Source organism: Pleuronectes platessa, chromosome 15 (genome assembly GCF_947347685.1).
Source record: "Pleuronectes platessa chromosome 15, fPlePla1.1, whole genome shotgun sequence".
NCBI classification, from domain to species: domain Eukaryota; kingdom Metazoa; phylum Chordata; class Actinopteri; order Pleuronectiformes; family Pleuronectidae; genus Pleuronectes; species Pleuronectes platessa.
This window is the reverse complement of record NC_070640.1, coordinates 13,891,559-14,139,575: the sequence shown is the minus strand read 5'-3', so window position 1 is coordinate 14,139,575 and position 248,017 is coordinate 13,891,559. Positions and strand designations below refer to the sequence as shown.

The 248,017-nt window shown below is 40.7% G+C and overlaps 8 protein-coding genes across 8 annotated transcripts in view; 5 read left to right on the top strand and 3 right to left on the bottom strand.

Moving 5' to 3' along the window:
• Window positions 1–1,869: 1,869 nt before the first annotated feature.
• Window positions 1,870–7,897, bottom strand: taf6 (TAF6 RNA polymerase II, TATA box binding protein (TBP)-associated factor). The gene is made up of 15 exons (XM_053441687.1): window positions 7,674–7,897; window positions 6,464–6,621; window positions 6,223–6,309; window positions 5,921–6,074; window positions 5,766–5,822; window positions 5,552–5,671; window positions 5,312–5,433; window positions 5,047–5,124; window positions 4,837–4,938; window positions 4,567–4,749; window positions 4,251–4,325; window positions 4,037–4,162; window positions 3,758–3,931; window positions 3,092–3,283; window positions 1,870–2,439 (listed from the first exon to the last, which is right to left on the bottom strand). Exons 2-15 carry the CDS (start codon window positions 6,617–6,619, stop codon window positions 2,149–2,151), a joined length of 1,917 nt encoding a protein of 638 aa, XP_053297662.1. The 5' UTR covers window positions 6,620–6,621; window positions 7,674–7,897; the 3' UTR covers window positions 1,870–2,148.
• A 226-nt stretch (window positions 7,898–8,123) lies between these two features.
• Window positions 8,124–11,324, top strand: mrps31 (mitochondrial ribosomal protein S31). The gene is made up of 7 exons (XM_053441688.1): window positions 8,124–8,300; window positions 9,028–9,507; window positions 9,639–9,791; window positions 9,913–10,056; window positions 10,151–10,224; window positions 10,484–10,624; window positions 10,725–11,324. Exons 1-7 carry the CDS (start codon window positions 8,194–8,196, stop codon window positions 10,958–10,960), a joined length of 1,335 nt encoding a protein of 444 aa, XP_053297663.1. The 5' UTR covers window positions 8,124–8,193; the 3' UTR covers window positions 10,961–11,324.
• A 2,091-nt stretch (window positions 11,325–13,415) lies between these two features.
• On the top strand, window positions 13,416–29,645 carry LOC128457195 (forkhead box protein O1-A). Its single transcript, XM_053441772.1, has 4 exons — window positions 13,416–14,246; window positions 25,971–26,162; window positions 26,258–27,492; window positions 27,578–29,645. Exons 1-3 carry the CDS (start codon window positions 13,632–13,634, stop codon window positions 27,443–27,445), a joined length of 1,995 nt encoding a protein of 664 aa, XP_053297747.1. The 5' UTR covers window positions 13,416–13,631; the 3' UTR covers window positions 27,446–27,492; window positions 27,578–29,645.
• A 20,695-nt stretch (window positions 29,646–50,340) lies between these two features.
• On the top strand, window positions 50,341–59,475 carry f11r.1 (F11 receptor, tandem duplicate 1). Its single transcript, XM_053441585.1, has 10 exons — window positions 50,341–50,731; window positions 55,229–55,288; window positions 55,617–55,733; window positions 56,231–56,371; window positions 56,499–56,701; window positions 56,793–56,895; window positions 57,202–57,309; window positions 58,102–58,114; window positions 58,223–58,283; window positions 58,412–59,475. Exons 1-10 carry the CDS (start codon window positions 50,680–50,682, stop codon window positions 58,445–58,447), a joined length of 894 nt encoding a protein of 297 aa, XP_053297560.1. The 5' UTR covers window positions 50,341–50,679; the 3' UTR covers window positions 58,448–59,475.
• A 3,333-nt stretch (window positions 59,476–62,808) lies between these two features.
• On the top strand, window positions 62,809–82,798 carry ubash3ba (ubiquitin associated and SH3 domain containing Ba). The gene is made up of 14 exons (XM_053441214.1): window positions 62,809–63,526; window positions 75,347–75,400; window positions 75,609–75,795; window positions 76,699–76,897; window positions 77,069–77,238; window positions 77,341–77,549; window positions 78,336–78,480; window positions 78,735–78,855; window positions 78,964–79,086; window positions 79,690–79,782; window positions 80,262–80,406; window positions 80,507–80,613; window positions 81,501–81,610; window positions 81,700–82,798. Exons 1-14 carry the CDS (start codon window positions 63,399–63,401, stop codon window positions 81,835–81,837), a joined length of 1,929 nt encoding a protein of 642 aa, XP_053297189.1. The 5' UTR covers window positions 62,809–63,398; the 3' UTR covers window positions 81,838–82,798.
• An 8,400-nt stretch (window positions 82,799–91,198) lies between these two features.
• On the top strand, window positions 91,199–179,541 carry LOC128457426 (sorting nexin-19). The gene is made up of 14 exons (XM_053442106.1): window positions 91,199–91,496; window positions 109,420–109,472; window positions 128,978–129,081; window positions 173,681–175,174; window positions 175,753–175,891; window positions 175,977–176,077; window positions 176,152–176,271; window positions 176,928–177,046; window positions 177,382–177,472; window positions 177,558–177,708; window positions 177,917–178,040; window positions 178,839–179,023; window positions 179,114–179,201; window positions 179,415–179,541. Exons 4-14 carry the CDS (start codon window positions 173,702–173,704, stop codon window positions 179,539–179,541), a joined length of 2,718 nt encoding a protein of 905 aa, XP_053298081.1. The 5' UTR covers window positions 91,199–91,496; window positions 109,420–109,472; window positions 128,978–129,081; window positions 173,681–173,701.
• Window positions 156,628–167,428, bottom strand: LOC128456838 (carotenoid-cleaving dioxygenase, mitochondrial). Its single transcript, XM_053441213.1, has 12 exons — window positions 167,309–167,428; window positions 165,129–165,333; window positions 164,822–165,033; window positions 164,033–164,148; window positions 162,290–162,392; window positions 161,633–161,761; window positions 161,374–161,534; window positions 161,119–161,286; window positions 160,519–160,656; window positions 159,175–159,357; window positions 158,598–158,708; window positions 156,628–157,881 (listed from the first exon to the last, which is right to left on the bottom strand). The coding sequence occupies exons 1-12, from the start codon at window positions 167,325–167,327 to the stop codon at window positions 157,765–157,767; spliced, it is 1,662 nt and encodes a 553-aa protein (XP_053297188.1). The 5' UTR covers window positions 167,328–167,428; the 3' UTR covers window positions 156,628–157,764.
• Window positions 179,542–238,698: 59,157 nt separating the features above from the next.
• adamts15a (ADAM metallopeptidase with thrombospondin type 1 motif, 15a) overlaps window positions 238,699–248,017 on the bottom strand; it is a 14,016-nt gene continuing 4,697 nt past the window's right edge. Inside the window, exons 2-8 of the mRNA XM_053442423.1 lie at window positions 246,346–246,478; window positions 246,062–246,229; window positions 243,410–243,693; window positions 243,109–243,286; window positions 242,833–243,005; window positions 241,211–241,386; window positions 238,699–241,073 (exon numbers count right to left, since the gene is read on the bottom strand). Coding sequence (XP_053298398.1) covers window positions 240,281–241,073; window positions 241,211–241,386; window positions 242,833–243,005; window positions 243,109–243,286; window positions 243,410–243,693; window positions 246,062–246,229; window positions 246,346–246,478 — 1,905 coding nt within the window. The 3' untranslated portion in view covers window positions 238,699–240,280. The remainder of the gene's footprint in view (window positions 241,074–241,210; window positions 241,387–242,832; window positions 243,006–243,108; window positions 243,287–243,409; window positions 243,694–246,061; window positions 246,230–246,345; window positions 246,479–248,017) is intronic.

Here is a 248,017-nt window from a genome sequence, read left to right as displayed (position 1 = left end):
GTTAAACAAGAATAGTCAATCTTCTTTAACTTTTTTTGGGCAATTTAATATATCTCTTGTTCTGACTTTTTTGTGATATACATGGATAAAAGGTACCTAATATTTCTATACTGAAATAATATCGGCATTATAATTGTAAGCTAATTTATTTAATGACGTTATTGTTGAGGGTTGATTTGTATTTCCGGTTTTAAGTGGGTTGTTGGTAGTGACTCTTATTTTGAAAGGGGGTTTAAAGGAAGTGGGTGCTGTGATGAGCACCCACTCATCACGCTGCTCTCGTGTCCTTTGTCGGCTGAAGCCGGACTTATGATACAACCAAACGCTCGGCTACATAATTATTATAACTATGATGATTTTTCAGTTGCTTTTTTTTTGGTGCCCCCTCAGGACTTGGTGCCCGATGCGAAGCGCGTAGTGCGCGTTTTGGGAGCGGCGGCGCTGCACACACACACACAGACGCACACAAACACGATGAATGATACAGAGCGCTCCTTAATAACATACTTTTTAATCTTTGTGCTTTGGGGAAAGGAGCAAGTCTTATCAAGTCAAACGGCTCAAGTCCAAGTGAAGTCACGAGTCATTGAGGTTGAAGTCCAAGTCGAGTTGCAAGTCTCTTTACATTTTGTCAAGTCGAGTCTAAAGTCATCAAATTCATGACTCGAGTCTGACTCGAGTCCAAGTCATGTGACTCGAGTCCACACCTCTGCAAATTACGTCACTCATCAGTCACGTCACATAAATTGAACTCACTCGCGCCACTTTTTACGCACCTTATGAAATAACTTTTAGAGTTAGGGTTAGGGTTAGGGTTACTAGATCCCGATTTGTATTTAGACCTGAACCAAATTGCGCACACTTATAAATATCAGTCCGCTAAACTCACCATCTTTATCAACATCCATGCACTATGATCTGCTAAATCATAGAAAGTGAATTAAAATAGACAAATGATGAATTCATTCGATGACTGAATTCATGGTGTCCCATAAGTGTTTTGTGCTCAGTGCCTCAATTTTTAAATGACTTGGCCATGAGCTTTGCCTCCTTCCTTCTGAGATCAGTTTCCTCCTCAGATGTTCCTATTCAAATCTGTCTCCTCTCGTCCTTTCTAGGATTCCTGACTCCCCAGGTGTTCTTCAAATTTTTTACAAATATTTCTTGGGGTCTTAGCTGGACGGAACATTCTCCCCTTTTTTAATTAAATGTCAATGTCCTTTTTGGGCCAGCCAGGAACCTTGCTGTCCACCATTGTACCAGTTTTCTAGTGATCCCATTTACTCCTGGACAGAGGTGCATTATACCTGTTGAGGTGACCCAACTTCTTTATTTTATCTAGAGGCTTGAATCCTGGGAATTATTTCCTCAATCAGTTTATGGAACTTGATGTTGGGAAGGATGAATGTTGGGAAGGATGAAAGGTGGAAAGAAAGTGGCGTCTAAAAAAAGTGGCCTAGTTTGCCCTGAGGGTGGCACTAGAGCTGCTTTTTCTCACCTCCTTCAACAATAAAAAATATTAATTATTTTCAAACAGCGGTTTCGAGGAAAAACAGAGGCACAGTGATTAATGAAGCATCCAAACTAGTCAGACATTTCATCAGACCATCAATGTTTGATAGACATCTACTGATATCAGACTTGAGCAGAAGGGGATTCTCGGCATGCAGTTGGTCAACATGACACATCCAGGGTATTTGTTGTTCTGACTTACTTCAGACATTTGTATTATTAACACTCATTAAACCAAAACAAGATGGTGATGACAAACATTACTAATTAGAACAGATATTATAAATTTCAGTATTCTAGGAAACATGTTTCTTAAAAATTCAAAGAGAAAGATAAAAAAACAATCAGATGAGGGAGTTCATACAAAATCTGATTTATTTTAGAGTAAAAAAGGAACATGATACCAATTTGAATATAAGCTGAAACATTACAGATCTCACAGACTGACTTTAGTTTTCATTGGGCATTAACATATTTACAATGTCTGGTCACATTTTCTCCTTCTTCAGTCAAGAGTTCAGATTTTCCCCTTCACACCCCTCCAGAGTTTACCCCTTTAAAAGTTCAGCCCAAACCGACCTCCTTGTGTGTTCAGCTGCACCGACATGGTCAAAATCTCCAATACCTAAACAAGTCTCAGTGTGGCGACTGTGTGCTCGCTCCAGGAGACTCGGACCGCTCCATCTTCATCCCAGCGTCTAGTAGGGTTGAGGAAATTGAGGTTGGGAGCACGGTGCTCTTGGGCTCCAATGAGGAAGAGGCAGATGAGGGCAGAGATACCACTATGTACTTCTGCAGAGGTCGTGAAGCTGTCAGTCCAGGGCCGCTGCCAGACTCCAGTTTTACTAAAGGCTGCAAGGCCGAGGAGGCACTGGGAACAGTGCTGGTTATTGATGAGGCTGACTGGGAAGAGCTGAGGGTGATGACCTAAATGGGACAACAAAGAGAGATGTAAATCCACACTTTGAATCTTAAAGAGAGGGGGTTCAGGAAACCCCGTCAAGTTTAAATTTGAGACCTGAGAGCTCACAGCGATTTCTGTTAATACGTAATAAAACTATACATTTCACATGTGTGCTCTCAATAGGTACCTCAGTCAAGACGGTTATGTTTGTGTCCAAGTTATCAGCATTCAACAAAGCTACTGGACGCATTAGCACAAATCTTGGTGGAATGACGCGGCAATTGGATCTTTAAAGTTGATCAAGGAATTATGATTTATTTGCTTTAAAACTGAGAGGAACACTTTCACAGATTCCCTAGGGAATAAAAAAATCTGGCACGATTAGCGAACTGATATCCATGTGTGTGAAATTTGATGCATTCTGAATGAATTTAAGGGGATTGTAGCTCCTTGGTGGAAGAATGCACACTTCTGCTCGCTATTCTAGTTTAGTTCATGCTCCTGAAACATACTAAATACCTGCCAGTATAAAACCACAGCTGTTCTGTTGATGTAGCAATTGTCCTACATTTTCATCTTGTCATCTTATCAGTGTGGGCACATGAATCCACCCTGTGGAGACTCCCTGCAGCATTGACATTTCCATTAGTGTAAAACTGAAAAGAATCAAAGTACCTGCTGAGTTGAGGCGGCGCCTGCACTGGTTGCCATGACGATATACTTTGTTGCCGGCGGTGATGGCTGCGATGGGGTCCCCGGCCGAGGGGACATCAGGGTGAGGGAACTGGGAACCTTGATGATGCTGGGAGTGCGAGATCCAGTCGAGCCACCTATCCCGCTTTGTGAGATAGACAGAGTGGGACGAGGCTGCACAGAAAAGAAATCATAATTAACTACTAAACAACTTGTACTGACGCCTAAAGGATACGATATGAAATTACATGATTGGTTTAGGATTTTAAAAGACAAATTGTTTACCCTTACATAAACAGAAGACTTAGCTGGTTAGAAGGGTTTAGAAAAGGAGAGGCGTGTTTTATTTGGCTACGACTCAAACGTGTGGCTTACATGTGGCATGAGTGAGTGTATATCGAGTTGGTTTTCCTCTAATCTCTGTATCTCCTTCAAGAATACTATAAATGTTCAGTTCCACTTTACATCAGGATCTTCTTACAACTCTTCAAACCAAACCAGGTTGTGCTTTCATTCTTTATGTATGTTTGGTTGTTTAGCAGGAAATTCACAACTGGCCTTTATTCTATTATTTTATCTTAAGCATCTTCTACATCATTTCACCTTCATTCATATTTGTTTAGAATTTCCTTATGTATTGAAATGTACCTGTGTGATTGTTAATGTGGTTCTGTTGACTTGTTGAGCTTGCAGTGCTGCTTGAGTCCTGGCTTTCATCACGTGGGAGCAAAGCATTGGTCCGAGGTAACCGTAGTCCACCCGATACTGCTCCACATTGTCGGGCTGAGGTCTGATCTTGGCAATAACACTTGCACAGTGTTTCTGCAAAAACAAAAACAAAATGTTTTAGATGAAGTGAAATGTGACAGTTTGGGTTTGAAAGTGTATCCGTGAGATGATGTTTAATTGCAGAGCTTAATTTATTACCAGTAAAAGGCTTTGAACATGGTCAGCTCCGATCTTATCAATGTTGGAGACCACTGGTCCTTCCATCACCGCTTTGATGCGAGCCCCCTCTATAGTAAGCCGAGGAAGAATCAACGTCTTTATCACCTACAGGGGACGAATTCAGGATGTTAGTGTCGATCAAAAAACAGAGACAAAATTATAAAAGACTGAGGGAAAACAGAATCACACTCACATCAGCTCCCAGCTCTGCAAGTCCAGCGATGCAGCCATAGCGTGTTGTCCACTGAGTTTTTTCATCCAACCAACTCTGGGGAAACACATCAGTATACTTTAGTCTGTGGGGTGTGGGGTTTTTTTTTTTTTTTTCAAACAAAGCTGTTTAAGTAAAGGTAACATTTAAGAAGACAAACAGTATCTGCAGCACAAGAAAAAACTATAGGTATTTGTTTATCACTCAATCATTAACATTTTAAATTATAATAGATGACACCTTAATGCTTTTCTCTATTAATAATACTTGCCTTTACTATAATATTTTGGTGACCCACCTTAGTAAAAGTCTTGGTGATGCGGGACTGGATGTTGTTGGTCGTAGTACTGAAGGTTTTACAGCTTTGGGCCATGAGACGAGCGGCGAAGTCTCGTAGAGCCCAGTGGTTGTCAACATCAGGTCGCAAACACAGCTGCTTACTCACAATACACGTCACCACAGCTGGGATGAGCTCGTGCAGCTGAAAATAAAGATAGAAAAAAATGTGTTAGAGCAAAAGTCCCTGTTGTGATGACACAAAAACAAAAATTTTGTTTTCTTCACTCACGTATTTCTCCAAATAAAGGGTGGGGTTGTCCATTAGAGCTTTGACCATCCGCATTAGATAAATCAGCAGAGCCAAGTTGTTTTGCACAACGTTAACACGAACCTTTAGGGAGAGAATGAAGTCAGTGCTTTTGGTAGAGATTTGACTGGATCATTTGTGCATAGTGAGTAGTCTTTCAGAACATTAAAATAAGTTGCAGAAGATGCTCACTCCTTCAGAAATGAATGTGCTGAATCTTGGAAGCATCTGATACAGTCCGGGATCTGTAGCAATACTCTGAAGAGCTTCCTGTATGAAACAAGAGGAAAATGATTCAAAATAAAGATGAGAAATAAGGTTAGAAAAAATATTCACATTTGCCAAAATTCTGTAATTTCACCTACAACTTTTTAGCTGCACAGGGTTGCCATTACCAAAATGAGAAAACGTATATTATCACCAAGCGTGTACAAAATAAACAACACTCAGGACTTACAGCTCTTTTAGCTTCACAGGAGCCAACACATGCTTCTGTAATCTCCTTGTAGTAGAGCTGCTGCTCCACAGACAGTTCATGAGTGCTGCGTGGCTTCAACCTTATTGAGCCCTTGTCTTTCCCTGAAAGACACAAACACGGAATGAAGAAAGAAAAAATAAACATAAAGAAAGGGAAGTAGGAAGTAATGTGGGGAGACTGAATAAAAAGTTAAATTTCAAAACAAAACAAAATACCGACCTTTGCCATCAGCAGCCGTTGCTCCCTGACCCTTGCCTTGAATCGAAGAATCATCCTCCTGCCCAGGTTTGACGACTTTGAGAGGTTCTGTCGATTCAGTCTTTTGTTGTTCTTTTGATGCTGGAATGTAGTAAATAAAAGCTGATGCTAAATTTGCCCTAGAGATAGTTTTTTCCGTGTGTTTTAAAAGAAGAACATTTAAAACAGTACTAACCTGGTGGTGGATTTTCTGGAATAGAAGGCTGCACCCCCTCAATACTTAACCAGTGAGCTATAGATCAACAGACAAGTGATGTGTGAGCATACAAAGCAAACAGTCTGAACAAGACAATACAACAGATTGGCGAGTGATACTGATTATCTGGGTACCTTTGAGAGACACATCTAGTGGAACTCTGGGGAGTGGTGTGTTTATAATGTCACTGAGGTCAACTTCCTTTTCCTCATAGAAATGAAGCTCTCTTCCACCACCACTTGCAAAGCGAAAAGGGATAAACTCTTGCGACTGGAACCCATACAGCGGCTATAACAGAGAGGGATTTATTTAGACTGCAGAAATTAAACAGAAAGCAGAGCACAAGAACCACTTCCTGTTTTTCTATCATATAACCTCAAAGAAGTGAGCAGTGCAAACGGTCTTCTGTGAGTTATATACACCAACTTTCTCTTACCTCTACATTTTTTAGTTTGAGAGCATTATCTATGTCACTGGTGGTTAATTTACGTCTCTTCCCATGATGCATGAATTTGAGAGCATCCTATGTAGAAGGTAGAAAAAAAGAAGACCACAAAGAATTCAAAAGTAAAACTCACATATCAGATAAAACACAATCCATGACATTCAAGAATGTGGTTGCTGAACAATTTACAGACCCAAAAACAAAAGGAATTTTTCAATAATTCACGATTTACCTGTGCAATTTCTTTTATTCTGTAGCTGACCTCTTCACTTAATGCTACACAGCTCTCCTCTTGCAACTGGCCCACCCCAACAGACTCTGCTATGGCCTTCATGGACTCTGTGGGCACGACGACCGTACACTGCTTCTGCCGTCGTTCCTCTGCCATGACTAAAAAAAAAGGCACACGTGTCAAACTCAACATACTGACAAATGTTAACCGACCTGATATCCTGAGGTGGGGATTTACAAGAATGAACCAAATATTTGCATAAATGTGAGGATTCACTCCTCTTTATCACATGTTTCAGTATCCTGAGTAACTTTGGGTTTTGGACTGATGGTCAAATAAAACAAGGCACTTGATTATGTTACTTAGATCTGACGTAAAATAAACATTTGCATTTTTCACTCTTAGCTGTCATTTTATACACAAAACACTTCATGTATTACAAGAAAACATATTGGCAGATTAACTGACGTGAAAATAATCAACTCTTCAATACTCCTCATAGTAGATAATCAATAAAGTATTTATCAAAAATATGATACAGGCATGCATCCATCTAGAGCAGGAAAGGACAGAAACTCAAGTTTCCATGCATGAAGGACACTGATGAGAGAAGGAGGAGGTCAATCACAAAACAGAAGGAGATACAGCTCCCACTAGCTGAGGTTGTGGGACTCGGAGACAGAGTGAGCTATTGTGGACAAATTACACGAGATCTACTCTTGTGTTCCAGGTGACGTGTAGGAAACTATTACACACAGCGTGCAACTTGATTTTATGGTTCGGTGAGACTATGAATGACTGTATCTGAACTTCCTATGAATACATGTGCGGAGTGACAATCTCTAAGTTCCGCAGTCAGCTATATAAACCAAGATCGCAGCCCTTCTTGTACAGTGTTGTATAACAACAATAAATGAGCAGTTTTAAGTGTTTTTGTAGATACTTCACGTGTGTAAACAAACACACTGAGCTGCATAGAAAGCGCGTTAACCACTCTGACGGAATAACAACACAACGCTCCATGCAAATCAACAGCTCCACAAAAGTATATGCACTCAAACGCAACAACTGCATGGCGGCAATAATTTTGGGCGTTGATCGCTGGCCTTCTGGCGACCGCACATTTGTCTAAAACGAATTTACAGTGGAATACAGTTGCTCTGCGTTAGCTTGTATGCTAACAACTTAGCTTCCGTTGACGTTTTTTTACCTGAGCGAAGTTGTCCCTCTCCTTTCTGAGTCCAACCGGGAACCGATACGAGTAAAAACAGTCAATTGTGCGATTTGCAGCAGTGGAAGTTCCGTAAAGCTGATTCTTTTCTGTGAATATCCATCTCTAAACAGAAAGAGGAAACTAATCCACGGTTTGAAGCTTGCGACCGCTCGTGAATTAGCGCTTGTATCGCATCGCCATTTTGAATCACGTACCGGTTGTGGCATCGCGAGACTACAGAGGCGGACTCGAAACCGCCTTAAGTTTATTCAACAGTTAACTATGTAAAAATGAATTAACGGCACGTGTTTTTTATAACAAAAAAACTAGGTTAAATTAAATTAAATTAACTCTAAACTCTATGAGTTATATCTAACTTCCGCCCCCGAGGAAAGTACCGAGCCTTTTGAAAGAGGGACCGCGGAACCATTGTCATCCTCGGGTTTGCCGAGGACAGTTAATGCTGTAGCAACAAGACAAACGTCAGGAGCGTGGAAGGACACAGCAGGAATCGAACATGTACAGATATTTAGTTCGGACTGTGTACGCTGCTCGAAGCTCTTCAGTGGGTGTGTGCGAGCGGAGTGTGTTTCCAGCTAAATGCGACAAGGCTGCGATATTCAGGTGAGTCTGACACGAACACACACACACACACACACACACACACACACACACACACACACACACACACACACACACACACACATACATTATTATTAACTCGTGCTTATGGCTGCTACCTACTCACCAGTGCCTGTTTTTTTAGAGAGAGACAACAGCTGACACTGGAAAGTAAACTGTTGTGTAACTGCTGCCAAACTGGAGCAGGATATTTTCAATGACATTTCTCACTGGCAGGTCGTTTCCATGGTAACCCGGATGTGAAAAAAACAGCTGTTGATATTCATGCAGCTTAACGTTTTACACATTTGACAAAAAAACAACTCTTTACCTTTTGTATGAAATTGTTCCCGTACAGGATTACAGCTACTTGTGTGTTGCTGCTGGCTTCACTCACCGATGAGTTTGTTCCAAAAAACGTTACTGTTGTAATGGGGGGGATCCTAACAGCAAATAGGCAGAGTACCGTAATGAAATTTCTCCATGTCAATTAAACATGCACAGGTCGATGATGTGTTGTTTATATGTTGCTTAAAAATAATATGAATGTAAAAAGTGTTATTATTAATATTACATAAGGAAGAAATTCAGTTTGTGAAGAATCCCTTTCAGTAGTTTTTTTCTAAGACAATACTGCCTCCACCTCAATCATAATGTCATGTTTTCATCTTGAACATTAGAATATGATCAATGTTATTTCTGACACTACTGTGTTTTGCTCTTGTCATAGGGTCGGAACTGGAGGTGGAGTCAAAACGCTCAGCACAAGTTCAGTCAGGCTCTGTGAAAAGAAAGACGATGGTGTCCTCTCTAATCAGGATGAGAAAGCAGATGCAGACCCAACAGAAACCCCAGCTTTTGCTCAGCAGAAAGCTGAAGAGGATGGAGAAGTCATCAATATGGCGGAACAAAGGGATGAGCCAGCGGTATTAAAGACGGATGATGGAAGCACCATGCAGCAGCAGGTGGATGAGAAGATTAAACAGGACGTGGCAAAGCCAGAGCAAGTAATGACTGACGCAGCTAAGAGTGGGAAGGAGAGTCTCCTTGACCTTCTCGGTGCCATGAAGGTGGAAGTTACCAATAAGAGGAGGCTCAAAAGCTTGAAAGCGCAGAAAAATTATGAGTCCACCCCCAGATCAAATCCAGCCACAATGGAAAGCACCATCAGCATGTTTCAGAAGGCTACTGAGGAGGCCTCATCACAGAGGTAAAAGAAGAGCTTGACTTGTTGTTTGTGTCTGAGTTATTTATTTTAGATTCTTCATCTTGGGATGAAATCAGAGGCTGTCGTCTCACTTCACCCACTGATTCCAGCCTCTCTGCTCTGTGTTTTCTCAGTGAGACCCTGGATCCTGAACTGCTTTCAGCTGCGTCTGCTGCAGCGTCCACTCTGCCTGACCACATCCAGGCCGAGTCTGAGCTGCTGAAGCAGCTGAGGGAGCATGAAGCTATCACAGAGGCTCAGAAGATAGGGGACTTGAGCAACCTAGGGTATGTGCACTGGAGTCCAGCGTATACATTTCCACTATGGGACTGTTGATAGAATGAATATTTGATGAAAAATAAAAAGCCTTATTCTCATGTTATAAACATTTTATTATTTTTTTCGCAGAGTAATTATCGCTGACATGAAGGTCGGAAAGAATACCAACCGCCAGAATTCTCGGCCGGCCAATCAGATCCAGTTTGATGAAGATGGGCGAGGATACACGCATGAAAGAGGAGTCACTGCTGAGCTGGACAGTGTTCGGAGAAGGTAAATATCATTATACAGCAATTAATCACGTCTTCAGATTTTTTGATGGATTGTGTTTAATGCTTTTTTTTATCATGTTAATGCTCTTCTGGAGGAGCCTGTTCAGAGGGAAAAGATTTAACTTCTTCTCACCCACTACTGACAAATCTGGAGAGGAATCTGCAGTTGGTAATAATATATTTATTACTAACTATCTGCCTATAGTGGATGATTTATTGTGTTAGTTGTGTAGATTTCTTTTGTAGTCCTTTTGACATATGTCTGTAGTGTGTTATCTCACATATATTGATTTAGTTGCGCTGTTGTCATTTGTTCCCTAGAATGAGTCTCTTCTGAGTCTTTTGTTGAAGCTTATTGTCATGGGATGTTGTCATGAAGTTTGTCTTTTAAATACATTTTATGTCACCTTGGCAAAATCTTTTTTCAGCACGGCCAACTTTGTGGGACATGGAATTTGCTCTTGGCTTGTCTCTAACAGTCAACCATACGCCCCGCAATGGGCTTGAGGAAATGATCCAGTGGACCAAAGAGGGGAAAATGTGGCAGTACCCAGTCAACAATGAGGCTGGTGAGTAATAAAAGCTGTATTTATGTTTAATATGTAGAGACAGAAAAAATGAAGTTAGTCCGAGTGCTTCACTGAAGGTGTGCTCTTGCTCTTATGTCAGGCCTGGAGGAGGAAGCTAGTGTCCCATTCCACGAGCATGTCTTCTTAGAGGAACACTTGAAGGAGGGCTTCCCCCGTCAGGGACCAGTGCGTCACTTCATGGAGCTCGTGGTGGCCGGTCTCTCCAGAAACCCCTACCTGACCGTCCTACAGAAGAGGGAACACATCTCCTGGTTCAGAGACTACTTCCATCAAAAAGAGGATGTCCTCAAGGAGGCTGAAGTTTACCTCAACTAAACCTTGGACTATTTAATATTTTTTTCACCATGAATGCAAGAACTATTTCCCCAGCAGGCTCTTTATCTCCCCAGACTATCTTCACTCGTACAGTTTAACAATTCCAGTATAAACCTGGTATGATTTCTTGACTCTTTCAGGTGGCTTGTTAGAGTGGACTGGTATAACATCTGTGTCATAGTGTCAACCATTGTACAGTAACTGTTTCTCAAATGGTGATCAGACCATAGAACCAATCTTAAATGATTTCACCATTGACTTGACACAGGATGGAGGAAAACTGTTTAGGAAGAATGTGAAATGTTGCTGATGATGAAGTGCTTGTACAAAGTATGCAACAATATAAAGCAGCCAAGATACAGCACATGGATTTTCTCCAATTTCATTTGCCCACATCTACCACTGATCATGTGTTCACACTGTATTTACATACTAATACACAGCAGCTAACAGATCTTAATTAGTCACTCGTGTGGTGATATATTAAAACTTTCAGCATCTGGGATACCAAACTTGTTACAGAAGTCATTGTAAGTAGTCTGTCAGTGCAGCACTTTTTGTATTAGTGAAAATGTGATCATACTACTTTATTTTAAAAGTGATTATAAAAGCTTTAGTTTTGGATAAGGTCCTGTTTACAGACAAGGTTGCATAAAAAAAACAATAGACTACAAGTTCGATTGATGGATAAGGATCTTCACACTCAAAGAAAATAGGATTCATGAAAAATATTTTTCTATTCTTTTAGTGTCAGAGGTAACGCAAACAGCTGGGACCATGATTGATGGTGTTTTTCCAGGCAGGCTGTGAAAAACGTTGTGTGTGTACAGCCTCTAGGACGTCAGATCGGGGGTTACAGTAAGAGCATTATTAGACCGTGAACCGTGTGCCCTTTGCAGGGGAAGTTCTTTTAAAGTTGAAAACATGTTAACAATGTACCACGCGGATTCCTTCTGGTCTAAAAACACCCTCAGTGAACTATTGTCTGAGAAAGCGTGGAAACGGAGAGCTCGCCATTTTAAAGTGCCTCATTTCCACATTTTGTTCACTTTTCCTTAAACACAGTCGGGATTGGCATGATAAGATGTTGGCAACACTTCCTTAGTCGTATGCGTGCGGAGTGTGAACTGTACAAGAAATGTGTTTGTGTGGTGAGACACCTGGTTATGCTCAGAAATGTCTGTTTTGCAGAAGATCCACTAGATGGCACTACTAACGCCTACGGTGCCATAATTGGTGAGGATGTTGGATAAGTTTCCTTTTTTATATAAGTTTGACTTTTAAATCAAATAGAAAATATTTTTTTATAATAAATACCTAAATAATAGTTAAGGGACTTTGTTCTAAGGCATTAATAAAGTTAATCAGTTTTGTGGATTTCTTATAAAGTCTCCAATCATAGGTTCTGTTTTCCTTTATTTACACTTATGTATGAAATAAATGTGTAATAAAATAAGTTAACTTTAAGTAAACTGTTCAAAAGCAAATAACACTTTTGATCCTCCATTATGATTCAAAATGTGACAAGTATATATTTGACAACAACATATGGCAGTTCAATCGTCTTATATACAGACTCTTCATAGAATGGAGCACACCATGCAGACAACGATATGACCTAAATACAGACAAGAAGTTATATGAAATGATATTGAAAATTAAATCAAACTAAATCTGCAGGACATCAAAATTAAGTCTAAGCAACACTATGAACAGGTCTGTGGACTGAAGCAGAGAAACTCGCATTAAATGAACCAGAATGTAAAGACGTTGGTTTATGTTGCCTGATAAATACTAATAAATGTTTTATATTTTCTTCTCTGCAAGTGAAAATGTACGATACAAATAACAAATGTTCTGGAGAGTAATGGATACCGTGAATAATTGGACAAATGGATAGATAGATAGATGGTGGGAAGGACAGATGGATACTTAAATTGTCTTTGTATGTAAAAACACAAACAAATTGTAATAGAAACCAGGTATTTGTTGTTGTTGTAGATTTGTGCAGTAGTGAGGCCTCAACTGTGCATGAAGTGGAAGTCAACCTGAGAAGCTAAACTAGGACATCCAGAGGGGGACAGAGACAGCTCACATTCAAAGTAAAAGTTCAGGAGGCCAGGAGGTTTGATTTGATTAATGAGTAATGAGTGACCCTTACTCCTTGTGCTAGTTGATGGGAACAATATGTAATTTATTTGATCACAACATATAAACTAGAAGGTTTTGCATGAATTTTCGGAATTTATATTAAATTAAATGTGTCCCACACTGTGATTCTTGTAAGGCGTCAGAAGCCAAGGCTGGAAACTAGTGGGTTATTCTCTAACAATAGGTTTTTAGAAGAGAAGAAAATGAGTGCACTTTCATTTTAGGGGGAACTATACCTTTAAGGCATGGTTTGCGAAGCACTTGAATGCGTCGTGAACTTGTGGAAGGCAGACGCCTGAGCCTGTGGGTGGGCCATGAAGGCAGCACCACACTCCATGTAACTACATGTAAACTGTGGTCGTTCACAACCAGTCAATGTGGGATGGTGTGAACTTCACAGAGGAGCCTGAACTCAACACTTCTCTTTGACTTTATAATCCCACTGCTTTGAGAGTCACTGCTGGTGCGCGTCCTCCTCGTAAACTCACTTACAGTCATAATTATATATTTATGTGAGTGTATGAGTGACAGTGCCATGGCTGAGATACCGCCACCTCCACCGCAGACGCAGCCGGTGGAAATAGACCCGGACTTCGAGCCTCTCTCTCGGCCGCGGTCGTGCACCTGGCCGCTGCCCCGGCCGGAGCTCCTGGACCCGGCCGGCTCCAACACGTCCTCCCCGGCACCGTCGGTGCAGCAGGAGTCCGGAGGAAACCCCGAGTTCATCAGCAGCCTCGGCTTGTTGGAGGAAGACTATGAGGAGTACGAGGAGCAGAAGCCGCCGGTGAAGCCCTGCACTGATTTCCACTGTCGGGACGGAAACGGCGTGCAACTGCATCACCAGCACCGCCATCACCTCCAGCAGCAGGTCCCAGGTCCGCAGCCGCCGCCGCAGCAACAGGTGCCTCCTCCCGCGGGAGTCTCACCTGTGGCCGGCTCCGCTCAGAGGAAGAGCGGCCTCAGCTCGTCCCGGAGAAACGCGTGGGGCAACATGTCGTACGCTGACCTGATCACCAAGGCCATCGACAACTCTCCGGAGAAGAGGCTGACCCTGTCCCAGATCTACGAGTGGATGGTGAAGAGTGTCCCGTACTTCAAGGATAAAGGAGACAGCAACAGCTCCGCCGGCTGGAAGGTGAGCGTCTGGCTCCATGAACCTGAGATGCTCCACTGGTGGTTTCTCTTATCATAATGTTCACTCTTAAAATTAAATTAAAAAATCTAATAAAGAACTGTACTGTGTCACAGAATCCAATATGCATTCTAATATATTTAATTTATTTAACTGTTAATTAAACACTGTTTAACAAGTATCACCTGGTATGGATAGGGCTGGAGTATCAATGTGGAACGTTTGGTAACTTCTGGGGAGAAACTTCCTCATAGGGGTGTGTTTCCCCAAAAGTGTAATTCAAAATAATTTACTAAAATGAAATAAATAAAAATGCTGATTGGATTCTGTGATGCATCGTTACATAAGGAAGCCAACTTTAACAAACAAATATTCAAAATAGATAAATCATGTCTGAGAAAGGAGTGGGAACAAGTGACAACTTATCAAGTCATATCACCTTGTTTCATATTTAGCGAGACCATTTGTGATTTTGTGTTTTCTTCACTCCCTTTTACTCTCAACACACCAGTCAACTTATAAATAAAAACACACAACACAAAGTTGGGGCTCTTGTGCAAAAATGAGCTCATGTTAGATTTAGCTATAAATGACTCAGTTGTTCGATTGCCCCATCCCCGTCTCAAAAGACTGGTTGTCTTAATGTGCAGAAAGCAGAAAGGTGCAGAAACCGACACGCAGACAGGTCATTGGCTGATCTTCATCAGCGCCTGCTTGCACTGATTCACCTTCTACACTTTCTGCACATTATTGTGAGCAGACACAGGAAAGTTCTATGAAAGCTGCATGGGATTTGTGCATCAAGTCTCGTGCAGATTGTATGTGTCAGTAGCCCGACTTCCAAAAATAAAAAAATAAAACAATACAATCTGCTCAATCCTACTCCTAGTGCTGAGTACTCCAATGGGAAATATGGGGATTAATAGGCCTTTCTTATGTCATATCACGGGTGTTAAAAAAAATATCAATGATGGCTGAAATCCAAGGGTTCTGTTATCAGTAACATCCATGTGTTTCCTTCAGCCACGGTCAGTGATGTGGTCACATTTTACAGAGAGAGAGAGGGAGCAAGCATCAGCTCTATTAATCTATCTATATGTTAACCTGTTGTGGAAGTAAGAGCTGCCTGCTTAATAGCAATAGCAATTACTCCCAAATCTTTATCTGTGTGTGCTGCATGGATGAGTGCTTGGTTTTGCACAGAGATTCATTAAAAAGGTTCTATTCAAAATCACCTCCACCAGAATAGGACTGATTCAACTCTTCTTAAATCATCAATCTGCAGATACCATTTTTTAATCATGGCTTTCAGTTCTTAAGTAGATGCTCATTAATGATCACAGTCAAACATCAAAATAACGACTCTATTATTACCATTTACCCATCTCCGAGAGAGGGTGTCATGTTTTTTTGTGTGTTTTAAGGTTAAAAAAAGAAAGAACCATGACAGAGTTTCGGTTCTTAAATCTGACTGCTGAGCGTTGGCGTCTCTGTAACCTTTTGAAGTTGTGGAGCGGTTTCCTCTGTCAGCGGCAGCAAACGCCTCTCTGCTGTGTCAGTGAGGAAACACACTTCAGCTGTGAACCAGCTCAGCACCAGGCGGATTGCATTGAATGTTAACATCCTGGACATAATTGTTGAGAATATTTGTCTCTATATGAATCACACTGCAAAAATAACGGTTGGCAAGATGTTGAGTGTAGAATGATGAGGGTCATAGGTCAATCCTTTCCTTTTTATTTTACAGCTTTCAGGTAGCTGATGAGATTCAAGGCTTGACTTGACTAAGCGATGGTTGAAATCCGGAGATGCAGATCAGCAAAGATTTCAGTTGCTTCTCCTAATCTTGCACAAACTTAATGATAATAGCATTTCCAACACACTGTCTCATGGTTTATGCAGCATTTCCACAGTCATGGAAAAACCTGGTGAAGTCCCACGATTTGAAAGGTTGTGCTTTTTGTCCTGGAATTGTTTTGGAAATATTTAGCATGGAAAAGTTGGATAAGCACAGATCCAGGCCTTGTTATTGTCTCTTGTGATGCGGTGAAATTAGCTGTGAAGGACACAAATGAACTTGGGACAGAAGCAAAGTCACCGATGTCAAATAAAACCTACGCACAAAACAAAATGGGAGTCGGATTCGTACTTCAGCTTGCAGCCCTTCCTGTCACCCCTGCATCCTTGTGAAACGTCATTTTGAAGTTATGTCAGGAAAGGCCTCTGTGAACCTCAGTCATATATAGTTTCCACTGTTTGATACCTCCATCTAAAAGTTTGACTCATGCATCCCTTTCCTCCTTTTCTAAGTCTTTCTGCAATTCAATTTATTGAATGTAGGGAATGCAGACAGATTTTTTTCTTGTGTGTGTGCAGTAAACTTTTCTGTGATAACCCGACAATAACAGGAGGTGACACAAACAGCTCAATCAGTGCTGGGGAGTGTGTCGGAGGGGAAGGGGCTGGGAGAAGGGGACGCTGGGAACAACGTCAAACATCCTCCATTCCTGAGCCCTGCACTCATATCTTTGTGTTCCTGTCTTCTAGAGTTTCCTCAGCGGATGCTCCAGCTCGGAGAAAGGGATCACTGCTCTTTATCCCATCACTTCCTCTTGTGCCCGCTCTCAGACCTTAATGCTGAAGGTGTATATGTTTGTTCAAGTGAAACTCAGAGAGTCTGCAGTATTACAGGCCAGTAGCACCAACCTCTGTAAACCGGGGGGCGGATACTTGCAGCTCTTTGCATATCCGAAGTTGCTTGAATACGTTGGTTTGTTCAGATGGAAGCCCTGAGCTTGACTTACTCCTGAGTGCAGAGAACCTCTGAGGTGATGGTAGATCTCATACGTAACTTTATAAATAAACAACTATATGTAAGCAATCATAATCATCTTACCTGTCAAATTTATGGAATACAACTTTGTTATTTTAGTCTGTGTTTTTTCGAATGTATGTTTGGTCCACTTTCTTTTTCCCTGATACAACTTGATAGATGTGTTATGGATCTTTCTGTCCTAATTTATTGTTAAATTAATATTGAGAGCATCTAGACAAGTAGGTGTCGGAGGAAATGGGTATTCTGCTGTTCAGTGGCTTCAAAGTAACACAGGATGGTATGTTGAGCACATACCACAGGCCCACATCAGTGTGAATCCAGCCCATGTCACTAACTATTGAATTTAAAGGGACAGATGGGCCTTTGGTAACTTTCTAGTTTTATTCATGCAAACACCTTCTTCGTGAAAAACAGCCGCTCCAGCTTGTTTATCTTTTAATATTAAACCAACACATCTCTACCTCAACCTCTGCATTCCTGAATGTTGGCATGCTCGCCTCGCCTTGGAACCACCGGCTAATAGTTATTTTTACACTTCCCTGTTAAAAAAACACGACAGTCCCCCCACAATGAACTATGATGCATTTCCTGGCGAGTGGATGGAAAACAGTGCCATGTGTTAACATCCCCCGCCCTGCAAAACACGAGGGTCAGGGCTGGAAAAAGAGAAGTTCCAGACAAGAGGGCCAATATACGGACCATTTTGTTTGTGCATTTAATTCTACATAAGTCACTTTTATTCCATTTCAGCTTCCCCACCACTTGGTTAAAGAAATCACCTTCCTGCCTTTTTATATTATATGTATGTATTGACCTTAGAATCCAAATGCATGTTAGTGTGGAGCCTAATTGTAACATGGGCCAGAGATAAGCCCGAGACCTCATGCTGGGTGGAGGGCGTTGAGTCTGCACCTCAGTGATTATACAGCTTCACTTAGAAAACCGAACGTGGGTGGAGGCCAGGACGGGGACGATGCTAGTGCCGCTACAGCTTCCTGTCTTCCTCGTGTCATGGAGCTATTTGTTTTCCCTCCAAAAGCTGTGTCGGGGCTGAGTGGTCACAATGCGTTTGCCACAAGACAGGGCCCCCCGCCAACTGGGAGGACTGGTTCCCCTGGGATAGTCATGTGTGCATGAGTGGCAGTTTGCAGCACATTAGCTACTTTAACGTGTTACTGGTAGTGGCACTGTTTTTCTCAGTGAACTGTGACCTTACATAATGGAACAGGAAGTGACACCTCTCACATTAACTGGCAGTGAGGTATTGAGGTAATTTTCCCCAAAGCAAGTGTTTAAGCAACCTTCTTGAACTTTTTTATGAAGTGATATAACAATTATTATAGCAAAACGCAACCCCAAAGGCAGTTTGGGTATCTGGCATCCAGCACGGCTGTCATGGAATCCCCTACTGGGCAAATCAGTGGCCTGTTGATTGTCATATCTGGTGTCTGATGTTTGCACAAGTGGAAATGTGTGACAGACAACACTGACAGTATTTATTCAGGATGAGTTGATCTGCACGCTTAGTGGAAAAGTTAAGTCTCCAACCTTTGGAACGACATCCCTTGGATCAAATTACAACTGATGAAAGTGGAACTGCAAAGTTGACAAAATGCTAATTGTCCTGCAGACCAGGTGGAGTGCAAGTTACATAAAATTCTAGTGTAGGGTCACACTACTGTTTGTAGAGGATAGTGTCACGATTTAAAAATATGTCTCACCTGAACTTGTTCCAATTGCCAAGAGATGTACCATGGCCAATACTTACTTATGAGTAAATCGAGTATAAGTGCCCTGCACATTAAAGTAAACATGAGCTCTCGTTTAATACCACGGCCATATTAGTAACTAGAACCACCTCCACAGTCCACACTAGTCATGGATCTAGGAAGAGCAATGCTGGTCAGTCAATTTGTTGTTAGTCCTCATCTTTGGTAATGTGACAAACTTAGGTTATGAATGTGCAAAAAAATTATGACAACCAAACAGCATGTTTACATACTGACATTGACAGCCTGATGCTAGTATGACTGCAGGCAATTCAAAATGTTCCATAAAATCTGGATTGGAAAGGGAAATCTTAAAAATGTTGTATTTTAAATTTTTGAGTGAATGTTTGATTTTCAACTGAATCAAATTTATTTTGTTGATGAATTCGGGTCTGAAAAGATACAACTTCTACTGAAGGAGGCAAGAAGATAAAAAAATACAAAAAAAACGGAATAACTGTCAGCTATTTGTCTTGGGATCACAAGGTTAAAAAGGGAGGCCTGCCCTGAACTTAAGAGGCCCACTGAATGCTTCAAGTAACCCCATGAAGAAAGGGAGGCTTGGGGCAGGGGCTTTCAAAGTGGAGCGACCATGGCTGGAGGGAAGGAGGGGAGCAGTCAGCTGACTGACTGTCGGTGGGCTGAGGCCTGTGTATACAGTCTGCTGTCTACACATGTGTGAGTCTGTGGAATCTGTGGCATGTGGGCTTCTACATTGTCCTCCTGTGCAGGATAATAATCCCCCTCTATATTATGTTCACAAAGAGTAACCGGCCCCTGAGCCATTATTCAAAATATCAAGGACATGGTGGCCGAGGGAGGTGAAGAAATATGGTGTAAAGAAAGAGAGGAAAGGGTCAGAAGTGATTGAGATTAGTGTCCAATCCTGTAAAAACAAGTTGGCCTTTCTACCCTGTAGAGTGTGCAAGTTGTGAACGATTAGTTCACAACTATAAGTTTCTACTCACCCTGGTATTTCGGAATATTGTGTGTACTATTATTTGTCATCAATAGTAAATCACTTGTGGATGTTTATCTGCCGTCTGTCATTCTCATTTTCCCCCCTCCTTGTTTACCTAAAGCCGAGCTCCCCAACACAAAGCTCTCCTGTTCCTTTTACGGTCCCACATTGAAGCCACTGCAGAAGTAGGTCACTTAGTTGGATGCTCAGTGTTAATGAAGGAGGCTGCATTGTCCCTGGAGCTATGAAGAGGGGGACATGGTGTCCACACTGAGCTGCAGGGCTCCTCTTCTCCCGGCTCGCCTTTTTCATTTTTTTACCAAACCCTGTAACCCTGTCCGCTCGTGCTCGCTGGGACAGAGGCGAGAAGGGTGGGGGTGGGCGGTGCACAGGAAGACACAGTCAGGAAGTGGCTTGTGCTTTTATTGTAATCTCTGCAAATACTACGCTCTTTTATTCTTTTTTATCACACCTCATATCTGACTGTTCTGTCGCGGTTGCTGAGCTGTATGACAGCAGTTCTTAATGTTTCTATACATTTCATGACCTTTAACTTTTTTATCTTAGCAGCTGGGAACTAAACCAGCTGGAATTGTGTGAATATCCTGTACATAACAAGTTTTTTTTTTACACGTGGAAAGAGTTTGGTCAATGCAATCCAGTGAAACCACATATCACGAATATGCATTACTGCTGTGATACTAAATGCAGACGCATCATCCAACACTAATAGGAAACTACCGTGACTGACAATGTGATCTGCAATCAGTCAGTTAACGGAAGTCGATTTATTTCCTCCGACGGTCAAGGATCCAGCCGACATGCAGACATAGTCTATAAACTAGTCAAGAAGTCTTTGTGGTTACTGGCAGATTAGCATACTTCCTGTTAATGTTTTGACTTTGATTTGGCCTGCGTACAACTGTATCACGTTCTCCGTCAGTCTCTGCAACTTTTGTTTTTTCAAAGGTCTTGCCTTAAGAGGGGTTGAACCCATTGCTGAAGTTGATGAGATTAGGCGTAGCAGAATAAAAAGTGTTCTCAATCGCAGCAGAATAAAATAAATAATACAACGTATAGGTTTCTTACACAAATACCAAAGTATTTGTTTTAGAAACCAAGAAAAAAGGACTCACAGAGATGCTGCACCCATGATGCATGTAGTTTCAAATATTCAATATCTGTTGATCTGTTAAAATCAAATCAAATCAAATATTTTAAAGCACAGCAGAATTCTATTGATTGATCAAATTATTAAATATTATAACTAGACAGTTATAGGGAGGGAGGAAGGCCAATGAAATCCTTTTTTCTGTAGGCGTACTCCTGAATCAACTTAGGCTATTATTGTCGTTGTTAACATTATTATGAATGTAATTATGGTAATTTTTTGAATTGGGTTTTACATTTATTATAACAATCTGTATCGGAATTTTACAAGTACACGTGTGGTTTCAATATATGTGGTATCCCATGGTGGGATCTTTGATCGATAAAAAACAAAAAAAACAATAGTGCAGGTTCTGACCCCACCCCCAACCAACCTGTCAAGTTGATTCCAAATTGGATTAAAACTGCCTGAGTTTTCGCTGTGACAGTCAGACCAACGCCACCAATTACAACACACCCGCCTACTAAGGTGCAGAAAGAAAGGAAAGTTTAACTCAAGAGCACTATAACGCACCGTTATAGGGTTTTGTGGCCACAGCCTTTTAGTCTGGTATCACCTGCTGGTAGTCTTATGTTAAGTAAATGAGTTTGCTGTCTTCTTTGCTTGAGATACTGTTCCACGTGTTAGTATGTTTTCTTCTCATTTTATTTTTGTGATAAAACCATTGAGATGTTAATAGGTGACAAGTATATAAATGTTATAACGTGAGAAAACAGTAACACAGGAAGCATCTTCGGTTTGCACCTTGAGTGTACTGAAAAGATCCACCTGTGGTTTTAATGCTTAGAATTTCAGCTTTTAAAAAAATTATGTAAATTTCGCCAAAAAAGTGACAGTCTCGGTTATTTATATTATACTTCTAGCTGCATGTGGTTAATTCAAATTTGAGGTCAAGTATTTTTTCCTCCCGTCTTTCATCACTAACTAAACATCAGACCTCCCCATTGATATCAAACCAAGGTTCCTGATTTGAGAAGCAGCTGCTCTCCAGCAGTCGGCCTCCTGGGGGATCCTGTGTCCTGTCTGTGGTTTTGTCTGATGCTGAGTGCGTTATTGCTTGGACCCGATGCGAATGAGGCCACTTTCACTGCAGCTGCACCTGTGCCCCGCAACTGGGCCTTGTTTGTTTACTTATCCTGCGACCGTTACTGCGAGCCTCATGCTTCACTACACAAGACACAGCAGCTGTGTCGATTGTTTTGAAGTCCGGTAGGAGGAGTCGCTTCATGCTGCAGCAGTTTGTCTTCATGATGATTATTGCCGCAGATGATTAATGGATCATTGGATACAAGGGAGGATTCTCTAACTGAAGCATGTATGCGAGCCGGGTTGCAGCCGGTGGGCTCACAGGAGCACATGTCTGCATAGGGAGACGATATAGGGAGACACATTTACAGCATCATGCCAATCATGTACTGTGGACTAACTGGAAATAGATTTAGTCACAAGCAGAAAAAAAATTCCCCATGTCAGGCGTTTGCATTTGTGTCAGCTGCATTGACATTATGGAAAAAAAATATTTCCAATGGGAGAGTAAGCTAAATATACACATGGGACATATATGTACCGAGGACTTATTAAAGGCTATAGTTCCAAGTTCAAATCTAAAACAGTTCTTTGGATGGTGCAAAGCTGGGCAAACTTTTAAGGGCACAAAAATCTGTTGTCACCAACACTAAGCAAAATGTTGTGTCCTCAGGCCAAGAGCAGCCAAGAGCCAAAGCAAATCTGCATCACATTACAATACTTAGTCATGACGCAAACAGTTCGTAATGCATCTTAACTCTTGTGCAAGCTTGTGTTGGATCCCTCGCCCCGACTACTCAATAGACCTTCTCTCTTAAACATGTGTGTCGCAGACAGACCTCCATAAGCTGAGCATGGGAACGGCCCCGGTTGCCAAGAGAGGTCAATCCGTATGATCTTCTGTGGATTTCTTAATGGCCCACATTCAGATGAGCTCTCATGCAGCTACAGGTGCACATATTTTACTGCTTCAAAGTCTGTTAAAAGTAAAGAGCCATAACAACACATCCTATAAAGAAGCAACAATGAGACATATAGGGCACCTTGGGTCGGGCTTTCAGAGGAGTAATGTGTGAATGGGGCAACTCATGAATTAAGAGGCAGGGGATGTCTTTTGTTCTCCTTGGGTGAGGTGAGGTCTGTCTCAGACGAGGATTATCCCAGGCCAAGTAGAGAATGCCCCTTCCCAGTGCCCAGTCATCCAGTCCAGGATCTATTGTGGGCACTCATCATAGCCTCTATACATTTGCATATCACCCTCGTGTGAGCAAGACAGTCATTTGGTCTATCGGATCAAAGTTAGTCTGCAGTGTCTGTGCAGCTCACTGCTCAGCTCTCAGCTCCTCCACTAATGACTCATGTCCTGTCTTCAGTTACAGATTGTGATCATAGTAAAACAGAGAAAAGGTGGAGAAAAGGTTGTGAAGTAAATGAACACAGTTCAGAAGGAGCATTGCATGTTGTGGCCAGGCAGTATGTGTGCATATGTGTGTAAATGTGTGTTAGCTCCACCTCGAGTTACTCCAGCCGCTTCTCCTCCTTCCTGTGTTCCTGCTCCATCCAACCTGTTTGCATGTCTCTGTCAGCGCGGGCTGAGGAGCTCGTGTTCAGCACACAGTGAACTCATTGACCCCAGCAGCTCTGCCGGCAAAAACATCTCACTCTGCCACCCTCCCCATCCTCAGTTCGAACTCTGTAACCTCATTCGCGCACAGCTCTGTGCTTCAGGATCAGGCTTCAGAAGACGAGATGTTGATGTTTAACTTTAGGATGATTTTTTTGTAAGATGGATGAACTTGGTCCACTTCTTTTTGGACTGACTTCCAAATATTGAACTTCTGGTCTTGCTTATGCAGTTACCTAAAACGCTTTATTTTTCAGTGAACTTTACAGAACCTTTCTCAATATGACAGTTCTTTTACAAGTGGTTGTTATTTTTCAATTAGAAATGAATATTAATGTTCTTAAATGAAAAAATTCAGCGATAAACTCAAATTAGCATGACAATTCATTTTAATACGAGTCAAATTCTGTCAATAACTTATGCTAAGTGGATCTGTGGCCGAACCCTAACCCAAGAGCAGCATTTCAGAGAACCACTCAGACAATCTGTCTGTTGTTTTCAATGTGACTGTCTCTATCTCCATACTTTGTACATCCCTGTTGAATCCTGCGGTTGGGGACATCTGGCTTCACTAACTGCAGGGAGCTGTTTTTGGGTTCACATGGGTATTGAGGGGAAATTCCCTGCTATTTCATCTTGTGCTGCTTTTAGTTTTTTTTTTATATTGTACCCAGAGCACAGCTCTGAGTAGCATATTAGGACGACTTTATCCAGAGAGACCAAAGCAGTACAGTCTACGTCTGTGTCCTGTGTCTTACGTTTTTTCTTCCTGTGAGAAGTACCGCAGGAGTTGCCTCCTTGTCACTTTTTCGGGTTCGTAACATAGCATTAGAGACAGCGGAATGAATGAGGCTTTAGGTGTATACTTGTTCACACAAGGACAAATGTGACCACATACAAAAAAAACTGAGGCATTTGGGTAAAGCCAAAGAATTACAGTCCGAATTAGCTCTTTCAGGACTGAGTTGTAAAACTAGAAGCCTGGGGCTTAAGACAAAACACAAGCAAGGTTGGATTTTCCAACAGCTGTGGTGATTCGGATCTATTTTCTCTGTAATGTGTCTTTTAAAATCACACTCTTTCTTTATCTGTGTTGGGGTTTTTTCAGTTCACTGGAGCAGTGGGAGGGTGAGACGTGGCTGTGCAGATAAAATTGGAAATCACAGGAAACATATGAATACTGCATACTGAGAGGGGTGGGGAGGGATCATTAAAAAAAACACAGCTAAAGTCAAACCACATAGACATTAAAATACAATGAACGCTACAGCAGTACGATGGAGACACCGGAAAATAAAAATAAACATGTGATGATTTTTTTTTCTACCGTCATATAGGACAAACAAACAAGATAAGCATCAGTTTATCCATTCTCATGAACTGAATCTGTTGGTCTCCTCCATCTTCTTGTCACTGTTTTTCATCCTGAAAGAGGTCCATTTCTCCCATTCGTCTTCCAGCTGTGTTTCTTGTAGTTTTAGGCCATGTTTAAACCTTTCCTCTACAACCTTTATCCACTTTTCTTGGTTTGGAGGGTCCACCTTATCCCTGCCACTTGTGATTGCTGTCTTACTAGCTATCAGCCATATTCTCACCTATCCTTTATTTGTTTCTTTTCTATGACGTGAAAATTACCAAGATAAAGATCCATGTAACTAATAATGTCATATCCAAGTATCATTTGTGTAGTCATGTAATTCTGAAAAAATAATTACATTTAATATGATAGAAGAAGTCGCTCGGGCTGATTTTATTCCCTCAGCCGAGTGTGTGAGGCAGGTCCTTCATCAATCGTATCCTGTTTAGTTATTTCACCTGGATAGTGTCCACTCAGCATCAGGTAAAATGCACTAAAATACTGTAACTATAAGTAACTGTTGCTTAGGTTCTTTTAGTCAATTTAATTGTGTTGTAAATGACCCCTACATATTACACCCAATCCCTGCTTCCTCATCATAAAGTCAACTGTGACACTGCTTGATATAAATAATACGTTAAGCAGTGGATATGGATATATGCACACTTGCTGTTTTTCTGCCGTCTTTGAAATCCCACTCAACTAGCAGCTTACTCTCCACTCTACAAGATAAAACACCTGCAACAAGGGATGACTGACAGTTGAGGACTCTTGTGCAAGAATATTGGTATTTATTTGAATGACATGACTTTAAAACCTTTAATCAACATTTGATGTTCTCATGTATTGACCAACCTTTGGACCTGTGCCATTAAAAGCTATGTTGGGAAAAAAATAAACTAGTTTTTCTTAATGCCTCTAGCTGAATTGATGCCTGGACAGAACTTCGATTGACAGACAACTTTCACTCTTTTCTCGTCCAGAACTCCATCAGACACAACCTGTCGCTGCATAGCCGGTTTATGCGCATACAGAACGAGGGGACAGGAAAAAGCTCCTGGTGGATGCTGAATCCAGAGGGAGGAAAAAGTGGAAAGTCACCTCGACGCAGAGCTGCGTCAATGGACAACAACTGTAAGCTGGCAAAGAGCAGAGGAAGGGCAACAAAGAAAAAGGTACAATTCATTTATAATGTGTCTATCATTCCGGTTCTGCTGAAGTGTATAATACCCTTGTCATTGTGAGGTCTTTCATGTCTTTCTGTGTCCAGATGGCTCTACAAGAAGGGGTTGAGGGAGGAGCTGGCAGCCCTGGTTCCCAGTACTCAAACTGGCTGGGGAGCCCAAACTCCCACAGCAATGAGGACTTTGAAACCTGGAGCTCGTTTAGGACGCGCACCAGCTCTGATGCCAGCACTCTGAGCGGTCACCATTCGCCCTTTCCCCCTGAGCAGGATGACCTGGGGGAGTCTGACGGCCACATGATTTATTCCGGAGCAGTGGGGCCCAAGATGACCTCCACTCTGCCCAGCCTGTCTGAGGTGGCTGGAACTTTGGGCCAACATGACTCAGAGATCGTCATGGGGAGTCTGTTGGATAACCTACAACTGCTGTCTCCTAAAAACCAAACGCTGGGTTCTGACTCCCCACATTCCTCAAATAGTGCCATGCTTCAGAGTAGCCCTTACAGCTCATCTGGCTTGACCCAGCACTCACAGCAGGACTACCGAAAGTGCATGTACGGCCTAGTGGGGATGAACTCCTTCTCCCCTACTCCCATGCAAACTCTACCAGAGACCAAGCCAGGCTTTGGGGCTTATGAGAACCAGTATATCTCCTCTGCTGGTCTCCTTAAAGATTTGCTTACATCAGATGCAGACACCAGTAGGGACATGATGTCCTCTAGGGATGCACTGGTGTCTCAGATCGAGATGGGAGGCTGCCTAATGGCCACTTACAGCAGCCAGAGCCATGTGGGCCATCACAGTGGAGTCAAAATGATGAATCTTCCGCAGAGGCACCCGGTTCCTCGTGTAAATCCACAAGCTATCCATAACCAGGGACCTTCAACCTCACGAGACTTGAATAGCTGTAACATGATCCCACTGACTACCCTGACTAGTCCTTCAGGGGCCTCTCCTCAAATGACCAACCTGAGGACATGCATGCAGATGCCCCGGGGACACCCAGCACACGCCCACAATGTCTCAGTGAACTATAGCAGAAGCAACGGCTACAGGGAACTTAACTTGGTTCACCCGCACGGTCATCATCAGGAGCGGCTTCCCAGTGACCTGGACAACATGTCTATCGAGAGATTCGAATGTGACATGGAGTCCGTCCTCCATGACACGCTCATGGACGGCGGTGCGTTAGACTTTAACTTTGACCCTGCAGCTGGGCATCATGGGTTTCCCCAAAGAGTGAAGACCACCACACACAGCTGGGTGTCAGGCTAGAATACATGATGGGTCACCAAAAGGGGAAACTGACAATGAGTCTGGCAGTAAGTACAACTAATTCAACTTTCAACAAATACAATTTTATTTGAATGTCTCTTATCAATGAACATTTTACATTTCCCCTCACAGGTTATCTCAGCATCATGCTCACAACCATAACGTGATTGGAACATGTAAATCCAAAGAAGCTGCATCCATCTCTCCCCACAGAGCATCTGACACAGTTCTTTTACAAACGTTTGCAGTTGTAGCTCCATGTATAAAAATTGGATGTTCTTACTTCTCACTAGAGAGGATCATCATCATTCAGATATAGAATGAAAACATAATTGTTGTCATTCATAACAGAACTGAAGATCTCTAGAAAAAAACTGAATGACAGACGAGCCTTATTTTGCAAACTAGTCTTTTTTACATGCCTGTGAGTAACTGGAAATATGTAATATTTGTTTATTTTTTATTTGTGATACGTTGAAGTGTGCTGGACAAAAAAGCGTAGAGCATCCATTTCTCAATATATATGATTTTGGTCCAGTCTGGTGCCATTTGATGAAAGGGGCCAGTAATGGATGCCAGCTTGAAATTCATTGATTTGAAGATGTCACTGAAATCTTTTTATTAATGTTGAATATCCAAAAATCTGCCAAACCAGGATGTTCTCCATGGTCTGATCAGTGGAAAGATTTTCAGATAAAGGTAGCATCCAGCCCTCACTGGCAAATTACTACTCAGATGTTAACCCTAGTGATATAATTTGGCTTAAATGTTAGATAAACCAGTGTATCATCTGCATAGAGATTCACATCAACATTATTTAAATCATAATTTTATAATAAACTCAGAGGAAAGTACTGTGACAAAAGGATAAATTCAAGAGGAGATATCTAACCAACACCTCACAGCAGATTAATATCACATGTCATGTTACAGTGCTGGCAAATTAAGGGCTGTAGTCAAATAATCAGCTATATCTGCTCACCAGAGATCGTGAGTCAAACTGCATCTGTGACTGAATTAAATTCATCAATCATATACTGAATGAAGATATTTATTTAAATGTTTTTTGTTGGATTTGTTGCAGCTCTTTACTTGTAAAAAGATGTGTACCTGTGCTGTGTACAATACTTATTTGAGTTACATGATGTTTTTGTCCTGTATTTAATTAGGGCCCGAGCACCGAATGGTGAGAGGCCCTATTGTTGTATATGAAACTAATACATATGAAGGAATTTACAGCTACACAGTTGCCTTCCAAAAACTCTGGAATGAAAATGCATATCAAACATCCAAAGCTAGTATAAAAAAAACCTGCACCAATGTTTCCATGCTGTTATCGAGAGCTGTTTAAAGAATGTGAGTGTCGGGGAATATGATCAATGAGATTAACGAGTATCTGCACGTTAAGGTTGGTTTCATTAGACTTCTTAATTATGAATGTTGCTGTCAGGGGGAAAACCTCCCATTTCTCTACAATCACACAAACCTCTGTAGGAAAGTCTGTCCTGCATGAATCTGTAAAAACATTCTAAAAACTGCTTTGGTTAAACTCAAATTACATGGTGATCAATTAAAGCTGTTCCCATCACTTTCTGATAAATGGACCTTCTGGGAATGTTGGGGATTTCCAACTGACCAAGACTTCAGAGTAGCTCTTTACTCCACCAAACCTATTTCAAGGAAAATGTTCCAGTTCATTGTGCCTACATGGTCTCACAGACCTATAATGTTGTACATATTATTTTCTGTAGCACATTTTTGTATATGAAGATTTTAAATGATGTTTTACTCTTTTTGTATGACTGTATTAAGAATGGTTGTTTACAAATCCCAGTCCAACCTATATCAATAAATAAATGAACACTCATACCTCAAAATACTGTACCTCTGAAGTGTTGAAGGGTTTTTCCTACCATTTTTTCTCAGTGATGTATTGGATTCATCTTCATATTTGTACATATTTTTTGTATTTGATTAAGGCTGAAACCAGTTATATTTGGATCTTTTCACCAGTCTTTCCCTTTCTAATGTTTGAAGATTATAGCCATTAGTCTATAGTAAATGTGATTGGACACCACAGTATAGAGAATTTAAATTAAACAAAATGTGTGAGACGTTATACATTTCGAAAGACTGTTTTTTTCTATGTGTATCTATATGTTTAAGACTGGTATCACAAAATATAAACGTGTGAATAATGTTCCAAGCTCTTAAGTGTGTTATTACCACTCTGCATGTCATTTCAAGCAACATCATTTATCTAGAGAATAAGTCAAAGCCCTAATTAAAACAGTGTTAAAATGACACAGTGAAGACTGAAATGCGTAGACGTGATACGATGAATCACACCTGAAAGGTTGTCTGCGGTTTGGACGCCATGGTAACCCATTGAAAGGAAGTCAGCAAACAAAACTGAATTGTGTTGTGGCACAAGAGCCAAGTCATAATTATTATAATTTAGGATCAACATATTGTAGCGACCTTGCACAAATATAATTAAACTCAGAGAAATTGTTACATTTAATTATGAAAATGATACATGCATATGTGAATTATATTTTATAGGTTACATAACACACCTACTTCTGTGCAAAGGTCACAGTGTTATTTTGTATTCATCTATTTTAGAATTCCAGTACATTAATCACCATGTGATTTACAATAAAAAAAAAAAAAAAAGAATTAGATCGTTGTGTGTTTATCATAGCAGCATTTAAAGGTAAAATAATGCGGGGAAAAGTCAACTGATATCAATTCCTAGCTCAGTTTGAGTCTGATGGGAGATACTGTATTAACTCTTACAAACACCTTCATTTAACATCGTTTGAAGTCACTCACTGCAGAACTCCACCGTCACAAAGTGCATTAAACAGTGAGGATGTTGTTGAGGAATGAGGCTGGTGCAGGATGACCCCCCCCCCCCCCCCCACACTCATTCAGCACAGGCAGTGTGCAGCCCACCTGCCCTCATCCATAGAGATCATGCAGGTCACATAGTTCAGTTGCAATCAAGGTCGATTTTACACATTAACATTACAGTACAGTTTTCTGCTGTCTTTAGAAAATCTTTACACCGATGTGAGCAGTTAAAACCAAACCATTGAATCATGTGACTGTTATCTTAAATTAAATATGAGTGTAAATTCGATGGAAGGCCAATGAATGATGAAGCGCGTTCACTTTAAATTAGCAGCATTACAAAAACATACTGTAACTCTAACACACTGACTTCAGTTACTCTCCAGGTTATCAGACCAGGGCAGGACCCAAATTAATCATTGCAGCTCTTTACTTGTAAAAAGATGTGTACCTGGGGTGTGTACAATGTATATACTTATTTGAGATACATGATGTTTTTGTCCTGTATTTTATTGTATATGAAACTAATATATATTTGAAGGAAATTACAGCTACACAGTTGCCTTCCAAAAACTCCAAACACATCCCCAGTGACACCAATACAGTTTATCATATATCAGTGTGGGCGTCAATGGGGATGTTACATTTCATGCTGAGAACACAACCTGTGACAAACTGACTACTTTCTTTCACCACAGGGACATTCTGGCAAAGAGAAGTTCTGGAGATTTGAGCAGGTTCTTGTTTCTTGAACTGGCAAACATCATTCACTTTCAGAGCTTGTGTAAATATGTTTGTTCACAGTTCTTTCAGCAGTAAAACCAAACCATTGAGTCATGTGACTGATATCTTAAATTAAATCTGAGTGTAAACTCGTTGGAAGGTCAATGAATGAATGAAGCGCGGTTCACATTAAATAAGCTACATTACAAAAACATACTGTAACTCTAACACACTGACTTCAGTTACTCTCCAGGTTATCAGACCAGGGCAGGACCCAAATTAAAATGTCCTCATGACTTTTGATCGCTATCAGGACTCATTTAAATCTCGTCTTATGGGGGCCTCACTCAGCCTCTGCAGGTTCTGGGCTAACTGGTATTGAATGAGCTGTGACCTGGGTTCCTGCGGCTAGGGCCCCAACAGAGGGTGTGCACCAATAAATCAAAAACATTTCCTCATTAATATAAATGGAAACCATTAGAGCACATTAAGGGTTTATCAAGGACTCAGTATGTTTCAAACTAATTAGGTCAAACAACATGGTGCTGTCACAGCCTCATTCTGAATCTTTGGGGTCTCTATGCAATTTTTGAATGAAAGATGGATTCATACAGTATATAATTAGTTAATGGTATATATCATGGATAAATAGTCGTTTGATTGCTGTGGTTGCTGTCCTCACACGTTCCTCTCTGTCAGAGGTCTGCTGGCTAATCTGACCATTCAAAGTATGAGCAGGCTACAACCCACAACTTCAGACCTTTTGAGGATTGACTTTAGAATTGTATTGATTTCCTTAATAAAGGATAGTCTTTCTGTCACAAATGATGGATGGTAATTTCTGACCTTTTGACATCTCTCCCCCTTGTTTATTTGACTTTCTTTGTGGATGGACCTTGACCTAGTTCAAACTGTTTTTAGCTCTTTTGAAAAATCCCAAATGAAACCTTGAACTTGTGGGGGCCATCCTGTCTGTGGCGATAAAATGAACCTTGAGAGTCCAAGAATCAGTATTTAAAAATTCTGAAAAGAGCAACTACCACCACAATCATCCGCGAGACTCCGCTGAGAGTCATTCAAGAATCGTCGTTGTGGAAGACTCATAGAGAAATATCAGTGAGAACACACGATAACTTCCCGAAGCATCCCTAGTTCCGGTAGCATTGCTGCAAAGCTGCAGTTACTACTGCGTATCACAACATTTGGATAACACCACAGGAGAAGTAAGGAGGACGTTTTTTCCGTTGTTTTTTTCCATTTGAAGAAATTGGTCAGCAGTTGCTTTAATTGAATTGAATTTGGCTGCACCCCGGTTTACCCCTGAGAATCCAAAAGCGTAATTTTTCATTTTTGGCTGAACTTTCCCTTTACTTTGATATATATTTAATATTATTAAAGTGTATCCTTCTGTGGTGATTTAACCATTTATTTTCTTGTTGTGCTTTGTACTTTTTGTTGAGAAGTGCTCTGAAAACAAAAAAGTTTTACTATTATTATTACCATTGTCATCAGAAGTCGATACTTGAAACATCCTTCTCATGTTTGAACTCTATATCCTCTTTTATTTTGACATATTACCAACATTTCCCTGTAATTGCAGTTCCTGGCCTTCAGTCACTTGACAACTATTCACCTGTTACCTGAATACATCCTGTCCCTGTGCTTCCCATGAAGAAACCCCTTATCTAGTCTGCTTTTAGCCTGATTGACATGTTTGTCCTCATGTCCTTCCTGAGTGAGACCTTGTTGGTTTCTTATAATGTATTAAAAGAAAGTCCTTATAATGTATTAAAAGAAAGTCACTAGAAATGTACATTTGTTTTTACTATGTTGACCTGTGATGTGAAACTAGCCCAGTTAGTAGGTCTTACTGAGTACAGGAAATATTCAAGTAGAGCACATACCTCAGGCCCCTTTTTGAAACCATAATCAAATTGTCCAGATTGGGATTTTTACTTTGATCTGCGCAGACTTTACACGTTCATAAATGTCCTCTAAACATGCCAGGTTATTTTTTCAGGATCATTGCATTTTCTTTGAGAAACTGAAATTTTTTTAACATTGCGATGTGAAAAAGGCGTGAAAATGTATCATTCTGGAGGTACCTCCTCATCTGGATCAGCACAAATATAATGAGCTCTTCCTTTACACATACCACATCCTCCCACTAAGATCCATGGTAATCTGTTCTGTAGTTTTTGCATAATACTGCTAACAATCAGATGAACACAGACCTCTTTGGGGAACTTAATAAGAGAGAAAGTAGATCATTACAGCATCTAAACCTTTATTGACACTTTGGTCTTAGTCAGGCGTGAATGTAGTTCTTGACTCAGGTACATTTTCCCCTGTATGAAATATAGGCCACATCGCAGCCACAGTAGGAGTCTTGTTTGTACAGGAGCAATGTTCCAATTCATGTTGGAAATAAACTATCAATATTCCCATGTTTTGACTACACACAGCAGTGCATCTCAAATCATTGCTGTGTGACTTTATAAATATGTGTTTGTTTTCCATCACTGACTGTTTGACCATGATTTTTTTCTAAACCGTAACCAACCGAGCCGTCATCACACTCAATTAATCCCAGCATGATGCCATTCAGTGACAATATCCTGCCAGAGTGGTAGTGGTTGTTTCCAGAGCCGTCGGGTCACCTCTCCTGCCTGACTGCTCAATATAGTGTGTTAGCAGGAACTGGCTGAGTGGGGAGGATCACTGACACTTATCTGTTTGACTCCTGCACATGTGCTCTGCTTCATTGGCCATAAAACATCACCTTTATGTGTTATTTTGGATTACATAAAGTAAAATTGGTAATTTATTACTTAATTTGATAGTACTGTGAAGGTTTGTATGATCGCCTGCCTTATGCCTAAAACTTGTAAAATACTTTTCAGTAAAAAGGAAAAGGGTCTATTAGTAACCCATGGCTGTAATTTATCATTTATTAGTTCAAGTGAGTGAATGTTGAGGTTATTCTGCAGCACAATGAATCCAATATGAGAGATTTGTTGTACCTCATGACACAGATTGGGTTTATAGGTTTCCTGCTGTGCTCTTGATGCTCATAATTGACTCATAGAAAATACAAGAAAACCTCCATAACATCTGCATGGAGTGGAAAATGAATGTTTGGTTAAGGCACCACTGACCTAAATTGGATTATTCCTGCCGTGCTTGTATAAATAAGGTGGACCTTTGTTCACAGGTTTCGCCCACAGGGGGGGCGGCGGCCTGAACAGGCGGCACCGCGAGCCGGGGTCCGGGCTAATTTATCCGTGAGGCCATGGCACAAAGCCAGGCAATTAGGTGGTTTGGGTCATTGGAGATAATGTAAGCTTTTCTAATGTAGAAGACAGCATGCACATGAGCCCCCAGCATCAGAGCAGCAATGCATCGCTTTATTTCTCAGAGGGAGGCCAAGATGGAGATGAATTCATGATGAGGTTAACCTGGCAGCAGCCTGCTCATCAGGGGAGTCGTATAATGTTCAAGCAGGAAATGGAGAAAATCCGGTCGGTTGTATGGGTGCAAACAACAACTGGTTACCTGGGACTCGGGGCTGGATCATGGCTCAGGGCGACTGAATCATGCACAATCAAATCAAATGCTTCCTTTTTTTTATGTGGGAAGCCAGAGAGAAGATGGTTGACAAAATGGTAGATAACATTTGTGTTTGTTTGTTTTTCTCTTCAAGTGATATTCCATAATTTCAGTAAAAAAATTGTAAATTTTTGTAAATGATATCTGTGGGTGTTCAACATTTGATGCAGCTTGATTGGATTTTAGGACAGGTGGGCCTTTATGGACATATACTACTACTTAATGGTATTCTAGTTTCATACTGTTTATAACTGTTGGATTAGTTACTCAAGCTAAAATTTAATATGGATGTGACTTGTTAACTTTGTATAATATACGCAACCTCTTTTGGAACTGACATGTCATCAACATGTCAGGCCTTTGAGGTTTGGAATGCCTTATACACATTGCTTTGCAAACCTAAAAATATGATTCGATGAAAGTTTCATGGTAAAACATTAGTTTGTGGTATTGACTAAGACACGGTCAAGATGGCCATGTTTTAGAACGGGTAAATAAGCCCACACTAATAAAAAACTCAGATCATTGGTACTGGGTAAAGTTAACCCAGTACTGATTCAATTTTTATCAATTTTTTCCGGCTGTTATTGTGAAGAGTGGTCGAGCAGTGTACTACACTTCCCGTAATGCACCAAATCAAGGCCTTTCATTAGACCATGACTAGGGTCAAGGCAAATTCCAAGTGACTTCGATGTCAGTTTTTTTCTTCTTCTTCACAATCTTCAACAATAACGAGTGTTTCAGTTCTGCAGCAGAGTACTTGAGAGAGGTACATTAGAGGCGTCTTCTCTTGGCCCCCCTTCCTCAACTTTTGCCCTTTTGTGTGATCGATCAATGTTGTAAAATCGCAAAAATTCGACTCCGCTACGACACAGACACCAGATGACTGTCTGATCATATACACAAAGCATTTTTCACAGCGTGACCGACCACCAGGGTGAAGTCACCCCATCAGTTCCTGCACTGGTGGAGCTGCTCATCCAGGGTCCATCTTGTGTTTCCCTTTTCATGCACGAGTTCCCTGCTTAAAAAGTCAACAAAATGAAACCCACTGTTGTTATTTGTTCACCATGCATGTAGTTCTTGAAATTTACATGAAATCCTTCTTTTTTTCTATGAATGTGTCTGTGAGAGCAAATGAAAGCCAGCGAGTGTGACTGTGTCATTTTGGCAAATATCAAGTTTGTGCTGCTCAGTATCATGTGCTGCTCGGAGGCTCCAACACAGTTCTATTGCCTGATCTGGATTTCTGCTGAAAACATCTTGAGGGACTGAGACGTGCGTGATTATCATCATTACATTGCGTTTCTGTAACAGACTTTTCTCAATGCTTATGGTTTGATTTATGTGCAGTGGTGGAAGAAGCCACACGAAATTACACATACATGCATAAAGTAAGTACTGAATACACAGACTAATCAGTTATGATGCACCATGACCTATTTGCAATGTAGAAAAAAGTGAGGTAAAAAGTATAAATTGTTCCTTTGTTAAACTGTGGCAGATTTAAAAGGATGCATCAAATATAAATAGTAAAGTAATGACAGGGGCCTTGATGGATTGTGTTCCCATCCCTGCCCATCTGTGAACGTTGTGTTCAGTTTAAATATTCCACAGTTCATGACACGATGCAAAATACAAGCCTGCTGGAACTAAACAGTACTTAATCATTATTTATAGTATTGTATTGTCTCTCTTTCCATGTTTAGTGAAAATAACATGTTGATCCTAATGCACCGTTGTGTAACTTGAATTTAATCATTGTGCGAAACAAGAGCGCCCCCTGCAGGACAAATCTGGTGACCACCAGCACAAGGCCAAAGCGGTTCAGTTTACCATGGAGATGTGTTTGGAAAGAAGCTCGAGGTTTGAGAGATTCCTAAACTTCTAATTCTAAAAACGAATTAGACTCCTGCTTTAATAGTAAGTGGGACTGAATTCTATCTCATCATGCACTGAAGGTGGAAACTCACTGGTCAAGTTTGACATCCAAGATATTCTTCCCATTCCTATTCCACTGTTTTAAACACTGCTGAACATGATCATATTTATATATGTTTTACTTTCATAAATTTTGATAGCGATTTTGTTTTAGGGGGCATGTCCATATGTTTTGACATTCATCATTTGCAAAGGCTACCATCTGGTGGCTGGAGGCAGTACAGGCCCAAACCCTGCCTCCATGTTAAATATATCTAAATACACTACAAAACTAGATTTTTCTCAAAGATAGTTTCTGTCATTTTAGTTAGTTCTTATCACGGGTTGGTATTTCTGAAGTACGGTTTTAATTAGTTATTTAATGCTATAAAACGTGGTGAATCTTATTGATTGAAAGCTGAGACTGACTCGATGTTGACATGTGAATCGGTGGGACCTCGATGCCCTGGCTCCATCCCCTCCTCCATATCTGGGATTTTTTGGGGTTAATTTCTGTGGCAGGAAGCAGCGATTTTTGGGCCATATAGTCAAAAGCTGCCTTCAGACATGCACTGAACTCCAAAGATCCTCCGTATTTTCTCTGGAGGCGGTGCCTAAATACGTCACTTCCTGCCTCTCTCTGCTGAACCCGGCTGATCCGACTCTCGCCTGAATAATACGAAGGATTTGATAATGTCGTGAATGAGTCTGTGCAGAGAACTTCCTATTATGTATGATCTTTCACAGTAACAACAGAAAACACAGGATTATTGTTTTACTGTGCATAACCTTTATTCGTTACTATAGTTTTGCTACAGCATTTAATACTTATTTGGTAATGGAGTAAAATCAACGAAATGAACTGACTTGTCTATTTGAAAAATATAACAACATTTTTATTTCTAGCGCCACTATGGGGGTGGGGTGGGGGTGGGGGGGGACTAAGCAACTTCGCTTCAGGGGATGATGGCCAAATAAAGGAGAATCACAATGACGACACAATTCTAGTTCTTAATGTGACATAAAAATAGTATGAAGGTTTGAATTATCTATTACAGTAAACATAAAAAGTTCAAATGGAAGCAGCTTTTTTTTTTAAAAAGGCTAAAATATTTGTTATACTACACACTGTGATACTGTGAACATTAACACATGCGTACTTGCACAGGGGGAGAGTATTAGGGAGCCTAATTTTAACACACCAGTGAATATTTGCTGTGCGAAACATGAAACCTCCATCTCTTCTTGTCATTTACTATCAATGTACTGTCCATCAATTATTACTTGAAGTGATACTGAGTGAGCTGTGAATTCTCTCTGAGTGTGAGGCTGCAGAGCTGAAACCTCTTCCACATCAAACAGTGAAACCAGACACATCTACATTTCTTTTTCTTCTATGGGGCAGAATAGCATTGTATTACAAATTCCCTTTTATAAGCTTTATGTAAATCCTTTCTTTATTATTTGTCTTAAACCTTCAATTGTCTTGTCATCTACCACAGTATTTTCTTTGCTATCATGAAATTACCAGCACAACATCAAAGCACTGAATGAATGATCAATGATTACTGATTATTGCTGTCCAAAGGGGAAACTGGTTTTATTTGAGCTACTGTTTTATAACCAGATGCCTTCTAAATTCTCTTTTAAAGGTACTGAGGTTGTTAGATATGCTAGCAGGAAAAGGCAGTGTTTGAGCAGTTATCATTCAGAAGCTTTGACATCCATCTGATTACCTGTCTGTTACAAACTGTATTGTAAGTATAGGCAAGCAAAGTTTTAACACCTACAATAAAACAATGCAAATGATATAATGTCTTAAGTGAATAATTTGATCGTAGCAATACATCCAATCAAAGGCCTCTCCACTTTTTCACATACAGCGGTATTATACAGCAGCACCATATATATATGTTAAGGGAATATCTTCACATTATACGTCTTTATATCCAGTTTAATTAAACATATTTGTGTTCAGGACAGCAATAAGGTGCACTGTAAATCTATGAAGCATTACTTTCCTTTTTTTTTTATCTAAAAGCGAAATGATTATTAGAGATATAGGTCCCAATGTATCTTATTTATAATGAAGACCTGATCGACACAGCACTTCCAAAGACTGTAATTTGCTTTTCTAAATAGCCGTTAGAACAGAAAATTAACAGTGTTCACTGCTGCATTTGATGACTCTATCTTTTATTAGGTATCTCCATGATTCCTCTGTCCCCCTTTTAAAGCATTGTGAAACAATAGTGTTCAAGGTACTGTGGTGATGATAATGTCTATTACATAAACTCTTTCTCACCACAAAGATACATTTCTAGACAGTAGTCAAATTGATTTTAATCAGTCGTATGTATTTAGTAGCGCTTTCATGGCTGCTATCGTTCTGCCTAAAACTCAAATAACATATAAACAAATCATTCCACATCGTTTCAATCGCTGAATGTCAGACCAGTGTGAGTCCAACATGTAAAAATGTCCACTGAGTTGTTAACCTGTGAGAGTTCATGGACTCAGAAGACCCACAGCGACAGGAAGTGACATCACCAGGGACAGAAGCCACGGCGCAGTTTGGAACATAACACTGATGGCAGAGCAGATCGGCAGGAGCCCTGCAAAAGAGCAGAACGTGAGTTTAGATGTTTGTGTCGGTTTTCAGAGGGAACAAATGGGGGGCGGATCCAGGGGTGGGGCCAGAGGGGGATAAAAGGGCGTCAATTTCACGGTTATTTAATACATTTCATCAAAGTATTTATAAATTAAATTGTCTATTTGACCTAATAGAGTTTGGAAATATGATTAATTAATTTTTTTAAAAGGGTGTGCGTTTACGTCAAACGTTTGTACGCATGGTTTAAGGACATTCAATGATGTGTGGCTTTGAATCAAAGCTATAGAGCTAATGGTAAAAAAGCAATGACTTAAATGAGCACCTTACCGAATCTTTATATCTATTGTAGAAATAATTGGCCCCTCTGTAAATTGCAGCCCTAATAGCCCCTGAAAAGTCCCAGATCCACCACTGGAACAAAGGGAAAACTCATAACAATGATTTCTACTGACTGTGATGCACAGCCATGCTGTTCTCTTTCCAGCCGCTGCCCTGGTAAACCCTGCAGGTGTAGGTGAAAGGTTTCTCATCAGCCATCGGGGCCCAGGTGAGGCGGCACAGATTGGGAGAGACCAGGCTGACGTTGCTTCTCCGGCGGTCGTCTATGGACACGTGGATGACATCGTTGGGGTAGGTGCTGCCCACCAGCCGACTGTCCTGCCGGTATTCACAGTAAGGGCCGGGGACCTGGTAGGTGGGTGGGAACTCGCAGTCCACCCTGACATTTCTCTCCATGTAAGTTAGACATGGAAACATCTGGGGCCCACGTGGAGTGAAGAGAAACGTATACACTGAGTTCACTGAAAGAGATATGAGCAGGACTTGAGTCACTGATGTGCATATAAGAAGAGTTACAATCACAATACACAAAACTATTGTCTTCTTTTCCTTGTGTTCATTGTGAGATGAATCAGAAAATGCAAAGAAATCCAGGATAAAGAATCATGTTTCTGACAGATCATAAACTAAAACCAAAGCTACAATTACTTCAGTCAGAATTTAGTAGACACTATGACAATGACAGTCTTGAATCTATTATGAGGACAGGTATATTATTAAAGTTATAATAACATTTCGGAAGAGTTCGGATTTTATAATAACTTAAGTTTAAAAATTCTCCAAAGTTTAGATTTAGATATTTTGTGGCTTTTGTTTTAAAATACAAATACATTTGACACAATACATATGACACAATATGATAGATCTTTTTTTTGTACTTTTCTCATAGAACTTAATGCAATTAAAAAAAATCAAATCCATTAAGCAATTGATTGATACTGTAAAATAAAATCTATAATTTCCTGTTGTATTACTCTACAGATTACAACTTTTGTTTTCTGATAAATATTTTAAATAAAGTACTTTTATTTGAATGTAATGTATTTTTTTGACATACACTTTTCAATTATAAAAAAAACATAAAAAATAGTAAAGTAAATTTATTTATCTTTTTTACAGTGCAAACGGGCCAACTACAGTTCCTCTAGATTTCCATTAAGATGTATTAATATAACTTAATTTGGGCATTTAATCATGTTAAGTAAAAGCCTAGTGTTTTGTTTCTGGCCCCAACAACCTCGCATGTGTATCTCCACTACATGTAACATTTGACATATACCATGCCTGATAGCATAAATACAAAAATTACATGGAATGCCACATACTGTGAGTCTGATGAGTTATCATGATCCTGGTCAGGAGGAGACAGGCGGTGGTGATCAGGTGCAGCTCCATGGTGATCGGCCCGATCAGATCAGTCACCTTCACACACACCACGTCAGATCACCTGGCGGAGTTCAACATGGGACAACATGAGAAAGTTGCACACGCAGCAGGCCCGGAGCACATGATCTCAGCATGAGGAACAGGGGATGCGCATCATAATCTGCCGATTTAAGTGTAAACAGGCTTTCGCACCGTGTATCGCATCAGTGTGGAGCCTGGATGAGCTGCTCGCCCTGCAGCCTGAATGCAGACAGGTCTACGCCCATGCAGAGAGTCGGAGCACTGCAGCAAAGTACCGAGTTGCACTCTCCCTCTCTCTCTCTCTGTGTGTGTGTGTGAGTATGCGCACAGCCCGTCCTCACTGCAGGGGACAGGGCCGGACAGCCAGGCGGATAACCAGCCGCAGCACCGATCTGATAACATGACATTTTCTACAACTGACATGTCTGCGCCTGGTTTTCCGCCCTGGAGGATGCAGAGTGCTCGGTCTCACCTGGTGTTTGGTCCCGGTGCGGAGCTGGAGCTGGAGCTGCAGCGCCGGTGTGCGTGTGCGCAGCATCAGCCCTTTGACAGGATGCAGGGATGGAGCTGATCGCACTCAAACACGCACATGCACAGCGGCTGATGGATGTGAGACTAGAATAAAAAAAAATTTAAAAAAGAAACTTATTAACTTAAGGCAATTTTATCCAGAAACAGAAATTTGGAGGAAAAATTAAGTCGATTTTCTTCCATTTATCGAAAAACGAAGTTTGAGCTCTGGACTCAGATTGCATTACTCCCTCGTGTGTGACCCATCAGGCTTATAGTGACAAAGCTTTGATGGAAGTGCGTACATTGGGATTCTACTATAGGGAAGTGGAACTTTGTAATTTTTACTGTATTGAGATGTTCATGTCTTTATTTCTTCAAACATATTGGAAAACAACCAATACGTTTTCAATTCATCCATAGATGTGCTTTATGAGGAGTTAATGTTTTCTTTGTGCAAAGTAAGAGCTCCCTCTGCAGGACAAAAAAACTGAAGGCACCACCACAAAAAGTGACAAAGCATCTGAGGTTTTAGTGCCATCTAGTGTAAAAGAAAGGTGTGACACACTCGCACACCCCCTGCAGTGGATAATCCGATTTATCCATCTGCAATCAAAGTCACTCAGGCACTGATTTAGTTTTATATAACTTTTACTAGCATGCGTGGAATTATTTGCAATGTTGAATCTATTCAATAGACCAACACAGACTTTTAACAAATAAAACAGGAAGCTTTTATTTTGTCCAAATTATCTCCATAGCATCCAGTGTAGTTTTGGTTACAAACCAAAAAGTTGTTTTAAGTAGAAGTTAAACGTAAAAATACAAATTTCTTTGCAAATAAAACTGATCAGTTGGACATCACAAAATGTTATAAAAATGAAGTACACATGAACCATGGACACCCTGCATATGGCTCATATACACTACATAGTCCTATATCCTTATACACACCCAGTTCCTATTGAAAAAATAAATAAAGGTAACTGCTGCATTTTATGAACTTTACCAAAACATATCTACAGTGAAAATGTAATAGTGTCATTAAAGAGGATCAATAGGAACAATTGACGATGAGAGAAAGTGAACCTGTACAGAGACGACTACAGGCTGTGACACACAGGTCAATAACCTTTACACGACTTCTTTGCCTGGCAGAGTTTGACATGAGAAAGTTGAATATGCAGCCCCCAGAAACACTCAAGACGCTTTTCTGTCTGCGTTCAGACACGAGGTGTAAACCGTCCTGTCACTGTATCCCACCAGTACACAAACAGCAGGCCTGAATGTGCTGTTCTAACTGCAGTGAAACACAAACTGCAGGTAAGACAACACACTCTGTAGTTGGGGTCACTGGGGCACAAAGATCTCGAACTGACAGCATAGATCAAGCTTTGATGTCAGATATATATAGACATATTGTATTGTTATCTTTAGACACACGGAAACTTATATTTAGAGTGCAGGCATATGTTTTAAGATGAGTTGGAAGCAATTGCAGAATTTTTTATATCTCTAAGTAAGAAATTCCTAGGATTTTTTTTTGGTATGTTTTGACAATTATTAGGGGAGCGGTCAAAATAATCCTAGTTGGTAGACTCATATTTTGCTATTCCAGAAAAGATGGGTACCCCTTGCAGGATAATAATCTGAAATGCACCCAAGACACATTTACATTCAAAAGAAACTTCATCCAGGCTGTGACGTACAGGGGCAGGTGAGGATCCAGCTGTGGGTTCATGGAGGGAAATTATGAACTTTTTAAAATGATGAAAGCAATGCAGTACATGCATATATTCATCAACACTTATCACAGTTTTTGTCAGATACTAAAATCTACCTATCATGTTGACTCTTTTTGAATTAAGAGTCTAAATATGACAATATGAAATGTTGTGACTGAAGCATGTAGCCTGTAAAGTAAAGGAGAGTCAATGTGTCGCAAAACACACTATATCAGGCCCAGTATAAAGAGTAACATTAATAAAGGATGAGACAGATTCTGGAAAACAAACACACAAACGTTGATGAAACTTTGTAACAAGAAGAATATGTAATGGCTTTGTGCCTCATCTGCAGTGAATCAGCCGCCGCAGCATCCAGCAGAGGGATCTCTAATGAGCACCTCTGGCAGGGATCGCTACACCTGCTCTCTCTGCCTTTGACCGTGAGAGAGAAGAGACTGATCTGAAAAAAATCAATATATGTTGGTAATATTTAGAATAAAATACAATGTAAGATGGTAATTTCCCCTGGCTTTCATTGTTTGCTGTGTTTGTGCCTTTCAGAAAACTCAGCAACTCTTCATGCAGTGTCCTTGTTCAGCTAGTGTCAAGAAAGGACCTTGACAAAATGGATGAGCTGAGGGAAGAGGAGGATACAGAGGACGTGGTGAGCCGAGCTCAGTGGATATAACAAGGAGGAGTGTATGTGTGCGTGTGTACTTGTACAGATATCTTTGTGAGGACTATTTTGAGTAAACAAAAGAAAACCTGCAGAGTGAGGACATTTTGTTTAGTCCACACTTTCCAAAGGATTGTTAGAAAAAGTCACGATTAAGGATTTTGATGTGGGAAAAATACTCGGGAGGGAATTTCTGGTTGATTAATTATTTAGAGTGGACAGGTCTCAGGTGATGCTTAAGGTCATCAATAATATGGCCAGCATCCAATAGGACTATAGACATGAGCTAAAGCCTCCACATATAAATGAAAGGGTTAGGGTTGACGATATCATGGCTTTACTAGGACGTCGCACACACAATCTGTGTCCTAGATTAACCAATCATTCCTCATCATAAGAAAAAAAGATGTAGATGTTGGTAATATTCAAGATCCTTTTAAACATCTCATAAAACAAAATCTGTTCAAATAAAAGTTGCTCCCTAAACCTAACATGGATAACAGCTCAATCATGCAGGAGTAAAATGCCATCTCAGTGCGTGAAGTGAACAAATTCTGCTTTTCATATTTGGCTGGTATAGTCTGAAGGCTACTCTGCATTGTTAAATGGTAGAATGGTAATGGGGCTGTATTTCTAAAGCGATTCTCTAGTGTATTCTAGTCTGATCAATAACACAAATCTCATCTCAGTCTCATTCATCCATTCAAACACCCATTCATACAGCACAGCTACACACAGCACGCTTTATGTCACACACCATTCATACACTGTTGGTACAGCCAACAGGGACAATTTGGAATTCAGTATCTTGCCAAAGGAATGCAAACTGGAGTTGCCAAGATTCAAACCACCAACCGTTTTGTTTCGATATTACCCGCTCTTCCTCCTGAGCCACACCCACCTCAGTTGCAGCCTCCACACAGATACTCTCAGTAGTCTAATAGTACCACTCTGCTACTGTGTAATATTTGCGTCGTTATTTATTATGAGCCCATAATAGAATACTCACAAACACACATTTGTATCATCCTTTGTGTTTTGAATTTTTTTCTTTGTGTTTTCTTCACTTATGCAGATATAAGTTGTGCGTAATAGATCTTTGATACATGAAGTCCATTAATCTGTATGTTAATATCAAAATGTATATGTTATAATTTATGTTGCCATAGGTGAGAAACTTCTTTCCCAGACACTGAACGATGAGACGTAGAAAATCCGTGGAGGTGCCTCAGCTCATCAAATCCTCAATACAATATTTCCATCTTTTGATTATGGAACCCGGGGGTCTGAATATTGACATGTGAGCCTGTGTCCTCCTGTAAAACAGTGGGTACAAATCAATAGAAATCCTCACATAATACAGAGAGACATCCCCAAGTCCCCTCACCGGAGCAGCATTTTCTCCCACCTTCTCTCTCCCCCTCCCTTTCTCTTCCTCCCTCCGTCCCCCTCCCTCTCTCTCCTATGTTTCTTCTATAAACCGACCTCTACTGTATATACCCCCGGCATCACACTGCAGAGCACTGAGGGAAGCTCAAACTGCATCAGACAAGGTGAGAATCATTCATATACTATCACATATGATGCATCCTGGCCACACAGGATCAAATATGGTCTTTAACTGTGTCATTCAGAATGATCTCCTTCTTCTTTCTTTTATTCTGAATGATATCTTCGGAGTCGGCACGAAAGCAAATGTATGAATGAAGGTGCGAGTGGGTTGGCACTACTGAAGTGCTCCGTGCATTTTCTTGGCATCTCCAGTGGGCAGATAATCAAGCCACAGGAATGCGTCAATGTTGGCAATTCACCAGAGAAGTTTGCAGTTCATCCCTGCGGAGCGCAAACACAGAGGCTGTCCTGCACTCAGTTATTCAGTAATGTGGAACACTGACTTTTTTTTTACAACCACGTCCGTGAGTGAATTGGCGCTGCAGATGTGGAGGAATACCATCTCTGAAACACGACCCCTACTCTTTACGGCACAGTCGGTTTTATTTGTTCAGAACTTCAATAATGCAAAGACATTCAAGCTAAATGAAAAGTCAGGCGGTAGCCTCTGCTGCTTTGAGTTTGCTCTAATTCTGACTACTCTTAGGGTTTGTTCTCTTTGCTTCGTCTTTTTTCAGGAGAGCTGCAAGAATGTTCCTCCTTACAACATTTTTCCTCTTCGGTAAGATGATTTCGGGTTTATATGATGTGGATGGAGAAGATTTGTTCTTGAATATTTTACTCTGGTATTGATTTTATGTATTTAATAGATCTGGTGAATGTCTCGTCATCTTTGTGCCACACTGTACGTAGGCTTTGCCTCAGCCCAGAGGATAATACAGTTGACCTACTGCTCTATAGACGAGCACCACCTCCGCATGGATTGCAGATATTCGCTCTCCGGTGAGTCACCAGAACCCTTCTGCAAGTACACACAGGGCGAGCGACTCTTCGACACCACCGACCCAGATGAGGAGCAGCACGCCCCCTTCAGAAAACGTGCCAAAGCTCGCATCTTCCCAGGCAACATCTGTCGCCTGCTGTTTAAAAACCTGCCCAACGGCAAGTCCAACTTTACCTGCAACATCAGACAGGCCAACTCGTCCACAGCAACCAAAACCTCAGTAGTGGAGAAAAGTAAGCTTTCAAATGTTTACTACATCTGTGCACCTCCTGTAAGGGACATTTAACATTTGAAGTGCCGCCAAACTAAACACTCCTCCTTCTGAACTTGCATTTTTGTGTATTATTGCAGAGCTCCTCCTCCCCTGCTCGGCGTGGAGTATCCTGTTACAAAGCTGCAGTGGCCTACTGCTGACCTTGATGACACTTCCTATGCTGCTGGAAATTCACTGGCTGTGAACGAGGCGCCAAACTGCAGCATACATTAACACTGCACCAATAATCATCCGGTGACTGCATTTGGCCTTCGCACAAGTTGTGCAAATGCACAAAGTGCAACGAGTGGAACTGAATGTATGTAAGATATATGCTGCGTTTATGTGACAAGCCTGCATACTCGGCATCATGCTCCCAATACTAAGCACAATACGTGCTACTGCTGCATTCTCTGTATACTCTACAGCTCACTCACATATAATCAGTCGTGGAAATACACAGTATAAACCTGTATAAATCACAGACGTGGTTCACAGGATGACTATCAAAAAGCATGAATGTGACTTAGTTCTGAAATTTAAAATCTATATTGTGTATCATTAATATCAATGTTCAATAACTTTTTTGATTCAGCTCTACATAATCAAAGATATTGAGCTTTAGCCTTTAGTCTTAATAGCAAGGTGGAAACTTGTCAATGAAGGCTGCAAAAACGAGGGATGAGAAAGACCTAAAAACTGCTTTCGATTAAGCATTTAAAATGTTCCCAGCTCGGTAATAATGCAACACTGCACCCCGCAACGTGACATTATTGCTGAGTTGCATCGCTCTTTAAAATAGGCAATCTATTTTGCCTGACTGAAATCTGTCCCTCGTGTCTCTTTCTTGGCTGCCAAGCAGTGAGGGGAGAAGGAGGCGACCTTGTGCCACACAGGTCCTCTGGTGGAAGATTGTGTTGTATCTGTCGATAAGCGCTGGGCAGGGCAGCACCCTTTGGCTTTGGCAGCGATCAAACTGATGACGAGGAGAGAAGCAACAAACTTTCAAGCTACAAACTTTTGGACTAAGTAATAGCATTGCATGAGCAATAAAGTCTCCATTCTATTGTAAGGAGATGAGGTATATAAAGCCGAAACACACACTCAGTGTTTATTTTGCCTTTCACTTGTGCCTAAGACACATGATCCATGTTCAGCCGTGGCTGTAAGTGCACAGACTGTCTCCGAGGGCTAAAGGTCAGATCCACATAGATGGTCCTATTTATATATTTACACTGAATATGCTTTTGATGGCGCAATGTATTCTCTCATTATGTAAAAGATTTTGTACTCGTATATAGTTGAGTAGGTGGCGTGTGGATAAAGCACAAGCATTTAAATGCACTTAGAAGCTATGCTGTATGTATTGTATGATGACAGTAAACTGAACTGCTTGTTAAATGAGACTAACCAACCAAACTGAATCATTCAACCGAGTGTTGAGACTCTTTTTCTCAAATAAAAATGTATGTGCATGAAGTCTGTTGTGCTTGTACTTGTCTAGTCTGTCCTGTCCTGTAGAGGGTAGCACTGGGTTGAATCAGGAAGTACTAGAAAGTGTCAAAATAAGAGAGATATGAAGGCAGCGTTTTACAGACGTGAAGAGATTATGTTAAGGACTATATCAAGGAGAGTTTCCTATTGAGCAGGTAGTTTATGGAAAATCATTTGGTGCCCCCTGAAGACAGAAATTAGAGGACAAACATTACGGGAAATGTGCTGAAATTCCAGAAATGCTGCAAAAATACACACCAAAAAGTTGTATAAAGGGTTATGTTAGGATAGAATAAGTTAGGTATGTTTAGATTGGGATGGATTGGCATAGGTTAGGTCAGGTAAGGTTTAGCTGGGTTAGGTTTGGATGGGTTGAATTATTGTAGGTTAGGTTAGTCAGTTTATGTTAGTATAGGACAGGTTAGGTTAGGTTATGAAAGGTTAGTTTAGGACAGAGGGTAGGTTGGGTAGGATTAAGTTTGGATGGGTTACCATAAATTACATTAAGTGAGGTTAGGTTAGCTGAGGTCTGGTTAGGTCAGCAAAAGCATTCATATGATGGTGCTGTTTATCTAGAGCATTTTTGGCATGTGCTTTTGTATTTTCTACCTAGTTACACAATATTAACAAAGGTATGCAGACAGCCAAGTGAAGTAAGTGAACGCCCGTACGTTACACCCACAATTCCAAAACCGTTGGCATTAACATGTTGCTACAACTTACTCTGCTCCACTGAGAATCCTGCAAGAGTTTGTAACCTGGATGAAGGGATTTGTCTTCTGGGATTTAAGGGCATTAGTTAAAATGTGCACTGACATTTATCTTTGATAAGTTGTGACCGGCTTGTATGCCAGTTCATCTAAGGTCAGGGATCGGTGATGTCCAGTAAAGCTCTGGAAACTGGGAAAACTCTTTGGGGGACATTATGTTAAAATGAATAATGACTTTTTCCAGAAAAAGTTGGATATTTAAATACAATTATTCTGTGCTGCAGCACTTTGACTTATTCCACTGTAATTTAAAGTTAGGGGCCGAGGCCAAATCATGAAAACTCTCCGAGCACCAAAAAGTTTGTATACTTTTAACCATAAAGTGAATATTCTGTTAACCTTAGGAGTCAGCAGAAAAATATTTGCACGTTAAAGTTAAAGTAATAGCACCCAACCTTCCCCTTGTGGCCAATTATACAAGCTGTGCAGGGTGACTCACTTGAGTCTCCATGTTGCTCAATAAATCGCATTCATAACATAACAACATTACACAAAAATCGACCTGCATTCTAAGCAACAGGGTTCAACTGTTTCACTTCAAAACTTGTTTGTCTCCAAACCTTTATTTAACATTGCAGGTGTTGTTTTACATTCCTTGTCTAGTTAATTTCGGTGAATAAATTGAATTTACATGCGTAGAAATAAATCACATTATAGCCAATGTTGATTTAGTAAATGCTTTATATCTACTGTAGCCTATGCTGACAGTAGATATGCAGTAGATATAAATCAAATTGCTAATCTGTAAAACTGCATTATATCTACATTATGAAACCTCTGCAATTCACAGAGAGGAACTTGTCATTTATCTACAGAAACTGAGGAGAATGTTAAATGAAACTCTTCAATGAAACCCCAGGAGCTCACAGAAGGAGAAAGGGGAAGAGGAGACGACATAATAGGCTTCAACTGATACTCCTGCATTCAGACTGTGGCAGCGTTTGTCCAGCAGATACTAACAGATGGAAAATCTGTTACGGTTTTTTATGTATCGACTGTAGCTGCTGTGTCAACTGTAAGTTTCAGCATTCCATTATTATTATTATTAATAATATATTATTATTTATCAGTTGTTGTTTGCATCATTGTAGTAGTATTAGTGGTAGTTGTAGTACCAGTATTAGTAGTAGTCATTATTAGATATTGGCTTATTTGTTTTGGTTTTAAGGCACATATCTTTACTAATAGTTTGATGGCTCAATGGAGCAGCAAAACAATAATAATTGTTATATAAATGTAATAAACAGCAGTGTTACAAAGGTATAGTTTTCTTTAAACCTAAAAAGAAATGTGTGCGTGTTTGTGTGTTTGCTTTCAATGTAGTTCATATGCACTAGAAATAGGCCAAACTCTGATTGCATGCTGTGAACTTTGATGGATTTGAAAAGAAACTTAAGCTAAAAATTTAAAATGTGACTTTTATCAAAAATAAATATCGAAACATCACAAAGAATTAATGAGGACTGTTTTCTAATGTTTCTTCTGACTCGTCGTGGATCACATCTGTCCGGGGAGAAGTGGAGGAAGGAGGGGGGGGGGATTGAAACAGATTAAAATACATAAAAATAAAGAAAACGGTGTCACAGCTGTTTCCACCTGCGGCCGAAAGCAGAGTGAACCCACGTCACCTTGAGGGAGCGTTTCCTCCTGCTCGGGTTACAGGTGCCTTGTTTCCAGTCGGACCTGCTCGTCTGCTTTCTCGTCACCTGTGAGCAGCCGGAAGTCACCGGGAGTTCCAGATCGGTTTGTTGTTACCTGGGCGGAATCCGCAGGTGAGAGAGCTCGGTGATCACAGGCGGACTCCGGTCGACACAGCAGCGGATTTAAAAAACCGAGGGGGGAGAATCTCACACGAGGAGCTCACTCGACGGGAGGAACGTGTATTTATTCCCTCGGTTTCTCCAGGAGAGTTTCTGCGTCGTGTGAACGGAACGAAACATGCTCGTCTCCGGGCTGCTCCCACTCGCTTTGTTCCTCTGCGCAGCCACAGGTGAGCGGTTTCGACTCGTACAACTGAGCTCAGGTCCACTTGGAAAACTTTTAACATCCGTGTTCGTGTGTTTTTCTAACTTCGCAACAACTCTGGGGATGTCAGTCAAGTCTTCGTTGTGGTAGTTTGCTGCCCTTTGCCAATGTGAGCCTCGGGGCCTGCTCCTGAAAACAACATGTTGACCTGCTGTGTATATTTCTCCTTTTATGTGAGTTAAGGAGGCTGGTAACAAGGTGACCTTCATATGAACGGAATTCATATTTACATTCGGATTTACATTTAAACAATCATTTTAAAACGGCTCTTGTTAATAAATTACAAGTTATTTGGTATTTTACAACTTGATCCCTGATGTTTTTAATCAAAGTTGCACCAGGGCCTCAAATATGTGGCAACAAGAGGGGGAAGGTTTATTAGTTCCTCAAAATAAATGCCATTGTGATGTGGTCACTGAAGTGGAGATGGTGCTTTACTGACACAGCAGGACGGTTCACTGCATTTTCACATTCCTTCTCCCACTGTGCTGATTAGTAGTTTAAAGATAAGATAACCTGCTCCTTTATAAGTACCACCACAGGGAAACTTACTAAAGCTCACTGGCAAAATTAGACACCAGTAAAAAGTAGTACATCCTGACATATAAACAGAATTGATGAACATTACTTTAATTATTCAGCTTAAACATGGCTTAAAATATAAATAATATATCCAGTGTAAATGGAGAATGTACAGTGTGAGGAGTATATATTGCTAAGTGGCCATTGAATTGCTCCGATAGAAATGAGTACAACATCATGTTTTCGGTGAGGGTGGATGCTGATCTCCCTGAGGAATTGATTCCTTCTTTTGCCAAGATTTTCAGTGATCTTGCACGTGAACTGCATCCTGTGAAGAAAGTGAAAACTGGGAACACAACCCAGGTTCCCTGCTCGCATCATGTGAGCCAGCCACTTCGATTTAATTTGTCTGGGTGAACGAATGCATTATTCAAAGTAGCGGCTAATGACGTCCTGCTTGTTGGTAACGTCACATGTGTTTTAAAACGTGATGCACGTGCTAAGAATCTCCAGGCTGTTTGTCCTACACGTCAGTGCACCCTGCTTTCTAATCTGTTAACCTGCTAAGTTATTTATCTCCCCAACGCCGAAACTCTCAAATTATGCAAACAAGGAAGTCATGGAGTCCTCAGGTTTCACTTTACACTGGAGCTCTGTCTCTCTCCTCCAAACCAAAACTGTGACGGTGCCGCCTTATCCCACCTGAGACCAGCTGTTAAAAATGTCTGCAAGGCACTAAAGCACCTGTCCAATAAACATGTCACTTGTAAGTTTGAATAATCAACTCAAGTCAATTTAAGGCCCTTGCTTTAGTTTTGACTTGGTTGTGAGCTGGGTTATGTACACAATGAGTGACTCGACACACAGTTGATGATTAACTGGCTCCTGTTCTCTGTCGTCACTGAAATCCCTCTCTGACTCGTCAAACAACAAGTAGCAGTTGAATCATCTTGCTCCCGACACTTAACGCAATGGCAGCAGTGTAATGTAAAGTGTTGCCACAGATGCAGAAACAGGGTGAGAGACCGGCCGGACTCTGTCAGCTTTAATGATTTAGTCAGCCGTGTCTGGTGTCAGCTCTGTCCTGCCCGAGAAGACCGAGTATCAGTGACACTTACTCCTGGTTTCACCGGAAGTTTTGTGGCCGAGCAAACGAGAGCAAGCCACATTTTTGTCGCCCACACCCTGAAGGCTCATAAGCACGCTGGCAGTGTTTTACAAGGGGCGTGTTCTCTGATCAAGTGTTTTTACTGGGAACTTTAGCAGAATATAAATAACGTGAGGTGATGATAAGCTTGGTTAATACCTTTTTTCATTTATTGGTAACACACATGTAGATATTTATAGTCTGGTAGTGATAAAAAGTATTGTTTGTAAGGCAGCAGCTAAATTCATCTTCACAATGAGTCATGAATGAATAATTTAATTTTCTTGGCAAATCGACCAATCATTTAGTCTTTAACACGTCAAAGTAATTCATACCGAGTGGGCAAATTGACTTCATATTATCCTTTCAGATATTTGATTTACTATCAAAGAAAATGAAGAAATCCTGTAAAAATTTAAATTTCCTGATAGGGAGCAAGTTTTATTTCCTCTCGACTGATGTGGAGTATTTGGTGCTGCTCCCAATATTAAGTAACTTGCAACATTTTCGTTACCAATTAAATCCCTAAATAAAAAGAAACAGAATACAAACCAATATACACAACATGTTGTTTTGCATAAAATGCAAACATAGATGTTTCTTTTCAGCATTGTTTATAGTATACAGTGCCTTGCATAAGTATTCACCCCCCTTGGACTTTTTCCCATTATGTACTGTTACTAACTGGAATTCAAATAGACTTAAATAAACTTTTTCCCGTTTGATCAACAAAACATGCATAGTACTTTGGAGGTGCAAAATAAATTTTATTGTGACACAAACAATAATGAGAACAAAAAAGTTGACATATGTTGGGTGCATAAGTATTCACCCCCCTGTGTCAATACTTGGTAGAACCCTCTTTCGCTGCAATTACAGCTGCAAGTCTTTTGGGGTATGTCTCTACCAGCTTTGCACATCTAGAGATGGAAAGGTTTGTCCATTCTTCTTGGCAAAAAAGATGAAGCTCAGTCAGATTGGATGGAGACCGTCTGTGAACCGCAATCTTCAAGTCTTGCCATAGATTCTCTATTGGATTGAGGTCTGGGCCATTTTAAGACATTAACATTCTTTAATCCAAACCATTCCTTTGTAGCTATGGCTGTATGTTTAGGGTCATTGTCCTGCTGGAAGATGAACCTCTGCCCCAGTCTCAAGTCTTTTGCAGACTGCATCAGATTTTCTTCAAGGATTTCCCTGTATTTGGCTCCATCCATCTTTCCCTCTATTCTGACCAGTTTCCCTGTACCTGCTGAAGAGAAGCATCCCCACAGCATGATGCTACCACCACCATGTTTCACTGTTGGGATGGTGTGCTCAGGGTGATGGGCAGTGTTGGGTTTTCGCCACACATAGCGTTTTGCATTGAGGCCAAAAAGTTCAATTTTGGTCTCATCTGACCAGAGCACCTTCTTCCACATGTTTGCTGTGTCTCCCACATGGCTTCTGGCAAACTCCAAACGGGATTTTTTATGGATCCCTTTCAACAATGGCTTTCTTCTTGCCACTCTTCCATAAAGGCCAGATTTGTGGAGTAGACGACTAATAGTTGTCCTGTGGACAGATTCTCCCACCTCAGCTGTGGATCTCTGCAACTCCTCTAGAGTAACCATGGGCCTCCTGGTTGCTTCTCTGATTAATTTTCTCCTTGTCCGACTCTTCAGTTTGGGTGGACGGCCTCCTCTTGGTAGGTTTGCGGTTGTGCCATATTCTTTCCATTTTCTTATGATGGATTTTATGGTGCTCAGAGAGATGTTCAAAGCTCTGGATATTTTTTTATAACCTAACCCTGCTTCATATTTCTCCACAACTTTATCCCTGACCTGTTTGGTGAGCTCCTTGGTCTTCATGATGCTGTTTGTTCAGTAATGATCTCCAACAAACTCTGAGTCCGTCACAGAACAGGTGTATTTATACTGTGATTAAATTGCAGACAGGTGGACCCTATTTACTAATTTTGTGACTTGCAAATGTGACTTGTGAATGCAATTGGTCGCACCAGATCTTTGTTAGGGGTTTCACAGTAAAGGGGGTGAATACATATGCACTCAACACTTTTCAGATTTTTATTTGTAAATAATTGTGAAATTCATGTAATATTTCCCCCCACTTCCAAATGATGCACTATTTTGTGTTGGTCCATTACATAAACTCACGATGAAATAAATTTTAATCTGTGGTTGGTTATACCATGACAAAATGTAGAAAAGTCCAAAGGAGGTGAATACTTATGCAAGGCACTGTAATAGATAAATACTGCGGTCAAACATAAACACTGATACCTATGTGACTTTAAAAGACTCATATTTGCCAAGTGATGTACTGGTCAGGCTCTGTTTATTTTGTTTAAAATGACAGCATCAATTTCACACTTTATTCTCTATAAGAGAAACCAAGAATGCAATAATCTCAATCCCAGCAGCCTATCCTCAGTTCAACCAGCCTCAATATCTTGGGCTGCTTCTTCTGTTTTAGCCTCATTAATATTACATCAAAGAGGTTTTTTTTAATCCAGCTCTGGCCTCGTATGAAGAAGACTAAAAATACAGGCTTCCCTTCCAACTCTGTTACTACAACATGACCGTTCTGTCTGCTTTAGATTGGTGCTGCTGCAGTCCTCAGAAAACACTCCATCATCGACCTAATAATTATATTCATAGAGATGAAAAAATGTAGCTCTACTTACAGAAAATGAGAATTAACGCACAGCACCCTGTGGTTTTAAGACACAATTTACTGAAATAAGGATACGTTATTCTAATCTGTGTTTTTTTGTTGTGTCCCTGTGTTCAGTTGTAAGAGGCTTCACAGTCTCTACCAGTACTAAAGATGTGCGGGCGAAAGAGAATGAGGGTGAGTCCTGAGAGTATAAATTAATTTGAATGTGGAGGGTTTGTCGTCATCTTGACGTTTGCATGGAGATTCTGTTTTGTTTGTACTATTGTAGTTATTATTTTTATTATTATCAGTGGTGTAACTATTATTATTCATCTTGAGCTGATACAACTTTGGCCCCTGGTATGATCTTGATGATTTTTTTGCGGCCGCAATACAAGATTGTGGATATCCCTATCACAGTTTTCCACTTGTAGTAATAATGATAGTAGTTATAATAATCATAGTGATATGGTGTGTGGGTATTGTGCATTCTCTTACTGTGAGCGTATGTCTGTTATTTCAGGAGCTGACCTAAAATGCACGTATTCAGGGGACTTTGGTGCAGGTGCAAGAGTGGAGTGGAAATTCAATGACTTAAAAGGCTCTCAGGCTTATGTGGTTTTTGATGGGAAACCAACAAGTAAGTAGATGGAAGTTTCTTTCTTTTGTGTCTCTATCAAAGTAAACATTTTCTCACTTATGTAGTTACCTCCTCTGAGGAAGTTCTGTTTTTGATCTTAAAGTCGCTGTTCCTAATTTAGTTAGCGTAATATCTCGAATATCAAAAACTGCTATTAAAATTGGCAGAAAGTTTAATCAGCTCACTCTATCCTTGCATGTATTTGACCAGTTTCTCAAAACATTCATATTTCAACCTGTCTTAATTTAATTTATTAAAAAGGTATCCTTTTTTATTTCCATAAATTTATTTTATAATTGTTGGCAAAATCCTGGTGTTGTGACCACACATTGTATTTCATACCATTCTGTAATCTCTAAATCAACTGGGACGATGCACACAAATTAAGTTTTATAATGCAGAATGAAAGTTTCAACAGTGATTGACAAATTTAGAGAATCAGGAGGCTATGCCATAATCTTTTGTTTTGTTATCTAATGCAACAACTTTTTCTGCAGCGCCATATTCCAGTCGAGTGACAATGTACGGCACCAATATTAGATTCACCAAATTGACCCGTGACGACAACGGAGTGTACGACTGTGAGGTGTCTGGCGGCGGGCACTTTGGGGAAGCCAGGGTGAAGTTGACAGTTGAGGGTAAGGATTCGCAAAACAAGCCTCACAGCACAAAATCAATGATATTTGGACATAAACTTAGTCCTGAGTTTAAGTGTTGCAATGTGCATGAGTAGTCCTGCTGAAAACCGAACATTATGTCCTGCAGTGCCTCCATCTGCGCCACTGTGCAGGATCCCATCCTCAGTGACGACGGGCAAAAAGGCCATGCTGTCCTGTCACGACAGCGTTGGCTCACCTCCTCCCCAATATAGGTGGTTCAAAGATAGCACGCTCCTGCCCCCCGAGCCTCAAAAGATCGCTGCCTTCAAAAACTACACCTACTTGCTCAACACAAGCGATGGCAGCCTGGTCAGCTACTTATTTACTATGACTGTGTTTTGTCTTTACTGCGAGCGTCGTGGCTTTTTAAACTAAAAACGTGTCATGTCTGTCTGCTCAGGAGTTTGCCAGGGCAGCCAAGATGGACTCAGGAACGTACTTCTGTGAGGCGTTCAATAATGTTGGGGCTCCTCAGCGCTGCAGAGCAGTGAAAATGGAAGTCCGTAAGTGCGCTTCACTTTCATTTCAACAGCTTCAATGATTCAACGGATTGTATTCATTCAACAACTTCCAGCCAGTGTCTGTGGTCTGAATGCCCTTAACGGACATTAAACTGCTTTATCAATAGAGAAAATAATCCAAATTGAATCATAAAGACACACTCTTCCTTTGCAATAATTTGTTCATAATTTGGGTGCTGAAGCAGTTTGAGTTTATCTTTTTGTGATTCATTTATTTTTATGAAAAGTTACTAGTTTACCCCTCCACTGAAATTCAATGTATCGTTAAAGTGGGATGTTTTCTTTAAGGTGACCTCAACACTGGAGGAATTGTTGCTGGAGTAATCATTTTTCTGCTGCTTCTGGCCCTGCTCGGATTTGGCATTTGGTATGCTCACAAGAAAGGATACCTGCCCAGTGAGTGTTCAACATTTTATTAAATCATTGAATTTGAAATGATCGTCTATATTCTCATACTTGATGTTGAGTTTCTGCAAACCTTGGATGAGGGTTGTCACGGTGTTGACCAATCCGACATTTTTGGTTTTAGCTCTGGCTAAAGCTACACTTAAGAAACCCACTTCTTCACTGCTCTAAAAGCTCTAACAAAAAACTGTACAACTGTGGTTTTGTAGCAGTGAATCCTTGATTTCTGGGACATGTAATTTGCAGCTTTATCCGTGGGAAACTTGTATACTTAAAGATGTGGCATCAGATTGGTACAGAGATTCACATATTCGTGATACCCCACATATTTGCGATGCCCTGCCATCACAGTATCAGATGTCAGATATCTAATTGATATCTGTTGCCAAATTAACCTAAATGCAAAAAAACAAGTTTGCGGACTGCATATTTACTGAAGCCATGGCAACGTAATGTTCTCTATTCACATCCCCTAAAGACCCCAGATTATGGGGATTATGTGTTGTCGTAATTACTTTGTCTGGATTGAAGCCCACAGTGTTAGTCTGTGATTATATGTAGGTTACGCCATATAAGTTTGTATTTCTATATCCTTGATTAATAAATTTACTCTTGATTTACACCACTAAAGAGAAGATTCAAACCCGTGTTCCAACATGACTAAGTGTCTTTATGGAGACAGTGAAAATGGAGTCATAACTGTCAGTTAAAACAGCTGTATGTGTTTACATCTGTACCAAGTACTTCATCTTACTGATGATGTTTCCCTTTTCCCCTCCACAGAGAAGAGTGAAAGGTAAGAGGATTTACTTTTTTATTGTTTTTACCGAATTTGAGCAGAATTTCAACAAGCGGATCTTCCATCTCTGTCACCAACCTCAACATGTTTTGTTTTTTTCTTCAGCAAACCAAAGACTAACGTGGTCTACCAGCCTCCATCTTTGTACGGCGGTGAAGAAGAAGACGTAAGGATGAACCGGCATTTTTTTGACTTGTCACATGCATTGTTGTTATCGCAAATCTTAATATCACAGTTTTATTATAAGATTATTTGGATTCTTTTGTGATATTTATTTGGTGTGTTTGTTTGCAGAGGGATTTCAAACAGAAGTCGTCATTCGTGGTATAGTCCACAAGAAGAAGTCCCTACCGGAGATCACCTGAGGTTTCAAAATGCTCTCAGCTTGTTTGTTTTCTGACAATTTTCTATTCTGTTGAGTAAGTTGCAACAGATAGATAATAAGATTTTAATTGAATGTGCTGTGACCAATTTTGTCCTCATATTTCTCCAGCTATGTTTGAAGTGTGTGCGTTTCTAATTTGTTTTGTTTAAATGTTGCATCTTCATGTAAATACTAGATATAGTACAGATAATATCAGCACCATCAATTGGGTTTTTTAAAGCCGTTTCTTTTGTGGATGCTAGTTGCGAACACACACATAACCAACTACTTATTGAAGTACAATAGAAACAATTTTAGTAAAGTACAATAGACACATTCTTCTCAGATAATGCAGTGTCTTGATGGAACTTGTAGAGATTTTTGTTATGTCACCTTCATTTAAGTCTTGTATCTCTGTCTGTCTGTTTTTTAATAATGCAAAAGTTGTTGTAAACTATTCTTTCTGTAATGCTTTACTAATGTTTTCCTCCTTGTAAATAACAGTCTTTTTAAATTCAGTTGAAACTAGGAAGTGTTTTAACGAGCTCCTTGACACCAACTACAAACTTACTTCACATCATCTCTGGCTGTTGTTTTGATGACTAACCAGTTTCAGAGGCGCATTTTCCTGAACATATCATTAAGTAGTTGAAATATATTATGTGTAGATGTGTTGTCTCAGAAATACATTTGCAAACTCAACAGCTACGTTGAAATTAGTTTCATCAGCAAACAATTAATGGTAGTGTGTTGAACATCATGCGTCACCTTTTCATAACCATTATCTACCCTGATACGATTGTTCTGAAGCCGACCTCCAGACACTGAAATGACACAAGATGATTTTGTTTCATGCACAAAATGTCTTTGGGTAGTTTGCTTCTCTGCACATGTTCTGTATTGCTTGGCCTTTTGGAGACATTTTTAGAGCTGTTGTGTCAGCTGACGATTGTAACTTTGCTTCATGTATCAGTTAATAAAAAGATTGTTTTTACGGCTTTCTTTTATCTTGTGTCAACAAATTAGTATTCAGCTTTACTCAGTAAAGCCTCATTAGAAAAATCTTGTCTTTACTACTTTTGTTTTTCTATTTATGTGTTAGAGATGAAGACAGCTTTTTTTTGCTATGAAAATGTGAATGCAGCCTCATTTGCCCTCTGTTCTATGAGCTACTTTCCTCTATTTCATCAATACATTACTCCAAAGTGCACAGTCATGCGGTAAAGGCATAACTTACTCCAAAAGCAATGGTCTGGTAAAGAGCATGACGCATACAGTCACTCGTGCATCATCAGCAGTCTGATTGTAAAGAAACTACTGTCTAGATTTTCTATGTGCGCATCCCCATGTCACCCCCTTGTGTCCACATGGTATAAAGATGACTATAACATGTGACTTTTAAACCAGCAAGTAAAACAAAGAAAAGAGGAATTTTGTAAGGTTTACAAGGTCTCCACCTTGTAAGCAGTCACCAAAAACTTTTTCTGTAACTTGTGAGGGAGAAATGTTGAAACCAATGGATTTTTTTATATAAATGCTGACATTTTAAAGTTTTGAATCACTACCGGTGCAGGGAAACAATCAAGATATAAATACACAGAATATAGTGGAAAGGGTTTAGTCACTTTAGATCAGGGGTTTTCTATCCGCGCGCAAGTGGATAGAAGGAAGTATTAACATTTGGTTTTCCATGTTTTATTTAAAAACCTTAAACCAATCTACAAAAATGTGTAAAAAACTAATAAATGGTTGATTTTCAGTGCTTAAGAATTGAAAACAAAATTAAAATGCAGTTTGTAGTTGTACTGCATCTCAGAACCATATGTACGTCAATATATAACATTCATGACTTAAATGTACAGACCTGTAGCTGACATGGTGAGAGAACGTTAAAGTTACGGTGATCAATAACAATCAACATAAACTGGGGCTACAACTGAAGAGTAAGATGACAAAGTAATGCAGAATATTTCACAAATAATAATCATACAATATCAAACAAACAATTCAGGCCTACGTAAGTTTAACCTCATGATCACCAGCAGCAAATCCCACCTACTGCGTGAGTAGTACTTCTGTGTGTGTGTGTTTAGAGCTCTCCTAAGAAATTGTTTCTCAACCAGCGAACGTGGTAAAGTTGACTGTTATTGCAATTAATTGTTTTGGCTATTATGCCAATTTATTCTTCTTATTACAAAGTACTTGTTTTTCGCTCTTTTGTTTTATTTAATATTTGCATTATTAATTCTGCCCTTTTGGGCCTTTTTTTTGGGAAAATCTAAATTCCCATCATACAAACTACATCTCCAAGACCTCCTGAGAGTTTTTCTACCTAGCTCAACCGCTCTTCTACATCTACCTTTAACACACATGCAAAGGGGTAAACTACTGGCAGTTTCTAGCCCCAAGCCAGTTTCAAGTTTCCCCTCATCACCTTTATATTATTTTAGACATTTTAAATATTTTAGTAATCTGGAAATGTGTTGAAATATCAAAGAAAAATTCCGTGGACCCCCTGCAATGCTGTCGCGGACCACCAGGGGGCCGCGGACCCCTGGTTGAAAACCCCTGCTTTAGATGTTTATAGTCTTATCCATCATTTAGCCCTGAAGGAGGCATGTGATCAGTCCCAGAAATATCAGAGACAAGGAGTCTGAACATCATGGAGTACAGTACTTTGAAATATCCAGAAATTTGATTTAAGTAGCTATATTCTGGATATTTTTCAGTCTATAAGTACTGTAAAAACACTTTGCTCAATAAGTTTAGAGAGAGACTGATATGCCTGTGCTCAGGACCTCTCATATTATCAATGTAGGCATATCAGTCTCTCTCTAAACTTATTGAGCAAAGTGTTTTTACATTACTTTGAAGTATCCTGAAATGATCTATTCCACAGTGAAAATGTTGGACTTTACTTTGAAAAATCTCCAAATATATCCTATAAATATGTTTGATATTCAGTATATAGGTAGTCAGCGAGGTCTTGAACACAGGCATATCAGTCTCACTCTGAACTTATGGAGCAAAGTGTTCATATAGTACTTTGAAGTATCAAGAAATTACCTACTTGAAGCAAAAAATGTGTGATTTTTATTTTGAAGTCAAAATTCTATGTGGAAGTCAAAATTCTATTCATAAAAACGACTCCGGTAAGACAATATCTACTTCTTGTGAATTTAATCCAAGAAATTATTTTCCAATTTTGAATCTTGTATAGGCTCCATGTCAACTGTCTATTTTGAAAACCGGACATAGGCCCACATGTGTTCTTCCTCTAACTTCGAATACTCCGTTGCCGTACCCTTTCTGGGCGGTTTGGATGCGTTTATCATAAGTGTCAGTATATGAGTGCAGTAGAATTTATGTGTTGGCTGATTTGATCACAGAGATGCGAGTGTCGGCTAGCTTGACCGCAATATTATTTAACATCGGCGAGGAAAGGAGGTGGACCGCTTTTCGCGGCGCTTCTACTCCGGTGCGTCCCCGGGTTAGAGGATGATAGTGTGACGTTACTGTATTGTTTTACATTGCATGTGTCACGTCATGATAAATCAGTCTCTTGTGCCGCCATCTCTGCATTTTGTGCCCTAGGCAACCGCCTATATCGCCTGTACCAGGAGCCACCCCTGAACCATCCCATTCTTTTACAGCTAACATGATTCCAAATCTGAGCATGAACAGACTGCCCAGTCACTAGGACCCAAAATTTTAGTTATAATGTGAATATGTTTATCTTTATCTGCTTACTGCTCACACAAGATGTTGTCACCGCAGTGGGGTTTCAAAATATAATGCATGGACTAAAAGGGTAGAATCAAAAAGTCTACACAAGTCCTGATGTTGACCATGATGGACTGTAAATTGCTTGACAATCATAATCTACATACACTTATAATGAAAAGTAATGTGATCTCACCACAGACACATTTCAAAATCAAATGCATGCAGTGCAATGCAGACATTTTTTATTTTTATTTTATTATGTGCATCAAGGATTCAAGACAGGTTCTTCTCCTATAGTGAAAACTGCGTTCTTTCTCTCCAATATGAGTGTACTGTCCCTGTAAGAAAAGTGGGCTGTCTTTTTAAAGTGTACCGTCTCTTTAAGAAGACTGATATGTCTCTTTAATAAGAAGAGTGTACTATCTCTTTAAGAAGACTGTTTTGTCTTTTTAAGGAAAGTGTACTGTCTCTTTAAGAAGAGTGTACTAGGAAGCTATACTGCCTCTTTAAGGGAAGTGTACGTCTCTTTTATGAAGACTGTACTGTCCCCTTAAGGGAAGTGTACTGTCTCTTTAAGAGAAGAGTACGTCTCTGTTATGAAGACTGTACTGTCCCCTTAAGGGAAGTGTACTGTCTCTTTAAAGGAAAGTGTGCGTCTCTCTTACGAAGACTACTGTCTCTTTAAGGAAAGTGTACTGTCTCTTTAATTAAAGTGACCACAGTACAGGGCTAGAGATGTTCTCTCTCTCTCTCTCTCTCTGCTCTGTATTCATTCATAAATGAGACATCTTGTGTAGAGGAAGCTCATCTGTTAGCATCATATTCTTCATCCACTGAACCGGATGTGAAGATCGAGCAGGAGCCAGACCCGCTCACCTCCTCTGCGGGCGGACAGTGAGTCAGGGGGCCGATGGAGCAGAGCTGACTTCCCGGGGCTGACCCCTTCATGTGCGGGCCGACAGGAGGCAGCTCGGTCCAGCCCACAGCGTCCGTCGAGCACCGAGAACATGCCCGTTTCCTCGCAGGGTTTGGTGTTTTCTACGCGCTTCCGCTCAGCACAAGTCCTCCCGGATTAAAGAGCCCGCCGACTCCTTCCTGCTTCAACCCTCTGATCGCTTCTCGATTCTAAACAAATGTAAATACGCCAGAGGAGCCGAGGAGCGGACAGACTGATGGAGCAGCAGTGAGAATATGGCAGCGAAAGACGACGTGTACGCCAAAGTGACCCCGCGGAGGCAGCGGCAGAGCCGGCCGAGCACCGTCAAACACGGGTCCGCTCTGGACGTGCTGCTGTCCATGGGCTTCCCCAAGACCAGGGCGTGAGTACACACACAGACACACACTCACACACACACACTCACGGTTTCCAGTCTGCATCATCAACATCAGCAGCTGCAAGGGTCACTACATGTCTGCTTCGTCCTGTGCCTGTTGTAAACACACGTCCCAGGCTGTGGTTTCTTAAACTGACATTTATACTCTTCCATACACAACAAGTTCATCAACAGGACAGTTCTACAAGTTTAAATGTATGTTATTCAGATTAATGTGTTTTCCCTTTTTAGTGGTGGATAACACAGAAGAAATAAACCTACACTAAAGGGATAGTCGACCCCAAAATGACAGTCTACTCATCAATCTGCCTATGGAGGAGTGTGTTAGAGTCTACAAAACTCTTTTGGTATTTCAGGGGTAAACATTGTTACAGCCGAATCCAATACAATCGAAGTAACTGGGGACCACGTCTTCAAACATAATAAAACAGGAAAAAACATAGAAGGCCTCCATACTGCTTCTGCTTCTGTTTTTTTTTTTTTTTTTTTATGTTTGAAGACGTGGTCCCCAGTTACTTCAATTAAACTGGATTTGGCATAATGGTGAGTAGGTTATGATTTTGGGTGAGCTATCCCTTTAACATCAGTTTGTATGTTGGACAGTAACATTGTCGCTCTATGTATGAGGCGGTTTTTCTTATATGATACTGGTGGCAGAAATATTTACATCCATGTAACAGTGTGTTACACTGAAAAGTAAAGGTTCTGATAACCAAAGTAAAAAAAAAAGTGAAAGTATATACTACCAGAAAAGTTTATATAAAAGTATTAAAAGTCCTAAATGCAAACAGAACAACTCCTTCTAGTCTTATGTTGCTTATTATACAATAGGATTATTATTACTGATGCATGACATAGCCATTTAATGTTGTTAATGTTGAAAGTAGAGCAAATTCATATAAATTAATTCTATTACTATGCAACATATATGAATTGTTAACTGTAAACCTGATGGCTCCTGAACACCTTGAGAATTTGCCAGGAGACGAGCAGTATAGGCTTGTGATCGTAGCCGGTGGATTATGTAATGCCATTCAAAAATGGCGAGTAGTCATGAGTGGTCATGTGTAGTCTGCTCGCTGCTTGTGTCAGCGGGGTCAGACATAACATAACGGTGAATGATTATTGATGATATGCTCGAGTATTTGGTTTAGAAGTAAAAGATTGTTTAAGTCACAGTGACCGAGACCATCAATCAACGGAGGCATCTTTCATTTAGAACCGGAAACCAGAGAAATGATAAGAATGGTAAATGTAGACTTGTTGCATTGTCAATGAACCGGAAAATAACCTGAACCAGCCTGACTCTTTTTACCCCTGAATACATCCTGTGACAGGGACTCTATGGCCACAGACTCTTAATCGGTTTCACAATTTCAATTTCAGTTCTTCACGGCTCAGTTTTTACATCTCAGCCTCTTTCTGAAAGCACAGCAGGACCCCAAACTGCGACCAATGTATCAAAAGAAATTTAAAAAAAAAGTTCACAGTTGTCAGTGGCAGGACTCATCTGGGAGCTGATTAACTCCTGGAGCTGTTACAGTATCTGTTTTGTCGGATATAAAGCCATCTCCCAAAGTAAAACCAGGGACTAACATTTATCGTGACTGTAGACAGTTTTATTAGTTTTGCTGTGTAGAACACTAATGTTTGAACAGTCACTTTTCTTTTTTCACTTTTAACTACACTGATGCCGTATCTCAAAAATAAAACCTTCTTATCTTCCACCAAACTGACTGGAAGGTCATTCAGGCTTTGATGGTGCCAGACGTCAGCTCTGCCTCCTCCTGCCTCCTGACCCACTGCAGACAGAGTGAGCAATTGAAAATGGTTATATGTGCAAAGCTGGGATCTATTATTGATGACAGAGACCACACTTTGATTTGATCGAGGCTTTAAAATTATAATGAGGCGGAATAATTCATTGTCAGTAACTCCAAGCCTGTCTGGTCTGAAATCTGTGAGGACCCAAGGAAAGAACACAAATAGTTGAAGAATACAAAAGATGAACGTGTGAACGGCCTTCAAACCGTGATCACCCTGGGTGCCGGAGTTTGTTGTATGAGTTTGATGTGACGTTGAGCCAGTAGTAACACAAGTGAGAGAGCATTGGTCGGGTATCATAAGAAATATTTTCTTATATTTTTCTAATATGACATCTATCGTTAAAAAGAGCACCTTCTTACTCTATTGATCATTTTAGCTTCTTTCAGAGTTTTTTTGACTCGCAACTTTTTTTGCGGTGGCTCACTTTAGTCCCAGTAAACCACAAAGTGACCTTCACTCATCCACACACAAATACAAGTGGGTCCAGTGTGTGCTGTATGCGTGTGTGTGTGCGTGCGTGTGTGTGTGTGTCTGTGTGTGTGTGTCTGTGTGTGTAAGTAATGGCATAAATAACTGGGCAAACTGGAGACACATCCCTTAATTTTGAACAAATGAGTATTGAAAGGACTAGTTATTGAGTTGCTATAGTGAGCTAATACATAACTTTCTAGCTTGTCCGACCCAGTGAGCTTTATTCACTCCCTTTTATCCCAACAGTTGTGTTAACATTTCCTGGAAGCTGCTGCCAGCAAAAGGCTCTTATAGATACGCACTGTACACTACCTGCCATGCAACAAACAGCAGGCAGGCACTTTGGATTTCTTCATATCTGCTCCATGTGAAAACAGGCAACTGTTTTGATAACAACTTCACAATGAAGGTTTAGTTTTGTGCAAACATGAGCAGCAGTTTAAGAGTTTGGGCTAAATATAATACAATCTGAAACCGAGAAATTGTTGATTTGAATGAGGATGTGTCCAAAATATCCAAAATAAATGCAGTTTTGCCTGTTTTTGCTCTCAGGCCTTTCCATAGATGGTGGTGAGAGAGGGAATAATAGGAAAATCAGTTATCAGTCATCGCTTCAGGGAACAAGAGCTTCATTGTCTTTGAGCACTAGGGAGCATGAATCATCCCAAGCACACACCAAACAGCCTCAATGATTTTAATGGGGGGGGGGGGGGGGTTCAGCTGAGTCATTCAGGAATTGACCAGTTTTGCGGATAGGAGCTGGCTGGACAGGGACCTCTCTCGCCGTGCCGATCGAGTCTGATGGTCGGAGGCGTGCAACTTTGGGAACTTGTTCGACTGAGAGTGTGACAGACACACAAGAGGCAATCGTCAGGTTATGTTCCTGTGACTCTGGTAGCTGTCGCGTGCAGTGATTGGACCAGAGTAGCGTTAGATCAGGTTTGGGTGGATTATAATGAACCTTTAATTGGGTGCTGTTAAAGGCTTATAACCGCAACTATTTTCTGATGCGTAAGATCTCACTCCAATTGTCATTTGTTATTAAAAATGTGGGCTTTGTCAAATTGCAAATGAGGATTTTCACAATAGTTTGTCTACAAATCATCATAAATGTGTTAAATCTTTTAAACTGTAGCATGTAAACTCTCTCAAAGGTCACTAAAACACACATCATTTCCGAAATAAAATACTGAGGAACACTGCTGTCATTCAGTGATGCACACATTCATGGAAAAACAGATGACTTAATTTCTCCTTCAGTGTGTGGATCATACGTTCGTGTTTCATTAATAGAACTTGTGTGAGTAGCACTTTCTTGTATCACTATGGTAAAAGGGGGTGAAGTATTAACTCATTGTTTTGCCTCAATTTCTTTAGTATCTCTGTTATATTATATTGTGCTTGTGCATAATAAAAATACTGGTTAGACAACTGGTGACTGTTGAATACAGAATATGCAGTAGGAAGTAAACTTTCACCGGCACACGTTTAGAGGAACCAGCTTTGAGGTCAAGTGAAGCCTGGTTCACACAGGAAGACAAATGATGAGTGTGGGTGTAGTTTTATATGTTAAATGCTAGTGGCTAAAATACTGGAGCTGCATAGATGTTAACTGTAAATACTCATCCCAAACATGAGTCCCTCTGTTGCTCGGCTGGACCCAGGAACCTTCGGCAGTGGTCATAACGATACTTTATTTTAAACAAATGAAGTGGTTTTGAGAAGCATTAGAAACTTCACCATAGCACGTCTGCGGCTCCGACATGTCAGCAATGCGTAAAGCACGAACCTGCCTCAAAGCAGCCGCGCAAAAAAAAAACTCAACCAAAATAGAAACTCATTTGTCTATGATGCAGTTTTCAATCATCTACTGCTGCTTTGCTTAGTTCAGTTAGGGCAACAGCCTCAAAGCCTTTTTTTTATTAATCTGGTTCTAACATTGTGTAGACGGTGGCTTTGAACCGGAAGAAGAGGAGCAGTTTCCCGTAAAGGAGCACGACCCGATCATGTGACATTTTACACCAATCACACACGTTCTTACAGTGACGCTAGCCTGTGGAAAATTCTAAAACTGCACTTTGGGGGAAACAGCCTGTGCCCGGATATGGAGCCTGAAGCACACATAGTGCTTTATTATTTTCTTTCCAGCTAGAGTCATTTTTAAATAAGTTGTTATACGCAGATAATACTCCTATTAATTAGGTAATTGATTAGCTAGCAAATCAATATTGCTCGACTAACCCCATGATAAGGGCCTGCAGGACTGACTTACCCCGATGACATCTGACAACAAAACCGAGTGTCATAACGGTTCACTGAAATGTGAAAAGTAGCTTTTGTTTTACACAGTGAGACTGTTTTTTTTTTTACGGTTGCTCATTTGATGCCGATGAAACTGTCTTGAGGCCCACATGTGCTTATGGTGTGTTCCATCCTGCTTCCTTAGCAGAAAACATGAAGGTAGCTGTGGTTACTGTGCTGCATCAGGCTGTGTAAGGTAAATTCACATCGTCTCTTCACCCGAGCTTTTGTGTGTTGAAGAGGAAGTCAGTGTGTGTGCCGACTACGTGAGACTGTGCTCTTGAACCACACACGTAAAACCACGTGTTAAACGTTTATCTAACGTGAAAAAAAAAAAGGCCCTGTGACAACTTTGTCCCGGAAGATAGGTGATCATGACGCATGGTGTGTACAAACTGTACTTGGGAAACTGTCTGCCTATGCAGCTCGCAAGCACACACTCTGAGCTTCTAGACGACCAAGAGGAAGTCGCCCATTTCCGGAAGTGGCTTGTGACCTCGACTGAGCGCACTGTTGAGATGGTGGTTTGAGGCCGGCTGAAGCAGGGGGTTCTCACGTCACTCGCAGTTGGATACACTGACTGAGTTACCACGGTTTTTACTTAGCTTAAAATCGTTTGACAGATTGATTTACAGAACACATTTCCAGATCTGATTATAAATTAGATTATCAGGAGCTAGGATGCTTTTAAGGTTTTTCTCTTTTTTTTTTAAGACGCCTATTACGAATCATGAATGTAGCTCTCATACTGTTTATGGTATGACGCAGCCTGGGACTTGGAGGATTGCTGGACGATGCCTCACAGCTTTGGCATTGTGCCTCGTGTATTCTTAGCGAAATGTTTGGTTGGTGCACTTTGACTTGTTTCACTGGCGTCAGGCAGCGCTGAAAATAAATCAGCACTTTATGGTTCGACAGAAGCCTTGATTATCATTTGTTCAAACTGACAAGCTTGATGGACACAAAACTCCAATGAGGAATATTATTAACATCTTTTACACCACACAGTTGGTTCCATGGTGTCAGTCTCTGTCTTCTGCCTGAACATGTGTGCACCTCATCTCTCTTCTCCAGAAATAATAAAGTGAGGGGAGGAGAAGCGGTTCCAGACACCGGCTGCACACAGCTGGCCTTGTTAGACATGTGGTACTGAAATGTTGCTTTGTCAGCTTCGGAGAAAAGCTTTATGAGCGTACATCACCAGGAGCCGGCCTTGTTAGTGGCTTGGCCCCTAAACCCACTTAAATCTTATTTCTTATTCATTTTCTTTCAGAGAGAGGATACAGCTAGTTTAGCCCTGTCCAAAGGGAAGAAAATATAATAATGATAATGAAGCTGTACTTCTACAGTGCTGTACAAATAGGTAGTAAATAAAAAAGGAAAATATGTGTGCTTAACTTCTTTAATCAACAGACATCCATATTCTATCTGTACACAAAGAGATATGTAAAAAGAAAAGTCCTCATATCTCTAATAATGTTTGGCTTCATGCTGTGACTGTAGTAAAGTCTCAAAAATAAACACATCATCTTATTGTGGGATAAAGGTTCAACATGATAATAAGGGAACTTCAGACTGCAATAGGTCATAAATCCTGCCTCCTCCATGTTCATGGACAGTATAAATCTTTTGAAATTATGAAGTTCTTATTATTGAGCCACGCTACACTGGATTCATCCCCATATCACTGCCGCGCAGACTCTTCCTCCTGTGCTAGATGGCAGAGTTCCTATCTGTAACTTCATTTCTGGACAGTGAGAGGAAGTGGAGTGTTGTCCATCTTACAGTGTATGGACACACATCAAATATTGAAAGCTGGTCACATTTTCTTTCGTAACCTCCCCTGACTGAAGGTCAATGAAGAGGTCAAAACGTCAGGCGTTTGGCTCCGTGTGGGCTCATCAGGCTTGAGCACGGTTGACCAGGCTGGACGAAGAGAATCACATTTCCTCAGCTGACGGGGCTCTCCTTAGGGGGCCGTCTGGTGTCGGGCAGCAGCAGTGCTCTCAGTGCTCATAGTGCGATAAGGGGTTTGTAATGTGTGTTCCCCATCGGCTTGTAAACAGGAAATGTTGAATCGCCCTAAGAGCTGAGTCAGGGAGGGGCCCTTGAGAGTGTGTAGCTCCAACTTCACATGAGGCTATTGCCAGGGAGGCATAGTTTTGCTCATTTCAATACACTTGTTTGCGTTATAATATGATCTCCTTGTTGTTTCTTGTTTCTTGGCAATATATATATGAAAAGCATGACATTATTTCATTGTCAGAATTGCTAAATAGAATTTTTACAAGAATCCCAGGTACTCTCCCTCATGTGATAACTTTATATGAAACATGGAAAAAGTCTAAGTCTAGGTAAAAGGTCAACTATAATAAACAGCCCAAAGAGTGTTTACACACATAAAAACACAACTGTTTGAACACCAGGCAGCCAGAATACTGGATCTGTCATTGGGTTAGAAAAGGGAACTGAGCACATTTGCCATATGTTGGTGAAATTAAAGGCTGTTTCCAGAATTCCCTGCAGCATTGGTGCCTGTGCAGAGGCCCTCATCTAACAATGCTCATTGTCATTTACTCACACAGTGCGGCTGATTTGAAACCATCGCTAATCGAGAGTGAGTTCTGTCCCTGGCTGTCCCTAATATTTAAATGGTTCTCTAGCTGTGAACAGGAAATGCAGTTTATAAATAACCTGCTTAGTTCTTGCGAAGCGCAAAGGGGAAGCCTTGGGGTTGGATGCCGTTATCGAGCACAGTTTGTCTGTGACCGTTTTATGAATATAAAAAAGGAACTTTCAATTCAGCAAAATCAAACTCTTGGTCAGAACAATATTGAGTTGATTGAAAAAATGACATAATGATCAAACAGCAGATGTTACGCACAGAGCAGTGGTGCAGGATGTCCCAGCTTCCTGGCCAGAACCTGCTGGCTCATAAGGGCGAGAAGTTGCCTGTGGAACGTCTCTGCTCACTCTGCCCGACACAGCTCCATCTCCTTTCGTGGCTCGGCAGTTCCCTGCTAATCCTCTCCTTCTCTCTCTGGAGATGTTGGTGTCCCACATTTCTTTTGCCTCGGGAAATGGAAACAGAAAGAAAGAAAAAAACGTTCTCATTAGGAAAGTTAGGTTGACTTTCTTCTACTCTGGGAAAACTAGGGTCACTAAACCACTGCTAACATCCAAGACATGTGTCAGGGAATGGACAATAGGGAAGGGACTCCAAAGATAGAAGCAAAAGTGAGATCACTGACCGATGCATCACAGCAGGTGAATTTCACATTGTAGCGTCCTTTTGAGGTCCTCAACATACAGCTACTGGGGAGAGAGTCTGGCCAGTGGGAGTATTGGAATCCACTATTCACAATCTCATCTGCAGCTGTAGCAAAAACATTCCTGGACAAGACCTTAAAATCAGCTTATCAATGCTGGCAGATATCTGTGTGGACTTGTCCCTGTCACAAACCTCAATCCACACCTGCTGTAAAACAACCATCAAGGAACCACCGAGAAAGGATGAAACATGTCAAGGCCTCCTGCAGCCCATTGCACAAACGTCTATAGTGAAGAAATAGCCTTGAGAGAATCCTCCTGATAACATCCAGATTATTGTTACAGACACATTGTGCCCACTCCAGTTCTTGTGTTGACCAAACAAGGTCAAAAAGAGGATGCCATTAGTACAGCAGTACACACTGCCTTCATACACCTAAAGAGCAGGGACAACTGTATTTTCCTGCTCCACGGGTCCGTCCTGTAGTCTGCACGCTCTACACCCATGACTGTGTGGCCTCCCGGAACATTACATCATCTAACTTGCACCGAGATCTGGGGTTAATGAGTCATCAAGCAGGAGGCAGGTGGCTGGTCTGGAGAAGTGGTGTCAGGACAATAAATTCTCCCTAAACATCAGCAGACGACAATTTATCCACGGCGACTCCCACCAATGCACATTGGATAGACTAAGGCGGAGAGCAGGCTCTTATAAATCCTTGGTGTTTACATCCTTGTGGATTTCACCTTAACCTGCACCTGGTGGAGGAATAAAAATAAAGAAAATTTGGCCAAGCATAGCCCTCAGCAGCTTCTACACATGCACGGTGCACAGTCTAGTTTGGCAGCTGCACATATGGGTGTTGCGAAGGGGTAGGCAAGGCATCCTACAATGGCTGATTTTGTTAGTTCACAGAAACAACATGATTCATAGAGCCCCCCCCCCGGTCCCCTTTTTTTCCTGGGGCCCATGATGGACGTTGGCAGGTACTCACTCAAAGTCACTCATGCATTAGAAAGGCCAGAAGGGGCATCAATACCCAGGGTCCCAACTATTAAGGGCCCTGTGGGAAGCTTGGATTGAAAACGTTGTCTATCTGCAATGTTAGCATCATCAGTAAATTGTTGTTGCTGTCAGAAACAATAGTTTGAGAGATCCTTCTCTGTGCCTATAACAATCATGTTGTTGCAAACAATTCTCAACAATCAAGATAATTTGTGGTGGCAGCCCTGTGAGATCAGCTGCAGATCTGTCTCTAGACCACAATGTGACAGCGTTAGGTGTCGAGAAAAAGACAGTTCCTGTTTGTGCAGATGGAAACTCAGACAAATATCAACCATATTTGTATAAAATGTGTTATGCGCAGTGGATTTCTTATTATGTGTGATATGTTAAGGTGTTGATTCAGTTTTATTTATAAGAAAGGTTATAATAAATGAGGACGATTTTCTTTCTACGAGCATGTTATCCATTCTGCATAACTAAATTCAGTGTTAAACTTGTGCTGTATGAACTCATCACATAGATATACTGCATTTTCATTTGAAGCACCCTCTTTTGCTATTATAGGAAGAGAGGCTATTATTTATCTTGGTGGTCCACATCAGGAAAAGAAAACCCACTCTATTTAACCTCATGATCTCTTTCCTCATCAAGCTGTCAATGGTGTCTGGACTTTGCCGTTCACATATGAAGAAGGCAGCAGGAGATAATCCGGGTCAGACATGTTCGCAACAACAGGAAAGTCTCCGGAGCATTCAGGCGAGGGGTGGTGGCGTCTGGGGAGAGCCTGTAGGAGGCAGGACATGACGTGAACATTCCACTGTGGAAATCAAGTGTTTGTTTACAGCACACAGATACCGGCGCCGACCCTTATCACCAAAAGCCCTTGTATCTTTTTCTCCTTCCAAGTTGACATCATCTCTGCCGTCTTCTACATGTGTGGTACCTCTTTATCATCCTCACGCCCGCTGGCTCATGGTGAATTCTCCGGACATTTTCCTGCTGTATCCTCACATTGGGCTGTCAGAGATTCTCTGGAGTTTCTACTGCAGCGATTGTCTGAAGTTACTGACTCTGACACTTGTGTTTTCACATTCAGCCCCTCTGAATAATGTCAGGAGATTATCCAGAGCATGTCTGTAAGCAGCTTAGGTTTTGACTGTGCTTCTCTGTCTTTGTAGCTTGTATTCAATCTTAGTTCAACTTGCACATTATTATATTTGTGTGTGCATGCTATAGCAGATTTGTGTGAGCCATCTGTTTGGATGCTGCTGCATTGGAGCTCCCTGCGCTCTGCGCTCTGTCAGGGCACACTGCCCCAGGCTGTGGGGACTTTGCTCTATTTAGGACCCTCTCAGTGGGACACATTTAAAATGGCTCATTGGATTTGAACGCTGGAGTGGCACAATGGACACTGTTGACATTGACAACACAATATTGTGTTAAGTCAAACAGTGGATGTGTAATGGTACCCATCCACACGGCTTGTGCTCACTCACTTATCTGTAACCTCAGCTATAGATTTTGTTATTTTCAACTCATGAGAACAACCAGTCTGAACAGTGACAGGCAATGCTATCTTTATGCGCAGCAAATAAAGCACTGCAGCCGTATGGAGCTCTTGTGTTTGGATATCTGATGAAGTGAATGGTTTTTTTCTCATTGACTTAGCATTTCGCTGTAGTTCACATAAAGATCTGGAGCTGAAAGGAGAAGTGCTTGCATGGCTTGTGGTAGAGTTTTAAAGGTTAAATTCTTCGGAGACGATGTGCGGGTGATTTTCTCTTGCTTCATACTTGAAAAAAGTAATTTATTTATACGTCATGTCCTGCCTCTTGCATTCTCTACCCAGACGCCACCTCTCGCCTGAATGCTCAGGATGTTTTCCTGTTGTTGTTGTTTTGGAACATGTCTGACCTGGACAATCTCCTGCTGCATTCTTCATATCTTAAAGGCAAAGTCCCAATTGGCCGGACATTTTCCGTTGTTCATGTCTGACAACGGCTGAACTCTCAAGTTTTGTATCATACACATATACACTCTCATGAAGGAATGTTGTGCGTAGTTTTTGCCAAATCGTTCTAATTCAGGCTGTGTAAGAGTAGTAGTGTGGTCAGACAGTGTGTCGCTAATGCGTTGATTGGCTGAGATAAGGCCGGAGATGTGTGTGAACCTTCAGAATTAAACTCCGATTTGGAAATTCTCCGTTCATCCTCTCTGAACAGAAGAGAAGAAGAAAGCTGCTCGACTCAGTGAATCCCTTCAGAGGCGGCCCACAATGCTAGAGGTTTTATAAAAAGACACTAATTAGATTATGAGCACTCAAGAGTCATCATGTTATCAGCTCTCTCTTGTTTCAGCAACGTCTGGAGAAATTAGACTCAACGAAATGACTCAGCTAAATCCCGTCTCCGGACACAGACACTACATCTTGCTTATTATTGTTGATTATAATAAGACACAAGGGATTGATTGTAACTTTTCTCAGCATCACTGTCACATTTTGTGATTTTAATATGGTGACCTTTAGCTGCTTCAGGAATTCATTTTTGAAACCAAGATTGAGAGCTGGTTTTCTCTAGAGACGACTCACCTGTGACAAAACCACATCCTGATTCAGCTTCATGCATCTACTGAACGGCTGCACACACTGAGCTGGTGCTGGAGCCAGAGATTTCAAATGTTTTCACATCAAACAATGCAACTGTTTCAAAACCATATATGAGCTGTTCCACTGAACCTCCGGTGTGATTTAAGAACCTCTGTTCCTTTTGTGAATTATAGTGCACTTGTTGTCATTTCCCAGCTCTCTTGGGTTCTCGGTTTGCTGACATGTGGAAGCGCAGCAATCTCCTCCCAATAACCTCGGTCCGGAAGCGAAAGTATTGATTTTTTTACTGACTGTGTTTTGACCTCCTCTTTTCTCTTTGCAGCTTGAAAGCTCTGGTTTCAACAGGAGGCAAAAACGTGCAGGCAGCTTGTGACTGGTGAGAATCAAACTTCTCCTTAAATGCTCTCTCACACTTATCAATGAAAATAAAATGTTAACAAAGGTAAACTTGACATGCCCCTGACCCAGTTTAACATTTGTATTGACGTGTCACTGTGCCGTGTCAACAGTAGTGCCCTCTGCTGGACGTTGGCCGTCCTCACCTTCAGTCTTATGGTTGTGTGTGTGTTTGTGTGTCGCTCCAGGCTCTTCTCCCATGTGGACGACCCTTTTCTGGACGACCCTCTGCCCAGAGAGTATGTGTTATATCTGCGACCCAGCGGGCCGCTGCTGCAGCAGCTCTCACTCTTCTGGCAGCAGTCCCGGCTCTCCTGTGGCAAGAATAAGGCGCACAACATCTTCCCCCATATCACCCTCTGCCAGTTCTTCATGGTCAGACTCTGTGTGTGTGTGTGTGTGTGTGTGTGTGTGTGTGTGTGTGTGTGTGTGTGTGTGTGTGTGTGTGTGTGTGTGTGTGTGTGTGGGGGGGGGGGGGGGGGGGTCTATGCACCATATATTTTGTGACATCCTGTCTCATCTCACTAAAGCTCTTTATGATACAGTCAAGGACGTAAAATATTTAACGTGTTCTTTCTCCATATATTTGGCTGTATGAGTTTTTTTCATTATATTCATTTATAATTTAGCTTAAACTGTCAAATATCATTCCTCAATTATATTTCTTATATATATATATATATATAACATCTTAAAAATCCGTGCTAATGTTTTGTCAAATCAGCCGATGTATTGGTATCAGAAATATTTTACTCCCTAATTTTGGTAACAGCAACAGCTCCCAAAAATCTGTATCCGTCGAGCTCTATTCATAATCTTTGTATGTGCTCCTCATGATCAATTATTTTGAAAAAGATACAGACCTTCATGGTTCCCAGAGGATAAATTCTACCAATTTTGAGTATCATACCACTTTACCTCTAACGCCACAGCAAGTATCCAAACATCTCCTGCATAGTTTGGTTCAAAAAGTGATTCATGGTTCCTAGATGATAAACTTTTACAACTTTGGTTGTCCCTCATCAAATTCCACCATCTGCTTCAAAGTTTTATCTGCTAAATATTAGTTTTTTGACCAAACCTGCAAAAGTAATATCAGCCTCAGCTTTTTGTATAAAATACTCCTAGCATGGCCGTTGTTGGATCATGATTCCACCTCTTTGAAGTTCATTTATGTCTCATGGGCCCATGTGATAGATGTCTCATGGAATGACCGGGTGCTCACTGTTTCACTGCTGACGCTGACTGTCCTCTTTTGTTGTCTCTGCTTGTTCTCAGTGTGCCGACGGGAAGGTGGACGCTCTGTCCGAAGCTCTCCAGACCACAGTGGCCAAGTGGAAGGGTCGCATACCGATGCCCCTCCCCCTGGAGCCCTACACCTCCTCAAGCTTCATCGGCCTCTTCGTGGAGGAGCAGGTGGCGGAGGTGCTGAAGAGTTTTGCTGCTGATTTTGCCACAGAAGCAGCAGCTAAAGCAGGTTTGAGTCACATTATGAATTGCCAGATGAGGACTTAATGCGTTTACTGTAATCTTTTGGGGATTATCGCAACTGTATCCCCAGATAATATATATTCAGTGTGTGTTAATGTAAGCAGAGAACCCTTATAATTAAAAGAATCTGGTGTTCAAATGTTCCTCTTTTATCCAGATGTTCATGTGGAGCCCCACAAGAAACAACTCCATGTCACTTTGGCGTACCACTTCCAAGCCAGTCACCTTCCAATTTTGGATAAGTTAGCCAAAAATGTGGATGTGACTTTGGGCTGTGACTGGCTGTCTGTGCTCTTCTCGCGGGACATTCGATTTGCGAACCACGAGGTAGATACAGGTTCCCTTACTTAGTTATTTGCATTAAGTGAAAGAAATGTTGAAATTCTTATCACCACTGTCTAATGGTCGTTCACTGTCTGCCCCCTGTAGACACTGCAAGTCATGTACCCCTACCTGCCACAGAATGACGATGAGCTCGAGCTGGTGACAGGGGACTTTATCTTCACGTCTCAGGTGGAGCATGGCAGTGCCAGCGAGGGCTGGGTGTACGGCTCGTCGCTGAGCACGGGGCTGTCCGGCCTGCTGCCCGAGAACTACGTCAACCGTGCTGATGAGTCCGACACCTGGGTTGTTCACGGGTACGGGAAGCGAAATGCGATACTCTGCACCAACACAAAAAAAATCCATGGAGATGTAGTGGAAGCACCTGAGATGGTGCACCACCTCTTCCCTTCTATCACAAACTTGCAAATCCCTTCAGTGTGTTTTTTTTTACAGCACTAATAAGAAAATGTTGTCGTAGCAGCTGGAAAGGTTACAGCAAGAGAACAGAAATGAATCATTGTGTTCTTTGCCCACATTATTATTATACTCTTTGAACATGTTGTGTTTCACAGTCATAGGGATTTCTCAGCAGCTGACACTAAACTACATAGCTCACTTCCTCCTGCCATTCATCCCTCTCACTCTATTGATATTTTCACGACTTAACAAAAATATTTTACTTACTATCGTTTTTTAATAGTATAACAATACAGCTTTCTGTGGCTAAACAAGGTCACAAAGTGCTTTACAAAAAAACCAAACAAGACAAAACTAAAATAAGAAACATAACTATAAACATCCATGAAAACAAGTAAAAAATAAGTTGGAGTCTTTTGGATGAAAAAACATGTTTTAAGAAGCAATGATTTAAAAACAGGTGAAGTGCTCAAAAGTCAAATCTCTTCAGGTAAGGATTTCAAAGCTTTGAGGCCTTGATGGCAAAAGTCCGGTAACCATTTAATGCTGTTTTTGTGCAAGGTCATATCACTTCATACTGTCAAGTGCACAGTAGTCTGTTATTTAATTTAATTTATTTCCTTACTGTGGATAAATTAACTCATATTTGAAATTTGCGTTCTGTGTGTTTGTCTGATCCTCAGGTCACACTCCGTCCTCAACTGTGCCTCTCCATCTAACTCTGTCAGCACTGTGGGCGGGTTGTTGTTTGATGGACAGATCAACGACAGTCTACTGGACAGTCTGGTGGATCCTCCCAGCCTCGCCGGCCTCTGTCCTCCCCTGCAGGTGCAGTGGCTTTTGTATTGTGGGACTTCTCCTGTTAAAACTAAATATCCTCAGGCTCTATGATCAAGTGAAAACAACATAATGAACCTCGCTGCTTTCTAGTGGCAATGCTGTGCCTTCAAATCAGTGCTGTGTTTTCAGTGTAGGTGTCCAGCTTCAAATCAGTGCTGTGTTTTCAGTGTAGGCGTCCAGCTTCAGATCAGTGCTGTTTCAGCTTGTCTCCAATTCCTCACAATTTGAAATCTTCCTCTCAGGTGTCGAGGCCAACGAGTCAGTCGTCCCTGTCTAATATGAGACTGTTTGTGTGTCGCCATGGGGAGAGGATGGACGTGGTGTTTGGGAAACACTGGGTCACTCAGTGCTTTGACTCCAAAGGTTAGCATGCAGGGGAGATGACACCTTTTCACCCTGCAGACGGACATCAGACATGTTTGACTTGAGTATTTCTGTCTTCTCATAAGAGTCTCATTTGTGTCTGTGAAGGCCGTTACGTTCGCTCTAATCTCAACATGCCGTCCAGCCTGCCGGCCAGAGCCGGAGGTCATCGGGACTATGACAAAGATTGTCCAATTACAGTGTTTGGCTCCACCCAGGCTCGTCTTGTAGGTAAGTGCATCTTTCTTTTTTGGATTTCTTTACTTTTCCTGGTGTTATTTAAATAAATGTGTGATGAATAGTCACAACAGATGACTAAATGATTGAAAGACGGATGCTGCTAACACTACAAATCCTAGAATGGCTGTCAGTAGAGCACATACCTCTGCCAAGGCAGCTGTCCACTCATGGAACCACATTTAACTTCACTCTATCCATATTTTTATTTTGATCTGCACCAAAATGCAAACACTAATAGATATGAGTCCCCTCAACAAGACTTTTATCATCAAAATCCATAATTATTCAGTAGGAAAAAACATGGACATTTTGAAAAACATCCTATCTCAAATTGTAAGGAAAGTAACAAAGTCCTGGAACCGCCCCCTCATCTGGATCTGTACCAACATTTTATGGATTCTTCTCTGACCCCTCCCGCATCTTTTCGCCAAGTTTTGTGTTAATCCGTCCAGTAGTGTTTGCGTGATCCAGCTCAGTGACAAACAAACAAAATAAAATCCTATCCCTCCTTGGCAGAGGTAATTATGTGTCCTTAATTGTATAACAATCAAGATGCCTGACATAAGACTCACTGTGTTTTCTGATCCATCACAGGTGAAGCTCTGATGGAAAGCCACACAGCGATAGACTTTGTGTACTGCTCTCCCTCTCTCCGCTGCGTCCAGACAGCTCAGCACATTGTGCAGGGTAGGAACTCGTCTTCATTTCCCTCGTCAATACTCCGACCACGGTCACAGACAACTGACACAGCATCTTTTTTAGGCTCCTCAGCTGGAATGGTTCACAGACAATGTTGAATTTTTTAGTTAGGATCTTAAACCTTCAGGTTGGTTTAGATGTGTGGTTAAAATGGTTTGTTTCATTATTTAAAGCATAAAATGTTAACAACAAACCTTCTGTTGTACCTTGAGACGTCACTCGGACACTGGGGAAGAAAGAGATTTAACAGAAAGTCTAACTTCTTTTCATGTCTCTGCACCTAATGAATGTTTTTTCTTCTTTAGAAATATATATTTTTTGTCAAAACCTTGTTGCTGTTCACATTAGGATGTCTTTATAGATTTTATACACAAATTCTAACAGAGCAGGACAAACTGACATTGAATAAATGCACGTGTCACAAGAAGAGACAACTTCCTCCCTGACATGTTTTCTCTGTGCGGCAGGTCTCCAGCAAGAGGGAAAGACAAAACTCAGAGTGGAGCCTGGTTTGTTTGAATGGACCAAGTGGGTTTCGGGCACGTGTTTACCCAGCTGGATCCCCCCGGCTGAGCTGGTTGCTGCTAACCTGAGTGTGGACACAACATACAGGTACACAGCAAGTGCTATAGAATCTATGCACCTTTTTTTTTTCGTAATCTGTGATGCTGTGGTTGACAATAACCCTCTCTGGTTACGGTTTTGCTCCTAGACCTCATATTCCCGTCAGTAAGCTGGTGGTTTCAGAGTCTTACGACACCTACATCAGCCGGAGCTTCCAAGTGACTCGAGAGATCCTGGCCGAGTGCAAGAGCTTAGGTAAAGTGAAAATTTGCATCCCTGTGCTCGTCTGAAGGTCCCAATGCACGAGTAGTGTTGTTGTTCTAATGTGGGTGTGGGTATAAATGTCTGTATTGACTAAAAATCAGTGTGAGACACTTGTGGGAGATGGATATACCGTTTGCAAGTGACAAAAATAAACTTAGGACAATTTCACATTAGAAGCTAAACATAAGACAAGTTCACATTAGTAGCTACTATTTAGAGCGAATTGTAGAATAACATTTATTGGTTTATAAATAACAGGACGCCTTTAACTCAGCAACTCGTATGCCAAAATATTTGCAGACTTTCGGAGTTGTTTATCCAGTCGGGAACTCCTTTTTCTGATTATTCTGACACCACTTGAATGCACAAGAACTGCCACTTATCCACGGCCTTTACGAAAACACAAAATGTCGGCACCATCCACTTGCTATTTTGTTTTTGAGACGATTATATTTCACAGCGTCCTGTTTTGATTTCTTTTTTCTTTTTGGAATTATAATCTATGGTGGCCAGTGCGCACTGAGTATGAAAGAAAAATGTTAACTGAACAATGAAGCATGCTCCTGCTTTGCTGGCCCTATACAAAGAAAATGTACCAGACTCTATATACACACATATACTATAACCTTGAAAATAGTAGGGTGACATAATTATAAAAGAAAATGCGATTTTTATACAAGCACTTTGTTCTCAGCCTGCTTGCCTTCATATTCTAAATGTTTACTTTTGATCCAGGGGCCAAAAGCAAACATTTTTCTGTTGATACTGTCCCAGCCTCGATGTCAAAGAGCCTGAATACTTCAAACTGCGTTTAATGACTGGTTCATAAACATCACAGTGAAAGAGAGCTAACTGTGGAATGTAACTCTTTCACACAGGAAACACCGTCCTGATCGTGGCCCATGCCTCTTCCCTGGAGGCCTGCACTCGCCAGATGCAAGGCCTGAGTCCCCAAAACTCGAAGGACTTTGTCCAAGTTGTCCGAAAGGTCAGTCAGCTCGTCTAGTGACGATGCGTCTTCTATCCTCTCCGCCTCTCTTTTTCTCTGATAACAATCTGTTTGCTTTTTCTGTGCAGATTCCTTACTTGGGTTTTTGTGCATGTGAAGAAATGGGTGAGACGGGGGTGTGGCAGTTGACTGACCCACCCATCATGCCTCTGACACATGGACCAAATCACAGTTTCAACTGGAGGGAGATGCTAACACAAGACTGAGGGATGCGCTGTTTGGCTCACTGTCTTTCAGCTGCCCTGAACTGCTGAAGAAGTATTTATTTTTTAACTCACACTGCTATAAATCAAGCCCAATGACCAAAAAAAGCAAACCTAACTATGGCTTCTGTCATCATGCAAAAGAAAATATGCATAACGCGAGGCAAACGTACAGCTCAGGAAAGAGCAAACCCTGTTTTGTTTGGAGATCACAGCCAAAAAAGGAGCTACAGGTCGGTGGAATGGCCGTCAACATTCCTCTTCTTGACCCAAGATGCAGAGGTGCAGCTAGAATATCGGGAGATTGCTTGAAGGTTGCTGATGAGCCTGGTTTTATGCCACGGGAAGCTGCGACATGAAGCCCCCGTCTGTGGCTCCAGCTCAGGAGGAAAGGGCAGATGAAGACTCTGCTCTGCTGCCTTCACACACACACACACACACACACACACTATGACAAGAGTTCATTGAGAGGTCTTGTACCACAGAATAATTTTCCCATGTGTTATCATTTAACCCGTAGCTGTGACCCTCCTGCAGAAGAAAAAGCACAAAAGAAATGTTGACAATCAGAAACGGTAGAACTGATCTTCATTATTTCCGGTGCTGAGGTGGGAAGATTATCACAAAAGTTTTATCCCTGTAAATGTCATATCATTAAGCGATCCCTCTAAGTTAACATGTGTGCGCCAATGTCAATCCTTTAAGCTTCCTGTGAGGTCGTGGTCTGCAGGCAATATGTGGAGGCGATGCAGTTTCTATTACAAACTTAGAAATGAATATAATGAAATGGGTTGTTGCTTATGTCCAGATGCATTGCCTAAACCTTGTTGCTTGTTAATCATGACCCTGACACACACTCTCTGTACGCCTGATAACCACACTGCTTTTCAAACACGTTTCATTGCATTTCAGTATTCCTTTGATCATGTCAGATGATTAAAATGCTTTCTGCCTATACCATTTATTTGTTGTATGACACCGAAAATCTCTCACCAACGAACAAAGCAAAGTTGTGGAGGTATGGCGGCTTATATACCTATAGCCTACACCATGTGATCTGCAAAACGTCTTCATGCCAGGAAGAAAAGTGAGGAAAACCTACTGACCAAACATTTTTGATTCATTATATCTTTTTACCTTATCAGTATCAGAGTTAGGGACATGGCACATTTTATTTTACATTCTTTTGAAAAATAAAGAAGGCAGGAAAAACTCAGGCGGAACAACATCGGCACTGAGAGCACAGACCTGCGCCAAGGCCCCACACATGAACCTACATTTAAATTAACTTGATCCAGATTGTTATTAGGATCTGCACCAACTTGCACACATTCATAAACATCAGACCCCTAAACATGCTTTTATTTTTCATTACTATCAATAACTTATTCTCTGTGGAATTAGTGAAAGTTGAAAAAACGCATAATGTTATAGTAAGTGAAAAAAATGAATCCTGGATCCAGCCCTTATATGGATTCACACCAAAATGTAATAGGCTCTTCCCTGACTTATACCTCAACCTTTTCACAAGGTTATCCATCCAGTAGTTTTTGAGCAATCATACTTGCAAACCAACTAAACAAACATACGGGTGAAAACATTCGCTCCTTGTTGAAAATAACATAAAGGCTCAATTCCATTTAGTGTCCCAAACTGTTCTAGAGAACTGCCAAGCACAACACCAGGACCTCCACCGAGGGGGATGCAGCCGTTATTAATGTAATTCCATAAAGCTGATGTCCTTTTCCTGTTGTGACATGTGAAAATGTCTGCTGTGCCAAGTAATGAGATCCCGTAAAGTCAAGTATTTAGGACAAAAAACGTCCATCTTTTATATATTAATATGTATTTATGGATATTCACGTCCCTAATCCTTGCCCTTCAACCAAATGAAATTGAAAGAAGAAGCACTCATTATTACTTTATACATTTTCAATGTTCGCTTGGATAGAGGCGTTTATCAAGCACTGTAAGATTCTGCATCAAAAACCCAGGTCCCTTATCGCCTCCCAACAAATAAAATATCCAGTTGTCTTCCCTGAATATTAATGTTGATAATTATTCTGTTATTTTGATTATGATTACAATTCATAATAGCTTTTTGGATGTCTCGAGATGATTCTGTGATTATTCTGCGTTACATTATTCTGCGTTACATTTTAGTGAAATAATGTAATTAAAGGCCAAACAACACAGTTGATTTAACTAGACAGTTGGATTATCTTTATCATGGATTCATAGTGAGTTTTGTGAATAGAAAAATACTTGGAAGTGAAACGGTTAGAATTGATATCCAAACTTTGATTGAACTTTACTTATCAGACAAACAACAGCCAATCAGAAACGATCTCAGTAATGTTCCAGCAGCATACATAACAGCCAATCAGAAACAAGTGTGAGGAAACATGAGGCTCCTGGAACTAGGATTAATCTGAATTTTTTAAAGGAAACTGAGCGTGAGCTCTGTGATTGGTGCTTTTACGAGGTTTCGCACCAATAGTCTCATCTGTGGTTCACCTGAGGCCACCGAGGTGTCGTGTCTCCATTCTGGGCTTCGCCATCCTCAGGTGGGCGGTGAAAACGAGGAGGCGGACATGGGTAAGATATGTTCCTCTGTGTTACACTCACAAAGCTGATCAATCATATCTGTGCGATGTTTAATAAAAAAAGACGAAGACGTTTTATTACTATGCTTTTTAAAAGTTGTAAAACTCACCTGTCTTAGCTGGGCTCCACCACCTGATGGCGCTGTGGTGGAGGTGCAGGTGTCTGCGTTAAGAAAACAGTTATAGCAAATAAAACTCTATGAAAGCATACTCTCTGTTCACATGATTTTATAATAAAATGAGCGTCATTGTAAGTTTAAGTAAAAGGTGTGAGATACGCACATTTATTGTTTATGTCCATCATCTGGATCAAGTACGATGCTGCCTTCACGGGAACTCCGACAGAAGACAATTCCTTGTGTATATTTAAACTCCCGGTAATACAGCGGCGTCATCGGGAGAAACACTTCACGCCATGTCGGTGCAATTTAAAAGTTGACATCCTGACGGTCGGAGTAAGACCAGAACGCTGACAGAAGTACTGAGGTAAAGCAAAGCGTCGTCTCAGTTCTCCTGATGAATCTCTGGTGTGATAAAGGAACACGAAGAGTTAGCTCCTGTCAGCTAACACCGACAGCCGGTTATCTTCTGTTGCTAGCGCAGGTGAGACATTCTGTTTAACTCTTAGATATAATGTGAACAGCACATGTGTACAGAGAAGAGCAGCAGCTAATTGAGCTTGAAACATCAGCTTCCCCTTAAATTCAAGGTTCTACACATTTGAACACGCATGCCCACTCTTTTACGTGTGCAGCTTATCATCCTTGTCTCCTGTACATTCACATTCAGCTGCTGACCCCTGACCCCTCTGTCAGCCCTGAAAGTGCTGTCATGAGAATACAAACCTTTAAACCCACAGTTAGTTGGAAACACTCAGGTAGTGTGATACAAAACGTATCTTAAATCATATTCATTATATTACAAAATAAATTAAAACATTGCTTTAACGGGACTCTAATGATCCCATTTTGAATTCACAATTAGCTTTATCAGCATATCAACACAATTCTTTTTTTATATAAAAAAGAATGGATTGCTGAATATTAGACCGTGTTTTTCACATGTGGAGAAATGTAATTAAATGTTTACTCTGTATAATGTATGACTTAATGGGCCTGGAGTCCATTTATACTTCCTTGATTAAAAAAAATGATATTCTGAAATATGATATATACTCCATACTGTATAAAAATGCATTGGGTTCTACTATTATCATTATTCTTAAATTTTTATAAAGGAAATTTCTGTGCATGCAACAGTAAAATCAATATTAGCATGCTCCTGCACACCATTAGAAAATGGTATGATCTTGTAATGTAATGTTCTCTAAACTGTTATATTTGGTTATTTGGTCAATACCATAGACTGTTAACAAGGATGGATGACACTTCTCCACTTTCTTCTAGATAATCTACCTTTGTGAAGCAGCAACGTCATGACTTTTTATATACAGTATATGGTTTATACATACAATGAAAGTCAGCTTAAGATATAACTATGATAAGTGCCTAGAAGTTTCCCAAGTATTGCACTTCCGTAACCACTAGTGTGGGACATCTCAAGGCATTTTGCTTCAATGTAAAGTGCCTACAAGTGCCCACGTATTGTACTTCCCTTACACCAATAGTGGGTCATTTCTAGGCATTTTGCCTCAATGATAAGTGCCTTGAGCTGTCCGGCTCATTCTGATTGGTCTGGACATTTCTAGGCATTTTTGCTATAATGTTAAGTGTCTACAAGTGTACCATGTATTGTACTTCCCTAACCACAAGAGTGGGACATTTCTAGGCATTTTGCCTCAATGATAAGTGCCTAGAAGTGTACGGCTCATCTAATTGGTCGGGACATTTCTAGGCATTTTGCTTCTATGATAAGTGCCTAGAAGTGTCCCAAGTATTGCACTTCCTTAGCTACTAATGTGGGACATTTCTAGGCATTTTGCTTTAATGTAAAGTCACCTACAAATGTCCCACGTATTGTACTTCCCTAACACCAGGAGGTGGACATTTCTAGGCATTTTGCCTTAACAATAAATAAGTGCCTAGAAGTGTCCGGCTCATTCTGATTGCTCCGGACATTTCTAGGCATTTTGCTGCTATGATAAGTGCCTAGAGGTGTCCCAAGTATTGTAGTTCCCTAACACCAAGAGTGGGACATTTCTAGGCATTTTGCCCCAATGATAAGTGCATAGATATGTCCGGCTCATTCTGATTGGTCTGGACATTTTTAGGCATTTTTGCTATAATGTTAAGTGCCTACAAGTGTCCCGCGAATTGTACATCCCTAACCACAAGTGTGGGACATTTCTATTCATTTTGCTACTATCAGGGTTCCTACGGTCATGAAAAATCTTGAAAAGTCATGGAATTGTGAAATGTTTATTTCCAGGCCTGGAAAAGTGCTTGAAAGAATTTAAGTCCCAAAAGTTTTGGAGAAGTCAAGGACATTTTTTATATTCATATTTTCTTGTGGTTCATTTACACAGAGTTTTAAACAATTCATATGTTTTTTAAGGAAATACGCTCAAAATATAAGCAGGCATACGTTCTCATACTAACTGAAAGGTTTGGTGGGGAAGCAGGCGGGATAAAGCACTGTGCCAGGGAAGTGCAGATTTAACCATGCTTGGCTACAAATGGAAAAGTACATGCCATGGGTTACAACAGACAAAGACCTCAATCAAACTATTGTCACATTCATCTGTGTAATTAAAGGTAAACTGTGTGCTTTGGAATTCTCATTGTTAGCTTAATTACTACATTTTGTCACTTTTTCATTTATACACAGAGATTTCACAAAAATGTTTGGTCATGGAAATTTGGTTTAAAGTTATTGAAAAGTCATGGAAAAGTCATGGAAATCCATTGGTCAAAATGTGTATGAACCCTGTACACCAGTCACTATATTTGAACATGTCTTTCAAAATACTGTAAAAAAGAAGTAAAAGAGAGTCAAGGACCTTATATTTACGCCTATATAAGGTCATTTAATTTTGAGATTAAGCTCCTCATTTTCCATGATGTCTTAACGCAGTACATTCTCACAGACAGACAAGGTTTGTTCCAAACACTAGATGGTGCTGTAGGATTACCAATAGAAGTAGGAGCCCTTCTGTGAACTACATCCAAACACTTGGACGATTTTCTTTAGGCCAAATTCAATATTTTATTTTATTTTAATAGCTTATACCAAAACAAATATCTTTTTAAAAGTTAACATGCAATCTTCACGAAACAGCACTTATATCAAATACGTTTGCTTGGTGGTCGGTGGTTTTACTTAATCCATGCATATCCCTGCAGGGCTTTGAGGGCAGGGGCAGTGATGGCCGTTTTCCCTGCAGGTAGCAGGCGTTCAGTGGCTCACTCCTCTGGATGGATGAACAACTAAGAGGTTAGTTCTTGTCTCTGTTTCCATTTTCTTGAAGTTAAGAATTATGAAGAAAATGAGTAGCAGAGCTGTTGCTCTTTTTTCATACATTTATGGTAATATATTTACTGTTAGTTAATGGACTTTTATGAAAGTAATTTCAAATTTAATTTTGATCAATATCCAAGTTTCAATATTCAATATTCAAGGTTGAACTAAAATACATTAGATCACACATTAACTCCTTTTAATGTAATAATATATTTCCCCCTCAAAAGAGCATTCTTTTACTGATATCTCTTCTATAATACTACATCTGAGTTGCTATTTTCAATATATCTATATCTCTCTTCATTTATTTTTGTCACTGTGTTTAAAATTAATCAATCAATCCTCAAACAATTTTTTGCAGGCAGACCATCATTTTCATAGTGGTAAGTTAGAACAAATATGTCCTTCTTGTCTTACCTCATGCTCTTACTTCCTGTCATCAAAGAAAGGGGAATTGGGCGTGGTGTAAAAGATCTACCAGGAGCTTAATTTAGCAGTACTTTACATAAATCTGTTAATAATTTTTTAAATAGATATTTAATATGAATGTTTATGGATTTATCCTTTTGGTTGTAAAGGTATACCATACAAATGCTGTGTAGCAGAATCTACACATAATAACTAATGTCTTCCCAATTAGATTATATGTATCTTTAATTAAACCCAAACTATTCACTTTTTGGCCACTTGGGGGCAGTGTAACAAGCTGTAAACTTAGCACTGATATGGTATCTTCACATTCTTAATGTTAAAGGTCACATCTCGCCAACACTAAACCACATTCAAAGACATGTATGTAGCGGCCCGATGAAGTTCACCAACTGGACTATATCTGGTTCTTTTGTTGTAAGATGCTCCGCTACGTTCAGCAGCAGAGAACTCACTTTGTCTGTCTGTTGTTTGGGCAGGTAGCAGATGCCTCCTGTGACCAGAAACAGGGTTGATGAGAGCGTCGAGAGTGAATGAAGACGACGAAGACGACGATGATAAGGACAATGCTAAAACCCTTTGAGGAGCTCCAGGGGAACAACAGAGTCAGGTGATACTTCTGTCTGCATTCAGCATTACGAGCTAAAACAAATAAAAAAGGAATTAATTTGATCGAAACATGTAATTATTCTGTTCATGGTCATCATCACAAATCAGCTAATTCATTGCTAACTTACAAATTATTGATTAATGCTCATCAGTGATTTACTACTCCAACGTTACGGAGCTGCAGCTTGCGGCCATTTCGTCCACAATGTGAATATTTCTGACTTTTGAAGTCTGGGTAACTTCTGACAACAGCAAATGGCTGTCAACCCCCTTTCTTTTAGGAGTTGTGGCCCTTCAGACACAGCAGAGCATTCGTGGAGGTATGAAAGGGAGAAGTATCTTAGGTGGCTGTCACGCAAGGCTGCTGGGCTTCCTGTTAGCAATGACATCAGCTGAGACACTGGGGGAACTGAAATCTTGGTTTCCTTTCAGATGGTGTAGAAAAGGTCAAGAGGTGTGACCTTTCCCTGTTAAATGTTAAGGCCAGTTGATGGCAAAACCCAAACAACACAAGTGGAACATAATGGTGCGTGCAACAGGTTTTTTAAATAGTGTGTGACGGGTTTCGGAAGCAGGAAGCTGCTATGCGACATGAACTTGTGCTTCATTAGATTCAGGCATGTGGCAGATACGTGCACTTTTTCCTAAATTTATGTCTGTGTGGCACATGATGTGGGGAAGTAATGTTAGCTATTGGGTCATCTTGATTTGTATTCATTATCAAAGGATTCACATTTTGAAAACAAGCTGTTCCTTCATTTTTTTTTTGTTGTGTAGTATTTCAGTATAAGCTCGACAGCTATAGAGTACATAAAAGTTATTTGTCATTCAAACCTTTTGTCTGAAGAAACAAAATCTGGTGGGGGATCTTTGTAGTGATAAGGAGATGGTAAACCTCCTCTAATTAATACATAGATGTAGAAAAATCACATTTCAAACACCATTCAAGGTTTGCCCCCCCCCCTTCTTGCCATCCCATAATAGCACCCAACAGCACCACCAGCTTCTCACGTCAACTCCAAATATTTGTATAAATGTAGTGAGTGGGAATTTGATTGAACCGCATACTAATCAACATTTTCGTCAGGGAACTTTTGCAGAAAATGAAGTCGTCTTGAGTGATTTTACTGGGGTGAATGAGTTTGTGTGATTTGGAGATTTTCGTCTTTTAGCCTTTGAACAACAGATCTAGTCATCCTGCCCGCTAACAGGGTTTGACACAGCTGTCACGAGTTATTGAGGCCTCTCAGATTGACCAAACCGGCTTCTGAAAGCAAGAAGTGTAATTCTACTGCACTGGAGCAGATGCTCTCTCTGGTAAAGTGCTCCTATATTACTGTCCAAGATAATTGACTTGAATTAAAAGTTGTTCAACTGTAACAGTGATACCAAATAAGCTTTTTTTTTTTTTTTGAAGTATTATTAAACGTTTCAGTTTTAGCGTTGTCCTCTGTGAACACCACTTTGTTTTTCAGAAAATGTTGAAAGTGAGAGTTTGCATGTTCGAGGGCAACGTTAGCCCGAGGGAGGCATTGAGTGATGTTTCCAAAAGCGCCCCCCCCTCCCCCTTTTTCTTCTTTATAATAAAGGGAAAGTTCAACACTATCGTTGGAGGCATTCTTGCCTCACTCGCCAGGCTGACGCACACTAGCCACTAATGCACACTTACTGTGTTCAGTTCTATATAATGAAATTCTTCCAGAGGGTCAGTTCAAGTTATTGTGTTCTTTATTTTCTCATGTGGAAGATGACATTCCACGCTCAGCGACCTTTGTTTGCACAGAACCACAGTACGTTTGTGAGTTTTTTGTGCAACACTGTTGTGCACTGAAAGCAGCCCCCGATGAATTTGATCATACTGCACAATGTGAAGATAAATATGATAAGCATCAGCACTTTCATCTCTCTTCTGTTCTCTGCCACTGGCCTAGGTGGATAGGTCGAGTTGATTATCTCTCGTGCTGCTTAAAATATTAACTCTACAAATACTTCTGTCGTTTTGAAATAAGCCGACCGTGTGAAGAAAGAAGAGAAGGGCTGTTGCTGCGCCTCATCTTTCTTGTACATAAGCTGTTTTGTGAGTTATTCAAGCCAAAAGTAAAGCTTCTGCATTACACTCACAGCTGTTCACAAGAAGAGGCTCAAGAAAACCGCCGCTTCTGAGTCGTCCTTTCTTTTCTGCTCTGTCTTGGAGCTGTTTGGGAGAGAGGGAGGGGAGGTGCAGGGAGGAGGAGGAGGAGTAAGGTTGGAGTCCCACACAAGGGGGAACCACTGGCCAAAGCCGTTTCATACTGTGTTCCTCTGAGCTGTTTGTATTCGCTGGGAGTGAGCATGCACCTGTATCTTTCAGGAACGCACTGGTCTCTCTCATTCCAACTGCTTGTTAGTGAGTGCTGTCATGTCAGCGGCTCGTGCAGCAGATCAGCAGGAGGGAGGCAGAACTGGACCGGGCAGTCTCAAAAATAACAAATACTCAGAGCAAAGGAATTGTGTTTGGAGAGTTTCTGCCTCCATTTTGAGACAAAAGAGATCTGAGCAGCAAACTTGCCTTGCCGGGGATGAAGGACTGACAACAAGCAACCTCTTTTGTGGAAGAGGGTAAGTCACTCACAAACAGCTGAAGTTATTTTCCGGCTTGTTTGGCTTCGACCAGGATCTGTTGATAAAGTGTTTACCTTCTTTTACAACCTTTTGAAGACCCTTCAGCAGACCGAACAATACTTTCACCGTGTGTGAGTGTGTGCATGTGGGGGCGTGTGTTGTGTTTGTTGAATTTCATGATGCTCTGTGGTTCATCACTGGATTAGACTCAGCTGCTCTGCTTCTCTCCGGGTTTGTTTTGTTCTCCCCTCGCTCATCCGTTCAGACGTGAGCGCACACACCTCCACACACAGGAAGCAACTGGACATTGTGACGTGTTCCCTCTATAGGACAGACATTTACCCCTGCTTGTTCAAATAATACATTAACCTGGAGTACTTCAGTAATAATAACATGAAACAGCTCAGTCAGCAGGGTTGTGGGTATATTATCTCTGATTCTAGTTTTGTTTCTTGTATAAAAATTGTGTTTAACAGAAATTGAAAATTTGATCATTCTGGGAAGTTGTCATTTAATTACTTATGCGTTCTTTTATTGTTTGTGGTGGGAGTTATTCTTCTGTGGCAAAATTAAAATATGATATAATATAATCATGATCAGGAACCCAAAGGACATATTGTACGCATAGAGTTTTGTGCTAACTTATAGCTTGTCTTCTCACTGTTAAAAAAGTGTCAGAATTGACCAGTCTGACAGAAGTCAATGCAGAAAGTGGAGCTAATTTAAAGTCGAATAAGTGTCGATTTTTCATGAAGTCCAGGTTTAAATGTTCATCAGAGGTGGAACATAACGTTATCTCTGAACAAAACAGTTTCTGGTCACAACTGACACCCAGCAGTGTCCAGGCTTGACAAGATGTTTGAACCAGTCAAAAATGGAACCAATCAAAGTGGAAAACCAATCAAAACCGCATGTGCATGATCAATTAAAAACTCGTGTGAGTAACGAACCTGGTCCTGAGTCAGGCTGGGATGGATCTAAAGAGGCTTACAAACCTAACATGCTTGGTCCGGAACTTCTTAATTTTTTCAATTTACTCCAAACTAAAGTAACAGATGTGAAAGGTGCCTCAGACCAAAGTTGGGACCAAGAGATCAAAATTTGCTTCATCAAAAAGAGGCACTTTTGGTCTGGATCAAACTTAACCATGATTTGGATCATTTGCAGTGTGAAAACACTTAATTTAATAATGGACACAGCCTCAAACCATAAAAGAAGAAACAGAGATTGAACAATGAGGATGTCCATTTTGCTGGTTGTAATACTACAATGATATTACAGTGAATAAAAGTTCACTCGTCATTTTCTTCATTCTCCGTTCAACCACTACTTTCTTCTTTGTATTTTATATATAAACAATAACCGAACTGACAACACGCTTAAGTCAAAGCCACGTAGGTGATGATGACAGGACGTACATATGTCACACAAAAGTCTCTAGTACGCTCCCTAAATGACGATATGAAAAAAAACTAACCAGATCAAATGAAAACAATGGAACAAAGACATGAACCTTGCTTCGGACCACTGTCTGGACTTTCAGGTGTGAAAGCATCCTTAGCTAACCTGTAACGATTTCCAGTTATCTCACTAAAATAGGAATTTTTATAAAAATTTCCTTTACTCCCCGCCTCCTCTGTGAATTGATGTAACTTGGACCAAAGTAAAAAGTCAAAGTACATGTTTAATAAAAAAAAATGTCAGCTCTTTATCTAGCTCTTATGACACTGGTGTTTGTTCAGGTGCACATTTTTCAAGATAGGTTGTTTTTATTTGGTTATTTAATGATAGAAAAACAGGGTGAAACATCATGATTGACAGATGAGAAGGACTCGCCATTGGTCGAGTGTGTGGTCGAGACCTCGACTGCTGCTCTGCTCCACGATCACTACTGTGTCGACTCTGGCTCCAGAAGCGCAAGATGGTGGAACCCATGTCCAGGATGTTTTAGCATCAATTTATGTACAGTGGTAGAGAGTGGAGACTTGTTGTCCATCTTTATGTGCAGACTATCATCCATACCTGAAGCAAGCTGCTGAAAAAATTAGCATTCAGAGAAGAGATAATGAGCGCCCGAGTGATGTCTGTCTCATGTCTGTGAGGTTACGCTTTCGTAAAATGGCTGACCACTCTTCGGTAGCCTCAGTTAGGCAGTTTGAAAATCTACACGCTATCCTGCAGGGAAAAAGATTAAAATAGCTCTGCTGTTTTTCACAGGTCTCTCTGATGATTACCGCGCATGGAAATACTGACCAGAGTGATTACCACACTATATTTAGTGATCTTGCTCACAATGCTGCAAACATAGGAAAGTAAAAAGTGTGGGACAGGACAGACAGAAGAAAAAGACGTTGACATATAGGAAGATGGAGTTACCTTAGAGTACGCTTCATGGACATTAAGTTCAGAATAAAACGGAGGTACTGTACAGGGGTAGCAGCAAAAATGATTTACAAAAAAGGTTGTTGGGAAGAGAAAGGCGTGATTCAGCCTCTGCATGCTTAACATTCTTAGCTGCTGACCTCTATGGAAAATAACAACAGCCGGGCTTGAAGGTCGCAGTGCGGTGGCCAGTGGCTGAAGTTGACTGGGTGCAAACCATAATGTTAGAAAGAGATAATTTAACAATGATTTAAAAAAAATTATAAAAATGTAATGTAACGTTACCAGTAATGATTTTCCTGTTGAAGTGTGAAGATGCTTGTTGCCCTCTTCACTGTCCATCTTTAATGTATGTTAATGGGTCAGATTAGTCTGTTTACATTAGGACTGCAGCTGTCAGTGGTGTCTTTGGACTCAGACTCCTCTCTGTACGATGTGTGGTCTATTCAGAAGAGACAGAAATATATTTATCTAAAAATAAAGTAAAGTTATAAATAAATAAATATATACGTTTGATTGTGATGTGTCATAGGTTCAGGTTGGATTATTGCATTCAGGAAATAAGTCTAAATTTATCTTGCTTTGGGAAATGGAAACGGCGGATCATGATCAGTAATTGGCATGAGGCTTAGGGTTGAAAAGACAGCATCATTACAGTGATCACAAACCATTTCACAAATGGTTCAGACTAATCCCTGAACAAACATGTCAATGCCAATGTCATGATGACCCGTGTCAACCCAAACAGGAAGTGTGTAAAGTGTTTTCTGCACGTGGACTTAGTGTAAGCAGGGAGCAGATCTTTTTTTAGTAAACAATTAGGGCTTAAATCAATATTTTTTCCATTTCATATCTTTTGCTCAGAAGACATTGGATGCTGGTAGCTTAGTGTTACTTCATATTGAAAATGTTTATAACTACGTGTCACGTGTCCAAATCGCACCAAAATTGACACTGCACTTCTTTGGGACCTTAACAATACACATGCAAAGTGTGAAGCAGATAAGAAAAATGTTTCTCAAGATATGCGCGCTAAAGACAGACGGACAGATTTCTGGAATTAGTGAATAGATAAAATATTCTATCCCTGGCCACATTCATAGGATTTGTTGTTGGACGCTTTGTCAAAACACAGACATTTCCCTCTTTTATTGTAGGATAGCATGTCCATTAGTTTGGATGAGTGGAACCAGTTTATTTTATCCACGTTATGCAGCTTTATCATCAGTTTGTGTGAATCCCAATGGCTGTACTGTATATACTGTATATGGTAAATGGACTGCGTGTATATAGGACTTTTCTGCTTTAACGACCACTCAAAGGGCTTTAGGGTACAAGTCCATCCAGCGCCATCACACATAGATCACACACTGTTGCTACAGCCATCGGGGCATTTAGTGTCTTGCTCAAGGACACTTTGGCAGGTTGATCGAACCACCTGTTATACCTCCCGACCTGCAGCTGCATACAGTAAGCTGACTGTAAGTTAAGTATAAGTTGAGGCAAGTCTTCTTAAACATTTTTATTTGAGCTGTGACCTGTTGGATGTGGATCTGTGGATACATGTGGTTTGCTTCTACGAGGAGAGAATCAGTGGAGTCTGCTACGGAGCCACATCCTTGTGTTAAAGAGTGCGCAGAGATGACTGGTTTCAACCTGCTCATTAATTTTTTTCCAGTAAGGACACCTCGTTGTAAATGACGACTCTAATAAAGTAACTCCTGTTGCGCCTGCCAGACCACACGCTCGCTGTCGGCTGTAAAATATGACCGTGCTGCTTCCCTTCTTCTCTCCTCCGTCTCTGCACTTTCGACCCCTTTTCTCATTTCTGTTCTCTCTCTCTCCCACTCCTATTTTTTTTTTTTCTTCCTCTCTGTGTGTTCCTGTTTTGCCTCTCTCTTCTCTTGTCAACAATGTAACTCTCAGTCAGTTTTTTCCCTTTGTCTGGTTTCAGCATGTTGTGTTACTGTTAACTGACAAACTGCACTTTCGGACCTGGAATATTTTAAAAGCTGCCCGACCATAGCCCGCACACAGTAAGCCCACATTTAAAACCCTTAGCGTTTTAACTCAAATGGAGTGAAGTCATAAATCGAAACCTGACATTAATCATTTTGCATATTTTTACCAATTGAAAAAGTGTCCTTTTCTCTAATAACATATTCAACAACATTGAATAAGAATTCAGTTTTTTTCCATCGACCTTGGTGGCAGTGATGTTAACAATAGAAGTCTCTTTTTCCTAACAGTCAGGAGACAGTTTTGAAGCACTCATGAAGAATAAGGAAATTTGTTTCTCTGTTCACTTTTGGTGATCTCTATCCATGCTGCTGTCTTTTAGTTTCCGAACAGTTGTGGAAGTGTAAAGATTAAACAGTGTAAAAATGTCATATAATAGGTGTCCTGAATTATCAGGATTGTCAATGTTATTGCGGTATTATTTTAAATGTGCTCTAAATGTTTAAAAATTACTAAGGCTGTAACTATTCTCAAACCCTGACCTTCGGTTTGAGAATCTTTTTGAGATTCTCAAAAAGGTTTGAGAAATTTAATAGGTTGTTGTCATAATAATAATGCAGACAACAACCTATTAAACTTTGTTTCGTAATATTCAGATCCCCCTGACAAAAAGGTAGGCTAATTGTATCTGGGAGACTGGTTAACTTTGGTTAATGCTGGACAGTATCAACCAAATCACCACAGCTATCTGCCATGGTACCAACGATACCAGTTACTGTTGGGAATTTTACCGTATTTACCATGTAGGCATTAACCATTTCCTCCCTAGTGTGGGGATTTGATTTCCGTGACTGTCATGTCCCCACTGTGGTCACAGTAGAGACAGATACATTGTGGTCTTGTAAGAACAGCTTTTGCTGGAATGCAAACAAAACAGAAGAGAAATCCAGCTCATGCTTTAGAATATAACAGACATAAATTGTCCTGACAAAAAGGTCTGTGGGCTGGTTCTTGTCTTTTTAATGGGAAGGATGGCTCTGCTCACTGTACATATACGTCCATACCAGCCAGATCTTTTTCTGCACTGCAGGGCCTCACTGTGTCAATCCCAGTAACCTGGTGGTTGCTTCTAAGAAATCTGGCTATTGACCAGAGAACAGGACCAAAATAAACAACATACTGTGAGGGGATTAAGAGTGTTGGAGAGCTTCTAAAATTACAGCCCTCAGAACATATCCAGATGTTGCCTTTCTGATCCTCCTCAGGTAGCACACGTGACAGAGCTGTAGTGTGCAGAGGAGCAGAGAGGAGCGAGAGTGGCTCATGTACAGCAACCCTCTGGGTTAACCTCTTAACATTCTTCTGCCGCCCTGGACTCCAGCTGGTGTGATCAACCTGCTAGAGGCAGAGGGTCTCACAGTGTGGAGCCGGCTCCATGTCTGCAGCTGATCCCTTACTGAGCCGCTGAGGAAAAATACACAGTGTGAGGCTCGCTGGAAAGAAAGGTTATTAACTCTAAGTCACTCACTTGTTCATCTTAAGGCAATATTTAACCTTTCAAAAGTCATTGAGTTTTACTCTCGCTTACCAGAGAAAATAATTTAAACAAACAAAGCAAGGAAGAAGCACATTTTTATTTTAAAACACAGCTTTTCACTCGTTGAGCCTGTGTTAACTTGAATATGACAATTAAAACGTAATTTTGAAATACTTAAATCTGAAGCTGTAGGAAGTAAAATCAAAGTTTAATGTAAATCTGAAAACAAAATATCATATTATTACCTCAATATCACTTGCATGCATATACATATACATGGTTCCCAAGGGCCCTTTTGAAAGTGTTTGTCACAAGTCAGTAAAACATTAATTCAATTGGTGCAACAAACAAAAAGAAAATTAAGTTCTTTTTGTAACATAATGTTAGGAAAAGACCACATGTTGCTGTCTGCATGCGTCTCCTGCCATCTCCCACCTCTTCTGCTCTTCAAAATAAATCTGCATCTATTGCTGAAATGAACGGTTTTACTATCCTGCATTTTGTCCTCACAAAAACGAAATTGATCATCACACTGCCCCCACAATTGTGTTATTATATTGAGAAGCCTAACTGACAAAACAATTGATAAAAAAAAAAAGAAACCACGCGTTATTTTACCGCCCTTTGAGTTGGTTCGGTCCAACCCGTCGCTGATTGTTTTCCACTGCAGCCTGCTTTGGCTGTCAATCACAGAATGGTGAGAAAAGTGCTGCTTAGTTTACCTGCAATGGTTCCCCGAAAACTGAACACAGAAAAAAATTGGCCCACTGACCACTATCAAACGTCAAATTGGCTGAAAGTCGCCTTGTACTGTAGCAGAAATGTTGTATAGAAACTGTGAGGCTACATTGGTTTAATTTGCCAGCTTGTACACTTGGCGTTGGCTAAGTGTCAGATAGGATTTTGCTGCAGAGACAACAGCAGCACCGTGCAGCAGCAAGTTATTCAGACCATCAGCGGAAAGTGAGAAATCTGTTAAATTGTTCTTTCCTTTCCATGATGCCGCTCAGAGTCGTCAGCATCCTCTTTGTCTCCTCTTGTGCCGGAGACATTATTAGAGAAGGTCATCATGCATTTATCTCCTTTTTATCAGTATTGTTTAATAGCTTGATTTATCTTGGTGTCAGAAATTGCATTACCTTTGTCCTCTCAGTTAAAAGTTAAAGTTGGTGTTTTTAAATAAAAACAAATGACAAATCCAAGTTTAAAATTGAGTCGTGCATTAAATAGTCCTTGATTTGATGTAAAGTAGGATAAAATAACCTGCTTCTCTTATGATTATTCATTCCTGTATCACACTTCAATTACACATAGTGGTGGAATTAGTTAGCCTCGTGAGTATTGAGAAATGCAGCCCTCAGGCTTATTATTATTTAATCATATTTAATGATCCAAATCATATTGTTGTATATGTTGTAAAGGTCATTTTTTTATTCATATAAATGTTTGTCCTTGTTTGACCTCAATGATGGCTTCAGCATGCAACCTCAAACCATTTTAGGCCACATAAGGGTTTTATAAACATAATTACAAATATGAAACATCCATTCTTCTTATAATCATTTCCTGTCCTTATCCGTGCTGTTACATGCTGGTCTTGATGCGTTATTGTTTTTATAGCCTCCTCAATCTAACTTAAATAGACCAGTGCATGTTGGCTGGAGCTTGATCGACTCAATCCAAGTGGTTAGGTGAAAACGCAGACAATCTGTTTTAGATCATTTATTTTTTTGATTTGGAGGGAGGACCCTCAGATCCCTGCCAATTATGTATCTTTCCAAGTTTATTTCCCCACTTTAAAATATAATCAATTAAAAATGATCATATATCGCACAATTTTTCTGTTTATCACAAACAGACAAATTAAAGCTACATGTTTAAAATATATGTGTTATTGGATGAAGTCGTGTGATATGGGTGTAATTTAAGAGAAGTTGTCAGTCCGTTATTCAGCCTTATTGTAGCAGGCAGTAGGAGACAGAGGTTTGAGAAACAGCTGCATTCCCACAACACTCTCCAGCACCCTGCTGTGTACTGCTTCCAGAAAAGCTCAACCAATCAGCTGGTTGAGTTTAGGTTATAGATTCCTAATGTCAGTTTTATGAGTTATGGTCTGAGGTGGGTATGCCAATCATGGTGAAGGATTTATGGAGTTTTAGAAATCATGTCTCCGCAGTGAAGTGGCTGCCTCATGGCAATAAAATCCCTTGGTCAGCAAAAAGGTTTGGTTATAGAAATATTTCCTGTGGTTTTTCCTACACTCAGAAGTCTGCCACATGGCTCAAAGATAGAGGATTTAAGATTAAACTCTGGATTAAACACAGAAACCAGCAATAGTTTAAAGCTGCAATTTTAAAAAGTCACTGTGCTGATGTTACTGCTTTACTGCCATCAAAGTCTGCTGACAGGTCCTGGAGTCTACTGCTACATATGGAAAAAAGATTCTAGTTGTCTTTGACTTCAGAGAGAGTGAAACATATCTCCCTGTGTGTGTGTGTGTGTGTGTGTGTGTGTGTGTGTGTGTGTGTGTGTGTGTGTGTGTGTGTGTGTGTGTGTGTGTGTGTGTGTGTGTGTGTGTGTGTGTGTGTGTGTGTGTGTGTGTGTGTGTGTGTGTGTGTGTGTGTGTGTGTAGACTAATCTCTCTTAATCAGGTACATGTCTTTTTTATATTTTCTGTAATTGCAGGTAAAATGGGAGTTGCTGCCTTTGGATTATCAAACACAAAATAATGAGAATAGAGTTTCAGATTCGACTCTTGATCGACAATAGGATTCCTATGAAGAGGTTTAGGTGTAGAATTAAAGCAATATTTTTAAACATCCTCCAAACCCAATGTTAATATAACTGAATTCCCCAATTATTGATTTTGAAGACAGTTAGCAAAAATAACCATGACCAAGATATGATCGATATAACAGACTATGTAAAACATATCTTTGGTATTTCCTGCTGCAGTTTATTGTTCCACTTTGTCTGACATACACCCTCATTTTTGTTTCAATAAACAGTATGTGTGTCTGTGGGGGTGTGTACACGTTTTAACAGATGTTCGCTAAAATTGGTGAGAATATTACTTTGGAGGTTATCTCTAGATGATAAACGTTTGGGGTTGATAAATCAAAGCTCAAGCTAAAGGCGTGGTCTAGTAACACTCCCAGACATGTTGGATAAAAAAAGCTAAAGAGACTTATATTGATAAGAATCGGAGTAAAGTTAGAAAATGATGTTAAGCATTGTTTGTAAAAAAGATTCTACATGGGACAATGGACGCAACCTAAAGTATACGTAGATTGAAAATTATGAATGGTCAAATGTTAGGACTGATGTCATGATGTCACTCTGAATTACCAAGACTACATAATTCGTATAGTAATGCATTCACTTTTGCAACTGATACATTTATTTGGATTTACCAATTATCCGTCATCATGTGGTGTAAGTGACATCATGGTGATGTTGTTATGAAGTGTCATTATTACACAATGAAAAAGTTAGCATTGCCTGATTGGGGTAGATGCAACATTTATGCAGGGTATGCTTTGCTCCTCCTAAGCTTTTCAGTCTACTCTGCAAGTCATGTGGCTGCAGATAAGAATATAGAAAAAGTTGTATCAGGGCTTGAGGGATGACCATCTGTGAGTGTGAAAATAAACACTTGGTTTTGGGTAGCTCTGCGTTTCCTCCTTCTCACCACCCTCCATCAAAGATGGCTCCATTCACTTATCTCCTCAACCGCAACATTCAGGCTTTGCTTCTTTGTGCCTATCACTTGTACTCGTGGTTAAGAGTGAAGATGCATTTTACAATCAAACCGAGAGACAAAAGAGGATTATAAGGAGTCCTGTTCGTAAACTGATCTCAGACGGTTCGGTTAGTCTTCTGACAGATGACTGGTTTCTTTCACTGGACTGTTTCCACGCCAACAGTCCCATCATTCCTCTTCTGAACCCCCTCTCTGGTACCTCTCATCCTAATCCCACTTCTGCTCCAGACTCAATGCCCTCGTGTATCCATAGTAACAAAATACAAACGACTGGCCTCACAGACTTTCTGCACTTCTTGGGAAATTCCTCTTACTGAGTGTCCTAAAATCTTGACAACCATTACATGGTTCAGGACTAACTTCAGCTGCACCAGCACGTAATTTAGGTGCACCCAAAATCTTTCACTGCGACTTTTGGACACCAATTTCACATTTTCTTGACGTTCCCATATATATTTGTAATTTCTTAAGGGCTCGGTATCGCCACTGATTTCCCAAATCGATTCACAAAGATTCCATTTAGGATATTTCATTCTACTATACCAATTCTACCTGGATATGAAAGCTCTCAGAGAACTAAAGCTGTAAACGGTGCTAGAAAACCTCTAAGCTGGTGCATTAATAAAAAAAATGTTTTTGGTAGGCCCTTCACTTTAACAAATTTTGTTTGACAATATTTCTTCCCAGAAGTGATTTTGATAAATGATATTATTGTCATGATAATACTATAGCATTATCATGCAAGTACACCCTTTCATAGAGCAATGAACTTAATTCTTAAGAATATTCTGTCTGACATTTGAATTAGAATTCAAAACAATAAAATATCCTAAATAAATAATCTTAAACCAAACACAACCAAAACAATAAATACTATTTAGTCTCTGGCTCTGATAACATAAATTGCTCTGGAATAAATATTAAACATTTGGTACAGGATGTATGTTACCAGCTCGGCAAACAGGATGGGAAGGTTATGATTTACATGAGCTTTGAGGTTTGTATTGTATTAGGTTAATATCCCAGTGTTTCCTCGAGGATCGCGTGTGTGTGGGCTTGTCCCATTTTCTTGGTGTTTAAACATGTCTCATAAACTCTGGAGTGAATCAAACAAACACAAAGTAAACTTCAGTACTTATCAGGTCCTTATAACTTGTGATTAGTGTTGTTGTTTATTGTTAAAAGTCTAAAGTGAACGCAGGTCAGCAGGAGTTTGGAGGGAGGCCGCTCGGACAGAGACACTGACACAGAACAAACCAACTTCTGCCTCTGCTCTGATCCTGAAGCAGCAGCTCTGATCAATTAGCGTGAGCACTCCATGTCGAAAAAAACCTGTATGTCCACTTTTTGTCGCCACTGTTAATTTTTTTTTTGCCTCTAATCTCGGCTTCACTGGCCGTGTGTCAGTAAGTTGGTTGTGGCCTGTGTGTGTAAACTCTGAAGAAGAGATGAGGAAACAAGTCAACTCGCTAAAATACAGAGACACAACCATCTCTGTAGTGCATCTCTGTCCTTTGGAGTTGATCTTCTTGCCCTGAACTTCAGATAACAGTGCTCCAAGTAATGAAATTGGTATTTTTCCTCTTGTCTTTTCGCTTTCACTGCCCTACATTCTGTTTTCTATCCGGCTATTCATCTCTCGACCGAAGCCTCTGCATCATGGGCTGAATCAGCATCATGAGTGGAAACGCAGACCCTTGGGTCAGAGAAAAGGCATGAGTGTGCTAAAAAGACTGAAGTGCACATTTCCTAAGTATCTTCTATCCTCGGATAGCTCCCATGGCTGTTGCCTGATTCGCCCTCCATTTTTTCGTTCCTAGTTACGTGTATAGTCTATGCTCAAATGAGGAAGAATTTGAGTAAAATGGATGAAGGGAACATGATATCTGAAAATCACAGGAACACACGTATGATGCATGTTTACTGGACACGTTTTCAACCTGCTTAAGGCCTCATCAAATTAATTCACGTGTTGGATGCGTCAGCGGGGACGTCAGTCTGAAAGTCACGGCTAAAACTAAAAAAATCTGTAGCACAATGATCAAGAAGGTCAGTGGGGTTTTGTATGGAATTCAAACCACGAAGTTACAGTTATATGATATGCAACTTATCCTCTCTGCCATCAGGACACCCCAGCCCTGCAGATATTATTCTAACCCCTCTTCACTCGTGCACATGAAATCTGGAAATGTCAGACCTGCATGAAACCCAGGTCGACTTCAGGCTCACAAGCTGCTCTAAAAGGGCTACTTGTGAAACAGTGAGGATCTTTATTGAAATAGATCTGTCATTGCTCTTTGTTTGTTATGTTTTCGAGAGGCATTGAGTTGATCAGCCAACACCCTACCTTCATCATAAGGATATATAAGTCACTTTAGGGCTGGATAGAAATGCTGTACGGTCTTATTCTAATATATGAATTAATATCAAATAAAAATGAAACCTTATATTTTGTGTTTGTTCGTCTTTAGGATGACTCAAAATCTACTGAACTGTCTGTGAAGGTGTGGGGTATGGGCAAACAAATGTGCTCTCTTCTTTCTTTAACATGGGGAGATCGGGCGATAGCCTGGGCGGAGGAGTGCGGTCAACTTGCTGCCTTCTATTTTATTTTGTTGTCATAGTACATTTGCAATTACAGAATTGTGGAAAATTCAGATATTTTATTTCTGTTGGTAATATTATTAAACCTGGACAAGGATTTCGAAAATAAATTACAAGAAAAAAGAGTCGCGCACAGTTGGAATAGAGACTATGGGTCAAAATGGAATTAGGTATTGATTTATAATTTGTTTATGTTGTCCCTCTGGGTCTTAGACAGATAATATATTTTTAAAAAAAGAAGGTTTTGCTTGAGTTAAAGTCCAAGAGACAGCCCCAATGGATTCTACTGTTTCTGCCTCAGGGCGATGTTCCACAACTATCAACTGGAAAATATATATTTTATGTTTTATACCTCAAAGTCGATATTTAAGATGACTTTTCTAATTTGTCCTGCTGTACCCTGTGACATGTAAACTCCAAAATCACTAAATTGCTAAATACAGTTATTTAACGTCCAACTGCAACAAGCTCAGTCAAAAATATTGTCAAAGTTTAATTTGAATCTATCGTTAATAGGTTTTCAGAAAAGCACTAAAGGGGAATATCAAACATGCTCCTGTTCCTCTATGCTGACGTGCTCACATGTCATCTCCCAATCACATGCTGGCAGTGGCATGGAGGAACTAAGTAAACAAACTTGCGCTTGGGATTATAACAAGTCAATGACGTGTTTTTTCTTTTTAGAAATAGTGTGATACCAATATGGTAAGTGTCTTGACAAATATTGTCACAGGATAACTTCTTATGCCATAGGTTATATTCTTACTTTTCACCTAGTTCCATCATCAGCTCCAAATGTCCCTATGTCCATTACTGCAGTCCTGCAAAATCTCTAGCATTCCTATTAGCTTCGGTTGTATCATGCTAAAGTGAAAAATGAGCTGAACATTTGCGATTATTCGTGAACACGACTCCTTCAAAATGAAAAACACCTTATAACACTGACACATGTCACCGATTCATTCCATGAGCTTTCAGATGATGTACGTTAAGAATTCATAGAACTGAGGTTTCTTTATTATTAAGCTGTCATTTTAATAACTTTCCTGGGACAAAGCAGCTTGGGTATATTTGCATAACGTAAACTCTACAACCTCACTGGTATCTTCAGGCTTCAGAGCATGTTGACCTGCAGGTTTAGCCTTGCAGGATGACACAGAGGCCGTGGAGAATCATTGTTAAGTCGTTTTCAGACATGACCTGCGGGTAGAATTTGAAGAATTAGCTACGTGGTTCATCCGCAGTTTCCTTTTCACACATGCACAACACAGCAGGAGGTATTTTTCACAGACGCGTTCACAACAGCAACAAATCCTTCACATTACTCAGGCGTGAGGTGGAGCAGCTGGGTGCAGCAGGCAGAGGCAGGAAGCAACGTATTAGCTCTTCTGCAGAGATCACATGATTTTCTTGACAACAGACACCAAAATCTCGTGACGTCTTCGTCTGTGTGTTCTACGAGTGTGTCACCACTTTTTCACCAGGAGAATTTTTTTTAATTAAAATATTTGCATCTGGCGCGTGTTAGCAGCGTCATCCAGTGGAGATTGATGGCCATTTTTAAGGCGCAGTATTCCGGAACGTCATAGATATGTTTACAGATTTTTGAAGAAGAACAAAAGCAAAGAACAGAATGACTGGATTAAAGATGTGAATCTGAATTCTGCTGGATTATTGAAACCATCACACTTCTTAAACATCAGGATAATCACTGTAGCCCAGTTCAGCCCAGTTATGTCCTCTTGTTACTCCCTCTGAGTCCCTTCAGCGTCTTTCCTCTGATGAAGCTCCTTGTCTGTGTATAAATAAGCCTTGCCATTAAATTGAAGTCAGTTGCTTTCGTCCAATATGGTTAATTTGCTTATAAGATGTTTAGTCACAGCCATGTTTGCCAAATCTCTATAATGGTGGTGCATGACCCGCAGTCAGACTGGCCATAATTACGAGAACTAAGACACAGGTAGAAAAATAACAGAGCATCCCTGTAACAGTGCTGCTTTGTACCTGATCATTTACCTCAGACTATTTCCATTTAATTGGCTGCAGCTGTTTCACCCTCCACTGAAGATACGTGCCGCTCTGTATGAATCTGTGTGCGCCTTCATTGTGCGCTGTTTGCATTGAGCTGGATCAAATAGCTCAGGTTTAAGTGTTCATCGTACCTATTCGTTTAAAATGAAGTTGCCTGTGTTCCTGCGTTTGGCTTCTCCCCCCACACACACACGTAAACAAACTGTCGAGCACACACACCCACACACACACACACACACATGCCTGCGCGCCCTTTACCTAAATAGCAGTAAATTGGACGGAGAAGGGCCACCTGGTTCCTGTGTGTTTCAGAGAGCTTTACTTTTAGGGCGAGCCTCGCTACTTAGTTAAACAAAAGGGCCTCCGTGTTGGTCCTCTAGATAAACACACTTTCCTGAGAAAACACGGACACGGTTACACTTTAACTTACCCAGGGAGGCCATAGCGACATCCTCCCGGACAGTTTAGGTCGGATTGGGCTAGAGTTCAGACCCGCAGCGAGAATCATGCGCTGCACGTGAAACCATGCTGGCCTGTCAGACAATGGAGCCTTTGACAGCCCTGCCCTCCCTCCCCGGTCCACAGTACAGTCAGAGCACTGTCTCTCTAGGGCTTGGGTGTCACTCCCCATCTCTGTTGTGCTCCCCTGGAGCTGACCAGCTGGCTTCTAGGCTCTGGGATGTGAAAGCAGCCGCACAGAGGAGGTACAGAGTTCAGCCCAGATTAGCCCAGCAGAGAGGCCAGCAGCATCTCAGCCAAGTCCAAACCATCCCTGCATAAATAACCTGATAAGACTGGACAGTTTAGAGGAGGCTGAACTGCTCCTTTTTTAGTCTGAACCATCTCAGATCCTCTCAGCTCTACTATAAAACAATTTGTTATGATACGGTATTTTTTCACAGCATCGTTACAAGTATATAAAACACTAGAATTGCTAGATTTGTGTTTTTGCAATAACATTGAGAAGGTTGTGGCGGAGGCATACAAACTGTTAAGAGTGGACTACAGGTGCTCACGTTCATACAGTTATATCACAAGTATCTCTGTGCATGTAAAACACAAAGGAAAACGGAGATACGCTTACAGTAGATCCCTCTGCCTGAATCACTGGGATACACAATGTGTTGAGTGGTCTTAGACAAGAATGCGGTTTCTTTGGTATAAGGTCAACCCCGAAGCCATTGAGCCAGGATTTACTGTACGTGCAGTCAGGTAACAATTTTCAGTATTTCAAACAATGAATAAAGGCTCCTTATCTTCGTGGTGGATGATGAACATAAATGCAAGCAATAAGTGTTATCTGATGATGTTGTTATGTGAAGCTGCCACCTCCCCTCCGGCCCAACGGCAGTCGTGTAAACAGACAGCACTCTGGAGGAATGCTGTACTCTGTGACCTCCCGCCCAGAGTGCTGTTACAGTGCACTGAGTTCAGCTGAAACAGCCTGCCCCATGCTGCGCCTCCCCAAAGCTCCGCCTCGCCCTACCCCAGCCTGAGGCCCCTCAGGGTGGAAAAAAACACACCTCTTTCACCCAACACCACCGCCTCCTCACATACATACGCAAACATGAACAGACACACACACACACATATGCACACACACACACACACACACACAGACAGACAAGTGCTCAAGTGCTCCCTTTCTTTATCACCCCAGCTGTCAAAGCAGCAAGGTTAGTTTCGACAGTTTCAATCTATCTTTGTTTGAAAGATCTAACGAGTCAATTTATTATACTTAGCACTGCCTGATACAGTTAGTTTTGAGTAAAGAATGATGCCTGTTGTTGTCGCAAATATACTAAGAACAGATTTTTATTAATAAACTTGTGTCCGGTACCAGGAAGCCCCTTTTAGTCATTACTTTGTCTCGTCAGTCCGAATTTGACATTTGCAAACCTCCTGACAAGCTGATGCACTGAGCTCGATTGTGCGGTGGAAAATAAAAGTGCATGTTTTAAAAACCAAAAGGCCACGTTTGTGTTTTCTGAGAAATTAAACCCCTAATTTCTCCGAAAATGTGGTCGAGGAGAGGCCGAGTGTTGTGTCAAGCAGACACTGCCATCTGCTGGAGTGCAAACAGAGGAGAGAGGGCAGGTCAGGGAGGGAAGAGGCCATGAGATGGGAGTTTTGTGACACACAGATTCACTCATAAAGAGAAATAGAGAAGAGGTGAGGCACAGACACTGAAACAGAGGAGAGACATTTATATAGTCTGCCTCTCAAATAGGTGCAGCTGTCGGCCCATTCAAATGGAATGAATAAATCAGGTGAGACGTCCGTAGGAAGTCGTATTTAACCCATCGCATGAAGTTGAGTTGTAGCTGCTTGGGTACCCGTCATGGGTAATGACTGTGAAGTGAATGTTATCACTGATTGCAGTAAAGGCTCACTGATTATCACTTCGCTGCACTTCATCACATTTAACACAAGGACATTTACACATATTTGTGTTGCCATGCACAGAATGAAGACACATGCATGCATGCGTGTGCGGAGGCCTGCATGCACACACAGACACACAATCGCAGTTGGCTGATGTCTGAGGAAACGAGGAGATGTCTGGTGCCATAGCAACCAATGCGGATATCCCACCCCTCCAGAGCGAGAGGGGGAAAAAAGAGAAGTGGCAGTGACAGATTGACAAGACACTAATGAGATATTTGATACAGAGATGAACTCTATCTATCTATCTATCTATCTATCTATCTGTCTATCTGTCTATCTGTCTATCTATCTATCTATCTATCTATCTATCCAATGTCCCTGTCTTCTTGGCTCTCTGTCTCAATTTTCGGTGTATCTGTATCTGTCTTTCTGTCTCTCTCTGTCTGTCGCTCTGTCTATATAATGTATCTGTGTCTGTCTCTGTGTGTGTGTGTCTTTCTGTCGCTCTGTCTCTGTCTCTCTGTCTTTCTTTCTGTCTATATAATGTATCTGTCTGTCTCTGTGTGTGTGTGTGTTTGTCTGTCGCTCTGTCTCTGTCTCTCTGTCTGTTGCTCTGTCTATACAATGTTTCTGTCTGTCTCTGTGTGTCTTTCTTTCTGTCCGTCGCTCTGTCGCTGTCTCCCTCTCCCTGTCTGTCCGTCTCCCTCTGTCTGTCTTTCTCTTTCTCTCTCTCTGTGTCTGTGTGGTTGTCTGGCACTTTGTCACAGTGACACCAAACGGGGAAGTCGAAGCCTTAAAATGTGGGGACAACCAACATTGGGCGTTTTTGAAAAAAGCAAATGAGAGCAGCAGAGCAGCGGAGTGAGGGCAAGAGAAGGGGAGAACACACACTGATGAGGGAAGGGGAGAAATGAAACGAGGCAAGAAGAAAAAGACTCCGACAACTCTCTGGGGCACGTCTGTCTGTTGTGAGCACGGAGCCACAGCCTGAAAGCACAGACACTGCCGCAGTCTGCATCAGCCTCCCTTTCACCGCCGTGACTCCCACTTGAACTGCAATCTCGTATGTAATGCTATTATTCTGGCCCATATACCCAGTTACGTAACACCCCGAGCCAAATCCCGTCCTCGTTCTACCTAGCAGCTACTCTCGCTCTGATCCAAATGTTGGGCTCAGTGTCGGTACGAATATTTGATGTTTGAACAGCTATTTGCTCTCGTTACGATCTGATCATCTCTGTTTTTCTCTTCCTTAGGTTCCTGTGGGAACTTCTGTTGAGGATGGAATGGGCGACCATGTTTGCCGACGGTAAGTTGAGCCTCACTTCCTGGGCTGGCCTGCAGGTGGAAGTCACACCCACTGCTCTGTGCTCGATACACACACGGTGCAATACAAGCAACAACACCACAGCTAGGGGAAAGAAAATAAACTCCACTCCCATTTCACTGTGCCCGTGTCTGCCAAGTCTGGTGTGATGTGACAAGGCGACAGAACGTGGATGGCCACTTCACCTTCGTGCGACGCCGGGGCGAGTGGGAGGCCGTGTTTTTGTTTAGTCCGTTTGCTGTTGTTGCTGCTTATGTCAATGGTTTATGGCAGAAGACCACATGAAGTGACTCACAGCACAGGCGTGACCTAATTTTTGATATTCTTTTGTAGGCCAGTGTCACTGTGAGGTCTACGTGCGGCGGCAGCCAGCTTGACTAATATCGTTCCGCTTTGATGTGCTGCCCTGAAGTGAGTCTGTGCTGCCAGGGAGGGTTGACTGAGACTCTAATTATCTGAAAAAAAGTGGGATGATAGATTTTAGATACAAATTTAGACCTCTCTTAAGTGGTTTGACCTCTAGTAGGTGATCGTCATAAATAAACAGCTTTTAGCTTTTAGCAGCGTTAGGGTTTTACCTAAAAAATACTCAACCTCATATGACCTAATCTTACCGTGTTGTTGAGACTTGCTGGAACGTGATAATAATTCAACTTTTTCACTCGGCCCTGCAAAATCTTAGAACAGTTTTAGATCTCCACTGCATCCCTGTTCTCCCCTCTCTGCCAATGAAACAAATCTAAAGTGCAGTGAGAGGCATCCTGTTGCTCGCCTGCTGATGCTCTGTTACCTGGGGTGAGCACAGAGTGGCCTGTCCGCCCCCCCCCCCCCTCCCCGGGAGTGTAGCCCCACCTGATGCACACATCTGCTTGCCCACTCGTCTACGCCACGGCTTGGGGAAGCGGGCGGTTGGTGGTCGTGGGGAGGGGCGGGGCAGTGGAGCGGGGTTGGAGCACCAGCTAATGGCGCTCCTCGTCCACACAGCGTTGAAGTGACTTGACACCAGGATTCAGCCAATCACAGAGCACTGCAGCAAAGACAGCAGCAGTAGTAGAAAAAATAAAGAAAAGAAAAGAGTACATACAGTCAGAATTTTTTCCAAAGGGGGCGTCTTTGCTGTGCTGTGTCATAGTGTTCAGTATGGCAAAATGACAATATTTCAATTGTTCGATCACAATTATTCAATCGCTCGTGGATATTTTATCCAATTATTGACAGTTAATATCGTATTTTGGCTCTGGCACAGTTTAGGTTCTACAATCTGTGTTTTGTACGATATCTATGAAATGATTTAGACACATTTTAGATACAATTGGTTTTATAATCAGCAGCACTCATCCACTCCTGTTATTCACAAGAACCATATATAATGGGATCGCTGCCCCTGAACTTCCATGTCACTCTGTTTCAATGTTAAAAGACAAAGGACTATGACGGGCGATGATCAGTCACTGTCTGAGCACCATCTCTGGATTGCCCCTCAACTCACCTTCATCTGAAGCCAGATCACATAGTCTTCACACAAGGTCATTGTGAAAGAAATCTGTGTCTTTTAATAACAAGAGGAACAGTAGAGTTTTGTCTGTCTCCCTTTTTTTACCGTCATTAAGTCCTAAACCGCCGTACGGCCAAAAACTCACTACCTCAAATATGTGGAGCATTTAGTTGCTACTGCACTGTTCTCAAAACTCAGCCCTGTCACTTCTTAGAAAATTAACCCAGATTGTGGGTTGTCAGTTTCAGGACCTGGAGTGACACGTTCTGGCTGTAGAGTCTTAGCGGCTGCAGATGTGTGTCTGACAGCACTGGCCAACCGGCAGAATAAACTGTGTGTCGGTGTGCACGTTACTGTACATGTCACTGTTCCCTCAGTGCTGTTATTTCTGTGAGTGAATGAGAGGAGGACGTAGACGACTAGTGCACTGTTTCAATTGCAGTGTCTGTTGTTTTGTTTTTTCATTACGGTGTTGATGTAATAAAATCACATCGACACAAGAAAATGTTTCATCAACATGATGCAAGATGGAAACAGCCTTTCCGACCATCTGTGGGTCGACGCAGTCTTACATGTATTTACTCGACAGCTAATACATACACGGTGAATACTTCTGAAGCTCTGGGAGCGACCTGAGAATCATGCACATTAAACACAACAACAATGGTTTCTAAAGCTGCTCATTGTTTAACATCAGAGTGACCTCATATTGCTACCACAGTTTGGTGAATGAATTCTCAGCATGGCCTCGTCCCCACCCCTGAAAGGGAGCGTATTGTTTGTTCTTATTTGTGTTGAGCAAGATTGTTTCGGAAGCTTTCTTAAACTAACTTAAATTACTTTGTTTGATTTAAATGGGGGTAAAAAAAACAAACAAGTAAATCGTTTTTTGGTATGGGACTGCATCGGAGAGCACCCATTCAATTTTGGTGCAGTTCTTTAACATTGCAAGATCTGGTGTTTTTCAGTATTTGTCCATTTTCGCACAGAATAATTAATGTGTCTCGATGAATGTTATTCAACGAACTGATATCTACGAGTGTATGAAATTCTGTGTTGTATTGAAGTGGGCTGATTGGGCCTTGACGGAAGTATGCGCTCTGCAAAGTGCCACTCTTGTTTTATCTTTCGGGAGAGCAATGTTCCCTCTAAGAGCTTTGTAACATTTACTATTGATTAATGATGATGTTAAGCTGCAGAAGTACCTTTTTAATTAATAAAACAATATTTTAAAGACTAGATTCTCAACTTTTCAACAACCTCTTTAGTGAGTTTGGTTTAAATCCATTTTCTCTGCGGAAGGTTCCATTGTCGTGTATTTATTTTATATTTGTAATATAAGGCGACAAATAACCCACTTAGTTTTAAAAGAATTTAAAATGAAGTGTTTTTGAAAAGTCCGTGCCACTAAAATGACTCCCCCTCAGACAAATCCTCTTAGTCTGTCACTCAAATTATGGCAAAAACACAGACGGATCGATTCACATTATGGATCCGAGTCCAATCTCACCGTACATACTTTTCTTTCTATCTCTGACAATGCTACATACATTCATCATTCTGACTACCTATGCACTGTCTTATCACAAAGAATAGATTTTTTATAAAACAAAATTTGACTTGTTTAACTACTTCATAATTATTTTATATTCTCAACTTCCTTTACTTCAATATAACATTTAAGGACACACAATGTATTCAATTAGGACCAATAACAACCACATGTCCAGTCTTTAACAACACAGAAATACCATCCGGTCTCTAAAGGTATAATAACTGTCAGCATGCTGTACCTTCCATCTGTGTTTGAGTCAATCATATTCTGTTATTGATCTCCATTGTTCAAACAACTGGGATTCCAGCCACATAACTTAGATACTTTTCAAATGGGCATGACAGGAATGTCCTAACACCATTAACTCACAAACGCCCACGAGAGAACAGACAGAAGAAGAAGAAAACCAACCACTTGTATCTCAACAGATTAAAGTCAGTGAAACGGGAGGAGGTCTCCCTGATAGTCCCAATGAACTGGTATAACCGTCCTCTTCACTATTTAAATCACTGACTTGAGATTTGAGCCGCATTTCAAATGTCTGGAACAAGGGGACCTGAAAAAATAGAAGATTCAACAAAAAGAAAGTCAGTATTAAGATATCAAAATAGACAAAAATCTTAAGTTATAATTAAATTGTCCTGTGTTATTTTGAGTTGAGCTAAGTTATGATGTAGCTTTCAAATGAGACGTCATTTCGCAACTTCTGTTGGAGCTACACTGAGGAGAGAGACTGCTGTGTCCACTGTATGTATCTGTCCCCCCCCCCGCCCTCCATCCCCGCCCTCCATCCCCGCTTCACAGCTATAGTGTGTGTGTGTGTGTGTGTGTGTGTGTGTGTGTGTGTGTGTGTGTGTGTGTGTGTGTGTGTGTGTGTGTGTGTGTGTGTGTGTGTGTGTGTGTGTGTGTGTGTGTGTGTGTGTGTGTGTGTGTGTGTGTGTGTGTGTGTGTGTGTGTGTGTGTGTGTCAGCACGGACTGGAAAGGTTAAGGAGGCACATTGCAGACTTGGGTGGATCTCTGCCTCATGGCCCCTGACCACTGGACAAGACTATGTGAAAGGAGAATATTCTTGATTGTTCCAGATCGTGGGTGTCGGTGAGTGTGTGTCTGTGCGTGTGTGTGCTCGCGTGGTCAAGGATATGACTCAGGCTGAGTTTCTTTGGCGGATGACTGTCGGTTTCATGTGATCACTACAAGTGAAAGTGCATCTGAGTCATCAGACAAACACAAGTGCAGGAAACCACAGTGATGTCCACACACACACATACACACATACACACACTTTTTAGGATTTTTTTTTTGCTTGCACATAAAGGCTTTTCATTGAATCCTGTCCCCATTGGTATTTTAAAGAGACATCCAACACAATAGTTTGATTTATTGGATTTTAACCAAAGCATTTATTCAACAGTGACTGGTGAGACACTCATCTGAACTACTGACCCACAGACGATTACAGTAACTAGAACTGTGCTCTTTTGATAGTGTAACTAGGATTGAACACATGTATGCGAACAAAGTTATAGCTTTATATACATGATAGAGAGCGAGAGAGACATTGAAAATTATGCTATAACAGTATTTCTGATATTTTCCAATCTTCCAATCTTTTCTGTTTAATACAAACTCAAAAATGTATCATTAAAATGTTAGACGCATAAAACAGAGAGTTTCAGGCTCCTTAATTTGAGGGGGGAGGAAGAAGATGATATAACACTGTAGAATATTTAATAAGGGAGCATGTGTTGTATTTAACTTGTCATATTTGTTTGAGTTTCTTGGTAATTGTTTTTTTTTTATGTGACTTATTGTGGTTATCATTTGTTTATCATTTAGTTTTAAACGTTGTTTTTATAATTTCAGTCTTGGAGGGGCTTGTTTTTTCAAAGGCCATAAATAAAAACATAACAAATGTCAAAAAACCTTCATTAACAAAACTAGCAGCCAACTCATTCTTATTCAAACTCCATTAGGACATGAGCATGGCAGATATAAGCCGACAAATCTTGCATATCACAAGTTGAACAAGTGTTGGAGGAAGATGAGTTATGCTCTGCACAGCCCTGATCCTGTTTCGACATTTTTTATAAAGTGCTGTCTTCTCCTGGGAGGAGAAATCGACTTTAGGAGCCATCCTTCTGTTGACCAATAGATCGTTTTTTATCTGATAATTTGCATACATGGTCACACACATGTCACATATCATATCTGTTCATTTACAATGACGGACATATGAAATCTAATTTGGAAGACCCAACAAAATGACCAGAGTTGTATCAATCTAAGAAATTATGTTAGCCGCATCCAGTCTAAATTATGTCAAAGCTCGATAAAAACAGTATAAGTATTAAGTATATAATCAATAGAAAATTACTTTTACTGCACCTCAGAAAGAATCAGTCAGTCAGACTTGTGTATACTTTAAGAACAAATAACTAAGATTAAATCAAAATTGCTAATTAGGGATAATTTATAGCGTTGGCCTCTCCTGGCAGTTTGACTCGGTGCAGGTAGAGCAGCTGAAGTCACATCTTTGTTGGAGCTTGGAGTGAACTTTTGTTGCCGGAGAAAAGCTTGTTAGAAACCTAAATTGCGACTTGTTTGCTGTCGGACTCTGACTAACTCTTCCAGACTAATTACTGGCCTCTCATAGATCCAGATGATTGGCTGTCCTCCTCCTCCTCCTCCTCCTCCACAGCAGACATGTGTAACAGTCTGGTAATGTCTGTGTGGTGTTTGGAATTTTCCAAACCAGAGCGCTAGCTGTTTATTAGCAAAGCTACAAGAGAGTGACGTCCCAAATGAAAAAGAGTGACTTGTTAGAGGTGAAGGGTGTGACCACAGAGCGTCCGAGTGACATCAGCCGCAGGTTCCTGAAAGGAGGTTTTCACCACTTAATATTGGGTTTGCCGACCCAAATTTGGACAGAGAGGAGGCGGTCGGCTGTGAAAGATGTAATTCAAGAGTTGCTGTGAGAGGCAGAGAGGCCTGTCAATCAAGCAGAGACCACAGATTGTCAGGATGATGTAGAAAAGAGAACATGTGAACGTTTAAAAATTTAATAAAATAAGCAATAAAAACAAAAAGATTAAATAAAATGGAAATACAGAGAATATATAAATAACAGCTCTATATTAACAAAATTGAATGTGTATCACACATTATTTTGATGATTTCCTCTGATATTGTATACTAAAGAGTATCTGATTGTGTAGTTACTATATAATATATCAATGGAGCGGGGTACTGTAAGAGATGTTCTGATACCATTTTTCCGTTCTCAATACCTGGACTTTGCTTATCTCTCGATACCGATACCCACACACTGGGTTTTTGACAGTTGTACAACACTAACCCTACATTGAAGTGATGATTTTTGTCATTGTTCTGTGGTCCATTGCTAGTATTGTAATTGGCGACACCCCTCGAAACTGAAGCCTGGCATTGGTACACGTCCCTGTTTTACTTGTGGGTCTTTCAAGCGCAACACCACCTTTGGCACCTTTGGTTGATATGCGGTTGTGCTGGGCCAACTCATGGCCTAGATCTTGCAAATAGGTACCGACCGCCCAATAGCTAGCATTCCACATAGCAAGTTGGCCAGATGTGGGATGTAGGCCAAATCTGGTCCAAAACTATTTTCATATGCATCTATGTGTTGAAAATATTGAACTGTTGACTTAATTTTGCTTCTTATAAGTCCAAGGAAACTCAGCGTAATCTTGAGCCAGTGTTGGGAATTTTGCTGCCATCTTGGGCTCACCATTAATACAATTCATGATGATTTTCTGTCCCATTTGTTAATTTGATCATTTTTACTTTAACAGTATTATTTGATGGAATTAGATATCAGGTTTGTAACATTACATCAGGGACTACAGATAATCAGGGTGTTTTTGAACATAGTTATTTTGTCTTTTTCTCTGCTTTGCTTCGCTTTTATAATCATTACATTCGGAAGTTGCCCACATTGCCATTAATTGTTTGCTTCCCAGCTGCACAAGCTGTCTGCATTATTCACCGAGACAAATCAAGTTGTGGCAAAATATGCCCCTTTAAATAGACCTCGAACCGACCAATTTAAATTCAATTACAGTTGACACATAGTCTGCACACAGATGGAATGGCCTCCCCCTCTGCACGCTTGGCTTGTTGGCGTCTTTGTCTGCTGAGGTACTGCAGCAGTAATCACAGCCAAATAGAGCAAACAGCACCGTTTTTTAAATGACCTGCAACGTTCTATAGAATAAAAATCTTTCTTAAGCTTCAATAACTGACAGAGCTGACAGTGCACAAATCATCGTGCAACTGGATATCACATATTGCCTGCAGAGTCCTTCACAGACTTCCTTTCCTTTAATTGAATACAGGCCCAGGCACTGGAAGTGTCACTATATCAATGTTACAGTCAATTCCTATGAATTCAATTGACAAAATTAGATTTATTCGATCAGGAAAAGCACATTAAGCTGTTTTTCCTTGACACGATTTGATCATTCTACGCTGTAATCTTGTTAATTAAAAAATGTATATGCCTTTTGAAATGCTTTTGTGAGCGATCCCTCATCATCTGAAGTCTATCTATTAGGCCAGCCTCTCCGCAAAAACTGACGAGTCTTGTGGCCAAGCACACCATTAACTGGGGAATTAGAAACCCTGAGAAGTTGTTAACCACCGCAGTCATTCACATTCCACATAGACTCTACTCCGCTCAGGACCTCTATGAGCTGGGGAAGGGGCATGGTCTGGGGGAAGCTGGGCCAATGCTATTGGACCCAGTGGTCTTTAATTAGAGGGAGAGCTTGGCAGGGACTGATGGAGGAGAAAGGCTCTCAGGATGTGAGTCCAGGGTGAGAGGGTTCACACACACAAAACACTGGCTTTTCATCACTGCATGACTCACTCAGCTTGTGTGTAAAGTGCGGTGTATGTGTGGAAGTGAGTGCACGCGCACAAGGCGGATAAAGTGAGAAAATGTGTGCACTCGTACTGTATGCATGCGTGAGTGCGCGCGTGCGTGCACATGACAGTGCGCGCGCATGTGTTTCTTACCTCACTGCTCAGGCATTCCAGTAGAGAAAGTGGTGTGAAGTGAAAGAGCGGCTCTCACAGTGTGGGTATTCATGGATCTGGCCCCTGTGGGCCGGTCCGGGCTCCAGTGTTCGCAGACAAAGCCTCTCCAGCAGAACCCAGACACACACACACACACACACACACACACACACACACACACACACACACACACACACACACACACACACACACACACACACACACACACAGAAAAGGGGAGCAACAGAAGAAGAGGAACGCTGGTGAGGAGGGGTGGAGGTGGTGGGGGGCAGGTAACAAGGGGAGAGAAAATGGAGAAGGGGGTGGGGGGGCAATGGGAGATGGTCTGTGCGGCTGCTCCCATTTCTCCAAGAATGCAGGTGTGATGGGTTTTCATGTAAAACCGGATCAAACCAAAGCTGCTCCGCTTTGATCACAAATCTGAAGTTTGTAAAGAAACATTTTTCATAAAACCAAAGACCTTGTCCCACTTAATAGTTGGTCGTACATTTTAGACTTTGGAGTTATAACTGTAGTAACTTTTATTTGTTTCTCATCTTAACTTTACAATGAGAAAATGTCATATATGAATGCTATTCCCCTGCTGGCGAAACCCATGAATATGCTCTCTTCCTGGGGAACAGGCACCTCCCTCTCTCTTTTTGACACCAGCCAATCCCAGCGCTCTCTACTCCCTCCAGCACTGAGCAGCTCGAGCTCTTAGGATTCCATGAGAGTTTCTTCCACTTGGCTGTCCTGTCACTGTTCCCCCTGCCTGGCCCCTTCCCTAGATCGGGTTGCCTGGTTCACTGTGTCCTTAAACAACCCATGTGCATGTACAGGAAAGGGGCCCCTAAGTGGGGAGGCCCATCTCTTACCCTTAGTTTTCGAAGAGACAGACTGGAAAAATCTCTTCGCTGAATTGCCTTTATTGATGAACTCCAGGGTGTGAGATAGTTAACACAGTTGGCATAATGACAGCAATATTTGTGTTATCTATAGACACACACATTGTATGCGTATTTTAAGCATTTGTCCAACAATGGACAGGATGCATTTAAAACATAAATAGACATTTTGTGCTTGTGCCTTCTGCATTTTTGCAGTCTAGTTGTTTTTTTTACAGTTGCAGAAAATGGACTGATATGCATAACCTTAAATCTGTCTAATTAAAAAACCACTTATGATTATTTGTGAGAATCTTGAGGTTGATCATTAAAAATATTTGAAGTACTGCTACAAGACAGTGCTGCTTCAGTATGAAGGTGGATTGATAGGCTGGATTTTATATCGACCTCTTCACTTTTTCTAAAGATTGGTGGGGAATACAAAATTTCAAGTTCAAGTAGGGGGAAAACCAAACAGATTTCATTGTGGACTAATTTTAAGTTTTTATTAATCAATATTCTAAATACAGTTAATATTCAATCTTTTTATTCAGATACAATTGTGTATAACTTAGGTTATGAGGAGCCTGGGCCTCTCATTCCTCTCCATATAGCATGAACATGGGGCACCTGTCTGTCTCAAGATGGATGGGTGGCACCAGCTAGGATCAAATTGATGGCCTTGTCCTGAAGGTGCAGAGTCAATAGGCGTGCAGGCGTGTGCAGCAGCCAGGAAATGGACAGAAGATGGATGAAGTCCCTTTTGAAGTTAAACTAATGACTTAGGTTGTAGTATACATAGGTGTATTTCACTGGAGGGAAGTAATTCACTCAATAACCGCATATTCAACTGACACTATGAACGCCAATATGTTACATTTTTGAGGATTTTCCTGTATTGTCTTAAATTAATAAATCGGATAAATTAGTATTAAGAATGCCATTGGTTGAGAATAGTCTGTTCATGTGACTGGAGAATCGTACGTCTGCATCTGTGCCAGCTATAAAGCTACGGAAGCAGAGCACAATGTGGCTGCTTGTAGTGAGACCTGGTCTCAATAAGTGGAGGCACAAGCTTCACATGTTACACTGAAATGCACTGAAGTGGACCCGATTTGTCCGATTTCCTCAGTGGAGTTTCTCTAGCCATTTCCACTCAAGTTATGTCTCCGTGAGCCATGAAATTACCAAACTGTTGCAGGTAGGGGAAGGAAAAAAAAACGTTTTCACCAAGGTCACACCACTGGCACAAAATTAAGATTTACAGTCTCATGTTCAAGTGCATATAGCAGCTCTCCTCCATGCTCACTTGGTCCACCAATGCAACTGCATGTTTACATCCTAGAAATGAGATTTAGATTTAGTGGTAGACCACGATACAATAGAGGTTTTTGGAAAGGAGGTAATTATTACAAATTATGTATATATGTTTGATTTAGCAAATTTATGTCGACAGGACACAGCAGAATCAAGAGAAACAGAACAGCTTACAGTAGAACGTGATAATGTGGCAGCAGCTGATTGATTTAATCATTGCCTGTCTGGTTTCTTTGTAGAATACATTTTCTAAGATACGTAATATGTTGATTCTGTACAAGGTAAACAGCAGTAAATGAGGCCGACATGCATTTTATTAACTGTGCATTTGTACAGAATCGGCTTTGCTCCCTTGTTTGAAAACCTTCATGAATATTCTCTGAAGGCTGAATCTTAAATAAAGTGCATCAAGCGACTCAAATGAAGGAAAAAGCCCCTTGATTGAGTGTAATTTGCAGATGTTTCACTCCAGGGCTTGCACGGAATGCATTTAACCTACCGCTTGATTAATAATGGATGTGTAAATGAAGCTGGACTTTGTCGGCAGTGTGTTAAAATGGTGCATTTTTGGTAAAAAATATATTCCTCTTCTAATATAAAGTTGAATACCTACGCCACGACATGGTTCAGACTACTTAAAAGATTTTCTGAGCAGAGTTTTGCTTCACTGACTCGAAACATCTGTCAATGATGACCATATGTGTTACGCTCTCTCTCTCTCTCTCCTCATTCTTACCATATCTCAGTCAGCCAGCTCACATGGGATGGATTATTGGATTTAATACACAACGTTAAAACCACTGACAGGTGAAGTGAAAAACACCGAGTGTTTCTTTACAATGGCACCTGTCCAGGATGGAGTGGGATATGCACTGATACAGGCTCAATATTACAACCAGAAACTGGCGTGGTGCTGGTGTGAATAAGATAATGAGATGTGTTGGATATTTGTTGCATAAAGGTATTCTCTTATTGAACTGGCTATTTGTGATTTATTTATTTAAAGATATATTGTATTCATTTAACAATGAATGTAAATCAGTCGTCCGGCGGTTTGTCAACTGCAAATAAACTTTTATTTCTTTGGAATATTCTCTTTGCAAAAACTACTACGATCTGCTTTTTTTACACTTTTAACTGGAACATGAATGAATGGCTCTGTGAGGATATTGAAAGCACTGTACACACACACACACACACACACATGTACGTCACATGGCTTTATGATCCCTCTGACTCCTGATCCCCTCAAATCCCCGCTGACCCAGAGGCCAGGACCCCGGCATCTGCCACCAGTGGCAGAAGGACAGAACAGCCACAACTGTCTGAGTCACACCTACACAGATGCTCTGGAACATTGAGTTTGTTTCACTGAACCTCCCCTTTGATTGTGCTACTGACTGAAAGTAAGTCATTAGACATTAATCCTGCATGAATTGGAGCGGTGTAGATATTAGGAATGACTTGTCGCTCTGTGAATCGCCTCATCACCACGGTGTTAGCTAAATATTCCCTGATAAGAAATGCCATTTAAAATGCAGTGATCTTTTTGCAGTGCTTTTGTATCAGGACTCAATCCAGTGTCAAAGTTCTGTCACTGTGTCAAACCAAGTGCCTGTAACTCCCTCAAGGTAACAATGCACCATTGTGCTTGTGATCCCAGATGGGATTTTGTGGAAGGTTTCTGTGCCAACATTCAACTGTGATGGGCTGTAATTGATACTCAGATTGAAGTTTTAGGCTGATTTGGCGTAATGTAATAATGACCTGACGTTTCACCCTGCAGAGTCCTAAACAATGTAATGATGCAGTAGTAAAAGCAGGCTTCAAAACCGTATTGATATCTGAGGGACCATCTCCATGTTTTAAACAGTTCATAAGTTCATCTTTTTAGATTGGATCTGGCTTAATGAAGCTTTGGGATAAAAAATGTTTTCAATCCAAATCATAAACTGCCAATAAATGTCCAATTAAAACCGAAATTGAACGACCACCAGTTACTGATCCTCAGGGAAAATGAAGAATGCCAAACTCAGGATACATCAGATACCCGGTGGCACCCATTTAGGAAAATGTCTAATTAATTTATACTAATAAAACTTTTGAATAATGTATTTTTTAATATATATATATTTATTTTTAAAATTCATTTATAGTAGATACAATAGAATAACACTATCGATATTTTGTCTCCGGATATTTGGATTTGATAAGTCATTGATGGTGAGGGTGGAAAATATGATTGGAATAGTTTGCATTTTTTGATCTACCAAACACTTTAATAATGTTGCAGCTACACTGACATGTAAACGTGTAGGTGCATGTTAGGTTTCTAAGAGTGATTCATTTTTTTTTTGCTTTCCGTGTGCTAGCTGCGTGAGTGAGTACTGGATTTATTTGTCCGTGCTCTCACTGTGTGCAGAGGTGCGTAAATTCGAGCGAAGTATATGCAAGTGAAGCTGTTTGCCTCATTCCTCCCTGTGTGTTCTGAAATCTCCTCCGCTGCAGACGGTCTGGGGTACAGAGAAGGTGGGGGAGCGGTGGCGGGGGGTAGGCAGCGGACATGGCGGAAGGCCAGAATCAATTGGCAGTGTAATGAGATGGCCTGGTGCCAGGTAACCATGGAGCTACCCTCTTTGCCTGTCTACCAGTGCAGAGTTCAAAATTAAACTGAATGAATGAGAGAGCCCGGGAGGGAGGGAGGGAGGGAGGGAGGGGAACGAGGGCAGGGAAATAAGGGTCTTAAATTGCAGGAGTGGAGGGTGAGAGAAAGAAAGAAATGGCAAAGAGAGGAGGGTCGCTGATGAGGCACGGTGGGCTATTTCTAAGCACCGCTGCGAAATCTAACTTGAGCCCTTATTTCAGAGAAGGGAGACGGCGGGAGTGAACTCAAGATTCTCCCGAGGTTTTCTACCCTGTATATATTGTGTCCGTCCATCCTCATTTTTCTGCCGCATGAAAGTTAAAATTCAAGGTAAAAAAAAAATGTGCATAATAGTTTGCTGCACATCAATCATTGCTTTAATTTCCCTGTAGGCCTCTGCAGTTCTTCATCCCCTCTCTCCCGTACCCCGCGCTCTTCCTCCTGTCACGGAGGATGTGTTAATATCGCGTATTTGGCTGCATTCTTAAAGTGATTAGTACGAGCCAGTGAATCCTGCAGATGAATAGAAATTAAGTAATTAATACAGTAATTAGGTATTTTCCTCCTTCCTAAAGCCTTACCCCTGCTATGTCATTGTGCTCACTCCTTCCTCAGCCCCGTCCGCGAAGCATCTTTAAGAGGCTGTTGTACTCTGAACTTTGTCTCTGTTTCGATGAATGCTGTTCACAGGGATGTTGTCAAACACTGCAGTATAGTCCAAACATGATCTGCTGTGCTTAAGCCATGATAATGCTAAAAGACAAAGATGTAACATTTTTAGGTGAGATTAGAATTATCTGTAGTGGTGAAAGTAAATGTTAAACATGGCTGAACATACAGGTTGCATACTGTGTACCTAAGGACTGGAGTGCTGCTTATCCTGATATGACCTTTACTTTGACCAGCAGGTTGTCTATCTCTTTTCTTTAATCAGTTGTGTGTAGGGGGAGGGCGAGTGTGATTTACCACCAGTCTGTCTGTACAGTAACAAGAATGTTCGGCGTCGGGCCTCATGGCCTGTGAAAAATGCTCAGGCACTCGACGCCGAAACGGCCCAGACTTCGAGAGTTTTGAGTGCACATTAAGAGAGAGACGAGACAGTGGGCCAAGATGTCTGTGGTGTGGATTAATGGGGAGGACTGGAGAAAGGGTGCCGCAGTTGTGCGTGAGCAGAATATTTGATGGTGGTGGTGGGGGAGAGCGGCGAGAGGAGGGAACAGTGAGGGACAGGCAACTGCAAGAGATGGCTGAGATGAAAGAGAGGGGAAAAAGAGATACAAACCGAGCGAAACATCAAGAAGCAGAGACGTATGTGGGCTCGAATGAAAATGTACAGTAATAAATACTGCTGCCGTCTGGTGTCTCCCACTGGTGCTTTATCCTGCTCTCTTGTCTGATTACACTCTACAGCAGAGGCTTTTTTTCACACTCCCATTTTGTTGCACCAGGCTAAATATCTACACAAAGGCCTTGTTCAAAGACGGCTGGAACATACACCTCAAACGCGTTCAATTATGGATATCTCCAAAGACAACACATGTAGGGAAACAAAACCAAGCAAGTCCTAACCACACTGCCGTTGGTTACGTTTGCTTTATCCAGTGTGTACACGGCCTGTGTTTGAATTCACAATTAATTTGACTTACATGAAATTTAGAATCCCTGTGAGACACAATGTTTGCACAACTGTTCCTATAATACAATTATAGTTCATGAACTACATGTTGCTTCTGGCAAATGTCTGGCAGACAGGTGGAAACATCTAATGTCATAATGTCGGCTTTTTATTTTGAATTGTGCAAATGTAGTCCAACAGATGTGGATTTTTTTGGGAGAAGATACCAATATTAGGAAGTTAAAAAAATTCCAATAGCAATATATCAACCGATATGTACATTGAAAAAGAATGTTGACGATTCCTAAGATGTTGTTATATAAACCCTTCTGATGAATGTAATCGAGGCAGTGTAACCATAACATTATCATAAATTACTGAATTAAAAGAAGACACAAATACAACCAAATATCATGAACCTGAGTTTAGAAAAAATACAAGATGAGTACTCTGCATTGTTTATTCTGTCAAATAAAAGTTTTCATATCAGCAAACATAAACACTGATACATTCTATAGCTATATATATATATATATTCAACCTATATATATATAATGATCGAGCCCTAGACACAAATAGTTTGCCTCACAAAAGAATCCTGTTGCTTCTAATACTGTAAGCACCAATGACTTTCATTTTTGAGGATGTTTATAAGTTGATGTTGTAGACAGGCAAACTGGCCAATGATTGTGTCATTACTGGTTGATTTATTCAAACACAACTTAAGTCTGTGCAGCAAATTCACATTACAAAAGCAACCTATGTTTTTACACCTTCTATCTCCATCCAGCCGTGATGTGAGTGAACCCTGCAGTGTGCCGCAGGTTGTCATCACATGTGCGTTAGTTTTGCCAGCTCCTCAGATAATACAGCCAACAGACTGGATGGTGGGCGCCTATCTCATGTTTTGACTGCGCTATCCAAACAATTAAAATCAGCCATTTGCAGCACCTACCCCCTGGGATGTTAAATTTCATTCTCGTATGTACTCTGAGTAGGGATTGTGATTTTCATGAACAAGCCAATAGATAGGGATCATAAGAGGATCATCCCTGGACACCCAGGTTACCAGTGGCTATAACCCGACACATGTGTGGGTATTTGTAGTAAATTAATCCAGGAAAAACACATAACACAAATATAGAATTTCCAAAGAAGTGAAATGCTGACTGCTGTGAGAGGGGGTTAAATTATGAATGCTGCTGAAGCCTTTCCTGGAATTTTCTTTTGATCAGTATTAGATAATATACCGTGTATAATTCCCCCTTTGTGCATTTAATTTGCTTAAACATATTACCATGCATAATATACTGTTTTGTACTAAATAGATTAACAGTCGAATGTAAATTAAGGACATCCATGGGTTTTAAACCATTAACATAATGAAGGTTTAAAAGAAGAGGAAGTGATGATTAAATGTGATTTTTCAATTCAGTTTTTGAATTACACAATACGAAGGCATTTTAAGTTACTTGTGACGTGTGGGCGACAGTTTGGTGAAAAGTTAGAACTCAGTCCTATAAGGGCATGTAGTGCAAACAGGACACAGGGAGCAGAATGTCTCTCAAACAAAGAGTCATTGATACGACCAAGATACGACAACTGTACCTGTATCGCTGCGTAATAAATAAGTAACACTAAGTCAATTATTACTTTATGTCCACACTAATTTACACAGAAATGTTGTAATAGAGAGGAACAAATATTAAAATAATCAATTTTTAAGTTGGGTGGATGTACAACACTCTTACAGGCCACCTCTAGGCCTAAGATCAACAGTGATGAAGAGAGCTATTGCAAGATTGACATAAGTCGATGCACAAAATAAAAAAAAATCTGACAAATCCAAAGACAATCAACGTTTTTCAGGCGTGAATTCTTCGGCTCACCTGTCACTGCCTTTTCTGCCCCTGACCTTATGTCACTGTAAGATAAAAAATGTGGCGATGTTTTTTGCCCATTGTTTTCTGCCCACTTTTTTCCTTCCCCACTTTCCCAGGCTCTGAGAGTGCTTTCAAGGGGTTACCTTGTGAGAGGTTTGGGGTTATGCCCATGTCGGTCACTCTTGTTTTCTTCAGCCCCCTTTTTTGCCGAGAGGCCCTCCTCTTGTGTCGCCGCTGTGACAGGGTTCTGGGCAATATCCTGAAAGTCAAATCTGTTCATTTAGATTCAAGTGGTGACCATGGAGCAGACAGCGGCCCATTGGCATGCTGTGGCAAAACTAGCTACTAGGGCACTTCATATCCTGAGCCCTACATTTGTCCTCTTTCAGAACAATATCAAGCTGAAATGTGTGAAGTTACTTATTGTGACTTTAAAATATGGCTCATACTGTTTCTTGTTATAATTTGCTTATCAATTATGCACAAATTAGCTGATTGTTCTAATAGAGATCAGGATTTGCATCTGTCTTGCTTGTGGCATATCAGTAGAGCAACTGCTTACATATGCGAGTACATGAGTGTTTGAACAGATGCTTCATGATGCCTCCAATGTTAATGCAGGGGTTACCTCACCGGTGGGTTGATTTCTCATACGTAGGATGAAACTATTTTCATAATTGTTTTGTGTGTGGAAACCCACATCTGAACATTCTACCGGGAACAAATGCTGCACTGTATAAAACAGAAAGCTTATTGCTGGAAAGGAGGAACAACAAGATCAAGTGTATGGAAGTGGATTTCCCCCGCCCTTGGGTTTGTTGCAACGGGGAAAAACCAGGATGTGCTCACATAAAATAATCTCCCCCGGTTGCATCATTCTTTTTTTTTATTAAATAGGGAGTTAGAAAATAAAAGTTCATTGCCTGTGTGAATGTTGCCGGTTGTCTTTTAGCCTAATGTTGCTTCTTGTGGTTGGATTCATATGGTGGTGTTAGAGCTGAAGCACCGTTCTCTGCGCAGTCCTAATAATTGTCAACTTCGAAATATCGATGAACAGAAATGGTCCATGGATAGAGCCTTGAGCGGCTCCTCAGGATGAGGATGCTGTACTTGTGACTGCAGCAGCCTGGCTCTGAACAATGTGCTGTTCTGTTGTGATATTAGAAGTGGTGCCGAGGTTAAGTAGAGCAAGAAAGATTCTTGGCTTGAGGAGTGCATTCAAGTAACCCAGCGTTTGTGATAAACAGAAGTACACACCATACACACAAAAATTAATGGAAAGGACAACAAAGTGGATATATGATGTTTTTTATTTCTTTAAAATAAATTAGAGCCCAAGTGATATGGACTTGCCAAAACGTATATCAGGGAGAATAAAAAAGTCAGATTCCGACATTTCGTACAATACATATATTGAACAAAAGTGGCAGTGAATCCCTAAGATGTCGTTTTCAATCCCTTATGACAAAGAAATGTAATTGAGATTTGGTATTTTACAATTTAAACATAAACTTTCTTTCAAATAACTATAACTAAAATTACAATAAAGCACCAGATAAAATATAGAGACGTTTTCATATCAGTGCATAGCAGCAAATGTAAACACTGATACCTGTGAAGGGCTAAAATTAGCTGATATTATCTGCAAATCAGTATATCGGTCAGGTCAAAAGTAAATACAATACATTCTGTGATCAGACACGAGTCATTTGTCCTGTAGTCCTCCTCTAGTATCATAGAGGAGGATGACACATGCACACAGACGACAGTGCAGAGCATCAGGATGTGGGCATGTGGGAGACGCACAATCTGCCCTATCAGCCGCACTCGTTTACAGTTCTAGTTCTTCTCTTGCATGGTGGGCCAAGCAGAGTTTCCTACGGACTGACAACACAGCTGCTCGCCATTCGTCCGATCTGAAAGACGGCTAATGGGACAAAGGGCATGAGTGAGGAGAGGGGAAACGAGGGAGAGATGTTCGTTGAATTGCCCTGCCCTCCCCTGAGCAGGATGGGGAGCACCGCTCTTCCTCTCTGCTCACAGCCGCTTTACCCCGGCCCTCAGCCATTTTGGAGAGAGGGAAAGTGGCTGCTTTCTCTCTCCCTCTCCCACAACGTGGCATAGCCTTTGAAAGGCTTCGGCTGCTGTGTTGTAGCAGCAGTGAAGACACTTTGCAGCTCGCACTTTGGAGATAAGATGTTTGCAGGGGGGGGGGGAATTCTGACGCGAAACAACCTTCTTACGTCTCGACTTTTTTTGTTTTTTTATTTTTAATGAATTTTTTTTGTGTCCCTGGCTCTGAGCTGCTAAGCCTCTCTCTTCTTTGCTGTGCACTTTCACTCATGCTGTGACCTTTTCTTCAATAACTTGCGCTTTAGTTTTTGGTGGCTGCTTCCTTTTCCCCCCTTGCATCTTTTGACATATCTTTTCTCATGTCTCAATTTGATTTTATGCAACAAAGTTTAAGACAAAGGGATATGTCTAAATTCTGGCCGTGCTACGAAGAGACAGAGCTGCAGCCAAGGATCCTGCTGAGATCCAAAAAAGCCAGGCAGAATGAAGCACCAAAAAAATGAAAAAAAGAAAACACCACCCTTTCCTTCGCTTGTCACAAATTCCACTTTCTCTGTAGCCAGCCCTGCGCTGCGACTCCTCCTCATCCACATCGCACCGCATTGAACCTTTTGCCATTTCCCTCTTGCCTTACCTTTTTTTTTTAAAGGCGTTTTGAGGTTTTTGTACCCCGGAAAAATGGGGACTGGACAACGGGTTAGGAGGGCGTAACAGGGAGAGTACGAGGGGATGTTATCTTCTCACTTTTTCATGTTATTTATCGCTTTTTTTTTTACTGTTGTGTTATTTCATCGTTGCTGTGGTTGTAGTTTTTAGTCTTTCACTTGTTTTAAGACTATGCTTGGATTACCACGTTTTGTGAGTGTGCGGTGTTTGGAATGTGTGCACGGGCGTCTCATCGGTGCACGTGAGGCTTTCTGCTCATTTCAGTCACTTTGTGATTATTTATCTCTCTGTTTTTATAGGTTTCTTAATTTATGCGAAAGCGCTGGCCTACACTACCTCTCAAGCCTGACTCCATCTGATTCCAGAGGACGTCTGACCATCAGATTCAGCCTGTGCCCCACTGGTATGTTGGCAGTTTATAATACTCACAGTTCCCTCTGCTAGCTTGGCTCAGTGTAGTTTCTTATCAGCACTATACGATCTTTACCTGACATTGTTTTCCAAAGTGCATGTTTTTGACGGTGTTCGCTGATCACACTAAATATTTTCTTACATTTATGGCAGATAGGAAGGACAGGAGTTCATTATGAAAACGCATTTATATGACAATAGAAGGAATTAAAAAAAAAAGACCACTTTTGTTTTCAGAATTAAAACCGGTGCCATATTTTATTTTGTCTGCACGATTTAATATGATTTCACAGTTTCAATCTTATTTTTTACGCAAAGATTGCGGATTTCGTGTAAAATGCTTTTGCATCCTTGTTGTGTGACTTTCGCTTGTATCAGTCTCAGGCAATTTTATTCTTATTGTGGAAAATAATAAAAAAAGCCGTACTGCGGCAAAAATATATTTTCTAAATTAAAATCATTCTTAAGAAGGGGGCATTTTGCATTTTTCTGTGTCCGGATTAGAAACACTGTACAGAACGTAAATGTGTGACATTTGTTTTATAAATGTTGACCTCCAAAGAATGTGACCTGTAGGTCCATCTCACACTGTTCTGTTCTCTGGCCTGTTCACTGTGCCGTGGTCAAATTTCAAGGCGCTCCTCGGGAAGACGAACACAAACAGGAAACATGCTTTGAAGCCACATGGCAAAGGTCGAATCAGAGGTAAAACATGAGCAACACATTAAAGGGTCAGTATTTTATTTGACTGTCTCTGTTTATCAGGCAAAGATTTATTCTTATTTATTATGGACGGACACTATGATCTGGTGCCAGTGTTTGTTCATTGTGACATTTACTTGAATGAGATGAGTTAATGTGCTCAGACGTTAGCATGAGTTGCTGTTTTGTGGGTCTCTGCCTCCTCATGTGCTCTAGAAGGGGTGACGCCAGCTGCCACAAACCCGTAGATCCGAACTTGTGGTGACTGGCTGCACAAGCTCGTATCTATAGGTATGTGTCTTCCTGGCAAACACAGCACCTGCCCTGTGCCTGTAAGAGGGAAAAAAAGGACTAGCTCAGTGTAACTACCTTCAAAGCACACAGTGCTGGAAAGCCATAAAGACGGGAACTTGCAGACTTTTTTACAGTCTTTTCTATAAAGTAAAAGTCATTTATAGCCCAATCAGAGCTCCTCATGATTTAACAGAATGAACCTTGACTCCTGGGATACAACATATTCTCTAGCAGCGTTATCCCACATGCCTACACAGTGTCCCCAACCAAACTACCAAAAATTAGGCCACTGGGTCAAACTACTGAACAGGATCACTTTGAGGGAATTCCGCGTTTACAGGATGTTTACATAAAAGTATAACTTATCATCAAGGACCTCATGTGTTTATTTGAGTTTTACACCTTTATTTACATTCTCTAACAAACAGCGTATCATGTTAACGTTTGTTATCAGCGTACACAGTACAATGATATCTGCTGTGGAAGATTTGCACCACACCTACTCAGCTGCAGCCATCCTGCAGTCTCCTCCAGTGCTCCGCAGGTTGAGGTAGTAGGTTGTATAGTTCAGAGTGACACCACAGGCGATAACTGTACAGCCTCCTAGCTTTCCCTGAGGAAACACTACACACTCTGGACACTGATGCACAAAAAACAAAAAAGTGTTCTGCTTCATTAGAAAGATCAAGGGTTTATCAGTTGGTTTTAAATACACTGTCCTTATATCAGGTGGTTTTTATAGCTGGCTTTTAAAATTGTTTTATTTTTGTGAGAGAAAAAACTGTCTTTCTGAGTGTGACATTATTCATCAAATAAATGAAGAGAGTCTGGGAAAAAAAGAAATGTGTTGAGATTTGTGAGAGAGAAGCACCAACGTGCTTCTGCAGTGAGGTCTGTGGGCCGCTCTAATGAAAGAGATGCCACTGAAGGGAAACACCATACAGCCGCGGGGGGAAGAACGCAACCTTGGCAGCCAATTATGTACAAAGTTCAGCTTCACTTAACCAAAACGATATATTTCCTCTGCACTGCTATGTGGTTGACACGCTGCTGTGATCAAAACAGCCAGTAACAACTTTTACTGCTTCAAATCAAGGAAACAAACCCCTGAAGTCACCCCGGCCCCTGACAGCCGCGTAAAGGACGTCGATTTATTGCTTCATTTCAGGCATATTCAAAGAAATGTTTTGTTCACTTTTAGCTGTTTTAACTGTGTAGCTTTTATCTCTGTCGAAGACAATATTTTGTAAACGCCCAGTGGAAGGTGTTGGAATTTCAGTCATGGACTCCCATCAACACCTCAAAAAAGGCAATCATTGTTATATCAAAATGTGTATTTGTTTCCGATTTCATTACTTGTACAGGGAATCGAACGATGTGGAACATTGTGAGTAATTTACAGTAAATATTCCAACAGTTGTAGGATTTACTGATTTCCCTGTTGTATCTTTATTTGAAGTTCAATTTAAATATGTTCCTCACCCAGTTTGTTGTCTGAGCTTATCTTATAAATAAAATGGGTCAGTGGATGCAGTCCTGTTGGGGATAAATGGTATCCCTGTAGTGCGGTGTGCTGCTGTGTGCAGATGTGTGGAGCAGGGAGTGGTATGATGATGAAAGACTGTTTCCACTTAAACTCTTCGCTCTCTGTCCCAAGGCCACCGGGTTCGACGGAGGTGGAGTAAGGAGATCTGTGGGCCAGAATGAATTAGGGGCCCTTGGTACAGGGCAGCTTCATCAGTATGAGAGACTGAAGGAGTCATTTACAGTAGATCCAACATGCATTTACTGTGCGTGTGTGTTTCTCGGAGCATAAATTACCTTGCCTAGTCAGATTTTTCCTTGTACAAGAAGAATTATATTTTATTTACCATCGTGTCTGTGTTAAATGTTATTTTCCCTTTTTTCACGTGGCCATGGGGTAGTGTGTTACAGTATACAGCAGGAGGCATACAGGAGCTCTCACTTCCCCCATGCACACACACACACACACACACTTACACACACACACACACACACTGCCCTCCTTGTGGAATATAAGTGTAGGTTTTTGTCTTCATTGAAAATGTCTATAAATAGTCCTGTTTAGCTGTTCTAATGTGAGGTGCGTGTGTGTGCGTGTGTGTGTGTGCGTCCGTGCGTGTGTGCGTGTCAGCGTTACCGGAGGGAAAGTGGAAGTAGAGACGTGTAAAAGTGAGACTCACTTCCCTGCTCTGAAGTGCATGTGATGTGTTAAGACGACACAGCATGTGACTTCTGTGACCCAGAGAAATATATAGGCTTTCTAAAAAGGTACTGGAATAGAGTCAAACAACGAATTAATAATGAAGACAAATCAAGTGAGGGCCTTTATTTATATCTTTTTTATTAACTTAGGAGTTAAAGAGGCCGCACTCTTAGGGAAAATCCATTGAAACCAGTAGAAGGAAAGTGGCCGATCATGTGGGACCACACAGGCAATTTTTTCTGCTGTCATTGATCTCAGCCCATAATGTGTTGTCCGTCAGAAGAACCCTGCTCTGGCAGTCCACTCTTCTCCCCGCTCGTCTCCCTCTCCTACCATCTTGTCTCCCGTCCTTTTTTTTTTCCACCACGCTCTTTCTGCTGCTGTACAGCGGCTAATTCTGATAAAATATAAGACCACCACATCACCAGGCTTCCAGTTACATTTCCTTTACTGCTCCCTGTACTCACGTGTTTTCTCTCCCTTGCTCCCTCCTTTTCTCTTTCAATCCCACCCCTCCTTTTCTCCATGAAACGCACACCGTAATGCCCAGTCACTCTCACAGACACAGAGGGAGAGAGAGACAGGAACAGAATACCGGACTTGCCGACTGAAGAAGGATTTTTTTCTTTTTTTTTCTTTTCTTAAATGAAAAGGAGCTTGAAAAGAGACATTGTAAGATAAAACTGTGGTTACCTATTATTTCTTTCTCTCCTCTGTGTGCTCTTGCTTTCTTTTTCCACTCTTTTCCTCCCTCTCTACCTTTCCTTATCTCTCCTTCTCTCCATACAGCCGGCCTTTTAGAATCTAAGTGATTTCAGCTGTGGGAGGAAATGAATGGATGTTATTTATTTCTCTGTCCCCGTTCTGCTATTGCTATTTCGATGCTGCATGTAACAGGCAGAGAGGCTCTACGGTTTCTCTGCCCCGGGGACTTGAGCCTGCAATCCATGAAGCATGCGAGGCAGAGGAGGGAAAGAAAATACAGAGGCACAGACACAGACAGAAGAGGTGTGATATAGCGAGACTAAAGCGCCGGGCGAGAGCAGGAAGAGAATGTGAGACAGATGGAGCCGGGAGACAGACAGACAGACAGACAGACAGACGGACAGACAGGAGAGGAAAGCGATGGGTAGTAGTAGTGTCACATGGAGAAAGAGAGGGGTGAGTAGCAGAGGGACGACAGCAACAGGCGTTACACATTTTCTCCTATTATCACTCTTGTGGCTGGTTTGGCGCTCTATGCCTGAGCCGGTTTTCAGAGCTTTTAATCCCATCCGCTCATATCTGATGAGAACAAGAATTTTCCACGTGTTTGTTGCTTTTCTAAGGTCTGATGATGTAAAGCTGTGATTTATTTGGGGACATTAGAGATTGTGGGCACATACCTGCTTTATTAGAGTACATGTGGCATGTATGTGCAGTGCTTTTGAATTGGCTTTTAATGACTTGAGTAATCAGTTATGTATTTTACCTTATCTGACCTTAATAGTGCTTTTCTTCTTGTCTGTGTGTCTGTCTGTTTTTCTCTCTGTCTCTCTATCATTTGCCCTTGCTCTCCTGTTCTGAGTAAGCGTTCATGTTGCAGTGCAGGCCCATTGATCTGCTCTTTCTTTTCTCTTGTGCATGCAATTTCACCTCTGGTTTCTGCTACAGTGCATCTGGTTTGCCTGCATCGACCATTTTTTATTAGGTATAGTTTCTGTCGCTTCTTTACATTTTAACGTATTAGTATCTTTACTCCTATAGTTTTCAAAATTGTCCAGTTTTTCTATTTTACTCGTTTGCCTACTTTACCCTTTAACCTTGCACCTGTCGTCCCTCAGACGATCTCTCTCTCTCTTCCTCTCCCTCTCTCTCTCTCTCTTTCTCTCTCTTCCTCTCCCTCTTTCTCTCTCTCTTGCTGCACATGGTATAGTCTTGCATGTCTGAGCAGCAGACGGCTAGACAGCAGCCTCATGTGCTAGTGTAGTCCGAAAGATCCATTTAACAAAGCGTGAGCTCGCAGCACTAAAATCTGCTGCTTCTCTCTACAGCTCGTGTTTCTGTCTGTTTTTTTCTTCTTCTCACAGATCACCCTCTTTCCATTTTTTGTGGCCACATCCTCTCCCCCTCTGTGCTATAGGCTGACCGGGACGGACAGACACACGGAGCAGACTGCAGCAGCCACCGCGGTCAGCCGGGTGAGTTTTTCCTCCTCTCCTTCTCCCCTCTTTCCTCGCATCTCGTCTCATCATCACTCGCCCCAGCCTCCTCCATTCCTCTTCCTCTCTTCATCTCGCGGGCAGTCACACCTCATTCGGTCCACCTGACGAATTAGCTTTCCCTTTATAACGTTAGAGCCGCATGATTGACAGGTGTGGTCCCACAGGACGGACGAGCCTGGCGTGCCTGGCGAGGGGATATCTGGTGGGGGAGAATGCAAGCGGTGAGGAGCTTTTGGCTTTTTTCAGCGATGGGGAGGGATTTTTTTTCACCCGAGCGAGACAGCCCTTTTTCAGTCTTTGCTGCTGTCCTTGTCGTCTGACTGGTGCTGCTGTGCATGTGCACAGTGCAGGATTGTGGAATGTTAGATGAAAAATATCCAGATTTTTACCATTAATTACCACACCATTGTTCTCCCGAGCCGAGCTGTGGCAGAAACAGACAGGCCAAAATATGCAGAAGCAGAACCATCCTTATGAACATCATGTGACAGTGCTGTCTGTCTGGGTGTGTATGGCCATTCAGTGGTGACTACAGTACAACGTGTGCAGTAAGTGTGTGTTCACTTGCGATAAGCCGATATGTTGTCAGTTTTTGTATGTTTGATGTGATTGACTGCACGTATCTCTATTTGACTCATGCGCAGAACATCATGCTTGTATCATATCAGAATAAAAGTGTTAAAATGGATGAACTAATGCATGTGCTGTGCAGACGTGTAGACCTCGACTTACCGGCACCAGACCGGACTCGGTAGCAGAGCTGAGACTCACGGTACAGCACAGCACAAAGCCTGGAAGAGCGGAAGCTGCTATTGTCTGTCTCTAGTCTCAGCCATGGCGCTCGAGCAGCTGATGATCAACTGTATGTCGCATAGGAAAAGGCCAGACGGAAAATAACCAATCTGTACCTCTCTCATTCCCTGAGACCCTAACTTGTGACGTTTTGCTGTGATGTGCACGGGTTGGGTTCTTGGGAGCTGCGAGGGGCACTCACACATCTCTGTAACCTAAAACCAACAAAAAAAGAGAGAAAAAGAGGAAAACATGGCGGAAAGATGGGCAGCGCAGCAAAGAAGGGACGTCTTTGCTTTTTTAGCTAGGCGTGGTGACAGAAAACGTTCACTCGATCCACCCACACAGGGAAAACGGAGATAGATGGAAAAAAAGGGGAGATCATTGGGTTTCTTTTGGGGTTATAGAGTGGGTTTGGATCCAGAGGCAGGCGCAGCACGAGGGGCGTGCGAGGGGGAGATGGATGTAGGAATGCTGGGTATGAATGTGGGCATGTGACTAGGATGGAGGGATGTCCAGACAAGGTGGGGTGATACGGAAAAAACACTGTCACATTTACAGTATTCTTGTTTCTTTGGGGAGGGGGGGGGGGGGGTTGGTACAATGAAGAAGGAGGAATATGTGACTGTGGTTACACCCACAGTGACTAATGCTACACATGCTAACACAGACGAGCTGCACGAGGATCTCACAACACAGCTGGAGACACTTCTCTCTGTGACAGTGACAACACGTATATATGGAAAAGAAAATCGCCGAACACATGATATCATGAGTATATTAGCATTCAGCGCTTTACTACATAGCCTTTCCTCTATAAGTCGGGCCACTCGATCACTGTCTGCGGGCTCTTCACGCACTAACTTGAGAGCAGCACAAAGTACTGGTGAGAGCGTGACACTGAAAGCTCAGTACACTTGTGTTTGACCTCATCCAAATTCTCATCTTTTTTTTTCTCCACCGCGTGTACCTGCCTAGGTTAACTGAACAGAGGAACTCGGCTCACAGTCGAATCAGAGACTCATACATGTGCCAGAGGGTCCACCCCCCCCCCCCCCCCCCCTTATCATCAGCTCATTGATAACAAGTCATTACACTGGGGATGACAGCAGGCTGTTATGATCTGTGGTGATTGAAGACGAGCTGATTCAATATGTCACGTGAGGCCAGTTCACGCACTCGGCTGCTGACGACCAGCGTTCGCAGTTCTCCTTAAACCAGCGTGTTGAAATGTGTCTGGTCTGTTTCTATAATTGGTCGGTGATCTGTGATCACAGTAGCCTCTCCACTTCCACCTTTATCCATACCTACCGTTTGTAATCCTTCACATGTCTTCTTCTCCTCCTCCTCCTCCTCCTCCTCCTTCTTCTTCAGCCACTCTGAAGTCGCTGCAGCAGCGTCTGAGCAGCGGCGCCGTTTGATGTTTTGTCCCCATTCTTTCATTAGCTGGGATTAAAGGTGATGCCATGATTTTGTAGTTGAAGGACGGGCAGCTTTGTAGCTGTGAGCTCTTGTTCTATTTTCAGCTTTGATTTGAAGGCATTTTTAGCCACATCAGGTGAACAGTGGAAGGAACAGCTGCAGTTCCTTTGGTATAGTCTCCCCATGCAAGAGGAATTTGAGAGATTCATTAAACAGGAAATTTACAATGTAGGCAGTCGCTCCTAATGAGCAATGACTTCTGTAAAGCTGCAACTCATTGGTATTGTCACGCACATTGATATCTTACAGGGAGTTTTTGCTCTCCAGCCTGGTTTCAGTTTACTGTGTGAGGTCGCTGCTGTATGAGAGGTTGCCTCAGAATAATGCAGGTTTTCTAAAAGAAAACATTAGCATATCTTATCCTAAATCATGTCAACGTGTCCTGATCCTACAACAGAAATTTTAAATAGAATGCTGTGTAAAGCAGAACCTGTTGTCTGAGATGTCTCATCTGTGTCCCAACTTGAATAGGCCTTCAACTGTCATTGTCAAACTACTGAGCTCTCCATATGTATTTTAAGATGTTTTATGTGTCTGATGTTTACATCTTTCAGTCTGAGGTCTGCGTCTTGAACATGATCAGAGAGAGGAAGCATTTATTGTCAGCAGACGTGAACTTCTCTCATTTCAGTGATTTTTTTTTTTTACATTCAGATAGTTGGTGGTGAGATATCAATGCAGTCATGTCCTGTTCAGTGGGGCAGCAGGTCTGCGGCAGTCGGTCAAGGTGTCACTGTTTGCAACCTTGTTCGGCATAAAGCGACCAGACAGACACTGAGGAAGAAGAGAGGAAGAAGATGTGCAGATCTGATTTCTGTTTGGCTTTTGAAATGTCGTCCTTTTGTACTCACAAAAGAAAAATAGTGAAATAGAACTTCCACGTGTTTAGTTTAAAAATTCACACTGTACAGTGCATGTGTTTCTGTGTACGTGTGTGTCTGTGCAACAATAAGACCTCCCACCGCAGCCATATCCCCCCCCCCCCCCCCTCCCTCCGGCCTCTGCTGGATGTTTTTCCAACTTGTGAAATGGCCGACCATTTAGAGGACTATAGATCTCTCAGTGTCTCTCACTGACACTGACAGCTTGCTCGGTGTGTGTACAGTGTTACACTGGACAGACTGTACAGCAGCTGGACTCGTGGTGCTGGAAATTATTTGAGGGAAGGAAGGAAACAAAGCAAATATTATTACGGAAATCTGGCCGATTTTTAAGCATCCCATTTTTAAGCATCCCGTTTTTAGAGCTTAAGAAAAATACTTATTCTTGTTATTTCTGTCTCATTTAGATAAACTCACCTCAGTGTATGTACAGTGGTTTGTTGCCGTCACCCTTTCAGCAGTGAGGTGATCTAAGGATACAGCCACCTGTGTGCATCATTGTCATTTAATTCAAAACTGATTAAATGAGGTTTCAGAGGAGTTTAGTAAATAGTTTTGTTTTTTATTTGATCAGAAACATTATCACTGCAGCAGCATATTACAAATCCTGGAGCTCAATATACATTTGAAAACACTAAAGAATCACGATGCTCTGTTAAAAACACAAACTACATGTTTTATTTAAATGTTTAAATGCATGAATGAGCGTGTGTGTGTGTGTGTGTGTGTGTGCGTGTGCGCGTGTGCGCGTGCAGCATATGCCGATGTGAGTCTCTTTGTCTGGTCCGCTGTGCTGTGACTCATGCTCCCAGAGTCCTGAGATGCCCTCTGATCGCTGGATGAGAGGCCGGAGTGGAGGCGCGTGAATCCTGCTCGCTCTGTTGCGGTCTCTGCTGCTCCAGCTGCAGAGGCAGGTGTGTCTGTACCTCCTGTGCAACCCCTTCCAGTGCCCCCCCCTCCTGTTCCCCTTATCACTGCAGTACGGCAGCTCTGTCTGGGAGGCAGCCATTCCATTGTTCTTGCACCCCCACCCTCCCCACCATTACCTATCAGTGCGTGTATGGGTGCTGGCGCCGCTCTGCCCGCCCCACCCTTCGAAGGGACTGGCTCCAAAAGAGCTCTGTGATACTTGGCACCTAGGTGCCCTGAGCAGGTTACAGCTCACGGCTTTCCTTCTCCTCTTTCTCTCTCTGGACATAGCTTGCTACACTCTCTGCTGCAGACCGCCGCCATCTTGTTACTGCCTGCGCTGCCGGTCTGCCCGCTTCTGCTGCACTCAAACCAAATCATTTAACTTTGCCTCAAGTGTTTGCCAGCGTCTGTCTCTCTCCCTCTCTCTTTCCTGACACACTTGGTTTGCTCCATGCATGCCAACACTGCCTCAGCTTTGCTTTATCGCAACACTTCCGCAGCTAACGGACAAGTTTTTATCGTGGGACAGAGGCAGACACAACTGGAACACTTTTAGGTGTGTGTTACTTTTAAATGGTTAACATAGAGTGGAGTTTGCAGAATCTGTCGTCAGGATCCCACAGCAAAGTTTTCTTTATTTGTAGTAAAAGGATGCAGAGGAAGAGGTCGACTGTGTGGTTTTAACCAGGAATGATGTTAAAACCACGACCGAAACCTCTATCACCAAAATAACTTCCTCTAATCTTGACCTGAATAACTTCCTTGCAACATCCCATACAATAAAAACAAGTAAAAAAAAAGAACACGTAAGTAATAGTTGTTCACTCAAATTATGTGTGATATCTCTTTTAAGCAGGATATGATCAATTTTGCTTTTGGAAACAGTTTGCTATGATCCACAATCTGTCCCTGATTCTCCAGCCATTTATGTATACACAATAAAAGAGTGTATATATATTTGCTACCAAACTGTGTGTGTCTGTGTGTGTGTGTGTGTGTGTGTGTGTGTGTATAAAGAGAGAGAGGGGAAAGATGGAAAACCTGAGTAGGGGTAAGACAATCGCTCTGTTTGACAGAAATGATGCAGTTTTACCACATGTGCTCAGAGCAGACTTCCATCATCACATGACAGCTTCACAAATGCTCATGTCCGCTTTACACACAGTTATTTTCACCGAACACGTCTGAACATTATTAGTCTGTGGAGATAAATCCTTTTCGATGCCATAAATTAAAGCTACACTTAATATTTTTGAAGATGCAGTCATGTTTCGTAAAAATTGGAGGTGAAGTAGCTATTTTGCAATGAGAGAAAGTATGGTCAGAGAGCCAAGGCTACTAATTCAGAAAGCATATTTTCACAGAAGACATTTTTGACATGTCATGGATATGAATATTGAAATATATTCCTGGGACTGTTGAATTGGACAGAGGCGTGAAACTCACCTGGTAGTGTTCCCGTCCCATGAGGCCATGCTTTTCTGCAGTGGTCCGGGTTCGATTCCAACCTCGTTGCCCTTTTCTGCATGTCGCCCCCTTTCACCACTAGACTCTCTCTGTCCTATCAAGTAAAGGCCATAAAAGCCCATAAATATATATTAAAAAAGAAAAGTTGTGTAGAAGATCTAGGAGTGAAGTTACCCCTCGCCCTTCCTTTCTGAATATGTAGCAGAACTTACAGGGGCCTTCAGATAAGATAAAAACATGAAAGGCTGTTTCTAGACTCAGTTTGTCCATTCTGGGCTACTGTAGAAACATTGTCGGTGCAACATGGGGAGGGGGACTCTGTGGAAAGGGACCCGCTCCAGAAAGAGCTCTTTCTAAGATCAATAAAATACTGCATCCATGCTTACAGATGATTGTACTCTGTTCAAAACAAAATTATGAATGTTGTAATGCCCTTGTGGCATCCGATCTCCCTAAATTCCACACACTGGACCTTTAATGACATCAAGAACATCTTTCTTACTGTGACAAGTCAAAACGTCTGCTGTGAAAAGCAACTGGAGGTATACAGAGGTAAATTGAGAAGGTCTTCATTCCTAGAAGGCTGAGAAGATACAATTCTAATGAAATGTTAAAGAATATGAAGAAAACAGACAATCCAGAGGTTTTGTTTATTAAAGTGTTTCATTCATGTGCCTTTGAGGTGATCCTGCAGATGTAATGTCATCGGCTGCCCAGCTTCCGGGTTAAATGTTGTCAGCTTTTATCCGATGTTCCCCTTTTCAGGTCAGTGGAGATGGCCCTCTGTCGCACCAGCTGTGAGTCGGTCACAGACCTTTTCAATCATAGCCGCCAGAATTATACTAATCACAATCACGCCGAGTCTGGATGTGATGTGGGTCAAGAGAAAGTAGAATTTAATCCAGTTTTGTCGAAGCGGTCAGTCCTCAAATGACTTAAAATGCTCAAGCTATCAACGACTCAGTGTCGATGGAATCACATTCGGTTCTTATTTTAGAAAGGCCCCTTTTCTTCAGGTTAAACCTTTATTCTGTGCTGCCATTAACAAGTGTTTTTCATTCTTTGCAGATGATATACACTTATATTTCACTGATCGCTGAAATAACTTTTGAGGCAGTACTTAAAACGATGAAGCAAATTATGGTAATATTGTTGTTAAACGATAGAAGAGTTAAAAAATAACAGGAGGGCCTTATTGTATCAAGTGGTCAAATAGAGCATTACAATGAATGTTCACTTTAAGAACTAAATACATTTTTAAAACAAACGAAAAAAACACTATAACCCTCACAACTGAATTTTGATTTCATTATGATGCATTTTGAATTGTGGTCCTGATGAGCTGAGGTGACGGGAACATGAACAAACACCATTATTCTCACATCATCAGTTCTAGGGATGGAATTGTTGGTCACTTAGTCAGTTCACCACTTTGGTCCAGACTGAAAAATCTCAACAATTATTGGATTGATTACTATTCACTATTCATGGTCCCCAGAGGATGAATCACAATGAGTTCGATGATTCACTTTATTTTTCATCTTGTGTCTCCAAAATCTATGACATTAACCTGTCGAAAACTTGGCTTCAGATGTTGGCAGACGATGTATGTTACAGATGATCGCCGGAACTTTCCTCTAGCGCCAACATGCGGTTAACATTTGTGTTTTTACGGTTTTTATCTACACAACAACTGAATGAATTGCTATGAAATTTAATGCAAGCATTGACATCAATCCATAAACATTAACTTTGCCTGTAACACACTCCATAAGTCAATATTTAAATTGTGTTGTTTACAACTAAGATGGGAAACATCTCTTTTAAACATTTGCGTTGCCAGTGTAAGCCTGTTAGCATTTAGCTCAAAATACCACTAACTCTGCTTCTATACAGTGTCACAGTTGCTAGCATGACTGATGGGACTATTTCTTCTGCCAACAGTTTCATGCATATTTCTAAAGATGAATTTTACTTTTAATTCTCTATTGTTTTTAATGTATATTGTCGCATTTATGTGAAAGTTGTTGTAGTTCCTTTGTATGATTTTCCACCATGTAGGTATTTATTAAGTGTAAACTACTGACCAAATACTACTGTAACTGAAACTGTAACTGATAACTGTCAGGATATTTTAGTCGTTTTATTGCATATTCGTTTGAGTAAATTAAATCAATTAAGTAAGTACATCATCACATGAACAGGGTTAGGGTTAGTTATTAAGTTATTAAATTTCAAATTGATTTGTTTTTTCTTCTCGTGCCTTTTCTGTAACTGTACTGTCTCACTGTATATTCAGGAATAAGAGAACCAGCATGTTGTAAATCATCTTCACGGCAGCAGAGGGGACATAGATGGATTGCATGACATGGTGCAGTTTGCACATGGAATGTAGAAAGATTTCAGGCGCTCGGTGATGAAAGCCAGATGTTTGAGTTATGCATAGGAAGTCAATTGTCTGCAGTTGCTACCGGGTATGACAGTGATGCAGCCTGGCACAAGCCCTGGTATCTGCTGTATAATCAGATTTAAGAAGACCCTCTCACATACTGGGGCTTGTGTATGACCAGTGCATGTGCTTGGTTTGCAAAGAAAAGATCAAATAAACAGAAATACATGAGGACAAATAGAAACTGTATATGAGAGGTTAACGTTTGAATAGCAAATAATCCTGTTTGTTTTACTGTAGAGCAAAACAAGAGTGTTGATCACTGTGATTGGTCAAAAATGGAAATAAAAGCAAATAAAGTCACAATTCTTCCTCATGACTCAGATTAACATGTCTTAGCTTTTGCTTTTGTATCCAGTTATGATTTATCTTTGTGGGATTGAGTCAACAGTCAGTTGGTTCTTCTAAAAGAACTGATTCCAAACGTTAAAGTCTAAATAGACAGTTGGAAATAGTTGTTTGCTTTGCTGGGAAAAAACTAAAATGCTTTGTATGGATAAAGTTTTCATCCATAAAACATTGACAGGAAATCAATCCACTGCTGAATTCTTTAAAAAAGAGTTGAGGGCTTCAGCTGGACGTGGGGGTCACAGAATGGGAGGAGGAATGCAAATCTATACAGCAGGCAGCGTTTATGCACACAGTAGAAACTCATCTCCTACTTCTTCTACTTTCCTTTTCCCTTGTTCCCTCTCCCTGCTTTTCCCTCCTCGTCTTACACACACACACACACACTCACACTCACACTACCAGCCTGTCTCTGCATCTCTCTCTCTCACACACAGACACACACACACACACACACACACACACACACAATCTTTTGTTTGGAGTCAGACAGCATTGAAGGCAGATCCTGTGGCCCTTCTGAGGAGAATGTTAATATGCCCGCTCTGTTCTCTCTGGGGACGCAGAGAATGGACTCTGGCTGCTAATGCACTGTCACACTAACCCGCTCACTTTTTTTTTTCTCACACAGTTAGCAACTGCAGCATTACTGCCAACACTGTGAACCCTGCTCACAGCTCACTGGATCATTAAGAGTTGCTCCAAAGAAACTCCAGGTATTATGGACATGTTACTGTGCAGGGCAGTTTCATGGATTATACATTTTGTGTTTTCACCAAACATATCTACAAAAATCATTAGTGTTCTGTGCTATCCAAAAATGGAAAATGACCTCGCTTGAGTTCATGGCTTTTATAATATAGAAGAAAATTAAAAAAGTAAAAAAACTTTGATGTCACAGCGATGCTCTTTGTTTCCGATTCAACAAAAGATGAGTCATTCAGGGTCAAACCTTTGCACATCAACAGTGAGACGAATAAATCGCACGAAATAGCAAATAATTCAAACCATTTTCTGAACGACTCTTTAAACAAATATATAAATAAAAGTGTTCAAATAATTAATCGCACTTCTGGCAAAGAAAGATTGAATCAAGATCAAGAGATGATCATCTTGTCCTTTTACTTAATAAAAGTATCAAATGACAAAATACCTGCAGGTACAATATTTATAGAGAGACTAGAACTTAGTGAGTTTCACTGCTTGGTTGAGGAGCTTAAACTTAACCACAGCTACTTCAGGATGCATTTCTATGGATTACATTTGACTAAAGTAGCCATTTTTGTAAACTATCCTAGTTGTGTGTATTTGGTTCATTTCTTCGACGGGAATTCAGTCGCTTGTTGCTTAAATCTACTTCATGTAGTCTACAGCATATCCTTGTAAGACCAACAACTGTGAGCAATGGCTACAAAATAAATCAACAAAAAAGTTTATATCAGAGTGAGGAAGTTGTTCTTCTACTGCTTGAAGCTTAGGGATTGGTTAGATGTGTTCATGTCGGAAGCAAAACCTTGGAAAAAACGACCCAAAACTGTAATTACACTCAGTAACACTTACACCAAATTTCCTCGCTGATGTAAAAGCTCGCAATAAGTGGATACAGGTTTAAAAATTCACCAAAGAAATCTACCTAATGTGTAAATGCCTTTAATCCCATTATAATAAGACATGCCGTAATAGACTAATGGTCTCAATGGAAATTGAAAAACAAACTTTCCCTCTGGTCCACACTCAAACAGCATTTTTCAGTAATCAGTAAAATGATATTTTTCCAAAGTGCAGATTTGAATTTTATTTATGTATCCGTGTGTACGTGTAAAACAGAGCATGTTCGAATACCCACTGTTGTTTTGTGTACTGAGCAAGCACCAGGAACAACAACAACAATGATGGCGGCTCTATAAAGCATTAAGCATGGTCACAATCTTCTTCTCTGGTATTAGATGCATCATAGCTGAAGATATGGACAGAGATATTTTGTAAAACGAATGTCGTGACAACGGAAATCTTTTCTTTTTTTTTAAACAGAGGGGAAAATATACACAGTATTGTTGAAAAGGCTTTGAAGATGTACAGCTTCTTTGATGCTCTGAGGACACCTACTATTTTTTCATCGTTATTACAGTATTTCCACATTGTTCTCATTTAACAAATTTTTTCTAGGCAAACTCAAGCTTGTAATCTTACCTCACAAACAAACAAAAAGTGAATTGCCAATGCACATTTACTGTATATTGTACTGTACACGTATAGACATCTAAGTGAACAGTTATTTACATCAACAGATGTTATTTCAGAGATAACATCTGGGCATAGCAGTAGAAAACTGTTTTACGAAACCTTTGCGGGTCGAGGTCTACTGACTCGCCTGTTCTGGAGCTTTCGTACTGTCCAGTGTCAACCTGCTTCAACATGCGCCAATGCCTTACAAAAGCATCTGCTCATCTCTTACAGTACATCGACCTTTCCTGCCGATTGTGTGCGTGCTGCTTCTCATGTTTGTTACACTTAGTGTGATACATAACGAGGAGTTTAAAAACACAGGAATGTGGAGTTAAGGGGATTTTATTGATGGATATTTTCCCATGGTTTCACCCATATTTGAGTGTTTGCGTGTTCCTGCTAAATAAAGCACCATTTCCTATTTTGAAACAATACAGGCCTTTTTGTGAATTAGTGGTGTAAAATCTAACACCTGAGGAGAAATTGTGTGGTTTTACTTGGTAGCTATGGCCAAAAAGTCAAGAGGAAATGAGGCTAGCAATCGACTGGCCTGATCAAACAGAAGAAAACCAACAGGATTTTCAACTTGCTCACTCTTGCCCTGTCCGATAATCATTATTATTGTTGAGCACACACCAAATAAAGGCAGCAGCGACATGAAAAACTGCACATGCTATTAACACTGTAGTTTTAAGCTGCTGCGGCGGCTTGTTTGTAAAATACCAATTAACAGCTCTGACCTTTTCGATATTACCCAGCTGCCCAAATATATACGAATTAGCTTCGTGTAATTGTCGTGAATGATCCATTTGATTGTCACTTGACTCGCGTTTAAATCCCTCGCTTCAGTAAACTGTGTAGTCAGTGAACTTTTCCTGCGCCACACATCCGTACAGCAGAGTTTCTTCTTTCACTCATTCATTTCTTTCCCTCTGTTTCCCCAGCTGTGAGCAGGGGAAACGCGCTGCACCGCACTGAAGTCCTTTCATAATGAATGGCAAGGTACAATAATGGCCTTCAGGTTGCCATAGAAATGAGACAAGGGCCCTGTATGTGATTTCTTTTCCTTTTTTTCCCCCTTTTTCTAGCCGAGCGTAAATGACAGTCGACTCGGAGGCAAACACTTTTTTCCCTCCACCATCGCCGGCAGCTCTGCCCTTCACTTCCATCTTCTCCTCCGCTCACGTCTTTCATTAAAGCAGCAATTCTGTTGCTACATTAATAAAAGAATTACAACTAGTCAAAGTTATTTATCTGCCATAAACTGATTTAAAACAGAATCAGTCTATTCTCTTTCTATCACCACGAATAATCCCGAGAGTTTTTCAACGTGGAGCACTGGGGTCGATCGCGCTGCACGATTAGATCACAAACACCCGAGCAGCTTTTCAGAATTAGTGTTGATGCAGAGGAACGAATTAGGTCTTGAGGCAGCAGATGGAGCTTTTTCACCACACGAGGCGTCCGCCCAACGCATGTCTCCTCCCGGCTCCGAGCATCTCCGTGCAGCTGCTGGTGTGGCTGTTGAAACTGAGCTCTTGTGATCTCAGTTCCCTCCCAACAGCTGCTCCCGAGCTAAACAAAGTATTGATCCAGTCCATCATTTTCACACTGGTGTGTCTGGAGGGTTGGTGATGTGTTCATGTCATGTTTGTGCTGTCAAGAAATGGCCTGGTGGAAAAGTTTGACTCGTAGCTGCTGGTGTGAGTTTGTGTGTAGCTCAATTACACAGCGGCTATAGGTTTCATAAACTGTAGATTTTAACACATTTATCAAATATCTGCAAAACATTTCAACAACATAGAAAAGCACATCACTCCACCAAGGCCACCGCCCTATCGCCATGTTTAGGAGAGTAGGGATGGGCCCGTTTATTTGAATCCTAAGCTTTAATGGGTTCTTCCTGGGGTCATGTCCCACCCCTCCACAAGACTTTATGAGAATTTGTTCAGAAGATTTTCTGAAGAAAAATAACAATCAAACACTAAAGAACATTTTTGTCCGATTTAGAAATCCACATAGTTTGATGCCAAAACCGTGTTAATACCCATGTGGTGAAGCTTTAATAATCGATGGTTAGCTTACAAACAATTGAGCCAAAATGAATCACCAACAAGTTCGATAATTGGTTTAGCAAGAACAAACAAGCAAGCAGAGTGCTTCCTTCAGCTAATGTAGGAAGGTGCTGAGAATTTGTCTTTATTTGTTCCTCCGTCCAAGTTGAGATGTCCTGGAAACCACAGATGAATTTGTTTAGAAAAAGTCTGTTTCATTGGCGCCTGGTGTCTTTTGTTTCGACCATTTCCTGTTGAACTCTGTGGGACTCTGAAGGAAAGTGTCCCCAGAGACACACAGAGACTTTAAATCCCCTGTCCTCTATATAATCCTGCTAATGAGTTTATGATTAACATCAATACATTTTTTACTCATTTATACTTATCGTATAATTCTTTGTCTAAATTTCGTGATTTAGTTTAATGCGATATAATGAATGCTGTGATTGGCTGACGGCTCGGATCTCGTGGAACTCACCGCCCCTGCTTCCCGGCCGCGGATGTTGGCCAACAGCAGTAACCAGTGAAATGAGTTGCAACTTATTTTCCCAATGGAAAAAAATAAAATCCAGCTGTAAATCTTATTTCCTCAACAGTATATCTCATCAGTCTGAAATAATTCATACATCTGTATTTGACAGCCTTTAAAGAGAGACAGGAAATGTGGGGGAGAGATGTTTGAAATGTAATAAATGTGGGGACCTTTACACAATGTCATGCTGGGAACTGAACAGTGGATGTTGCACTTGTGGGACTTCATCTCGATAAACTGGTCAGATTCTGCATGTGAATATAGAGAATCTGTAGGCGGGGGATGAGATTCTTCTGGTTATGTTTCTAGTTGGACCAATCACGTTTGAGCAGGCTTTGGTTGTCAACACTTGCATCAGCTATATCGTATTCTTTTATGCTAATTTGCAGATAGCTGTTAATAGAGATTAGCCAAAATGTTGTCTGGTGATGTCGTCTCTCAACTCCAGCTTCCGTCTTGCATCTGATGTTGCTAGTTGGACTGTAAACGCTGAGCTGTGAATGGAGATTCCTCGAGACGCTTCAGCTGCCGATGTTTTCGGAGATTTTGTGTGACATGATGACTAGAAGACTTTTTAAAGGAGTTTTGAAAATATCTATTTTTATCTTCATGTAAGTCAAAGTGACATAATGTGAGCAAACATGCGGAAAACCGTATACAATCTGACGGAGTAGGTTTATGAGGCTCCAGCTGTTAACAACCAGATAACAACCACACTTTGGCAACACATTGGATTTTCTGTTTGAAAATGCACATTTGCTGTAAAGCTGAGGTTTGCCACAACACTTTGTCTCTGGGTGTGTACTGATTGTTATACTGTTGTTGTAGCTGCTGTACTACATAAATATTTTACTGTAGCCTGACCAAGCACATATGTTCATTGTATTCACACTCAAGGCTGAAATGTTTGCCATGTCAAGGACCTAGTTTGTCACCTATTTTGTAAGCCATGTTGCCTGCTATGTATTTGCACGAAAAACTGGAGAATTTAAGTAAATCTAGTACAACTTCATAGTGAATAATAAAAATTAAAAAATTCTGATTAACATCCCTTGCTGCGTGTTTTTATTCACCGAACATGTTAATTTCAGTTTGACCCAAACAACGAGACAGAATGTTTTAACACACGAGCAACTGAAGCCTTGAAAAGCAAAGTCAAAAACCTTGATTGCTTTAATACTGATGAAACTTGGTGAGGGATCTGATCAGTTTGTCACACTGTATGAACATGTAAGTTATTAAATCTAATGTCAACATGAGATGAGGTTATAGCCATAAATAAGTTGTGTGTGTGTTAGTGTGTGTGTGTGTGTGTGTGTGTGTGTGTGTGTGTGTGTGTGTGTGTGTGTGTGTGTGTGTGTGTGTGTGTGTGTGTGTGTGTGTGTGTGTTGTGTGTTGATTAAGAACAAAAGCTGCTTAAATTTCAAATGAGCTTATCCTGTTGTGACTGCTCTCATTGAAGCTGTGTGTTTTCGGGATTAGATCACACTTCAGGTGTTTACTTCATTTTTATCTGACCGACGATCACTGTCAAACAATTTTTTTTTTTACAGTATATATTTTACTTTTCTCAATGACTTTTTGTTAGTGTCCTTAAATGGCACCAGTGTCATTTTTTTACTATATTATTTATAGTGTAATAAATCCTGTAAGTCCCTTTATCAGCATTCTTGACCCAGAGAGAAACTGGTTAGTTTGTCGCTGTACTTTATCCACTTAGCCCGATGCCAGAATCAGAAAAAAATAAAAGATATCCAAACTAATCCTCCTTTAATCCTGTTCTTGCTAGTTCATGTTCATCTGTGGTCTCTTGACCTGAAATGTAAAATCCGGCTGTTGAAATAATCTCAATAAAGGACTCCAAGTACACTTGGAAGATTATTTAAGATTTTCCATTTATTATCACATTCGTTTGAAATAAGAAAACATTAGAAAACTACTCCAAATACATATTTTACTGAATAGGAGACATGAAAACCTTGACCATCGTCATCTTCTGTATAAAAGGGTAATGAATTATTATTTAAAAGCCTTAAAACTTGAAAGATATTGAAGGACAGATTGATTTATTTACAGTACATTAAAAGCAACTGTCGAACTATTGAGGTGAATTAATGGAGTCAATGGCTTGAATCTGTTTGTTCGCAGTTTAGCTGAATTAACTCATTAAAATCACATCAATCGTTCAACATGCCGCTTTTATTTCAGCAGCGGAAACAGACAGTTTATTTCCCCCCTGGAAAAAAACATCTGTCCTTTGACCTCTCGCCGGCAAGCGAACTTGAAGACGGCCACGCCGAGGGGCGTCCGTCTTCTGTCACAGACTGGTTTTTCGCAGGTCTCTGCGGCCAGTGTAACCAAAGACCCTTTTGGCCAAAGTCCACGTGGCACAAAAAGGCCGCGGCATTCCTGATGTCTGTGGCTAATCTGTGGTGTCAGCTTGTGTTAACGCCGCACCGCCAAATTTGAGGGCACCCGGTGCCGGGGAATATTAAAAAAACTCCCATCAGCAGCATTCCTCCCGAGAAGGGGGCGGGTCTGACGAGAGCAAGGGTCACCTAAGGTTGAACGGTGGTTGAGTGTTAGAGCCGCTCGTACTGTAACGGTCTGATCCGCTGGACAGGAGGTGGGGTCGGTGCGGGACGGAGGGAACACACTTCAAAGAGAGAGCGCTCTCTCCTTGTCTATCCTCATTGAAAGTGGGCTAAATGAGCTTTGTGGGGGCTTTTGTTCCCGCTGCTAGACAATTCTGAGACTGGACGGAAGATGCCGAAAAGGACAGGAGGTCATGTGGGTAGTTAATTACCTGCTGCTCAACCTGCCAGACGCTTTCTGCATGCCACCCCAATTGACCTCTAATGACCATGAGATATTGTTCTGCTAAATTTGAGAAGTCCAGCAAGTGTAAGGTCAGACTGTTCCTACAAGTGCCACATGTCAAATTTCACACAGACCTGAGACGGACTCTGTACTCGAGTGCAGGCATTTCTCTTCAGATATCCAACCCTGCAGCTTCTGACTCTACTCAGAACAGACAGTCACCTTGCTCGGCAGCTCACAAATTGATTTGTGACTGATGAAGAACTTTTTCCTTTTGGGTGCCACTCAGCAATCTGTGACCTGCCCGTACCTGAGCTAACTAATAGCAACATGATAGGCTCAAAATTCGACATACTTCTGGTCGTCTGAGGCTGCTGTGCAGACATGTAACATGTGGTCTGCTCTCCCGACTCCCAGAGGGGCAAGGACAGGAATGCATGCAGGGTCAGGGGTTGGACAGTCCTGTGCACGTGCACCACTGTAGCCTGGCAACAGGTGCTGTGCAGGGGCCACAGCCAAGTCCTTCAATCGCTCTGCAAACCGTCAAAGTTTTATCTTTCTCATCCAACAGGACATTGGCACACTACCTCATTAAATCAGTAGTTTTACCTGTCTGTTTCAGAAAGATACTGCGTGTTCCCTCTAGGTTTTTATTATAGTGTTGGTTGAAAATGTTCGATGGTGGACAATCCAAGCTGCGAGTGGAACATCTGCAGAGAGAGAGAGAGGCTCATAGCTGAGAGGTTGGTAGTGTCTCGGGGAAATGATAGCTCTGTGCCAAGGTATTCCTTCTCCCTCCTGAGAGAGGCCCCGCCATTCAGCGCGGTGAGGTCAACAAGTACAGACCATTACCCACAATGCCCCTGTACGGGAGGGGGAAAAAAGGAAAAACTTAAATAGGGCTGTTCCTTTAAGATGGTAAGACAGGAGCTGCCTGAATGCACTCGGAGACAGAGCTGCAGCCAAGATGGGGAGAAGGAGGAGGAGGAGGAGGAGGAGGGAGGGTGAGGAAACAGAAAACAGAGATGTCGGAGTGGATCGACTTGTGTTTCCCCACGTCTCTGCTGAAAAGCTGTTAGGTTGCAATTATTCATATCCTTAGAAATTATGGGTGTCAGTTTGCTGATTGCAGCGCTCGGAGAAAAAGGAGTCTTGTTGCTAGGAGAGGAGAGAATCAGCCTTCTCTTATTGGCCACTAGGATGCGTAAGGTGGCCCAATGAGAGCCCTCCCCCTAACAGCGGTGCAATAGTAGAGCTGCCCCCACATGCAGACCTGATTAATATGTCAGACATGTTTTATGGGTTAACGCGAATCGGGCTCGATGTATTGAAAAGGCTGCAGCAGGGAGTTAGTCGGGGGAGACTGTGTAAGTGTATGTAAGTCTATACAGTGTGCGTGCCGGGGGAGCAGACACACACACACACATACACACATACACACACACACACACACACACACACACACACACACACACACACACACACACACACACTTACTAACAGTACATTGAGGTCAAATGATGCTCTCGACTCTGAAAAATGCTCACACACACACACACAGAAGAACAAGCAGCTCTCTGCCTGTAGTAATGGACTAACTGAAAACAGACTAGTAAAGACTTGAAATAGGAAATAGGATTCCTCACATGTGCATGATTATCATGGGAATGCAGCACACAAAAGAAAAACGGAAGCTAAACATTTGACTCTGGTTTGATGCAGTACATTTAAGACGAGCTACAGCCGAACATGTTGTCAGGAGTCACCTCCGATTGTCGGGAAAGGCGGTTGCCGTTGAAGCCTGCCCATCTCTCTCCGTGTCGGTGTCATCTCTAAAGCAGAGGTTGAGGTTTAAAGGAAACTCAGTCATTTGACACATGAGCTTGTTTACTGTCTCGCCTGCTGTCGGATGAGAAGATTGACATCAGTTTCATCACCTTCTCGCCGTACAGATAATCAAGTCCAGCGCTTGTTTTGCCGAGCGTACTTCAAAGACTGCAGGCGGAGGGAAAAGCGCTCACATGTCAGGTGTAGCTGTATCTGTAGTCTTTACAGGCTGCTCACCAGTACAGTCAACACTCACCTTCACATATCAGTGTGTGATGGTCACTGTGTAATAGTGGGACTGGTAGGGGATCATACAAGATGGCAGCACTTAGAAATGTGATCAAAAAACGAACGCTTGAACAAACAACAACCTAAGTTCTCACCAACCAACTTCGACTGTATTTTTTTGTGCATTTTGGACTTTAGAGTTTGGTCCACGTCCCATCCACTAACATGAAGGAGGCTTGGTTTAAGACCTAAACAGCAGCCAGCCACCAGGGGGAGACGCCCAACTTCATACACATGCTGTAATCCCAGACCAACCTATCTAACTTAGACCATAGCTGCTAAACTGGGGCTTGACTCAGACAGTGTGACCACATGAACAATACAAGAGCCTGAAAGTGAAGCAGCTGAATGGAACCCAGCCATCGTCACCATTTTATTTACACTGATGTTTCTTCCTTTTGTCACTCTCCAGTATGTCTTTCATGGGAGAAGCCTTTCAGAAATGATTCATTACTAGAAGTTGTGCAAGGTAATTGCAGACATCAGACAACGTGTTTTTCAAAACTGGATTTTTCTTATTTCAATTGAGAGAAGATTTTTCTCTTAAAATTTGACACTTACCCCGACTGACAAATTATAGGGCACTGTGATGTTTTTACAAGAAAACTGCTGTTGTTTTAAAATTATGTAATGTTACAGTGTTTCCTCATCTGACTGAGAAGAACAATCTGAGGACTTACTGCAGTCGCAGGGTAAAATGGTGCAGGCTTAGGATCATTATCTCCAGTTATGTTTAGACAGAAAATCGTGGACTCCAGGTGTTTTCACTCTCTGGACTGTGTGGGCGCGTTCACACTGATTCACTCATTCCCCCCCGTTTGTTTCTTTTCACCTGTAAATGTCTTTACTTGTGAAGTTAAGGAACCTTTGTGCCACTTGATACACGTCACAGCTGTGGTCTGTCAGATTGTCTTTGTGCTGTCATTTTTAGATTTGTTTCAAACTGCATCTTTGTTTAATAATACATATAATTCAATGGATGGTAAATGATTTCTGAATCCTGGCAAAAATTACATTCACTGTAAAACATATTAAAATCTTCTTCTTTCATGTCTTTGTTTTCTGGTTTAATATAGACTCTGTGCTCGTGGTAATAGTGACCTGCTGCACTGGCTAACACCCATGTGTCTAATAGTTAAGGCTGACCTAATCAATATTTGAATTAGCATTTTAATTGCATCTATTGACTCTGTGTAATGTGACAGATGTTGCCGGTCACTAACCCTGCAGGGGCCCTCAGCTCTGCAGAGCGTTCCAGAGTCTTCCGGCTGTTTGTTTTGATTTCATGTTCAGCTCCAAACTCTCTGAACTCTGTCCACTCAGCAACAAACTGGTTCCACACCAGAGTAAACAGAGAGTGAAGGTTTCTTGACTGACATTTTTCTGGTGCACACAAAGTGTAAATAATGTTGCTTCTCGCCTGCACCATGTAAAGGGAAGCCACTTTTTTGCAAACACTTTTCCTATATCAACTTTAAAATGAAGGCAGGTAATTGTTGTGCCCCATGGTGGCCGAGTTTGTTATTTCAGGTTAACCTGAATTAAGATCTAAAGCTCAGTGACGAACTTTAATTATACTTGCAGGGCCCCGAGAAAAGTGTTTAAATCTCCAGCATGCTGTTATCCTGCAATAACTTATTTTAACAGGCTTAGACCAACAACAAAAGTATTATTCAGTTTAACAATAACATGATACAGTATATGTTTTAACAGTGTACTGCTGCCTGTGACGGGGCAGATGTTCTCCCTGTTATCTGACTTCAAACGTCTCCTGGATTTACACAGAGGGCAGCAGAGCTATTCATATCACCAACACCAAACAACCTAAAAATAAATGATGTGCTTCTTATTCCACAGCTCATCACAAACTATCATCCTGCCAGAAAAATCACAAATCCTGACCCGGGACACGTCTGACTGCTTCAATAGATGTAACAAAAGCTTCTTTACCGAGCCTGCATGCTCTCTGTAGCACAGAACAACAGAATCCAACCAACGGTCGGGCAAGCAAAAACACAAAGGATACAAAAAAAAGGGGGTTATGTAATGTTTTCTGAAAATAAAACAGAAATCTATATATAAATCCAAAAATATCTGTCAGAACTTCTATGCTCTGTGAAGATCTGAAGTGGAACAGTGTCAAACTAGAGCTACATATCGTTGCTAATACCACATACATTCACATTTACATTCACTGGATCCAGATTTTTGTTTAGATCTGCACTAAATGTCACACAATCATTAATGAAATCGTTGAAAATGCCCTCCTTTAATTAACATCCTTCCAACAACTTTCATGGAAATATGTTGAGTAGTTTTTTGCGTGACCATGTTTACAAACCCACAAACAAACCAACAAACAAATGAATGGGTGAAAACATAACTGCGTTGATGGAGGTGATCACTTCAGCTTCCCTGTAAGCAAAACGCAGTGACGAGTACTCAAATGTACACACTGACACATTCTTCTGGAAATTTTCTTGATGATTTTTTAAGAATTGTTCTAATATAATTTACCATCTGCAGCTCTACCCCATAATATCCATCATCAATGCAAGTTGTGTACTGTAAGAGCATCCTTAAAACTTTACAACTGTCTGGGGAGAAGGACGTTTCGATTCAGAGGTTTCATTTTAAGAGTTCGGTTCCTGTTGCTTTAACCGTCTGTCAGGAACACACAGAGAGTTTTTTTTTTTTTCTTCTTTTCCCTTTTGTTCACTCCTCTATGGAAGTGTGCATCTGTTCTGCGGCCACACACGCAGCCCAATAAGTGAAATGGCAAGCTGCAGTTAGTCTTCTGCTTTAATCCACTGTCTCGATTTTGATCTATTCCAAGTCTTTTTATGTTTTGTTTTCTCTCTGAAAACCAAGGTGTTCCTTTACTTGTTCTTTTTTCTTCTTGTCCTTTCAGTTTTTTTCCCAGTGGAGGCACTTTGTCTCAAGTGTCCTATAAAGGCGGTTGTTAGGGTCACAGACTTGGAAATCACCCGTCTGGGGTTCAATGCCAGGCCTCTGCAGTGTTTGCCGTAAGTTTTTGACGAGGCAGGGTGGGCTGGCGGTTACAGACTGTCCCATTGTCAGAGGGTCACAAGTTTGATCCCTCTCATAGCCGCTGTGCCCATGTTTAGACCGCCTTCCTCAGAAACGTTACTCCTGCCTCTCTCCTTTGTTGAGCCCGAAAGTGGATCCGTTAAGATTCACAGAATCTTTCAGCTGAAAGCAGAGAGCGGCTGTTAATGAGGGTCACAATAAAACGACTGAGTGCAACACAGTCATGTTGTATCGTTGTCTCTCTCAAAACCAAGATCATACTGTCCCCGGGTTTCACACAAACAACACAACGTGCAACACTTTTCTTGCTGTCTCTTTATTTCTTTCTCCTGGTCAGGTACTGAGTTCAGGTCCTGAATGCAGAATCGCTCCATGACTGGAGGGACTGAGAGTAAATGGTATCATGTGCTGCCTTCTAGTGGACAATGTGTGGAGTTCTTACCAAAAAACCTGCATTCACAATCATTTAGCCTGTTGTGTGCATTGCTGGTACGAGTAGACTAAAATATTTTTGGGGGAATCCCAGAATTTGATGTAAATGAATGTAAACAAATGCATTGAGTAAGAAAGTACCTGTGCACTTTTTAATGTCTGCATCACACTGCACATAGTGGTTAACGGGGTTTAAAAGTCAATAATACTCCATGTTTTGAAACTGTGACACTGTTCTTAATGAACGTCCGCTGTGTTGGTAAAATGTTGTGAAATTGGAGTTTGTGAGAAAAACTTTCATGAAAGAACAGGAAAATGTATCATCTTCATTATACACAGAATTTAAGTAAAGAAAATTAAAAAACCCACGAAACAAACAGACAAGAATTATGTGAAACTGCAAAATGACTGAAAAATGAACTACTGAAGGACATAGAAAACAATAATAATACAAAATACATGGAAGATTTTTAAATCCTATGATGAAAAGAAAAAGTGGGAAGGACAGATGCTTTAAGAATTTCCTGGTAAAAAGAAACAACAACATAGCCTTGGTTACAGAAACATTTAATGATTTGTTTGTTAGTGAAGTCTGTGTTTGCCTGAAATTATGTGGAAGATAGTTTGAAAGATCAGGAGTAATAAACCCATGGTCTGGAATCAAATTTAAATCTTTGGTTATCAATGTAAACGAATGTACTGTTAAACCTGTGACTCATATCTGTAACCAGTCTGTAAAAAGAAAAACTGTTTATCATGATACCAAATAGTATATAAAGCTGAATACAAACTGCACACCATTTTCCCTCGTTCAGTTACTGGATACTAATGAATGTTCCATACAAAACTTGATCACTTCATTACAAATCATAATACATTTCATATGAGCAGCAACATAGATTTGGAGCTGGTAAGACAACTTTGTTTGTTAAAAAAGGAAGATAGAAAAAAATAGAAAAAGCAATAGAAAAATAAGGAATATGTATTTGTGGTCATCTCGGTTTAAAAAAAAAAACATTTGACATACTAGAGTAAGATTTACAATTTAAAAAAATACAAAGATCTGGATTTGGAGGGAGAGGACTAACCCTGAACAACACCTACGGAGTTCACCAGGGTTTATTGTTTGGACTATTGATATTTATTTTAGTATGTTTAATAAATGTTGCATTTGTTGCAATTGTTCACATGTTCAAAACAAATTGGTTAAATCAAACAAATTACAAACTTTAGTGTGAAATATAACAGGGGAAAAAGGTGTTGAGGGAAAACTCCCAATCTACAAAAGTAACACAATCAATAATATGTGGATTTTCATTTTCTATGAAAAAGTTGATTACATTCTAAAACACCTTAATTATAAAATCCTGTTGAACCAGCTGTTTTTACATGTGATCATATTTGTGAACAAAACACCTTGGCAGAGATTCTTTGTTTTAATGCACAACTGTGTAACCGCACCGGAAAAATCACAAAGGTAAATATTCGATATAAAGTAAATCAGCCTTTAAAAAAATATAGTTTGAGACTAAAAAGAGTATAAATATATGTCCATTAGACACTTGTGTGATATAATAGTCGGACCATTCTTTAAGCTCAATATAGATTGATGCCTACATTATAGTAGTAACTTGTGTATGATACTTCATTTAGTATTCTTTGTAAAAGAGGAGTAACATAGTTCGATCTATGCAGATGCATTAAAGGTTCCATGGAAGCCATAAGGGATGTTCACAGGCACATTGGCTCTTCCCAACTCCTCAAATGTCTTGGCATCCAAAACCAGGAGGAATGTCCCTTTATCCTGTAGAGAAAAGTTTGGTGGAGATCACAATCAGAAACCACACAGAGCATCTAATCCAAAGGATGTCAGTCAGAGTGTCATTACAGCAGAATGTTCCTCTGTGCACACAAACAGCTCAAACTAACAACTTCTAAACCAGATACCCTCTTTCAGAGATATTTGATGTGTTTCCAGGATATATGATGTACTTCACAGATATTCAATGTGTTTCAGATATCAAGTGTTTCTTACAGGTGATAAGGGAAATAAAAGAAGCATGGATATTTACATAAATACATAACTAATAACATCCATTGAGTACATTTTGTTGGTATACTACGGTACTTTAAATCAGCATTGTTTCCTCTGAAAGTCTTCCATCAGTTCTCTTGCTAGTCACTATACAGTTCAATTTTAGCTTTGAATTTTAACAGCGACAGCCAAGGGAAGGCAGCTTACTTACAAGCTAATTGAGTAAATCTACAAAAATCCTGTTAGGAATAATTTGCAAACATTGTAGGTTCGTTTTTACATCAGGCACAAAAAATGCTTTTGTTCCTGTTCCGGCATCAAACAAGATTTCATGAATAGAAATATTTGTAAATAATAATTTGGTAATTACGTAGGTCATTTTCTCTCTCTCAAACCATTGAAAAAATATATTTAAAATGTCCGTGTCACATGGGCTCTCTCTCATCAACTCCTGTATTTACTTGAGAATTGTTTTAAAGTCTTACTTGTGAGGGGGTGAGAACCACAGAGAGGATGACTCCATCATCCTCCTCCACGGCTTCAGGTGACGGCACAAACACGGGCTCTGAGGGGTACAGACCCTGCTGGTGCCAAACCTGTGATATGTCAAATTCAAGTGTTTCAGCATTCTACCTTTTAGGATAATTTTGTCTGCGCTATAAGTAATAAGTATTAGAACATCTGAATTTTACTGAAATAAACATAAGTCTCAGATTAAAGAATAAAATAAGTGAATAGTCAAGATAAAAAAGGGATTTGTCGAATTGTAAATCCCACATGTAATCAACATTTTTGCAGCCAAACAAATGGGTTTGTTTTGCTTTGTTTTCACCTTAGTCCAGTTAATCCCCAACCAGCTCTGTAAACTGGAAAGAGGTTTGTGCAGCACTTTGCATTTACCTCCATTCATTGTGGACAGCCTAACCAAAACCATATCTATAACCTGAACCATTGACAATTCATGCTTAACCCTAACCTAACCACAATTCACATAATACCATTAAACTTAGCCATGACATAAGAAATTATATTTTGTTTCTCTACACACACACACACACACACCTTAAACGTCTTGTCGTTCAGGTCCATCTTGAGCAGAGAGTCTCCCACCAGATGTCTGAAGCCACAGCCGTAGAAATATCGGTATGGTCGTGTGTTACATCTGCCATAGTTGATCTGAGGGAACTCCAGGCCTCCGTAGTCATCGAGGTCATCCCCATGGAGATCCTCATGCTGGCAGAAGATCTGTCGACAAAGTGTCTAATGTTATGATGTTTCCTGACGTCCGTTCACTGAACATTTGCTTCAGTTTGGGATACTCCTTTGAAATGGAAGAATTTTCTCAATGTGGCTGGGAACAAATTACAAAATGTATTTTTTGTAAATTTGAGTCTTGAGTGGGGGATCTCTTAAGCGTAGAATGATGTATTGTTATATACCTCCGCCAACCAGTGTAGTTTCTTTGTACAAATTTCTACATCCTTTTTTCACTGTAAGCTTTACCTTTGACAACTGAAACACAATAACCTGAGGCTATTTCCTAAATATGCCTGATTTTTTTCTTTAAGATTTAAAATTTACTCGAATCCAAACTTGGCAGTCAAGAGAGCAGTTTGTTCATTTGAGAAAGATAGCCACAACAGCCTAGATCAGGTGGGAGAAAAGACGACACTCTACAAGCTCTTAAAAAAATGTGTTAAGGCCTGAGCGGGGATCCTCCAAGAATTCTGTTTACACTCAGGTTACGTTACATGTCCCACAGTGGGGGATCAGAGAGGGTGGAGAGGCATTCTGAAAATATTTTACAACACGTAACTAGACTTGTGCAACTACAAGCTGCATATACAAAGCAGTGTGCTTATGAAAGCTTATTGTTTTGGATTGTAAATGCACCACTAATGCTACACATATTATTTACACAATCTCAAACTGGAGTTTGTCCGTATGTGTTGAATCCAATTTTTTTAATTATTCAATTTAGTATGTGGGGTGATCTGTTTGTATTTGTGGAAAGTAACCCAGTTAAATTACAAAAGTACTCAGATCTATAAAAGCACTTTGAGTCACATTAAGAGACTTGTATTTTACTTTATCTCGAGGGAATTACTGCACTTTTTACTTCACTACATTGTGATGAAACGGGAAATACAACCAATTGTACATGAAGAACTAAATTCATCATGACCAACTAAAAAACAGGAACACACTTACAGGATTTGCAATGCTACTTCAGTAATATAATATTCAATAATACACCAGCAACAGGGCATTTTTTTACCTTATGGTATTGTTGCTTCTATTAACTAGTAAAGGGTTCTTCCACCACTATTGGATTAATATAGATTGATTTGTTCGATGGAAATGATACAGCAGAGTTTATAATGTACGATTCATTTTCCAGCTCACCTTATCTGTGCTGACTTTGACACACGTTGCGCTACTGGAGGGCCGTGTGTTCAGGTTCTGGCCTGTTGGTGTTTCACTCGTCACATTCAGGGGCAAAACAAAACGCTGGGGGTAATTCTTGGACAAGGTGTTGTACACCTGGGAGGGACACATCACAGGAACAAAACAAACATGAAGTCAAGTGGTGTCTTTGGTGAAAAGAGACTGAAAAAATGTCTCATAAGAAGCAACAGTAAGAAGACTAAATAGAATACTCAATATAAACACTTATCTTCCTAAATGTATTTCACAATTATTTAGCAGAAAATAAAAGGATGGTTAAGCAGGTACACACCTCAAGATGAGAAAAAACTGATGGATTGAAAATCTGCTCTGATCATTTCTGGCTGTGTTAGAGGATGTGAGGATGGATTTAGTTGAGATTATTTGTTTATCTCTCAGGGACAGTGCACATAGACAACCATGACTGGATATATGCTAGACTTAACAAAAAGGGCAAGTTGTCATGTGTAGTCCCTGGTCAGGTTTTGTCTGGATTAGTTAAATTTAATAACGACCCAGAGTGTTAATTTAAGTGTTCTTGAGTAATTCAATTCTGACCTCATCGAGTGCATCTCCTGACTTGCGTAAGTTCTGGATGAGGTAGTTGTTGATGGCTTGGCCGTCGTCTGAGCAGCACATGTCAAGCATCAAGAGTCCGTCCTCCTCGAAGGCATTGATCTGATGGAAGGTGGCGAGGGCTTTGGCATGGTACTTCACTGAGCTGACCTGCGGCACAGAACACATGGTGAGACCACCAAGGACCTACAGCAAGCTTCCTCCCCTCCTCACCTCTAACCATCCCGGTTATCTCACCTTGCCTGTGTGCTTGTCAACAAGATGGAAGACAGTTTCCAGATTGGGATCCCAGTAGATGCCTTCGCTCAGAGCCTTCCCCCTCATCTTACATGTCACGATCTTCAGCAGGTCCATCTTGATTGGCTGCTCGATGAAGACCACCCAGTTCTCTGACATGGCTGGAAGCGAGAGGATCATTGTACTTTGTGGCTTAGGGCAACAGGTGAAAGATACAGACTTCACAAATGCTGAGTGATATCAAGAAGCCCTGACTTACCAAAGCTGTGATAGTAGGAGGGATGGGACTTGTCTGAAGGCATGATAGAGCAGAGCACTTTGGCGCCTTGCAGCGTGTCTTTGGCACCGGTCTTCTCAGGCGGCACTTTGATGATGTTGTAACGGGCTCCTGAAAATATTATCTTTAGGCATAAATAATAACACACGATATTACCTCCGCCAAGGAGGTTATGTTATCATCTGTGTTTGTTTGTTGCCTGTCTGTTAGAATGACTACACAAAAAACACCGGAAGGACTATTACAAAACTTGGTGGAAGTGGCGAGGGAGCACATATGTGCATGGATGTTTGGCTTTCTCGTGTAGCAAATTCTGAGTGAAAAACAAGTTATTTTGTGAGAGAGAGAACTGCGATACATTACACCTGCAGCTAAAAGTATGAAGGCTATCTATCTGCAAGGACAATAAAAACCTTATAGCTGAAAGCACTGCAAATAGCACTACACATCTCCTATGTTATTATAAGAAGTGGTTCATTATGAAACTGCCTAGCCAAATTAATGGGAAACACTGCTTTGACATAGCGAGATGGGACATTAACCCTGGGGAAGGTATGCACTTTTATTATTTGATGATCAGTGAGTGAGAAACAAATAATTAAGGTGTGACATTTTAATTTGGTGGACAATGGGACTAACCTTTGCTTCCATACGAGTTGCCCATATTGTAGGTGGTACCGTCAGGGTCATAGTGGGGGTGGGCAGTGGCTCCATTAACAGCAATAAACTTGCTCCAGTCCACCTATGAAACGAAAGCAGTGAGGATGAAAAATAACTGGGTGTGTTAATAACTGGACTCTATTATGCATATATATGTATTGATGCTGCCTGTAATTCATAAAACTTAGATTCAGTTTAATATCTTACTGCATGATGCTCATGTTGTTACTAGATCTGTGAAAAATAACGCGTTAACGCGTTATGATTAAATTACAGGATTAATTCGTTTTTTTTTTTTAACGCATTTAACGCATGCGCAGAAGGACCTTCCAATTCCGCCGCCTCTGCACTAGTTGCCGCTCTAACGCCGGGTTCACACCGGACGCGGAAGCGACGCCGAAGCGAGGCGTAAGCGCAGCGCCAATCCTCTGGCTCCCATCCACTCCCATGTTAAACCACAGCGCTGAACACACCGGAGGCTGAAGCGTAGCGTTGTGCCGCGGCTGCCTAGCGCCGTGAAGCGATCGTTTCGGCGTCGAGTCTATTTTTTCCGCTTGACGCGAGTGTATCGCGACAGGAAACACACTGAAAAATGATTTTAAACGATATAGATGACATAATTTATATACGTATTCGCCACATAGGCTTGAGTGGAGAATACGTAATTTACCCTCGACACCCGACATTTACCGGAGCTAACAGCGGAGAAGTTCTTCAACATGGATGACATTAAATTAATCATTGAAGTGGAGAAGTAACTTGAGTTGTTGATTCTCAGCATATGTTGTATAAAGACAACACCAAAAAAGACACATGTTGGGACGCTGTTGCAGTTAATGTTGGAGCAACAAGTAAGTATATGCTTGAAAAAAATGATTAAATGCCGTTTTTACTGCAGGCTGATAACAGCAGAAGTATGTGATATTATTAGTAATGCGCGGCGCTTCGGCGTCGCTTCCGCGTCCGGTGTGAACCCGGCGTAATGCAGTCAGACGGCAGCTGCCATTCAAACAAACAAACAACATGGATAATTCTGATGAACCTGAGGACCTTCTGGACGGGAAGATCGTGTTCCAAAAAAACAAAGATCGAACATTCAGTAAAACCAAGGTGATATGCACACTCTGCGAGAAGTTATCGTTTCGACGTAGCAATACCCGCCTAACCACCGCAACGCGAAGCATGTGTTGGTCGGCGAGGGGCGTTCAAGTGGAATGCGCCAAACCAGACTCACTCGCAGGACACATTGTGCAAAAGAAGCGGTCAGCTTTACTGTCAGAGAATTTGAACAAGTTAGTTTGCCTCACCAACTGGCTAAAGACCGAGTAGCTAAGAGGGCCTTTAGAGGCATTAGATTGTATCATGGTGTGGTTAATGGTTGTGTGACAAAAAATATAAAAAATGTCAACCATCCTATGGCTAAGAAGCTCAAATAATTTCTGTTTGATTTAAAAAAAAAAAAGTTTTATTCAACCACACAATGGCTAAGGAGCCCGAATATTGTTTAGGATGAAGATTATATTAATGTTCCATATGGAAAAGCAATGATAACTGCTGAAGAACTGCTGAGTTGCAGCACAAAAGAAAAGTTAAATGTCATAAATCTTGTTTTCACAAAAATATTCCGAGAAAATCGGTAATGTGATTAATCATGATTAATCCATAGAAACCTGTGATTAATTTGATTAAAAATTTTAATCATTTCACAGCCCTAGTTGTTACCTTTTCCAGCGTTTCTAGATTCTCTGGGTTCACTTTGTGCATGAAGTTGGTCTCTGTGCTGACATAGTAGTCACCTTTGTACTTCACAAAGCTCACACTCGCATTATCCGTGGGCTCTGCAACAAAGAAAAACATGTTACTGGATCGCTGGAGGGGGGGGCTTCTAAATGGTTTGACGGCATTTTTCCTTTCAAAATAATTAGTTTTCTAAAGCACACTGCTTTGTATTTGCAGCGTGTAGTTGAATAGGTATAGTTGCGTGTGAGACAAATATTTTGAGAATGCCTCTCCCCGCTCTCTGATTCCCCGCAGTGGGACATGTCATTATGGAACCTGAGAGTAAACAGAATTCTTGGAGGATCTCCGCTCAGGCCTCAACACATTTTTTTTAAAGAAAAGAGCTTGTAGAGTGTCGTCTTTTCCCCCACCTGATCTAGAAATGTATCCTGGCTGTTGTGGCTATCTTTCTCAAATGACCAAACTGCTCTCACGACTGTTCCCAAATTTGGATTCGAGTAAATTATGGATCTTAATGAAACAAAGGAAACTGATATCTATGAGGTTATGCAACATGGTGCAGCTAGTTTGAATTTAAGGGGACTACTGAGCGACATCCTATAGTTGTTATTTAATCTATACCTCGGAGCGAGACATAAATAGAACGAGGCAGCTTCTATGTACAGGGAGTCAACTAACCAACCACATCCAATTCCCACAACCCCTCCTCTTTGAAAGACATCCCCCCTGAACACTAGTTTTTTCCAGTCCCATCTTATTCCATCTACTCACCAATCATCTCAAAGCGAGACAGGAAGCGTTGAAAGAAGTTTTTACAGGGGTCGGGCATGGCGAGTGTTCCGAATTCTGACATCACGATGCGGTCCCTCTCACTGTTCTTCTTGTAGGCATCGCTGTTCAGGAACCGACTCATGTACGTCACCTGGCCTTTGTCGATCTTGAACTGGTGTAGCATTGCCATCCCGTCGAACCAGTGGTTGTAGCTGCGGTGGAGTACACAAGTCCAGGGTCAATCCCATCACACGTATTTAGTTTCAATTGTGTTGCGCAGCAGTACATCGAGGTGTTTCCAACTCACTGTGTGTTTCCAAACTCAAACTTCCCCGGCCCGTTGCGGAGGAATTTGCCATTGATCCAGGGGGGAATGTTGCCTTGTACTGTGGTAGAGATCGGCTCAGGGGTCTCCTGCGCAGACTGGACCAAAGGAGAAATTGTCTCCAGTCCCTTCAGTAGCGTGTTGATGGATTCCTTGTCCTTGCCATTCTCAACTGGCTTGTCGTTAACTGTAGGAAATAAACACATACACGGTAAATTGCGGGGAAATGGCCGTCTTTGATTATGGTGCATTCAATTCAAGAGTTAGGGTGAACTTTGGAAAACCCTACAGTTATGTTTCATAACTGATAAGATCCACTGTCAACAACAACCTATAAAGAGAGCTCACAATTCCACTGCTCTCAGTGCATTGCTTTTAGCCAAAAGATTCATCCTTTATATTTTTCTTTACATTTATTTAGGTATTAAAATTCTGTTGTAAAATGCGAATCTTCTCTGAACCGGACAAAACATTTGAAACCCAACCTAACTCTTAATTTATATGGTAATTAAATGATGCAGTTTTATTTTATAGAGGAAAATGTCATGCGGCTTGTTTCAACACTATATTTGGGCAAAAGTCAGTTTAGATCCTCAGTGGGAATAAACGCACACGGCCGTCATTCTTCTCTGGCGTCACTGCAGAGTTTTATTGACTGGGCCTCCTCGTAGGACAGATTCCAGTGTTTATGGAGACATCTGACTTGAATTATTGTCAACAGACAGCTCCACTGTAACCAAGCAACGGAAGTCCTTATTTGATTTGCCCCAGATTCAATTATATAACCAGGGAGGGTCTTTTATATAATCTTTGAGTGTAAACATAAAAAGGAACATATATACAGTAATGATGTGGATATTTTAATGAATCCTTTTATTGAAAAACTACATGTGAAGGATTCATAAGGAAACCTGAAGCCTGAATGGACATGGGTCCTTCCTTACAACTAAGCGGTGCCAACTGGGCCACGCAAGCTTTTTATTGCTTGTTTCACACTTTTCAATTTCCCATCCAGCACAATGTTGCTCAAACAGCAGTGCAAGGGTGTCCTTATAGGCTCCCAATGGTGTGTTGGTCTTAAAATGAGGCTTGGTCAGGTTAAGTGAGGCGGTGGAAAACAACTCCTCTTTTGAACCCTGGTAAAAAGTTGGTCTAACGTCAGTGGCACAGTATTCATTGCTATTTTAAAGTCACATCACGAAGACTGTAATATTTGCTGACAGGGGTGAGTGCACACAGATTGTCTTTGTTTCTACCATTACACCCGCAAACAGCCTATAGTGCACCTGACTTACATTAAGAACGGGAGATGACAGAAGGCAAATTCTATTTAATAAAGAGCAAAGTCAACGCTGGACTTTTCTGAGATTTAATTCAGCACATACTCATGGACTCACAACACATCATGCAGAGATTCTGAGTAAAGTGAAGAGGGGGACATCAGGGATCTGTGCCCGTCTGATAGGTGAGACATTATCCAACACTGAGAAATGCATTGGGAATTTTTCAGACAAGAAATCATTATTTGGAGGTGTCAACATTTCCCTTAATCCAATATTCCCCTGTTCTTGAACATGCGATGTAAACACGGCACATTCTCTTGCATTCTAAGCAAGCGGGTTGGATGTATTGATATGGACACACCCCACAAACGCATTTAGAACACATGCAGTAACACGTGCTGAGCTCTATTGTAGAAATGTGGTTGACCGTGTACCTATACCAGCGCTGTTCGGATCTATCATGTGACTGCAGCCTGCGATGAATCGACCTGCGTTAACAACAATATTATAACGTTGTTTTCTGCGTTCAGCAGATGTGTGAGCTGCGATCACACCAGGCAAAATGATGTAAAGCGCGCAGAGGCTGAAAGAACACTTTGTTCTTCCATCATCACAGTCACAAACATCAAGCCGCACTGCAAACCCACGTTTTCATAATAAAAGCCAGCAACGAGAAAAACGAGCCTCCAGCCCTCAGTGTGTTGAGCTATTCAAGTGCTCACGGGTTATATCGGAGTTAGCTTGGACGCAGTCTCACTCTCATCGGTGTGTGTGTGTGTGTTTGTGTGTGTTTGTGCGTGTGCGTGTGTGTCATCAGCAGTTGGATAATAAAACGGTGCTGATGCGCAGTTCGAGTCAGTGTCAGAATAAATCACTCACCTGAGCTCACAGGAGACATGGCCGCGATGAAATGGGAAGGATACAGCCACTGGTCAGTGCATCACTGCAGTAAAGTGAGCTGTCATCTGAGAAGCCAGCCGCCACCGTTTGTTTTTTTTGCGCTTCTACTTGTGGCTTTACGGTAAAACAGCATGGTTGGCTGAAACGGCCTAAAATAACTACAAATATAACTTATTATTATTTTTTTATTTTTTTTAAATCTCCATGGCGTATCTGCTCATGTCAAGTATCATGTATTTTTACTGCAAATTAAAGGGCAAGTAATGTAACCATATTGGATGCTGATTAAAAATATTCCTTGTGAGGTTTGGGTTACTTCGAGTGGATTCCTGTTCATGGTGTCTCTGACTATGCTGATACACAGTTTTGAGTATTTTTACTGTAGAATAACTGAGAAAATTAAAGAGCAAATCTGTGAAAGTGGCCAAAGGCATTCATAATATAACCATATTTGGAAGCTTATAAAAAAGATTCCTTGAGAGGTTATAAGTTACTTCGCATGGATTCCTGTTCATGGTGTCTCTGACTATGGTCATACAATTTTTTGTGTATTTTTACTGTAGAATAACTGAGAAAATTAAAGAGCAATCTGTGAAAGTGGCCCAATGCATTCATAAAGTAACCATATTTGGAAGCTTATTAAAAAAATTCCTTGAGAGGTTATAAGTGACATCGAGTGGATTCCTGTTCATGGTTTCTCTGACTATGTTGATTTACAGCTTTGTGTATTTTTACTGTGTAATAACTGAGAAAATTCAAGTGCAAATCTGTGAAAGCGGCCCAATATACATCTTTGGATGGAATTTTAAGATATTCCTTAATTATGAGTATTTCCAGTGGATTCCTGTTCATAGAGCCTCTGACTATGCAATGTCCACATTAAAATTTAGATGGAACCTCCTGTTTTCAAAGACTCATTCCACTTCAACATGATAGTAGAACATCTCTGAGTGTCAGCGACATTATATCAGTAAAGACTGAACTAAATTTTCAAAATTTAAACTTTTAAACTGAAAAGGGATTTTGTTTTATTTTTTAAACAATTAATTAATTGTTACTGAATATCATTTAGGTGTCTCACCTTCCTCCATGTTGTTCGATGTACTCTCAAAAAAGCATTTCCAAATACATGTACAAGGATATGAGGTGGAGTGTGTCAACTTTACATTTGTCAACTTTGATTGCACTAGTTGAACCTGTTAATAGCCCACATTAATAGTCTGCATGAGAAGCTACAGAGACAGGGAGCGGAATCAATAAAATGCTAAAGAAACAATAAAATGGCTGTGAAAAAATTAACATTTTGATATCGATTGGTTCACTATAAGCCTCTGCTTTTACAATGGAACTCTATCTGCCACTGGGTCTGTGGCATCTCTCTGTGTCTCATCGACGCACAAGGCATACCTCTGAAGTTCCCATACAATTCCAACAGTACTTATTCCCCCAGGTCATTTAACTGTGGAACAATCCCACTTAAATGTAAGTGAATTCTCTGTAAATATTATTTTACATTTCCAAATTGTCACGCACAGATTCAGTGTGACAAGTGTGGGAGATGGTTCCATGAACAGTGCTTGGGTATGGACACCAAGGAGCTGCAACGAGCAAGGGCTGAAAGCTGGAGTTGCTGTTTATGTGCTTAAATCACCTTCATCTCCTCCCCAAGCACACTACCCCACCACCCGGGACTGTGTCTGACAAGGCTATCTGCAAAATGAAAAAAGTTTATTGTAATTGTTGTTTGATTATTATTTGCTCCCGGCAGTGTGAAATTCACATATTTGAAGTGTGATTAAAAATATATATATACAGTATCAAAAAAGTGTTTTAATTTTTCCACATTGTTTCTTTTGCATTTTATTGATTCCACTCCCTGTCTCTGTAGCTTCTCATGCAGACTATTAATTTGGGCTATTAACAGGTTCAACTAGGTGTAAGACACCTAAATGATATTCAGTTACAATTAATTAATTGTTTAAAAAATAAAACAAAATCCCTTTTCAGTTTAAAGGGGAGTCATTTGAAAATTTAGTTCAGTCTTTACTGATATAATGTCGCTGACACTCAGAGATGTTCTACTATCATGTTGAAGTGGAATGAGTCTGTGAAAACAGGAGGTTCCATCTAAATTTTAATGTGGACATTGCATAGTCAGAGGCTCTATGAACAGGAATCCACTGGAAATACTCATAACCTATTAAGGAATATCTTAAAATTCCATCCAAAGATGTATATTGGGCCGCTTTCACAGATTTGCACTTGAATTTTCTCAGTTATTACACAGTAAAAATACACAAAGCTGTAAATCAACATAGTCAGAGACACCATGAACAGGAATCCACTCGAAGTAACTTATAACCTCTCAAGGAATATTTTTTATAAGCTTCCAAATATGGTTACATTATGAATGCCTTTGGCCACTTTCACAGATTTGCTCTTTAATTTTCTCAGTTATTCTACAGTAAAAATACTCAAAACTGTGTATCAGCATAGTCAGAGACACCATGAACAGGAATCCACTCGATGTCACTTATAACCTCTCAAGGAATATTTTTAATCAGCATCCAAATATGGTTACATTATGTACACCTTTTTTTTTTTTTACAGACTTGCCCTTTAATTTGCACTAAAAATACATGATAATTGACATGAGCAGATACGCCATGAAGATTTTAAAAATAAAAAAATAAAAAATAAAGTTGTATTTGTAGTAATTTTAGGCCGTTTCAGCCAACCATGCTGTTTTACCGTATAGCCACAAGTAGACGTGCAAAAAAAAACGGTGGCGGCTGGCTTCCTAGATGACGGCTCGCTTTACTGCAGTGTTGCATCTGCTGGACCATTGACTGCTGCGCCACTGGAGGTGCTCATGCTGCGCTATTACACAACCAGGTTATATAACCTGGTTGAGAGGGAAGAGAGGGAGAGAGAGAGGGAGAGAGAGGGGGCAGACTGACAGATGCGGAAAAGTTGCCACTGGTGTATTATTACGATAATAATAAGAAAAAAGTATTGTTATTATAATAGATGGGGCAGTCGGGTAATGCACACATTTGTATCTTATTATCATTCTTTCTTTCCTTCTTTCTTTCTTTCATTTATTTGTGGGCTTGTGTGTGTTCATTATATGTTTTTGTTTGCGATGTAGGGCTGTAGAGGATCTTTAACTTAACCTTGGGTACTGATTGGAGAGAGAAGGGAGTATCTGTGTAACGAAAACAGGTCTGTAAGGGAAATGTAACATTTTGATCACAATATAATCATGTTCATTTCCTTGTGTACCATGCTCTGGGCATTAAAGTGTGGCAATACTGTAAGAGATTTGTGTCTCGTTCCCCGTTGTCAGAGTGGGATTGCAGAATTCCCACGACAGGCCCCATCCTCCTATAATTATCATTCTATTATTATTATTCTTTCTTTTTTTCTTTGTTTCTTGTTAGTTTTGTATGTGTTTGGTCATGTTTTCATTGACAGCCACAGTGGAGGAACGTGTCCCTCCCACAGGGCTGTAAACACTGGGGATGTCCACACCTAACTGCTCCTTGTCCCTCCATATGGCCTGGGTGTGTGTGTCCATCTTGACCGGCTGATCCTGATTAGCTTTGCTGGAGGATTAGAGCTATGTCCCACAGGAGGAGGAGGACGTCTCGTTCAGCCTCTGTTCCGAATGTAAAGCTCCAATAACCTGGAACCTTTCAGGTAATATTTGCCGTCTCCTCGCCGTTACAACATGTGGGATGAATATTACAGTAAATCAGTAGATTATGGTAAAGCTCCTCGTGTTAGGTGAACAGTAGCTCCACCTGTGACCTCAGCTGTAAGCTATAGGTGTAGCTACACAACATTTAGTCAAAGTGGTGAAGAAAAAGAGCAATAAAGCGCAACAGGCTGGTTTCACTGCAGGAGACTGACAGTTGATGGAGTTTCCTGATAGCCATGGCAACAGGTCCCTCTCTGATAAATGATTATAATGTTACACCAGCTTTTAAATGTGTTCACTGCTGTTATCGGTGGGAAGTAACAAAGTAAATTCAAGCAAGTACCTTATGGCTTAAATGTTCCTTGATATTATCTGTTAATGTCAGAAGTTTATTATAGACAAACATACTTTATACTTCACTACAAGAAGAGTAGGTTTAGTTTTCAATCTAGTTATTTTGTATTTGTATTTTTATAATTTTTGTATTTTATTTTTAATGTAGAATATATACAAATGTTGGCAATAGATATGTTAAAATGCACTTTTTATGGATAAAGATAAGACTTTATTGAAGCCCTGGTGAAATATAGACTTCCTGAAGTTATCTCCAATTTCTTTGAGTGCCTTGTTGTAAATGGTTGGGGATCCACAATAGCCCTGACAAAGGCATGTGAATGTATAACATTCCCTGTTAAACTTAAACCCCCCAAAAAAGATATTCGCTGTTTTTATCAATTTGAACGCTGAAAAATGAATTTGCCAAATCAACTACAGAGAACCATTTACTATCCGGCGGAACTTGCAAAAGGATTGTTCAAGGATTTGGAACAGACGGAGTGTGCACTAGTGAATCCTTGCAGGGAAAAATTACACCTGCCCTCGATAGAGAGTTGAAAACTGGTGTAAAACCATGGATGGCTGTCTGTTTCAATGGATATTGTCAGATTTAGTGTGATAACCACAGGTTCCATGAATTGAATTTAACCCTCATCATGATTGCCTTGAGTCCAAAGTGTGATGTAAATCAATGGATTTACAAATGGATTATACTGAAATACAGGATCTGATGTCTTTTCCCAATGTCAGCATTGACACAGTTTCTTATCCGCGGTCCCAATTCTTTCCATTTATAATTTCTGTGCTCTGACAGCAAGACATGCGAGTGTGAACCAGGAACGTCAAAAAAGGAAGCAGACATTTTTTGCCCGATGTCCCATCTCTCCCCAGTGGAAACACATGTCTGGATGAGCATTCCATCTGCGGTCTCCCATTTCTCCTCCACATTCTTATACTCACACTTATATCTTACTTAGTGTAGAGGGATATCACCAGATCCTCCGCATGCAGTTCATGTTAGGACGACTCAGATCCGTTCAATTATCCAAATCTTAACATTTTTCTTTACCATTATTTATTAGGGGAGAGCGGGGTAATGTGGGAAATTTTTTACATTTGCTCCCCTCTAGGTGAGCTAAAATGATATATCAGTAAAATATACACATTTCCCATTAATTCATGTTTTCTAGGAATTGAAATGATCAGAATGTCTTCAGGACAAAGGGCAGTGAAAATATGATTGTTTTAAAAAAAGTGGTCTTGTGTCCCACTTTACCCCGGCTACGGGGTAAAGTGGGACACATGCTTTTTCCACTTTAAAACTACCATAACAACACATGTTGTAATAGTTAAAATCCCGACAGCTAGATTGACAACCACTAATATCGGACTAGTAACAGAATCATGGGGATTGGTCAATTAAGCACATTTAGGATTATTATGATTCAGCTTACCGGCACATTGTTTCTCTGTCCAATTGGCAGGGACAGGGATATTGTTTTTCTCTGCATATTCAAATGCCAGTTCACGGCACTTAACTGGAGCAAGGCCATGGAACTGGTCAGCTAGTTGTTTCAAGTGTTTGGAAGCTCCTCCTCCATCTCATCTGTGAATATTCTCTTTACCTCAGCTACTCTCTTTGTTGGTGTTGGTGTTGTTGTTGTTGTTTTTGGAGTCTTGCGTCACACAATCCAAATATTACTGGGTTATATGTCATTCCATGGTTGTGGTCTTAGCAAACTCTTGGGTATCTCCTATTTTGTAACAATTCACTTTATTTAAAAAAGCTCTAAGGTAAAGATACATACGCTAAATTTGAAGGTGGGGGCAGATCTTACTCCTGTTGAGTCAATGACCGATATGTCCCGGAAAATCGCAATAGTTCCCCGGATTAACAGAAAGTACACGAAAAAGATTTATAATATTAACAAGGGAGTAACAATGGCAAGATGCATAGTGTGGAACGAAGCGCCCCACTCTCCCAATGGTGTACAGATATAATGTATAATGTACATTATATACATTATAGATAGTGGTATGTACAGTAATGTGTGAGGATTGTCAAACATTCCTCAACAGATCAGTCTCAATGTTTAAGTGTTGTAGTTAGTGTTCACATTGGTAATATACTAAAAGTCATACACGATATTAAAACATTAAAACGCGCAAAGTAACTAATTCCCAGAGTTGCCACCAAATGTTGCAACTGGCCTTATCAAGTATTAAGTGTTTATAAAACAAATAAATCCAATAATCAAAAGCACGACTTCTTCATTCTCATTATGTGACAGTACATTTCCTTTTTTAAACAGGACACACTTCTGCTGACTGTGATGCCTTCCTCCAAGAGCTCCGATCACTGGACTTTATCAGAGTTACTCGGGCAGAGGAGGCTGTTAGGCCTCGGAGCTCTCCTGGCATGGCTCGTCCTCTTCCACCTCCTCGTCAACGTTTGGCTGCTCTGCATCTTCACCAGTCTCTTAGTGGTTCTCGGGGGTTGGCTCGGGTCTCGCGCTGTGCTGGATGCAAACAGCCTCCTCCACCTGGAGCATTTCTTGCCTCTTGGCGCCCTAAACCCACCGCTGTGTTCACCCGAGCACGAGTGGAGGTTGAACCACGAGATCGACAGTGCCGTCCACAAAGCGGTGCGTGACTTTGTGTCCTCGTGGTATCGTACTCTGCTGCCAGAGGTGGAGGGGGAGTTTGAGCGTGCTGTGCGTAATTCAATGTTGGAGTCAGTGATGGAGCTGAAAGAGCGTGCAAGGCGATTGGACAGGAAGGCGCTGGTCCAACGGCTGCTGGAGCTGTACGGCTGTCACCTGCAGAGCTACATGACGGCACGGCAGATACAGTCAACGCACAGGGAGGTGTTCAGCCTGTGGCAGCTTTACAGTGAAGTAGATGCTCCTCACCCAGCTGTGAGCAGTGAAGCCGTTGAGCTCAGGTACTCCAGAGCTCTGGTTAACCTCGTCTTACATGTTCTTGTTCCGTACCCTCAGATGGAGACCAGGACCGGAGGTTACATGGTTACAGAACTCATCACCTACAATGTTCTGTTGCCGCTCATTAACAGAGTGTCGGATCCTGACTGGCTGAATCAAACCATTGTAGATATAATCACCAGGTCAAGAGAACCACACGATGACCTCCCGACAGCTGCACTGTACAAATGTCTAATCCAGCAGGACTCCTGGACCACCTGCAGGTCACTGTCTTCTTCTGAACAAGCAGGTCTCTCCAGCATAAGCTCGTCAGAGCTTGAAGATCAACAGAGCCTCAGTCTGATCAATGATCAGGACTCCTCACAGAGCAGCCTGGTCAGCCAGACATCTATGGACAAATTAGAAAGTTGTAACGCAGGTTTACTCACACCATGCAAAGTGAGCTGCTGTACTCTCCCCTCTGCTCATTACTCCCAGTCGTCCGAGTCCAAAATGATTTCACTGGAGTCTCTGATTCAGTCTGACTCAGGAGAGGACTTGACAGGAGGCTTTTTTGACTGTGGTCCTCCAACAAACTTCTGCAGCTTGAGCCCCTTGAGGGACGACGAGGCCTTTGGCTGCTTTGGACATCTGAAAAATCTTGGGCCGAAGGTGGTTGTGCCTGAGGACTCCCAGTGGCCGGCGGGTATAGCCCAAGAGAAATCCCCGTCTTGTTCTCCGAAAAGACTTAACTCCTTTAACTTTGATTCGCCTAACAACCAAGCTGCACCTGTACAGGTCCAGAATGTACATATTTCTGGTACAGTCGCAGCAAAGGAGCTGCGTGGCACAAGCGCACATCCCTATACTCTCTACACTGTGAAGGTAACAACACCTCCTGCTGCCTTTAAAGCAACACTACTCAACCTTTTCCCCTTAAAATATTATCCTCATAATCAGTTTGATGCTTCACTGACATGGATGAGGAGATTGGTCCCACTCCCATTCCCACTTTACAATGCCTGTTCTGGCTCTATGTAACTTTAGTATGTGGGTTTGATCTCCTTTTGGAAGTGTGCAACTGCCGGAAAATCACAACTTAAATCATCACAATATAGTCCAGCAAGTTCCACAGTAAAGCTGACTGTATGTTATAAGTTAAACACATAAATAAGACATTCAAATCCGGCATTTATCTCTGATGTTCAGCGAAAAAGAAACCTTTAAAATAAGAAGAAATCTAAGTTTGGTTTATTTGTCACAGCGCCAGTTCTGCTGGTTCAGGAAGCTGGAGATCATGTCAGTTCTGTTTCAGTTCAGTGAGTGGAAAGACACAGTCAACAGATTAATAGTCTTTGTTCTGGCTGCAGAGGGCGCTGGCGCTTACTAAACGTGTTGCTTTAATGTTTGACTGAATGTGTCTTATCATTACCACAGTTTGCCCTCCACTTCCTGTTTTACAGTTTGAGACATTGGCTGAAGCAGAATGCGGTGCGTCTCTGCAGTCTGCGGCCTCTCACACTGTCAACCGCAGATACAGCGAGTTCCTCAACTTGCAGACACGTTTGGAGGAGAAGCCTGAAGTCAAGAAATTAATCAAGAGTAAGAAGTTATCCTTGGCTTTTTAATTGCCCATTGAACTGTGTCAAGACAGATACACTTTTTTATTCACTATTTTGCATTTCAGATGTCAAAGGCCCAAAGAAAATGTTCCCTGACCTTTCGTTTGGAAATGCAGACAGCGAGAGGGTCGAGGCCCGTAAAAGCCAACTGGATACGTTCCTCAGGGTAGGTACTAGGATCTTCACTCTGCAGTGTCAGTGAAGATTTGTGTGGGTCCTGTAAACTGTTTAAACTTCCAGCAACTGAACAACATTCCTGAGACAGCCAACAGTGAGGACATGCAGGAGTTCCTGGCTGTCAACACAGATGTTTGCACATATTTTGGGAGGAAACCTTTTGCCAAGTCCAGAATTGACAAGGTGAGTTAACATCAAGATCCTCATCATGCAGTATGATCAAGAGAAAGTTGAATTAATTCATATTTATTTAATTAATTTAATAGAAAAAGAACCCTATAAAAAAATCTGATCTAAAAATCATCTTCCAACATATACTCAAATACAAAAATTGACAACAGGCTCTCGGACAAAATCTAAACACAAATTGAACGTAAACTTGAATAAAACTCAAAGCACGAATTAAAAAACACATTAATTGTAGGGCTTTTAAATTGGACTGCATAAAATTGTTTAGCTGTTTATGACATTGTGTTTATCAGGTGTATTATTAAAGATTACCTTTTCAAACATCACTTGGCCATATACTGAAACACATACACAGTAAAGTCTAGTGTTGACTGTGTCCTAGGCCTTGCTGCAACAAATGATGAACGGCATTCTCAGATTTTCTTTGGATGCTTTTACACCTTGTGGATGACTCTGATTTATAGATATTTCATAAATACAATCAAATGCAAATTAATGGTCCCTGAAATTCACAATTTTAAAACATAAAACACATAATCTCTCCTATATCTTGAATAGTTTTCTCTTCTGTATATTATCTAATATCTGATAACAAAGACGCACCATAGATGACTTTGAATATAATTTTCTCATGTCAATTTCAATTGAAGATGATGGAAAATGCTCTAGACACGTTGAAGACAGCGTTTCCTTATCCTGAGTCCCTCAGTCCAACAGAGGAGTTTGAGGGAGACTCTGATGTAAGAACACTGGACAACAGAAAGTCCAGGTGAGAGCTCAGTGATGGCCCAACGAAAATGTCATCCCTCTTACCCCTTTGTAACAAAGCATTGTGCCTGTGTGACCCCTCATCCCAGTTTACACTTGACATTAAGATTCTTAGATTCGAGACAAATTTGGCTGAAATAAATCTAATTTTGTGCAGCATGTTTATAAGATCACTTATAGTTTCTCAACGTATTGATCAATGATCACGTTTCTCCTTCATAACAGATCAAACAATTAGTTCAGTACAAGATAAATCAGTGCTGGTTGTTCTGGTACACTGTGTTTTGTTCTATTAATGTAATTGGGGAACTTCTGGTTTTGTGTTTCAAGTTGCAGGAGATCTATGTTCCAGAGCAAAATTTCCCCATCGCTCAACATCCCTGACCTACACCCGAAAGTGACATACTGCTTTAGTGAAGGCAGCCCTGTAAGTTACCATTCTATATTTATTATCCCTGAATAATAAACCTGTTTTTGAAATTGATACGGCTGACATGGTTGCATCGCTTCAGGTCCTGAATGGTATGACGCTGTCGGGTCTGGAGAACTTTGTCACAGAGCAGGAAAGACTGTTATGTGGGCAGCATGAGAAAGAGGCAGCCAGACAGAGCAGTGGGCAGCCTGACAAAGACAGGAGGACTTCAGGGAAAAGTCACGGGACAGGTTCATATTTACACAGCATTGCATTCCTTGTAGCTCCAGAGAAGCAACATACACTAACGTAGTGTCACCACTTGGGCGCAGCAACACTCCACAAGCAGAGAAGTCCCTTCAGTCACCCCCCCCCCCCCCCCCCCCACCACTGATGTGATTTGCTTGTAGTTCACATTTAAGGTGTCCCTCTGTTCCTTTTGTTGTGTTTCATGTGCAGACACAGCTGTCGCAGATGTTGTTTTGAACATCCTGTGTCTGCTGATGAAGGACCAGTGGAGTTGGCTGTGCACTGAGAACATTCAGAAGACCATCAGACTGCTCTTTGGCACCTTCATTGAGAGGTAGCTCCTTCTTTCAATGTCTGTGCACTGATTAATGATTAAGAATAAATCTCTATAACAAGTTCAAAGAGCCTAATAATATGAATGGAATAGATAGACATCTTTAAAAAGTAAAACAAAATAAAATACAATTATGTATGACCTCAAAGTTTCTAAAATGGCTGTAAAAAAAACTAAAGAAGATCAACACATCCTACTTCCAAATGGAAATGTATGACTGCAGATTTGTTTTGCTACATTGCGGTCACATTGTGGGACTCAGTCATTTTTCCGTCCTGCAGCTGAGCATCACGACACCGGCTCCTTTTGTAGAACAAGTGACGGCTTTACAAGGTACTAAGTGGTTTGCGGTGCATGGAGGCCTCGTGAGAATCTCTCAGATTGACTTTCAAAATATTATTTTTTCTCGTTAAATGAAATGTTTATGTCTTTGCTGGGTTTTCAGCGTAAGACAAAGACTACTCTAGAATTACCACTGGGATTTCTTTCTATGGGAACTCAGCTCGTCTAATCTCTGGTGATCTGCTGTCTCTAACTGATTATTCTGGCCTCCAATTCTTTGACTTGACACATGCCCCTGGGAGTGATCAGGTTCACTGAGAATGTCAGTAAATACTCTTCATGCCCCGGCAATTTTTTATAGACATTTAAAACTGCTTGTTTGTGTTTCTTCCCCTTGTGTGCAAGCACAATCAGCCTGCATGGTTGTGCATTTTAATTTGTTTCCTCCCTGCAGTCACTGATATGTGGTAGAGAAACCAAACAATGTTTGCACTAAACCACTGACTTTTGTCTTAGATGGTTGGATGTAGGAGTTGCCCACCTTACCAGCGCCCCCTGCTGGGTGATTTACCTGCAAGTGTTGCAGGAAGCTGTGTGGCCAGGGGGCACATTACCTGCTCAACCCCGGCCTGAGCGCAGCGCTGCAGAAAGAGAAGAGACTAAGGAGCAATGTCTGGCCTGTCTCGTGCAGCTGATCCCAGGTCTGCAGCTGATGTTAGGTTCAGATTGTAGAGGTTAAATATCGTCCTGATTTGCAAGGCTCCTAAAACTATATTGTTGTACTTGAACAGAGCTCATCACTGACATGCTGGGCAATGAGAAGTTCACACTGAGCCTGGAGACCATGCTGGAATCTTTACAGGACCATCAGATAAACAAGTGAGTCAGCAGACAAACTGTTGAGTAAATACTCGTCTGACTCTGTGAGCTGAACATGGCCACATCACATAATTAAACCAAGAGAGAAGAAGACTTTACCACTTTGTGGTTTTCATACAGGGCATTTAAATCTTTGATTTCCAAGACTGAAATCTGGTGTATTTACAGTCGATGTGAGTCTGTATTTGAGTGTGTTTGTGTGATTCTGTGCAGGCATCTGATCTACTGCGTCTGTGACCTTCTGCTGGAGTTCCTGGTCCCTGAGTCGTGTGACGAGGCCTTCCAGAGGTCTCTGCTGCAGAGCTTGACCAAAGACACGGAGAGGGACAGTCCTCACTGATGGCCACGATAACACCCTGATGCTTCACAGGTGGAGATGGCGGATGGAAGACGTATTTATGTGTGCTGGAGTTGTGATAAAGGGACGAATCAGGAGGAAAACAACCACTATGATACCAGCATCTGCACTTTACTATTGCAAATATACTTGTTTTCTTTATGTGCTCTGTTCAACGCAACATTTGTGTGGCTATTAACACACAATAGTTCATCTCTGACTTTTAAAGCTCCAAAGATAAATTATTGGATGTTATTGGATGTATTTTATCTACATTTTCATCAGATTTTGATTATTAACAATATCTGGATTCTGAATAGACACAGAATAAGATCATCAGTAAACTTTACAATTAAAATAGTCTGATTCAAATTACAAATCGTTGCTGCTAGGGCAACATTTTATTCTAATTGTGTGCGAACATTACTTTTTACGGTAAAACTGTACATATTAGCTATAAAGCGGCTCTGGATAATCTCCTCTGGTCTGGTTTTACCTGATTTTCTGTGGGAAACATCCTTAGATGAATCAATCACAGAGGTCGGACCATGAAGAGCACTGTTCCATGTGTGAGAGGAGTTTAGGATTTGGCACATGTACTATCAATAATTCATCCAAGAGCCCAGACATATATATTTCACTGATAAAAGTGGTTTAACAAGAGTTAGTGTTCAGTCTCCCTGTGAACCACTTTTCATCCTGACCAGGCTTTAAAAAGTACTCACTGCTTCAGACAGGATTTCTTTGATGAGGCTGTGAAAGATTATCGCCTTACTGCATAACCACAGTGAAAAATATTCCTTTTATAACCCCCCCCCCCCCCACACACACACACACACACACACTAACACACAAATTACTTATATTTTTTTTGTCTATTTCAGGCCTCTGTGATTTAAAGGCAACGTCGGAACTTCAAGTGGCATTAGTAGAAACTTAGTAGCAGTAGAGTGCAAACCTCTGCCCAGGCCCATCAGCCCCCCTATGAAACCACAAATTCACAAGATCCACATCAGTCCCTGAAACAGGCCTGATTCTTTTCATCTAAATCTTTTTTTTCAAATTGAATAAGTTCTTTCCTGAACCTTTAAAATTGTTTGTGAACTTGAAACATATCTCAGAGTCAAGTAGACGTAAGCTTCGCAAGACCCAAATCCCTCCAGATTGAGCTCAGCACACAGTGTCCTGTGCAGGCATGTGACGATGTGCCAGCTGTCATAGTAATGAAATCATTCATCTTTTTAGTGTAAAAGTTTGGGATTGATTAAGACAAAGTCTGCTAATATTTCCTGTCTGCTCTGTATTCTCCCCGTGAGCTGGAGTTACGGATATTTAACTTTGATGAAGTTATCATGTTTGTGTGTTCCTACTGGCCCCACCATGTACTGAGGTGCTGAACCACCACATGTGTTGACCACCTCTTAAACGGATGATTTGATCCATTCAGTGCTCCCTAAGGACACAGACGGAAAACCAATGTTTCTGCCACAATGAGCTCACCGCTTCAACACAAAACGAGTTCAAAACGATCCACAATAATTAAAAAATACGTGCATTTTAGGAAGTAACAGAAATAACAAGCTAAGCTTCAGAACAGAAAGTCCATCCACCTAAAGTTGATCTATTCTGTTAATCTTCTGAGGATCACAGAGGAGTTGGAGCCGATCAAGCCCTGGACAGGTCACAGGAACAAATAACCATTCATGCTCACAATCACACCTTTAGGCAAATGGGGTCTCCAAGTAAACCAAGCAGAATGTTGATGGACTGTGAGGAGTAAACCCATACAGACAGTGCTCACCACTGAACCACCATGCTGCTCATATCCAATAGTGTCATCTACTTATCAATTACCTCTACTTTACTAGTGTGTAAGATTTAGGTGAAAGGGATCTATTGGCAGAAATTTTATATAAAATTGTCCTAGTGTTTTTCTTTACTAGTGTGTTTCATATAAACTGTAAAAAATGTTGTTTTCTTTACCCTAGAATGGGTCCTTTATATTTAAATACTGTATTTTTACACCGGGAGTGGGTCCTCTCTATGGAGGCAGCCATGTTTTGTACAGTCGTCCAACTGGACAAACTAAACTGAAGGCTTCTTCCATGTTTGGAATGGGAGGGTGAGGTTAGGGGTATTCAGCTGCAACGTGCACCTTCACCACCAGATGTCACTAAATTCTACACATTGAACCTTTAAGAGACATTTTTAGATATCCACCTAATAAATCTCTGTCTGTCTATGGGTCACATTTTTTGAGAACCATGCATATGTGCTGTTAACGACAGAAAAGAGGACACAACATACGACTAGATGCAATTTGTGTATGTTTCAATGCAGTACTCCTGTAACTAATACAGTACCATCTCTATGAAGCTTTAAGATGGCTGTCTAAAAGTTGTCTTTTCAATGGGGGTGAACACAATAACAGGAAAACCTGAAAAAACAATACAATCCAAACAGCTCCTGACATCATCCTCTTCCCAATGCTGACGTTCACATGTTGAAACTTGGATCAGATGTCAGTATAAATATCCTCAGCCTTTGTTTCCACGTGTAGTTCAGATGGACAAATTCGATCTTTGGAACATGGAGCTCAGTTCGCTTACTTTCTCATGATATCATGGCTTATACTGGCAGGCTCCCACCTCCTGCCTCATGTGTTGGGACTTCAAGGGGACAAAAACTCTAAAGCTGCCATGATGGTGGCCCAGAACGTGTTTTCAGCAAATATCTCTCAATGGGGAAATTACATCTGTGAGATTTAATAACAAATAATCGATTTCTTGACTCATCTAAGCTGAGTTTAGAAATGAATTGCCCATAATTTTAAATATATAAAAATGTGCTGTATTTTATTAATCTTATAGAGCTATGAATCTCCTAAGTTTAGACTCGAACAAAACAAGATTTCTTTCTTTCTTCTTTCCTTTTCAGTATTTACAAAATTATTTATATCGTGCAATTAAACCACATGGGAGCAAGAGTTGATCCTAAGCTAGAGTTAATGTCAGAGTGTATATCACCTAAGAGCATGTTCAGTGCTAAATTACAATTAGCTGGAGACGATACTTCCCACATAAATTAGGATTTAGGTTTAGGCAACTGGACGTAGCTTTCTGATGTGCACTCAGCCTAAACACATGTTTCCAGTTTGACTGGATTAACCTTCAGGCCTTTTCTCCTATTTATCCAAAGCTCACGACATGTAACGTAAACTTCCAACTCAAACTGGTTCAAACCCCAGAGATAATTCTCAGAAACTCATAAGTGACTGGAATTACATTGTATTTAGTTCTTCTGGCACTGGTTAATACACTGATAAGTCTCCTCCAGCACCAGCATCAGGTTCACATTTGTGATTTGGACTTAAGATTGATATCGGATTAATACGTGTACACTTTTAGATCCTCCATTGGAGGGGATGAAGGAGAAGTTCTCAACTTTGTCTATCATTTGATAAAAATCTTTATTTCTTCAATACTCAGCTTTATGATTAAGATTAATGAGCTGTGCTTATTGGAAACCATAAACTGTTAGGATGCTAAAGTCATTGAAGGTCAAAGGTCAAGGTCACAGAGACCTTACAAAGGCCTTTTTTTCCCCTTGTGAACATGTTATCTCAAGAACGCTTCAAGATAATCATTTTAAATATAGCACAATTGTTCACCTACACTCAATGATGAACTGATTCGATTTAAGTGGCTTAAGGTCATGATCAGGATGGCCGCACAAAACATAATTTCTGCCTTTTGAACAAGATATCTTTGCATTAAGGGAATTTGTGTCGATTTTGAAACATTTTTGTTTTACTCAATGCTCATGCTTTTATCCTGGTGCAAAAAAAATTAATACATATAGACATAGTATTAACATGTTAAGATTTGTTTTTTAGAAGGAAAGTTCAAAAGTGTTTTTCAGATCCATCACGAGTCACTGGTCATACTGGGTGTGTATTCGACAGAAACAGATGTTAATGACTGTATCTTTTGTCTGTTTCTGGGGCACCGGGGATGTTGTTCCCTGCTACTGTTTTTATATATTTTTGCTGACTAATTAGCAAAAAGCTCTGGAGGAGACGTCCTCGTGGTGCCAAACAACACATGCAGTACAGTCTTTGGGGTGCCAGCCAGAGTTGACACTTTGCTCACTGGCTGCAGTGAGTCCCACGTTTAAACCACAGCGCTGATAAAGCAAACTGCATGACAAGAAGTGAATACGTTTTCAGGGGAAATTCCACCTTTTTTCAAAAATGAATGTACATTCTCATGCATATTTGTGCACACCCTCCCAGATGCAGAGATGACTCACAGCAGAGGAGAGCTGAGGTCGACAAGTGTGTCTGTACTCCATCTGAAATTCCAGGTAAATCTATACATGCACTTATTGCAGTTATTTCCACTAATTAAAAACAGGAATATACTTGAATCTTAGCAGGTCACAAGTGCTGTCATTTGACGTTCAACAACAATTTCAGAGACACATGCATCTCCTGGTTTGTGCGCTCCTTTACTGCTGCATCTAGCGTCCGACCTTAAGATGAGGCGAGTCTGGTTCCTGTTAGCGGTGTGTCCTCCGCTGCCCAGTGCACATGTGCCGTGAGGCCTTTAAGGAACTCCGTCTATCTGCCCTACTTCCATCTACTTAGACTGAGAGCAGCTCAGATGACCACATTTTCTGGACAACAGCAACATATTTTAATCAAAATATGACTTAATCCAATTCCAATGCAATCCTCTCGCCGTTTCTCCACCCGTGTCTCATTTTAGTTGACTGTGAAGGTCAAGTAGAAGAGCGTCATAGCAGGCGGAGTGGTAGAAAACTGTGTTATTATTCAAAAATGTACTTGTTATAAACAGAGGGAGGAGCATGATACCTCAGAACCGGGAAGAGTGAAAGGGGCTGATGGAAACAGTAAATCGCTGACCACCTCGTGACCCCACCTTGGGCCAATGTCTGAGTCCAACCATCAGTCACTCTCAGTTCTGGTAACTGTCTCCGTCTTATGACTCTTGACCTCTTTGGCAAGCTCCCTAAAGGTTCATTTGGAGTCTCTGCCAGGTCAACACAACAAGTTTGACAGCCTGGTTAAGAACACAGGTTTAGGTCAATACACGGAGCTCATGTCTTATGTTGCTGCTAAGTTTGAATGAACTGAATTGTTTGATACAGGAATAATTCAAGGACTCTAATAACCTTCCAATACAATAACTTCTCCCTAATTAATGGGTAAAAGATTAGCTTGCACTTTTCAGGCCTCAGAAAACAACTGTTGCTTTTTGCGTTATAAGATTGAAAAGCATGGTAAAGGAATCTGATGTTGTCAGTGAGCTCAAACTTTTGTTTACATTTTGGTTGTGCCATGTACAGTAGGTAATGTGCTTAGCATCTTCAAGTCCTGTACCCCTAAATCCACTTTTCAGGCGACCCCTCCTTATATATGTCATGCTTCTTCTCTCCCTTTAGTATTGTTGTAGGACTTGCTTTTAACTTGGTGTGTCAGAATACATGGCGATCACCTCCGAAGGGTTAGGGTTAGGGTTAGGGTCCGGCCTTTCCGTCATATAAACCACAACACAGACATCGCTGATCTCCACCGGCAACACTAACCCTGTTCCTTTTTCCATTTTTAGTCCGTATCGTTGATTTATTGCACAACACAGAAAAAGGGTTTGCATTCAAAACACAGTGTTCTCATAAAACTGGATGCACTGTTGAGTTGAAATCAGTAACACATGAAGATCAGAGACCAGCAGCGGCATTAACATACTACCCACAAGTGAATATTGTGCAGAGCAAATGTGTGATAACTGGTGCGAACAATTCATACACTTAGCGAAATGTGAAAAGGGAAATTTTTACGATGACTTTACTGCCCTTGTCTGTCATATGCATTCATTATATTAGACGTCATTCCCCCAGACATGTGTGAGTTGAGGCTGCAGTTTGGTCAGAGATGCTTTTGACTCCTTTGAAGCTTTTTCCAAGTCATGCTGCCACAAAACGTGCAAATGAAAACAGGCTAAAGACCTAATTGTCATGAGTAAAGATGACTCACCTTTCCAACTGTTTGTAATTTTCATGTATTGCAGTTAAACTTGTTCATTATCATCTGTTAGTTTTTTCGTAAACAAGTTAGTGGAAGGATGGAGTGGAGACAGAGAAGAACCCATTCAACTTTTTATTTATCTCTTTCTTTAACATTGCATTTTTTAAAAACATTTTGACATTTTCCCCATGGGATAACTAATGGGATTTGGTCAAATCCGAAAAAAAATCGGACATGTATAGCTGCTTTTCATCGAATTCAGGAGGAATCGCCAGACATTCTCTGGAGGGGCTGTCTGTGAGAGTCAGAGCCTTCAGAGTTTCTGTGGACTTTCCCTGCCAAGCTCCTTATAAAGTCCACAGAATGTCTGCAGGAGCCGATGTGAGAAGACAGCAGGAGATCCTCCGCAGGGGTTGATGACACTTAAGATGCAAAAAATGAAGATAACAAGAATAATACAAATCTCTCAGGATAAAAAAAGCAGTGCCATACCGAAGAAGACACTGAAGAAGATGTCAGGAGAGTTTTTGGTGATAAGAGCCAATGCTCGTGTTGATACGTTACTTCCTGCCTCTGCCTACTGCTCCACTCCTCACCTGAACACTGTAGAGATTTATGTGTTGTTGTTCATATGTGCAACGCTCATGTCTTACAAGAGTTTATGAGTGTGTGAAATTGGTTGCATCTTGATTGAGTGTAAGGGAACTGGCAGAGATATGTGCTCTACCGAGTGTCATTCTAGTTATTAACGTTGTTTATGTCGGTGTATCACTTATAGAGACCTGTGAGCTAAAGATTGACCAAAGAACAACCAAAAACAAACGTGTATGTGTGATTAGCATCCCCCTCAAGGCCTCAAGACCTCAGTATGCTTCTCCGAGTCCGTTGCGGACTGACGGACGGACGGATCGGACGGACCCTTTTTGATTTATAGTTCTACGAGCCTTTTTGTTGTGAAAACAATTCACCGCCAGAACAGTAGATGGCGCAACTGAAGTCAAGCATAGAGAAGCCTACCTCATGAGGTATATAGAAGAAGTCCACGCTGGTTTATTTACGTCCTCCCGGCTCCTCACACACAGTGAACGATGGCAACTAACAGAAAAAGGATGTTGATGACGCGACAGTTTTTGCTGAATAAAGTGACACCCAGTGGGTCATAATGCTTTTGTTATCGTGTCTTAGCGCAGCGGTTCCCCGGTCTTGTTTCCAAACTGCGTTGCTAATTCAACAGCTGCAACAGCTTGAAGCTACACGGAGGCAGCTAGCTTCCCCCCAGCTTCCACACACAGTCAGCACGGACACCCGATACTAACTACTACCAAGTGTTTGCTTCTAACCTGACGGTGTTTGAGAAACAGTGTCATGAGAGCCGTAGGATTAAAGTCAGCGGGTTTTTGCGCTGTTCCCACTGCAGTAAGCATGGTGGCTAGCCCGCTAGCCCCGTTATCAAAGTTCGTTATAACCGTATGTGACCGTACACACATGCTGTAAGTGCTCTAACCAGCCACCGTCAGCCGGACAACGCCGCTGGCTTAACACACTTGTCACATTAATCATAGAGTCGTAGTTGTGATTTTGGTTTATTGTGATGTAGGGAATGGAACAGGAAGTTTCCATTCCGAAATGCTGGCGTTAGCGGACCAATCACAGCCAAGTGCTATCTGTGGGCTGTCCGTCATTTCGACGTGTAGTTAGAAAAATGAGAGCTGCACGAAAAGCTCTCCGAGGAGCCTCGGAGAGGCACGGAGAGGGCGTTCCACGTTGGAGAGGGCGGTCCTATCTGTCCGTGTCCGTCAAAACGGAGAAGCATACATTGGCCTTGAAGGCCAGTCTTCAAGGCCAGGTCAGTCTTTCCTCTCTGCATGCCTCAGGTCAGCAAATGCAGAGCTGCCCTGTAGCGTCTTGCCCAGCGGCACTTCAGCAGGCCGAATGCTTGCGGCCATAAACTTCCTGCAGCTCCCTACTGTTACACCTCACATCAAAACAGCCCGGGACGTTTTACGGGCGCTCTGACTGAGGTCAAGGTGTTCTATGGGGTGTGTGTTTCAAGAGTGGAATGCATTTTGTCTCAACCCCAAATTACCATGTCAGAGATCTCAAAATAGAGCAAGTTAGAGCAAGTTTGGCACAAAAAAAAAAAAATGGTTCACGGAAATGGTTCATTACTATCTGTATATTTACAGCTTGGCCCATGCGTAATTAGTAGGTGTCATTGGGGAGGTTGGCACCAACATTGCACACTCCCACTATCCAGCTTGTACAACCACTTTTATCACAGGCTTGTTAAAGAGACGGACTTTGGGTGACTTAGTGGAAAAAAACATGCACACAACCTTTTCACCTTGTTACCATTTATAACCGATCAATACCGAACGAGGACCCCATCTACCAGCTTACACATAAGAAATGTTCTGTGAGCATTACAACATAAGTAATATTAGATCCTCAGATTGATAGATAATCATAAAGAAGATAATTTCCCAGTAAGAACAGGGAGACTTTTAATATGGCATCAAAAAGCTGTGGTGATAGAGGACGTGTATCAGTCTCTGTTTCATTGACTATCACTCATATCTTTGCTGTAACAGCCGGAAACACTTTACAAACATTGACTAATCAATTTGATTTGGTTTCTAAGAGGGGACTAGAATCAGAGGATTGTGCAGTTTGCACGTGCTGAGGACAGGTCCCTCTTCATGTTTTTAAATTTTGCTCAACAGCTTTATTGCTCATCTTGAGATAATTACTACTTACGACTTGTGAAGGAATGCCTTGTTGTTGTTTTTTTCTAGTTAAAAAAACTACAGATCTTAACTGTTACTGCGGTTCTTAGAATCGTAGTGGAAAAAATGTGTTGTTTTAGTTATCTCAATAACTCAGAGCAGAACTTCAATGAGCCATACAAGGTCAAATCTGCTCTCTTTGTGGTCTAGTACATTTGAACAGTGTGTTCATGCCACTCTTCTGTTGGTGTTTCTCATCTGCCAACACAGTATTATGCATTCTTTTAGAGCTTGGCAATACCACATCACAATCACAGAATATTTGGGCATGCAGAGGTTGCGCTGCAGCTCCTTGAAAGCTGCTGTCTCATGGAGATGAAGCAAAGCACGTCGGTGTGAATTCTCTGTTTCACCTGTGAACGGATGGTGAGGGAGAGGGGTGCCCCTTGAAGCTCACATTATGCAACACGCTTGTAAAAGTTCTTTCCTCCCCCTTGGTACACTTTCTTTACATGATAGTAGTTAGGGGCCTTACCTCAAAGGAAGTGTAAAAAGTGACACCACCTGTCATTTTAATAACCAGCCTTTGTAAGCTCCGGGCAAAGGTCAGGCTCACGCTCAGTCTTGACATTAACGCTGCCATGAGGCTGCTGGTTTGATTTCGGCTACACACTCCGTAGGGCTCACTGCGCCACCCACAGCATGAGACATAATCATTTTAAACAACTCCATGTAGCATCTGTTCAACTCTTACAAAACAACAAACCGACAGAATCGTGATTAGACAAGAGCAGATACCGTATCTTATTTCAGTAAGAGCAACATTACTCATCATTCTCAATAGGTGAATATTTTCAACTTTCTTAATAATTTATTGCATATACTCACATTGGCCACTATGGACAATATACTGTGTTTTATCATACTTGACATATAGTATTACACAGGGGAGAGGTTGTTTGAGGGCACATTGTGTCATTATTCCTGCAGTATATGAGGATGAGGTCAGTGCATTAGGAGCGCGGAGGCCGCAGATGCTGTATCAGACCCTGATAGAAGTATTTGATTTCCATCCAGGAATTAAACCAACCAGTCATCAGATATCTTGCCCTCCACACAAACAGAGAACGGACAGAGGAATGTGAACAGTGTTACTCTAGGTGCGATAAATCAGCTCTGTCATGGTAACATCATGGAACAATGCATTTCTACAGTTGAGAAAAAGTAATGAGTAAGTGCTTCACGGTGCTGGCAGAGGTTTGGAAATGTACAGTTTGGTTTGATGATGTAATACCATTGTGGTTTACAAAGTTTTAAAAGACCCTTGGGAAGCATTAAGCCTCCAGGATTTGTACATTTCTGCCCCAGAGGCACATTGAAAAGCATCTGGGCAAATCATGACTAATTCAACAGGGTTGTGATTCTGATTTATGGTCCTGATTCAGTTTTTAACAGTATAGTGACATAACACTGGACTTGCTGAGAAGAGATGATGGTAAAAAGCAAAACTTTCAACTTTACAGGTTTAATGTTGAAATAGAAAAGCAGCTTATTGAGGCAATAAAATTGTAGCCCCAGTGGCATCGCTAGGAATTACATGTAATGCCAACAGTCAGCGGCTGACACAAGTTCAATGCAGAAACACCCTGTGGGTATTCTCTAAGTCTGAATGAAACTGTTGTCTGAGAGACTATTTCTCCCGTGGCACGTCCTCAGGATTTCGTGCCTGATGAAGCCGAGGCCTAGAAGTTAGGATTCGCCTGATGGTGTTTCAAAACGGAAGGTCAGAGATGAGGTCATCATAACAAATAGGGACAAAGTAGGAACATAAATAGGAACATAAACCTCAATTTCATGTCACTCACTTATATCTGCTGATGAGTAAAAGGAAGCTATCAATATAGTAGTAATTCTGTCTGGAGCTTAATAGAAAGGGCACAATCAGGGCCTGGTGCCAGGAGGAGGCGACTGGGGGGCTGTTTAAAATTTGAAAGAATAAAGATTATTAAATTAACTGCCCTCGAAATAACATCAACACAAGGTTTCTTGTAAAATCTTTTTTTATTCATGTGTATATTTTGCATACTCTGTCATTTGAGTATTTATGTATTTTAATGAGGCAGATATGAAATTCGACATCATAAAGGGAACTTTAAGTGTGTGTTGATGTTAACCAGGTCTGATTGTGGAGTTAGAGACAAGCACAGTGGTCAGAACCAAAAAATCCTGAAGTGCACATGACCTGTTATAAACTGGATGACACACTGAGACTTTACATCTTCACCCTCTCACCTATCTGCAATATTTGCAAAAATGACTGAGCGATTTCTTATCAACCAGTGTGCAACTGCAGCAGTCAGCTCCTCACACCTCTGTGTGTGAAGTGACCTGGCGGAAATGAGGCCTGATGGCTTCACGGGAGAATTGGGACTTCTGGGAAATACATGTAAGTGGATTAAGACTGTTCTCCTGAGGAGTGGAGAAAAAAATTATTAAATACCTGGGACCAGCCTTGGATCATGCTGCGGCACCGGTAAACACAAGTCACATACAACAGTATTAAAACTCTTTCAATATTGAAGATGAATTCACACCAGGGTAAAGATGAGTTTTAGATTTGTTTTCTTCGGAAACTGTCTGTGTTGCTATAAAAAAAGTACTGTATGTGACATTTCATTATGACTATAAGTTTAGGATATCAGCCTTATTTATTTTCCCTTAAAATTGTCTTTTTTCTAATTAAACTACAACTTTATTCTTGTAATATTAGGATTTTTTCCCTCATTAAATTAAAGCATTACCCTGCATTACAATGACTATATTCTAATAATATTACTTTGTTCTCATTGAATTACAAATTTCATCTCGTTATTTTAGGATTCTTTATTATTCTTTCAACATAATGACACTATCCTCATTAAATTCCAACTTTATTCCAGTAAGGATTTGACTTTTTTTTCATAAGATTACAACTATATTCTCATAATATTATAACTTTATTAAATTACAACTCTCATATTGTAATTTTATGACAGATTTCTCATTAGATAAAGACTTTATTCTCATAAAATTTTTACTTTCATCTCATTCTCGTTAAATTACAACTTTATTCTTGTAAACGTTTGACTTTCTTTCTCGTTTATTTACAATTATATTCTCATAATATCATAAATTGTGAAATTACAACTTTCATCCGTCTCATGAGCGATTTTATTTCAACTTTCTCCTGGAAATCTCCCATTTTCTTTTCTTCAATAGAAAATGTACTAATAACATCTTGGAATTTCCTCTGGCAGTTAGTCCTGTGTAAACAGTACAACAGCCCCTAGTGGTGATGTGGGTGAACAACCAGGTGCACAACATCACCGGACCCACAGGCCACGTGTCAGCAGCCTAATTACAGCAGGTGTGCCGAATGGGGACCAGTGGAGGATGTTTTCACCTGCCGCCATTTTGGATTCTTTAGTTTGGGTTTTAATCTCAGTTTTGTTTAGTGAATTCTATTTTGAGATGGATTTAAAATGGCTCTTCATTTTGGAGCATAGTTTACTTCACCACAGTCGACTGTCAGCAGGCTGTAAAAGCCTGAGGTCCCTCTGAACCCCGCTGCTTCATCCAACTGTGAGTAACCAAACCAAACAAAATAAAACACAGGGTCTGTAATGTCATGGCGTATATTTTTTTTTAAACTTCATATCATGTGTAGAAACCATAATATTATCCACATTCATGGGCAGTAAATCCACACGTCACTTCCGCCCGAGTCCTCCTCCTGGCTGTGGACGTACAAAGAGGAGCTAACACGTGGCAGTGCGCTCAGTGAAGCTGCTGCTGACATTAGAATGCAGTCAGCTCATTGTCGGTCAGGGATTATTTCGGCCATCGTTCATCTGATCCAAACTGACAGGACACAAACTAGGAGAGCGGTGTGTCTGCCAGCTGCCAGAACATCAGGCTCAAATAGGGAACAGGAGAAACTGTCTCCTCCCAAATGCACTGAGGAAAAAAAGAAAATCCAGGTTTTATTTTACAATAGATCGCCTACACAGTATTTGAGCCTGTTGTACTGTGATGTGTAAATCCTGCCTTTGCTTTTCTGACATTCACATGTATCTGGTGCAGTGTTTGTATCTATTTATTTCTAGCCATCTTTCTATCTACTTATGGTCCAGGAAGTAAATAAGCATGGAATCAAATACTGAAAATAAAACCTTTGTTGATTATGGATTACTTGAGTGTGAAATACTTTTCTGAGCTTTGAGACTCTTCTATGTGTTGCAAATTAATTCAAATTAGAGTCCTGCACGGGTCCACTGTTGGAAGCCCGCACTGGCTCCGAACCATTAACAACAATTATTTCCAAATCAAATCAGAACCTGTTTATACATGTGCCACGATCCGTGCATGCTACATACTTCACTGGGCTGGGTTCTGGCCTCCCTGTCCTCCTGTTTTAGTGGCCAAGTTGTGTTCTTGGAAAAGTATCTGTCAATAGTTGCAGCACCTGTTCTTCTGCAGACATTCATGTGACTCCTCAGCGCCAATGTGCTTAGTTCGTAGCTATCAAAAGCTAAAACTTTTTAGTACTTTCTTCAAGCGGCGAATCCATTGAGGACTTTTTCACCACTGGCTTATTTTTGTCTTTATGTGATCGTTTTTTGGGGTTCTATCTAGCTCACTGTTGGTAGTGAGTTATTTGAGCAGTTGAGTTGTTTCATCGATTTCCACAATAAAACATTTCCTTGTGGCTGACTAGGTTTGATATGAGCGGATTCAGATGTTAAAAATACTGCACAGTCATTTTATTTCTAGCTGCTCCTGGGAAAAAGTACTTTTTGTACTGCTTGTGAATATGAATTTATATAAATCTTACTCATCACACAACTTTTTTCGGGTTATCCAGCAGCTACCCACAGGAACTGCTTATTAGTCATACCTGTTGCTATGGTTACGTCTGCCGTCCACACTATTTTTGAGTTTTCGAGCTAAAACTGAAAGAGAAGCTGCTGGCCCAGTTTTAGTTTGAAACGATGGCATTGCATTCTGGACGGGCCTAAAATGAAGACGTTAGGACACATTCAGGGGTGGACTGGGACAAAAATTCAGCCCTGGCATTGTCTGTCCAGACCAGCCCACTACATTATCAACGGACACCACATAGAAGTCCACAAATCTCGCGGCGTCTTCTCTCATGCATACTACTGTTACCACCTATCTCAAAGATGGCAACAAGAAGGGAGGCCACACACAAACCTCTCATGCCAAAAGTAAATTTATTTAACTCCAAATCAAGATAGCTCTAACTACGTAGTGGGATGTGTCAAATATGTTATGCGTCAGTGGTGTTAACAGTGTTTGGATGTGTGAAAATAAGGTGTGATGTATGTTGTAAGGTGCAGAAGCAAAGAAAACAAAGGCTGAGGGCCCCATGCCCCTGGAAGCAGCCTTTAGATCTGCAGCTGAAGCCCAGCCCAAAAGGGCAGGCCCAGGGTGCCAGCTCTACCTGTGTCTGGAAAACAACTCTTCAGACTCTCACATGTCAAGTGGTCAACCTGAGAAGGACATGGATACATTATAATGTCTCTAATCATCACAAATTAAGTATGATTTCATAAAACATAAAACATGATAAACTCACCAGACTAGAGGAGACTCAACAGACAAACTTTGGTACAGTGAAGGCAGAGAGTGGAGGCAGACAGAGAGCAAGTCCTCGAACATGGACAGAGGGGGAACAACTCCTCAGGCTCTCACATGTCAAGTGGTCAACCTGAGAAGGACATGGATACATTATAATGTCTGAAAAATAAAGAAAATGTTTTCCTCTGTCCTGAACCTAGAGTTGAGAACTTTTTGGATGTGTGTTTCTTTTAAAACCTTTTGAAAATTATTATAATTATGAAGTATGGATTTATACATGATAAACTTACCAAATTCTAACAGTGGTCCCAAATGTCCACATATAAAACAGAGGGAGAACGACTCCTCAAATATATCACAACAACCTGTAATAATTGATCATTTAGTGTACATGATCACACCATTAAGGATCAACACATAAGCACTCTCATCTCTATTTACAGCTCAGAAAGTTTACTGGTGCTATGGCAACAGTAAACGACGTTAGCAGCTCTTAGCTAGTTTAGCTAAATCATCTGAACAATAATAACCCATAATATCACAATTCGGCATATTAAAACAAAATCAAAAACGTTTTCTACATGTCTCAAAAATGTTACTTACCATGTGTGCCTCCACTCGCTCATCTTTGTCGAGTCCTCCTCGCTCGTCTCCCGGCGCACCTGCTGCTGCTGGGCTGGTGAACCGGCACCAAATAGGTCCGTCAGTTTGGCACATGTAGCAGCCTCCACCTCCAGAGACTTCAGCTTTTTTCTCCGTTGCTTCTCAGCGCCACCCGGGCGTTTTTAACTCTTATTATCCATTTTAAGTTTCTGTCTCAGCAGCAGCCCGTCCCGCGACTCCCCCCGCCAATGCCGTGAGGTCCCGCCCCACCCTGGTTTGTGTTGTGATTGACAGCACTGTCAGGGCTCTCTGATCCTGTCAGCCCATGATTGATTGACAATGACAAACAATAGACCAATAATATGTGTCGATGCTGGCAACACACTGCTAGCCCTCTGTAGCCAATTGGCCGGCCCAATTGGAGGGAATTTAGAGAGGAAGAAGAGAAAAAAAAACACACAAAAAAACATAGCGGACCAGACCGGCCCACATTGGGTCAACGGCCCACCGGGACGATGCCCGGTATGCCAGATGGCCAGTCCACCCCTGGACACATTGGATGATGAAGTCACCCGTTTTGGCATCCAGATTGGTTTTTACATCAGTAACAAAGCGACTACTTGTGGTGAATGAAAAATGTTGCAAACACTTTCTTTCAATACCAGTTCCACCTCGTTGTCGGTCCAAGAAATAAAATCCCTCGTCCCACTTTCACTGTTGCTGTTTCGGATTTGTAGTATTTTCTGTGTAAGTATCCTGCTGCAGAGTTGACGCAGTAGACATGAATGTGACATTGTCAGGTGTGTTGGTATGAATGGGGATTATTACTGATACAGAGATAAATGCTTCAGTCATCCAAAAGATATTTTTGGGTTTAAAAATGCCATTTAAAAATGAAATTATGAGTGTGGTTGTAGCCATAGCTTGGCCTCCAGAGAGAAGTTAATTCAATAATGTTCTTGATTTATGTTACCATCAGACATCTCCTGCAGGGACTATGATGAAGAGAGAAGTATCACCGTCTGTGCTGCTCTCGAGCGTGAGCTAGTTTCATCTCCTCCACTCTCCCGTCTGTAGAGTCAAAGGGTTTGCATTAACGCTTGGCTCTGGAGAGAGGGACTTTCAGAAACATTTTCTTGTTATTGGAAATCTACTCTCTGCCACAAGTCAGAGCGGTCTTCGCAGAGAGTGGGGGGTTCTGCGCAAACACGGCACTGACCGTCAGAGAAGACAAACTAAGTGTGGAGCAGTGTTGACACTTTGGCATCTTGCTGTGATTAGACTCTGATTACTGAGAATGGGTTTCATGAACTCATATCACCATTGAAAACCCCCATGTTTGCTCTGTTAAAGTTTGTGTTCTCATCACTTTTTCCCCTCTGCATGTCACATATTTATTTTGTTCATATGGAAACTGCCGCTGGTTCACATGCCAGGAGCTGTAGTCATGTTTTGAACCATACGATATTTAATACCTGTTCTTTAAAAATACAACCTATGAAGCGATCCAACTGCATAAAGAGTAATACGGTTTGGTTCAGATGCATGACTGCAACACTAGTGAATTTTATTGATAAAAAATGTAATTGAGTATTTGGAGCTGTGGCGGTTTGGCTGGTATTGTTTTCACCTTGTTGGACTGTGTGCGTCATTGAGGAAAAACTTGGTGCTGGAGACATCTACTGTAGCAGAAACTACCCTGGATGAGGTTTGGAGTGACATTGGCAGGTGTTTACATTCTGTGTACAGATTTTGTCACCGAGACAGGGTCACAACTGTGCGCGACACAGTCCAAAAACTTTTCAGCTGTGCAGCTGAGATCAAAATAAAGGCTGCAGACGGGTGTGGTCTGACCCATGAGTGCAGTGTACTCATCTAGTAATAAAGACCACTGAGTACTCATGGGTCAGAACTTGTTGACAGATGTGGTTGGTGGGATCCAATCTCAAGAATGTCTTTGTTTCAAAAGAAAGACTTTGTGGCTTGATTTATTTAGTAATCACTGTCCATCAAGCCGCCTTTGCTACTTCAGTCACAATTCACAGAATAACAATTGTTCTTGAAGTTTCTGTTATTGTGTTTTTTATTTGGGGTGTAACAATTTTGAAACCGAGACATAAACCACAACGCAAACATCCACAATTTCATATCACGGAAAAGGGCCTTTCTTTCCTGACTCACATCCTTCCACCAAGTTTCATGGAAATCTGCTCAGTGGTTTTTGTATAACCTCGCATACAAACAACAAACAAATGGACAAGGTTGAAAACATAACCTCATCGGTGGAAGTAAATATCACGTGTTACTCCTGTTTTCATTTCCGACAACATGTGATACCTGACAATTTTGTTCCGATCATCATCACGCTAGCGGCACTAATTTGGTTTGTGTAATTAGCTCAAGATGGATGATGATCCTGAGATCACCACAGGGACAGACTCTTAGTGGTAAGCGAACACTTTGGTTATCTCTCCCACAAAAACAAATAAACAAAAAATTCCTAAATGAATGGAACAGTCCATTTTGGAGATTTGCTACACTTTTGTTACCTTTTGAACAAGGGGATAGGAACTACAAGAGCTTTAATCTCCTCTTTTAGACAACCTTTATGGTCCCAAACAACATGTTTTACGGCAGTTTTCTTCTCTACCAAGCACCTGTAACACAAGGCCACCTGACCACTTCGAAGATGAGTCAACCTGTACCCCTTCCCGGGCCTCCACCGGAGGCGCTTTTGTGTTCAGTTTCAGTAAACCCAGGTTGGGTTATGCAACATCTCCAGGAGTCGGCTGATGATTTATTGTACAGGTGTTGGGAGGCTCGGAGCCGGTGGAGCTCCAGTCATAAAACAATGCTAGGGGCATGTTCACAGACGAGGAGGATCAGGACGCACATGTGGACAGGTGGAAACACACGTTTCAAACGTTGGAAGCTTTCACACTTAGACTTTCATTTACATTTATTTGATGATGACGGCGAGGACACGAGTCTCCCTGGTTTCCTTCTTGTACTCTTTGTTCTAGTGCCAGGTGTTTTGTTGTTCTGAAGTTGTGAGAGTAGGGAGGCCCGAGGCTTCACTACATTTGTAAAATCTCAGAAATCCTATATTCTCAGGAGCAGCGGTCTCAAGTAATTTTCTTTGTTTTTGTCTTTATGATCTACAGAGGACAGATGTCTGTGTGAGGCTTTCATGATGTCGTTCAAGACTTTTTTCATATTTTTGACTGATTATAGACATTTAGACCTGTTCAGATCTACAGAACGCACTTGTAGCACAGCAGTAACATACAAACTATCAGTGAAAGTTTTAGATGATTTGATGATGCTGTCTTATCGTATTTAAACAAAGGCAGAAAACACAATGTCATAAACATAGCTTATTTAACATAAATGCAACTGAAGACAACAAGAAAATAAATGCAACAGCCTTGTTGCTGTGCATCATTTCACATCTTTAGTTCAACACGTGTTCATGACCAGTTTTTTCTTGTACATTTGCCCATCATTTGAACAGCAGACTCCACATCTGTTAAATAAGGAGCAACTCGCTGTAAAAACAAATTCTTGTTGAGGTTTATTGCAGAATAAAAGCCGGTCATGAACAGTATTCAAAAATTGTGTTTGATTGGATGAAAATCTTCAGAAATGTAGAACCTCTTTAGTCTGGAGCTTTGAGGTCTGTGCATGTGCTCATTAATATCTTTAAAAATACTGAAATATTGTGATCATGAAGATGTATAATGTTTATCATTTTGTCACAAAGCCAGGACTTGGAGTCCAAAACCTGCAGATAAGGCACATGCAGGTCAGATAGTGGGAACTCTAAATCAGTTGGAGAAGGGATCTCTGGCATTTCTGAGCAGAGTCAAGTGTTTTCTAAGTTTTTGTAAAGGTGACGAAGCACCCTGACCTCTCGGGGGGGATATTAAAGGTTTTTATCAGTCTGGAGCAGACATATTGACGAGAGGAGGACCAGATCTTGGCATAAGTGAAGAAGTATCATCTTGAGCAGATGGGTCAGACCATCAACTACTGATATTTCTCTATATTGTTGTCGTTTTTTTATTTTTTTTAACAAACATGACAGGAGGTTTGGTCTTTGTTTTTATTCAGATAAGGATCATCTATCACTATAAGAAATATGAAAATATATGAAGAATACGCAGAAATGGAAGCTGAGTAAAGATTAGGGATGTTACTGGAATTTCTCAACCAGATGTATAAATCTTTCTTTAGGATTTATGGAACTATATCAGTGCACTCAATCTATTTTCACAGATGATGTACAGTTGCTATGACTGTAACATAAGTTCTCCTCAGTTTGCACATGGACACATGGTTCAAAATAATGTGCAATTCTACAAATATCTTGTACTTCTGTTTTTATTCTGTGATGCTAAATGAATAGATCAAGGGACGCGTCATGTTGCATTTTACTTTTGTGAGAAAACAATCGGTCTGAAATCTTACTAAACAAAACATCATGGATGCTGTTAACATTGAGGTGGTCATCAGCACACCTCGAACGGGACATTCAGGCGAGGTGAATCTGGGTGGACTTAACTAACAATTGCAGTAAGCAGTCACATGACGCTGCTTATCAACTCGGTAACCAAGGAAGTCGACCCAGGTTTCCCTCATCAATGGGGGCTGCTGAAAGTTGAAATCTTTGTTGTTTTTACTTTTTCAGTTTTGCGTCCATCCTGTGTTTGAAACGTCATCAACTCACCTACTTGCTTCCAGTGAATTTTCCTGCTTTATTCTTACACGCTCTCACTCAGGCATTTTGTGGATATTATACTATAAGGATGCCAGGAAAAGTTGCAGAAAATGTCCTGAGCAACTGACTCGAGCATTTGCTTTCTCACATTTAGTCCCTGTGGATAATCTCTGGAAATTTTTTTGGACATCAGTCCATGTCTGAAAGCAGCTTTAGTGTGTTGCCTGTGCTTCGTGCTTTATGTACAGACTCAACTTTTTAGTTTTTAGTTTATATATCTGTGGACTTCAGGGCATATTATAATTGAAACTCTGATTACTACTCTGAACGGGGCCAAGTAGAATATATGTCTGTACTTGGTGAAGGGCCTCAGGGAAACTGTCTGTTTTTGATTAGCGTGTAGAGGTTACAGAGATCATGTGAAACTTCAGACTCGTCCGAATAATGCTGATGAACATGCTTCTCCTCTGGGTGACTGAAAATTGGAGCTGGGACCAATAGATGGATCTTTGGTGCCTATTCATTTAAATTGAATGTGCTGTGTAATGGGGCTCACAGTTAAGTAACCATGAGGTGTTAGTCTTTTGCTTACCAGAAATCTGTTTGAAGTAAAGACATGCGGATAAATTCATTTTCTCTTCAGAGTGAGTGTTGAAATGAACAGTCACTGCACTTGAAAAACTTTTATGAGGAAAAACACTGATCTAAACCAGATCTGATTTAGTCACTTGCTCTATGTGTGCTCTGAGTTGTAACCACAAGTTAAAATATTCAATTACCAAAATGAGCCACGATGCTGGAATCACTTAATGCGAAACTTGATTTAAAACTGTATTTGTAATGATTAAGAAGAATTTGATTTACTGTGACACTACAAAAAGTGCTGACTGCTATCAAAAATATACCAACATGAAACGGTTCAGATGAGCAACACACCCTGCAGGCACGTTGCACACGTCACTGCAGTGTTTCCCATCGTTGCTTGATTGTGGAGCTGTGTGCAGCACTATTTACCCTTCTGTCTTACACAGCATGAATATGAATACTTCCTGAATCAATCTTCTCTGGTGGATGTGCTTATAATAATATAAAACTTTAACTTTCAGCTGTCATGTCCATATATAATAATGCAGTATTTATTATGATTCAGTTTTTTACTTAATAAGACTATGTGCAGTGCACACTTGAGGCCTACAAGAAGAGAGCGGATGTTGGTGTTAATCTTTTGTAGTACTAACATCTGGATTCAGACACTTAAACATCAACAGATTGTCAAACTGACGTGTTTCGTTCATTGCTGCTGTTATATAACTGAAACTAAAACTATTCACCGTCTTTATAGATTCAATTTCTCAGCAGGATGCTCACTCTTCTTCCTGTTTCATGGCAGGTGGCAAACAGCATTTAAGTGCTTCACCCACACCTACTGAGGTCACTCTCAACGCCTGCTGTGTTTTTAATAGTCTCCGATATTCAGACTTGCAGAGCTGAGGTCTGGCTACACACATTATCATTCTGCTCCAGGGGGAAAAAGCGGTCTGGCGTGTATTTCCTTGAAAGTAGTTTTCCTGCTTTTTATCCAGAGCCAAAGTTGGTGGGCAAATATGCAAGACCATCCCCGTTAGACAGCAACTGTTGTAAACATTCTTTGTAGATCTATACAACCATTTATGGAAAGAACAAGCAAGCCTGCTCTATTGAATAATCCAAGTCTTCGTAAAAGGCAAGTTGAGAGGTTATTGTTTCCATTAGTGAAGGGGATTTTGAAAACTGTAACATGCAGATAGAAGAAGGGAAGGACAATGCTTTGTGGAATACACTATAAATTTGAACATCATCCAGAGTTTTCACTAGAGGGCTCGTAGGAGATACGCTTGACAATTCCCAACTGACTCGAACACCTCTCACAGTCTTTCTTTTATTTTCAGGAGATTTTCCGGTGTTCAGTGCTTGTCTCAAAAGCAACTTATGTTAATTTGAATAGCCTTTTTTTAAATCATGGCAGTCTTACTCTACTTTCTTCTTTTTTCCATCAGACTCCCAGCAATACTGTAACCTACAACCCCTGCAATGTTAAAACACTTTAATTTAAAATTTATAGACTTAAAGAAACTTGTCTATCCCTGTAAACCCTTGTCTTGTTTTCTGAAATGGGCTTTCCCCTTGCTTTCCAAAGGTGGCGTTTGGAAGGGAACCTCCAGATGTGGTTTTTCAAAGATACTAGAAGAACTGAGAGCCAATGTGGTTTTCCTGCTTTGATGGCTGTTTTTCTGCCAAGCTGTGAAAATGTGCTGTAGTGGTAATGTGATGCTGACTCATGCTAACAACGTGGCTGTGAGTCAACCGCCAGGAACCCTGGGTTCGTCGCGCTGGGCCCCATCAGTCCGTAACAACAACAACGCGCTGATGTCTGAGAAGCACAGCATATGATTCAAGAGATTAGCTCCCCTCTAATGTTATCTTCCTCTGAGCGTTTGCAGTTGAAACGGTGAAGAGATCAAGGTCTATGGACAGTGGAACATGTGAACAGCATGTCGTCATCGGTTTTCTGTCTCTACACATCAGTATACATTTATTTTTTATTATTTTAACCAGTTGTGGTTAAATGTTCACATGGCCATGTCAAGATTTTTTTTTCTACTAATTATACGGCACCATGGAGATAATTACCAGTGCTCAATGGAAGTGAATCAGAAGAAATGCTACAGGTATTTATAGCCCAGCAGCATGTCATACAGCTGAAATGTACCATGAACATATAGGGGGTCTCTGTGCTGGATTTTATGTGCTCTAATGAGCAGCTGTCCTAGAAAGAGGTTGATAGTAATGAGATATCACAGTATGTTTTACCATATACATTCTGAGCAGATTACAATATATTACTTATTGGAACATTGACTGGTCCATGCCATAAACGTATCTTTGATTTGATCTGTGTGTGTTCACATCCTGCTGAATCATTCACGATAAACCACAAGGTGTCTTTATTTGTTTGCATGAAGGGTTACACTCACACGTAGACAATGGCTGTACATGAAAACATTTGAAACAGAGCTGACCTTATTATGACATGCTTGCAGAGTTGTTGGGGAGCAATAAATAAGTGCTGGTAGCCAGACAACGCTGCTTTATGAAGAGAACTAGCAGAGCAGTTTGAGTAACAGACTGCAGGGTGCTGCGGTTTTATTAGTCCTCCCCTCGTTCATAGACAAAACACTTAATCTTGAGACACCCGGTGCTTTGAACTGCGGGAAGGGATTCTGGTCATCCTGTCTGTGCCGTCTTCCAGGAATCTGCAGGTCACGTCTGTGTGTGAACACAAACACACACACACACACACACACACACACACACACACACAGGTAAATGCCCTGGCACAGAGTATGTCCTTAAAGAAAGACAAAGTCAGGAAAAATATCATTTTGAAAGCTACAGCTGCAGTTTTACAATATAGAGGTACACTATAGTATCAGATCAGTTTTTTGTCCTCACTTTAGCTCTGTGGCTGTATGACAATGTCAGCTAGTCCTCCCACTACTTTGATCATGACAACGCATTGTCATGATCTACAGAGGAATGATCCTACTAATGTCGGCTATACTCTTACTTTTTATCTAGTGCCACCAGAGGGTTGACATTTGTGGTGTATATGCAAGTCAAATCAGGGATTTGTCGTGACAGTTAGTAGATGGATTTGTGTGTTGTTTGGTTCAGTTGTTCCTCACAGGATGAATTGTAAAAACCTTTTGGTGATGCCCAGACATTCTCATCAGCCTCAGCTGTATTTTGTGTTAAGTGCTAATGACCAAATTTTCCCAATGGTTAACATCAGCATGTTAACATTTCCATAATGGACATGTTGGCATGACAGTATTTAGCTCAAGACACAGGCATGCCCGTCAGTATAGACCTACAGCCTATGGTACAGACCCACCTGGATGGCTGTTTACATATGGATTTAAAGCAGCACATTTCTGTTCTTTTTTCAGATTGGCCCATTACTGATGCTTGAAAAGGTTAGCAAAACAATGCAATCTCATATTCATAACGTTAATTACTAAAAATACAAAGAATTATCCCATTGTCGTTGTTGTGTCATGGACCGACTGCTACTCGTAATTCTTACATCCCCATATCTGTCTAAATGGTCAGCTCATGTCATATAATAACTAGTGCTCAGATAGTGCTCAGTTTATATTTATATTCAGCCAGGATCCCAGTAGTTTGAATCAACTCAATATCCTCCATGGACAAGGTCATTGTGCTCAGAAATTGCTACAATTTTACAAAACAGCTTAACAATTTCTGTTTCACGGCAAGCATCAAATATAATGCTCTGGCTCCAGCGGTGAACATGAACATGTGCTGTAGAACCCTACTGCAGCTTTAAAAGTTATGCTCAACCCAGTGGCTCTAAAGTGTTTCATTTTTTCTCTGTGTGTCTACTTACATTTTTGATTCATAGCACATATACATATGTATGTCATCTAAGAGCTACACAGGTGACTGTTGGGTTATTTCATTGGTAGGGACTATCTATTTGCATTCTTTTTCTCATTAGTTAGTTTTCTATGTTTAGCTGTAAAGCATTTGATTCTACCTCTGTATGAAATGTGCAATACAGATCGAAATGTATACAATTAATGATAACTTTATCACATATTATGACATCATCTTCTCAGAAAACTGATTAGTTATTAAGTTTAAGAGATTCAGAGATTTTATAGATGAGAAATGAGGAGTTTTTCTGTCCAATTCAAGTTGTCAATTGTAGCGTTTACAGCAGAATAAAACAAATCTTACAGTTTACGTTTATAGAGGCTGCTCCATCCCAGAATAGTCTGACAACCTGTCTGTCTCTCACACTGACGACCAGGTGCTTTCAATCAGTTTCCCTCACACTGAAATGTCCTTACATGGTGCTCTGCTCAGTCCAGAAATTTCTATTGTGCTATTGCTTTTCTTCCAGAGCAGTAAAATGTCTTCATTTCTTCACTAGTCTTCTGAATTTATGGGGAACTGGCTCATTTGTTTAATGGGCCGATCAGACCATAACATGTTAGACTACAGCATAATTCTCTCAAAGCCCCGCACTCCGAGCTGAAAGAGGGAAAAACAATGAAACTCTAAGCAAGTGGTAACTTTAAAAGGCTGGCATCAGGAGTGCGGTTTACCATTTCGCATAAACAAATGAAAACAAATCTCTCCTGAGACAAAAGCCCTACGTTTTAGATGATGAAGGTTGATCGGTTCCAGCTCCTTCAAGCACCCATCTGTCCAGCAGGTTTGTTAGTCGCATTGTAAACCACACGTAAACATAATCACCCAAGTAGGTATGGAAAAACATGAATTTGGGATTTAGCCAAAAGAGTCGAAACAATTAAATGCAAATGATAATTAAGCAAAAATGATCAGTTTAGATGGCTATACAATTTCACTGGCACTCTTTAACCTGCACAAATGTTAAACAGATTTTCTCATTTCAGTGCCTTATCCAGATAATGTAAAAAGTATATCACCTTAAAAAAAGAATTTAACAAAGTCATAAAAGGTAACAGAAGTGAATGTGGGTGACTGTCATCGTTTACAATAGACTTGAGTTTTCAAACTATAAGGGGCCAGCAGTCTTTGCATCATCCTCAGTAGTGTTCATGAATTTAGTTTTTACCCGAGATAAAGTCCCAAATAAGGAGAAATCATTAATGTTCTTCTATGGTTACAGTTGCATTGCAGAGCTCTTTTCCAACCCCTTCTGGCAGGGACAGCAATTAAACAAAAACTGTTGACCACTTTTTTAGGTCTGTAATGATAATATAATGACTATAATAATTCTTCTGGAATGTGAGTCTCCTTTTGATCTGGTGCATCAGAAACTTATCTTAGACACTTTTTTTGATTTGTCTGCTATAGCCTGGGCCATTTCCATAATTACTGTGGCCAAGTAATATAGCCATGCATTGCTGCCTTTGGGGCGATGCTGGTGTGTCACCACAGACACCCGATTTCAAACTCCAATATACAGTGAAATACAAAGTTATTTATGTAGAGTCTATTTTGGGGCTTCTGGCGTAAACAGCCAATATCAGAGCCAAGACTCTGTCTTCTGATCACTGTGCACTGTGTACAGAATCCAAACGAGTCACAAGTTTCTCCACACAAAACACAAACAGCTATATGCTTTAAAGGGGTTTATGTTCCAGACAACATTTTGGCTCTTCTTCATTAACAGTTATTCACATAAAAATGTAAATTAAAAAGCAGATAGCTGTTTCATTTTTTCATACATCAATGTATTCTACCTCTTTTACCCTCCACACTGACTGTTTACTGAAACCAAAGCCTGCTCAAACGTGATAGAGACAGAAACCAGAAGGCTGTGGCTCCAGAATCTGCTCTCATGCAGAATCTATTATGATGGACTTAATCAATAACAGGCATTCATTTATGTGTAAAGATCCAACAGTCCTACTTTAAGAATGAAAATGATCACACAAGTGGTTCTTCTTATATGCGTCATGCTTTTCAGCAGTGTTTAAAGCTTGTCTCGCTCTGACACTGATCTCATCTCTCCATCATATTGTACACCAGCAAAACAACTCACAGAAACGTCCCTGTCCCTGCAGCTGCACCACCACACTGATTTATTTAACTCATACTGTACACGACTACTATAGTAGAATCTGTGTGCTTGCCACTTTTCATTACACTTCTGTTTAACAGTTACCAGTTTTGTTTGTCAGAAAACATCTGACAGACACGTTTCTGGTCCCATTTTGATCCAAATGATGTAAGTCTTGGGTATTTTGTCCAACTCACCATAGTGAGTATTTCCTTTTATATCCAAGATTTGAAAACTTAGGCCAGACTAATTTGGAGTTCATTACATTTTTGTACATGGACTCCTACAGGTTTTACTTTACCGAAACATATGGTGGTTGTTTTGTGACCTTATTCTCTCTCCTATATCTTATTCTACCTCCTCTCAAATATCTTGCATCAAAGTTGGATCATGTGAGCGTTCTGTGAATGAGCTCCCACAGTGTATATACTTTCCGTTTCATGAGGTTTAAAGGTGGTAACTCGATGATGATGACATGGTTTTTTTTCTATCATGTAATCCCCACATAAAGCTATTTCAACACCAGTGAGAGCATTCACATCCCTACAGCTGAGTATATCTACTCTAAGGACATGCCGGAGGAAAAGGAAGTAGGTCAGGACACACCACTGCAGGCACGTGTGTTTTCCATTGCTTAGGTTATATGCCAGTGGATCAGCTGTGGCCAGACAGGCATGAAATTTATTAATTTACCGCACAATGGCTGTTAAAGGAATTTGAAATTGTGTCATGAACTGGCCTACATGTTTCTGCGGCGAAATGGAAGTGCAGGTTTCAACTTGTTGGCTTTCCCGTCTTCCTGGCTGTAAGTGATCAATTAGTGCCTGAGTGTGGCTACAGATTTAACACAAACGACTCTGTTACCAGGCAGGGTAATTCAGGAAACAACGTGCAGGGTGGTGGCTGTGTTTGGGATAGAAACTGGCATCCATGCTAGTCTGTTGGGTTTGAGCTCCTTCCTGCTGCTGCTGTGGTGATGTGTTATGCTGAATTTGAACGGACAGTTTTCTTTTGGATTACCTTTTGTCGTCTGATTCTACATATTTTATTCGTCCAGTTTCATTCAACCATGGGTTTTATTTTGTAGGTTTGGCTACCACTCCTCTTGTGATATCACACTTACTGGGGCTTTCAATTTTCACTATTGGTGACTGGCAGTGGAGGCACCAGGAACAACCAACTTCAACTGCAACTTTTTCTAACTGCTCAAGCCATAAAGTGCTCTTTATGGCAGCACACTGGAAAATATAAAGACTATGCTGGACTAAATTGAGTGCAGTATATTTTGTGGCAGAAGAAAACATTGTACTACCTGTGGGAAACTCCTTTAAAAATAAAAGGTGCCCCTGAGACACAACCAGGGTAGAGCTGTTCCTAAAAGACACACATTAAACTGACTCATGTGTAACTTTGTTATTCTCAAAAAATTGCATATTATACTGTTCAGTAGTACTTAAATAAAATAAAGCCAAAAACAACCACTTATAAACAGTTTGCATAGTTTGTGAAATGAAAATGTATGTAAAGTACTCTAATATTAATAGTGTTATCACAATTTTTTAGATGATTTGAATGAATTGGATATTTTAACAGTTTGGTGTTGAAATGTTGCAGTGCCTAATAAATCACCGAATGAGATATCAAATAATAGAAATTTGAATTAATTTAAATGATAGCCAAAAGTACAAACATGACAATACAATGGAATGATCCATCCAAACACACTCAAGCACACTTCTGCTTGAGATGCACATTTAAGATGCTGACTGATGATGACGGCGATAAAAATGTTCCAACACACATTTTATTTGTCTTCAACAAAATACCATCTCAGATTTTCTCTCTTACACGATAACAATGATTGAGATCGTTTCCAATTCATTCTGGGCACTTGCAAAGCTTGTCCATCACTGTCTGAAAAAAGTTTAACTTACCTCCTCATGAATTGAAGGATGCAGGATGAACAGTGTCAGTAGTCAGCAGCGAGTCAACACACATAAGTCATCAACACAGTCAAATTCCACTGGCTTCATCAGTTCACCTAGAGAGCATCACCTGAGGGGCTCCCTGTCATAAATAGTAAAACTGACTCGGACATGTGCAGGGTTGCCCTTTAAAGAGAAGGAAGCTGTGCAGGCCCAGAGTCATTTATCCAGATCATGTCCTGCAACACATGCTAGAGTGCAGACAGAGGGGAAATCCCTGCATTTATTATTGCAGAATTATTTGATCGAATTTGGCGATTGGTTATAGTTCGATTATTTAATGCGCTAAGGATGTTTACAGACCGAACAAAATGTGACGCTTGCAATGTCCTCTGAAATCTCTTGCAGGTTTAACAACAGATCCGGGATAAAACATTTGAAAGAAATATCAGGCTTTATCTGGGGTAGTGGGAGGAAAGCTACACACCACCTGTTTTCATCAGTGTTGAGACAAGCGTCTATACTTTTGTCAGAAACTGGTATAGTGAAGGCTATCTATTTAAAATTAAGTAACGCAATTATTGAATTTGTAATGGGTGTATTAGTTGTCTGTTAAGCTGCAGTGAAGTTTTTATCCAGCTTCAAGTACAAAAATATACTGATCATTTATTGACCATGTGCTGGTGTGAAGACTTTCTCTTTATCAAAGAACTGTCATTTTAAACTTCTAAAGCTCCCAAATGTCGGACAGGAACTTTAATTCACGCTACTTAATTATTTTGGAATGTCCTCTGCTGCTTCACCTCCTTCCCTTACCCGGCCTACTGCTTCCTGCAGCTCCAAGTGCACAATCAAGATAGGAAGCCTGCTCACCTGGCTCACTCGTTCAGAACAAAAAGACCTGCCTGGTGACATGGTCGACACTTCATCTTTTAAAGTTTGGACTGTGTACATCAAAATAATAATAACATTCTAAATGACTCACAATTAAAACTATACATCGCAGTCCATGTTTGTCTGTCCTGATTGACTCATTGCATTGAGTTGATTCTTCGGCCAGATTATCAGAACATTACTCATCCTGAAATATATTATTATTAATTATTATTATTATTTCGTCCTACACTGAGTCACAGGTTCAAACACAAAATAATACATGTTTGTGGGCTTTAATAACACAATTAAAGCAAGAAGTTTCTTTCCATAATAACGTATGTCACAGTTATATGACAATATCTGTTAAATTACCATTTATTTGAATCATGTCTCCATACAATTGATCTAGGTGCATTGATCTACTGTATCCATTATATCTGCCTTGTCTATTGAATCATCATCTCATCTATGGAAGTCTTTTTGCGAGCCAGATTTAGTCTTTTATTCATGCAACATGCCTGGAACAATGTTTCTCATTTTGCCCTGATTTTGCACATGAAACACAAATTGCAGCCTGTGCTGAGATCACAGGCGCCAAGCTTTGGCATAAGCTGAGCTTTATTGCACTGGCAGCGTTGGGACATCTTGGATGTGATTAAAGCCACTCTCTTTTTTATACACGACAGACACGGTGTTGATTAAATGTCAAAACCTCTTTGGATGTTGTAAATCATCACGACCTTTATATCTCTATATCTGTTAATGGAAGCTATATAGATGTAGTTAGCACAAATGGTTAAATTGGATTAAGCAATAGACACTAATATTTTTTTGGGGGTGTTCAGCAACATAAGAATGGATGTTGTCTCTTCAAACACAGATTAGATTATAAGTGAGTGTTGCCACGTCGTATCATTTGGTCTTATTCAACAGCCATATGGTGACCTGAGATGTTCGACTTCTGCTTGTGTAACACTTTCTCAATTTCTTCTTTTAACACATCCCTCATCCCTCATGTTTCAGTGTGACTGCCGCCTGTAAAATGCACGTTGTTTTATTTCCGAGCAAGTAACATCAGGTGTTTCTACTTAAACTGCGCAGTGTCGGTGGTCTCCAGCCCCACATCCACTCTCTGTTTGTGTTGAGGTGAACTTCACTGTCGGGGACACGCTGCCTCTTCTTTCTTTACATCCACACACAGTGTTGAAAGTAATAAGAATACTATTCATCTGTGTCATCGTGACTTTAATATGGCACGTTGTGTTTTATTATCCTTCTTCCACAATGTTATGAACTCACTTCTTGTTATCAGACCTTAGTTCTCAGAACTCGAAAAAGTACTCATGATAAAATCTAACAATAAGAAAACAAGATTCACGAGTCCTCTACATCTGGACAACAATCCACGAGGCAGGTTGCATAACACATTTTCATTTCAAAACAAATAAAGTAAGGTAGGATGAGGATAAAAACCTTTTTTGATGGAGCTCAAAATTTAATATACTGCCTATTTCAGACTATTATGATGCTTCTCCTTTTTTATATTAATGCTGAATGCGTCAAGAACAGTTCAAATGAAACATATTATCAAACAATTTCAATCGGGCCTCCCACCGTTCGGTGCTCGGGCCCAAGTAAGACCGCAAAAGCCTGAGTGTCACACAAACTAAAGTGTTAGCCCTTCCAAATAAGCATAATGTAGCCTTCTTCATATCTCTAATCCAACTCTTTTTCTTCGTCATTTATAATCCCCCCATGTCTTAGGTATGCAGAGGAGAGAGAAGATTCATGATCATCTCTGTGCTTCAGCTGCCAATTCTAATCCCCTTTAAATCTTGTGTATTATGCAATTCAATATAAAGGGCCAAAATAAAGAATATTGCCTTATGACGCTGACAATTATTTAAAGTCAGTGACCGTATCTCCATGTCTGAACAAAAAGCTAAGGATACAAACAACAGTTTGTCTTCAATTTGTCTATAAACTGAGACAACAAAATAAATCATCTATAATTGTCCAGCAGATTGCTAATTTTCACTGCTAAAGCTGAAGTTCTAATGAAAATATGCAAAAACAACAGAGTCAAATAAAATAAGACACAAATTAGTTTCTCGAAACTGACATAAAAATCCCCAGGAAGACTTGGCTGATACTCCCTCCATCATTTAATCTGACTTAACTCAACACTGATTTTGAAAAATAACCTGCAGTACTTCTGTATTTCGTGTCCAAGCACAGTTTTATTTCCAAAGCTTAAGGACACTTTATTGTTCCAGTGCTCAGGGGCAGCTTTAGTGCCTTCTGTTGGCTCAGATGTGTTTTCCATGATGTTAGTAGTATCCTTCATCCTCTCAGGCTCCTCCCTGATAGCTTTTATTGACGGGATTGGGACAGTCCGTCCTGTTTTCTCACCCTCCTTTGAAAGAGTTTACTCCGGATCTATTTTGAATAAACTAAAAACTTTTACTACATTGATTGCAGCTGCTCTTGTTCTGTAAGCTCGAGAAGTTGTTTGGACAGGCTATATATTATATATATATTTTCCATCTGCATGTAGAATTTAGTGGAAATGTGCCAAAATACCTAAAAAAAACTCATTGTTCACTGAGTTCAAGTCCTGAAGAGGTTGACACTATACTGCAGCTTTTCAGGGGCACCCCTGAAAAGCTGCACTGACTCCATGTTCACTTTCTGATGCTTATGTCTGTCAGTGTTGGTGACGGAACTCAGTTTTACTCATGTCCGTCACTTTTAACTTTGTTGACATGCTGTTCTAGCTTCCTGATTTGACTCATGAAGTCTGTGTCTTGACTAGTTTTGAATATTTACTCTAAACTCATTCTTCCTGACAAAGACCTCTGAGAACTTTAACTCCTTCCACTCCAGAAAACATACAGCGACCACATCTAGAGGGAAACATAATAATGACCATAAAGCCCTTTTATGTAATTGCAGATGGGAATTTCCACTAACAAAACCATGTCCAACAAAAAACAATGTTTTAGACACCAAGTAACACATTTTCATACAACCAAATTAAAGAGGGAGCTGTAATGACAGCTGTAATGACATTACATGAACTTATTTAAAAAAAAAAAAATTGTTTAGTATTTCTTTAAATTGATGTGGTATAGCTTGAAACATTAAAATGCCACAATATCCCCATTTGCACAGGCTTTATAAAGTCATTACCATTGATAGAAGAGACGAGTGAAAGTGATGGATACGTAGACATAAAGCATATTTTTAATTTAGAATTATTTGTAGGAGTTGCAATTACATTTGAGTCTATTTATTTGCTGCTTAAAAAAACAGCTTCACTTTGTGGAGTCATTACAAGATTCCCAGACAACCAGTAGAGACTGAAACAAATCGCAGAAATAGTTCAGTGCAATTTATCCGTAAAGCCTTAAATTGTTGTTTTTACTTTTTGGTTTAGTTCAGATTCAATGAGACAAAGTTTTGATTAATGAGCTTTATGGTTGCTGGTGTTTAAGTTATTGTTACCATTCAGACTGTCCAGTCGAACACAAGCCTATAGATCAGGGGTGTCCAAACTTTTTATCCCTAGGGCCACATACAGAAAAATATTTTAAGGTCTAGGCCACTAACGCCGCCACGCCCCCCTGCCCTGGAGCGGACTGTTGACAGTGCGCCTCATCGCGTCGCTAAGGGTGGGGGTGTGGCGGCGTTCTGAGGGACAGCTGACAGGTCAGGGGTGACCTGCCACCTAGTGTCTAAACTGAGAAGTACAATACAGTGGGCCATAGTCCATTACATTACAATTCATTTAGCTGACGCTTTATTCCAAAGCGATTTACAATCAGTGCATTCAAGGGTACCCGAGGGTACAAACCCAGAACAACAAGATTCAAGAAAGTACAATTTCTTCAAAAATAGAGCAAAACTACAAAGTGCTATAAGTAAGTTCCATTTAAGTGCTACTTAATTGTTAGTTTAAATCAAATTATTATTATTATTTATTTTTTTAATTTTAATTTTTTGGTGGCAGGCTAATTAAAAATGGCCGCGGATGGCCCGCGGGCCGTAGTTTGGACACCCCTGCTATAGATTGTTTTTGCAGGAAGCTTATTGCAACTCAAGGTTAGATTTTGCTACTGGTTTTATTTACTAATTAGATTCTATCAAATTGGGGTAAAACATCAAGATTGACAGCTGAGACTGACCTGTGATTGGTCGAGCCTCTGTATCGATGGGACCCTGCTACCGCGTCTTGATCCCCCAATTGCTACTGCACAGAGTCTGTCTCCAAAGGAAATCATCGGCAGAATATGTCAACGTGATATCTGGGATATTTTGGCTTCATTTCTGGATTATGTGAGGAAAGGGAGATAGACGTGGCCCTTCTTCGATTGCCAATGTTTCTTGTTTTACCTTGATGGTTGAAGGTGGTTGTCTATTACCACAACCACTTGTTCATTATTGTAACAATGATGATAAAGGTTGTCCAACCTTAAGTAAGCACGTAGTTTAACCCAATCCGCAATTCTTCCTACACATAACCAAGAACTTATTGTTCCTAAAATCCAACCATACCACAACTGTTATACAACCTCAACCACAGTGTTACACATCCCTGATCTTAAAATCAAAAGAAATAGTTACGTGTCATTTAATGTGATAATTATTGGTATCGACTGAAGTGAAAATATTTATCTTAACTGAACAACAGGTACAGTGTTTTCAAATTACTCTGATTGGTTACGATTCGATGACCTCATGGGATATCGTATATATTTTCCCTCCTCCTCTTCCTCAGCGTGCCTGGCAGCTGTCCTTTATGCTGTTAAACCAGATCTCTGGTTTAATCATCACTCTGGGATACATCAAAGCTGAAATTCTTGGATGGGTTCCACATCCAGCATTTTCTGCTTGCTCAGTCGATTGAACTGTTTGCAAGGACTGTAACACTTTGTTATGACCTGTTAAACCAAAGAATTACAGTGGTCAGATCAGAAGATTTTCAGCTGCAGTGTGTAAGCCATCACAGCAGAATGTTTATCAATTTGGGATACAATGCATGACTTTAAAAACTGATATTGCATATTAGCAAGCATTAAGGATAAGATAATAAATCCTCTCTGTGGGATTCCGTTAATCCTTAAAATTTCCTCACCATAGAGGCTGTTAATGTTCTTACTCTTACGTTTCCAAACTTTTTTTTTAGTTTAGGCCGAACCACCTCAATGAAGAATATCTCTGCTGACAGTATCGTATTGTCTTGAAGGCTCACAGACGTATAGTTCCACACTCTTATTTAGATTTTCATGGGGAAGCAGGAAGCAGTTAGCCAGCAACCAGATCTTAGTGATTGCTGGTGATGGTGATGATTTAAGGCCTCCTTTGCATCTGACATGACCATGTTTCTCATATCCATATCGTCGGTAGATGTGGTTTAACTTCAGAGGAAGAATCCCTTTCTGAGAGCGAACCCCTCTCTACACAGCTGTTCTCATTACAGCTGTGGTCGGTGTCCCCACCATCCGGAGACGTATTCAGATGTGGGAGTGGAGATTAATGGGAAAGAGTTTTGTTCAGTTACCATCGGCGCTCCGCTCACTATGAGACCACAGAGTGCGTATGTGTTTGGAAAACTAAGAAGCACGACGATGTCTCATTAAGGGATAAAGAACAACATCTGTCTTACTTTCAGCTCCATCGCTTGAAGAAGTTATATCTACTGATAAATGGAAATGTGGTTGAATGCAGTTCATTACTATTCGAGGGGATAGTGATTTTTATCATTCTTCAGTGCATTATGTGAGCATTTGCATATTTTTACACTGTTAATATTTGGTGCTGGCAGAAAAAGCATCACATTATGGGATAAGTGCACAGGCACACATATTCAAATTCAGGCAAATGTTAAAATTCCCTAAAGTTGAAGCAAACGGGAGACAAAGGTTTGCCATTGCTACATGTGTGTATGTTTGACCTTGCCATTGGGCCTGAACTAAACTTATAAGCTTTCTGTTAATGATTTGCAGGCAGGAGCTCAAGCTTGGGTTTGTAGATCTTTACGTAAAAAAATGATAGACAAAACAACACAACAACCTGCAACATTTATGGATTCCCAGTCAAATAAACTCATTGTAATTTCACATTGAGCAAAACCCCTTCTGCTGTTACAGTTGTTTCCATATGCGCTCACACTAGTTACTTTAATAATTCAGCAGATATATAGATAGTCCCTAAAGACATGAAAACATTCGCCTCACAAAATGGTTTGAACCTGTTTTGAACTCAGTCTGCTGGGATTGTCTGTCAATGGCGGCAGAGTTCACAGATATGTTTAATGATGAGAGAATTTGCATTGCAGCACCATGATATTGCATCAGCTTTCCAGAAAACCTTAAATAAAACAAATCTCTAAATCTCTAAATTCTATAGACAAATAAGCGTGAACAAAACCTGAAATAAAATAAAGTCCATTTAGATATGACCGGATTTTTTCTTTTATCCTTAAATGTATAAAATGCCTCTTCAGACCATTGAACTGTCAGACTTCTTGCTTGTGTAAAAGACAGAATCTGCTCCAGCTGCTGGAAAATAATTTTCCTTCCAGATGCAAGGTCTTCATTATTTATCCGTGCTGATGCGTCACATCCTGACTAAGACCAGTTACTGTAGACGTTGTCAATCATAGAAACATCATCTGTGGAGGGGCTTTTCTGCCAGAGCGTCATTAGTCAGAAAGTAAATATCGTCAGTACTGTCTGTGGGCTGTATGAGTGTTAGATGGAAAATGATACTATGGCAGAACAGAGATCAGGAGGAGGAGGTAAATGACTCAGTCCTCCTACTGAGGATGAAAATGCAGATTTGGTCATTTCAAGGGGAACTCTGATTTTACACATCAAACTCCTCTAGGTGTACATGTGAAATGAATAGGCTCCTGAGGGAATTGAGGGACGTCTGATAAATTGCTAGTGATGGTAACATTGGAAGCATCGTGAGTAGGGACAGCAAAGTTAAAAATGAAAAATATCTTGAGTTTGGATCTAGAAAGTGATCCGATTGCCAGACCAATGTAGCCGGTTCGTCATGTCTGCTTAGGGTAAGCACCGTTTGATCAACTTTACCTTTTCCGCTGTGTTTCCTAGAGTGTCACGTGTGTCCTTGGTGTGACTATCCCTGTGTTTGAGCTATGGCTCCCACTGAGTGGCAGGGCTTCACCATGTCAACGAAATGGTATGCTAAAGACCCCAATATGATTAAGTGCACAGATAATAGTTACGTTATTTAGATTTGGATCGTTGTTCCACAGTCGTCTCTGCCTTGCCTCAGCCTCCCGCTGTGCTCCAATCCTTCACCCTGTTCTGCTGCCTGCTTCACTAAAGCCTTCCAGTACCTCTGCCAATTCCAGCTCCAAGATCTCCCCAGCTAAGCCATCGGATCCATCTACAATTCTTTCATAATAAATTACCCTTAAAACCATTCCTCAACTTCTGGCTTGTATTTGCTGTCTGAGTCCTGAAAGAGAACTGTTGCAAGTGGCTGGAGGCTACATTAGCTTCTAGTAGCACAACATATCTCCAACCTCATTTTTGGTGACACAGTTGTGTTGTATTTGATATATACATGTGCCGGGTTTTGACAAGAAAGAAGATACTTTGATCCTTTTGTTATTTAACGCTGTCGCCCTAAACCCCACCAACACCCTCTCCGAAAAAATTACATTCGCATAAATTATAATAGTTTTCCCAATTACACTGCGGTGTCAAACGTAAGCGCTGGCTGGATCGAGGTCAGAGGCAAATGTTTTTAATGACTGAAGCATTGCATTTATTAGCGGCAGTGGATTTCCCACAGAGGTGGTCAGGGTGGATGGTGCCTGGGTGGGCAATCAAACATGCGAGCACACATTCCTGGCATTTAACTTAGTGTGTGAAACTTCTGCTGCTTACCTTGCAAAGCCACCACGATTACTTTGTTGTAAAGTTGTTGTAAAACCCTGTCTCTTGTGGAGACAGGATCTGGACCCTATTTCATGTCTCAATGTTACCTGAAGCAACATGCCCCCACTCCTTGTATCGTTTTGATGCTGGACTGTTCGGTCTGAAAAGTCGCTAACTGCGACTTGTAGGACCTGACGACTGATTCACACCTGCAGATAAATAGATGGTTGAAGGCAAAACTATCCCCAGCCCTGAAAAAACCCAGCTACTTGAAAGTCTGTTAGTCTAAGTGAGCCTGTCTTGTTGAATAGAGTAAACCTCCCACGTTGGGAAAGATGAAAGGTTTAAGAAAGGTCTATAGAATATCTTTATTGAGGTAATTGAAGGTTTCTGTTATGGACAAATTACAGGACAACTGGTACAACTAGCTACTGCACCTGTATTGTACTATAAATGCAGATAAGTAAAAACTTCACACACTATTTGTCAAACGGCTGAAGGCTGGAGGTCCTGTTTTCAGGAAGTCTCCGTAAAGGAGGGACAAAACTCAAAGTAGCTCCTTTCAGCGAGCTGCTGTCCAACAATGTTTCTCACAGTGTTACCCCATTTTTACACAATTTCATGCCAGGATTTCCATTTTATGTGTCACACCGTTTGCGGGAGCGGAGCATCTCGACATGTGGAACCAATTTGCCACGAACTAATGAGTTTCACAGGTGGTTGGAGTCATTGCGTGCTACAGTGTGGACGGGAACAGAGAGCAGATACTGCAGTTTGGCAGAGGTAACTCTTGCCTCAAATGTAAGTGAGGGCACACACGTATAAGGCTCCATTTTTACCTCCGATATTGTTTATGATCAGACGTTTGTACTGCAGATTTCAGAATGTTATGTAAACATCACATGTGTAATATTTTATCTGAATCAAAGTGTAATTTACCTTTAATCGTTTGAACATGAACAATGTATCTGTAACTAGCTGCTGAGAACAGTAGAATTTGCAGTGTGATACACGTGTACATAAATTGTACAGGCAAGATAATGCTGGTGATGTGTGACTTTTCTGCTCAGGAAATTTGTGTAACACCACAGCTGTTTCAAGGCCATTGCAAACTATAACGGATAGCTTTAGCCTTGGGAAAGAGAAAGAAATGAGAAGGGGGAAAATAGAATATTCTGTGAATGACTCACAGTGTGTGAAGGGCGGAGTGATGTCAGCCCAGTCTTCACAGCTGAGTGTGTGTGTGTTTGTTGGGGGTGGAGAGGGGGGCACCATGAGTATCACTGGGGCCTTCTGGACCCAAGCTGTTGTTCTGAGCGCAGATTGATACAGTTACAACCACGCGTGCATTCACACAAAGAATACAATGTAATCCACACACACTTCGAACTTCTCTTCACTTGTTTGTCGTCGCTGGAGTGGACAGTGTGCAGCAGAACGTCAGCTGTCCTCAGACAGGGGTCACTCACTGACACAGACACTCACTTTAATCTCAGATTGTAGGCAGTGAGCAGATAAACATTTTCATGATTTTTGAGCTTTTCTTGGAGAAATTGATTAAAATGAGCTCCCTGCTCAAGACTGAGCTTTCCAGTAACTGTATTTAAAATGTATTTTAAGTGTTGGCCTAGACAGTTCTGTGGGTCTGAAACTGTTATGTCACTCCAGTAATCCTTGTTTTAATATAATGTCATTAAACTTGATATGCAGAGATGTAATACACTGCAATCAGCACTGTATTGAAATACCAAAGGAAAACTATGCTAAAGTTTTGATTAAAAAAAAAAAAAATCATTTCCAGTTGTGGCTCAGAGTACTGGTCGGCCCAGATGTTTCAGGTATTTTCACTGTTCAGGAAGTTGGAGAATGCCTTATATTTATATATATTGTGTGGTATAAAGTGTGAGTGTGTGCATTTGTGTGTATGTGTGTGCAATATTTTAACACATCAACCATTTCCCCTCAATGTTCGTTTCATCTGATATGTCTGTTTATATAAAAGGGAAATGTCTTTTAACCAAAAAAAGAACATAATGGAGCATGATGAAACATTTATGGACATGCAGAAAGCAAAATGGATGCTTCTGATTCAAAATTCATTACTTGATGTAAATTTAAGTCAATCTTATTCATAATAAGTAAAAATGAAGAAAAAAAACCACATACAAAATCACAAGCTTTTACCTCTTGTATCAAGGGGTTCACAGCAGTAGAACACTGGTGTAGTTCACTGGTAACATTTTCTTTGGAATGAATGTCAAAGTCATTTGCTCCAGATAATCCAGATAATACAGCGGGAGACTATCCGGAGAATTCACCACGGGCGATTGGGTGAGTTAATTTCTCGGTAGAAAAAGAGGATGTCAAAGATGATGTCAAATAAGACATCAACTTGGAAAGACAACGAGATATGAGAGTTTTTGGCGATGAGGGCCAATGCCAGTGTTGATGTGCTGGAAATAAAAACGCCTTATTTCCACAGAAGAACTTATACGTCATGTCCTGCCTCCTTTTTGCTCTACCCTGATGCCACCGCTGGCCTGAATGCTCTGGAGATTTCCCCATTGTTGTGAACAATCTCCTGCTCTGTTCTGAAAGGCAAAGTAAAGTCCAGGCCAAGTTGTGCAGATATAAGCTCATGTCTGTTGCATTATATTGACAGGAGACATTAAACAACATTAATTATTATGAGTTATAATTAAATTATAGATGACAAGTATAAGTCTAACTTTCTCTAGTTAAATCTTGACCAAGTGGCTACGGCTAAAGCGCATTGCAAGGTGGCACATCCTCTACGGTAGTTTGACTAGTTTGACAGTTTCAAGGTGGCTATACACTGTCATCTTACATTAATAATTAAATCTCAATGGGCAGCTGTTCTAGTGCTAGTGCCCTGAGAAAGAAAAAAACTCAGCTTTTATAAATCCGCTCTGTGAAAACAGGACAATTCAACAGCTGCACTTCATAAACGTTGTTGCGAGGCAGTGTGGTGACTTGGCTCTTATTTTGAATAACATGCTTTGCGTAGAAAAAATCCGTTCAGCTAATAATCAAAAAAGACAGCTCACCACTGAACAAATTCAAACACATTCCTGCATCACATTCTGCTGGTTGCACATGAGCTTTTCAGCGGGTGAAAGGAAGACGGTGGAGGCAGGATTTCCTCCAGGATGATCATTAGGTGCTATATGCATAGGAACAACCGTCCAAACTAAATACGTTGAACAATGTCCAATTGTTGTGCTATTGGTTTTTAATGGATAATTCATTTGGAGGTCCCACTGAAACTGCTGTGAATGAGTCACTTCTTCACTGACCCAGTTATTTTTCGAGAGTGGTGAAAATAACCAGGTTCCGTTTGTTTCTCACCATGACAAATTCTTTTTTATCTTCACTGCTCCCTTTAATTACTTCGCTATGCTCTCTTTCTTCCTTAATCCTCTTGTCATCTTTGAGAGGCAGCATGATGACATCATAATCTCCGTCTCGACGCTGCCTTTATATTCCACTGCTCTAATCCTGCTAATTGCTGTACCTTCAGTTGTCCCCATTGACCTCTCTCTTCTGAAACTGGGTGTGTAAACTGGCAGCTTCTTTTTCGGCTCAGCAGTGACGCTGCTTTGATGACATATCGTCACAACCTTAAACTGAATATTTACTAAACAGAGGAATCTCCTTCCTGAAACATATTGTTCAATCTCACCCCGTCTTTTGTCTTAACTTTATCCCATTGGTAATCTGCGAGTTGACACAAATGCATTGACTTTATCTCCTGTCCAAAGCTAGTGTATTTACACAACCTTTCATTATACCTTAGAATTCAGTAAATTAGTATGATCAAACATTTTTTTAAAGTGTCAAAATTATTAGACACAGAAAATAATCCAAAAATCAAGTATTTTTTTCAGTGAGCCTTAACTCTTCACAGTTGATGACCGTGGACACATTTCAAAGAAGTGTAACCCATCTCTGCTAATTTACAAACCTTGTGTTTGTAGTTAGTTATTAACCAGGAGGTTGTTTATATAAATTTCCTTCAATTAACCTTTAACTAATGGGATGGTTAGACACAGTCCATTCAGCACCACTTATTTCAATGATGCACGAAGGAAATTTTGCTTCTATTTAGTTCTTTAATCTTTTAACATCCAAGGAGGTTGTTTTCATCAGCATTTATTTGGTATTTAGCAGGATTATGCAGAAACTACAGGACAGGTTTCCATTAAACTTAGTGGAAGGATGTGGTATGGGTGAGGAAATAGATTGTTAAATTTGAGTTTGCATCTGGATCGGGGGTTGATAATTGTTTTACACTTTCTTCAGCATTGTGAGATAGGGCAGTTGTCAACATTTTCCTTGACTTCTCAGAGAGTAATTAAGGGATACTGATGACATTTTTTATTTATGAGTAAGTGCAATTTGGTGCAGATCGAAATAAATCTGGATCTTGTGAATTTAAATGTGGCTTAATAAGAGGACAGACTTACACAAAAATGCTACACAAGCTGTTGCTCTTCATTCTAGTCATGTTGTGTGTAATGATAGTATAAAGATATAAAGTAAATAAATCGATTATTAATTGTGTGTTAAATTCATTCTAAGCTCTAAGTTAAATGTTGCTCGATGTTTTCCCGCAATATAAATGTCTATTTAAATGTTAGTTTAGATTTGTTGACCATATTCCATTTTACCTCTTTAACTCTTCAACTAAATGGGTCATATGCTGATGTTAGTTTTGTTAGTGTTTAGCTCCATAGCACATGACCAACTAGTCATTGGATACAAATGTTCAAAAGAAGTCCAATGTTAGAACTAGTTAATGTGGGGGAACCAGACACATTTTTAAATCCATGATTAATGCAGAACTATGCAGAGATGAAGATAAAATATTTCAGATATCAATGCTGTCATTTGAAGCCAGAGTCTGCACTGTAGTAATCGGTGGATGTCGCCACTAGCAAGGTCCTCCGTGCATTCCCAATCGTGAGTCAGTCAAACGTTTATATAACTTCAGATAACTAAATAAAAACAATCTTACTGGAAAATGTAACACTTCAGTGTGATTAGAAATACATTGCATGATAAAAAAAAAAATTTGAGAGCCTGCATATCGTCCACCTTTCTATACAGTCTGTCTGGGAAAAAATACACATCACTTCCTCTGCTGCTACTAAAACTGCCTCCTGTACCACCTCAACCATGTTGATATATATATTGTACAGTGAAACAAAAGAAGGCAAAAGGTGAGGTCAAAAAATGTTAAAGTGCTCAGAGAAATCCCATGAGATTGACCTCAGGATGTCAGCTGCAGGTCTAAGGTATGCAGGACGTCCCCAAAGACACAGATTTACTACTCTATCCTGTGTTGACATACATTCATGCCCTGATGTCATCCCCTTATCTGGAACACAGGCCCAGAACCAAAACCACACCTGCATTAAGGGAAGCCAGAGATGTGTGTGTGCTGAAAGCACCCTGAGCTGCTGTGACAGCCATAATCAAGACATCCACATCTGCTCTGGATGAACATGAGTCTTTGGCTGTCAGCCAGATAGTGCCTGTGGGTCAGGGCACTGCAGGGGTATTGAGTGAAGGACACAAAAGAGATGAATATCCTGCTTCACATGTGTGCACTTGATAAGCTGTTTGATCTGGCCTTCTCTGTAAAATACACCTCTGAAGAACACAGTGTGAGGCTCTTCATCTGCCTTGCTCTGAGATTTTTAACGGTGGATTATGAAAATTAGAGGATCTGCAAAAGAACATATTAAGAAAGCAAATATTAAACGAGTAATACCAAAGTCATTGTAGGATATTTAAGCTAATGAATGTCTTCAGTTTTTCTTATACTTGTCACCAGATATGGTTGATTGTGGATCATTAACTCCGCCAAGGAGGTCATGTTTTTACCCCTGTCTGTTTATTTGTCGGTTCATTGGTTTGTTTATAAGCAAGATTGTGCAAAAAATACTGGACGGATCAGGACAGAACCCATTAGATGTTGGTGCAGATCCAGGAATTAATTTGTCACTTCCTTTAACATTGCGAGATGAGGTGATTTTTGACATTCTCACTGATTTCTGCGAGAAATTGTCCTGGATCTGGGCTTTGGCAGAGGAATTCGCTCTACTGAGTGCCACTCTTGTTATATTTCTGCATTGGTGAACAAGACTGATAGAAATGAAGTTAAACGTGTTTTTAAACATAGCTATTTTTGCAACCAAAAAGAATGATATGGACAAAAGGTAACCCTGCATATACCAAGCGTAATCTGTCGGAATTGATGTAATGGAGCATTGATGCACCATGTGTCTGGCTATCAGCTGACTCATTCTTATGTATATATAACCTGCCACTTCTTATTACTCTGAAGATTACACATCTGGTTTATTATCTTCCCTCAGATCTGTGGCTGCCCTCCCATCTTAAAATGCTATGACTTTGAGTGTGTTTACTTTCACTCAGCAAGACCCAAAAAAGTGACACTGGCAACTGAACAATAGCCTTAAATACATCTTTCCAAAACATCCTCATTTGGCTTTGATCAGTGTTGTAAAATCAGTGCTGTATATTAAAATGACTCTACTATGGTTTCTGACCTTTTAAGATGAGCCCTGCTTTTTTTTAATAGCAGATATTTTTCCTGTGTTTAAACCCAATTTAAGATTGTCATTATTACGCTTGTGACTATGTGTTGTAATATGCCAAATGTAATACAAAACATTGCCCTACATGCAACGTGATTAATCATCACCACTTCCAGAGGTCTAAGGAATAGTGCTTGAATACAGGCTAGGCTTGTATCATACGGAAACCTTTATGTGTCAAACAAACATGAAGCTGCTATAAACGTCCCAGACAACCCAGTAATTAACTTGTTCTTCACTACATCCTTTTGCTTCTCTAATGGAACATAACAGTTGATGTTCCAAATGACTAATACTCTATTTAAGTTAACGCCAGAGTCTTGTTTTTTTTCCAAAAGATCCTTCTTCTTGTATTAATGGGAGGAAAGTGTCATTCCAGTTTTGTATATTCTACCTTCAGAAGGCATACAGTTTATTGTATGTTTATTCTGACATTTATGCTCAATTGAACAATAATTTGTAGTGAGGCTATATTCCTGCGTGATTCATGAGGAGGAAGACATTTGTCACAGAGTTAATATCTCAACGTTTCTCTCTTTGACTTTGATGAGCCACAAAACCTCACCACAGTCAGTCCTATCTATGTCACTAACTAACCACTTCCCATGTTTGTCTTTCTGTTTCGGCACACAATTAAGCTCCATATGGGAGAAATTGTATCAGTGGTATGTTGTGCTGGTCAGCACTGACGCCTCACAGCAAAAAGCTTCCAGGTTCGAATCCCAGTTTGGTCGGAGTCTGTCTGTCTGTGTGGGGTTTGCATGTTGTCCGCTCTTGCACAAGTTCTCTCCGGGTACTCCGGCTTCCTCCCGCAATCCCAAGACATGCAGGTCAGCGTCAGATTCATTGGAGAATCTAAATTGGCTCTGTATGTTGGCCCAGTGATACGCTGGCTACCTGTCCAGGGTGTACACCTCCTCTCGCCCAATGTCAGCTGGGATTGGCTACGGTGCTTAACAATAATGTTTATTTGACACAAAGAGACACATAAGTTGGCTTCTTTCCAAGAAAAGTTTATATTGCAACTTTTATATCCCAAGAAAGAATTATTTATTAACTCAAAAAATATTGTATGTGTTAAAAATGGTTGGTGTTGCATATCGCCAGTAAAACATAACGTCAAAATATAGTTAAAGCATTATTTGAATTTTACAATGTTAACAAAAGACAACCAATATAATTTATCACATTATTTCCATGGCTCAGCAAGACTACAGACCAGTCTGCTTTGTATCTCGCATTGTAAAGCTGAATAATGAGGGGAAAATCTTGTAATAGTTCCACATTTATTAGACCACATGTGCTTTAAAAAAACAAACACAACGCATGCTGTATGAAGCAATTAAATGAGAAGCATGCCCTGACATAACAAAATAAATAAACAATAATATTGATCCTGTGAACTGATACTTTTAGGTTTCGGTCCCACTGATGGTATCAGGCTGGAATGTGAACTCTTCACCCAGCGCTATACATTTTGAGGACCTTTCAAAACACTATATATACAGCAGACTCCCATACTGAGAAGGTTGACTTGTTTTCAGAGGAAACAAAACAGATTGTTATTGTTGGAAATAAATCATATCCGTTATGAATAAATGGAAAACAGAAATCTTGCCGGCTGGATGATTTCTTCAGACAGGCTGTTGGCTATTAAATCATGAGCCATCGCAAATAAAAGAATATCTAAGGGAGCTACATGTCTGTTTAAAAGGCCATGAATCTGATTTTATAAAACTTTTAATAAAAACTTAAAACTGGTGTTGAATTGTAGTCAAGCCTTTGGATGCAGTAGCATTGATTTACCATTAAAAGCTGAAAAAAATGTTAAAACGAGCAAAGAAAATATACATACTATATATATACTATATACCTTTAAATTTTTCTCAAATTTAAAGTCTCAAATGAAATTAAATCAATGCAACATTCGAATTAAGCAACCCGTAACACACTTGAGTCTACACTGGTGCTTGTGGCGAGCCAGACCACGCAGCCGGAGTGTTTGTCTTCTTCGTCTTTAAGCAATTTCACTCCCAGCCCACTGTGTCACGACCTTGACTCCAGGGACAACTCCCAAGTTCTCAGCTAAACCAGAAACATCAATCTGACTTAAAACTTTGAAAGAAAGAGTCACGGTTTGAAAGAACTCTGGCTCTACTTTTTTGGTTTTCTGACCACCAGGCCTACCTTGTGTGTGTGACATTTATCAACCCGAAACTCAGTAAAAGCACCCAGGGAGACTCGCCAGCCGAGGCAAAGCTCCAAACCATAAACTGGCCAAAGTCATCTTTAAATGTGGCTGGGAACCTCCCATGAACACTCACACAAGAAATTGTGATAATAACAAATATCACTTTACAACTCATATTTTAGGATTGAAATCTGCAGTTGGCTTCAGATCTTATTCCCTGTGGATGATGGATTTTTTACTGCTGACAACTCAGATAATGTAATGAGAACGAGATGAGTATCTCTATAATCCTTTTATTATAAGCCATCCTGGAGTAATGCAGGGTAATAAACAGATATCGTCCGCTTATGTAGACAAAAGCAGCCAATTTTGGACCATGTTGCTGTCGGGAGAGACAGGGTCTGGAGATTTCTTGAGGTAAAGCATAACGTGGCATTTGTGTCCAATAGCAGTTCACATTGAACATCTGCACAGACAGTGTTCCACCATTTCAAATTTGAGCTGACTTAAGGATAGATTGATAAAAGGTCTGTCCATGCAAAGTCTGCGCATGTTCTCATGGAGCTTTATCTCCATTTTATCCACTCAAAACAAAGAGACACAAAACAGCTCAGTTCTGCTTTGTGTCATCTGTGTGTAGAGAAATGCCGTTTGGTTGAGCTGAGCCTTAATGTTTTTTCTTGGTTGTAATACAAGTGTGTGTTCTGCACAGCTAGAGTAACCATTAATGTAGGTGTGAAGTGAGCGTGAACAAATTAGAAGAATTACAAACATTTTCTTCGGGCGTTGCTGCAGTGTCGCCTTACAGTAAGAAGCCTGTAGGTTCGAACCTGACAGCTGACCGGGGCTTCTCTGTAAGATGTTTGCATGTTATTCCTACGTCTGTGTTTTCTTTGAGTACTTTGGCATCGTCTTTCTGACACCTCAAAAACTTGCAGGTAAGGTTAATTGAAGACTCTAAATTGCCCCTGGATGTAAATTTGGGAGTGAATGGTTATTTGTTCCTTTAGGCAAATGGCTGATTTTAGAAGTTTGAATCCGAAGTTCGCCTTTCAAGAACGAAGCAGGAGATTGTCAGGATCAGCTGCGTTCCAACAACAGGACAATGTGTGGAACATTCAGGCGAGGGGTGTCTTCTGGGGCGGGACATTACGTATAAATGTCACTGTTGAAGGCAGTGTTTGTGTTTATAGGGCACATCAACACAGCATTGCTGCTATCGCTGTTAAAACCAAAAGCTTCTGAACACACATCTTTCAAAGTGGAGATCTTTGTTGGAGTTTTCTACATGTACAGCACCTCTTCTTCATTCTGACATATTTCTGAATTTAAAGTTTGGTTTTCGTCCCATGTTAAAAACATCGTCAATACGCCCACTTGCTAGCTGTGACAACTTTCCTGCTGGGTTATCACATGAACTCATATTAGGGGGTTGGCAGGAAAGGTGTTCTAGCTAACTCTTGAGTTCTGCGTTGTCACACAGATCCCATCCGGAAAATTTCCTAACATTTTTGGGATTTACACAGCTTTTTTTTTTAATTACCTAAAACAAGATAATATCATTTTAAACAAAGCTCTCAAAGTGACCACAAAAACTCTGTATGCTAAAGGAGGTTCAAGAACTTTTAGTAAATCAATCTTACACAATGTTTTTCCCATCCAAGGTCACAGCAAAAGTGTACACCATATATAGTAATTCTGATTTCTACATGTCACCCAGTTCAACTTTTTTCCACTGATGTCCTCTTGTGTGCATGGATCTGAGCACTTTCTCAAATGGGTCACCAGAGGCGTTTTGGGGGAATATACAACCAGGGGGATTTTTTCCAGTGTGTTCTCTGAGGAAAAAAACAAGAAGCAGTTATTCGTCCATAAACATTGGATGATGCCCCAGGGCAATAGCAAACGCTGGCCACACAATAACTGATTTGAAAGATCTTTTTTTACCTCCAATGAAAATAAAACATTTGTTTGAGTGGTGAAGTCGCGGTTTTGTGTTCTATTCAATTTGAGTTTCCATAAACTGCTAATAATATCTCTAACTAACTAAAACTGTGTCATGCATTTGCATCTTATAATTATACCACAGGGTTAAGGCATATTTTTGGGTGGTAATGACTCTTGCCTCAGCAATGTCTTTCTTTCTATCTGTTCATCCCATTCTTGCGGGAGGAATTTAACAACAGGGCGGTAATTCTAGTTTTAATAGTTTATTGTTTTTGTGTCTCCTTTGTTCTTTGAATCAATGTAACAGAACAGCATGTCTCTCATAGTCACTTCACAGGTAATTTGTTTCAGGCAGCAGCTTTCAAAACACGTCTGACTCCCACGGTGGCTTCATTCGAAGCAGAGATATCAATACTCAAATATGCATTATAGTGACATTTTTGTAAAATTAATTAGAGAGAATGTTTAAGTTGTCATTGACAGGCCAAATGAAGCATAAGGAACAAGCATCAAACAATGTCGCAAATTAGCCAGGATCACTCACATGAGAAGTAGTACATACTGCACTAAGTGCTTTTAACATAATGATGAAAATGAATATAAGAAAGTGACTCTTTACCTCTGTAAAAACATCACTAACTGTAAAATACATAAATCTATGTTTGCCTTCAAAATCCACAACGTCTCCATAGTTGGCAGTAACTCTACAATTCATTACATTAGTGGTGCAGTGAGGGAAATAAAAGGGGTATCATTAACGTATGTTTTACTCTATTTTGTTCAATTAATCAGAAAAGTAAAGATGCCTTTGAGGAGTAAGTCAATGTGATTTTAAGTGCTTTGCCTGGACCCAGAGACACTTTATCTATATAAAGATGGAAGACGTGACAGCTCAGCAAACTTGAAGCCAAAGTGTCAAAATCATCATCTTGCAGTGTAGTTCATACACCCCCCCCCTCAGCAAAAGTAAGCCAAAGTCTCTCAATCGTCATCTTGCTGTAAAATCTTCATCCATATTAGGGACTTGGACATGGGCCAATTTTTCCTGTCATTTTTTAACAGCTGAGACTGGCTCCTGATTGGTCGAGCATGTGCATTGCCGGGACTTTGCTACCGCGGCTTGATCCCCAAATTGTTACTGCCCAGACTCTGGCTCCAAATGTGCTAAATGGCAGTGTTTGTATATCCAAGCACATTTTGGAAGTGGCAATGTGTCGTCCATCTTTTTACAGTCTATGCCTGGAATGGTTCAATTATACAGCACCAACTATTAAAATATAATGTTTTAGGAGTTTTGACGTAATTATCACTGTGTCTCCGTTGGCTTCCCGTTAAGTTCTGATAATTCTTAATTACTCTCAGATAAAAGTTTATCACTAGGAACCTGGGTGGGATTTTCCTCCTTTTGTGGACTTTTTAGTCATTCTAGCTCTCCGTTAGTCAGTTCGCTCCAACACTTGGGTCCAGAGTGATCCTTACTGTTTGATGGTTTGCTATAAAGCTTGCTCACATCCTGAAGACATTAATGACCATGTGACCATGAGGTTCACATTTGTGGTTTTGAAATATGAAATATACCAGCAAATCTTGCACAGATACTCGTGTTCCCCTCAGGATTGACCATGACAATGGCGATCCCTTGATTAGTCAGCCCTTGCCATCATCTTGTGAATATTTTAATGTGTCAAAACTCCAGTGCATTAATGACCAGCATCTTCAGCTTATCAAATATTAGAATGGTAGCATGCGTAATTAAGACACTGAACACAGTAAACATTAAACTTCATACATTAGCTCCTGGCATTGTCGCTATGAGCATTTTGTAATGCTGACATTGGCATTTAGGCCAAACTATTGCAGTGCCAGCTTCAAAGAGCTGCCAGCATTGCTGTAGACTTTTGCTCATAAAAATGATCCTTCGAAGGTTTTCAGTTTCAGGAAGAAAGCCTCTCATTTTATCACTCGATTTCAGGCTCCCAAGGTTTCCCAGTATTTAAAGCTGTATCACCACCACACTGTGTTTCCAGGGAAGACTTTAAGAGTAGTTCTATTTAAACTCTTCATGCAAAGGTTTTTGGTTGAAGTGATCAACTTCCTCAAGAGTCTAGATCTTCTGTATCTAGAAAACAAAATGCCTTTATGTGCCACACAGGTATTCAATGCTTGAAATACTGCATCTGCTTGTAAAACCTGTTCACACCTTTCTATCTGTCCCACTGGAAATTAACTTTTAAAGGTTGTTTTGAATCTGCCCCTGAGCCCTCCGACACTCGGCCTCCGCACAGTTGTTGGTCCCCTTCAGTTCAAAAGGAACCTGAGAGAAGAAAACAGCCACTATTCATCATGAGCTCAATCATTACTCATGTTGATCTTTGACTTTCAGTGCTAGAGAATAATATTCTGAAGCAGGTCTGATAAAGACGTCTCGCAAGAGGAAATACTTGCAGAGACTGAAGCACCCCCCCCCCCCCCTCCAAAAGAATAGCTCAAAGTGCACCTGAAAATAATTTATCATGTCTTGTTTCCACTCCTTTAGAAACCATATTGCATGTGCAACAAGAAAAACCATTCAACTGTTATTGAATATATCTTAATACTTTTGGCAGTACTTGATGTGGTCTACATAGAAAGAGAAAGAGTTTGTGATTTACTATATCATTTTTGTTTGAATATTAAAATGGTGGATTGATCAAAAGAAGAACTAAATGAGATTGGAAACATGATGATACTTCCCATAGGCTTTGGCTTAACATGAGAGAGACCTGCAGGGACATTCGCTCTATATCCCTTCCATGATTAATGAGTTGCACTTGCACTGGTTTTCTGATAAGAATTCCAGCTCACCCCATGCTGACATTTAGAAGCCAAGAGGAAGCATACGTTCTTGCTGCTCTTTCAAATTGTTCTGCTGGAAAAATATGTCCACTTTCTCTCTCTCGCTGCTTATTTGTTTTCTTTTCCTTCTTCTGTTTTCACTGGGTAAACTTCCACATCTGCATGTCATCTTGATCTGAACATCCTGACTTGAACTTGATTGTTAGCTCAATCCAAAGAGGAAAAAAAAAACAATCAATTTAAAATAAGTGAAGTGCAAAAAAAAACAGTGCCTCTTTGAGGATGTATTAATCTAAAACAAACGTGCTGTCGTTTTTGCATATCTCAAGAAAGAGAACATGATTTTACGTCTGTAGCCACTTACATGAGAATTATCCACTCTGCAGCATATGTCCTCGCTGTGTGTCTTTAAAACAGATCTGATGTATTTTCCAGATATTTTAGGGTGTTTTGCTCACAGCAGGTTTGGATTAGTGGGATCCTGGCCTTGATTGCTCATGTTCATAAATCATAACTTTTAATGAGAGCTCTCGAATTCTTATTTAGGATTATAGACTTTAGGTAAGTAACTTTTTGATAATGCTACGTTGTCTGCAGCACATTGTAGTCTACATTTATATCCAGATAGAGAATCAAATGCCCTTACTCCTTTTAAACACCAAGTTGTATAGGTTTATAGCATTACCATATGACTTCATCCTCTTGTTTCTCCCTTCAGGATGCTTAGCCAGTGAAAAATGAATTCAATCTTGGTGATGGGCAGGGCAAGACCGATGTCGCCAAAATCGAAACACATACTAACCACAGGCAACAGGGCTTTACTTCTTTTCTGAGCCAAGGTTAACGGCACAATTTGACCTTTTGAAATTCAGCAGATCATCTGTCTCTGCCAGCAGCTTGTCACATTTTGGGAAAAAAACTTGCCATTTTGTTTCCCTTAACTGACCCGGGAGCATCATTAGGACTCCCTGTTGAAACCAGGAGGCACAGCCAGCCAGAAACTCTGAGGGAGTCAGACATTTTGCAACAAATGACACGTTAATGCATTATATTATATGCAATACTTTTTCTTCATAGATGTACTTCAGTAAACCCGAGAAAATTAATTACAGGTTTATTCATTAATTTGCAAAAACTGAAATTATTCTGGCCTTGTTAGTGGCAGATCAAACTTGTGATAAGTTCAGGTCAAACAAAGGATCCAAATCAGCCAGACCACCCAAAATATTCACAAGTAAATTCATGAGCAGCCAAGCAGCCAGCTCTAACTTTCCCTTTCAGTGTGCTGTATACTATGTGACTGTCATCACAGCTCCGTGATTGGTGCCATATTTGTATTTGCCTTGGTTTGTCTTTGTGATCAAAATTACAGTGTGAAGAATAAATGTCAGACCGCTTAAAGAAGCCCTCCCCCCACCCTTTTTTGGGACTTACCATATCCCCTCTCAAAGCTAAACACATGGTTCTATTTAATCTCCGTCCTCATTCTGGGACCTTAAAAACTTCTTGATTGGAGTAAATGGAATATGAAACCTCAGATTTAGGGGTGATGGTGTGCCTTTGGATAACAAACTCAAATGAAACATTCAATTATTTCTCATACAACTGCACTGGAGCAATGTTCATATGGCTGCACTACAGGCCTTTGATGCTGTGTTTGAACACAGAAATATTCTCTGTTGCAAACGGACTTCTCCAGATTTTGCTCATGAATATCAAAAAATGTACATATATATTTATATATAAAATGTGTTCTACCAATAGTTACACTGCATTACAAGTAAATACACAAACACAGAGCATGGAGCAAATATGACATCAGAAGTGTTTCCAGAGGAGACAAACAGAAAGATGAACCTGGTCACAGTTGTTATTCAGTTCTTTTAAACTTTGGAGGTTGCTGAAGTTAGCTACTCGCCAAAAGTAGTAGTATATTCATATTATGATTGCATGATTCAAATATTATTGCAGATATCACCAGTGAAGCCTTAAATCTAACTTCAAATTCCCTGCTTATCAGAAGACTATAATCATATATTACCTACTAATTATTTAAGGGCAAAGGGATCTGTGTCATTTTTTTGCATTTGAACATTTTTCTAATAACACGTTGCTATCTAATACCTATGGCAGAGTTCGAATTACAGGTGTAGACCACCATGTGGCTTTAGATGCAGATGATGTGCCACTTTTCTGACTTATCAGAATCAGTTCATCTCTACTCTGATTTGTGTACAGTGCAGCTTTGGGACCCTTGAGAACTGTTCAGGTTATATAGCCATCAAATCCTGGTAAATTATTTAATTATGAAATAAAGTTACATTAAAGTAAGTGAAAATCAGACATGTTCAGGGCACTGATATGTATGGGTGTTTGCAATTTGGTGTAAATCCAAATAAAGATCCAGATTAAGTGAATTTCAATGTGGATTCAGAAGGGGACTATTGGGCCTTGGTTGAGATATGCACTCTCCTGAGTGTCATTCTAGTTTCAATCTATCCCACTTGCACCCCCTCCAAGCTTTCCTCAAACTCGAAGAAACGTTTTGCCAATTTTAATTGGAATAATAAACATCCAAGACTTCCCCCAACTTAATATAACTCCCATGTGACGGAGGGGACATAATGTGCTGAACCTTATTTGGTACTATTTGTCAGCCCAATTAAGAGCTTCCCCACTGTGGTTTTCTCCGCAACCATAATTGCCCTGGGTGAAAACGGAGCCATTGCCCACAAATGGACTTGATTTAAATGTGTAGATGTTTCTGATCCGTGTACGAACTTAAAAAGGACTCTCAGCCTATTTGTTCGAAATACTCTGTTGATATGGCACGAGGCGCAGAATGCTTTAGGCGAAATTCCCTCTACATCCCGATTTCCCCCTATTTGGGTTAATACAGACCTCAGACCTGGAAATAATTACTTAGGATTTAAGCAATGGTCACCAAAAGCATTAGTAGGATAATGGATCTTTATTATGAGGATAATTAGTAGTAAACATATTATACCACTGTTCCATTTCTTTAAATATTTACATTTGGGGAACATTATAAGCTAAAAGCAAGACAGTTCATTAAACTGTCCCTGCACAATAGCACTTGAACAATTGGGAACTAAGCACCACCATATTAAATGTGAGATCTCTCTTCTCTACATTTTCATCTCACTCTATTATGTCTACAATCAAACTCAAACAGTGATATAGAGTACCGTTTTTATATTTGCATGGCATAGGCATATGCATTGGCGATTTAATTATAAGTAATATAATTATTGTCCAGGTTGATGCTGAGATGACGTGGCAAGCTAAAGTCTGGGTTGAGACGTATAAACTAGAGCTTTGTGCCATTGTTGTACTTATACTGCTAGACTATGTAAAATCCCATGTTAACAGCTCTTTCTTTGTCTGACAAATGTCAGATTTAACATGAAGGGGAACAAGTCCTTTCAATCCCATTGCAGACAGGTTTTAGGCGATTGTATTCTGTGTCTGGTGTGTCTACTTACTTTGGCCTAATCTCATGAGCATCATGGATGAAGTCTAAAATGTCTGCATTGTATAACCTGCTATCAATGCTTTGTATTCAGAGTCCTGACACTAAATGCTGGGGTTCAGAAAGTGGTCATTGCTCCTCTAAAATGCTCTGAGATTTAGTAAATAATAAGCTCTGGCCAGAGGAATGTCCTCAGTGACCCTGTTGCACACAGACATGCCACAAAAGCACACTCATACTGAAGTCAAGGGTTTATCTCTTCAGAGCTACAAAATACTCCCTGAAGTCGACTGCCTTCTGTCCTCATCACTTTTCACTTGGAGTGTTTTCCATCAAAAAGCTAAATCATATATACACTGTCTATATTCATATAAAAACACCTTTAAACATAATTTTGTTTAAATAAACAATGAAAACAGCATAGAAAAGAGGAGCAGATTTTGTTTCATGTAATGGAAATGTACTTAATAACTTCTTAGTTTATGTTTACAGCAGACATTTCAATCTAGGGTACAGCTCAACATAAACTTTATGGCGCACCCACTTTCTAGCATGTGATCCCATTGTCTATTCATGTCGTGCAGAAGTTGATCCTGAGATCACCTGAATTCTATAGTGACCTTTTGCTCTACTCTGGTTTAACTGTTTGTCCTTTGTTTGAAGAACTCAGCTGACTGACACAACACCCTCACTATAAAAATTTCCTCTCAAACACATTTAGGATACAGCCTATAACTCACACCTTTACAGACGATAGGTTCCAGACAAAGTACAATACATTCACACACCCCCCTCTGCATGTTTCGGGGTCAGGAGGTAGCCAAGACAGAGATACTTAAATATGACTATTTCTTGGTTGGGAGCATAGAGTTAAGAATCAATGACATGATGGCTCCTCAAAAGTGACGCCAAATCATGTTGATTGCCCCTCTGTGGCTTGCTACAGTATAGCAGATCTGACATGGGCGATGACTACTAAACTTACTCTGGCTCCAAACAATTTCAAAAGGATACTGGCACCTGAATCCTAGTATTTTAGCTTCAATTTTTTGAGCAACGGTAAGATGCAGAGACGTGTCATCAATTTTTATTTACAGTCAGTCTATAGTTGGGACCAGTTGCTAAGGGATCAGCAGAGACTCCGAACAGCAACCAGTAACACAAACAGGTTTTGCCATGTTTGGACAAAGCCATAGGACACCTTCCTGTTTGTGCTGGCTCAGTTGGCTTTCAGAAGCAATATAACCATACAATTATTGTTAGTGATCAAACTTCTCCTTTTAAATAAATAAGAGTATCTCCCAAAAATTCTTGAGCTTTCCTTTAAGTTGCTGTTTTTGGTAGATGTACCTTTTAGCTTTACTGTTCAACAATGGAAATGTTAAATACTGTTGTGTTGAGAATTGTTTTTTCGACTTGTTGATAATGTTAATATAGATTACAAAAGCTACAAGGCTACAACCCCAAAACGAAACTGAATCTGTCAAAAATACAAAAAAAGGCAGGCAGTTTATTTCAGCCACATTAAGCCGAATCATTAGGTTTTGAATGAACAAAGGTCAGCTGTGGATCTGTCATCACTATTGTTTGCAGACTGATCCAGTTTCTGCTGCAGTCAGCAGACCTCCTCACAGATGCGCATTATTGAGGGTGCATTCAAAATTACATTGACTCTGCACAAAGAACGTCTTTGAGAGGGGATATCTTTAAAATGCCCTGTGGTGTGCAGTACCTCTGACTCAGCAAAATCACAGCTGCAAAATCAACAATCTGCTGCTGATCAGACAGAAGACGCCACATCAAAAAAAATTCACCAGGCTCTTCACTCTAATTACCTCCAGAAACTCTTACCCGGCTCATAATGGCTTTACTAATTAGGGTGAAGGCTTTCCTTGGTAGGGGAACTATATTAAGGGAGCAAAGGAATTTCTGTTATTTCTTTTAATTGCGTGTTGCACTGGTGGCTGAGTGAAGCTAGTGGAGCTTGTGGTTCAATATCAAGTCTTCACAGCAGTGGTGAGTGAAACAGAACTTAACTGTTTGCAGATTTAAACTAAAAGGAAGCAAAGACTTACAAACAGTAGGGGCAGTTAGTGGTTTTGTGTTTTGCTCCAGGATAAAAGGTCATTCTGATTTGTAGTAGTATTTTTCTGGTTATAATGTACTCGCCAAAGTACGATCTTGGAAAACTGCTGCATATCTGCAATAAAATTTGATTGGGCCAAACAAATTAATAATCAGTATGATTATAAAGTAGCATCCAATTTAGACAGATTATCTCAACCACTTTGGAGGCAACACTCAAATGTCTGTGGAAAAATCCTTCACTACACTATTACATTGTCCACATATAATTACAGTAAGTATGGAAATGTTGTCCAGGAAGTTGATGTGTAGATGAAGATAGATTCTTACAATGGCCAGTTTGGTCAGAAAGTTCTCTATGAAATATTTTTTTTTAATTTATTTAGTGATGTGATCTTGTTCCTAAATTTCTAAATAGAGTACAGTGCTATTGTTTCTGATATACACATATATCATGTTGATTGTTAACAGTTATCTTTCAAAGGACCAGTGGTGACAATCCAACCTTGGATTTGCAGTCATGGGACAGTCTGCAAAATTATAGAACAACACATAAAACACTTAGCATCACTCTTATGGAAAAGTGTTTATATAGACTGCACTACTTTAAAGACCAAATTGTGTAGGTCAATAACTCTAACAGTAATTAGTTCAAATAGAACATGGGCCTCCTTGTGAATTAGATACATTTTCCGAATCCAAAAATTCACTTGAGAGAAGCTGTTAGGACCAAAAAATCTTGTAGATAAGGAGTCTGGACCAATTAAAACCATGTAACCTGCAACTAGATATGACTGAAATCCCAAGCAAGAGGCAACGAGGGGAACAAATAAGTATTTCCATTGGCTCACCTCCATCTTTTCCTCTATCTGCTCTAATGTAGGTCAGACCATTCTGCCGTTTTTAACATAAAATGTCTGAGACAAGACCTCCCATGCTAGACTCTGACCCTTTTCTCAAAGTCCTTAGACATGCATAACTCATCGTGTCAAAGTTACACAATTCAGATTTTCCACCTTCTCACACACAGCTGCATTCTTGGACTGGTCACAGATCCAGACAAGGAAAAAGAGTGCACATCACCCAGTGGAAAATATCTGTAGTTGCATGTCTGAAATGTTAACCATGATACAATTGCATGGCAGGGTTTCGAGGCTACAGTGAAATGCTACAGGGCGTGCTGGCCACCAATCTCTCCTACAGTATGCACTTGTGCCCACATATGTTTTATAGTCCACCCTTCATCTGCTTCCTGTCTCTCTTCTGTTACATTTTTTCCCGACCCTCACTGCTGACATTTACATTTTGGGGGAAATATGCATTACTTTAAACTGACGACAGGATTTTTAGTCTATACAAATTAATTAATTGTATAAAGAAAACCATGACACATGGTCAACATATCTAGAGTGCCTTACTTATAATGAGAAGTTAGATTTTTCAGCTGTTAAATGCAACATTTTAAACCTCTTCAGTACTATGAACTATACATATTTACTTCTTGTCAGCATCAGATGAAGACTAATATTATCTGGTGGACCTGGGACAATGCCAGCTTGACTTACTGTAGTTCCTTGAAGACGTTTCACCTTTCACCAGAATGCGTCTTCAGTTCTTAATGGTCAAGAGGCCATGACCTCCACAGGATAATTTTGCTAAGACTTGAATAGTTGGTCCATTAGGCTGTGGTAGCTGTCAAACAGTTATAAAAGTATTTCATGCTAGAAACTGTCACCGCAAATTTCATCTTTGAGAAAAATTTGACTCTGGAAGCATGGTGAGGTAAAGTGACCACTGTCTTTGCTTGTTGGTGAACAGCTGTAGCTGCATAGCTAACCACTAATACACTCACACTGTCCTAAGCCATTCAATCCAATATATAGTTATTGAAGACGAAAAATAAGTTTTTCCGCGATTACAAGATTGCCAAGGTTTATTTTTGCAAGCTTGTTAATTCATTAGTTTAGTGTGGTTGCCCATAGGACAGTTGATACACCTGATTTAATAATTATATTTACCACCGCAAAAGAGGTTGTGTTCATCTACATTTGTTAGTTTAACTGTTAGTTAGCGAGATTGCACAACAACTACTCTTATCGATATCCATGGAACTGGTGGAATGATGTGGTATGGGTCACGAAACTACCTATTATAGTTTAGTGCAGATGCAGAGGGGCTGATCCAGATTATTGTTTTACTGTATTTACCATTGGGAGATTTCAATTTTTTGTATATTGAGTAGGCGAAGTGATTGAGTCCACTAAACACTTGAAAAGTCTCAGGGGTAAACAGCGTTGCAGCCGCATCCAATAGAATTGAAGTCAATTGAGATCGCTTCTTCAAACGTGTAAAACAACATAAACAACACAACATGCCTCTGTACTGCTCGTGTGGGGTCAAGTGTCCGCAAGCCCCGGCATTCATATTCGACTCGAAACAGCATCATTTACACCATGTTTTTGGTGCAGATCCAAATAATCCAGATCAAGTGACGGAGGTTTGTGCTCTCTGAGTGCCCTTCTAGTTGTACCATGGAATTCTGCGGAAGAGGTTTAATAAAAGTGAACAGTGCAAACACAGCTATAAGCTACGTACAGTGACCTCTCCACTTCTTGGCTCTCTGAGTCTCTGTTCCCTCAGAGGTCCGGTCTTTGTATAAAGATCTTTGTGGAGATATATATCCTGTCTATGGTCAGAATGGCTTGCTTGAATCTGCATTGCATTGTTCAAAAATGAGCAGGATTTTACCTTGACCTTGTACTGATCATAGCAACTTCATTGGAATTAATTGAATTTGGCTTGAGGCGCCAGGCCTGGAAACTGACCTTAAATCACAGAACTGAAAAAACACAGTATGAGTTATAACTTTTCATTAATGGCTTTATTTTTGGAATAAATATTCTGAAGTCAAAGACAATTACAAATACCTGCGTAAAAAAGGATTTAAAAAGTATTTACATTATTTTTTGCACAGAGCTGAATAAATGTATACATAGTATACAGTACAGCCTCTATAGGTCATTGGTTCTTTTGCTGTACAAAGTGCAAAAGCAGATAAAAAAAAAAAAAGTAATCCAGCTAACACAGGATCTGTCCTGCAGCTGGACATTGGAGTGGACAATGTGACCCTTTAAGAAACAAAACAAGAATATAATAGGTTACAGGATTTCATCAAGTGTGCAGAGAGAACATCTTGGCTCAGACTGTGGGGCCATGAACAAGGAGATCCACTGAAACACATTCTGCAAAGTATCACAGAGGGCTTGCCAGTTTTTTTCCCCTCTTCATCGTTTCACTGATAATAAATTATCTGTGGTAACTGTGCCAGACAGGCATGACTTAACAGGCTTCACAACTGGCTGAACACTATGACCTGGAGATAATTGTTGTGGTCTGATGAAGGAAGCAATCAACATTATGAACACAGAGGGCGGGAATTGAACACAATACATGTGGGTATGTGCATGCACATGAGTGTGCTAACGTGTGAGACATCAGGATAAGCCCATATCTGAAATGAGCTGTGCAAGTTTGGGTGTAGCCCGATGAAATCACTGAGCTAGCAGTCACACCAGCTGACAGGGAGCAAACCATCGGTTATTGTTGCCTGCCTTGTTTAGTTTTATCTGTCACTAGAGTGACCTCCAATTCTAGTTAAACTGTTTCCATGACTGTGCCGAGTGAGGTCTGCAGAAAAATCTGTCTACAAGGCTGGAGATTCCTTCCTGCTTTTGTGATGATGATGATAATAATAATGCTGGCTCCATTGTTAGCTATTTGTTGCTGTGAAAACTGTTGGAGTAAAGCATGTGTAAAAATCACACAATGGTTTTTACTTGACAATATATATCATTTTTTCCCTGTATAAATGATGCAGCAACACATGTAACTAGCATCAACTGTAAAGCACAAAATGTCCTTCTCTGTAAAAGTGTTTTGCAGCGAACAGAAATGACATTTTATTCTGTACTTGGTTACGAAGCTTTGTCAAACATATGTTTTCTTTTTGAAAAATTAATAGAGTAATGTTTCTGGCCAACCAGCAGGCCGAACTGATCTATTTTTGACTATCCAACTAAAATTTTGAAACCTGCACAGTTACAATATTATATATAATTCGTCGTGACACATTAGGTAAACTAAATTGATTATTTGCACATGGGCATTCTGCATAGACTGTACAAGGGATTCAATTAAATATTATTTGACCTTGTATTATGTTATTTTGCCATCAGATTTAGACATGGCTAATGTCTTTTTGAAGTCAGACCAATGACAGGGAAAAATATCTTCCGGCATTCATCCTGCGAATTTCACTCTCCTTCCAATATTCTAATTTTCCTTCCAAGTTTCCATCATCCCTTAACAGTCCCATGATGCAGGTGGAAAAAACCTGAAAACCATGGTGTGTATAATACTTGGATGCGGATTCATTTTCATACATTTTATTTTTAATGGTTTAAGTCACTAGCAAGGCCTTAGATTACAGAAGTCCAGCTCCTGTGGTTTGCGTAAGCCAGAGCAGTGGTTCCTTGGGAGCAGATGCCCAGGTTGAGTTTTGCATTGCAATGATCGTCTCTTGAAGCCCTTCCCACAGGTTCTGGAACAAGGTGACCACTGCCCAATATGCCACTCAGGACACGGGTCTCCACAAACCCTGGTGGCTGCTGGTCTTTGTGAAGAATCACAATCCCATCCCGGCTTCCCATCTGGTTTCAGACACTGCACCATCCTCCTCTGGATACCACTACCGCAGGTCACTGAGCACTCATCCCATCCTGTCGATATCCATTTCCCAAGAATAGGATCTTCCTTTCTGTAAACCTCCTTCAGAGTGTCTCCTCCCTTCTCATTGACACTATCCTCCGCCAGGACACTGTTATGGGAGTTAATACGCCCCTCTTTCTTCTGAGTCTTGTCCTCCTTGGTCTGACGTGCGAGGTAGAAGGAGTAACGGATTCGAGGAGGTGTCATCTGGCCTGCACACAGCACCTCCACAGTCAGGGCTTCTCCCAAGGGCTTCACAGCCTGCAGGGTCTCGGAGAGGCCAGCTGTGCCACTGTAGCGCAGCAGGCTGCTCCTGACCATGATGTCCCTCTCCCCGGCAGATACAACGTAATTCCCATTAAGAAGGTAATGGCCCGCGCTGTTCTTCACTGCTAAGTAGTTGTCATCACTCATGATTCCCTTGTAGCCTCGCTGACGGATGTCTATGTTTGCCGCACCCACTGGCAACATTACGACAAAGTTGTAACCGTGCCTGCATGCCAAAACACATTACAGTCAATAAGAGCTTATAATAGAAGGCTGAAGCTGATAATGCTATCATATTGATGTAGGAATGACATAAACAGTATTCTCTAAAGGCTCTCCCATGACGTTATGGGTTTTACTCACGCAGGCTTTGTGAAGAGTCCAGACACCTTCTTGCATCCCTTGTTATCACCTCCACAGATTCCACACTTATCAAACTTCTTGTTGGAGCCAATTTTCACGTCACAGCCAGCCTTGATGCACTTTCCTTGGACACACACCCCTGTGGAGTCTGGGGAGCATGGAGTCCCATCAACAACCTGGACACACAAGGTTAACTTTTCATATACACTTAAAAGAACACACAGTAAAAAGTCAAAGGAAACACGATAGATGGCGGTAGACAATATAGTCCACATTCTTTTATAAAACTAGAATCACCACACTGCGGTTGTATGCCTCTGCCAACCAGTGCAGTTTCCATGCAAATGTTCAGACATATACTTTATTTTCCAGATTCAGATAAGGTCACTTTGACCTTTGACCCCTTAAACAGAATAACTTTATCTTTTAGTCCGAGTGACAACTGATGAAAAGTTGAAGATATTCCTTCAAGCAGTCTTGAGATATCAAATTCAAGAGGTAAAAAATGTAATCAGTTAATCAGTGAGTCCAAGTGAATTGTATCAGCTGTAATGAAATTCCCTTTGGTCAGTCCTGATTCTTCACATTCACGGCGACGTGAGGTCACTGTGACCTTGTCCTTTGTACTCCAGGCACCAAAATGTATTCAGTTCATCTTTGAGTCCAAGTGAAGACATTTGACTACTAAAGTGTTTTATTCTTTGAGAACAAGTGAATATTTGTGCCAAATTGGATTTGGGAGGTCACAGTGACCTAAGCCTTTTACCACCAAAATCTTATCAGTACATCCTTGAGTCCAAGTAAGTATTTTAACTAAAGTTGAATAGATCCCTTAAGGCATTTTTGAGGTAATGTGTGCACGGGAATGGGACGGATGGAAGGACAACCCGAAAACAAAATGCCTCAAGCCATTGGCCCTCGCCTGCGCGGAGGCATAAAAACACAAAACTCTTGTCTCAAAGACCTTGTGAACTACATACACTTTGGTCTACATCTTTGTCCCAGGTTATTGAAGGTGCTAGATCGTTTCTTATTCTATAGCTGTTCTTATTTTATAATCATCTTTAACCGTTTTTTACCCGTTATTATTTCAATGCAGTCAGCTGGTAACATTTATCCTGATGTATACCGTCTTGTTTTCTGAAGAAATAGGGAAGCACACTGAGTAAACTTGACATTATCCCCTATAGACTATTTAGAGTCAATACACAGATACCAGAAATGTGATATACCATACTGTATATATGTGACATGAGGCTGTCAACCAGAGCAGCTTCACAGAACTGTAAACTCAGTTTTGGTTTAAAGCAATGACTCTGTAGTTAAAACATCCAGCTGCTCCGTGATTCAGAGCTACGTGTCCCCTGAGTGCTCTAATCTACTCCTCCTCTGCCGCTATGATGGAGTGAAGTGTGAACTCTGCCTCACTGCTGCTAAAGCTCACTCCACACCCTACTATCTGAAAGAGATAAACTGTCCTCCACCTCTCCCTCATTCCTTCCTTCACTCTTAGACCAGAGGCAGCTGGCCTACTAACGTTAATATTCTCCAACATGGACTCATATCTCAAGATCTCACCTTATTTTAGTCCCCAAAAAAGTTCTAACCACCAATCAAATTACCTTTGGTGCCAGAACGTAGAAGTAACCGGTGCCATTAGCCCTGCAGATGAGTTTGCACCGGTCATCGGTGGCTACTCCTGAGTACTTTGGTACCCACACCACAGAGGAAGCCACACGGTTGTTGTTGAAATTCCGGCCACTGTTCTCGCACTGCTCTTCACGATAAGTCTTACCTGCAAAGAGGGGAGGGAGGGAAGGTACAGAAGGTGAGAGGTGGGAATGCCCCAGGGGAAAATTTGTCATTGGACTAACTTGTCTGTTTTGAGAGACTTGTACCTATGTCAGGGCAGTGGTTCAGGTTGCAGGAGCGGTATTTGACCCGAACCCCTTGGCAGTATTTACCCCCATTTGAAGGAACTGGGTTGTTACACTCCCTTTTAGACAGTTGGACGCCGCCTCCACATGTGCGCGAGCAGGAACCAAATGTGCCCCACTTACCCCAGCGGCCATCCACCTGGGAAAACACAAATACATGGTATAATCAAACCTTTCCTATCAAAACCCAGTCTAGGTATATGTTATCAAAACCCAGTCTAGGTATATGTTATCAAGAACTGAGTCCATTTGTGAGTCTTACCTTCACAGTTTGGATCCTTTTGTCAGAGCAGACACCTTGGTCGCACACTAGTCCATCCCCACATTGGGTGCCATCTGCCCAGGGGAAGTGCCGAGTCATGCAAACCAATTGACCATTAGACTTTCCAGTGCACCACAGACGACCGCACGGCGGTTGCATGAAGGGACAGGGCTTGGAGCCTTCTCCGAATGCAAGCTCACACTGACGGTCCAGGACGTAGGATAGTCCAGGCAGCAAGTCAGGGAGGGCCAGCGGTTTCTGAGGCTGGTCAAGCAAACATTCCCCTAGAAGAGGCAGATTCAGAATAAGCAACACACTGAAACTATATCAGCTGTCATCTCTGTTTTCTCTTTACCAGCTGCAAACACTTTTATTAAAGTATTAAGTTCCAATGTTTTACCAAAACATGATCACAAAATCATGAAAAACAATGCATTCTATAATTATGCGTCAGCCTTTCCATAATCCTTTTCATGAAATGCGTATGTGTATGGGTGGGATTGTTGGTTAGGGGCAGTAAGCAGCTATTGCCTTTGTGATCTGGGCTCTTTGAACTGAAATTGCAGCTTGATGCTGTGCATGCAGTCAATACCACATACCACACACAGATACATACACACGGAACACGCATAGTTTTCCCCACATACATCCTTTAACTATTCCCAAAAAAAAACAAGCTCCAGCTCTCATGTTTCATCTCACCCTTGTTGCAGGACTTGTACTTGGACAAAGTTATGTTTGAAAGTTCAGCTTTTATGATGATCAAGATTGCAGGTGGAAACACATTCGTCATGTTCACTGGAGAAAAACTGCTGCCTTCTTTCAATTTGCATCCTTCCAAACTCTTCCATACACTTGCTATTTTAGTGCATATGTACATTCACTTTGCCAAGAATGACAACATACAATGTACTAAAAATACCCAGATGGTGCACTCAAAATTGACAAAAGGTTGCATTGGAAATGCTGCAAACTTCTCTCCTTCAACATTCACCTTTCTACCTAAGTAACGAAAGGGAAAGACCACCAACTTATTTTCAAACTTTCTGAAAATGGTGGCAGAGGAAGGAGGATTGATTTTTTTTTTTTAGGGGCACAAATGGGGTTAAAGTTTTTTTTATTAATTGAGCAAAGCAGTCACTAGATACTTTGGCAACAAGGCTGGTTTAATGTTGAGATTATCAATTACTCAACAGCCATGTTTGATTTGAGACAACACTGGCACTGACACTGTTGAAATTAACCAGTGAACTGTATATATGATGTACTACATGAAAGTTTAATTTAAGTAAATATCTGATTCGAGATGCAGCATGGGCCCACCTTCTTTGAGCTGTTTTAATGCCATGTCATGTTGAGGTGAATTAGCTCTAAGTGGTTGCAAATTACTTTTTCCCGCATTGCATCACAAAATTTGCAGAAAAAGCACATTGATTACCTGATTGCACACGCTGAATAAACTGAGCCTGTCCTCTTCCTTCATAATATCTCTCTCTAAAGAGCAATAATGGAAAACAATAGCTTGTAATCTGTGTGTTAGTGTGAGGATGAATAAACAGGTTCCGAATAATTCTGGGCGCAGCACTGCATGAAAACTGCCTCAAACATGTGGCAACATGCTTTTTTCTCTCCCCGCAGCTTTTTGAAGTCTAGATATATGACAGACGGCCAGGACTAACAATCCACAACACAGTCAGATAGAAATCACTCCCTGTCAAGTGAAAAATGTTCCTCTGCGTCTTGCTCTGGACTAGTTAGCGTTCTTTTGTTCTCAGGCCATCTCTAAAATCGACACAGAGAGGAGCAGAGGAGTTTGTCTATTTGGAGTAAACCTGCATGGGAAACACTGGGCACATATACCTCGCTATCCAAACCACTGCGGTGACTCTCCCCAGAACAAGCCCTCTAATTTGGGACAGATGTGGGAGCATTTTTTAAATAAAATTCTAGCATTACTTCGAGGCCAAGTCCTGTGGTCGGACCCGCTTGGCAAACAGTCTGCATCCAAATGAATTTCTTTTTGGCTTCTGCGAGTCATTCCTATCAGCATGGCACTATTGGTGAGGCAGATGTCACATTTGAAGCGCAGATGGATGCTGAAACTCAATCACGCTCTCACTTTTACCTGAGAAGATTCTAGCTGAAAAGCACCTTGTTACAAACAAAACCATTCATAGCACTCAGTAGAGCACAAACCTCCGCCAAAGCCCAACCAAATGTCACACGTCAGTATCAGTTCCCTAAATATATAATTTTTTTGCATCAAGATCAATGAATTATTTCTTTGGAAAACTGCAAAAATGTAAAAACGTGTAATCTCAAAAATTTTAATTAAGTGAAATACATTTTTTGGAGCTGCCTCCTGATCCAGATCAGCACCAAATTCTTCCCTGACCCATACCAAATTCTTCCACCAATTTTTTTGGTAACTGAACCCATTGGTAAAACATAAGCTCCTTGGCGGAGGTAATCGTAATAATTTTACAATCACAATGTATTTTCTTTCTATGTGATCAGTGCCCATAGCTGCATGTTTGTTAACCATTAAGGCCTGAAGATCTTTAACTAAATGTCTGTGTTTAAGTGTTTTGGCTTCCCGCCTCTTTAAACTCACTGTGGGGCTGTTAGCGCACACGGGTGGTGGAAACTCACCGTGCCCACTGTCCAGAAATTCAGTGATGATGGCAGCACTGCAGTGGGACCAGGGGCTGGTGCGGTTGATCTGAATAAGTGTGGGCGACATCATGTGGTTGTCCTGCAGTTTGCCAAACACGTCCTCGCAGGCCTTCGTGTTGTCGTGTGGCATGTTGAAAACGTGTCCTGGAGACGGGGAACAAGATGTCAGAACACACCGATGCTTTTATCTGCATTCAGATTATAGGAAAGGCTGCAGTGCTGATGCGTATTTAAGAATGAATTGTGTTTGCAGAGCTCACCAAGCTCATGGGCAGTGGTGAAGGCAGAAGGCAGGCCGTCCTCTTCGATCACAGAGCAGCTCTTCTTGGGGTCGCACATGGTGCCAACATCCGCCATGCCGAGAGTATCACAGGTGGAAGCTCCACACAGGTCCTGGAGGAAAAACAGAATTTGCATTAGTTCGTCTGAGCTGATCAGGGCAACAGAACATGACACTTTCTTAAAATCCCGAATTTTACTATATTACTCTCATGCTTTGTAGCTTTGGCCTTCACCAACTGTTATGGTAACACTGTACTCTGGTTGTAACAAACATCTGGGACACATCTTTAGTGATATAACCTGGGGTCAATGGGTGTTTTGGATCTTTCAACATCAAACACCCCCACCCAGGCAATCCCACTAGATGAATGGGCTTCTCCAATTCTCTGGTCATTGGTTCTGATCTAGAAATATGGTGACATAAATCAAAGTGCAGTGGGGCAGGTAACTTGGTCTTTCAGGTGATCAGACAACAGGTTTGCAGGATTATTTAAACCAATTGATTTGGTGTTTTAAAAAGCTTTTCAATTAAGCTCCAGAAAAGTCCATAATACTTCCTCGCTGCACAAGCAAACTGCAGACAACTACAGCAGGTACAATGGTCAGTTTGGGTACAAATTTCACGGTTTGGTCTTTGTGTTCCTTCCCTTACACATCTGGTTAATGTGGGAGTTCAAAGGTGTCTGATGGTGAGAGTCTTTAACTTGTGTGACTTATTTTTAGTTTTTGTCCCCTGACCTCAGCAATTAACTTGGTGAGGAAACCTTTAAAAATAATAATAATAAATTACAACCAAGTTGCAATAAACTATACTAATGATCTCCTGCCTCATCAGAACTGTGAAGATGTGGTTTGACCATTAGCTAAAAACCCAACAACTCTCTCTTTATTATATTTCTAATGCATCTCATGTGTGCTTATCTGACTTGTGACATATATGGAGGCTCCAGTCCTAATGCAGCCGCCGCAGGTTTGTTCCGGCTCTCTCTCTTTCCATTTCACACATAACCTGTCCTATGACTTTAGGTAGAATGCTCAAAAGATATCTTTAAAAGAAAGACTAATGTGACATTACCTTTTTTCCAAACAAGACAAGGCCACTTTCAACAAACAACTTGCAGGAACACATCCTTCATAACAGCTGACTGATAAAATAGGTTTTCGGGACCTTTAAGTTCTTCTGATGACATGACCTGAATATTTGTTTTCTTGAGACTAAGGTAAAAGATTTGATAGTGTTAAGCAAAGCTTCTTACAACCCAGTCTTTAAATGTTGTTTGTGGACAACAGTGTTTAAAGTGCACCTTCTCCCATGAGGTAATGTAGCTGTCCCCAATCATAACATTTCCATGTTGGAGCAGAGTTTCCACATGACCTATTTCCCCACCACAGAGGTTTTTTAAACCTAATCTTAGTGAGTATCCATTTGGAGCTGAACCTCCTAATCACAGGACAACTTTGGCACTAACCGCCACAGAGAACCGCCCATCTGCCTGCTCCCTAAACAGCACTGTCTCTCCATGCCCCAAAACACAGGAAAACTAGCGGTGGTCAGCTATTACAGATAAAGCACAGCCCTGGTGTAGTGTCGCCCAGTCGTTACAATGCTCTGCTGCACTGAACCTACACACGACACGCACAGATCCAAGA

Bases quoted from the DNA above. Each gene is read 5' to 3' on its own strand.
- mrps31 (XM_053441688.1), top strand. From the start codon at position 8,194: ATGTACAGATATTTAGTTCGGACTGTGTACGCTGCTCGAAGCTCTTCA. The intron at 9,792-9,912 runs GTATGTGCACTG...TTTTTTTCGCAG, and splicing joins GGGGACTTGAGCAACCTAGG to AGTAATTATCGCTGACATGA. The intron at 10,625-10,724 runs GTGAGTAATAAA...CTCTTATGTCAG, and splicing joins CCCAGTCAACAATGAGGCTG to GCCTGGAGGAGGAAGCTAGT.
- ubash3ba (XM_053441214.1), top strand. From the start codon at position 63,399: ATGGCAGCGAAAGACGACGTGTACGCCAAAGTGACCCCGCGGAGGCAG. The intron at 76,898-77,068 runs GTTTGAGTCACA...TCTTTTATCCAG, and splicing joins AGAAGCAGCAGCTAAAGCAG to ATGTTCATGTGGAGCCCCAC. The intron at 78,481-78,734 runs GTGCAGTGGCTT...TCTTCCTCTCAG, and splicing joins GCCTCTGTCCTCCCCTGCAG to GTGTCGAGGCCAACGAGTCA.
- LOC128457426 (XM_053442106.1), top strand. From the start codon at position 173,702: ATGCCTTCCTCCAAGAGCTCCGATCACTGGACTTTATCAGAGTTACTC. The intron at 176,078-176,151 runs GTAGGTACTAGG...TTAAACTTCCAG, and splicing joins AACTGGATACGTTCCTCAGG to CAACTGAACAACATTCCTGA. The intron at 176,272-176,927 runs GTGAGTTAACAT...TTTCAATTGAAG, and splicing joins CCAAGTCCAGAATTGACAAG to ATGATGGAAAATGCTCTAGA.
- taf6 (XM_053441687.1), bottom strand. From the start codon at position 6,619: ATGGCAGAGGAACGACGGCAGAAGCAGTGTACGGTCGTCGTGCCCACA. The intron at 6,310-6,463 runs GTAAATCGTGAA...CCTTCTACATAG, and splicing joins GAATAAAAGAAATTGCACAG to GATGCTCTCAAATTCATGCA. The intron at 5,434-5,551 runs GTCGGTATTTTG...TGTGTCTTTCAG, and splicing joins AACGGCTGCTGATGGCAAAG to GGAAAGACAAGGGCTCAATA.
- LOC128457195 (XM_053441772.1), top strand. From the start codon at position 13,632: ATGAGTGACAGTGCCATGGCTGAGATACCGCCACCTCCACCGCAGACG. The intron at 14,247-25,970 runs GTGAGCGTCTGG...TTTCTCGTCCAG, and splicing joins ACAGCTCCGCCGGCTGGAAG to AACTCCATCAGACACAACCT. The intron at 26,163-26,257 runs GTACAATTCATT...TTCTGTGTCCAG, and splicing joins GAAGGGCAACAAAGAAAAAG to ATGGCTCTACAAGAAGGGGT.
- LOC128456838 (XM_053441213.1), bottom strand. The intron at 161,535-161,632 runs GTAAGTCAGGGC...TCTCGCTTCCAG, and splicing joins CTCCTACTATCACAGCTTTG to CCATGTCAGAGAACTGGGTG. The intron at 157,882-158,597 runs GTAAGACTTTAA...TTTTCTCTACAG, and splicing joins TGGTTCTCACCCCCTCACAA to GATAAAGGGACATTCCTCCT.
- f11r.1 (XM_053441585.1), top strand. From the start codon at position 50,680: ATGCTCGTCTCCGGGCTGCTCCCACTCGCTTTGTTCCTCTGCGCAGCC. The intron at 50,732-55,228 runs GTGAGCGGTTTC...CCCTGTGTTCAG, and splicing joins GTTCCTCTGCGCAGCCACAG to TTGTAAGAGGCTTCACAGTC. The intron at 56,372-56,498 runs GTAAGGATTCGC...TATGTCCTGCAG, and splicing joins GGTGAAGTTGACAGTTGAGG to TGCCTCCATCTGCGCCACTG.